Consider the following 288,358-nt stretch of genomic DNA (forward strand, 5'->3'; position numbering starts at 1 on the left):
GGTATTGAAAAAATATTAAATAAATCCTGAAAATAATTATTAACGGACATACTCAGACAGGCATGCGGTATATGGGAGAGTGACAGAGACACATATTTATCAATGAGAGATGGTAGTCAGACTCATGTATGGGCTACAGCATCACCCCAGATCAACATCTAACAGACATTAAAGGGGGAACACCACATACTTAGATAATTCAAATGTTATTTCAGTGTCCTATAGTAAATATTTGTGAATATGAGCTTCTTTCTCTCAAAGCCAGAAACCAGTAAGTTTCAAACTTGTGATGTCATAGGGTATAAGAGGCTGGAGCTGCTCCATAGACAATGAGTGGCAGTCTGATTTTGTGGACCCACAGAATGTCTGCTTTTCATACCTAAATGAGCTTTATTCTATCGTAGTGATCTCAGCTGTGAAACAGAACATGGACCCATATACTTACATGTAATTCTTATTTGTGGAGCACCTCCAGACTTCATGCACTATTCATTCATTCATTCAATTTCCATAACCACTTTTCCTGTTAGGGGTCATGGGGGGCTGGAGCCTATCCCAGCTGACAATGGGCAAAAGGCAGGATACACCCTGACATATAGAGACAAACAACCACACCATTCATGCTCACATTCACACCTATGGCCAATTTAGAGTCACCAGTTAAGCAAACCTGCATGTCTTTGGACTGTGGGAGGAAGCTGGAGTATGGGGATAACATGCAGTCTCCACACAGAAGGGCTCTCCCACCCGAGTTTTAACCACCCACCCTGGGTTCAAACTAGGAACCCTCTTGGTGTGAGGCAACGATGCTAACCACTGCACCACCAGGGCTGGAGTCTGTAGTGCATAATTGTAACAGGGTCAATTATACAGCAGTAATATGTGTAACAAAGTCAGATTTACATTTGTAATAGTAAGTATTATAATTACACATGATTTATTTCAGTTGTTATTTCCTGACATGCTCAGGCCTCCATAGTCAATATGTGGAATGTTTGATACAGTTTCTGCACCCTTTCGTTCACCTTTGGGAGTACCCCACCTATAAAGGGGTGTTTCCCCCCTTGCCTCTCCCCTTTTGTTGTTGTGCTCCGTGGGAGAGGTAAGTGGCATTGCTCTTGTGGTAATTTATGTGTTTTAGTGCTGTTAAGCTGTTTATAAGTTTGTTTTATGCTAACATATTCCTGTGTCACTTAATGTGTGCAGGGGCTCGAGTTTATATGGTTGTAATTGACAGAAGATTTTGTTTTTGCCTCTTGCTGTCAGGTATGTTTTCTGTGTTTTATTGTACTTAATTGAATGTAACATGGCTGCCCTTTTTCCTGTTGTGCTCTGTGGGAGAGGGGCTCGAGTTGATGTGGTCATAATTGACAGAAGATTTTGTTTTTACCCCTTGCTGTCAGGAATAAACGGAGATCGCCTGTGAGGATTTCTGTGACTCAATTCATTGTGAATGGAGCAGCTCCAGACTTTAATCACAAATTTGACTTTAAGCACTCTATTTTTTTGAATTTCGGAAAGATTTGTTCATGTTTACTAATATATTCGGAGTATCTTTTGCCAGTGGTTCCCAACTGGTCCAGCCACAGGGTGCAGATTGATCCTTAGTCACTAGTTCACTTTCCACACAGGTTAATACATTCAATGTCATACTTGCATTTGGCCATGTTGTTGAGCTACTTTGCTGTCTCTGTCAAGTCTGTCCATTAGTCACCAATCTACAGCAGGAAATGGCACTTTAAACTAAAAGCCTGTGCCAGAAATTCACTGTACTTTAAAATAAAGCATATTTTTTACAAACTTAGCACACTTACAGTCCATTCAGAATTCCCCTTTGAAGACAAAAAGACAGATGAACACGTACAATCACAAACAACCCGATTAGCCTCTGTAAATCTTCATTGGTAATTACACTGATAAATGAATGCAGATGCGGTTATAAAAAAGTGAGAACGGGTGGAAGGGAGCCAGGGGCACACAATCAGGAGAGGCAAACTGGGCAAGTGTTTGGGGGCCACCCCAAAAAATGATGGAAAAGGAGCCTCCGATGGCCACTCCTGTTGGTTGCACATTTTGCAATGACAACTACGAACCTCCTTAAACCTCTCATAAAGCCACTACAGTGCACTTTCACATTACATTACAGTGCACAGTGCACCTTAAGTGGGGCCCCAAGGCTGTAGCCATTTTTTTTAAATTCTATTTAACCTTTATTTAACCAGAAAAACCTCTTGAGATTAATCATCCCTTTTTCCAAGACGGTCCCGGCCAAGACAGGCTGCCTTGATGGGGCCCGCTTTAACTGACTGTTAGTTCAGAGAGTCATCTAATTATCTGTTACTGCCATACATGGAACATCATGTTTAGCCATCAGCACAACTGTCAAGGCTTCTATGGACTTCTGTGTCTGTGGCTCCCTAGAGTCTAGAAACACCACCGGAGGGAGCCAAGGAAGTGAGGAAGGAAGCAAGATTTAGCTCCATGATATGAACAGTTTTAACACGACAGATTCAGTCACATCAACACGCAGGTGTCACATGTTGAAGGCACGTTGCAAAGATTTAGGGGCATGACGGAGCTCCTCCTTCTCCCGTTTTTTTTTTTACATGTAATCTTTGTTGTTTGTTTTGTCCACATACACGTTGAGGCTTGAAGAATGAAAGATGGAGCGAGAGGTGGGGGAGGTGGGATGTGAATAAGTCTCCAGCAGTTTGTGAATCAAGCTGTTGCACATCCAGAGCAAGGGACGAGAAGACCCTGACGATGTTGTGCATGCGTGTGTGGGCGGGCGGGAAGGTTGATTCTGCCTCTTTCACATGGAGGAATATGTTGAAGGTGTGATCATACTCAATTAGCACCCCCCCTCCCTCCCCTCCCCCCTCCTCATTTCTCACTCTCGCTTTTTTTTGTCTCCTCGTCTTTCTCGCTCACAAAAGCAGGCGCGCACAGACACATGCAAACACACGTGTATACTTCAGCTCATTAACTCGCTCTCTCCCCTATCTGTGCCTCTTTTCTCTGTCAGTGGAGGACTATTAGCTCCAGAGACTGATGCGGCACTGAGACTCTCATTAATATTTTCTTATTATCAGTGTCTGTAGTGTTAAGCACGAGCACAATGGCTTGTCTTGGCATGATACTTAAAAAACCTGTTATCTATTGCTGCTGGGAAGATGTGTAGTCATGTGCTTTAAGCTCGTCTATGCTTTCACATAACGTAGGCCACATTGTGCATGTCATAAGCAAAAATAAAGCTGTGCCAGGGTTAGACAACAACCAATAATAGATCAAGATTGTTTGCATCAAAAATAGTTTCTTACTGCACAACCATGTTATTATACATGTCACTCAGAGGGTACCAATGCAGCCACAACATTTTTTCTTTCAGCATCCACACAGCTGAGCGGAAGACGTGCCTTGAAAAGAACTAACTGGGAAAATCCTGCTCTAGTAATCCCATCTAGACTGTGTTTGGTCAGTCCTGATCCGTAGACTGCACTTATTGGCTGAATGCAATCGAGGGAAATTAGCGGGCCTAGATTAGAAGAGGAAAAACAAGAGCAGAAGGCAAAAATGAGAGCAAGGGAGAGAGACACGAGCAGGAGAGTGCGTTCACTGACTCACCCTCCATTAGCCCTGGGTGAGAACTTTTTGTTCCATCTTTACCTTTGCACATCTGATAATGGCCTCGAGCTAACTGGTTGAACTGTGTGCAAGAGTTGAGCTGGAGGAAAACAGAGACTAAAGTACTATATTCAGAAACTTTTCCATCTTTTGTCTTTTGACACATGCCATGGCAATGCTGTGATAGATGGGAGAAGGGCACAGACTGTCTATGTATGTCTATAAATGGATGTAGCCACCATGACGTCACACATTTGTTTGTGGACTCATGTTTTGTGGACCAAATTTGGATGAGAGGGTGGAGCGGTGGAGGAGGGAGGGGGGAATCTGACTCATAGGCTGTGGTGATGCCTCGCAGACAGCATGCCACTCAATTATTGCCAGGCTGTAAACATGTAAAGTTGAGCATTTAAACATGGGTGTCTATGGCGACCAGTTTCAAGTAGCCAATAGAGCAGTGGTTCTCAACTGGTGGGTCAGGACCCAAAAGTGAGTTGAGGGTCATTTTGACTGGGTCGCGGATTCACAAATCGTTTGTGAAATATTGTAACTTTTTTCTAAAAATTGTATGATCTTTTCTTAAACTTTTACGACTTTTGTCTCAAAATTTAAAGATTTTTCTCAATATTTTGACTTTTTAAAAATTTAATGATTTTTCCTTAAAATCTTACTTTTTTCTCAAAATTTTATAATTTCTTTCTCAAAATTTTACGACTTTTTTGTAAAATGTCTTAACTTTTCTAAAAATTTTGCAACTTTTTTGCAAAATATTGCAACTTTAATGTAATTTTACAGCTTTTTTTCTAGAAATGTTTTGTAGAAATTCTCAAAATGTTACTCTGTACATTACATACAATAGTCAATGCAAAGATGATGAAAAGACGCCAAAAGACTATTGTATTTAATGTGTCTGTGAAATAGATTTGACTGGAGAGTCAAAAATTTGAGTCACGACTTAATGACTGAGGAAAAATATGGGTCCTGAGGATAGACCAGTTGAGAACCACTGCATTAGAGGAACTATAGATTTTGGCACTTCCACATAGGCTGTATTTTTCACCCCTGGAGATGGTCGCTTTGGTAAGAGACAGTCCAGCAGATGGCGGCAATGCAACACTTATGGATGCCAACTGCCATAAAACTTAACAGAAGAAGATAATGACCGGGCAAGGCCAGATGTATGTGTATGCAGCTGAAGATATCTTATTATTTTAAGCAACAAGGTGAGCATGGAGCTGTCTTTGTATGATGCCAATGTTCTTTCAGTGCATTTTATATCCATTGGAAAAGCATCAGTGTGTTCGAGACCAACATACAACTAAACCAGCTGTGATTTAGCACGCCATTGCTGTGTTTCCAGCACATTTTTAGGCACCGAACATGGATGGTTTGTAGCAACCTGTTGCTGTTTTTCCAGCAGGGATAGTGCTATGAACAATGGTTGTTGTTTACTGTGATATTGCTGCATTTCCAATGGGGATCGTGCCCCGAAAACTGGGTATTTTAAGCCAAAACATGATCTTTTTGTCGATATAAGCAAGTGTTTTTGTGCCTGAACATACCTGTGTTATCCACAGCATTGATGAAATGGAAAGTTTCAATGTACCCTCTATATAATAGTAGCAAATGTAACATATCCCTGGTTTATTTGGCATTATTTGGCGATTGGGTTGAAAATTATCGGTACAGATTTCCCTGATTATCAAACCAGGCTTCCATTCACACATGACCCCATGCAGGAAATGTTCCTGAACATTTCAGGGACAAACTACATGTGTGAAAGGGGCTTTGGGGGACTGAACTGGAGAGGACAGACACCAAGAGAAACAGATCATGAATGTGGACCATGAGCATATCTCAACATAAATCAACATATCAGCAAATTTCATGTATGTTTCATCTGTTCTTGAGCTTTTTTATCATGGATTTGTATCACGTTTTTCTTGACCAGATGTGGTTCTAGATGAAAGAACAATTGGGTCAAAAAGATCAATAGGGATCTATCTGTAGCAAACACCATAGCTCTCTATGATGAGATTTGATGATTTGTTGAGATACTCTGTCTTGTGTTGGACACACAGAAAGGCAGACTGATTGGCCATTGTCAGGCCCTGTCATTAGTGGGCCAGTATGAAGGTAAAGAGATGGCTCATATTTCAAAAGCATCATTTTGTCCGACCCCAGAAAGTCACATTTCAGGCTGATTGTCTTCAGGGACCCAAAAGATGCTGGCCTGTCTGCTTGCATTTCTTAATAGCCTCATCCAGCTGTCTAGTCATAAATAATTCTCTCCTGACTTCACTCTCACATACAAAGCCACTTTGATGCAGCGAACTCTTTTCTTGACAGCCAAACAATTAATAGCTGCTCTTATATTCTCAACTTACTGCCAGGGACTTTCATTTGGGATACTTCTTGTGAGGCTAACTATTAGTGTGAAGACAAGTAGTTGTCATCATGCCACTACTTAAGGTTCTGGGGGCTATGACATTGGCTGCCCCATTAATGAATCTCATTTCAGATGCCTTCCCATTCCAAAAAATCCTTCCAGCCGGGTGCCTTCCCCTCTACACTTTTCTACTTGATTTATTTTTCATACTTTTCCAGGGAAACTTCGGTGCTCTCTGTCAGCTCCATCTGCTCCTGTGTTTCTTCCATTTAAATTTCAACTTAAATCACAGTCATCCCTTATTCTAGTCAATATGTCAACATGTTTTTTTAAACTTATTGTGACTCGCTGTTGAAGGAAAAAAAAGGGAAACAAAGGTTTGTAAGTTATACTTTCAGAGGAAAGCTAATGTGGGTTGTTGTTGTTCAAAGTCTGCGGCTCTTGTGTTGTGTAGGCTGCTGTCTGGTTCAGTGTCTGCTCTGCCTATGACGTTACTGCTTTATGTAATGTATTACATTGCATTAATGCAAAATTAAGGGGTGCCATCATGACACCAAAACACAGAGATATCTCCCTTTTGGTATCTGATTTTTTTCCTCAAAGAAGAACAAATGAACCAATTATTTACTACAGAGCAGATACTGTTTGTATTAACAATGGTGCCTTGATCCATACAAGGTTTGCTTCTATCTGGGCCAAGGTTTTCATGACTTTGTGCCACTTACCAAACAATTATCCCCATGTTTAAGTGCTAAAATTGCTGGATTGCTTGTTGTAGAGGCCAGTTACAGGTCTAACACTCTGCTTTTAAAGTGTTAGCATTAGCCCTAGTATCACTTTTCAGCAAATTTACTGTTTGGCCAGCCTGCTCTCATTCCTAGGGCATCGAATCCTGAGACCTTGTCAAGCCCCTCTGTGTGTGATATCAACACTGAAGGCACCCTTTAGCATCTTCATGAGGCACACCAGGCTTTCAGCTAACTCCGGTGTAAACCTATCCATGGAAATACTTGATGCTGAGATGTAGTATGAGGAGGGGGAAAGTCTGCATATGTGCAGGAGGGGGGATGGATGGGTCAAACGAAACAAGACTTTCACCCAGGAGACTGCTGTTTGTGTTGCATATGAATCCAAAAGTCAGTGCTATTTTATGCAACGTTATGCAATTGACGTACAGTCATCGCGCACCACTTATGTGATGTATTTTATTTACGTAATGTTACATTTTCTAAATCTAACGAAGTACTTTTATTGCCTAAAACGAACCATTTCACAACACTAACCATGTGTAATGTGTTTTAGCTGTGCATCACATAAGCCCCTTTTACACTGCCAGATTTTCGGCGAATGTTGGGCCATTTTGCTGGCAAGCTGCGAGCATTTAGACACGAGGTGAGGCTTGAAGTGAGGTGATCCGAGGTGCCCAATTTTCCGCCGCGCAGGGGTAAACATATTGGTGGAACCTTTTTGGTTTAAAAAGAATGAGGCGCCCTTCCACCTCGGGAGGGGCTGTTGATGACGGTGGACTAACAGGAAACAGCTGATAGCAGGAATGAGCAGTGAGTAGCAAGAGGGAAACGCAAACCTGGAGACTGTAAAAATGAGCAACTGGGGAGACAAGGAATTGCGCGCCCTCTTCGCCCTCGCAAACAAAGAGGCCATTAACCGTCAAATGACGGGGACGGTGAAGAACGGGCCAACTTACGAGAGAATCGCCGAAGGACTGACCAGCCGCGGCTTCCCTCCACGTCACAGTCTACGTCACACACTGAGCTACACGTTTTGTTACTTGCTCACGCCCCACATTGCCCTGAAAAAGGCACATTCTGTATAAACAAATGTAGGCAGGCGGCATTTTGCCGCACTCCCCAATTTTGTTTTTATACAGCCAATGCTGAACAAAGACTGATTGGGCTTTCCTGCAAATTTGCACAATTCCTATTTAAAAAGAGCTATTGAAACACTAAAAGGTACCCTGTGCGTCAATATGAGACACCGAGGGGCGTGACAAAGTTATTTTTACAACCTTGGAATGAGAACAGGTTGGTTTGTCTAAAAATGAAGACTTGGCTAAACAGATGAACTACCCCTCTCCTACAGTGCATCAAAACATTGTGAGTCACTGTCTAGTTTTTCTCCCTTCAATATTATAATCCCAAACACCCCAATGTGTGTGTGTGTGTGTGTGTGTGTGTGTGTGTGTGTGTGTGTGTGTGTGTGTGTGTTGCCTGTAATTACTGAAAAACAAATGGCTCATGCGCTCACCTACTCTTGTTTTTAAGAAAATGTCATTGGCATTAGGGACTGTTCTGGTCTTCATCTAATAGTAAACCAGTGGTTTTTGTGCTAATGTAACTCATTGTACATACATGGCAGTGTTTCACACGTTACAATGGGTTGTCTTCACAGACAGTAAAGATTATTATAGTCCAAGTTAGGTTCCTATGGTTATAATGATAATTGCAGGCATGAAATGACTGCTCTAAAAATATGAGTATGTAGACAAGACTATGAAGGTAAGATGAAGGAGGCACAGTGTTCAATAAGATTCTGCAGACTTCATTAAGAAATAATGAAAATATTGTTTAACATTTCCTACTGATTCAAATTATTTTCATTTCCTGTATGACTGTATCGTGACTGAAAAAAAAATCATAAGATCACAGCAGCTACTTACCTTTGACATAAAACATCAAAATTTGCACTGTGAAAAGTTTGAAGTTGTCACAGCTGCTGTCTCAGCTCCGCCCCTGGTCCTGCCACAGTTCTGGCACCCGTTACGTTTGGCTGACACCCGTTCCATCATTTGACAAACTCAGACGCACACCCAACACACTCAGTTCAGATTGCAGGATTGTTTACTAGACTCAGCTGACTGGCCTCACGACTCAAGCGCTGCAAGTGTGTTTCCATGGTAACCAAGTATAGTATTGAGGAGAGGAGCAAAGAGTGAGAGACACTGGAGCTAACCCTGAGCACTGTATTCTCTCATTTTTCACTCCTCTCTCTCCCTATCCATTATTTCTTTCAGAGGCTGCTGTGGCTCCAATATCACGTCACAGCCGTGGTATTGCATGATTCCATGTTACATTTATGACAGACTTTAAAAATGTGTCTGGATAATATTTGTGCTTATGCAATTCTGTTTTTAATCCATTAACATTATTATCTATTACAGCTCAGCAAAGATGCACACATTATTGATTTATACGTCAAATTTTCTGGTCTGCTGGTTGTAAGAAATGCCTTGACACCATTTGGCACCCAGTGAAGGAACATAGACATTGCTTATGCAAAGAGCCCAAGTCAGATCCAGTAGGACACTGCAGTAATAGGAACCCACTACACAAGGTTTTAGATTAAGAGCCTGAACCATGGGAACCATGACATAGGCCCCTGAGTAGGGATGTCAATTTCAGTTAACTTAGCCTTTGATAAGTCGATATCCATTAACCAGTGATCAACTTGTCAATTTTTGAGAAACAAAAAAAGATGTGAAACACAATTGTTCCTCTAAGTCTGGTGCTCCATTGACTCACTGAGCTTCAGAGCAATATCCGTTTAGAGGTGGTGAAATTTGAATTATTTTGATGATGCCAATGTCTGACTTTGTATTTGATTTAGTTTCTTGGCTTTGCTGACAGACAGCCAGTTAGCTGTGTTAACATACATAGTGCATGCCCAACCTGCACTGATTAGCTAGCCTTGGCCAGTCTGCACTACGCACCACAGGAGAACTGGATACAGCGATGAATGTGGGACCCAGTTCATTCCAATGAGATCTGCTGTGTGACACATGAAGCCAAACTGGTTCAACTGCCATGTATAAAATTACCCGGATGGTCTGGGGATGACCGGCACTACTTACGCACTGTATGGCCCATAGAGCAGAGAGCTTACAGCAGCCGAGCATGACCGAGTGCAGCCGAGCGTCTTACTCCTGCTAACCGAATGGCCAACTTCTACCAATGGATAACCACATGGTCGCAGAATGAGCGGCACTGCTAACTAACTAGCTCCCACAAGACCAGAGTAGTCCACATTGCAGCAAACTAAAAAGTAGTAAAATTAACCTGTAGACTGATGGGTAGCCAGTCAAAAATATTTTCAGCAGTTAATGGTTAATGTCAAGCGAGTTCATTTTCGTATGCTGCAGCCTGGTGTCCCCTCCAGCCAATTAACAGTTAACCTTTGACATCCAAAACTGCAGACCCCTTTCATGTCTTGCTTAGTGAATGCATTCATCTGAAGGAGTGAAGTTAATTTGCAAAAAGCAGAACTTAATGACTTGATATTTGTGTTGTCATACAACCTCCGAAGCGATATATTAGGTTGCTCGCCAGCTGAATCAGATCTGTGAAGTTGTTTTCCAAAGGACAGCATTTCTAGTCACATATGATGAAGCTGATTTGTGCATTTCTCAGTTTGCGTTGCATGCTTGTGGAAAAACTGTCAGAATGTATGTTAAATAGATTCAGTGTTTCAGACACTCTGAATAAATGGTGAGTGTGTGTTGAGAGTGTGAATGTGTCATCAGTGGCCTCATGCCTGGACAGAGTTGAGGGCATCATCACTTAACTCAACTGGGAAGCAATCAGCACTCGAGCAGACAGAACGCAGAGTTCCAGCTGATCCTTACAGACGCTACGCGTAATTGAACAGGAATTTGAATGCACAAATTTATCTTACGAATTCACATACGCATATGCAAACATACATTTATGCATACAGTCACTAATTATTGAGGAACAACAGACAGAATTATACTGTTTAAATACAGCTCACACATTGATGTGCACACCCAGTCCCATATACAAAAGTTATGTATTGTTTTTTTCTACACACTAAATACTATAGGCTTTTATTGCATCAGAAATGTGTGTGTATAAAGCAGATAAATAACCTTGTTTGTGCACTGCTTAGCTCCTGAAAAGGGTGCTGCTGTGTAATTAGCATATGGCATGGCATATACTAATGTTTTTGCTCTGCTTTATTGTTTAACCTGTCAATAAAACAGTGCAAAGTAAGCTTATTATGCTTAAACCTTCTGTTATGGCAACAGAGACAATATCTTTTGTTCAGAGGTGCAGCTGTATGTGGGTGTTGCTTACATTAATGCCAATGCAAGTTAATGCAAAAAAACAACAGGAGATAATTACAAGTATGTGAAGTACACAATCACTCCAGGATCAGTTTGAAGAACATTAGAACACAAAGCTGCCAGAAAATGTTATTAAAAAAAAAAAAAAAATCCACTCAGTCGAAGGTACAATCAGTTATATGGCCTTTTGGCAACATCTAGTGGCAGTTATCGGGAACTACACCAACATCAGCAAGTATGTCTCATGCTCTAGCCTACAGTATGTTGCATTTGACTCACAAATTTCAGGCCTGGGCCTGTTAGATAACTGATGCAGAGACAAGACCAGAGGCCGGTGAAACACGGTTACTAATAATGTTGATATGCAACCTTAAAGGAGCTATATGTAAGAAATCTAATGCAAATAGTCATAAAATCATCCTAATATGTCACAGAGACTAAGGAATAATGTTCATATAACATACTGATCTCACCGACAACAATAGGACGGCCAGAATATTTGCATCTAAAAAATTTTTTTGTGGTCCGCATATCATGTTTATGTTTTGAATTTGTGTTTTGGCCTGTTGCACCACCCACCGCCATCAAGGACGCGGCGACGTAGCTCTGCCACGGCAGCCACCCGTGGGCAAACAAATCAGTCTCCAGGGTGCCGCTGTCCAGCAACCTCGAATCTGTAGGGGAGGGGGGGGGCGGACACGACTTGCGGCAGTATTTTGAATTTGAGTGCAGTAACCATTTTGGCCACATTCTTAGATACAGCGCCTTTAACGTTCCATATAACTACCCAGCATTACAAACTTTTACACTGGGTAACATCATTGCCTCCACCAGGGGCAGAGTGGGGTGGGGTTGCATCCCTGCTGAATCGATGCAATTGCCTAAAGCAGTGGTTCCCAGCTGGTCCAGCCGCGGGGTCCAGATTTCTCTGTAGTCATCGGTTAAAGGTACACAGTTCACATGTTCAGCATCATACTTGCATTTGGCCATGTCATCGTGTTAGTTTGCTGTCTGTTATTTACCTTATCCACTGTGAGAGTCAGAGGACAGAGGGCTGTCATATGCTGTAAAGCCCTATGAGGCAAATTGTGATTTGTGATATTGGGCTTTATAAATAAATTGAATAGCTGTCCATTAGTCACTCGCTCTACAGCAGAATGCTACTTTTGGACCACGAGCCACCATTTGGGAACCACTGGCCTAAAGAAATCCAATATAATTGAGTAAATCTTCCTCTCTTACCATGGCATGGATTTACATGTGGCAGATTTATCAGCTAAACATTCATGCTGTGAACTCTACTTCATCATAGTACGAACGAAAAGGTTTCAAGCTTAGTAATGCGGTCCACACCAAATCCCTACCCTACCTATGTTACGTAACTTAAAAAATAGTAACATCAGACAAATTTAGCCTTTTAAGATGGCAGGAGTGAAAATTAGTCATCTTCAACATTTGTTGTGTTACGGTTTCAGAATGAAGAAGACAGCTGGACAACAAGTAGACACAAAACAGGACACGGGATGATTTTTTTCTGTCCTTGGCAACTTTTTTCACAAAATGATATACAGATTGTTTGGTATTCCATTTTCTCAAATGGGTTGCATATAACTGCCATAAATGAGAAAAAATATCCCCAGGGGAGCATGATCCTGGAGCCCTGAGGTTTGGGCTAAGCTCTGAATGTTTACCATCTCTTTCTCTGCCTCTGGTCTCTACCTACTTTGATGAAGGTGGAAGTAGCCCAGTCCATAGGGACTTGGCTTGGAAACTGCAGTTTAAATCCAAGCCGGTTAAAGTCCAGCAGTGCAGACTGGTAGCTGGAGTTTACCTCCTTGGTACTGACAAGGTGCCCTTGATCAAAGCATCTCTCTAACTATTGTATGCATCTGTATAATGAACAAGGTGACAAACTGCAGTTTAGTTGGAGCAGTTGCCTTCAGTGATATCATCAAATACCAACTGCCAGATTTTACCTACAACTGATTTCTTACTTGTGTAACAAAGAATGCTAGATCTGCATCAGTATTGTTCGTTTCCATGTAGTTTTTTGTGGAGGATTCCTGGTTTTTACACCAAGCTGAGTGTGTGACAAAAGAGTGAGTGACACTGTTCAAAGAACTCCCACTGATAAATTATGGTTATTTTTGGCAAAGGGGATTTCAGCAGCCTCCATAATCTGCAGTCCCCAGTCACTCCACTGTGGTTCTATCAGGCACTTGGTCACTCCTCATTATCCTCTAAAATGGATAAGGTGGAGAAGTGTCATACAGGCTGTGTTGCCACTTGCTTTCTCCCATGATCACTATGATTTGCTCTGACAGCAGTCTGCCCTGGGATTGATGACAGAAACAATCATTACAGATAAAAAGGATGCATTCTTTTAAGACATAAAGGTATGGATCAAAAGGAAATACTGGGATTGCCACCTCACCATGACGTGATCTGTTTCAAAAAGTACATCAGTTGTCATTATATGTGATTAAATGCTGCACCCTTGAGGCAGACATATGCACTGTACTACTGCGGATAATGCAAGCTAAAGCAAGAGCTGTTGTGTACAGTATTTCTCACACATAGACAAAGAAAACGTGTGCCTCAGCATGTAACCTTACAACTCTCAGATTAAATGTTGATACAAATTGATTCTCACTTGTTTGTCACCCTGTATCACCCACTGACAGATAAAAATTCCACCACTGTCATTCCATTAAGGGTTTTAAATTTGCTGGTATGAAACCTGTGGTGTAAACAGTGTCATGAGCAGTAATAGCTGTCATTGATTTATTTTCATAATTTATGAGAGCAGGCTAAGAGCAACACATACAGAAATTCAGATGTCAATGAGAGAAGCTCCGCAGAAGAAATTGCCAAAGGGCCAATCCTGCCACAGTGCAATTAAATAATGTGCATTATTTATGAAAAACAAAATGTTTGAAAGTTTATTTTGTAAGACATATTACATGCATGCCAGAGAGACTTGATGTACATTAAACCAAGTTAAACTAGACTGATGCTTGCACTCCTGTTTTCCTATGCTTCCTTTCTATTACATGTCAAAGTTTATTATGTGTCTCTGACCACTGTATGTGCATCAGTGTGCAAGATAAACAATTTAAATGCATCCAATGTAAATGAGAGAGAGAATATCCCTGGCTTTGCCCGTCCCTTGAATTTGTCTTGTAAAGTTTGGCACACCTTGAAGTGTCCCAGCTCTCATTCAAATACAGTACGAATAGAAAGAGAAAGAAACAACTGGTACATGAATGTTTTCACTTTGGATAAAGTTTGTTTTTTCAGACAGTGCCTGACTGAGGGTGTGGGCATTAGTGTGTTTGTGGAAGCTCCCACACCCAAGCAAATGTATTAGGTGGAAAGATGGTGATTATTTGAACAAGTCTTCCCAGTGTTTTATAACACCGTGAGGACTTACAATATTATGGGCCTTTCATAAAATATTCAGGAGGAAAGTAATTACTTTCACACTGTTTTTGTCTGTAGTGTACGAGTTAATGTGTACTATATTCATCTGTTACGGTAATTTACTGTAAAATACAACAACATAGTGTGGAAATCACATAAGCATATTTAGCTACTTGAGCCACATCACAAATGTATTCAGCAAAATAATATTAACTGACAGAGTTAATACAAGAGTTATTTTATTGTACAGCTATTCAAATCAGAATGAGCCTGACTATAATAACAAACTCACTTTACATTAAGTCCTTGGACGATGAAAACAGCCAGCTAAAACCATGAGAGACAATGATGCAGAAAAACATGTTAAAATATGTCACACTTTGGCATTCATGAAATTAGAATTTATAAAAACATAAATCATCTGTTCTGTTTGTTTTTCCCTTTTTACTTCATCTGGATTTAGCCTTGTTTTCCTCATCTGTCTGTCCCTCGGGTTTGTCCAAATCCTCAGAGATTGAAGGTGCATCTTTCTGTTTAAATAAATTATAATAATCAGTATTAGTGTTGTTGAAATTGATATATAGTCAGTACAAAGAAAATGCTTAATATCTGTACTGTTTGCACCTTCTGCCTTGGAGACAGCTCATTATTTTTGCATACAAAACACTGAATATGGTGGAATCAGTTGGGGCTATTCCTCATTTAAATAGATGTATTAAAGATGTATAGTATGGGAGGTAAAGTGGCACATGTGAGTTTGTTTGAAATTTTTCAGAAATCCATATTTTTATTAAATCTACATTTTAAAATAATTTAGTGGACTGCTTGAGATAATGTGTTGTAATTCCAGGAACTTACCACAGATCTGTCCTTTCCACAAGAGCACGTCAGCCATCTTATGTACTCCTCTCGCACCTGGAGCATACAAAACAACAACTATTATACACAAACAATGCTACATCATCTACATAGCATTAAATATTCAAACGTTACAGGTTAGTTTATCTGTTTAACAAAAGCAATTTAAAATTCTATCCATATTCTCTCAATCGTATTAGCCTTGAATCAATAGTTAACTGATGTGAGAAGGCAGGAGAAAGACTGATGTAGCTGAAGACTACCTCCTTGTTGAGCAGACAGTGGACGATGAAGAGGAAGGTGCCCTGTTGGGAGTTGAGGAGAATGAAGAGGACCTGAAAGAAAAGGTTTGTCTGGTACAGGCCCAGAATCCAGGTACAGCCCAGTATGACAAACTGGGCCACAATCTTGAACAAGATCAACCTGTAAACAATGAGAATTCAACTTTTAGGGTTTTCAGAAAATTGCATATTTTGGATTTTAATGCAAAGACAGTGTTGATCACTCATACCTGGTGTCTTTGGATTGAGAAACATCACTTTTCATGTTGGCCAGGGTGGGTCTCAGACTCCATAGAGTAGCACAGAACAATATCCAATTCAGCTAAAAGAGAAAAAGACACAAAGGCTGGGCTGTGGAAAAAAAAAATCTCCGCACAAACCTCTAATTGTACTAGTCAAGAAATATACCTTTGTTTGCTAAAAAAAAAAATATTCCAGACACGATACAGTTAAGACAACAAACTGGGCTGAGGTGATTGAATTTGTTAAAATAAAAGGGAAGCAAATGTTAACATGCAATATACTCACAGCAAGGATAGCAATCACAGGGCCTGTTAAAGCCCAGCTGAAATGGCGCTGTCTCGAGAGCCAGCACCTGTAGCAGAATCAAACACTTTCAACCTGGATGCACATCAGACATACAGGAGAATATGAATGAGTGTATTACTGTTTATCTTACTCACACCTCTGCCTCAGTAGCACCATATCCATCAGAATATACCAGTGCAGAAACACCCACAATCACAAATGGAACGCCGTAGCCAATCAGGTAAAGAACTAGCCTGGGGAGGCCATCTCTCTGGATGACCTGCACCTTAGTGAGCCTCCGGACCAACAGGTGGAGCTGAAAGGCCTCCAGCAGCATCCACACAAAACCTGCTATAACTAAGAAGTGGAGAAGCCCCGCTATGACGGTGCAGGCTAGCTGTGGAGACAGAAGAGAAGTATCTTCAATACAGTAAAATGCCTAAAATGCCTCCTCCTTTCATCCACGCCCCAAGCTTTAGATACAACCACAGCAGAGAATTTATCACTTAATTAAAGTCACAGAATTACCTGTGTGAGGGTCCTGTAAGTACTTTTGTAAGCAAACAAAACATCTTAGTATTAGCAGCCCAGTCCCTGTAAGATAATCTTGGCATTGTATGTTTCTGCAAACCACAGATACATCATCTTTTTACATTTTATACGCATCTTATCAACATTTCTAGAGTGATGTAGTGCTAGTCACATGTTATCTGGAGGGGATGTTGAATGATGTGACTCCTAGGTGAGACTGCTGCCAAGCTGTAGATGGCTGCAGAGCACTGTTTGAGACCCAACATAAAACACGGGATGTTTTCTAACAACCCGTCCCTGCGTTCCAACTGGTATTTTTGCCACCAAATGTGCATTTTGTGCGTGGCTAAATGGCGGGTGCCTCTTAGCAACCAGTCACTGCATTTCCATGGGCAGTTGTGCTACCAAACATGGGTGTTTAAAGCCAAACATGATATTTTTTTTACCACCAAAACCAAGTGTTTTTGTGCCTAAATATAACCACGTGATAACCACAGCATTGTTGAGATGTAAGAAATGGAAAGTTTCAACATATCCACAACAGAATATACAAATGTGACATATCTGTGGTTAAGAAACATGCAATGCCAACACTGCTTCTGGCAATTGGGCTATTAGACTTGCTGTACCTCTTGTTCAACATATTTGTCGTTCCACAGCAGCAGCAGATGGGAGAAGAAGAGGTTGAGGCAGAGGTGAAGACGGGCTGTGTTGTTGATCTTGGGGTTCCAGCTACACAGGAGGAAGGTGAAGATGGCCAAACCAAAGAAGAATAGTCCAACAATCACACACATTCGGTTTAGCCACTCCAGGAAGGGATCCTCTGGTGGAGGCTGAGAAGGCAGAAGACACAGAGACCAAGAGAATTACGTACATCCGTTCGGAACAACCTGATGTTGGATCTGCAACTTTGTCTTCACCTGGATACAAACTACAAGATTTTAAGGCTGACATATTGTCGGTCCCTCCACACAATAGCTCCATTTGTCAAAACACGTAGTGTGAGTATTCAAGTCCTCTATAGTGTCCCTGCCCTCAGCAACACAGTCTTATCATGTATATAGACATCTCATATACCTCCCCAATCTGCATGATGAGGGCAAAGGTAGAAAGGTGGGAGCAGCTGCACACTGTGTAGTTTTCATCAGAGTATGCAACCCAGCAGCCCTCCACCGACCAACCCATCGTCTCTTCCTCTTTTTCGCCATCGTCCTCTTGTTCCTCTTCTTCGTTCTTGCTTTTGTCCTCCCAGAACACACAAGTCACAATTCCAGATTCAGGTACTTTCTGAGAAAACAAAAGAAACAGAGCTTACATTCAAAGTTAGTTTCTTTTTGTCTCGATGGATAGGAGTTGAATTTTGATTGCTGCTGCACCTTCTTATGTTGGATGGTAAAGTTGACGGGGTCAGTGAGGTTGGTGGTGTTTATGGACGGTAAGACTGCGGTAAAAACATCCGAGTACATCTCTGTCTTGTTCTCCGTTTTAAAGTACTGATGACTAAGAAGAGTCTCCATCCCACTCAGTGTCATGAAGGCAGCTGCAGCAGAACCTAGGAGTGTCCAGGTGAAATAAGAATTAAACAGATATTAACAGATGCTACAGTCATCATGGACTTTTTCGTCTACTTTGTCTCACCATTGTTGGCGCTGGCAAGAGCCTGCAAGTTGATCTCCATGGTCTGTCCTTTGGCAGAAAGAGGGGCATTGTTGTCATCATGACTCCCTGGACCAATGACTTCGAGGCTCAAATCTGACACATGGATAAAAATTATAGCAGGTATATTTTATATGTGCTGAGAAATCAAATGTAGCTTATCTAAACAAAGAGGAACTCCTCTTACCCACTGTTGGAGTTTGCATTGCTTTGCTGGTTTTGTTCTGAGTTCGTGGCACTATTGTAGAAACTAGAAGGTCTGTGATTCCCAGGATCACACTGCCGGTCTCCCCGTCTCCTTCACTACTCACCCTGCTTGACCTGACACGTGGTCCAACACCTGACACTTCCTGTGAGAAATAAGTCGTTGTAATGAGGCAAACAAAAACACAAACATAACATAAAGCTCTGATTTTGTTGGATATGAAGTACCATGGATGCAGAAAGGCTGTTTGCCACTGTCTGCAAGAGACACCAAGAAAGACAGAGGGGAAAGGCATTAGAATGTAACCGCAGTGTCCCCAGCACTTTACATTACATCACCTCTTTAGACTCACAGTGAGATCCGTGTGATCGGTCTCCACAAGTAAAACACTAGAATCTTTTCTACATACCGCATCTGGTAAGGTGACACCTGTGTTGTTCTTGAGCTGTTGATCCATATTGCCAAGGAAAGCTCTTTCTTTTGTCTGACCCTGCAATACAACGTGTGTGTTGAGTATTTATTTACTTTGCCTGAGTACTATACTTAAGTGAAATTTTGACACTTGTATTTTACTAGACTATTTCCATCATATGCTACTTCATACTTCTACTCCACTACATTTCAAAAGGAAGTGTTGTACATGTACTCCAATACCTTTGTTTAACACTTATAGTTACTTGCTATTTTTAAATACAAACATATGTAAAACATATGTTCATATACCAGTAGTAAAGCATCAAAAATTGGCTCCAAATTGCTGAACTACATAACTGAAATACTATTACATGTCTTTGTTAGTGATCAAAAAACAAATTGAAATATTTTATAACTTAAGGAGCTCATGTTATGGCATGATACTTTTACCTTTGATCATTTAAAAAAGGTCCAGTGTGTAGGATTTAGGGGCATCTATAAGCAGAACCACTGTATAATTTTTAATGCTGTGAGGTAGTTTCAATGGGTCCCTGTGCATGCTATTATGATTGGCCCTTGTGCAGACTAGTTGCTATTTATGGGCCTAAACTAGTTTCTGTATAATCTTACTGGCTATTTTACCAAAGAAGAAAAAAGAAAACCATGATGAAGGTGTTTTTACGTTTTCAGAGACATGTATAGCCTCACAAACTGCACTATTTTTCAGTTAATGAGAGTTTATCTTTAAACAGAAACGTATATCTAAGGTGGCAATTTGAATTATTCACAAGGCCCCGTTTTTTGCCCTACATATTGTTGGAGGGCCCACACCCTCTATGGGCCCCCTCACTTTATGGAGCCCCAGTGCAACCGCCCCTCTTGCACTGTCTATATTTACACCCCTGATAATATTTGTAACTATTTTTAATTCGTTTTTGATCAACTGAAACTAAGAATCTCTGTTTTTTCTTTACCTCAGAGTGAGAGGAATATCTTTACATACAGAGCAGGTCCTCTCCCACTGAGTCTGCCATGTTGTTTCTACAGTAGCCCTGAATGGACAAACCCAACACTGGCTCTAGATGAGCCCAATTGCATTTTTGCGTCGCTCACGCTTGGCACACAGGAGTAGTTTCAGTTCTGCGACCTCAATGCTAGCTGCCATTAAATCCTTCACTCCAGACCTTTAATATTGATACCTTAAATCTTAGTACTTCTGTTCTTTTACTAAAGTAACATTTTGAATCCATGACTTAATGGAGTATTTTTAGACTAAAGTATTTCTACTTTTTTAAGTAACAAATTGAGTACTTATTGATTTTACCACATTGTAAACTGGTGATTTGACATCTATATACTAAGAGAAAGGTATGAACTTTGTATAACCTCAAAATTAAAATGTTTTCACTTCACAATAGGGAGACATTAGTTTGTTTCTTTAATCATGGAACAGGTTTGGTAACTTCTACATTCAACATAATAACAAGTCGGGGGTCAGCACTGGTATCTAGATTTCCTCCTATCAAGAGATGTTTGTTTGAACATTGAGTGCATTTACAAACCATTTATGAGGCCTCTAGAAATCCCCCTATTATCTTTTAAGAGGTCTGTTTCCCATTAGCCCTAGCTGGATCATGTGATGCTAATTGAAGCGCTTATCCCAGCTATGATCATATTTAGGATATGGTGTTTACATACTTACAGTCATTATGCATAACATAAATTCTTCATTCGTCAGTTCAACTGAGAAATGGAAAAATGCAATCAGGGCTTACCTTTGGAGGCTCAATTGCATCTAGGATATCTGAAAGACCTGACAGTGATTTAGAAAATATTGTAAATAAAAAATTTAACTTAGTTTTAATTATAAATCTCAATTATCCTGAAAGTTGGCTTTACTCACTTTGACAAAATGAAACCCCCATCTCCCACAGGATTCCAGTTGAAGGGTAGAATCCATCAGGACAAGAACAATAGAAGGTCCCCGGTACATTAGTGCACACTGTTAGTTCACCACATATATCAGGCGTCTTGCTGCACTCATCTATATCTGTAGAGAGAGAGCATGCACAACACTATCTGTTCTTGAGGATGATTTAATCCATATAAATCCAAACAGTAGAAGCACAGTGTATCCTCCATAGATACCAAACAAGAGCACACACCTGTGCATGGGTTAGAAATGCTGGCTATTACATCTGGGTTGTCCAGCCGAAAGCCGGGGAAGCAGGTGCAGATGTAAGATCCAATTGAATTTGTGCAATTGGAATTTGGTCCACAGACAGTAGCATCTTCGACACACTCATCAACATCTGTAAAATCACTGAGATTAAAATAAATACAACACACAAAAGAAGCCATATACACTTTTCGGAGACGTCACAAAAGTGTATTTGATGCCACTTGGTGCCTGTGCTTCCTCTCACAGTGCACCTTATATCGCCCACTGAGACTGCTGAACTCATACCTAGCTATGCCTGTTAGGTGCAACACCTTGAAGGATGGGGACCTTTTTAAATTAATACAAGTTGCAGATGCAGTACTACACTAAATCTCTGGTAATGTAAGCTGTGGTGGCAGTACTTTAAGAATGTGTTGTAGTAAGGTCAACTAGTGAAAGTTAAATATAGCAAATGTGAAATTAGTGTCTATTAGTCTGTATGTAATCATAACAATTTTAGGTTGCACAACTCCAAAGTTTTGGCAGTACAATATATTTTTTACCTGTTTGGATTTAGCCTTGCTGTGCTGTAAAAGACTGAACACTGTAGAAAAATTGATGCTCAATTGGTACAAACCAGCACTGTGCAGGTTAGGTTTAGAAGAGCACCCTGTTATTCTGTTTCCCCTAACAACCTGGGATTTATTTTACACAGCTGTTACCTTGTATAGTCAAGACCTTAGCTTCTGGCACAACTCAAGGATAATGAATAGCAGTTTTTTTTTTATTGGATACTCTGACAGAAAATGTTAGCTATTGGCTTAAGTGTTTACTTCACTGATGTTTCTTTTCATCCTCTCTCTGATATTGAAGAAATGAACTCAAAATGGCTAACAGTGATACATGCGCAGATGTTTTAACCCTCAGGTTTGCCACTGTGCCACTGGTGTCTGCACTTACCAATACAGATGTTGGACTCACTGACATCTGCAGCTGGTTGAGTTGGTGTGAACCCCAGTTGACATTCACAGGTATGAGCTCCAGGCGTGTTGGTGCAAATAGAGTCAGGGCCACAGACAGTTGAGTTGAAACACTCATCGATATCTGAGGAAGGGACGGTTAATGTATGTTACAATGTTCTCATTAAAAGGAAAATTGTCCATTTAGTGTATCAGCTCAGCTTTTGGCAGGACTAAAAGGACAAAGTGCAGATTATATTTGCCAGTTTTATACTGTGAACACCCTAAAACCAATCTCTTTCTCCTTAGCTAGCCGGTGTGTTACAGTAACTCTGTGGGGTTTTCTGAACAACATGATCGATTTTAAGTGTTTTTCAAAAAAATCAAAATGGCGGAAAATCTGTATAACCAGAAGTTATGGGTTCTTGAGGCACATTTGTTCCTCATGAGGAGAGGCATCTCTGTGCAAAGTTTCATGTCTCTACGACATACGGGGCATGAGATATGCCCATTCAAAGTTTGCAATTTCAATCAGTTGCTATAGCGCCCCCCTTTGGCCAATTGATGTAATATTGCTTCCTCCCATGACCCTCTACCACTGTGCCAAATTTCACATGGATTATATAGTAAGACAATGTTCAATTGCCTTTTTTAGATTTGCAAAGATAAAACCCATGGCACCCTATGCCATGGGTTTTGGACATGGGCACTGTCAAAGTCTCCCTCCAGACACGTTTTGAAGTATGTAAAAATACTCCGCTATGATTAAGATTTTGTTCAACATGGTTTTCCCACATGAAAAGTAAATAGAAGAAGAGGAAGCACATCTATTCCTTCTCCCTTATTGAGAAATTCTAGATCTAGCCTTCTCCAAATGTCACTTTCTCCTGCGTCGGCTCAGCACTACTAGTGCTAGGTTGACTGGTGAGGAAGCAGTGCACATCAAGATGGCTGGTTAGCATTGGAAGAAACATCAGAGAGATCAAGGCATACATGATGAGCCTCAGTGAGAACTAGACTCAGATGAGGAGTCTGTTCTGCACTGTAATCGTCAACTAGCAGACGAATTAGAATGGTTAGTGTAGTTAGCATCTTTGATTTATTTATGTTGTTTTATAGCTTGTTAGCTTGTAGGCTATCTGGCAGTGGCTGACATGGTATTGGTGGTTGTGAAACATCTGGTAATATCTGCTACAATTAGGTTTTTGGTTAATAGAAGAAGAAAGCTCCAGGGTCCAGTTAACGTCCAAGAACTGCACACTCTACCATGTTTGCTGTCAAAACTTTCACTACACTATGGCTTACTTTGCTCTCTGTATTGATAAGTCTGGTCTGTACCAGAGGTGTCAGATTTCTAGTGGAATAGGGAGGAAAGTGAAAACACCCCTGCACCCAGAGGAAAGGAAAATTCAAAATAAAATCTCTTCTTTGACCAGACGATTTCTCCTTGATGTAATGGAGCCCAATATATTACATTCTGACCATTTTCCCATACTTCTTAAATTCAGCTCTTTTTCCTCTCTCCCTGCATTATTCTTTATTTGTCTGAAATAATCAGCTCTGAGATCCAAAAGAAGAATTGACTGGCTTGTAAATGAGCCCGCACAATGTCAGAAATTTGCCTCAGTGATCAAATTCAAGCCTCATCTCTGCGAAGCCTACGAGCACAGCAAAAGAACTCCTGCTGATTTATTCCTTTGCTGGGGGGGAGCAGATCAGAATCTAAATAAGAAGTTGATTTATTTCTTATGAGACAAAGAAAAATGAAGAAAAGACTATTGTGAGCAGCAAAATTCTGTTCTGTGTAGTGACAAACTTTGCACAGATACAAGTCTGTAGAGTCAATGTCATTCATTTCAGGGCATATTGACATAAAAAAAACAGAATTTTTGAGTGGATGAGGGCTTTAAGATTTGCACGTGTAGTCAACTATACCTCCCCCTGGTTTCCAACTGGTGGGTCGTGGTCCAAAAGTGAATCGCGGGTCCATTCGGAATGGAACCCAAGTGACTCGCCAACATGTCAAGTTTGTTAAAAACAGAGCTTTTATTTTGAAGGACCATTTCCTATGGAGCCTAACATATTTTTTGATCACCGAATGGCTCATTGAGGGTTATGCCTTGCTCACTGTATATTACACACTACAGAACAGCACAAACCTTGACAAACTGGGGTTGCTTCAGGCACAAGGTGGTAGCCATCATGGCATTCACATACAAAACTTCCTGGGTTGTTGTGACAGGTCCCATCATCCCCACAGACATTGTCAAGACATTCATCAATATCTGTGGAGAAATTGACAACAGACCTGTGAACAAGTTTCACAACCAGCGTGAATGTACCTGCAAAGAGAGAAAGACAGAAACAAATGTATTTTATGATACCTATGCATGGGTTGGAGCCTCCAGGTGGTAATGCAGGATCTGTTGCGTCGAATCCATCCAGACAGGTACAGAAGTGTGCTCCAATGGTGTTGTTACATTTGCTGTTAGTGCCGCAAAGTTCTGAATTCCTCTGGCACTCATCAATGTCTGACAAGATATATTACAGTCAGAAGAAGGTACACTTAAAACAAACTGCTTACTTTAAGAGCACGAGGCTCCTCCTACTTCCTGCGTGACGTACTGTCTTGCATTAAAGGTTTGTAACAATGGCCATTATCACTGGATACAACGCACGAGATGATCAATTTCTCCACCATGTCACCAATGTAACCACCATTTAAATGAAACAAAATGTACTTACCAACACAGCCATATGAATCTGGAGTGGGTAGGTGTGTTGGAGGGATTTCATACCCAGAAACACAGGTGCAACCTCCCTCACTTGAGCACTCAGCGAGTGGTCCACAGGAGTCTGGTTCACACTTATAATGATCTAAACAGACATGATCACATATCATAAGTAATTTGAAAAATGTGAGCTGTACAATCCTCCACCTGCTATTTAGCAAATGTTAAGCAACTAAAACAACAACCCTTTTATATGTAGGTCCAGATATGAGGTATGAAATTTGTCAGTTCTTTCAGCACATTCAAAGAAAAGCAATGAAATTGACGCCATCGTTGATATTCAAAGAAAATGTGAATAACGGATCAGGCAACATAAACAGAAAAATATTATTTATACAGACAATCAGAAAGACTTTCCCCTCATACACAACCATTGCAAACAGATGTAAAATAGTATTTGAGCTTAAAAGTTTTAAGTAACTTTGATTTGATTTACCCTGTGATGGTCTGGCAACCTGTCCAGGGTGTACCCCACCTCTCACCTAATGTCAGCTGAGATAGACAGTTACAGATAATGAATAACTGAATTAGTAAATACCGATTGTATGTTGTCTGAATTCATGTTTTTGTGTACATTTTTCCCACTACCGCAGCAACAATTTTGTAAAATGACTTTCAGTTTGATACAGTTTTGTAAGTTAACACATTCCAGGCTATAAAAATAATGCCCCACAACTCATAATGAAGTCATTTGTGTATTACCCACGTAATTTGGAAGACTGCAGTCACATGACCAATGCACTGATGGGAGTAAAGAATGAATTAGTTTAAAGAACAAGAGTTTGTGTAAAGGAGCCAGGTTGGGGTGGTGGAAAGGTCAAACACACACAGGACTTTCCACCAGGGCCCTGTTTCAGGAAGCAGGCTCAACAAATTCTGAGCCTAATTGTAATCTCTGGGTTGATTGAGCCTGAGCTGAGAAACTGAGTTTTCGGTTCCAGAACAGCTGATCAGCATTAGTTCAATCAACTCTGAGTATGTTCAGCCTGAGAGAGAGGCGCATTCACGGCGAGCAGTGAAAGACATCATCAGTGGAGTGCAGATAACGTGATATTCAGTCTTTGAATATAGGCTATGAAAAGTATTCATGAATCACTGCATCATGAATCCACATAGATTAATTCCTGATTAACACTGACAAACCTGCAGTTCTGTGGAATTCCTCTTCTTTAAGATTATTTTCGGGGCTTTTGTTGCCTTAAATAGCAAAACAGCGTAATGTTGAGGGAGAGAGGGAACGACGCGCAGTGAGAGGCTTCAGACTGGGTTTGAACCCGCGGCCGCAGCATTAGCGTCTGATCACGGGGCGTCCGCTCCATCCACTAAAGCCTGATATATGGTCCTGCAGCGTACCTACGGCGTACCTACGTCGTTGCCGTCACTCCATTTCATCGCGGTGCAATTCACCGCCAGAGCGGTAGGGGGCTGCGGTCCTTTCCTGAATGGTTATCATCGTCTCTAGTTGATTCTTTGTTTAGCTTCCGGTTTTTCCGGTCACAGTGAACAATGGCGACCGAGAGAGAGAGAGAGAATCTTGCTGGAGGTGGAGTTGTTGGATGTCAAAGAAAGTATGTTACTGCAACATCTACATCGCAACAGAAGATGTTTAAAGATGGCGGGGATGGCGCATTCTGGAAATATGGAACCGGAAATGCGTTGCTACTAAGAAAACCAATCACAGCCCTCTGCGCTGGGTCTGCATTGCCTCGACGTGCAGTTACATTTTTTGGGAAGTGCACGTCAGGCTACGTCGGGGGCTATGGTAAGCTTCCTGCATAGCCACGTACCTTACAACGTAGTTACGTCGTTGATTTAACACAGGACCATAAATCAGGCTTAAGCCAACGATACTCCTTTGCAAATACTTTGATAATCAATTCTGATTTATGTCCAGGGAAAACCACAACAACGGGCAAAAGTCTTTTCAGAGCCAGAGTCACTTTTCTTACGGGCCGACAATCCGCTGTCTCTCTGATGTGTTCAGTGTCTCTGATGTTATAAAGAAAACTGCCGCTGCCGAAGAATCAAAGGGCAATGCATAAAATTTGCTCCGATGATAATGCAAATCCACAATGTGTAATATTTGACATAGGCTATCTGGGTGGAACAGATTGTTAAGATAAATGATAGAGTGTGAGGTCAAACAGTATCTTTCATACAGACAGTCCTCCAGGGAGAAATCACAAACTGGGTCTAATCACCTTCTCCTTACACAGCAGCCTCTGTATAAACTGTGCCCCAACGTCCACAACTTCATTCACTAAAAAGGACACGCCATGTGTCTCCTTCCTGCTACACGCTCAGCCTCAGTCTCAGATGAAGCAAACCTGCAAGCCGGCAGGTTTGCTTCACAGAGTAAGTTGCCACAGTAACTGACTCAGGGTTTCGTTGAGCTGGCTTTGTGAAATGGAGAACTCAGAGTTTCCCTCCTCTCAGGCTCAGCATACTCAGAGTTTTCACTAATCCTGCTTTCTGAAACAGGGCCCAGTAGACCAGTAATCGTGACTAGAATTTTGAGTTGTTTTTTTCCTAAACCCAACCTTCGTATTATTACTTGGCTAAACGTGACCTACATAACTTTACGCTAAATATGTTGCGTCATTTATGAGACACTACTTTGTTAGATAACATACAAACCGTTGTTTGTGCACTTTTTGTTCAATATCATACGAACCATTTTATCAGGATACGTTGCACAGTCACATCATGATATCTTCCACAAAGTTATGCACTTATCATTTGGGCTGTCACTTTAAACCCTTATTTTCCATTTAGTTATACTCCATGTGTTTTGTACAACCATTATTTAGGCATAATGTACATGTAATGTTTCTTGCTTTTGTATGTTGAATAAGTGAAAAAGCAGCAACTCACAGGTCACGTAACCCGTAGAAGAATATGGATGTCCTGATGGTTTATACACGTAGAATCCTCCGGGACACAGAGCCACACTCACTGAAATACTTGTGCTAGTACAGCCATACACATAAGCATACGCAGTCCCTACTGAGGGAGTCACAGACTCAGTAGTTGGGTATGAAAATGGAAAATAAATCATATACACAGTGCCACCAATAGTGCTTGACATGCACTTTGTAACAATTCTGTCTCCGCCAATCCCTGTGAAGCGCCACCATTTGTTGACGAGATTTGAATCATCGTTAGGAAAACCAGGGAAAGAAGTAGATGTAAAGTCTCGGTTGCGCCATGGTTCAGTTATGTTGGTGTATCCATCACAAGAACCTGCAAGGTACAAGGAAACATTGGCAGCAAAAATAACGGTGATTTCATCCTTTGTGAGAAGCTTTTTTTTGGTGTAAGTGAACATCATCCATACCAGGAGGAAAATCACATGTCACAGGGATGACAAGTAAACCTAACAAAGAGAAATAATCGAGAGTCAGTGCCTTTAACATTAAGGATTTTGTATAATTTATATACATCTTTAAACAAGAGAGATCAAGAGATGATCATCTCAAATAATTAACAACAAATTACCTTCATTTTTTAAAAATATTGAGATGTAGCTTAGAAAGGGAATGTAACATAGCCAGTAATAAATAGTACATTTAAAGATTCCTTTACTAGTGATGTCTGTATAAAATTAAATTAAAAAAGGCATGAATCATAATAACCATTATTTATTTGTAATTATTTGCCCTTTCTTTATATCTCAAAACAGGGTGCCTACAGATATTAGACACTTAAATTTAATGCTTTTAAGACTTTTTCTAGAAAATTTTTTCACAAAATTTAAGACTGCACAAACTGGACAAATCATATTTTTCTTATTCAAGCACAGGTATGTAGATCTACAGTCTGCCAACAGATAAATGCAAGTATAAAGTAAAAGAACAGTGTAAGGTTCCCTTTCAGTCGATTCACTCGGTACAACACGTATAGTATGGGATATCACGCCCCCGCGTGGCCTGACTGAAGAAACCTCTATTCACGCCTTTAAGGCAGATGATCTGTGGTGACGCATGTGAGGCCCCGCCCGCACATATATACCTGCGTCGCCACAGTCATTCTTCAGTTCTTACGCTCTTCACCTCTCTAAGAACACCTCTACCGAGTGGGTTAGCTAGCTGCTGCTAGTTAGCTCTGTTCTATAGGCTACTGCCGACGCGAGATTAGCTTAACAGCCCCTGTTGGTGTTAGCCATCGGCTACCCGCGGAGCGCTAATTTCGTGTGTATTTTCGAGTACTATTCATCGAAGGGTTTCGTGTCTCCGTATGAGCACCAAGCCTAAACAGGCGAAGAAGAAGTCTTCTGTTCGCCCCTGTCCTCAGGGGTGCGGCTTCTCTTTGCACGACAAGGACCAGCATGAAGCGTGTCCCGTCTGTCTGGGAGTCCTCCATGCTAGGAGGGCGTTGATTGAGCCCGGGTCTTGTGCGTCTTGTCGCCAGCTCCGGAGCTCAACCCTGGAGAGGCGGGTCACGTTTGTGGAGAAAGTGCTGGGGAAGACAACCGCTTCACGGCAGGACCCCCTCCTCTCCGAGTCGAGGGACCCAGCTTCGTCTGAGTCCGGCGGCAAGGAGTTTTTGGCCGAAGTCCCTGCTGGTGACTGGGCGGACCAAATGGAGTATGTTGACGGGTTAGCCGAGCGTGAAACGGATCCCTCCGAGGGCGCTAGCCAGCCGCCGCTTCAGCTAGCCGCTTTCCATGATGACGATGACGTGCTGGACATCGGTTTGGACGTGCACGGCTTGTCGGAGGATGAACAGGAGGCTTTATCGTCGGGCCAGTACGCCGCCGCTGCTGCGTCGGTTGACCAGGACGACACATCCTTCCTCTCGCTGTACCGCCGTGCAGCCAAGAAGCTGGAGGTGGAGTGGCCCTCTCCCCCACCGGCTCAGAAACCGTCGCGGTTTGCGGGATTTTTCCTTCCCCCCGAGCCGACGACTGTTAAAAATAGTTTGCCCTTGTTCCCTGATTTTGTCGCGGAGCTAACCTCGACGTGGAACAAGCCGCTGTCTACCCGCGTCACGGTGCCCGGCTATGGACAGTATTTGGACCTGGATGGAGCCGAAAAAGCGGGTCTGGTCAATCCTCCGCCTATGGAGCCGTCCCTGGCTGCCTATCTGGCCCCGGCCCAAAACCACGGTGTCGGCGGCCCCACTACGCTCCCATCCAAGCACTGCAGGTTCTCCGCGTCGCAGCTGGAGAAGATTTACCGGGCACAGGCAGGCACGGCCCGTGCGCTGAGCTCGGTCACTATGCTCCAGACATATCAAGCCATATGTCTGGCGGAGCTTGGGTCACTCATGCCTTCCGACAGTCCACTGGCCCTCTTCTCAACGAGGTTAGAGTCGCTACGGATTACATCCTCCGCGTGTCCCGCTGTGCAGCGCTCTCCCTGGGCAGAGGGATGGCTTCTACAGTGGTTGCGCAGAGGCACCTGTGGCTGACTCTTTCCGACGTTCCGGAGAGGGACAGGGCTGTTTATTTGGACGAGCCAGTGTCTGCTGAAGGCCTGTTTGGACAGTCGCTCGACGCTATTCAGACAAAATTTGAGCTGAGAAAGAAGCAGACAGAAGCCCTGCGCAGCATCATCCCCAGACGTGATGCGAAACAGCAGCGGCTTGCCAAGCCGACACCGCCGCCTCCCCCCAAGAGGGCAGTGCCGCCTGCGAGTTTGGGCTCCCAGCCGGTGAAGTAGCAAGCGCCGGGCCAAACCCCACGCCAGTCGGCTTGGAGCAAGGGTCCGCCACCAGGCCTCCAGAAGGGTTCAGCGCCTAGGAGGAAGAAGCCGCACTCATCCTAGCTCCGGGAGTGGGCCGAGAGGGGCTCCAGCAGGAGGGAGACACTGCTGCCCCTTATCTGTTGCCGCCAAAGAGGCCGCATTCATGTTTAGTTCTGGGCGAGAAGCATTGCACTCCCCTGACACAGTCTCCCAAGCACAACCCCCCCACACACACAAGTGCCCCAGTGTTGGTGCCTTCTGTTCACTGTGTGAATGTTGTAAATGTGCATTTATTGAACTCAATAAAGGTTCCGTTTTGTACCCGAAACAATACCAAACAAATAAACCAGGTCAAACTGGTGGTGCCGTTCCCCTCTGGCACGCCAGGGGGCGACAGCCCATTCCCTACAGTGCTGCAGGTCAGTCGGCTAGCTGTCCATCTCCCTCAATAGCGCGCATGCGCAGTCTCACCGTGGGTAGAGAGGACTGTTGTCCTGGGTTACCGGTTACAGTTCAGGGCCCGGCCACCCCGTTTCCACTCTGTAACAAACACAGTTGTAGGGGACGAGGCAGCTGCAGTACTGAGGGAAGAAATAAACAACTTGTTGAACAAGAGAGCGATACGAGTTGTTCCCGCTTCGGAGGCGAACAAAGGTTGGTACAGCCGCTATTTCGTTGTTCCGAAGAAAGGGGGGGGACTTCGTCCTATTTTAGACCTGCGAGTGTTAAACAAGTATCTACGAACTTACAGGTTCAAAATGCTAACACTCAGACAGCTACTGAGCGCGATCGGACTGGGAGATTGGTTTACGACACTCGCCCCCCGCACCTTCACAAAATGTGTTGAGGCGGCGTTAGCTCCGCTCCGGGAGAAAGGCGTTCGCATATTAGCCTATCTAGACGACTGGGCTTTGATCGCGAGCTCCAGAGAGAGGGCAGCGGCGCACCTGTCACTGACTCTGTCGCACGTCCAGGCGCTGGGCTTCTCGGTGAATTTACGGAAAAGTTCACTGATCCCAAGTCAGCAGTTTTCTTTTCTCGGGCTGGAAATATGTTCGGTTTCAAACCGAGCGCGTCTGTCAGAGCACAGGGTGGCTGCGTTTCACCGCTGCCTCGCTCAGTTTCAGTTGGGACGCAAACTACGTTTTCGGACGGTCTTACAGCTGTTAGGCATGATGGCATCTATGATCGCTGTAGTGCCTCTCGGGCTGTTAAAAATGCGAGCGTTGCAACGCTGGACTCAATCTCATCGGCTGTGCGCGCCGCGTCTCCTCCAGAGGAGACTGACGATATCTCCTTCTTGCATGTCGGCGCTCCTCCCGTGGAGGGAACCCGGTTTATTACAACAGGGCTCCCCTATAGGGAGGGTGTCTTTTCGCAAGGTGGTGTCCACAGATGCCTCCCTGAGGGGGTGGGGGGCTCTGTGCGAAGGTGCAGCAGTGAGAGGGGTGTGGACGTCGGTACAATGCAGGCTCCACATCAACCACCTGGAGCTGTTAGCAACTTTCTTAGCTCTAAGGCATTTTCGTCCGGTTCTGACAGGCCATCATGTTCTGATCAGGACAGACAATACAACGGTGGTTTCCTACATAAACAGGCAGGGAGGGACCCGCTCACTTCCCCTGTTGAAACTGGCTCGCTCTCTGTTGCTATGGTGCAGTGCTCATTTTCTGTCTCTCAGAGCCACCCATGTCCCGGGCCACCTGAACCTGGGGCCGGACCTCCTCTCCAGGGGAGGTCCTCTTGTGAGGGAGTGGAGGTTGCACCCATTGGTGGTGACTCAAATATGGGACCGGTTTGGCAGGGCGGAAGTGGACCTTTTTGCCTCCAGAGCAAATACCCACTGCCCCTGTTCTTTCCATGACGGACCACAACGCTCCCTAGGGGTGGACGCGTTAGCGCACATGGCCCGACACGCTTCTGTATGCGTTTCCCCCAGTGGAGATGATTTTGTCAGTTCTGGAGAGGGTGCGCCGACAGGGTCTCTCTCTGATTCTGGTGGCCCCTCACTGGCCAGCAAAGTCGTGGTATGCCGAGATAATAAGTCTGCTGGCAGCGAGGCCCTGGCAGCTTCCCCTCCGCAGGGACCTCCTTTCCCAGGCGGGAGGGGAGGTGGTTCACCCGCGCCCAGAGCTGTGGCGGTTGCATGCCTACCTGCTGAAAGGTCCAATCTAATAGCTAAGGGTCTGCCCCCAAGTGTGGTGGCAACGATCCAGAGTGCGAGGGCGTCGTCAACTAGGGGTTTGTATGCTTACAAATGGCGGGCGTTCGAGCAGTGGTGTCAAGACCGAAATGTACTCCCATTTCAGTGCTCTATTGTGGATGTTTTGACATTCCTCCAGGAACTGCTGGATAAGGGCTCTCTCTTTCTCCACAATTAAGGTTTATTTGGCCGCTATATCTGCTTGCCATGTTGGTTTTGATGGAGTGACACCAGGCGCTCATCCTCTTGCCATGCGTTTCCTAAAGGGAGTCCGCAGGCTGAGGCCTGTGATTAAACCCAGCGTTCCCTCATGGGATTTAGCTTTGGTACTTGAGGCGCTTTGTGGACCCCCATTTGAGCCTATTGAGTCTGCAGATATGAAGTTTCTTTCATATAAGACAGCACTACTTCTCGCTTTGGTTTCTGCAAAGCGGGTGGGCGACCTTCATGCGTTATCTGTACATCCCTCGTGTACTCAGTTCACTTCGGATGGCTCTAAGGTTACATTGCGCCCAAATGCAGCGTATTTGCCTAAAATTATCCCTGCAGCCTATAGCTCTATGTCGTTTGAGCTTTTGAGCTTCTGTTCCCCTCCGTTTGCTTCTGAGGAGCAGAGGAGGTTACATTTCTTGTGCCCTGTGCGTGCGCTACGTACTTACATAGACCGCACACAGAGTGTGCGTTTATGTGACCAATTGTTTGTCTGTTTTGCTAATCCGGCTAAGGGTAAAGCTCTGTCTAAGCAGCGGCTTTCTCACTGGATTGTGGAGGCTATCTCCCTAGCATACAACAGCAGGGGTCTTCCATTGCCTCTCGGTGTGAGGGCACATTCGACCAGGGGCATGGCAGCATCATGGGCTTTATTTAAGGGGGTATCTGTGAGTGATATCTGTGCTGCAGCCAGTTGGTCATCACCGCACACTTTTGTCCGGTTTTATCTTTTGGATGTGACAGCTCCTTCGGTGGCTCACTCTGTCCTTTCTGCTGGGTCCACGATGCACTGAAGTGCTGGAAGTGGACTCCGGTTCGGTGGCTGCTCTGCGGGGCGTGTATACATGTCCCATACTATACGTGTTGTACCGAGTGAATCGACTGAAAGGGAACGAAATGTTATGACTATAACTTCTGTTCCCTGAAGGAGAGGAACGAGGTACAACACTAGGTTGCCCCGCTGCGCAGCTGGGCTCGGTGAAGAGTGGCTATCGAACTGAAGAATGACTGTGGCGACGCAGGTATATATGTGCGGGCGGGGCCTCACATGCGTCACCACAGATCATCTGCCTTAAAGGCGTGAATAGAGGTTTCTTCAGTCAGGCCACGCGGGGGCGTGATATCCCATACTATACGTGTTGTACCTCGTTCCTCTCCTTCAGGGAACAGAAGTTATAGTCATAACATTTCGTTCAGTGGTAGGTTTACAGAATTGTAAAATCAGAAATGTGGACATTCATACATACATACATTGTCATACAATACAACAAACAAAGACATTAAAATATAGGTGAATGAAATTAGATAAAATGTTTGTGGCAATTACAACCTCACAAATTCAAATTTAAGACTATTAAATGACTTTTAAGGCCTAATATTTATAAAATTGAAAGACTTTAAGGACCTGAAGACACCCTGCAAAACTTCAGTCTAAAATAAATCATGTTCTGTCAAAACAACATAAATTCAAATTAAAAAACAGCAGCATTTAAATTGATAATGAATTAATTCATAGAGACTAGTCAAGCATGCTATTGCAATTACTATGTTTGGAGATTCTCATGTCTATTAAAAAACAACAGAAAATCACTTACCCAGGAGAAGGGCTGAAGCACAGTGGTTCATCGTGACATATCAAAGATGTTCTGCTGCAAGTTTGCACAATACCCATTAAGTGTTTTTTAAGATGTGAAGCAAATGCAAAACAGTTACGCAAATTCACTCACTCCTGATGTCAAAGGTGTCTTCGATTACAGGGCAAAAGTTAGGAGGAGACAAGAGAAAGATGCTGTCATGAAGCATCTCTATTCCAGATGTGTACCAGGGCCGCTGTGTCACATCTGTATTGTGTATACTGATGGTTTTTGCCGAACTTAACAATGTTTTTCTTTTTCATTTGAAAGATATGTTTGCCCCTTGATGTTAAGAATTAAAACTGATCCGAGAGAGGCGTTGTTGGTACTTCATGGTACCTTAAAACACACATGTCCCAGTTCACATACTTTGTAAGGGCAGCTGCATGACATACTTAAGGTAAAAAACACAAATAAGTATACAATTCGGAACACTGCCTTCACTTAAAGGTCCAGTGTGTAGGATTTAGGGGGATGTACTGGCAGAAAAGGAACATCATATTCATAACTATGTTTTCATTAGTGTATAATCACCTGAAACAAAAAACTGTGGTGTTTTCGTTACCTCAGAATGAGCCATTTATATCCACACATGGAACACAGAGTTCACCGTGTTTACAAACCACACACTGGCTCTTAATAGGGCAATTCATGTTTTTGCAGCTTTGCGTCAGCCAGATCTGTTGTTTTTTTTTTTTTCTCATTTTTTATTTGAAAGATAACATCACTCAGGATGTTAAGATGTAAAGCAGCCTTTGAGATCCGTTAGCTCCCTTTATGTGGACATCAGGGATGAAAATATAGTCTTAGTTATATTAAAATAAATCAGGTGGTTCCTACAGATTAAGACAAGTTGGATTCAAGACTTTTCATAATGCAACTCGGAATTAAATTTAAGAGCAATTTACTGTTTGGAGATCTGTTGTTGCTGATCCTGGTGCTGGTATCGGAGGCGTGGCAGAGACAACGGAAGAACAGATTTGGGAAATATCTGGTATTTGTTGGTTAGTTCTCTTGGCCATTTTGTGTTTCTCACACTGCAAGTAGGATTCCACTGCCTTGATTCCTGTTGTGCCAAGTTTGAAAGACTTGTTGCATAAAATACACCAAGCTTCGTATGCATTCCCCTGGACTGGTTTAAGCCATGCCGCGAAATCATGGGTAAGTAACCGTTTTTCATTGAAGCTGAGTTATGATGACAGCTAGGGGATCTCTGCTCTTAGTGCCCTTGCAAAAAACAAAATATAAGTGGATCTGCTTGACATTAATGCGAGAGTATTTTTTTTTTTAAATAGATGTTACCAGTTATTGAGATTTTTCAATGCAGCATTAGAAAAAAAACAATTCATAAAATCATACTACACGTTTCAGCACTTTTTAGATGTTTGAAAGATTGATTTAAGACATCTTAATACCAATTAGGACCCATATTAGAATTCAGTGCCTTTTTAAGAGAGTTTAAATATCACCAGAAACCCGGATCACTAATGAACGTCACATCATCGCCCAACAAAGCTGCTTTTACACTTGGACTCAAACACAAATCAGAACTTTAACTTTGTGTTCTTAAAGAATTGATTGTTCTGACCCTCAGTTAATAGCATTAATATCCATAATGATAGCCACTGGTGTAAATTGAGAATTGAACACCAAACGTTTACTTTACACCCCATTCTCTTACACTAGCTTGTTTAAGCCACATTGTAATCAGTGCAATGCCTGCCTGTGATGCAACTTTCAAAGTACAGAGAGCTTTTGCATCAGCCATCATGCTTATTTTGTAAACTTTCTTCAAAGCTTTACATGTTGACACAGAAATTGAAAAAAAAATAGGATTACTCACGAGTTACATATCCTGTGATACTGTGTGGATGACTTGGTTTGTACACGTAGAATCCTCCAGGACAGAGGGCCACACTCACTTTTACAGGTAAGGCATAACAGCCGGCATAAAAACCATACCCAGTCCCGCTTGTTGGGGTCACAGACTCGGTAGTCGGGTGAGCAAATGCAATATAAACAGTATGATGTGTGCCACCACGTTTGCTTGAGACTCTGTCTCCACCAATCCCTGTGAAGCGCCGCCATTTGTTAAGAAGCTTTGAATCTTCATTGGGACAGCCAGGGAAAGAAGTGGATGTAAAGTCTCGGTTGCACCACGAATCAGTTATGTTGGTGTATCCATCACAAGAACCTGCATGAAGACAATAATGGTGACATCATGGTTGTTTCAATATAGGTAGAAGCTCTTTGTTTTGTTTCAAACATCATTCATACCAGGAGGAAAATCCGTAGCTGCAGGGATGATGAGGAAACCTGAAACAAAGAGAGATAATGGATTGTTAAGGAAAATAAGAATCAATGTCCTGAAAGCAATTGCATTTATAATATGGCTGGTTATATTTTTGACAAATCATTATGCAGGTTACAGTTTTCAGCCTTGCAAAATATCAACTAAATAGCAACTTAATTTTTTTTATTTTCTTTTAGCAATATTAAAGTCACAAAAAGTTTTAAAAAGGTACCATTACCAACAGTGCCTCTCTCAAATCAATATTAAAGCATGATCATAATCTAATATATCAGAACATATATATAATCAGAACATATCTTTAAAGCTAAAACTTTGATCAAAAGCACTTCAGAATGACGTTCGTTCTACTGGAAATACTAATTTTGTGATTTTAAAATAGCAGTTTTTGAAATAGACTACTAAAATAAAGTTTATCAGTTTCATGGGGCTGTTCTAATAAACTACTTCCTGTTGGTTTACATACATTTTTTATGACAAAATTGCATGATATCACTCACCCAGAAGAAGCAATGGCACGTCAAAATTTGCACAGCACCCAAAAATGTTTTCCTTTCTAGTGCACATGCAAAGAAATAGAATGCAAATCCACTTCAAGGAAAGAGAAAGATGACATCACCAAGAACCAACACTGGAGATGTGTACCAGCACTGAAATTATGGCAGGTTTATAAAGCAATATTTAAATGCTGTGTCATGTCCTTTTGTTTATTATGTCATATAGATACAGGTAGACGTGTCTGTTCGACCTGAGGTTTGTCAAAGTTGCTCTGTGTTGTTGTTTCTCACTGAAGAGTTTGAGCGTCTAGCCTCAATTTATGGCCAGTAATGTGATGCATTTAATAATAAAGACTGGTTTGCAGTGCTTTGCTTTTTAATTTGACAGATATGGTATTTTCTCTCCTCAATTTTTGCAACAATCTAGTACAAAACTGGGACTCAGTTGCAGGGAAAAACACAAAACACCAAGAACAGTTTATCAAATCCAAATCTACCTAGGAGGTCAGGGGTCAAACACATGAAGACAGTCAGCAAAGGCAGAAAAGTCCATTCAGGGAGATCACACAAAAAGCAGAGTCCAAAAATCCACACAGCGTCAAAAAACAAGGAATCAAACACACTGGGGAGCATGAACACACTAGAGCGACAAGGGCAATGTGGGGAAACACTGGGCTTTAAATACACAAGGGCTGATTACTTACCACACACAGGTGAGTGGGACAAGACACAGGTGAAACACATGAGGTGATTAAAAAAGGCAGGAAAACTCAGGAAGTAAAAGGAGCACTAAACACAATGAAAACAGATTTCAAAATAAAACAGGAAGTGGACACAAACTTGAACATAAACTAGACAGAATGACACAATTTTAAAGTTTGCAACAGGCTTTTACATGTGTTAGCTGTGAAAACCATCACAGTAGCTTCTCTCCACAGTTAATCTGATGGACTGGTGATAAATGTCTTTCATGGCAGTTGACATTCTTCAAGTTGCATTACTGCCTCCTTCTGATTTTATCCGACCACTGCTGTCCTAGTCTTTACAGTTTTCTGCAGTCCTGTAACTTTCAGAAACATAAATATCATCTTTCTCCTCTCCACCGTGTCTTTCTTCCTCATATTTCCTGCAAGAAATAAGAATATGCTCCACTGACTCCTTTACACTGACTACAGTAACCCGTTGGATGTTTCCCTGATACAAAAAGTGTGCTTATAAATACTTGCTCCTTCCTGCTGTCTCCCCTCCCATTACTCTCTCCTACTCTGTAAACAATGTTAACAGAAGTTCTTTTAAGTTTGATTTCAGTATGATGATTTGTTACTGTACAAATAACTTCAGGAACACTCCTCCTTCTTTAATCAGCAGTCTGAAGACATTCAGTCTTCTCACAAAGATAACTGTAGTTTACATCTGAAATTGTTTCCACACATCTATTCTAGGAGCTGCAGAATGTGACACCTACTCATCCTATACGGGACACTATGGGGTGTCAAAACACTGGGTACATTTCAGTAAACAACTGGGAAAACTCCAAGGCAACAGAGGTTTATTATGCACTGAAAACAATTAAACTTACAATAGACAGAGCCCTTAAGATATACAGATGAAAATACTGTGAATATGTCATGCAAGAATAACGGCAAAGTAGGGAGTGATTCAGACCCGGAGCACACACCTGAGTATCCACCACGTCACGTGTGTTTATGAGGACACAAAGTGTGCAGGGCAGAGTTAAAAACAACAGCAACTAACAAGCAATGAGTTTATGTGCATAATCACGCACATACATCTCTGGATGTCAGCAAGACTTTCATATTAACAAAAAAAATGTATTGAATGAGAAAAACAATTGAAATAATAAAGAAAAAATGTTGAAAATCAAACATATCAGAAAACGACACAATGAACAGTAGTCAGCCCAGTCGCCAGAAGAAAATGTCTGCATTGTATGTTTCTGCAAACCATGAATACATTATACGTGTTACATATCATATCAATGTTTCTAAAGTGACACAGTTCTGATCAAATGTATATTAGCTGACGTCATCCCTGGTAGGTGGAGCAGATAGTGGATGCCATGACACCTAGGCGAAATGGATGCCAACCTGCTGACTGACTACTGTTCAAGACCAACAAACTTCTGCAGTGGCAATAGACCTTTTTCACAGCAGACGTTTTGACTTGTCACAGTAGGAAAAGCACAGGGGAAATTGATAACATTAACAGTGGCTCAGTTCCATTAAGTGTCCTAGTAAGCCGTTGAACATGTATGTACAGCATGTCAAAATGTCTGCAGTGAAAAAAGTCTATCGTGGCACCAAAACTGTGCATTTTAAAACCAAAACATGATCTTTTCCAAACCGTAACCAAGCATCTTTTGTGCCGAAACATAACCACAGCATTACTGAAACATGAAGAAACGTAAAGTTTCGATATATCCGCTACAAAATAATGTGCAAATGTTACATATCTGTGGTTTGCAGAGGTGTACTATGCCAACAATTATTCTGGCTAATGGATTTAACACAGTAGCAGTAAACACACCCTCACGTACATATACATTTGATGACTTGTCATTCCCAGCCGCAATAAAAATGACAACAAAAAATAACATGTAATGACTAATGGTTCAAAGTGGACACAGTCTGCATCTCTCCTCTCTGTCTTCCGTCTCTCTTTTGTCATCAGCATTCCATCACCTTCAGCCTGTCTTCTACTCAGCCTTGTCCAAGTCCTCAGAGACTGATGGTGCATCTTTCTGTTTGAATACAGCAGATATGCAAAATTACACAGATCATAATTCCAGCAAGGCATTTGAAAGAAAATGTTTGATCAGTGAAACACATAGCAGGCATGCCTAGGATCACCCAGGATGTTGGTTTGGGTTGTTTTGGCTGTTTGGCAGACTGTTTGTGTCTTTGTAGTCTTAATAGCCATATAAAGGCTACAAAGACACCTCGATAAGAAAAGAGATATACAGAAATAAATACAAGCATTTCACAGTTATTAAAGTGGTTCCTCGTACTATGCATTGTTGCTTTGGTGTTTAAACTAACTCACCACAGTTCCTCCTTCACTGTGCTTATTGAAAGAACAGGTCAGCCATTTCACGTATTCCTCTCTAACCTAGAGAGTACAATGAAAGACTCACTTTAGATTTTATGTATTAATGTAACTAAACAGAAGGACAGCTGTGTGTGTGTAATTGCTGACATTGTTAGTAGTAGTGCAGAGAGAGTTATCTGTGTAAAATGTGTACCTCCTTGTTGAGCAGACAGTGGACGATGAAGAGGAAAGTTCCCTGCTGGGAGTTAAGAATTATAAAGAGGACCTGGAAGAAAAGGTTTGACTGGTACAGGCCCAGGATCCAGGTGCAGCCCAGTATGACAAACTGGGCCACTATCTTGAACAAAATCAATCTGTAAACAATGAGAATTTAATGAGTTTTAATTTCAAGAATGTATGACTCTTTAAAGGTCCAGTGTGTAAGACTTAAGGGGATTTAGTGGCATCTAGTGGTGAGGATTGCAGATTGCAACCAGTTGTAACTTCTCCTGCTTAGAATTCCTTCAGTTTTCATCATTCAGGAGGTTTTTACTGGGAGCAGAATTATCCGCAGAGGTCTCTTCATCTGCAAAATGATAGGATCCAGTGACTTAGACCATTAAAAACACTGAATAAACCAGTTTCACTTTACAAATCAGTGTTTTTCCAATGCTGTTTGGCATGTTGGAGACGGGCCGCTAACCTAGTACCAGGAGTAGAATTATCCACTGAGGACTTTTCCTCTAGAGCTTAGAGCAGGCCCAAAAAATCCAGCCCGACCCCACCCGAACCCGTGCATGTTCTGTCCGAGCCTGACCCGGCCCGTCCCTTTAACTGTAATTATGAGCCCGCGCCCGGTTTAAACCCAACATTTTTTTCAGGATACGAACGTGGACATTGAAGGCTGACTCTCGTCTTTCTTTCCATGGCGAGCCTTCATCATGTGCCTCTTAAGTGTCGAGGTCCCCTTCTTTTTGCTATCATATAGGCTACTAGCATTGTGCTGCACTTGGTACACTCGACGAAGCCGAAACACACGTTGTCACCACCGACAAATTACATGTGCGCGGCCAGTGGGGCCGGGTTCGGGCTCGGGCAGAGATTCTAAGCTCTATTTTCCTCTCCAAAACAAATGGACCCAGTGATTTAAACCGGTGAAAGCACTGATTAATGTTTTATATTTAAAAAATCTGACACAAAAATGCGAAAATGCCAATGGCCCAATCTATAGCCAGTATTTGGTTTGTCTGTTGCAAGCTATTGTAGGTATGGCGGTGCAACATGGCGATCTCTGTAAATGAGGACACACTTCATATGTAGATATAAGTGTCTCATTTTAAGATAAGACAACATAATGATTCTTACTTTCAGGTGTTTAAACACTAAAGAAAACATAGTTATTATCTTACATTTCTGTCAATATATACCACTAAATCCTGCACACTGGACCTTAAAGAGAGATGGACACTATGTACATTTTTAAACACTTTGTGATATACATTTTGTCAGCTTAGAAAGGGTGAGCATAATTAGTGTAGTCTGTATAAATTTAAGAAAGAATATCAAATTGGCTATCTGCATAAGTCTATCAAATGCGATCAGATCGACACCACGTAGAGTCTGTGATATATTGTTACACTGTATGTACACTATGTATGAATAGTCACATTAAACTTTCAGAATTTTCAGAAAATTACTGATTTTATTTCATTTTCATGCAAAGATAACCTTTATCACTCGTACCTGGTGTCTCTGGATTGAGAAATATCACTTTTCATGTTGGCCAGGGTGGGTCTCAGACTCCATAGAGTAGCACAGAACAATATCCAATTCAGCTGAAGGAAAGAAAGACACAGAGGCTGAGCTGCAGAAGAACATATAACCTCCATAGAAACCTTAAATACTGCTAGTAATGTGCCATTTTGAAGAATATGTAGCAGTGCTGTCTACTATGAATTCTGTTTGTATGTTACTAAATAACATAATTGCTGTAGTCACTACGAGTGGATAGTGTCTTGCAAGATTGCCTATTTTGGCGGAAAACAACTGAAATATGCTTTCAGTGCTGATGTGTTCAGTGTCATTTTTGCAAACTGCCAGATACATTCATGAGCCAAATTTCCTCATGATGTTAATAGAAAATATAATATGTGGATGATAATAGAACACGCATTATGTCTCCCTGAAAACATATCTGCTGTTTATAATTAGGTGTGTATAAACCTGGGTTGCCTGTAACAGATGTATAACAAAGACAGTAATGTGTCTTCAAGAGAATTTCTTTGATTTGAGTTGAGGCCAATGGTGAAGAAACACAGGAGGAGAACCAATAATGGGACATGGCCTGTAAATGTCTGTAAACATTCAAGCAGAAGATAAACTTGTCTTTGCTGTAAATCCAGCAGGACATTGAGTAAGCTTCTTGACTCACCTTTAACATGGCCAGGAATAATATTTTGTCAAAAATTAGTTAAAGTGCATGTTAGCTTGATTTTCAATTAGCTAAAAATGGTGCCCGACAAATTAAATTGGAGAATTAACCTGACTGAGCTGATTCATTTTTTGTTAAAATAGATGTGATGTATCTGCTAATGTGCAATATACTCACAGCAAGGATAGCAATCACAGGGCCTGTTAAAGCCCAGTTGAAATGGCGCTGTCTCGAGAGCCAGCACCTGTAGCAGAATCAAACACTTTCAACCTGGATGCACATCAGACATACAGGAGAATATGACTGAGTGTATTACTGTTTATCTTACTCACACCTCTGCCTCAGTAGCACCATATCCATCAGAATATACCAGTGCAGAAACACCCACAATCACAAATGGAACGCCGTAGCCAATCAGGTAAAGAACTAGCCTGGGGAGGCCATCTCTGTGGATGACCTGCACCTTAGTGAGCCTCCGGACCAACAGGTGGAGCTGAAACGCCTCCAGCAGCATCCACACAAAGCCTGCTATAACTAAGAAGTGGAGAAGCCCCGCCATGACGGTGCAGGCTAGCTGTGGAGACAGAAGAAGTACAATATTGTAACCCTAGTTCTATTGGAACAGGCATGGCCCTCTCCTGGAGACTATGGGTTAAACTCTCCTTCAAGGACATGCCTACCTGAAGAAGTGCAGACCAAACAGTATATAACGACACACCATTTTCCGCTATTCTAAACCCTCTTCAGCAAGACGCATAGAAGTGGCAGGGCCCCTGAGGTGAGGGCTCCGCCTGTGCTAATAGAACTAGGGTTATAATAACGTAACCCATGCTTGTGATTGGAAGAAAGTATCACCCATAGAGTCCAGTACGGGGTGGAGCCTGTGTGCGATAGAACTCGAACATTAAATGCTTCTGATAACTCAGCAAAGAGTGGTTCAGTTGGGTCACATTTAATCCATGTGTGACAGATCCAGTTTAGTATTTAAGTCTAAAGCAAAAACAAAAACAACTCCATCTTTGATTACTGTACCTCTTGTTCAACATATTCATCGTTCCACAGCAGCAGCAGATGGGAGAAGAAGAGGCTGAGGCAGAGGTGAAGACGGGCTGTGTTGTTGATCTTGGGGTTCCAGCTACACAGGAGGAAGGTGAAGATGGCCAAACCAAAGAAGAATAGTCCAACAATCACACACATTCGGTTTAGCCACTCCAGGAAGGGATCCTCTGGTGGAGGCTGAGAAGATACAACACACAGGCAAACACATACTGTCATCAATCTGACCTTGTGTGTGGGAACTTGTTTTAGCAAATGCACATTCGCATATGATACCTCTCCAATCTGCATGATGAGGGCGAATGTGGATAGATGGGAGCAGCTGCACACTGTGTAGTTTTCATTGGTGTACGCAACCCAGCAGCCCTCCACCGACCAGCGCATTGTCCTCCTCTTTTCTGTTCCTGTTTCACTTTCTTCTCCAATTCCTGCCTCCTCTGTTTTGTCCTCCCAATACACACAGGTCACCAAACCAGACTCAGGTACCGTCTGATGAAAGCAGAGCAACAAAGATTTTTTTTAGATATGTTGAAAAACAGCAAGCTGTATGTTTTTTTTAAAGATATGTTTTTGGGCATTTTTGCCTTTAATGGACAGGATAGCCAAGCATGAAAGGGGGAGAGAGAGGGGGATGACTCGCAGCAAAGGGCCACAGGCCGGACCCGAACCTGGGCCGCCGCGGCAACGGCCCCGCACACGGGGCGCCCGCTCCACCACCAAGCCACCCAGCAAGCTGTATGTTATCTTAAAAGGTAGATGTAGAGATAACTTGAACAGCACCTTCTTGTGATGGATGGTAAAGTTGACGGGCTCGGTGAGGTTGGTGTGGTTCATCGAGGGTAAGACTGCAGTGATAACATCCGAGTACATCTCTGTCTGGTTTTCTGTTTCAAAGTATTGATGACTAAGAAGACTCTCCATCCCAGTTAGTGTCAAGAAGACAGCTGCTGCAGAACCTGGAAATGTCCACAGAGTGCAGGTGATCAGTGCTTTTAAACACACTGCCTGTTTTTGTATATTTAAAGTATGTGAAAGGAACACTTCACCCTGTAGTGTTATTTATCAATCTAGATTTTTTTGGTGTAAGTTGCCAAGTGTTGGAGATACCAGCTATAGACAAGTCTGCCTTCACTCAAATAAAGTAGAACCAGATAGCACTTGGTTTGTGGTGCTGAAAGTGCCAAAAAATACATTTGAAAAACTCAACAGCAATGTCTCTTTCCAGAAATCATGACCAAGATAATCCTCAGATGTCGCTGTGAGCGGTTCCATGTAGGAACTACTTTCTGTACACCAAGCTACAACCACCACAAGTGTATCACTGTGCAGAAGCTAGATAATGTTACAGCTCAGCCAAGGAGGACGACGAGTGTATATCTTGCACTGTCACAAGAACGAGTCCCTCAGCCATGAGTGTGCATCTTCTGCATAGTGATACAATTGGCAAGTGTAGTTTGGTTGACAGAAAATAGTTCCTACATGTAAATACAAATGCTAAAGTGGCCAAAAGGAGTCTCCTCCATGGGGTGGCTGAGCTCAGCCTTAGAGATAGAGTAAGGAGCCCGGACATCCGGAGGGAGCTCGGACTAGAGCTGCTGCTCCTTCACATCGAAAAGGGTCAGTTGAGATAGTTCGGGCATCTGATCAGGATGCCTCCTGGGTGCCTTCCGTTAAAAGTGTTCCCGGCACGTCCCACTGGTAGGAGGCCCCGGGGCAGACTCAGAACATACTGGAGGAATTACATATCTCATCTAGTCTAATTCCATTACATTCGAGAGAAGGCAGACATCTCTACGGCAGATATCGCCAACACTCGGTGACTCACACCAAAACAAACCCCACTGATAAATGGCAGTACAGATAAGATGGATAATATGCATGGTTTAATTTTGGGTGAACTATTTCTTTAACCCTGTGCATTTGTTGCACGTGCAGATGCAAAATTACAAGGTATGATTCCTTTCAAACATATATATGTACAGAAGTTTGGAAATGCCATCTTATTTTCACTTTGAGCTTTTTCTCACCATTGTTATTTTTGGCCAAACTGTTCAGGTTGATCTCCATGGTGTTTCCATTGGCTGACAGAGAAGAGCTCTCTGCGCTGTCACTTCCAGGTCCGATAGTTTCGAGACTTAGATCTAACACACAGGTTGGCATTACAACAGCCTAATTTCATATCCGCCATGTAAACATACAGTGAACTAAGATGAACATGTCTTACCCACTGTTGGACTCTTGACAGTTCTCTTGGTGTTGTTCCAACCTGGCTCTACTATTGCAGATGCTAAACGGTCTGAGATGCCCAGGATCACACTGCCTACTTCCCCGTCTCCTTCGCTACTCACCTTGCTTGACCTGACACGCGGTCCAACGCCTGACACTTCCTACGAGAATTAAGATATCTCAGTAATTGACCTGCCTGATGATTAAAGCACTGAAGACTGCACAGTTAAAGTGACATCAGGTATTTATGGAACAGCAGGTACCATAGATGCTGAGAAGCTGTTGGTCACAGTCTGTAGAGAAAGCACAAGAAAGAGAGCAAGGGAGAGATTTATGTAAATGCAGTTGCAGTGTCATCCACACACAATGTGCATCAGACTTAAACTGAATTTTAATCAATTTCCAGTTTATGTAGAATTACCTCTGCACACGTTGAAACATTACTGTAACTTAGTACTTAGTACAGAATTCCTCATTTTAAAGGGACAGTTCAAAATAAAAAAATAAATATTTTTCCTATTGCGTGCAGTTCTTTCTTTCAATCTAAATTGTTCTGGTGTGAGTCGCAGAGTGTTGGAAGTATCAGTTATCGCTGTCTGCCTTCTCTTGAGACATACATCTCTCTGAAAATGGATGGATGGATGTAACTGCTAATGACAAGGTCTGTGGATTATCTTGGGTAACCGCATCATGATTTCTGAAAAGAGACATTGCTGTTGAGTTTTTCAAATGTAATTTTTTGGCGCTTTGAGCACCACAAGGCGAGTGCCATCTGGTTCTATTAGATTTGAGAGAAGGCAGCCATCTGGACAGCTCCAACATTCGATTACTGCCACCAAAACATTCAAGATTGATAAATAGCACCACAGGTAAACGTAAAAAAATATGTATTTTAGATTTTAAGGTGATCTGTCTTTTCAGAAATCCAATTAAAATTGAAAGACTGTGCAGTGATAGTCCCCTTTTCAGCTATTTTGACCACATCTACATAGACTGTATTCATTTAAGAGTCAAATAAATAGTGATATTCTAAATATCTGATTTTAGGGCTGCTAAAATAACCTTCTGTGTGGATCATTATTGCAGCGAATGATCTGGAATTAAATCAATTTAAGCTTTGTAGGAGAGTGCGCATCACTCTTTGCGTTCTACTCACTGGTACTGGTAAGATCATGCCTTCATTGTCTTTCAGTTGTTGGTCCATGTTGCCAAGGAAAGCTCTTTCTTTTGTCTGTCCCTGCAGCAAATACACAAACATAGCTTCAACTTTAATGTTGTATGCTTAGATGCAGTTTGCAGTGTATAGTATTTAAACATTGGCCTGTTTTGGCAAAAGAGAGTAATGTTTGTGCAGCATGAAATATCGCAACATTTTCACATTCTGTATGTGGCACAGGCTAGCTGTATACCAGTGGCGGCTGCTGGTCTTTCAAACAGGGGAAGCTCACTTTAAGTTTACATCATAAAATGTGTCATATTGTAGAGAGGCAGTAACTTATAAAAGGAACATTTAATTGAAGCCATTTTTCAACCACACTCCATAGAAGCACAGCAAAACACACCTCAACGATTTTCAGACGGGTTTACAAACGGTGAAATTGAGCTATATAGCTTATGGAAATAAGGAACTCCGGATGGCACTCTGTCAGAAGACTCCACTCGCAAATATCTGCTTAGGACTGAGCTCGAAATGCGAAGCGCTGTCAATCACTAAGGGGTTCAGCCTTTTAGACAATTACTCCAATCATCATGCAGACACCAAGCGTCCTCTCCCGCCTACCACTCCATTAGGTCCCAGGGAAGCTGAGCCTCCCTGGAAGTGACAAATTTGTCGCATTTATCCAGCGCTGTCTCATAGGAATGCTTGGAGGCTCTGCGTCCACTGTGCTGACACGAGAATGTATGACAGGGAGGTCGCATTTGAAAACTGGTGATAAAGTCATGATGTTAAATACATCCTAGCGCATGCTTAATGCAGTGTAAATTCTTATTTTAATGTAAAGTCAGTAGTGCATATTTGACCAATTCTTCTATGAAATTTTAGGGGAAGTTCAGCCTCCCTTGTTATCTCAGAGCAATCGCCCCTGCTGTATACCCTTCTAAAATCACTGTTACATATTTAATGGGGAAAACACAAAGGTACCACTATTAACAAGTAACAGGTGTCAGGCTAACGAACTTCTTTAGTAGGTAACTTGGATGTTCACAAGATGAAGCAGCAAAACCTAAGCAAAACCACACGTTTGTTCTTTCCTTAACGGTGCCTATTTGCTGGTGATATTTACCTCTGGGGGTTGAATCTCGTCTAAAATGTCCTGAAGACCTGATGAGTCAATGTAGAAGAAAAGAGCACAGTCACTGAACACATCAGGATATGGCACTGTGCTGTAGACACTGTAACAAATTGCATCCCAAGCTCACTTTGACAAAACGAGACCCCTAATATCCACAGGATTCCAGTTGAAGGGTAGAATCCATCAGGACAAGAACAATAGAAGGTCCCCGGTTCATTAGTGCACACTGTTTGTTTACCACATATACCAGGTGTCTCACTGCACTCGTCTATATCTGTAGAGGAGAGACAGAGGCGCAGTTAAACACATTATAGTAAAACACATGATAGTCGCACTAATAGTGAACATGTGCACACACCTGTGCATGGGTTAGCAACGCTGGCTATCACGTTTGGGTTGTTCAGCCGATAACCAGGGAAGCAGGTGCAGATGTAAGAGCCGATTGAGTTTGTGCAGTTAGCATCAGGACCACAGATGGCGGCATTTTCAACACACTCATCAACATCTGCCAAAAACATGACACACAAATGAAAGAGTTGCAGCTGAGTAGCAGTTTTCCATCTGATCCTAGATGCTGAAATCATCTGGAACCGGAAAAATAATCAATTTAAATACCAATACAGATGTTTTCCTCGCTGGGCTCCTGGTCTGGTAGAGTTGGCGCGTACCCCAGTTGACATGCACAGGTGTGTGCTCCAGGTGTGTTGGTGCAGTCAGAGTCAGGCCCACAGACGGTGGAATTGAAACACTCGTCGATATCTGAGAAAGGAACAGTTAATGCAGGTGGCATGATGGTTTTAAAAATACAAGAATAAATGTGAAAAGGAAATTTTAGTCCAACTGTAGTTCTCCCTGTTTCCCCTGTGTCTCCTCCTCCCTTGTGTGTGTGTTGTGGGCGCGGCACCGTCATCAGGCACCTGTTGGACCTCAACAGCTACGTGCAATGGCCTCATCCACCCCCAGCTTAAGACGCCAGCTCTCCAGGCATGCACTGCCAGCTATGTGGTGCACTTGCGGCCGCTCAGTATACTGTGTGTTATTGAGAGATTTCAGTGTTTTTCCCTTGTGCATCTTAATCTAACATCTCTTCTCCTGTGCTGACATCTCCACAACCAGCCACTTACAAACACCGCTGCTGCTCATTCCTCCACGCGCCCACCCAGCTCATCTGCCTGCCTGATTTATTGCCCTCTCCAGTAAATCCAATAAATCTTCTTACTTTGTGCAACTACCTGTGGTGCCAGTGTCTGTGTTTGGGTCCAAAAACAACTGCCTTAACAGTTTATATTTGTATTCCAGTTACCTGGTGATAGTTTTTTTGCGTAGCATCCAAGCAATGCCTGAAACAACTTGCTATTTACTTGTTTTACAGATGATATTAGAGTTTTGACAAAACTTTTTGGCAGCATAATATTTAGAATTACATCTGGTAATAGTGGTCATAAAGAACTTCATGCAGTCAAATCATGCAGTGATTTGTAACATGACTGTAAACAGACCTTGGCAAACAGAAGTTGCTTCAGGCACAAGGTGGTAGCCGTCATGGCATTCACACTTATAACTTCCTGGATTGTTGTGACAGGTCCCATCATCTCCACAGACATTTTCAAGACACTCGTCAATATCTACAAAGGAAAAGGAAAGATCATTGCAGCTCAGGATTGACAGTGAGACAGCGTATTCTTTAAAAATGGTACCTATGCATTGGTTGGAGCCTCCAGGTGGTAATGCTGGATCTGTTGCATTGAATCCATCCAGACAGGTACAGAAGTGTGATCCAATGGTGTTGTTACATTTGGAGTCAGGACCACAAATTTCTGCATTTTTCTGGCACTCATCGATGTCTGACAAGAGATGTTAAAGACAGGAGTTAAAGGTCTAGTGTGTATGATTTAATGGCACCCAGTGTTGAAATTGCAGAACTGAAGTCATGTTTACACAAAAACGATCAGGTGAAAACGGAATCATTTCTCATTTTCGTTTTGAAAAAAGTTCCACGTTCAGACGACTACATTTTGCACATGTGCACACAGATCCGCAAAAATGACCAAAAACGTTGTAGTTTACATGCCAGGCCAGTAGTTGGCGGAGTGACTTTGTAATGAAAACAACACGCGCCTGCGCACATGTGCTTCCTTTTACAGAGCGGTGATGTATAAACAAACAAAATGGCAACTGCATGAACGTTTGTCTTGACGGGCGATGAGGTGGAATTGCTACAGGAAATCTACGCTTTGCTGGAGAAGCGTTGATAAATTCAATAGGGTGAGCAGAACAAACAGAGTTCGGGAGTCCGCCATTGTTGTTGTGATGGTAGACTTTCTCGCACATTCCTAGTGACTGGAACCGTAACGTGCATGTGTGAAAAGCGGTAAGTTTACATGACAACAGAGACGGTGCTTTTTCCAAGGCACCCAAAATGCCGCTGTTGTGTAAACAATCAGCCAAAACACGACTAAAGTTACCGTTTTCGGTTGAAATCATTGTCGTATAAACAGGACCTAAAACTTCTCCTGCGTGCCAAGCATGCAAGAAAACTACAGTGGCTGACACGAAAATGCAAATGGCACCTATCTAGAGCTAGTGTTTGATTTGTCTGTTCTGAGCTACTGTAGAACAACATGGCGGACACTGTGGGAGAAGACTCGCTCCATATGTAGCATAAGATGTATAAGGTGAACTGGATGCAACGTTGGAGGTGTGGCCCCATGCGTTCCCCTGAAAGTTGCTCAGTGGCACATGAAGCTTAAAAAATATCTTGATTTCTGTGGTATGAAATCACCTAGATCTTCTGCATCATGGGACCCATAGAGCAAGCGCACTAGAGACTTATGGTGACCGAGCAGATAAATTTGGGTTTAGCCCTCTGCTAACTTGAATGGGAATAAGATGGTTTAAATCTTGCGGCTCTCCTAGACTTTCCAGATGTTATCGGCCCCTATATCCTAAAATAAAGAAAATTATACAGTCATTATAAATGCTGTTGTTATTTCCCATGGTTCAGATGGAATACATGTCCTTACTTACCAACACAACCATATGAATCTGGAGTGGGTAGGTGATCTGAGGGGATTTCATACCCAGAGACACATGTGCAGCCTCCATTACTCGAGCACTCAGCAAGTGGTCCACAGGAGTCTGGTTCACACGTATGATGATCTAAACACACACACACACACACACACACACGTACACAAACACAAATAGTATTCGTGGTAAAAAGATAAAAGTATTGGTCTCCTTAGTTGCAGTTTGAAGGACATGTCTACATGTCTACATTAAAATATAATGCAAAGGATGACAGTGATGGGTCATTACTTACAGGTTGCATAAACCAAATAGGGGTATGGGTGACCTGCTGGTTTGTGAATGTAGAATCCTCCAGGACAGAGGACCACGCTGAGTGAAATAGAATAAGCACTACACCCTGCAACATCACCATATGCAGTCCCTGTTGTTGGAGTTTCAGATTCAGTTGTTGGATATGAAAATGAAACACGAATGGAGTAGTGAGAACCAGCAAGGGGGCCTGAATGGCATTGTGAAGTGACTCTGTCTCCTCCAATCCCTGTGAAGCGCCACCACTTCCCAACAAAATGTCCATCGTTCTTCGGGAAGCCGGGAAAGGAAGACGATCTGAATGCGAAGTTGCGCCATGCATCAGTTATGTTCGTGTATCCATCACAGGAACCTGTGAGGACCAGCAAAACGTTCTATGTCAATAACAATCAACAAAAATGACTTGTTTTTTTCACCTAGAACCAGAATCTGTATCTAATGTTTACAGGTAAACGTCATTCATACCAGGAGGAAAAACACAACGGCCAAGGGTGAAGAGGGAACCTATAAAGCACAGAGACAAAGAAGAGCTTTTTTTAATGCTTCTTTGAAAGTCCTTACATGATCTAAAAAATGATTAAATGGAAAATTGTATGAAATCTATACGCAAGACTGTCACAGAAATTAACTCATGCTAACAGGTGCTGATAATATTGACAAGATGTGTTATTAAATGGTATGTAAAAGTGTTTTTTACAACAACGTATTGTAAATTCTGCATTTTGTGGTTCATATTCAGCAAAACAAAATATAATCCTGTATTTGATTGAGGAAAAAACTACATGTATCCTAACTGTCTGTCACTCTGAGGGCAGATCTGAATCTAGATAGAGATAATTACAAAAATTATTGTACAGTCTTAGCAGGTTATACTAAGACTACACTCTACGTATTCTCTAGTTTAATATAATGTAATAATTCACACATCATCAACTACACACAAGATGAATTAACTCACCCAGGAGGAGTGAAAAGGCACAGCACTTCATCATGACACGTCAGACTCCACAAACCATCACTCACCACTGTGTAAGGTACGTGTACAACATTTTGGACATTTGCACAGCACCCAAAAACTGTTTTCACAAGGTTTGGCACCAATGCAAAAATCAATGCAAATTCATGTACGCGTGATGGAGAGACTTAAGTGTAACACAGCTCACATTAAGACGTGAGGAGGGAACAGAGCTGTGACAGGCATACTGCAACGTATTAAAAATTCACCATCTGCTTAGTAGTAAGAGGATCATCACCCCAGACAATATTCCAAATGTGCTAAAATGCATGTGCAGATTATGAGACACTGAGTCCAGGGGCACAGGCACGCAGAAGGCTCCAGCACCCTCCTACACAGGAGGAAGACACAGACTTCATAGTTGTTTAGCCTCTTTTTGGGGTTGTTTTTGCCCCTTAAGACGTCAAACTGCATCTCTTTGCATTTTTTGTGTGTCCATTTTTGGCCATTTTGCATCTCCTTGTTGTCATTTAGTGTCTCCTTGGGGATGTTTTGCTCTTTTCTGTAGGCATCATGAGTGTCCTTTTGGCTCTTTGCAGCTTTTTTGCATCTCTTTGTAGTCGTTTGGCGTCTTTTTCTAGTGTTTTGTGCCTTGTTTTCATTGCTTTATGTTTGTGGATGTTCTGAGTCTTTCTGGTTAGTGTCACTTTGAGTGACATTTTGCAGGTGAGAGCCAGAGGGGCCTCCTGACACTTTGGGCTCCTGGACTTACGTCTGGTAGGCCGATTCAGTGAGCCATCCATGCTAAAAAGGTATTAAGAACACATTTTAGATTGAGTAAAGGCACATACTTAGCAGTTAGTTAAAGTTTCAACAGAAAGACGGGCTACTGAGTGTGTGAAGAGATTGAGAAAACAAGTGCACATGTCATCATATCCTTTCAGTTATAGTCCAGAATTTCAGATCAGCCACTGTGTACATTAACTATTCCTTTAAACCAATACATTACCTGCAGGCTATAAGCATGATAAAAATGTTTTAGCTTCAGAATTCTGTATGTTCCACTGTCTTTTTTTGCGGTATGTTCTTTTCCTTTTTGTTCTGAATTCCAATTATTTACTTGTTGTGGGAATAATGTTTATTATTTTAGCTTATTAACAGAACACATCGATGTATTAATGTCTATAACTAGAAAGCAAAATGCTCAATCCATTTTTAAATAGATTTTTTTTATGACACTAATGAATTCCCCACAAAAATCATGACAACTGTTTTTTGTTACCTTGAATTGATTTTTGTCAAGCCAAATCATAACCACAAAAAGTTAAATGTGTGTTTATGGGAATTATTTCACAAAGTAAGGTTGGTGGACAAAGTAAATACCTTAGAGACACATGGTCATATTCTTTTTTGATATTCTGATACACGTCCATGTAGGTTGAGGCATAAAAATCAAATGGAAAAGTCTCTATACTGCTCCTTTGCTGCTGACAGAGTCACCATTTCTCAGTGGTTGTAAATACAGTTTGTGTGTGCTGAATATTTATAAATCTGTCATATAGTTCACAACAGGTGAAACACCTTAGGATAGAAAGTGTGCATGCCTCACGTGTCTTGTCAATTTGTCTTGTAAAACTGTAACATGGCAGTGCACCTACAGTCGGCTGTATGTAAATAACTAACAAATCCCTGTAAAAACAAATGGAGAAAGAAAGGTTTTAAGGCAGCAGCTAGGTATTGTGTGAACATCTTGCTGGGCTGCTCTTGTTTACTTCAGACATACTTAAAGACATCATTTCTTGAGAACACCTTATTTAGAGATGATCACTGCTGGCTATTACAATGTAACTCTGTAAATTATATTCAGAATAGACTTATTAATTAAATGACAAGTAAAATTATATCACATGTCGCAGGACATTACAAAAAAATATATATTAAAAAGTAAATGTGTGGAAATATTTATTGTTATAATATTTCGAATGCAAAGCTATTATCAGGTATTTCTTGACCTCTAGTAAATCACATGTGGGATAAGATAAGATAAGATAAGATAAGATAAGATAAGATAAGATAAGATAAGATATACGTTATTGATCCCCAGAGGGGAAATTCAAGTATCACAGCGGCACCTGACAAAAAGACATTAAATAGAATGAGATAAAAGAGAAAATTTTATTTAAAAAAAATCGGTAAATAAAAGATAAAATGAAAATAAAATTGCTACATCAAGATGAATAAAGTGAATAAAAATGTCGAATAAAATAAAGTGGATGACTGAGTTGTGTGTTTTAATAAAATTGTATTATTATTATCATTATCATTGTTAGTATTATTATTATTTATTTATTTATTTATTTATTTATTTATTCATTCATTCATTCATTCATTTCATTTTGTTACCTTGGCGCTAGGTGGGGTTGACGTTGACCTGTGACTCATGAGTGTCCACTACCCTCTAGTGGTCACTTTCAGGAACTGCAGCGCTATAATTAAATCAATGTGTTAACATAGGCAGAACTGATATTGATTTAAATACAAATAACTTAGTATCAGTGTGATTATTACAAACAACAACAACAATAACATCAGTATTGGTGATAACTGTTAATAAGGAGTTGTTTTAATGGCAACCAAACCTTACTTTAAGTGGTTTATTGTTGACCTGAAGCAGTATGGCACTTCACCAGGCGATATGAAGAACAAAAAAGGCAACAAAGACTTTCGGTGTCATAAAGGAAGCACATTTATATTTAATAAATACATTTCTGGGCATGCGCATTGCCCCCATGAGCAGCGGGCTCCTAGGAACCAATGTTCCCACTCTACGTTTCCTGTCGAACGTTTATACAGACGGAACAAGCACGGTACAACCGGTAAATCAGATGCAGCTATTTTCTGTTTAAAGTCCTAAAACTCTCGGTTTCTATTTGGATGCACAACTTCTACTTACCTGTGCTTCATTTCACATAAACGCCACGTGAGTTTGAAGCTGTAGTATCCTAGCAACTGTTAGCGTTAGGCATAAACTGCGCGGCTTGCTAAGCGTGTTGCTGCTGTTTATGTTAGCATCAGATGCTAACGTGAGCTGTAGACAATACCACTCGATGTAAGATGTTATCACGCTTTATGCTGCGTTTACTGACTGTTGTACTGTTGTCAGGGGTTAATTTTAATTCGTCAGTGTAGGCTAACCCGACAAACACACAGTTTTAGCTACATCAACACTCTACGGGAAGCTGACTTGGACAAACCCCCACTTGCTAACAACATAGTGATTAATTAGCGCTAAGCTCACTTTGCTTTTTATTTACATTTAACCTGGTCAAGCTTTTGATTAATACAGCTCTTCTTTCTTGATAGTGTACCCGACTAACCTGAAGCAACTGTTGATGTGTTGGTAGATCCACAGAGACGACCAATCATGACGTCACTGGTAAGTACTGGCTGTATTCTCAGCTACAAAAGTGTATATCCTCTTGAAGTACCACATAGACAGCATTTTAGTGTCATCCACAAAGATGACATGGGCTGTTGGTACTGCATGTCATTCAAATTATATTGCAGATGGAATAAAACAAAGTGCTGAGACAAAGTACTTCCTCTGAATCTTTTTATCTTGCAGGGGAGCAGCAGTTCCTCAGCCACAGAATACATTGTGCGAGTCCCAAAGTGAGTAACATGGACTGACATGCATGATGAATTGTATTGTAGGTGTTTATTTGTATTAAATTAGTCTCTATTTCTGTGACTGTCAGTAGGAATAAGCAGGTAAAGTTAATAAGGTTTGGTTTGCATCTCTGTTTGTCTGTCCTGTAGAAACACCAGCAAGAAGTACAACATCATGGCTTTCAATGCAGGGGACCGAGTCAACTGTTCAACCTGGACACAGGTGGGCTCCATGTCAGTGTGTCTACGCATGACAGATATTTTGAGTCAGTACTGAGAGAGAAATGACCAGCAAAGAAAACAAAAATCTGATGTCTGAAATGAATAACTTAGCAGCCACAGTAACCATCTGTCAGTTTTACATTGCTTAACATGTACATCCCTCTCCCCTCCCAGGCTCGTATGGAAAGAGACATGAGTGCTCGGCGGATATATGGGGAGGAGGAGGCGGTGGAAGGTGCAGCTGGCAGTGAGTTTGGCAAAAAGCAGCGTGAGGAAGCGCGGCGGAAGAAGTTTGGTATTGTGACACGTGAGTTCAAAGTGGAGGACCAGCCCTGGATTCTCAAGGTCAATGGCAAGGCCGGCAAGAGGTGGGGGGAAAGATGCGACTGATTCACTCTCTCTCAATTTCAGCAACACATCTGTTTACAACCTGCAGAAATATTGACAGATTTTTTTGTCAGATTATCTCCATGAGAGTGTATGCAGGCCTGATGGGAGGAATGTTACTGTTACAGCTATTCTCTCCCTCTGTCTGCATACAGGTTCAAAGGTCTGAAGAAAGGCGGTGTTACAGAAAATGCGTCCTACTACATCTTTACACAGTGTCCCGATGGAGCTTTTGAGGCTTTCCCCGTGAACGGCTGGTACAACTTTACACCGCAGGCCAAGCACCGAACTCTCACTGCTGAGGAGGCTGAGGAGGAGTGGGGCCGGTGAGAGAGAGGACGAGTGGTTGTCTGTAGTGAAGGAAAAATAGTCGTTCACTCAGTTGGTGCAGGTGTGTCAAACATTTAATATTCCCCTCATGTTACAGGAGGAACAAGGTGGTGAATCATTTCAGCATCATGCTTCAGAGACGTCTGCGGGAGCAGGAGCGTGGCGAGGAGGATGAAGATGAGAACGAGAAGTCGGGGAAGAAGAAAAAGAAAGGGGGTGGGAGAGGAGGGGACCTGCGCATTCACGACCTGGAGGACGACCTGGAGATGAGCAGCGATGACAGTGACAGTAGTATGGGGGATGGTAAGGAGAAAGAAACAGGAAACTGCCACTTAAACTTAAAATTATTTTTAGCGTGCAGTGTTCCTTTATTCTGCCATACCTATCCACATTATCCTTCTTTCTGTCGCTATGTGATGTTCTTTTTCCTAACACCCTCTTCTTTGGACAGATGGTGAGAGCAAGACGAAGATGAAGAAAGAGACGGGGAAAGGGAAAGGAAAGAAGAAGAAGAGAAAGAGCAATGACAAAGAGGCCTTGGAGGACAGCGATGATGGTGACTACGAGGGTCTAGAGGTGGATTACATGTCAGATGAAAGCAGGTCAGATCTATCGCCTTGTCACACACAAAGACTCCCTCATTATGGACACTCTGTATGTTCTTGTTGGTTGTGTTTCTTCTTTTTACTGGTATGTAATTCTGTTTTCCAAAAACAGCTCAGATGAAGAACCAGAAAAGGGAAAGCCCAGCAAAGGAGAGGACCTCCCTAAAGGTCAGACTGTCTGTGGTTGAACATCACTGATAAAGAAAAAGACACTGATGAGTTTATGCATGTTAAATACACACAACAATACAACACAGAGCATCACTGGGCCTAAAAGTTTGGCTGCTAGGGATGTCTTGCATGTCCGTGTAATGAGAATTCTCACCTGATGAAATTCAGCTTTCTAATTGTCAGCAAATGTCAGTGCATTTCAGCATTGTTGACTTAATTAGTTGTTTGTCCTTTATAGGGATCGATGAAGCATCTGAAAGCGAGGAAGAGAGTGAGGAGGAGAAACAGAATGAAGAGGAAACAAAAGAGGAGGAAGAAGAAGAGGAGGGAAAGAAAACCCCGGTCCAAATGGAAAAGAAGAAGAAAAAAGGTACAGGACCTCATTAAATCAGATGAGGGTTTGACAGCATTTGTACTTCAATAAGGTCGTAAAAAACAAGAGAAGTGTTAAAAGATACTTCTTCCTGCTTGATGCATAAAGACAAATGAAATTATGTTGAGTCGTTTGGTTCTGTGTGTCACAGACAGCAGCGGCGAGTCGGAAAGCTCAGACGACAGTGACATCGAAGGAGAGACGGCCTCTGCTCTATTCATGGTGAATAGTGTGTGTGTGTGTGTGTACATGGATATTTCTGTACACAAGCAGAGCTCTTACTGATCTGGTGGTGAATGTTTTCATAATTCTATATATATTTTTCGTCGTGTTATTCTTTTGTTTTCATCAAATGTCTCTTTTTCTTTCCCTCTCTCAGAAAAAGCGCACGCCTCCTAAACGTGGAGGACGTGGCTCCGCAGGCAGCTCCAGGACAGGCAGCCGCCCCGGGACACCATCCATAGACTCTGCCTCCACCTCCAATACACTCCGTGCTGCTGCCAGCAAGCTAGAGCAAGGTGTTTGGTCATACACCATTTAATTGATTGATTAAATGAGACACATGATATATTAATGGAATTTTGTGAAGCTTGCAAAAATAGCCATCATCAGGGAAACTTGAGGTGCTATTTTTGTCACTGCATCTAAATCTATCTTCCCTGCAGGTAAGAGACAGACTCAGGGTCCGAGCACTGACTCGCCAGCGGCCAAACGGCTGAAGTTGGAGCCCAGCAGTCAGAGTCCTGCTCCGTCTGGGAAGAGTACACCTCAGCCGGCATCTGGCAAATCCACTCCGAGCTCAAGGTACTTTGTTCCCAGTCTTCCTTGATGCCTCTAAGAAATATTACGTTATTTAATTATTCTGTGAGTGAGTCTTTCTGAACAGGGTAAAAACGTTCTGCTGTATATTCTTCTGCTTCACAGTGATGTGCAGCTAACAGAGGAGGCGGTCCGGCGCTACCTGATCCGTAAACCGATGACCACCAAGGACCTGCTGAAGAAGTTCCAGACCAAGCGCACAGGTTTGAGCAGCGAGCAGACTGTCAACGTGCTGGCACAGATCCTGAAGCGCCTCAATCCAGAGCGCAAGAACGTAAACGACAAAATGCACTTTTACCTCACCGAATAACCGATGGAAGAGAGGTGAGGAGGGGCAGGTGCGGAGAACATGAAGAAGAGAGGCAAAGGCTGAAATGAACCACTACAGTCAGAACCACGATCCCCTGGAAGAGAAGTTTAGAAACTGGATGTGTTGTGACAAGCCACAGGATCGAAAGCTGAAACAAAGGTGGCATTTATCAAAAAGTATTTTGTTAAGCATTGTGGATTTGTTTTTCATACCTTCAACTCTCACATTATAGAAACTTTGTTAATGTTGAGTGAAAACATCTCAATCTCTATGATTGCAGGATGTAAGTTTCTCTATGTGTGAACAGTTTAACTTAGAATTCAATGAATGAAAAAAGTCTTTAACTTGTTTTTCTTATGTAGAACTTTTTCCAATAAAATGTAAAATCCGCTGCTGTGTAAGGCTTTACTTTTTGTACCCCACCCCCTTATATACTCTGTTTTTTTTTGTTGTTTTGGTTTTGTTTGTTTGTTTGTTTGTTTTTAATTAACCCAACCACCAACCCAAGTGGGGACTTTTTCTTCTCCTGTTTTTTCTTAATTATTCACCATTTCTTTCTCACTTATTTGCATTTAGAAGTAGAGCTCAGTATACAGTATGCAGGTGGCGATTACATACAACACAACCAACGCACAAACATACAACATCACTCCAGCACAAAAACAGAACCAAACAAACAATGCAAAAACAAAACTAAACAATGTACCTCACACAACACAGGAACAAACTGTCATATGATAGAAATTTCATATTGGCATGACAATATTCCAAACTAGCTCAACTGCAGCAAGTGAAAGTTGACCAAAAAAAAGCAGTCTTAAAGAGAAAATAGAGACCAGTCACTGTTTGTCACTTGCTCTCATAAAACAGGCTGTCTTTTCTGTTTTTATAATGATTACACAAACACTACTGCATGGAAATTTAGCTCAGAGAAAGCCTTTAAGAAAGATGCTTTTAATCTTAATCAGTAATCTACAAAGATGAAGTAAATTGCAACTCCTGTATCCTCAGGTAGTGCAAAGAAACTTCCTAGTTCCTTACTTTATTTGCACTAGAGGTGTACTGAATGGATCTAAAGCCTGCAGTATACAGAACATCCATTTTTGTGTAGAAACTTGAGGGGTGGAGTTCAGTTAACAGCCGTTTGTGCTTTGTTTTTTGAGATATTTGTCATTTGCATATGAGGGAGTGAGGCATTACCATGGGACTGTTTGGGAGGATGAGTCCCTTGTTTCTGTTATTATTTGATTATAAGGTCATGGTTCCCTAACCCTTTCTAGATCATTCCAAATTATGATGTATTTTAAGTTTCATTTAATGTTGATGACACATGTAGCTCATATGACCCCTCTAGTAATACCTTAATATGATGTTCCTTAGAGATTCAAAGATGAGGCGGCTCCAGTACACTCAAGAATATTGATTGTTTAATGTGGTACTGTATAAACCAGTATTTCACAGTGATAACATGCCTGACACCAGACCTAAAGAACAGTGCTAAATTGTAGCCCAGTGTTTGGTCACTTCGTGTTCGGTCACTTCATGTCCGGGCAGTGTCGTAGTTGGCCACGAACCAGTCGCAGGTCAGCTTTATAGCTAGAAGGGCAGAAAAAACAAAAACAAGTCACCTTCACCAGGCTGGGGTGCATGCAAATATTCATTCAAAGCTCTCATTTGTATGTCGAGAAGCACAGATGTATCATGTGTCAGGGCAGAAGCTGCCTCTGTGCTGCCATGTACGCAGCACTATCCACTACAATTGAGTATTATATAGGAAACTTTCAATTTTCTACCCTGCAGTTTAGATTATGACACGTTAAAATTGACGAGTTCTAAAGCAACAGCAGCTCTGTTTTTATTTATCATAAAACAAGTTGGTAGGATGAGGGTTAAGACGCACAGTATGGTGAACTCTTACCTTCTTTAAGGGGTGTAAAGGTGAAGTCAGGGAGGTAGCGCATTAGCTTGGCATTGCTGGCTGTCTTTTTCATCTGGCCGTCTGACAGGGTGGTGTCAAACTGATGTTCATGGTCAAGGGAAGAGCAGATTGTAACTGTGTGTTTTGACCATAGAGATGTCTGCCTTCTCACAAATATAATAGAACTAGATGGCACTCGTCTGTAGTGCTAAAAGCGACAAAAAAATACATTTACAAAAACGCAACGGTAATGTCGGTCTCCAGAAATCGTGACCTGGTTACTTTAGATAATCCACAGACACCCACCAACGATATCACAGAGCAGAAGGAAGTGTGCATCTACTGCTAGCTCACAGCTAGCCACATTGAGCTAACTCGCATTACAGCTCAGTCGAGGAGGATGCTATTAATGCTTACATGTGGCTCTGTCATGAGCACGAGCCTCTCATCCATGAGTAGATGCATGATTCCTTCTGCACAGTGATACAATTTGTAGTTGGGTAAAAAGAAAATAGTTCCTACATGAAACTGATTATGCTGAGTAATAGGATCATGATTTCTGGAAAGAGACACTGCTGTTGAGCTTTTCAGATACACTTTGAGCACCACCGGCTGAGTGCCATCTAGTTCCATTATATTAAAGAGAAGGCAGACGTCTCTATGGCTGATATCTCCAACCCTCTGCAACTCACACCAAAACAATCTAGACTGATAAATAGCACTACAGGTAAAAGGGAAAAAAACATGTATTTTGGATTTTGGGGTGAACTGTCCCTTTAACAGTTAACTGCAGCATGTGCTGTGTATCCCAGGCTCACAAAAACATCTTGGTCTATGGGAACAGGATGTAGGATCATTGGGGAACATTGAAAGGATACGTGTATTTTCCCTTTAAAGTCCAGAGAGTCTGCAATCATGTCCTCGGCCTCTTTGATTGAGATTTCATCCTCTTCACCCACTGACAAGACATCCACAGTAACAGGTGAATGAATGACCTACAATAACTTCAATAACTTCCCCCATTTTCTTTGGTATTTTACACAGTCAGAAAGACATGCAGAAGCACATTATAAAGCTCACTAAGGGTGAGTGCATCACTGAACTCACCAGAGAGGATAATGGGGTCAATTTCTACATATTCTCTCAGGACCCAAATAATGAGACGAGCTAAATCCTGAGAGTAAACAGACAATTGGATGTTATTCTAAATACAATCAGGCCAAAAAAGATACAATAGACAATTAATTTTTTACATAAGCATGTACTACACCTGTACAGGGCATCATATATATTGATACACATACCAGAGAGTAGATAAACTGTCTCCTAGGAGCTCCGGAGCCACACACATTCACCGGAGTCCCTTCCTCTGTGAGAGAGACACAAGAAAATAGACTCTGTTACCGAGTTACTGTCTGTGTCTGTATATGTGTGTATTAAAAAGGATGGGTGTATCTGGGATAATCACTTTTGGCCTTGTATGTCTTGTTAATGAGTGCCGACAGCACGTGACCATTTTCTATGCTGAAGTTGTCATAGGGTCCAAACACATTGGTCGGGATGACCGCTGTGTAACGGCGACCATGCTGCTGAAAGTATGCCCTGTAAACACACACAGACACACGCAGAGTAATTAGACATACAGTGACAAAGATGGACACTTTCTGCAGGTATTTATGTACATATTAGTAGCTAGTTTGTCTTCATGGCATTTTTAACAAGAAATTCGACCCCTCCTAGAGCCCATTTGGCTTTGTTGTATTGAGAGCAAGTTATGGATTGTATTCAGGCCTACAGTCACAGGCACAAGTTCAATAAAAGCCACAAAAGGTAAGATAGAAACTACCTGCCCGTACAGGTGCTGCCCCTTCAGCCCTTTGTTGAGCATGAATGCATGTCAGATTCACCCATGTGTCTACACCACACCCCTGTTTGCACTGCACACCTGCTCACCTGTTCTGAACATCAATCATCCTTTTAGCATGCGAGTATCCGAAGTTGGAGTCATGAGGCGGTCCGTTGTGTATCTACAAGAGTGGGGCATGACAGGAAAGATAAAGTAGGCTAATCTCATGGCTCTGTAGCAACATTGTACCCTCAGAGTTTGAGGTTTGGGATTGCCCTAATATTTGTGGTATTATTTGTCTATTTATAAGACAATTTCACTTTTTAAAAACTATTCTAATAACCCCACAAATATCCATGAGATTAAGCTTGAAACAATGTTATATAGGCAGTGTGTTGCTAAGGAATTCAAAGGACATACACTGAATAAATAAAGGTTTAAAAAACAATCTTACCATGGTCTCATTGATGGGGTATGTGGTGTTGTCAGGGAAAATACAACTGGACAGGCAAGACACGACCTTGGTGACGCCCATCTCGTGGGCTGTTTGTAGCACATTATCATTGATTTTGATGTTGTCCCTCTGTGAAGGTGTCAGACAGTTACTGACCGGCTGTTGCAGCTTAAAGACAATGCAGATACCCCCCTTAAACCTGTGGTGACTCATTTATTATCTCACCAAAAAGTGCAGGTTCTCCCTCATGTGTAGATACAGTCCTCCGACTTTCGCAGCCAGGTGGATGACATGAGTGGGACGGTACTCCTCAAACACAGTCCTGGTCTGCCCAGCATCTCTGAAAGTGTTTAAAAATCACATTTATACACATTTGTTTGTAGGCATAGTTGAATAGAAGAGTATGATTGAAGCAGCTTACACAAGGTCAGCATCCTTGGAAGAGAGGAAGATCCACTCTTCTCCCTCCAGTTTCCCACCTTCCTCCTGCACCACATGCTCAATGGCTTTGCCCACTAACCCAGATCCACCGGTCACCAGGACACGCATCGGCCCCACTTTAATCTCAGACCCCATCTTCTATATCTGTGCTGGCTCTTCCAGTGAGAATCAAGCACAGAATTGGTTTCATGATTCAAACGCATTACTACAGATGCATAAATCTGATCAGCATAAATACAGGTGCTAAAATAAAAGCAGGTGAACAAGTTATTAGACAAACTTAGAAATAATATCAACACAAATTCGGACTCTCAGCAGAGGAAATACAGGTAATACAAAAGTCCTTACCGGTGTGTTGGAGCGCTGAAGTGAGTGTGGACCAGAGAGTGTTTGCCTGCCTGTAGGCGGTCTTGTTTAACAAGTGCATCAATCATTTGTATACTATGTTTTGTTTTCAGCTTGTTCCCTCTTCACTTTGGCGTGATGGATGGGGTATAGGTGTGTGAGGTCATGTGAGACTCCTCCTACAACATGCTTCTGCCTTTTAATTCATGGAGATGAGCTGCTACCATCTACTGGTCACAATGTAGTTTGGACTTAACTTTGTAAATGTAAAAGCATATATGTGTGGATTTCAGTTGACTCATGTTCACTAAGTACTTTTAAAAAGTTGGAATAAAATAAGTTAAAATAATAATAAGTGATAGAGATATGTATCTGAGCACACTGAGAGCAGAGAGAAAAAATGAAAAAGAACAGGACGAAGGAATTGAAGTTCACTTTTTTTATTTGGACATTATTCTCAAGAGTCTCTGTACTATACAGAAGTAAAACAACACACCAAAGTGATGGTCATGTATAAAAACACAATTCAATTTAAAGCTGGCATCATTTGTATCAGTGGGTGGTTCCTAAAATTATGATCAAACTACAGTCAAGATGGTGTAGTTGTTGTGGACAGTTGTGTAGGGACCTGCTGCTTATTTCAATCAGCCATTACAAAACTTTAAAGATGCTCCAGTGAATAAACTTTGATAATAATGTGCTCATTCTGAAAACATAAACATTGTGATACATGTCAAAGCCAGTATTCAGGTTTATTTCAGAGCACTTTTAGTACTCTTGTCTGTGACAGGTGTGACCTGACAACCACATCAATATTTCCCAGCGTCGCAACTGCAATAAATATCCCGGACACTTCATCATAGTTGTATATAATAACAATATACAAACCAAAAAAACATTAAAGATATCCTCTCAGTCATCACTTATGATCCACTACAACAGGAGTAGGCAACATGCAGGTCTGAAGCCACATGCTTCATATGAAAATTAGTAACGGTCACATTTTTTTTTTACCATTTTAATGTTCATTCATCAATGCTGTCACCCTAAATTGATTCTAACATTTTCCTTCTGTAAAAATATGTAGCCTATATGACAAATTAAAAAAAAAGTTTAACATTTCTGCAACTTAAACATACATCAATCATCTTCAGCTCAGCCATTTCCTCTACATGCATAAAATTGAGACATTTATGGACGTGTACCCCCACAGCTCTCAGGTGAGGTTGGGACTTTATAACGAGGTGTCGACCTGGTGCCAGATCATAAGCAGCAGGCAGACACAACGCCAAAAAACACAAATACAGTAATACAAAATGCAAAACGAGAATGAATCTGGGGTTGGCGAGCGTGTTTGCAAACAATCCTGCATAGAATACCTTTAAGGACGTCTGCTTCAAAGCTGTTGTGTGGGACTTTTTACACATAGTAAAACATCCCTTACATTCAATTCCTTGCCAAACAAGCTGTTTCTGCTTTTCCCAATCAGAATGTCCCAACCTGCTCCGTGCATCAGCAAGCAGACTAACATGTCGCTTGCTTTAAAAACGCTCACCCTTACTCGTATTTTGCAAAACCTCACACACCTCCGACTTTTAGTCAGAGTAAATACAAGTTGTTCCTTAGGCTCGATCATGGCTCAGTAGGCTTCCTAAATGTTGTTGTCTTGTAGTATATCTGGCCAGTTTTTCACGCTCCATCTGCAAGAGTTCACTCGATCATTGTGTGGTAGGAGATGTAGGCTTATCAATGGCACAGAAAACTCTCTGTCTTACTCAGTATACCAGAGTTGTGGTGTCTGTGGGAACTTTCCTGCAAAGGTGCACCAAATGCAACGGCATTTACATCAACCAGCCAGAGCTACAGAGGGTAGAAAAGGGGGAGAGACCATACTGGCAGAGCAGCACCTAAGAGTATGCTGGAAGCTGTGGCGGAAAATCCAAGAAAGTTTCTGAAGTGGATGCTCCAGATAAAAAAGAAACTAAGTTAAAACCAAAAAAAGAGATGCAGTGAGCTCACCTGCAGGCATACTTCAAACGCACATGTCGACAATCTTTGTGTAATCACTCTCACTGCCAGACAAAAGTTCCACAGTCCTGTTTTAATATCTTAACAGAGATCATTGAAACAATCCTCTAGATTCAAGTTCTGTTCATATTAAAGCTGAGTGGAAGTGGTAGCTAGCCTGGAAGGTTCCGACAGATGACAGAGATGCGACGCAGCCGAGGCACTCTCTGTCCGTTGAAGACTGACTCCTCGTCTTTCAGGATCTCATGGGTGAAATTGTATCTGGCGTCGTCTCTGTATGTGTGTGAAGAGAACAGGATGAAACATATCACTGCACTGTGTGAAGTATGATACAACTACAGCACACTCCATGATGAGATTTGTGCAGCATACACTGAACCTCAGTATGTAGAGGGAGAGTCGGGGCAACAGCAGGTCCAGCCACTCGTTGGTGGCATCCTCCTTCACTAGGCGCATAATACTGTCTGACAGGAGACTCAACCCAGCAATGGTGCTGCCGCAGAACTTAAAGAGACAGAGAGGACGACAGTCAGAGCACAGCTGTTGATAACAGCACAGCCCCCACACCAAGGGTTGTTTCAGTGGTTACGGAGCTGAGGATGCTGTCCCAGGTTAGAAACTAACATTTGTGACTGTCTTTGTCTTGATGCAGAGAATTAAAACAAGAGCAGCCTACCTTGACACTGTCAATGTGAGGCTTGATGTAGCCATTCTTGTCCAGGTCTAGAACGTGCACAGGCCCGAGAAGCGGACTACCCGCGGGAAATGCTACAGATCGGACCCGATTCAGGACCTCCTCACATGCTGCCCCCCACCTCACACGCTCCGTCTCTCGGTACCCGTGAATGGCCTGAAGGAGGAAAAGTCGACACAGCATGAATTAAGTCTTGTGTTAGTAAACTGATGATGTGTTGGTACTTTATGTCACCTGGAGCCAGTAAAGACATTGTGTAGATGTGCTTCAATTTGAATTTAATAGTCTATGGCATGCATGTGTTAAATTACTGCTTAATTTCTAATTTTGTGACATGTCATTTGTGACTGTTATTGCTACCTATCTGGGTCAATACATTTTTGAAACTGTATTGCTGTTAACAAGCTTGCATTAAAACTAAGCAAAAACTATGTTACATCTTGAAACAGGAAAGTACATTTATTTTCTCGCGTCAACAGGTGTAAGATTAGGCCATAAAATGCCTTCCTATATGATTGATATATACTACTGATAGGTGTAAGAGAAGGTTATAATGTAGCCATAAGGCTGCAAAGTGGTCCTTTAAAGGGAAACACCACCCAGAATCAAGAATTGACATTAGGGCTGGAACGATTAGTCGACTAATCGATGACTAATCGACTATAAAAATAATCGGTGACTATTTTAGTAGTCGACTAATCGGTTTGAGTCATTTTTCATAGAAAAGTACTATTAAAGTACCCCAATATACTCTTATTGCAGCTTCTTATGTTCAAATATTGGCAGCAGCTTTACACACTCTCCCATGATGGTGAACTAAAACCCTTTGGTGTGAGTACGAAACAAGACATTAGATAACATAATTTTGGGGTTTGGGAGAGACAGACCGACATTTTTCAACATTTTAACACATTTTTCAATGAAATGATTAGTCGACTAATTGCAGAAATAATCGACAGATTAGTCGACAATGAAAATAATCGTTAGTTGCAGCCCTAATTGAAATATGTTTGGGCTTTAGCTCTCTGGGCTGAAGCCTTAATCATCCAGGCCTAACAATGCCACTTAGTTTCAGCACTCTAGTTTTTGGAATTTGAAGAGTTATTCAAGTTTACTAATATTTCTGGACTGTCATAGACCATAGGAATGCTACAACAACTGGATGTGCCACAATTTACTTCAACTAAACAACGAACCAAACAAAAGTCAGTGCTCAGCTTCAGCTGGCAATGTTAAAACCCACAGACCAAGCCAGAACTCTTGGTGTAGTCACCTGTACCCCTGTAATGGGGTCTTAAAAGGTCTCCATATTATCAGTCAGTTGCAGCTGTTTCAGAATGCTGCTCCTCGAGTCCTTATTAAGACCAAGAGGGTAGAGTACATCACTCCAGTTCTGAGGTCTTTCCACTGACTTCCTGTCTGTCAGAGAATCTACTTTAAAATTCTACTGCTGGTTTACAAAGCACTAAATTGCTGACCCTCTGCTTCGGTATGACTCATCCAGATCTCTCAGGTCCTCTGAGACAGGTCTGCTTTGTGTGCTCAGAGTCAAGTCTATATGCACCACATAGGTGAAACAAATTCCCAGAAACCTGCAGGTCTGCATCATCTTTCACTTCTTTTTAATCAAGGTTGAAGACTTTTTCGGTTTGCTGCTGCCTGTTCACATATTTATTCAGTATTTACACTGCGCTTTTATTATTCAAGTACTTTAACTGATTTTAACTGCACTGTAACTTACATTCTTGTATTTCATGCCTGTCCTAGTGTATTTTACCTTTTTACTTTCCAGTCCCTAGTACCTTAATAAACTGCTATGAACTACTAACCACATACTCACATCGTCCCAGTGGTCGTATTCATATCGCTTCTTCTTCAGGCCTAGCTCCAGCTCTCGCATAAAAGCTCCCTCCTCCTCCTCGGTGATGAAGCCCGTCCTCACCTCCACCTGTGAGCCGAGTCTCTGCACGAGCTCGGGGCTTGACGCGACGATGAGAGGCTCATCCCGGAGAGGTGACAGGCCGCTGCTGGCGCCGGAGCTCAGACAGCGGCGATTAATGACGTAAACATCCGGTTTATGGATTCGTTTTAAAACTGCGAGCAACAGTTTCATCCTCCTGACTGTGATAGTGTCCGTCAACCTCGCTACACTGACCTGTTTACCGTTAGTTGCGTTTTGGTCTTGTTGACAGAAGTCAAGCGGGTATGTGAGACGCCATGTTGAAAGCGCAATGCATTGTGGGGGACGTAGTCAATCATGTAGAGGAGTTCTTCGCCCAAGTTGTGACTGAAAAGTTAAAGCTTTTGAAAGTGTTTCCTCATCTAAACATAGCCTAAGTTGAAATTATAATTAAATAAATAAATAAACAAACGTGTTTAGGATATTGTCACCTAAATTATGGTATGTCCTGTGGCCAGGGATGGACAGTATTTCTATTACTTGTATTTAAAATACGTATTTCAATTACATTTGAGTATTTTGTAATTTGTATTTGATAAGGTCGATAAAAAGCAAATGTAATTTGTAACAAAATACTTTTGAGTGGAGTAATTTTGTATTTAAAATACTCAAAATACTTTCTCCACGAATCAAAAACCAAAAATAATAGGCTACACATTCGTATAATATTGGATGTAACAATATTTTTTTTACTTATTTTAAAAAATATATATTTTTATCTGTTTTTTTAAACTTGGGTATTTTCTGTATTTGAAAATATAAAATACGTGTATTTTATTTTGATACATTTTCTGGCACCAATATTTTGTATTTTATTTTGATACATTTATTTGAGGGGTATTTTGTATTTTGTATCAAAATTCATTTTGATGTATTTTTGCCCATCTCTGCCTGTGGCATACAAACCAACACTGTGCAGGTGACATAACGTACTCTTATACATTTCTCTGAAATTAATCTTTTACATTTTATATTTTCCTATATTCTATTAGTTCTAACATGACTTGCATGATTTGTTTTTTATGAATCCCCTTTTATACACATCTGTTAACTTTGATAAGAAATAGAAATATAATTGTCTAAAATTCATACATACATGCCTTTTTCGTTGTCTCTTATAGGTAATGTCATATGATAATGATCCTGTAAAGGCTAGAGAAGCAGGAAATAATAGACAGTGCTGACAAATTTCATTTACAGCCAATAACTATTAATGATATTTTTGCCCAACAGCTTTCATTAGTAGGCTATATGTGTTTCTGTATTATCTGTGTGCACGCCTTCAGGCCTGCATACAGAGCTCAGCCTTTAAAGTGTAGCTGACTGTGTGCAACCCTTCTTCTGGCTGTCTTGTTCTCTAGCTCGCAGATGTGCACACCCAGTGGCAACAGGGAGGAAGGAGTGACTGCAGATGTTGCGGTTCTTCCCTCTGGCCACTGGGGGGCAGTGAATACTTATGATTGTAAACACACCCAGGTCAGTTGTCCACCTGTGCAAACATCTGGTGAGACCTTTCAAAGTAAAACATTCAGACAGGAAGTGGTGTTTTAAATTTGTCTACTGCCATGTGTGTGATTGCAGGTAGACAAAACACTTACAAAGCTCTTTTTGCAGGTCTGGTTATTGGAATGCATTATGGCGCAGGGGATGTTTGATTACATCACTTGGATTTTGCTCAAATAAACAACTTTTATAACTCTTATTTCTTATGTTAACTTAATTTTCACTATTTATCACAATTGAGTGGCATCCTCCATCATAGTCAGACACAAATGAAACAGTAGAATTAAATAAATAAGGGAATTTGTATATTTTGGGGACAAATCTAGGAACAGAATATGCAGAAATGGTTAAAGAAATTAAAAAAATAAATAAATAAATAAAATCAGAAAAAAGAAACAATAAATAGAGAATAAAATTAATGAATGCAGAAAAAATATAGCTTAAAGGGAAACACTACTCAAATTAATAATTTTAATATGTTATTCCCATGGCTTGGAACTTGAGCTACTCTCCTAAGGCCAGAAACCCGATGTCTCAAACTTGCGATGCCATCAAGAACAAAGACTGGAGCTGCTCCATGGATATAGGGACAGCTTTGTGCCCGCGGCCATTAGAATGTTAAACCAAACATAGTAATCTTTTATGGACTAAACTTTTATTTATTGACTGTACAGCCTTTTTATTTTTATTCTATTTATTCTTTTTGTATCTACCATGATGTTTTTTACTCTTTTTTTGTGATACTAATATGTTTTTTGTATATTAAGTGTTGTCTGTGTGAAAGCAGCCGACTCACCTAACCTAACTGCAAACCAAATCTACCCTCGGGTACTAATAAGGTTACCTTACCTTACCTTACCTTTAATACATGGGAGACTGATTTTGTGGACCCACAGAATGTTTGTTGCCTTTTTTATACCCAAATGAGCTTTATCCTGTTTTATCTGTCAAACCTCTGTAGTGGGGTGTAGGGGTGCACCTCTCCATCATCAGCTGTGGTCTCACTGTCTGTCTCCACTGTGACATTTTGGTTTTTGTTGAGCTTTACCAGTCTACCGGTGCATTCACACACAAAGGCACTACTTGAATGACAAAGAGGACCCAAAACTTGGGTTTTCGATCAATATCATATTATTTTTGAGGGCTTTAATGTATGAAAGTAATAGTAAGGTTATCAGATCCAGGATTCTTTTTATTAGTAGGACTTTTCTTATTTTTTTAAATATATATTTAACCCACACAATAAAATCCAGGGCAGCATTTGGGCTGAAGCCTCAGACCTCCAAGCCCAACAGCGCTACTGAGCTTCAGCACTCTAGTTTTTGGAATTTGGAGAGAGAAGATCATAGGACTAACATGTATGAATTTTGAAAATGGGCTTACTTCCCACACTACTCAGAACATTCCCCTGGGTACTCATCTACTACATCTTTCCAAATTCATTCTCTCTGGAGCAGCTCCAGACCCTATGACATCACAAATTTGAGTTTTAGCACTAGCTTTTTGATTTGGGATGGAGTTGATCATGTCTGCTAATATTTCTGGACTGTCTAAGACCAGATGAATAACATGTATGAATTTTGAAAATGGGCGTAGCTCCCCTTTAATATTCTTTCTTGTCTGTGTCCGTTGCATGCCCACATTGTGGACTGTGGGAGATGGGGAACATATTTGGAAAAATCTGAATGGGTGGAAAAGAAATGGAGTATGAAAAAAAGAGAGAGAGAAGCTCTGCTCTGAGAGCAGATAGTGACTTCATCCTCACAAGAGATTCCCCCAGAAAAAAAAAAAACACTGGCCTATTTACCACTAAGGGCAGGTTGCCTCTCCCGCTCTCTGCTGCACCCTCTTTTGCTTTGTTTCCAGGCAAACCCTTTCTCAGTGAAATATCAGTATACAAAGAAAGTAAGACATCAAATCTGTGGAGCCTAAAACTGATGTTTAAATTCTGTAGATTAGCTCTCAGAAGGGTCTCTGTCTAGGAGCCAGGAAGAGCTCAAGAAACTATTTTGCTTGTGCAGGACCAGCTGCGTTACCCTACTTCTGAGTAGGTTAATAATTCTAGATGTTTAAAAATGCATTATGCTTATTTCAGCAGGCTGGAAACTTGGGTGCAGCACTTTGGTCAATCTCACACACACACACATGTAGACAAATTATGCTTTTGATACATGAGAGCATGGACCCACACATGCAACATGCACATGCAAACACATCCACTGCGTACATACAAGGATTATTAGTGCTCCTTCTGTGAGCCTGCTGTCGGTCTCGGTCAGTGAGCATCCACAATGAAACCAACTCACATTCACCCCCCCTTCAACACACACACACACACGCACACACACACATACAACTGACGTGATGCCCATTTCATTGTTGGATGCCATGTTGCTGCCCCCAGCATTGCATTCATCCAGCCATGATGAGTGTTTTGGATTCATATTCTCATTCCCAGTTGGTGCACTCATTTAAAGCTTCTACGATTCACTGCATTATCATCGGTCAGCTTGTCCTGCAGGCATCATTGTGTTGTTTGTTGAATCATGCAATTAAACTGGAAATCACCAGAAAAATACTTGGCAGTGGTCAGCTGGGAAGGTACATGTGTGGAACCCATCTGCAGTTACTGAACAATGATGAGCACAGAGAAGTCAAAGTGTCACAGGATAATCTAAAGATTGTTATGCACCACAATATCATAAAAAATGAATGGAGTAGGAGAGAGTGGTTGTTATTGTAGGGCTTTGTTAGAAGCGGTACAAACACCTTAATACTGGTTGGGTAATATTTTAGTTTTAAAGGTCCGGTGGGTATGGTTTAGGAGAACATATTGACAGAAATGATCATATAATAAGTATGTTTCTTTAGTTTATAATCACATGAAAATAAGAATCAGAATGTTTTTGTTACCTTAGAATGAGCTTATGGAGCAGGTCCTCGTCTACGGTGTCCGCCTGGTTGCACCACCATGTTTCTACAGTCATCCAGGACAGACAAATCAAACACTGGCTTAAGAAAGGGTCATTCACATTTTCGCGACATGTAGTTATCAGTCCTTTTGCGAAAAGCCCAACAGAAGCAGAATAAAAACTCCTCAACATCTGGATCTTAAGTTGTCAGAGAAATAAGGTGAGTATACATTATCAGGTGCTGGGCTAGTGGCCCATCTGCAGCATGCCGCACAGCATCAGGAAAAAGAACGTGGAGCTGCTTCATTCAGTGTTTGTGACACTTTAAATCACCGGGTCCATTTGTTTTAGAGAGGAAGAGACCTCTGTAAAAGCCTCCTGAACAATGAACACTGAAGGAATCCTAACCAGGAGTTCACGCTTGGCACACGGGAGAAGTTTCGGCTGGTTGCAGGATGGATGCCACTAAATGATACACACTGCTCCTTTAATATAAAGAAGAAGAATTTATTTGTGAGGGTGAGGGAAAGAGTGTGAGATTAAACAAACTTAAAGGGAAACTCAACCAATATAACAAATTACATTTACAGGTCTTGGTGAGTACAAATGCATATGTGAAAAAAAAAAGTTGAAGCCCTTCAGGAGCTGCATGAAAACTGGTAAATTGCCTTAAGTGATGTCACATTTTTAAACTGTCCATTAGGAGTTTAATAATGTTAAAATGCTAAGTCAGTAGAGAACTCTTACATAGGCTCACACAGTGGTGGCGACACACAAAGAGGGAGAAAGCAGTGAGAGGAGGGAGGAGAAATCCTCAGCTCACATGCTGTCTAGCTGTGAGTCTGAATACTTTTTGGCGTGACTTTCTCATGGGGCTCTGCAGCAATCACCAATCCGAAGTGAAGCTGCAGCCATCACTGCGGAATCTCCTTGTCTTCATACTCACCACACCATGGCAGGTCTTTACACTTTCAGGCATGTGAGTTAGCTTTGGAGCCTTGCATATGACACTCTGTTCATTCACTTTATGATCCAATTATATTTTGTAGCTTGTATTTATTTTTGTGTGATTGCCATAAAGCATCTGCTACACTGCCTCTTGACTACCTGAATTAAACTAAGTACAGCATCTGACCCAAACTTCCTTAACTAGACACTTGAATCCTCGCCTACCTCACAGTACGTTTCACTGTAGTTATGTAAAGGTGTACATTATGGCAATGGGAAAATAGCCTATTGATATATACCGTAATATATCTTTACCTGATGTATGGCTGTTAACCACAATTTGTTGATGTGGGCCAGTTTTGCAGAGGTTTACATGCAAGTCTGCACTGGGTCTGTGGAGGACCGGGTTCAGCAGGGGCGGAGTGCTCTACATGCATCCAGCCATTGAATTATTCAGCCTTATGAATCATTGAGTCACGACACTCCTTTTTAGGCCCTCGCCTCAGAGCTCCAGCCTCACAGCTACCCACCATTTGAACATCTGACAGAGGAAGAAAAAACAACAGAGAACAGTCGTCACAAGTTTAATTACTTTCTCCATCCAGTTGTGCTGAATCATTACCTTTGTTTCAGCAGATGTGCTTGTTACTGCTCACAGATTTCAGCATCCAAAACAATGCCCGAAGTTAATCCTATATGCTAAATATGCTAGTGTACATACTGTTAATTATACTGACAAGCATCGGCATTGTCAAATATATATATTTTAAACTGTACTGTATTACAATGAGGATTTGTGCACCCCTGTCTTACAGAAAAAGTGTGGTTCCAGCCCTTGTGAAAAGCAGGCTACAATTTACACTCACTCACAGAGACTCTGCTGCGGAGAAGAGATAGCCTATCATGTTGCATTATTTTTCTCAGCCAAATCAGCTATATATACACAGACATTATCATGTATCTCTAGCTCTTCTATAGAGACAGTGTATGTGTTCTTGTGAGGTAACAATGTTTTATGCATGGGTGGCCTGGGAGCTGTTGCTCTTCGGTGCTTCTCGTGCTGGCTGTGTGGAATAACAGGTTTGGACAGAAGGCTGCTGCTCCTCAAAGACTCCGGCTCTGAAGGGCAATAGATAATTTCACAGATCATCACACCCAAGTGTAAACACACACATTTGTGAAGGCGCACATCCACAAGATACATCAGCCTTTAAAGTTGGAGGACTTTTTTTTTTTTTTTTTTTTTTTTTTAAAAAAAAGCAAAAATGAAATATGTTTCATTTGTGCTCACTACATTGTGAATTATTTGTTCTTTTAGCTTTTACTGATTTTTTGGACACTTGAGTTAGGATAGTGTATAACAATCTGTAGAGCATAATAACACATCCACTGTAATATTAATATGTGCACCATCATTCAAGTGGAAAACAGCCATTAACTAGCAAAAGACTGAACTGTAAGACAGTGTTGGATGTTCCGAAAAGCGATGAAGATGGCACCCTCCCACCCCACAAGATATAAAACAAAATAAATAATTAATAAATCAAATTAAAATAAAATAAAATAAAATAAAATGAAAATTGCAGAAAATAATTATGATGCTGTCTCTGATGCAAAGCATATTATTATGAGCATTCAGTGTTTCCCACAGAATTAAAATCTATCTGTAATGGTAGAGGGGTTGTAGGGTGGGGAGCAATGACAGCTGATCACCGCATATCAGCTGTTAGTGCCGTTCAAGGCAGCACTGAAGAACCATCCCTGTGAGTGGCTCTCTCTGCCTGGATAGCATGAGCTAACACAGCACAGCATTATCTCATCACTATTGTTATATTTATTGCTTGGACAGTTATCATCTGACACCAAGCCATTAATCTCACACTGAAACGACTCGACTCTTGTCTTTAAACTTGTCAATAACCACTGGGTAATGTTAGCTTTGTGATGCTAGCAGTTAGCCCTGTCACTGTGTCTCCAGGTCTCGCTGCGAAGTCATCAAAATCCGGTGCTTGGGCAGGGACTTGTGGTGTCAGATACAGACAAAAAGAGCCGTCCTTTAATGCTGGCATGATACACAGCAGGTTGCTGTTATAGTTTAGCAGCGACCGGCGATGTCAGGGGGAAACGCAGTGGGACAAGAACGAAAATATGGGCGGTGAAAGTCCTAGGGCGGGTGGGAGTGGTAATGGATGGGTCCAACAAATACTGATCTTCAGCCAGGAGAGCAGTGTTTGTGTCCCGTGAGACTATGAAGCCACACTCTGTTATTTAATCCTAAACCTAATCACGTGCTTTTGTTGCCTAAATGTAACCGCGTGCGTTTGTTGTTGAGGGAAAAAAGCATAAATTTGCAGTGTTGAACCCATGTAATGCATTTATTAGGGCTGTCAGGGGAAGCTTGCCCAGGGCACCAAATGTGCCTGCTCCGGCACTGCTACAAGACACTTGCAGAGGCCTTGTACATCTCTTTGCAAACAACCTCATTTATTTTTGGTTTATATCTAGTAATGCAATTAAATCTCGCATCAGTTATGCAAGTGTGTGACTCAGAGTGCCAGACACAACAGGAGTGTGCCAGATGCTTTCCAGAGGCAAAGAGACCACGGGGGTCCAGGTGGGGCTTGGTGGTATATCCCCCTTTGGCTAGAGTGACATCTCTCATCCAGTTAAATGTGCGCAGGTGACAAGCTGCAGCATGGGAGTCACCCCTCAAACTCCCCAGAGCCCCCTCCCCACCACACACCCCTCTACACGCTGCTCAGTCATGAGCTGTGATGGTATGGTCATTATTTTTTACATGGTGTTTTATTCTTCATGCTTTGATAGGTCTTGTAGGATAAAGAGGCTGAGGCGCTCTCCATGGTCCTGACGCGTGCAGGACGGTAGTGCTGATCACAGGGTGCTGTCCAGGGTCCTGAACTGATGGCATTTAGGGATGATGGCAAACTTCAGATTTTTTTTAATGCTATTTCAGTGACTTGTATTTATCTTTCTGGTCATCTCTCTGATCAGAAATAAGATTTGTGTTCCTGCATGCCCTTGTGGTGGGGTCAGCCTCGCGCTCACGGCCGGAAGCCTTTGCTTAAGTGGACACAAAGCAAAAACGATCCCTTTCTGACATATCGGATAGACGTTTAAGGACGTGCTGTAATCGATTGGCGTTCGCACGTGCAGTGTTGCTCTCCTGATTCACTCTCCTAGTGAGGTGAGTGGAGTGAATTCTCCCGGTCACCCTTAAATCATATGTATGATCATTTCCCATTCACTGAGGCGGCTATTTCTGGAGTCAATCAATTAGGTCACATAATAGATTAAAGGAATCTTGTCCTGTGATGCTGTGGGCTGCAGCTCTTCCTCTCCTCTCCTCTTCTCCGGGGCTCAGCTGAACGTGGCACCAGTATTTTTTGCTCACACTGTAGTTGTGAGTGACTCATGGCATTCATTGAATATGAGACCACTCATCACTCTCGGTGACCAGAAAACACAACCTTTACAATTAAAGATGGAAATACAGTCGGTTTTCAGACTGAAACTGCGTCCTTGGAGATTTCAGTCTCAGATTTTTGTAAAAGACCGCAGTTCTTATTATCTCTCGACACTGTCCATCCACGTTGTCTGTGTTCTCTCTGTGTTATGTCATTGGAAATGTTTGTTGTGCCTGGGCTTTAGCGGATGCAGGTCGCACCTTGAACAGGCACCAGTGTTTTGGTGGAGCCATTAAGCCTCAGGAGAGGAGAGGAGATGAGAGGAGAGGCGAGGAGAAAGGAGGAGAGGAGAGGAAGGGAAGAAGATCCTCGACTCGGTTTCGGGAGCTCTCTTCGTCCATTAATTTCCAAATGTCTGTTGCTAAGAATAGCCTCCCCCCTCCACCTTCCCTAACAAACACACGCAGACTCGCGCGCGCCCACTCTGACGCGCATGGACTCTTACTCACGCGCCCGTGCGCGCGCAGTCATTGTCAGCTGGGTTGCAGCTGTATCTTTGCACAAGCTGCATGATGCCAACACCCCGCCTCTCCGACACACACACGCGCGCATCTGGCTATAATAAGGATACTTATTAGGTCTTTATGAAATACACACTTATACAGAGGTGAAAGGAAATGAGAAACACTGTCACACAGTTGCCGGTGTCACCTCATCCTTTACGCCACCAGGCTCTTTTACGCATTATTTGAAATTGATTTGGAGTTAGGCGGCTCGAGAGGTCCAGTCCAACTGGGCAGGGCTACAGCCCGAAGCACCTTAAAATAAACAGGCGATAGTCGATGCCTCCGTCCGTGACATAGGCTACGTCTGGAAGTTGGACGAGCTGCGTGCGTCATGTGCTGCGGCTGCAGAACCGATCAGCCTCTCATTATAGTTCACACAAACTGAAAGACACCGATTTCGCGCGCGGTGCGAGTGATTTAATTTATAGGCAGAGACCGGCCTGAATTCCAAAGAAACAGCCGGTCCCCTCCCTTTCTTTTTTTTTTTGGTCTCCATCCATTCACCGATCCATCTATCCATCCGTCCGTCCGTCTGTCCCTCTCCTCCTCCCCTTGGGGCCGCTGGACGAAGAGAGAGGAGGCCGTGAGGAACGCTCTACCCTACTCCAATGAGAGAGAGAGAAAGGACGCTCTGCCAGGACATTCGGGCTTATCAGTGCGGACGAAGGTAGACTTTTCGGGGCGGGGATGGTGAGGGACTTTCTCGGCACTGCTGCACCTCGACCAGCCAAAGCAAGATCATGAGAGGGTGTAAGACGGCGGAGAAGCGGCCGTCATACCCTTGTCTTTGACGACGCCGTCCGTGTGTCCCTTTCTCAGCTTCTGGATGGCCGCGCAGGTGACGGGAGAGAAGATGACGGTTGCAACGAGGGAGGATGTTATTGAATTCGTTTGAGAGAGAAAAATATATTTCATCTTCAGCGCTCGACAACAATGACACCGACATTTCAAAGGAAAACGGTATTTTTCTTTCTCCTTTCTACTCGAGATTGTGCACTCTGAAATAAGACGCATTAATAACAAATGTCACAATTTTCCTGGTCTCAAGGCTTGTCAGAGCGCACTGGTAAAACAACTGTAAGGTGGCGGGAGCCACATTATTGCCACACACTGTGCCAAACATTGCGGATGTTTCTAAATAAATAAATAATAGTAGCTTTTCCCTTTTCAATGCCTTTTAAGTCTTCGGAAACGCGACCGTTTCCAAAATGCCAAGTTGAACGTCACTGACGGCCGTAGCTATAGGCTGTTCATTATTTTCAGATTCATTTTTCGACAATCTGATTTATTGAGGCCTGTGTGATGTTAGAGGCGGTTTGATTGCCATTACATGCTGTCATGGGAGTAAAGAAATAAATCGTCCAGAAAAGGTGCAGGAGGCTGTGGTGCGCTCTGATACAGGCATGAACCATGGAGAACATGAAACATTCATGTTAACTCGCTACAATCTCCCCATGATTTCATGTTGGGGGCGAATCCTGCTTTATACGGACATAAGAACCGACTAAGACTGAGACACCCCACAGCACTACCCTACAGTGCAACCAGTCAGCCAACCGACCACACATTTAATTTCCTCACACCCACAATTGGCCGTTGGCAGAGACGCACAGAGAAGGAGACAGTACATGGGCGTCCTCGTCTGCTAAAACCAGCATAGAACTGCTCGCCGGTTGCAGGTGTTCAGCATAAGCTTACAAGACAACCCGTTGTGCATATGAGACGTTCTGATCCAGATGGGATGTAATGTTGTGTGGCTGCACAGCTGAGCATTGGTCTCCTTCTCCGCTGCTTCGTGAAGATTGGCTTTCGGTGTCCAGAGAATGGCGCGGTTCGGAGATGAGGTACCGGCCAGGTATGGCGGAGGGCCCGGCGGAGGGGGCCCGGGCGGCCGCGGTGGTAGCAGGCAAGGAGGACCTCATGGACACGGTCACGGTCACGGCCACGGCCACGGGCACGGCCACGGGCATGGCCACGGTCCACCTGGAGGGCCCGGGGGCCAGAGAATGTACAAGCAGTCTATGGCGCAGAGAGCCCGGACTATGGCCCTCTATAACCCCATCCCCGTGCGCCAGAACTGCTTCACTGTCAACCGCTCGCTGTTCATTTTCAGTGAGGATAACTTCGTCAGAAAATACGCCAAAAAGATCACCGAATGGCCATATCCTTTACCTGCCACTGTACAGTGAGTAAGAGCTGCTACTGTAGGCCCTGTGTGAGGACCAGGTAATGTGCAGACATGTGTGATTGAATGTTTCACATGTTTTCTTATGCCATGAGTTCAGTCATGAGGAGTTGCAAGCAAGTGCATCAGCCTCATGTGAGGTAGACTACAGGAGGTGACAGAGGGAATGATGGACATGTAATTTATAGTTAATTAAGAGGAGGGGGACATGAACCAGCGGCCCCTTTTATGAGGCTGTTGATCACCATCAATCACATTTGTTAGTAATTTCATGTCACAGTCACACAGTCACAAGGGGCCAGCTTGATATTGTGTGTGTGTGTGTGTGTGTGTGTGTGGTGGTGGTAGTGGTTTGGGGGGGGTCTAGGGGGCGCTGCTGGTTGCTGATGTCAGCATGTGCAGTATAGGCCCAGCGCCTGGCGCGGGTATACAGAGGAGGGAGAGTGGGGGGAGGGGTGTAGAGGAGGAAAGGTGGGAGAGACCTAGAGAGAGATGAAAATAAGCAGCTACAATTTTTTTTGTGTGTGTATGCGTGTGTGTACCCTTGCAATGATGCACATACAAGCTCCCATATCAGCATGATGCAGGTGTCTTTCTAGATATGGCGTGTGTGTGTGTGTGTGTGTGTGTGTGTGTGTGTCAGTGAGTGAGAGAGGGAAGGTATGTAAATGTGAGTAGTAGGCTATTAACTTGTGCATTGACACAGCATTTAATTTTTTCCCCATTTTGAGCCTCCTCTTAATCACACAAGCTGCAGGTGTCACTGAATGAATATGCCACCATTTCAAACTCTGTGTGTGTGTGTGTGTGTGTGTGTGTGTGTGTGCATGTACTACAATCACTAAGTGTGACAGTGTTAAATTCCCAGCAATTCCCTGCATTTTTCATCTTTCATGAAACCAGCACGTATTGCACCATTCGGCAGGGTTGAAGAAACAGCAAGTGATTTCAGTATTTTCATTTGCAGGATTTTGTGTATATGTCCGTGTGAATGTGCGCAAATGTGGAAGTAAGTTTCTGTGTGAGTGTTAATGACAAGAGGGGAAATTGGAGTAATGATTGTATTGATCCATCCTGATGCTTGAGCCGTGACATAACTACACACACTAATTGGGCTGCTCTGGTGAAATGCAGGAGCTACTTATAGTGCCTCTGAATCATGTCTATTCACCGTCTAAATGACAGATGTGTGTGTTAGGGAGAGAGAGAGAGAGTGTGCGCAGGAAATCTGATTTGACTTCCAAAATATCATACAGCGATTTAAGAACTCGAAGACTTCCATGCAGTCTTGAAGTAGTACATTTATTTTGAGTGAAGCTAGTCATTTGTGCGTTTTCAAAGGGCAGATTTCTTACTGTTGAACACAAAAACCTTTTGGAATGAGGGTGTCAGTTTGGTTATTAGTCAGGAAGTGTTCATGCTTTGGTATATAAACACTAGTCATAGTGTTTCCATTTTAATAAAAATGCTGACTGCTTGTGTTTACATAAGAAGACAAAAAGAAATGTTAAACTTACTGACGGCTTAGAGACAAAGAATCGTTGAGCTGATTTCAACTTTGACTGTACTGGTCACAAAATGGAGAAAGGCTAACGGTAATGGGAAGAAAAAAGGGGCCAATGGTAGAGGGGTGATTTGATCCGAAGCATCCAACATGTCAGGCAGTGCACAGGAAACTCAAGTTTTTCTTTTTACCTGTCTTTGAAATACTTTTTAAAGTGGCTAAAGCTGGACCTCGTAAGGTCAAAGTTCAAATGACTTTTCTGTGAGCAGCAGTTGCGACACACCTTACAGAAGACATTTTGACAGGAGGAAAAGCAAATGCACAATAATAAAATTAACAACAGCTGAATTCTATTTGACTATAACAGTTTCAGGGCCTTGGTAATGTGCGTGCTGGCTCACTGTCACACTGTCATGGCTAACTGCAACACACAAAGAAAACAGAGCCATTGTTATTGTTATTAGTAACACCTGTGCTTTTCCTACTCTGACAAGTAGTCTGCTGTAAGAAAAGGCCTACGCCTCACCGTGAACACTGTCATAGTGTGCTGCAGTGATCAGCTGACTCTGGATTTAGCATCCTCCTAGTTCCTTGGTCAAAAAGCCAATTGGACTTTTCCATTGGCTTTTGGATTGTTGCAGTAAATAAAACAAAAGTTTATGATACTTTGATTTCTGAAGCCAAAATGCAATTGGCACAAGTAAAAAGCTAACGTTAGGCTATAAATGAGCTACACCAGGGTTGCATGACTTCAACGTCGCCACCTCAAGGAAGCTATAAAGCTGTGTTTGTTCTGTAGTCTCGTTTAGCCGCTTGCAACCGCCCTTCTGAAGACACACAAAAGATTCAAAATTCATGAGTGGGATATTTACTGACGCACTTTGATCGACTTTTTCGTAGATCCAAACATGAAAATCTTTGAAGCTTGTGTTAACTATATATATTTCAGGCATCTCGCCAAAAATCCATTCAAAAAACCCCACTGACTTTGACACAAGGAAATCAGACGTGCATAAATGCTAACTCATTTCCAGGTTTCAGGACTCATTCCTGTAGCACTCTGTATAGCTGATCCCACATAGCTTTAGACATCTTTAAGTATGCAATATATCATTTTTTTCCCCATTCCAAACAACATAAGTCCATCATTTCCCCATCAGTATATTTGGCAGAATGGGACATGTCCATAGCCGTATGATGATGTGTCTGGTGAATGCAGGAAACAAACAGCGGTGAAAGAATAGCAGTGTACTAATGTAAATGGGTTTGTGTGGACAATAATTTTAGAGAGTGCTCTTCTGATTTAGTGAGGCTGGTTGGTTTCTTGGAACTTCATGGTTGGTTTCTGATGCTCTCAAAAGCAGCTGTTGGGGAGGCTTTCATATATTTTTTTCTGAATTTGCCGTAATGTATCTATTTGGGATATTTGTCTTTCAGGTGCACAGTCCCAACACCAATGTAGTAGAGGTGTTTTATCCAATAACACAAACGCTAGTGCGACCTAATGTAATCCAACACAATAGCTCTGCAATAACTCCTACCTTTGTAAAGCTTATAATGTTCAATATTTACTGAGACTGTGTCAGGGTGTTGATTCAATATATCTGTAATTTCTGAAGCTGTGCGTTGCAGTGGTGGTGTTTATTGGATTGTAATGAATTGTGAGGTGTGGCTATTACAGCATTTTATCCCCCTCCCCAGGGAAAACATTCACTGTCCATCCTCTGTATGACGTGTGTTGTGGGCGATCTTGAGTACGTTTAAGATACAGCTGATGTTATTGTGGGGCTTAATGTGGGCAAACTAACCAAGCTGAGGCTAGAAGAAACAAAATGGGATTAAATGCTGTTTTGAGATTTTCATAATCTCCTTCAGTCGATATTTCAAAGACTAAACCCAAAGCATGTTTGAAACTCTTTCTAGTAAAGGTCTCATTAATAATCAGGTATTAAATCAACCTCTTTTTTGTTAAGGATTTTGTTATATCTGGTTCATGTTTAATTGTCCTTTGAACGAATTAGGTCCTGCTAAATTACTTAATGTGCTAAAGCTTGAGCCAGTCGAGGTCGTCCTTGGTGTGCAAAACAGTGGTGTGGTGGCAATACCCATATCAATCATGAGGGCATCTCAGGTAACTCCAGGCCCCACTGCACCTCTGTGGACACTGTGGTGTCAAGGTGTCAAGTGTCTCAGCTGATGTACTTTCACACATTTGTAGAACGTTCAGACCCAAATAACTAGCATTTAATTGATACTGTATAAAGGGACAGTAGGCTTTCATTGATTATTATTGGCAAAATGAATCACTGTCACAATCTAAGTCATTTATCACTCATTCCTGAAGACCGGGACAAAACCTTACTTTTTTTTTTTTTTTTTTTAAATTTTTACTCTTCAATTAGGCTACAAAAATATATTTTAAAAGATCAAAGTCTATTAAACGTTGTAATGGGCCAACCTCACAGTGATTTAATTTCTTCACTAGCATACATAATGGATATCAGAGGTTAGATGTGATGGGGTTGATGTCTTACGGCATTTACAAAAAGTTATATATGTCTTATTTTAACAGCAGTTGTAGTGAGTTGCGAAGAGTTCTCCTAATGCTGATAAAAATACATATTTTTTTACACCATAATTCTTATTTAGTTTTTAAATTAGAAGGTCTTTAGAATATATAAAATATATAAATCACATTTAATTCATTTAAATAAATCCTTTAAAAATAATGTTTCACCCCAGAAACACATTTAGTGTGTTGATAGGTAACAATTATCAACATACAGTATTTTTTTTTTTTTTTTTTTTTTGATTTGTCCTAATTCTCAAGAATGGGTGTTATCTATTTTAACATACTGTGCTCTGGATATACCATGTGTCATGTAGCTGTTGTATCTTTCCCATTGCACTTTGTTAAAACCCATACAGTACAATATTACCAGCAAATAATCCTCAGTGGCACCCAGTAGTTTCAGTTAAGATATCAAACCTCAAAAAGAGGTTCTCTGTCCGAATCTTACCACAACTGGTCCACATTTGCAATCCCCCCCACCAGCGATAGTATAGCCATAAATAAAAGATATGCACTTTACATTTTGTTATGTTGGAAAAAATGAATATCAAACACTGCATTAATGAACCCAAAATAAGATAAGGAGCAAAATAAGACTTGTTAAACATGCCTGATTTTAAGTAGCATAGAAGTAAATGTTACTGCAAAACACAGTGAAGAAAAGTGCTCAGAAACACTTGTGATACAGTTCATTACAATATAAAGCAGGACTGTGATTCATTCATTAGAACCTGCAGCCAGCAGAAGTGTCACCAGATGCATGTTGAGTCAACTGACTGATGTTTCACTGAACAGAGACTGAAGCACCTTTTTGATTCACCAGATGTGTGAGCCTCAGTGGATTCACCACTCAGCAGAATTATGACCCACGGCTTTATTTAGTTGTGAACCGACTCTGGGCCCATGGGAGTACCGTATAAATAACTATTCTCTCTCACATCCACATTTAGATACAGTAGACAGATATTTGGTTGTTTAATTAGAATTAGCATTACAGAGTTCAGGTCTGTTACTGTGCCTTTGTTTTTTGTTTTTTTTAAATGGAGCAAGCGGTGGGCGAATAATGCCTTGTGATGTACAATTAATACCAGCATTTATGTTTCACACTGAGTGCAATTGATTAACATGCTGAAGCTTAGATACACAAAGCATAGTGTTCAGATACAATTCCATCTTAAATTAGTGCATGTAGTCGACCTATTATGCAGGTACTTTTACATTTAACACCATGCAAAAAAAAACAAAACAAAAACATTTTGAAACATTTTCCTTTCAATATCTGTGTTGTGACAGAGGTGGAAAGTGTTTATTTTCTGGAGTGACATAAAAAAAACTAGATTAACTATTCAGTTTTTTCAGTCCTAACTAATGACAAATATATCTATCCTACTGATTTATATATTTGGTAATTTACGGTAACTCTTTTGCGTTCCTTCGTTCCTCACGTCAGTGCGTTCGTGAATGCAGCGCGTGACTCCTCACCTGCTAACGTTACCTAGCAACGCACTCCATGAAATACCTACTCCAGCCCTTTTCTTTCCTTAAAAGAAAAACTTGGTCGGACTCTTGTGTACTTGTGCCTGAAATCTGAAGAAAAATAAAATGCGCATCAACATCATAAACTACTACACTGGCGTCACCACAAACGTCATGAATAATTTACCATGGCGACGCGTTTACTAGACGTTAGCAGCTACCTAGCAGCTAACGTTAGCATCTAGGAGCTAGGCTATTTCCAAAGGCTAACTTCGCCCTGTCAAGTGAGGAAAAGTGGTTTTATTTACAAGAACATGTGCACATACCTGTCTTGAAAATGGCGAACTCCAGAAGGAAGACATTGACGCTGGACCTGAGGTAATTAATTGTTAAAACAGCACCCAGTTCGCATTTGACTAAAACAATCCTCAACATTGGACACTAGCTAAAATATCTCCCATGTTTACTGTTGCAGGTATGGAACATTTCGGGAGGCCTATGTCAATTAGAAATTGTTTTTAAATGTCATTACTAGTAAAAACGAATTGCCTGTACTTACATTCCCGTACGCTACAAGTAAAATCCACACTTTCTGGCCACTTAATTAGGTACACCTGTTCAACTGCTCATTAACGTAAGCTAATCAGCCAATCACGTGGCAGCAACACAATGCATGTAGGCATGTAGACATGGTCAAGACGACCTGGTGAGGTACAAACTGAGCATCAGAATGGAGAAAAAAGGTAATTTAAGTGACTTTGAATGCGGCATGGTTGTTGGTGACAAGTGTGCAGCAGCTGCATAATCCCATGGTGCCATTATGGACCAAAATCTCTGAGGAATGTTTCCAGCACCTTGTTGAATCTATGCCACAAAGAATCAAGGCAGTTCTGAAGAGAAAAGGGGTCCAACCTGGTAATAACAAGATGTACCCAATAACGTGGGCAGTGAGTGTATAAGGCTATTAAATCTGACTTTGGTCAATATTAAATCACAGTGGAATTGTATTATATTGAATAGATAGCCTACGTAGCAAACCATCTGAGATGAAGACATACATGCCTCAGAATTATTGCACAGGGCATGCACTCTATTACAGCGCAGTGGTTCTCAACCAAGGGTCCATAGATCCCCAGGAGTCCTTGAAGGTGTTCCAGGAGGCCCCCAGAAAAGTGACTATAGAAGTGAGCCCAGTGTGAGGAAGTGTAATAAGAGTGACTGTTCTGATAGATTACACTTTCTCCACAGTTATCTCCTCAACTGTAGATGACGACTAGGGCTGCCCCCTAATGGTCTATCAGATGTTAGTTGACCAGAAAGGTCATTAGTCGACAAGATTTCATTGGTTGCTTGGTTGCAGGAAAAAAAGTGAAAATCTATTAGGAGCTGCACCTTTTCAAAATAAATCAAAACCTATATGACTGGAGCGTGTGCAAATTTATCTTGAAAGGACAGACACAGGAAGTGGCCACGCCCAGCAGTCAGACAGGAGTCATGTTACAAACCAATCACAGCCGACAGATATCTTTCCCGTCTTCTGTAAATATTCAGTACGATAATAACAGAGAAATGATCATGTTAGTGCAGGGCTACCCAGAGCTTTACATCTGTCCCACAGACGATAGGCCTACACACTTGTACAGCGCCTGGAAGAAGATCAGCTCTGCACTCAGGATGTAAGGTAAATAGGCTATACGATGCTCGTTAAGGTTACTTAACAACCTCTAACGCCAAGCACTCGACCTCACAGTTTCCATGTGTACGGCCCCTAATTTCCAGGGCTGGTACCTGCAGTTATTCCACAGGCTAGTTAATAACATGTCGGGCAGGAAATCCAAAGTGTGGGATCATTTTGAGAAGGTGAAGGACAAACCCAAGGTGATATGTAAACTCATCTTCATTGGTCGACTACAAACATGACGCATCATCTGAAACATGGAAGTAGCTACATGCCCATTAGCCCACAGTGTCACTAACAGGCTGCTCGCTCAGTGTGTGACGTGCACTTGTAGATAAAATATAGGCCTATATTATTGAAGGTTCATTAGTACAGTTTTGTATTTCTCTGTAATGTAGCACAGTGTTAACAATGTTACTGATACTATTCTTTCTCACACCTTCAACTCAAACCATTGTTGCCCCGCCCAAAATATATCATTCAGTAATTAAATTAATATTGTAAACATGCGGGCGACCAGTCAACTAGGAAAATTCTTAGTCGGGGGCAGCCCTACTGACGACTATATAATTCTGGTCTTGATCATATCTAACATGGAAAAAGGTTGAGAGCAGATGTTACAGTGTACAGTGTATAAATTGTGACTGTGTTACTGAATGTGCTCTGAGGTAACATCTTATGTTACATGCTGGGGGAAAGTTGAAACTAAACGGGTCATCCTACAAGGCCATAAAAATGAAATCCCCACTGGCTGTCCCTGCGACCTTTGACCCTAAATGCCTGTTTGACCTTGTAGGATCCATATTAGGAATTAGGAACCAGGCAACCCTTTAAATGTATTTTCGTGTTGTTTGTTTCTGTGTAGATAATATTAGTCATAATGTGCACATCTGCAGAACACTGATTTTACCACCCGCAAGCATTTAAACACACAAACAAACACACACATACACCCATACTACACAGCCACCATATGGTGTTGCTTGCGTCATCAGAGTACACTTAAGTGCGTTTTCCTGTGCTGGTGTAAAAGGAGAGGAAGTCAATATATGTTCATGCTATCTATAGTGTCAAGCTCAATATGAAACCTAATACAGGTAATGTGTTTTATAAATTAACCATCCTCTCATAGTTAGAAGATATTAAGCTAGAAAATTTGCTTAGATTATTATATGGACAACATAACTAATATAATTAGCATGTTAGGTTTTGCTTTCTGTAGATGGCAAGAGTTTTGTGTTTGTGTGCTTGTGTGTGCTTGTGAGTGAGTAGCCGTGCCTTAATCTCAGCTCCATATCTGATCCTATATGACCCAGAATCAATGACAGATCAAATGACCATTCAGGACAAGGTTTAATCTCTCGGCTCAGCTGTTTCACTGAAGAGTCAACCTCCTTCCTCCTTGTGGTTAAAAAAAAATACAGCATTTCATAAAACATATGTTTGGCACACTGATCTCGGGATCATAGATTTGATTCCATGTGTTACAGTTGGTTGTGTTCTTGCAGATTTGCCTTTGTGTTAACCACATACACACGGTGTCACCTAACCACTGGATGGTAACTCTACACCAATGCCACTATTACTAGTGCTAATAATGTACATGAAGATGTGTCAGTCAATCACAAAGGATTTTAAGTATTGTAGTGTAAGTAAATTGTGATCGACTGACCTTTCCTACAGTTGCTAACAAATGCTGGTTGATGTAACGCTTGTTGTTTGTGCTACTTCCTGATTGTGTCAACACATTGCCAACGGGAGCACACTAATGTTTTTCAGGTCTGAGTCAGTAGCAGTTGTTTTTTCCTCATGTGTAGTGTACCTGACCCCCACCTCAGAGAAGAGTCAGGTGGCTCACTTCCTTTGCAACAGTGCAGCAGGGTGTATATAAGTGATTAGGAGAGACAGACAGGGAGACAGTGAGACACACCCAGGAACACAGAGGGACAGACAGAGAGAGAGAGAAAGAGAGGGACCTGGGTGTTTTTGGGTGAATATGGAGAGTCAGTGATCTACGTTCACTGCAGAATCTAAATTATTTATTGGCCTTTCTCCAGCTTGCAACTGTCAGCTGATAACTACACAGACTTCACATCAGCTTAGTTTTTTGTGTGTGTGTGTGTGTGTGTGTGTGTGTGTAGGATTTGTGTGTTTGAATGCATATGTGCTTATTCATTAGTTTACAAGTCTATCATCGTCTGCTGGGCAGTCACTCTTATGCTGCCAATTTTTTTCTGTCTCCTTTCATTTGGAGAACATATGCAAACACACACACACATGCACTCTTTCAGGACACACTGCCGCGCATAGGGGTCCCCCCTACCTCTCTCCTCAATCTGGTTACTTCCACAAGTCTTTATCTTTCCCATCAGGCCAGCCTAAAAATAACAGGGGCCACGTGAAACGAGCACTTTTCAGTCACGATACAGTGCCCCCGTCCTTCAACCCTCTTTCCCTTTACAATATCCAGGTGACATAGAGACCTGATTATTAGACAGGTTTACAGCATTATCGTGGAGCATATGTGTTCGTGTCTCGATGTTGCCCACTTAGTCATTATATCACATTACTGCGTATTATTGAGAGGGCTGGCACCTGAAAGTCGGGGAGTTGGAGACCCCTCAATCGAGTCAGATTGCTTAAAGTTGAGCGGCCATTTTTCATATATTTATTTATTTTTTTGCCAGTCAGTTTGCAATGCAGTGTACTTCTGGGTCCGTGGATTTAGCTGCAGAGTGAGCGCTCTTGACTTTAACAATACTTCTGCTTAGAAGTTGGGAATGTACAGCTCACAGCACCTTAATACAATAGAGTCTCTGGCTTTTTTTTGATATCTAGTGTTGGCAAAAACGTGTTGTTGCCCATTTCCGATACATTGCTGCAGGTCCTCCCTTCTCTCCCCCTCCACATTTGTCTCTCACTATCATTAAACCAGGAAAAATGCTAAAAATATATACCAATTATTTTTTTCCCCACATTACCCAGCACTAGTTGCCACACTGTTAACAGAGGTTTAAAACAAAGCTAGTATATATTTTTGTCTTTCAGATATGTGGGTAAGGAGTTAATTGCAGTAATTGAAGGGTCGTTTTTTGTGGGATAAAATGAGCTTTCCCAAAGCACAGACGGACAGGACAGACAAGAGTCAGAGAGACATGGGGTAAAAAGCTGTTCCAGACTGCCTCTAATATGCGGCTGGAGCAGAGAGACAGAATGGTTAGATGGACCATGGAGTGACAGATATAAAAAAAAAAGGAGGGGGCAGTAAGACAGCGACATTATAGAGAGGGGTAGACTAATGAGAAACTATGGAGAGAGAGAGAAAGAGAGAGAAGCAAACTGCCCGTCTGCATATAAATCATTTAACAAAAAAGCGGTGGAGAGTCAAACACTCAGGGTTGGCTGGCTACACTGCAGCCACAGCACACACACAAACTTGTCTTTGTCACTTAGACAGACATGGCATTGACTGATATGTATTTTTTGGACTTACCCTACCACAGCAGCTACATGCCTAACTTCAATCATGACTTCAATCATAACTCTAATCTGTGCTAAAAACCAAAGACTGTTTTTCTGTCTCCGAATGGGAGGCCAGTTCCCGTAATGTGACTGAACAGATTTTCGTCTAGGGAGCTACACACACACACACACACACACACACACACACACACACATACACAGTGAGTGTTACAGTGAGTTTCTGCTAATGCCAGCCCCCACCTCCCCAACACAAACACACACTTTTTACCTCTGTCCTTTCCCCCTCTCCTCCCCTCTCATTTCTCTATCCCCCTCTTTTCCTTCTCCCTTTGACTGATAGGAAGTGAAGCTTGGTCGTCTCCTCTCACGTTTCACTACCTGTACTTTTTGTCTTTCGCTCAGAGCCGATCCATCATTCTTCCTTTTTTTCCCTCTCCCCTCCCTGCCACTGCTACTCCACTCGCTCCCCTCCGCCGCATCTCGTCCTCCCTCTAATTGGCTCCTTCTGCCTTCCGCAATGCTAATTCTTTAAAGCATTTGTTTGAAGTTTTGGGGGATACTTTGCAGAGCATCCTGACAGCTGCAAGTCTTGTTTAGTTTAGTTTGCTCGTAATTGTTGGCGGTAAGAAGTGCGTCTGTCTGCGTATGTGTTATGTTTCCTGTGTGTGTGTGTGTGTGTGTGTGTTGGTGTAGGTGTGTGTGTATGTGCCCTCTGGGCTCAATCTGCCTACCTCATACCTTTGACTGTCTGGTAATAAATGTGTGAATTGATCTGTATCCTGACTCCCTACGGGCAGACTCGGCACTGGGGTTTGCATGAGCACACACACACACACACACACACACACACACACACACACGCACAAGTGCACACTCACAGAGGTAGAAACAAAATTGAGCTTATAAGAAAGCCTAATCTATTTAGATGGGGATTTTTTTGTGCTTTTTTCCCCCACGTGGACAGCACATTTTATTTTTCATATTACATGCTGTATATATTTTTCATCTGTAGGGTTGTCTCCAGGAAAAAAAAATCTGATTATTTGTCAATATTTTTAAAATATAGACAATCTGGTCATTTCAAATAATGCTTGTAAGAAAATAACTCAAAAAAGCCACTTTACATGTAGACAGCAACATCTTTGGTACTATATCTTCACTCTGTGATTTTGCTTTTACCTTGTCTGGGTGTGTGCATGTGCGTGTGTTTTACTGAAATATATCTGTCTGTCCTCCCACCGTGTTCTTACATAGACGTGGAGGAACATTCGAGGTCATTCGAGGTAGTGAGGAATCTACATTTCCTTCTCTCTGATTCTGTTTCTCTTTGTCTCTGTCTCTCTGTCTGTCTCTGACTTCCCGTTGACAAGTGAATTGATATGTTATTCACATTCTCAAAATTGCACAGTGGGTATTTTGGACAACTGGCAAGCAGACAGTCTGGAAGACAATCATACATCCACATAGCACTTTTATTCCATTGGCTTAACCTGTTTAATGGCTAACATGTTGCCAAATGAATAAATGTAAGAAGATGTAGAGAGAAACTAGAAGTGCAATGAAGTGCTGAGGAGGAACGGTTCACCAACAGCAACTGAAAACAACGAGCTGTACCGTTTTCAGATTGTAAATTGATCCTTGAAAATCTGATGAATGCATCGCGCTGGCTGTTTTGTGATATACTGCAGATGGGTGCCCTTGTAACATATATGGCAATTGAGAAATGGAAGCAAAATCAATATGGAAACATGCTGCTGTGTAAGGCATAAATCACAATAGAAATATTGGTATCACAACAGCTGCTGTTCGCTTACTTATAGTACAGAAGACCTGACAAGCATTGTAACGGTGCCAGGAATCACCTTTGTTTGTTTTTAATGGTCAAATTATATGTAAGACCTTTTAGTAAAAACTTATGTTTACTTCTTGATCTGCTGGCAACAGATCTAGTGTGCATCTGTTCATGTTTACTGTACACACACTGAGAAGAAGATCATATCTGTCTCTTTTCATTTTTCTTTGTTTCTCTGTCTCCGTCCTTTCCCTCTGCTTTTCTCCTTCCCCTTTCTCTTAGCTGTGCATTCTGGCTCTGTTGAATAATTCAGTCTCAGTTGCTGGCTAGTTTGGACGTGTGTGTGTGTGTGTGTCTTTGCGAATGCATATGTCTGTGTGTGTAAGAGAAAGGGGGGGTGCGGTGACGTGGGGCAGCACTATTTTTGGGATTCGGATACGTGGAGAGAGAGAAAAATAAAGAGAGAGGGAGAGAGTCTGTGATGGATCGATTTTTTCATGCCCATGTTCTTTAGTCACGTGCTGCGGCTGTTACTAGACAAACCCTGCTGGAAACCTGCGCTCTACCTGCAGGGCGTGCTGGCACACATTCACACACGCACACACACATACACACACTTACACTTTGGCAGGGAAAAACAGGCGAGCGCACACGGTTAAATCAGCGAGCACCGTTGGGCATACAAACGCACGTTCATACTAACACACCTGCGCCGCCTTCCTGAACATACAGCTCATGTAAAAGAGAATGTCACATGCTACTGTGATACTCTACACACAGGCCACGGCACACACACACACACACACACACACACATGCAAACACACCACCGTCAGCATCTTGTACAAAGTGACAACTCGGCTATATGTGGGTGGTGAGGGAGAGGCAGTGGCAGGGGTGAGATAGAGACACAACATATGCCGTATGGAATAAACAGACAGAAGAGGTGGGCGACTGTAAAGACTATACACACTGATTGATGCTAAATCAGACTGAGAGAGGCCAAGCGGGGCTAAACTGGCCTTCGGGCACTCCCATTTGTTTGGCAACACAGTCGGACATGGTGCCAAAGTGGGATAAATGTAGGATCATTACATTTTTGTGTAGCACTGAGGCACGGGCATGCGTTTGGTTTGGGTTTCATGTCGGACAGTATTTTGATCCCAGGTGATGTTGATGCTTTTGGCCATCAGGTTGAATACGACAGCAAAAATCATAGGTTTTTGTTTTGGAGGAATATTGTCCCATGTGACAGCACCTCTCAGTGGAGGCCATTTTCTTGCTCCCATTCAGAGACACAAGCAAAATGATTTACTGCATATCCTCGTTCTGGAATGAGATAGCAAAATTATACAGTAATTGCTCCTCAGAATATAAACAATATTTGATTCCTGACTAAAGCTTGCAAAGACAATAACTTATATCTATTCATATTTTACAAATGAAAATGTTGCTAAAGGTGAAAATGCAAGGCAATATTTGAAACGCACAGAGGAACTAAAACTGTGAGATTCTATTTAAAATATACGACGCAGGAATAAAACGAGGCGCTTCAACCGTGTCTCTTATCTTCTGTGGCTGCTGATTATCAAAATAATTAGATAGGTCTCAACCACAGTGCTTAATCCCATTCATTTTATCAAATCAGTGCTTCTGAGGGAAAAGTGACAAGAAAATGAAGTAATCATTTGAGCTGTTCTGCCAGCGCTCTGCTGCATAATGTAACAGGACAGAGAGGGAGAGGGAAAGAGGGAGGGGGGGGGGGGGGGGAGCGAGGGATATAAAGAAACTGACAGGGAAAAGGAGAGGCTGTTAAGTTATGAGTTTAACTTCCTCCTATTTTCTTCTCCTTTTTGTTTTCTTCTTAAAAACAGCACAGAACATTTAAGTGCACAAGTACGTTCATAAATTATATTTGATGTTTGTTAACAAGATTTTTTAACATATATAAGGCTGCACAATATGCAAAGTCATACTGCAATTATTTTGATGCATATTGTGATTGTGATTTCGCTTGTGATTTTAATGCTAATGGTAATTTTTGGATTTCATTTTCACTGGAAAAAACATGATGATGTGATTTTGGGGGGTCTGTAGCAAACAAGCATGTTCCCTTGTGTTTGGAATATGATTTTTAGGTCTCTGTAGCACCACAGTGCTTCGTTAATAATGTAGCTTCTTCAGTTTGGATACTGCACTAGGCCTTATTGCAGTTTTGATAATATTCTGATTAACTATGCAGCCCTTGAAGTATACCTAAAACACCTAGAGTACATCCTTCACTACTTGGCTGCACTATATATCATTTTTTTATTGTCACCACAGCGACAACTAGCGTGATAAAGACATCACAAAAGACTGCGAAGATATGTCGCAAATAAGGATTTTTTGAGTTAGTTGAAATAGAATTTCAGTAGAAAACTGCACTTTAAAATTTAAATATGTTTGTATTATTGGTGCCTTTTGTATTCAGTTTAAAGTTTAATATGTTCAATAAAAGAATATTCGAAATAATTTCCTGTACACACACACACACACACACACACACACACACACACACAAATAGAAACAGATATAGAAAGGTAGAAAGTGCTAGTAGGCAAGCAGATTATTTCATCCTTGTGTTTGGTATTCATGACTTTTGTCGCTCTGACGTTAACTTTTTAAAGTTGAGGCTTGAGCTGAGGCTTTTTTCCATCTACAAACACATCAAGCGAATGCATCAGAGTACAAATAAGTGTGGTTTAACAGAAATAAACTCAGCAGATAGTGAGTGTCAGAGTGAGAAAGGCCCGTACTATCAGGCTTGGTTTTATTAATAGGGAAGCTGGCACCTTCCCAAAGGGTAGCAGCTGGTCTGGACTCTATTGGCAGACAAGTGGAGTGTAAGAAAGTGGTCTAGTGTTGGTCTCTGTGTGCACAGGGCACGTATGAATATGTGCGTATAAATGGCAATATGGCACGTGCATTGATGGGATGGAGAGAGGCGGGGCTGTGGAGGATATCAAGGGGTGGACATTTTGACAGGAGGGTAAGTGTGTGTCTGCATATATGTGTGTGTTTTCATACATGTGTGTGTACTTGCCACGATGCTGGCACATTTAAGCACTTCCGATTGTAAGTTGTGTGAGGTATTATAAAAAGCACAGATGCTCATGTGGTGGAGCGGAAATGTGTGAAGCGTGTCGATATATGGCTGCGGTAGTTTCATATGGTGCCGCCATGTGTCAGTGGCACACATACATGCACACATACATACTGTATGTGACAGTATAATGTGTCCCACCCACTCTCTTCCATTCGTTCCCCCTCCCTTTACATATGTGTGTGTGTTCTGCCACTAACCTACTTTTGACAGAGCATACACACCGCTCAGAAGAAGAAAATACCGCAATACCCTCACACACCCCTGTCATTCTCTCGCTTTATCCCCCATTCAGCACTCCTATGCTCTTCGTCTCTGCCCTTCTCTCTTCCTCACTGTTGTTTTCCTCCCTCTGTTACGTCCTCCCCCCTTCCCTCGCTTTTATTCCTCACCACTCGCTCTTTTCAATCATGTCTGTGCCCACAGGACAGTTTCTTTCTTTCTATCTCTATTTCTATCTTTCATACTCTCCTCTCTCTTTCATTTAGCCCTCCATATATTTCCTCCTATCCAACCTTGGTTTTTTTTTTTTTTTTTTTTACATCCCTTCTCATACTTTGCCTCTTGCTGTCTGTGTCCTCGTGTGCTTGCTGACGCGGCATCTCATTCGATATTGAATGGAGATGGCATGATAGAGATAGGGATGATTGATGGGCGGACTCAGTGAGAGAAAGGTGGACTGAGGAGAGATGGGAAGGAGAGATGCAAGGCAGTGAGGGAGCCAGAGAAAACAAGCAGAGCAGGGAGAAGGAAAAATGAGAAAGAGAGAAGAATGTAAAAGGAGATGGGGATATAAAAGCAGAGCGATATGGAAGAAAGAGAGGGGAGGCTTAACAGGGCAGCTAGAGAGAGAAATATATCAGCGAGGAACAGGCAGGGGCTTTACTGAGGAGCGGGAGAAGGTATGAGAGAGAGTGACCATGAGGACTGTATGGAGCGCTGATGGACAGGGTGAAGAAAAGGCCAGAAACTGTGCGTATGTGTGCGTGCGTCATTTGGCTCCACTGGTGCACTTTGAAGGCCTCACTTCCCTTTTACTTGGCGAGACATCTCCGTCTACGACCTACTCCTGTCCCCATTACAGTGTATACACACACACACACAGATGCACACCTAGACAGATAATAAAAAGCAAGCATATGCAGAACTTGGGGCGGAGCGAGAAACACAGGGGAGGCAAAAAAGAGAGAGAGAGAGACCCGAGGACAAAGAAAACATCAGAAAGATGAAGGGTGGGAGCATGTTGAGGGAGCAAGATATCCTCATGTCTCTCCTTCCCTCCCTTTCTCCCCCACCCCCGATTCTTCCCTTGCTTTTAAGTGTCATATTGCTATATATAGCCACAGAGGAAGAAGGAAGAGATTCATTATTGAATGGTTTATGGCAGTGAGTGTGAGTCATTTATCCATACTCTGAATTATACTGTATGTGCATGTGTTTGTGCGCAGGGAGCATCTTTAATGATACTGGTGCCTCTTTGAATATTTCATACACCGATATAGACACACACACACACACTGCCAGCGTAATAGACTTAACACACCAAGGGCGTTTTTTTCCATGCGATTAATTGGCACATCTATGTGTTTTGTTAGAGCTGTTCTTTAACACAGAATATGGATATTACGCAGTGAAGAAGCGACATCATTTTTATTTGGAAGAAGGACTTTCTGAGCTTTTGGAATGAAACGAAAGGCAACCAATCACATTGCGCCTGCACTTTATGAGGATTATAAAGTATGAATATACAGGCTCCAGAGTCCGAGCCAAGACAGCAAACTTTATGTCCTTCAGCCTTGACAGAGGACGTGCACGTCAGATCCACTCCTTCCATCCTGTTTTGTTTTTACAATTAAACCCCGAAATATATAAACTGAATCATTTTTTACCAGAGGAACCTAAATTTATTCATTCCCTTTTTTTCGCTTACCAGATTAGCTCGAGGAAACTTCTGGTGCCATCTAGTGAACAAGCCAGCCTCTCTAACAGTCTTGAATGCAACCGTTGTGATTAATGATGCATCATAAAGAGAGGGTGTTGCATAACGCCCCACAGAAATCACAAGATGGCAGATCACATTGATTACCAGCACACTTTGCTCTGTTATTACAGAAAAAAGCACGGACCAATTAACTGGATTTTCCAATGATTTCTCACACAGCATCTCTGTTGTTGCCTTCTCCGTCCTCTCTCCTCTCTGCCCACTGATGTTGTCACGGTTCACACTTCAGGTCATGGAAAACCTGCTATTTTTTGGGTTCCCAACCAATTTATTTTTGGTCGAAATGCTTCGCACGGTTCAAAATTAGGTGCGGGAACCAGAACGAAACCCGCTCCGTGTTGATGGAGAAGTGGAATCAGAGCATTTCGCTTGAAGGCAACCCAGTGAAATAGCGCACAGCTAAGGCTATATAACAGCTGACCTCAGACACACTGCCCGACGTTTCTCTGGGTCAATGGGATCCTTATCTAATCACATGAAAACCTTTAACTGAAGAAGTACCGCCACTGTTTATTTGTCACACCACCAGTGTGTAAAGGTCTTAAAGAGGGAGCAAATCATGTGGCGTCTTGAAACGTAACGCAGGGACAACGTGTGCCAAATGGTCGTCATACACATCTAACAGTCATCCCTCATGGGGAGCATTTCTAATACACACCATACACACACATTTGTCCCTTTGTCCTCGTGTTTCTATATCAGTCTCTCTCCTTCTCTCTCCCCGTCTCATTGCTCCTCTGTTTCTCCCTCTCCTCGTCTCTCTTCCCCTTTTTCAGTTAACTACACCCCGCCTTCTCACAGCCCGACACATACACACATGCATATACATATGTGCATGCACACACACTCACATTTATACACACACATTGCTGGGGGGCAGGGAGGCTAATTGAGTGGTGCCCTGGGTGTTCTAGTAATGTGTGCGTGTGAGTGAAGAGCGGTCAAATAGACGATCACAAACCACACACACACACACACACACACACACACACACACACACATTGTGGGTTTGGACCAGGCTAGAGCAGCTTTTTAGTTTCCCTTGATCATGACCGAGGAAAACAAGCATACACATGTACACTAACGTCGACACACATGCACCCATACACATACACACAGGCATGTAACAGACATGTTTCATACATGCATAAATACGATGATGTATGTTTCTATAAATAGGCTCTTTCTCTTCGGCTCTTCGCGGTTCAATTTTTCCCCTCCTCCACACTACCTTGGGAGTGACTGCTCCCAAAGGTAGCGAGCAAGGAGGAAGGAGGGAAAACGTGAAGATGAGGAGAAAGACTAGAACAGAATAGAATAGAATAGAATAGCTGTAGATATCCATGATATGTAGACATATTTTAATTATGCATGCAATTATGCATTTCCCGATATTCTCGTCTTTCCGTACTTGCCTTTTTTTCCTTCCTCATCCTTCCTCTTGCTCACTCATTCATCTGCTCTCACATTCTATCTCTTGGTCACTTTCTCTCCACTCGCTTTCTCTTGTAAATGTGACTATTCATCTTGTGACCTTAACGAGACAGGGGGATTGATTTAAGAAGACAACACCAGAGAGTGTGTGTATGTGTGTGTGTGTGTGTTTGTGTTTGTGTTAGAGAGAGAGAGAGAGAGAGAGATTGTGACAAACACAATTAGATGTATGACACACTCCCTCTTTCCTTTTATTTGTCTTTCTGTCTCTCATTGTCCCTCACTGAGCTAGCCCCTAGACGTTATGCGCATAGAGCCAAACGCTGATGTCACAATAAATCTCATTCAGTGTCCAGGCATGCTATTACACACTAACACTTTAATATAGCCCGTGTCTGTTTGTGTGTGTGTGTTTGTTTGTTTTGTTTGTCTGTGTGGGTGGTGTGTTACCAGAACATACACTTAGCATATTTAACTGACTCATAATGATGGCTTGTGGGTCTGTGAGGGTGTGTGTGTGTGTGTGTGTGTGTGTGTGTGTGTGTGTGAGCAGGCGGCAGTAGCAGTGAGAGGCCAGACATCAGTCCGTTTGACCTATAGGCCTGCTGTCTGTCTGTCTCACTTACATTCAGTGCATTCAGATTGCACACATTTGACCTTAAATTCTACCCTTAACCTTTAACAATCAATTAACAATCACACATCTCAGAAAACCCAATTCCATTTGTAAATAGTACTTATTAGTAATGAACCTATATTGCAGATGATCTGTGTAACATTTTCTATGTATAAATAATATAAATAGATGCATATTAAATGTACTGGATATGAGATGTTGACAGTAATGACTCATGCTAAATTAAAACCCAGACTGCCAGCAGGCCTTCTCAAACACGTAATATTGATATGATGCAAATGTAGCAAACAAGTGTGTGAGGGCAGGTGACCTCATAATATTTACTAAAGAGTAATATATTGTAATTACAGCACCTCTTGTTGGCCAGTTATAAAGATGCCGCATAATATGCCATGACTATGTACAAAAAAGTACTTATCATTTTAAGCTGTATTTTTTTAATGTTGTGTATTTATTGGAATATAAACTGTTTTTATTTATGTCCTGAGATGTGTTTGTTCCTTGACTGACCTTCCTCACTCCATTTGAGTGGATGATTCTAGCCACCATCATTGCCAACTGCATCGTCTTGGCTCTGGAACAACATTTGCCTGATGGGGACAAGACACCGCTGTCTGAGCGCCTGGTATGTTAAACAGACATGATACAACATGTCAGTGTGTTCTGACTACTGATTGATGTTTATTGAGGAGATGCACAAAGAGGTAGTTAAAATAAGCCTTCTTTTCACACTGAGGAAATCTAATGATCCAAATGTTTTATGCACGACACAACACATTAGAAACATTTTTAAAGATACCAAAGGAATATACAGTATATGCACATAATATTATTAAAGACATGCAGTAGATCCACAAGTAAATATACGGATGTTGTATTTGAACGTACTGTTACGAATTTAAGAAAGTGCCCACCAGAAGTCGACACGTGTATAAACATGCTCCCTCTGAACACGGACTCGTCTCGCTACTGATAGGTGTCTCACTTTGTTTCGCTGTATTTTCCATCCCTCTTAACCTTTCTACTTCTTGCTGTCTTCCCTGTCTCTCCCCGCAGGATGATACAGAGCCGTACTTCATAGGAATCTTCTGTTTTGAGTCTGGAATAAAGATCCTGGCGCTTGGTTTCGCCTTCCACAAGAACTCCTACCTGAGGAATGGATGGAACGTCATGGACTTTGTGGTGGTGCTCACAGGGTGAGTGGCGCGCAAATAGACGAGCCGAGCGCACACATATATGAACAGCGAGTACCTGCGTGAGCACGCAAAAAGGCGCACGCAGTTATGAAAACATGAGGCCGGAATAAGATGTGGCTTTCTCTTTTCTTATTCAACTGAAACTGGAGAAAATGAAGTAGTTTGTCATGTGTTTTAGTGTGTGTTTGTACATGTGTATGTGTGTGTGTGTGTGTGTGTGTGTGTGTGTGTGTGTGTGTGTGTTTGTGAGTGTCCAATCCCTGCTCCTTCGCCCTAATGAATGGCCCCATTCTGGGCAAGGCAGCAGTCAGATCACAGAGCAGAGCTGCAGGCAGCCAGCAGCCTGGGTAGTGAACAAATGTCACCACAACACACACACAGAGACAGAGGGAGTGGGGGGTCACAGAGGGAATAGACACTGAATAGAAGGTATGAAGAAAGAATGTGCAAAAATTCACAGGTGCTGATGGCTAAATAGAGACATAGAGGCAATGGGAACAAATTGAAAAAGACTAATGAAGAGTGCAGGAAGTAAAGTAAAACAAGCAAGGGAGGAAAAACATTCCAAAATAAAGCCATCGTCTGCAGTACAATAACTCCAACATAAAATAAGACTCAACTTGTGAATTGAACACCTTTTAATAGCAGAACTGGGGCTTTAGATGTCAAGTGCCTTGCTAAAACAAGTACTTTACAAAGACAGGTAAACTGTTAGCTCACAGAGTAAGGACTGTGATGGAAAAGGTGTCAATGAGGGTGAGTTTAGACACTTGATAGGATTAGCATGATTAGGTACAATCACTGATTAGATCACATATCGTAGAGAAAGTCTGGAGTAAATAGATAATGATTCAAATTGACAGACATAAAAAAAGGGAAGAGGAGCAGAATGACTGCCTGTACACACATACAACACGTTTACATTTCATCTTTGGCTGATGTAGAAAAGGTGCAGTGATTTGTCAATGCCAGATGGTTCTGTTTTCCCAACATGTGTCTGTCTGTCGATCCTTCCACCCATATGACTGACAAATGACATTCCTTCTTTCAAGACACTTTGTTTCTCATGTGAGTATCGCAGGCTGTGTGCTGATATGCTGGCGTACGGCTGCAGTTTTTTGTTAAATGATTAATGTGATTTACATGACTGTGATTGCATAAGTGATCGGTTAGTGGAGAGAATATGTTATTGTTGATGTAAGCATACTCTCAGTTAACTCAACCACAAACAGCACATCCTGAGACTTTCACAAAGCTTTAGAATTGTTTTTTTTATGTCCGTTTTAACAACATACTTACAGGAATAGCTCAGATTTTTTTATTTAAGTGGAGTTTGTTCGTATCATTGTGACTCTGGTGAATCCAAACTAACCTTTAAAAACACCAAAGTCCCTCAATAACACAAACTAACTGATCAAGGGAGCAGTAGATTAGCAACTCCCTTGTTCTGCGAAGTAAAATTACTGTATTGTCAAAGACGGCTTGTCGCTTTTAAGAGAGCATAGATAATGGCTTCAGTTCCCTGTGAGAAAGGTCTGTTTGATGGCGAGGAAGCAATGCAAATATTTTGAGTAAAAGCTTACACTTAAAGTGATATTGATTTTTTTTAGGTGGCTACAATAGCTGCTACCTTTGTCCACAGCAGTACATTGCTTAAAGTAGCCTCAGTGGTGGTACTCCTGTTCTCCAAACTGGAGCATTCTGACCACCATCTGCCATAGGTAATACACTGACTATGGATAAGGACCTCAAACAACCCTCCTTAAAAAATCCAAATTATCCCTGAAAATACTGGTTGATTTGGTTTTTTTTTATTTCCAACCTTGCAAATATCACACTTCACTGATTCTGTGTAGAGTAAATCGCTGCATTGTGACAGCAGTAATACTCTTCTCCTGTGTCATTCACTCATTAGAGAAGTCATTTAGTGAACCTGTGTTACTACAGCTATGGGCCACTGTGATAAGTAAATGATTGTGTGGAAGTGCTGGCACAGATTAATGTGTTGAGGTCATCGCATGCTTGTGTGCATGCATGTGGTGATTTGGAGAGCTTCATGGGTTACATAAACCTTGTGCATCTTTGCTGACAAAGCACCGGGGAAACTGGTGATTGCCCCCCCTCTGCCCACCTCTCTTTCTCTCTCTCTCTCTCTCACATACAAACACACACACACACACACACACATACAGTGTGAGTGAGTGAGCACTCAGTCTGGCAGTATGTCCTTATGCTTTAATAAGAGCAATCATGATGCCAAGCTCATCTCAGCGTGGCACAACAGTGTGACTGTAAGAGAGAGGAGGAGTGAGAAGACGAGTGTCAGTGAGACAGCAGGAAGTATCAAGATACAGAGAGGAGGAAGGAGAGGTAGAGCAGAAGGAAGCGAGGCAGTTCTTAAAACTTCCAGTAAATGCCTGGTCTCCCATAATCCCCCCCCGCCCCTCTGCGTTTGTACAGTAGGAAATCTGTATAGACACTGAAACCCTCTGAGCGAGCGTGACACAGCAGTAAAAAAATTAGTTCGTTTATAGGCAGAAGCAGCGCTGGTGTTTTAGTTCAGATGTTGATCCAACATGCAAGCAGCGCATTTTCTCACATTTAATGTCCAGATGAGAGTAATGCCACTGTCTGTAATGACAACCCAACTCTGAAATTGTGGAAATCATGTGTTGTTAACTGAAAATCCCACATTCCTCTAGACAAGAGATGGATGCTAGGTTTAAATCTTGTTATCTATACAGGTCTGTTGAAAGGTTCTTCTGATGTGAGGTCTCAGCTGACCACAGGGTGATCACTGCTCCACCTGTGCTGACTGCTAATAGGCCTGCAACCATATTAAAATTGATAGTTTTATCGATATATGATTGACACATGCACCGTAAATGGTTTGCAAGTATGTCTGAGGCAAATCATTTGGTGGACGTACAGTCCGAGAGGTTACACCCCACTCCTGGATCCTATGAAAAGCTGGTGGAAATGACATACGCCATGTCTGACTTGGTGAAAACATATTAGCGGAAACTGCATGTTCTCCCCCTGTCAGCGTGGGTTTTCTACAGATACTTTGGCTTTCTCCCGCAGTCCAAAGACATGCAGGTTAATTGGTGACTCATAGGTGTGAACATTAGCGTTAATGGTTGTCAGTCTCTATGTGTTAGCCCTGTGATTGTCTGGCGACCTGTCCAGGGTGTACCCTGCCTCTCACCCAGTGTCAGCTGGGATAGGCTCCAGCCCCCCCGTGACTCCCCACAGGATAAGCTGTTACGAAAAATGAATCAGCATTACATGATGCTGACTGACGTTTTTTATCTAAATATGTGGGTTCGTTTTCTTTGTTATTGGTCTCCAAACAGATCACGATTCTCTCCAGCTGCTACATCTCAAGCCCCTGCTGGATCCCACATAGCTAACGCTGTCTGCTGTTCGGAACACGTGTTTGGTTATCAGTAACTAACCAAATCTTAAGCTGTTAATGATATTTAGTAATATTCAGGAGGGTTAACATTAGATAATGTTTCCTATAATTGTCAACTTGTTTGTCAGTGAACTAAGTTAGCATTTGCACTTTGTTTAGCTTATGTTAGCAAGCAATATCTCTGTTGAGTCACCCACATTAATTTGAACATGAGTGAGAAATAATTCTTGTGAAGGTGTGAAGGAAACAGACAGTGAGCTGCAGTGTTGGCGAGTGATAGCTAATGTTACAGCCTCTCTAGCCTAATCGTTGTCATGACTTATATGAATGCCAACTAATGAACGTTAGATGACTACTGTTAGTATGATTGAAAATCACTGAGGCAAGCTGCCAGGCATTATAGCATTCGGTCAACTCCTAGTTTGGCTTATATTTACCAAACTGACAGGCCATATCATTAAGTCCAGCCAGAATAGTAATCAGTGCCATTAACAACTGATCTGGCTATATTGCAGTTGGGTCAGTGGTAACAGGTCGGACCTGCCCTGTTTGTTTATGTTTCATGATGTCATGTTGGCAATTTTGGTCCAAACAGGGGCTTGAGGCAGATCTGTAGTCTGTTTGGAGACCAATAACAAGAAAAAGAAAGGTACACATTTAACAAAATGTTAGTTAACATCATGTAATGTGTTTTAATTTTGACGGAGAATTTTTATTTGAAGGTAAAACTACAAAGATATGATGGGTTATAGTGTGATTTGCCGTGTCGAATTCGAACACTGTCACTGACGTCATGACCTTTCCTTCTTTCATACTTTCCTTGCCCTATATAGGGAAATGCAAATTAGGGAGTAGTGATTCATTCTGGACACAGCCTGAGAAGAGTGAAGCAAGATGTGAAAAAAAATGAGTTAAACTAAAGAAAAAATAAAAAAGTATATGCATTTTGCAGTGTAAACAACAGCCATACATCACACCCGGTGGTCTTTATCTCTGTGTTAACCAGCTGCATTGTTACCATTTTGCAGTAAAGCAGAAAGCTACAGCATGATGTGCCATAGAGAATATGCTGCAGCACTTACAGCACACATACTGTACATTCCCATGATACATTATGTACGCCGACTGAAGTCAATCCATTTTACACTCTCTCTCGAGCATGTGCGCGCGCGCGCACACACACACACACACACACACACACACGCACATGCACATTCTTTGTTGTGCTCTCTATGAATTGAGGTTGTGTTTTTAGCAGTGCAGCTCTTTGAAGATGAAAGGCTACTTGGCCTTTCTACCCACCCCTGGACGAAACCTTTGATAACACACTGACCAATGCACGCACGCGAATACACACACACACATACACATTTCCACTTCAAACATTCCTCTCCATTTCCTCCTCAGTCCTAGTGCACTCGCTTGCACGACACATAGGAAGACAAACACACACACGGCACTTAACATGTGTGAATAGATTAGCTATTTACTTCACAACCTTGGTGGACGTAAGCGGATTTGTGTGCACCCTTAATTCTGTGCCCGAGTGTGTGTGTGTCTGCCTGTTTGTGGGTGCATGTGTGTGTGTTGATCTCTTGTCGTAAATTGCCTGAGTGATTTGGCGCTGGGAATAAGCTAGTTGTTTTTTATGCCCAGTATTGATTATTAGTCCAATTACCCTTAGTTTACAGCCAGTCTTGCCTTGCATCCTCCCCTCAGTTCCTCCTTCTTGTATCCTTGTTGAGGTTCTTTTGATTAGATACAACTGGCACAGGGGCAGTGAGGGGGAAAAAGGGGGGAAAGGAAGGAAGCATGGAGAGTCCTTTCAGTGACCTTGTAATCAGCTGAAATTGAAATTTGCTACATTTATGCTGGTAGTGGAAGAATGACAGTAAGAATAATGACTGATCTTCAGGTTAAACATGGTCTCCCTCACCCTCCTTTATCACTTTAGAAGGATTGTGAAATCATGCTCTCCTGACGTGTCCCAGTTTAAAATGTGTTTTGAGGATATTGTAAAGATTTATTGCAGCTCGCAGCAGCTTTCACTTTTAGATAACTGAATACTGTATAGGACCATGTAGAGGTAATACGTAATCTGAAGCTATGTGAGTGACATTTTCTTCACATTTCATCTTCTTTGATGTTACATGATGTTAATTAGAAGGAATAATATAATATTGATAATCTTAGTAGCGCCTTTGCTTTCATATGTAGGGCATAATATTGATAAAGGAGCGCTATATAAGTATGCAGACACATTAAGTATGACGTAGTTGAATCATGGTAATATAGAAAAGCAAGGAGACAAGGAAAGTGGAGAGTTTGGGGAAGAGATGAAGCGATTTGGTCAGTGATGTGGACAGAGATAATTAGCCGAATTTAGCTGAAGTCAGCAGGAATGCAGGCGGAGAGAGCAGGCAAAAAAGATGGTGTTTGTATAATGTGTTGGTGTCCCATGAGAGCGGGTCGATGGGGAGATTGTGTAATAGCAATATTGCTTAATGTGTTTCTCCTTAATCAGCTGTGTTCCTCTGCATTCACTGCAGGTGCGTTTACCTGTGTGTGTGCATTCAGTTCAAGTGTGAAGATGTACTGTCGGCAGCATCTCTGTCCCTGACAGGGAAGAAATTGTTTTCCATTGGTTATTCCAAATGACCTACTTTCTAGTGTGCATATGTGAATAAAATTATTCTCACTCAATATGTTTGATCTCCAACCAGCGCCCGTTTGTTGTGCAGATGTGTGTGTGTCTGTGTGCGCTCCTGTCATCTGTGTGTCTTTTTCTTGTATCTGCGTGTACGTGTGTGTTTGTCTGTGTGAGTTGTGATACATTTACATTATAGAGAGAAGAGAGGAGGAAAAAAACAATCAATCAGGCTCCTCCCTTGGCCCTGTTACCAAGGTGATACAGAGATTCTATCAATGAGCCAAGGTCCCTGTTGCCATGGAAACACTTATGAATGAGAAAGGGCCCAGTAACCGTGGAGACGGTGTGAATGAGGAACTGCCTCATCGGCTTGACACTGTTTTCTGACGGCGGATGCTGTTTTAGAAACTGAATTCTTCATTATTACCATCATCATCATTGTCAACGTTATCATCATCGTCATTATCAGTGATTTTACTATAATCACAGTCACGTCACAGAAATAGCTTATGTAACATAGTATGTAATACTTAAATAGCCTCTGCATTGCACCCCCAGTGATGCAGAGACACACAACACAGACATATGAAACATACATGTATGTGTATGTGTGTGATTATGTCACACATATCAGTGAGATACTGGCTCTGTATTCCCAGGAGGATATGCAGGTAATTCCTTTCAGAAAACTCCAGATGTCAGCAGCATTAAAGTGTTCCTCCACACATGCATTCACACCCGTACACCCTCAATTTATAGCATGGATATTAGCTTAACATGGAACACACAAGGCCAGCTAGCCATCATGTCATTTATAGTTCTCCACTGATCCCCAGCCTGAATTATGTTCATCATTTTATCATTATCTTTTATTTAGACTGGTTCTTTCTGTTGATTACATTTATTTTCCTGTGTGCAATGCATAGCATATATTACCTTCCTTTCCTATATCACGTGCCTCTTGCTTTTTTGCCATCATTCGTAGAAAGCTGCAGGAATTACGTTTTTTTGTAGGCCAGCATGGAAGTTAGCACAACCAGCCGATGAGCTGTTCCCACTGGATTTTTGTTGCAGAAAATAAGCTCTGTGACAAACAAAAATTTATGATACTTACACATTTTGTTCAATAGGTAATCTTCCCAAATTGACACCACTTTTATGATTTTTTAAACTTAAATGCAATTGCCAGAAATAAAAATCTAATGTTATACTATAAAGGAGCTACACCACAATTGCATGACCTCTTGCACTTCACCCCCATTTTGTAGGGAAAACGCCTAAAATGACATACCCAAATTAAAATGACTGTAGCCTCCGAACCGCTCTGACTACATGCATGCATGAGGTCTTGCCAGAAAGCAAACACTCTGAAGTTTCAGAAACACTCTAGGTGATACACAGACAGAGAAATGGGCCTCTGAAGTCAGTAAAAGTTGAAGATTTTGCCTAAAATAAAAAATGATTTTCAGGATGAATAACTGTCTGGGGCTTCATCTGAGCAGGTAAATGACACTGTGGGGCTGTAGGCACACTATCAATGAACATTTGTTTCAAGTTTGAAGAAGATTGCTCAAAGTATGACCATTCTACAGTGTTTTTTCCATAAAAAGATCCAGGTGGAGCTCCAAATGACAAGAGCGCTTCAAAACAGTACTATCAGTGATCAAACAACACTCAACCAGCTTCAAACATCGTACCTTATTGAAATCAGGCGTGATTATGATAGCTGATGTTGTTTATGACAGAAACACCATAAAATATCACCAAATAAAGCCATATGAAACGTGAAAGTTGTGATCCTACTTTCTAGGCGGTGTATCTCAGCCAAAAATAGTGGTAGGAGTGAGACTCTTACCTTTTATAAACCAGCTACGTGTCCACTGACGGCTCAGCATGAGATCGGGAGTAATTCTTTAACTTTTCTCCTCGAAAAACAGCACGACATGATTGGTCACCACCCATCGCGATTTTGGACTTCGTGTATTTAGGCTGCTCTGGTGCGAAATCCATAAGGAATAAAAGAAAAACGATGCCGGATTCAGGAAGCCGAGAGCTTCCTGAATCTGGTGATACCAAACATCACATGGTTTGATGACGTAGTGCGCCTGTGAGATACCATTTAACAGAGGAGGGAGGGAGGGAGCGCAGAGTTGTCGCCACCACAACGAGGCTGTATAGGTGGTGTTCGGTGTGATGATGTTTAATGTCCCTGACAATGTCAGTAGTTTAATTCATCCTCTTGTTAGCAACTGCCTATTTTAAGACACCTAAAAGCTTCAATCGTCAAGAGTGAGGTAGGCTATACACTGACGCATTTTATGTTGTAGAACAAAACATGAAAATCTCTTCAGCTGGGGTAACCACAGACCTTTTTTCAGGCATCTAACCAAAAACCCATTCAAAAACCCACTGACTTCAAGACCAGGAAACCAGAGGTGCAAGAAATGCTAACTTATTTGCAGGTTTTAGGACTCATGTCTGCAGCAGACTGTTGCATCAGTGCAGTAATCTGTGCTGCCAAGTATTTTTTAATGTATCTTTGAGCAAAACACTAAATCTCTGTGTGCTTTGTAGGTGATGTTGTGTAGCTGAGCCTGCTCTCTGACCTCCATTTGAAGCAGAGTGCTCAGCAATATCATATTGATATTAAGAGTAACACTATATATTCACTGGAAATACAACGTGTCAAATTAATCACCATTGTTAAGTACTGTCATCCAGGTTCCAGAATAAATAACATAAAGTTACCGACCCTAAAAACCTCAAAATGGAAGTGCAGTCAAAGTATTGTGGAAATCAATGTGGAAATTACGTAACTGTCAAGAAGGGGAAGTTGTTTGGGAAAATATACATATATATATTTTCAGGAGAATTGATGCTTCCACCCAAATCTGCAATCAAAGGGATGTGTGTCAGAGATTGTAATTCAAGTTACTGCAGTAAATACCAAAAACAGATACGCAAATATTTGAGAGTGTCAACATAGTGTCTGTTGAGGAAATCAAAAATCTATCAAGGAGCATACAGTATAATGTGGTTATGATACATATATATTTAGTATCAAACGAACATAAACACATTTTTAGATAAAAAACCCTGATTAAAAATTGCGACAGAGATGTTGAATGATGAACTGAGCGGACATTTTACAAGTAAAAAAAAAAAATTATCAGTGCCCTGAGGTAGACCAACACTGTAATGGAGACTTGTTGGTGAAGATTCTCAGTCATCCAGGTCATGTTACTCGTAAGTGCTATATCGTAGGCACCTGGACTTGCTTGCGTTTCTTGAAGACATTTCGCCTCTCATCCAAGAAGCTTCTTCAGTTCTTCAGAACGATATAGCACTTACAAGATTGTAATGGCGAAACTGTTTCTAGTTCACCTCAAATGTATCTTTGGCATTTCCGAACTGCAATATCTTATGCTGCTATATATGCTGCTACCGATACAGTATGTGAGTGGCTGACATACAGTTTAGCTCTGATTTTAGTGTCACTTTCAGTAAGACATCTGAAGATCATCTAAGAATACAGCGTGCAGTGAGTTGCTAAAGGGCACAGCTGGCATAATGTTGTAGCCCTGCACACAGCTGAAGTACAGTGTTGCCTCGTGACCAAACCAGGAACCTCTCAGTTACAAGTCAGCCTCTGATGAGGCATTTGATATCACACAATGTCATTACAAGGACCCTAGCCCTCACTAGCGATGGAGCACATACCACTGGGGGGCTTCCTGGTAATTCAATACAGCATTCAGCCATAGATCCTGGGTCGGTGTTACTTTTCCCTCCTCGCCATTTTTTTTTAGGTTTCCAAGCAAAGCAGGCTGACTTCAAACCTGTGATTAAGGCTCTGCTGTGTCACTGAGCCTCTTAGTGGAACAGAGGAAAGTGGAAATGTGTCAGAGAGACCGAAAAGAGAGGGAGAGAGAGAGGGAGCGAGAAGTGGGAAGAAGGATGATTCACAGTGTGCGTCAGACGAGGGGACTGACTGGAAGTCTGGCGGCACAAGGGAACATCTTAACCATCTGAAGCACACACATATACACACACACACACACACACACACACACAGACACACACACACACGGTGTTTACAAGTCTTTATTCAGATGATGAGCGGTGATACAGGTGCTGTAACACACACCACAGCACGTTTACTCTGCAGTCTGGCGACGGCTTGAGGAGAAACATTTTAAACGTACTGAGAATAAAAATAGGTAGAAATAAGCAAGTCAGCATCTCTGATTTTCACCATCTGCCAGCACTCCCTCCCTCTGCTGCTCTCACTCTGTCTCTCCACGCCGCCCTGACTTTCTCTCTCTTCTACCCTCCCTCTTTGTCCTCCCGTCTTCCCTCTCCTCTCCATCACTCCATCTCTCCTTTTTCACTTTATAGTCCCGCTGTCATCCCGTTACAAAACACTGTCCTTTCAGCCCATCCCTTTCTCGTCCTGATACACTTCTCTGTCCTACTTCACTTGTCAGCTCTATTGATCAGCTCAGCTCTTACAGGATTTACATACAGTGCTCACCCCAGTTTCTTGTAATGACCCGGCATGGGGCTGTGGCTAAATGTGTGTATGAGTGAGGCTGACTGACAGTGACAAGCTTGACATGCTTAAACACTGATTGCCTGTGCACACTTTTGTCTCTGTCCCTTTAGGATCCTGTCCACTGTGGGTTCAGATTTCGACTTGCGGACCCTCAGGGCGGTGCGGGTATTGAGGCCCCTCAAACTGGTGTCCGGTATTCCCAGTAAGTCAAAACTCCTCATTTGAACTAACTACGACATTGAAAAATAAAGACTTTTTACAGATTAGCTGCTATTCGTGGCCCAAAAAAATTACATCTCTTTAAGCACAGGACAGTTACAGATTTTATTTGAGGATGGAAATAGCACGGAGATGCATTTTGTGTCAAGGTTTTATGCAGCTTCTGTGTTGGTCTGCATAATGCACCCAAAGTGTTCCAACAAAAGTGGTTCTTCTGTGCACTCTCCGCTCTTTTAAAAAAAAAAAAAATGTTATAGCGGCAGTAGTGTTCCAGCACCACTGCAGTGTTATTAATAGCATGGACTCCACTACAGGGCTGAACAGGCAAACCAAGGCTTACTCATCATAAAAGTCATAAGCTCCCTATGAAAGCCAAATTAGAGTTCCATTACAGGGTGTGATATACATTTGAAAAGTGTGATTGGGTTTTCACAAAACAACAGTTTGCATGAAATATGACTTGCAACAAAATGTTGCCTCTGAGACCTTTTGTTTGTTAGAAAAACACATGAGAAAAACCTCTGGTATTTAATGTGCAGCATATACTGTAGTGTACTGTGTGCCAGGTATTAGACTGCCTCCTCCAGTAACCGCAGCAAAGTATGTGATATAGCCATAAGCTGATGGTCTTATCATGCCTATGGTTATCTTCCTGGCAACACTTGCATTAAACAGAACCAGCTGGTAGTGGAGGACATGAATGGGTTTTAACTGCTCAGTAATAAGAGAGAGGAGGCAGCATAATAATAATAATGATCTGTATATGCTGTGTCGTCCAGGCTTACAGGTGGTGCTCAAATCCATCATGAAGGCCATGATTCCTCTGCTGCAAATTGGCCTGCTCCTTTTCTTCGCCATCCTCATGTTCGCCATCATCGGCCTAGAGTTCTACATGGGCAAATTCCACACAACCTGCTTTGACAATCACACAGGTAAAGGAGTGTGTGTACGGTCTGTGTTTACCAATAATAGTGCAGTCAGGATTGATTTGCTCACTGGTTGCCCCAATGAAGACTTGTTCCAGTTGAGGTAGACTTTAAATAGTCGCACTGCTAAAATTAGAAAAGCTATTTGGTTCAACTAAATAACTTCTGTGGCGTTAAATTGTGTGGAGTACTTCCATTCTATTCTATTTGACCCTTTCCCCTGTTTGGAGTGGGGATCATAAATAATGCTACACCTACCAAGAATTCAAAAAGTTGAAATTGTGTAAGATGAATCTTAAATGTCTTTATAATCAAGTAGGTAAGCATTATTTTCTGTGTCATAGCTCTCCTTCTTTTTGTGGCCAATTTCTTCACATATTTATTTCAACAACATAAAGAGGGGCAAAATCAGATTTTGAGCCAAAAGATAGCACTTATTATTTTTATAGAACAGACAGCATATTTTCATATGCGTGCCTTTTGTTTGGAAACACCTCCTTACTTTCATCCATGCTCAGGTGAGATCCGAGAAGAGTTTCCATGTGGGACTGAGCCTCCGTCGCGGCTGTGTCCAGAGGGCACCATGTGTAGACAGTACTGGCTGGGACCAAACTACGGCATCACCCAGTTTGACAACATCCTGTTTGCTATCCTCACCGTCTTCCAGTGTATCACCATGGAGGGCTGGACTGACCTGCTCTACTATGTAAGTACTGCTAAGCAGTGTTTGGGACACATGCTCACACTCAGAGCCCAGTTACACTTGGTATTAGCGTGCTTTTTGGTGATCTAAACAGAAGTAGACAGCCAAGACACACTGCCGTTCACAACTGTGTCTATCATGTGTTGCCAGCTGACCACTTGTGTTCAGATTTCGCTACTGCCTACCTCACTTTGCGCTACAAGGTCAAAGGGCCCCATGCACAGGTATTACTTCCGCACTCCTGCTAGCTAACTGTTGGTACAGCCAGAGAAATTGCTGTCTGCAGAATTCAACATATCTCTTTCCATAGAGCAAAATGATGGACAATCATGCAACACTTCATCCAAATAGTCGTATTTGTTATAGAGTTATAGAGCATTAGCACGCTGTCATTAAAACAGCCACCATGTCCTACACTGATGACTTAGTCCTTGTTGGGGATGCATCAAGAAGGATTAGCATTCACACTACAAAAGTTATGTAGTCAAATGTGTCCCAGACCACCTTGGCACGTGTTTGAGTGATCGGATCCCAGTGTGTCTCTGTGGTAGTTGATGCTTGTATTAAGTGCTGTCCACTTGTGATTGGATTACCCAAGATGCATGCTAATACCAGGTATACCCTATGCTACTTCCCTCTTTTAATGGCATTTGTGGTGTGTGTAAAAAAGACGGGTACGCAAAGATGTACCTTTCCGCTGCCAATTGTCTGATTGTGTGGAATGACAAATCAAGAAAATTCAATTAAACTATAAACAGGACTTCAGTGACCACCCTATTATCCTCCTCATCCTGCTCAGGAAATAGAAAGCTCTGCATGTAGTAAAGGAGGAATGAAAGGCATTCAAGAGACCCGTTACTGTCGAGGGGTCTTAAGGGAATGGGCTACTGGGTAACCAGTCAGTCAGCTGAGAGTTGCAGGTCTCTGTGCCAGTAGATTTAGGCGAGAAAAGAGAGGATCATTCAAGTGAGGAGACTGATAACCCAGAGTGCAAAACCCATCAGTCCCTGTCATGGATGGGCTGCACCAGCAGACAAACACCCTAGTCAATTAATTAGATTCAGAGTGGAAATTATACAGTATCAGTTTGTTTGCTGTGCAGAGCCATTTTTAGAGACAGTGCCTGGTTTGGCATTTGTATATTTGTTATTGACGTATTTGGTGGACATTTTGTGAGGACGAAACTGTCACTGAATATCTGAAAAGAAGCAAAAATTAAAAACCTAATCAAATGCAGCTGAGCTTTGGAATTATAGTTGGCTTTACGTCACTTGTCTCAGTCGGTTTTTTTTTTCCACTGTAAAATCTAAGATGATTTTCTCTGGTAAAATGCAAAATTTCAAGTGTTCAAACATGCAATTATATTCACCTGTGCACACTGTGAGTCTGCCCATAAAATAGGTACCAGGTCTTTAACAGTGTCATCACTCATACCCAGGACTGAATAGTTCCCTGCTGTCAGTGGCAATGGTTGCTAGGAAACCAGAGGTAGATGAGGGTCTTCGAGTGTAACTGTAGTCGTCTCTTTCCCCTTCTCCTCTCCCTCTCTGTCTTATCCTCCCCATTGCTCTTTTTCCTCCCTTATTCCTTCTTTATTTTCTCCGTCTTATCTCTCTCTCTCTCTCTCTCTCTCTCTCTCTCCTCCCCTCCTTCCTCTCTTTCCCTCTCGCTCTGTGTCTCTCTCCCTGTGTCCCTCCTTCCCGGTGCTGCTCTATATTTAAAAGGGCCTGTTCAGCCCAAGTTATTCTTGCAGCTGCTGGGGAGGGGAGCGATAAAAGTTTAATGGTAGAAAAAAGGGTCTGCGGTACATTGGGTACACAGCAGCAATACCAACTTACATGCAGGAAGAAGGAAAGATGGAGGAAGGAGGAGACCGGGGAGGTGAGACAGGGAGGCTATGAGAAAGAGAGCGCGGGGGGATGGAGAAGAGGGGGGTCTGGAGGTGGGAGAGGGTGAAATGAAGAATCAGTGAAGAGGCTGATCAGTCAGAGTGGGGAGGAATGGATAGATTGCACGAAAAAGGAAGGCAGTTAAGAAGGTAGGAATGAAGGAAAGAAGAAAACATCAAAATGAGTGAAATAAGATGGGGGAAAGCAGAAGAAATGGGTCCCAAAGAAGCATGCAAAAGGAGAGAGAAAACAATAAGGAGCAAACAGAGAAAACGGAAGGGGAGTCTGGATAGTCTGATGGTAGAGACAGAGAGCGAGAGGGAGAGACCAAAGCATTTGTTATACATTATTTACTCTGCACTGAGCAGCTAAATAGAGTGGCAGATATGCATTTACTTATTGAGATGACTTAAAGCAAAACCATGTCAGCCCTGCTGTTGTTTATATTTCTAACAGCAGTGGACAGCCCTTTTGAGTGCACTGGCCTCCATTTTTTTAATGGCCGCATTGTCTGGACAGTTAATGATGACTTTAAGGCAGCGGCGAAACGGGCTGCAATGTTACCAGTCAATTTACATCCACAAAACGCGCTTGTTTTTGCCACTGACAGGCTCATATATTATACTAAGTTTCTGACAACATTTTGGAAAGGATCAGATCATTTTTGTTCAACCAAAATTGTCATTGCCAGACCCACCAGAAGCAACATTCATGGTCCACTGAGGTGACTACGACCATAATGTTGAGGCGACCAAGAGGATGATAGAGGAAGAAGCAGTCATCTTCAGACGGAGAGTGCACCGCATGAAAATGGAGATGGAGAAGAGGGAGCTGAGCCCTAGCTGCAGAGCAGAAGAAATAAAAAACCTTAGCAAGTATATTATAAAGAAAAGCAGGCGCTGCCAGTGCCACATCAACTGTTCCTGTTACGCTTTGTTTAAAATGAGGGAAAGATCTGAAGATGCATCGTTAAAGACCGAAGTTAGCGCCCTGCAGATATTTAGTGTCATGGACAAATATCTTTTCTTGTGAAATGTGACTGGAAACACTGGTGTTTTCACAGGTTTTTAAACTGTTGGGAAAATTTCCTCACCATGGCATCCCAAGTTCTGGAGTCGCAAGAATGTCTTTTACCTTAATCGATCAAATCATTGGTCATCATGAGTTGTGGCAAATTTCCCAGAGCAAAACATCAATTACTCTGTCTGATGTCTTTGTGTGTGTGTGTGTGCGTGTGTGTATGTGTGTGTGTGTTTCCAGAGCAACGATGCCTCAGGGAGTGCATGGAACTGGATGTACTTCATTCCCCTCATCATCATTGGCTCCTTCTTCATGCTCAACCTGGTGCTGGGTGTGTTGTCAGGGTAAGTGTGTGTGATTCTGTTTCTATTTGTGAGAAGCTGCGTCTGACAAAGATAGTGTAAAAGGCTGTTTATTCATAATTTACATCCCATATACTGTACATTAACAGTTTAAATTGATGTTTGAATTTTATCACATGTATGTCACAATGAAAATGCAAAGCACCTGCATTAAAAGTGTCTACATGTGGCGTGTGTGTGCATATGTGTGTGTGTCTGCAGGGAGTTTGCCAAAGAGAGAGAGCGTGTGGAAAACAGGAGTGAGTTCTTGAAGCTCAGAAGACAACAGCAGATTGAGCGGGAACTCAATGGTTATCTGGAATGGATCTGCAAAGCTGGTATGTTTTCAAAAATCAGTCACAATCAAACAATCACGAAGCTTCAATTAACAGGCAAGTTTCTGGGGAGGTATAGTTAAATATATTTAAACCTTGTGGCACACATTAAAGACACTTGTTTGATGCCCAGGTGAAGAAGACCCACTGTTTGTCCCAAGTTCTCTTTATCTGGCTTGTCTTTTTACTCTGACCCATCTACTCAGGGCAGGAAAGATGTAGAGAAGATAAGAGGGTTTGTTGGAAGGAGTGGATGAAGGGGCAGATAGAAAGCACAGACCTTTGATCTTCCTGAAAAGACTATCTACATAAAAACAAGGAAGCTTAAAAAAACAGTGGCAAGCACAGGTGCAGGCCAGAGACCATTTCCAGTTTTAATTAAAATGAGAAATGGCAGTTGATGATGAGAGAAGACTGACAGATATTGTGGAAGTCAAAAAAATACATTTGATGTGGCGATACTGTACTAACATGTTTGTTTGTTTTGTAGAAGAGGTCATCTTGGCGGATGATGAGAATGAAAATGATTATGATGGTATGAATTCACTGTGTTTGTGCATACATAACTGTAATTAAGAAAATTATGGGAATGAATGTAACATATCTGTACTGTTGTATTATAGATTAAACATGCATGCTTTTTTTCCATTACAGGCTCCCGTAGAAGAGCCACAAAGAACCATAAGAGCAAAGCTGAGCTACTAAACCCAGAGGAAGGAGAGGGAGATCTGGCAGTCGGTAAGATACAAGCTCTCTGTCTCACCCTCGCTCACACACACACACACAATCAAAGGCAAACCACAGGTACATACAGATGCTATCTTATCTTGCATATCAGCATTACCTGACCCTCCTCTCCTTCCCTCTCCTCTCCTCTCCTCTGCTGCTCTGCACTTCTCTCCTCATGTTACTTTTTTCCCCTTTCCTTAAACCCCCTCATCTTACGACCTTTCTTTCTCTCACCTGCCCTTGTTACCTCCTTCCTACTTCTCTCCTCCAGCCCCTCTTTCTCGAGCTGTTGAAGCTGTTATTCCTTAATGATATTCACTCGTGTTTATTCCTCATACTTTTCCATATACCACAAGGACATTGGGATCTATATGTTTTTTAAGATGCTAAATAAACCACTGTTCACTTTACTGTTAAGCTAACATTGCAATATTCACCTTGCTTGTCCTTTCAGGCTCACCGTTTGCCCGTGCCAGCTTGAAGAGCTCCAAGCTGGAAGGTTCAAATTTCAAGCGGCGGGAGCGACGACTCCGCTTCTTCATCCGACACGTCGTGAAGTCCCAGGCCTTCTACTGGACCGTACTGTGTCTGGTGGGCCTCAACACGTTGTGTGTGGCTGTAGTGCACTATGACCAGCCAGACCCACTGTCAGATTTTCTATGTGAGTAGGAGGGAGGGGGGGTACATGCGTACTTTGTGCAAGCATGCACAGATTATCTCCACAAATGCACAAATACGCTCATCACAGATTAGTGGAAGGGAGTGGGTGAGCAAATTCTTAAGTAAATGTGACTAAATCCATGAAAGAGCTGACCTAACCAGTTAACACAAGCACATCCGAACACACAATGTCTCCCCCTTGCACAGATTCTTGCTGTTTCTCTCTCTTCTTTTAAATATATATACGCTATATATCCACACACACACACAGACACACACATACAACATGCACAAATAAAAATAATTAAATTAAATTAATTGAAATGGCACACAAAATATAGATAAACCAATTATAAAGACATCAAAATATGGACACAAGAAGATGCATTGAAATAAAAACATTTAAAAAATGTATGTAAGAATCATACCCATGGTTTATACATCACCTAAATGACGTATAACCTAGGCTACAAAACAACACAGTGAGAGAATGAGCTCAGACGAAAAGTATATTTCCTCATTTAGAACAAAAAAAAATGAAGAGTTTGAATGTATTTTGAAAGAAAATTACAGGTTTTGTGACAAATACAAATTACAAAATGCATTTTTGTATTTTAAATGCATACATTAACCACAAAACACTGCCTCTCCTCCTCCTCCTCCTCCTCCTCCTACTCCTCCTCCCTCTCCTATTCTTGTCTACCTCTCCTCATGTAGATTTTGCTGAATTTATCTTCCTGGGGATATTCTTGACGGAGATGATGATAAAGATGTATGGCCTGGGCAGGCAGGCCTACCTCAACTCCTCCTTCAACTGCTTCGACTGCATTGTGAGTCCCACAGCACTTGGTTACCCCAAAGAAACACACACAAAGAAACACACACATAAGCACAGACTCATAAGCAGGTGCAAACACTTACTTCACACCTATCTGCACATGTGAAAACATAACCTTGTACAGAAGACCTTACAAACAAAAATACAGTGATGATCTGCTGGTGTATGCACATTATTTGCTCATTGAATCGAATAATTATACCTGCATATGCTTGTATTTGCATTAGGTGATATGCGGTAGTATATTTGAAGTGCTGTGGTCCATCATCCAGCCGGGCACATCGTTTGGCATCAGTGTGCTCCGAGCTCTCAGGTTATTGAGGATTTTCAAAGTCACCAAGTGAGTCTAATTTATTATCGCTTTCATTGTATTTCTCATATTCAGAAAATGGACATAACATTGCACTCGGTTAAACACGCTCTCTGTCTGTTCTGCCAGGTACTGGGCATCTTTGCGTAACCTCGTCGTCTCTTTGCTCAACTCCATGAAGTCCATCATCAGCTTGCTCTTCCTGCTCTTCCTCTTCATAGTTGTCTTTGCTCTGCTGGGCATGCAGCTCTTCGGGGGACAGTCAGTGTTGTTTCCCTTCACTTTGGCTTCTCTTTAGCCTTCTTTTTTTTTTACAGTTTGCATTTGATATTCTACTAAGAAACTGTCCTTTTTTAATATAGATGCTTCTGTGTTTTGCCCTCACACTTCTCTTCTCCATCTCTCTCATCCATTTGATTTTTTCCCCCTGCTAGGTTTAATTTTGAAAATGGCACTCCTCCGACCAACTTTGATACCTTCCCCGCAGCAATAATGACAGTGTTCCAGGTAAGCAGAGGAGACGATGCAAAAAGGGGGGGGGGGGCAAAATCTAAGGAGGTGGCGGTGGATTAGGACAAAACAGTTTAAGGGCTAAAGAGTCAATAGTTAACAGCATAATTGTGCTAAAGCATATCAATGTGTTTAAGGTGTGTAAGTGTGTGAGGGTGATTGTGTGTTTTGACTATAGCCCATCATATTGTGTATATGTGTTTTTATATCAAAGAATAATTAATCATCGAATAGCTACATGTACTTGGAGTGAATATGGCTTCATCTGACTATTTTAATGTGTGTTTGTTTGTGTGTGTCAGATCCTGACCGGTGAGGATTGGAACATGGTGATGTATGACGGCATCAAGTCTCAGGGCGGAGTCAACAAGGGCATGGCCTTCTCTGTCTTCTTCATTGTGCTCACACTTTTTGGCAACTGTATCCCTTGCAGAGAAGAACACAAAACACACATATATAAAGACACATGGTTATTCTTTAAATTGTAGTCACATTTCTGACTTTAGATAAGAGGTCTTCATGCATCCAAAATGAGAGCCCCGAGCCCTAGTGGACCTGGGACATTCATTCTGAGATTGAAATAGACCAGATCATTTTTTAAAAATCATACCCAATCATCATGATCATACCCAACCTGTTTAAGCTCAAGACCCGATGCATGTCTGAGAGAGTCTCCTGGATCTATTTTATGGCTGTAAACATTTATCATGTTGGATAAAACATACTGTTCTTACCCATCTTATTGTATATAATAATATATAATATATAACCCTGGTAAGGGATCTGTGAGCAGGAAGTTAATAAACATGAGTGGTATGTTGGCTAAGATGTTGCTTTTTATGAGATTTAACAGATCATTTTCCATTGTGTATGTGCATGCTTTATACATTTGTACAAACAAACTCCTACATGCTGGATTTTCTTTAACTCTGTGTTCAGACACACTGCTGAATGTGTTCTTGGCTATCGCTGTGGACAATTTAGCCAACGCACAGGAACTAACCAAGGTACACTACAGTCCAATTGAATCAAAACAGCAGTAGCATTTCTTCTCTGAATGCTAAAAATCTAGAGTTATGCTTCTCCACTCAACAGATTCTTTCAGTTTCCCCCATTTGCAGTATCCCCACCTCATTCATCTCTTGCTTTTGATTTTCTTCCGAATCTCTTCTTTGCAGGATGAGCAGGAGGAAGAGGAGGCTGCCAGTCAGAAGATCGCCCTGCAGAAAGCCAAGGAGGTGGCCGAAGTCAGCCCACTGTCCGCTGCCAACCTCTCCATTGCAGCGTGAGTTTCTCTCTCTATTAGTGTCGCACTCTCGTTTTTGTATCCATTTTAAAACATTTTTCACACCAGGCAGGAATTTCAGGGCGGAACATTTGCACATATCTTTAAAGAAACTCATTCAGCAACTATGAGTCGAGCACTTATGCAACATTCAGCAGCTTGGAGAAAGTGCAGGATGCTGCACTAAGGCAAAGACTTTTTGGAATGAGGCAAATTGTTTATAAACCTCTGTCATGTTGCAAAGTGCTTTCTACATCACAGTTTGTTGACAGTGAGCCTCACACACTTCGGCCCACATCAAAACATTATATTAGAATACAGACCTAAAGCACACATCCACATGTTGCTTAAGTTTGGAAGTAGACTGACATTCTGACTGTCGGACATTCAGAAGTAAATCACCCCTTAAATTACCCTCATCCAAAGTCATTTTCTTTTTCTCTTTTAGTTAAAATGGGACAAACACTTCAGCAATACAACAACAACAACATTTCTTAAAATACTGCCTTTCATAGAATAAAGGATCTTGCAGTTTTTTACATTTATAGGTAGACATGCACAGTTGAAGCCAGGGATGTGGGGATTAACGAGATTTGCTATATCCATGGTTACAGAAGGTCATGGTTTCATAACTGTAAGGAATGTAGAAGCTACCATATCTATGGTGTCCTGATTCCTGCATTGTTGTCCTGCTAAAACAGTCACAAAACACGTGTTCGGGTGCCAGTTTGTGGGAGAGTCGTGCTGCTCACCTATAGCGTTGAGAAGAAGAGCTCTAAAAATATCAGAGGGATCCTTATATCCGCCAAAAAAGCACCTTAAATTGGCAGTGTGAGAGTGTTTTGGATACCTACAAAATTTTGTGTTCGAAGATGGATATCTAATTTGTAAAACATGCCGTCGTAAAGTGACTGCAAAGGGGTCCAGCACTTTGAATATGTTCCAGCATCTTCAAGATAATCAAACATTCCTGTAAACTCGCTGGTAGTCGTTCACAACATGTTACTGAATCTTGTGGGTGTATCGTATGACCAACTGAGGAGGACTGTTTAAGGGGCTGTCATTCTCTATCACTCTGTAGCCTATGTTCTGTATAGCCTATTCCGTTTAACCACTATAAATGATTCTCAAGTAGTCTAAGTAGTGTTTAAAGGTCCAGTGTGAAGGATTTAGTGCATTATCACTTGAAACATCCACATGTTCACTGCCATGTTTCTACTCTACAGAAGCCCAGAACGGTTCTACCTGGGGGCATTCGTGTTTTCACGCCGGTTACCGTAGTTAGAAGCCCATCGCTGTCGAGCAGCATTTCTTATTAGTGTTTTTACTGGTTGAAACCATCACATCTGTTTGTTTTAGAGAGACAGACCTCTGCGGGTAATTTGGCTTGCGATAAAAATCTCCTCAATGTCTGGATCTTAAGTTAGCATAGAAAAAAAGGTCAGCACACATCGGTGAGCGAGCCCCCCATCTCCGACATCCCAAACAGCATCAGAGAAACACTCATATGTTACATAAAAACTGCTTTATTCAGTGTTTTTTACCGATTATGAGCATCTGGTCTGTTTGTTTAAGAGATGAAGAGACCTCTGCAGACAGTTTTGCTCCTTGTAAAAACTTCTTGGGCAGTGAGCCCTGAAGGAATTTTAACCGGGAGAAGTTTCAGCTGGTTGCAATGTGCAGTCCTCACCACTATATGCCACTAAATCCACCCAAATTTTACACACCTTTAAGTAAACATAATAAAAAAAAGCTCACTGTATTAATAATCATTAAAAAACGTGATATTTTGTCTGATAATAATCGTATCGGTAAATTTTGTGACAAACCAAGACATGCATGCACGCTTCTTTCTTCCTCTCTCTCAGCCTCTCCCTCTCCTTCTTCTTTTCATTCCTCTTTCTCTGTCACACTCTTTTGTGCATACTAAAACACACACACACACAAGCCAGTGTTGGATTGATCCGGGCCAGCCCTCCTCTGGTCAGGAGAGTCAGAATCTTTGATCTCTTTTCTCTGTATACACAGGGGTCTTTCCTTTCACTCCTGGTAAAGTTCACACACTCTCACTCACAGAGACACACACGTAGCACTCTGTGGTCTGTCCCTAAAAAAGCACAACGGGGGAGCCCACATCTGCTTCCAAATACCACACACACAACACATACACACAGCTCTGACCTTAGCCGCTTTGATACATCAGCCTCGGCTCACTCTAAATCACACACATATTATCACACACAGATGCAATGAATGCCCGAGAGTTAAACACACATGCTCATAATGTGCTCATCATTTTGTGAATCACGCTGTTTCTGGTTAGTGTGTGTGGTGTGTGTACTGTGCCTCACTGTGCTGTGAGCATTTGTGTCTGTGTATCAGAACATTTTATTTTACCTGGGAGTCTTATTAAAGGGACAGTTCAACCCCAAAATACATACTTTTCCTTTAACCTGTAGTCCGTCTAGATTTTTGGTGTGGGTTGCTGAGTGCTGGAGGTATCGGCCGTAGAAATGTCTGCCTTCTCTCAAATATAATGGAACTAAATAGCACTCAACTTGTGGTGCCTAAAAAGAAATACATTTGGAAAACTCAACAGCAATGTCTGTTTCTAGAAATAATGACTCAGTTACTCAAGATAATCCACAGACCGCATTATAAGCAGTTCCACATCAGAACTATTTTATTTCTACTGACCTACACCCACCAACTGTATCACCACACAGAACAAAGCGTGCATCTACCCATGGACGACAGGCTCGTGCTTGTGATGAAATGCAAACATTAACAACGTTAAGGCAGACATCTGTACGGCCGAAAACACACAAAAACAATCTAGACTGATCAATATTACCACAGGTAAGAGGAAAAATGTGTATTTTTGATATTGGAGGGAACTGCTCTTTTAAGGTTAAGTATTTCTTTGTCAATGCAATGCACTCGTATCTGTGTGTGCGTGTGTGTGTGTGTGTGTGTGTGTGTGTGAGTGTGTGAGAGAGATAGAGTGTGTGTTGGCTAAGTTGAAAAGGCTACATTTGTGTACTGAATCAGCATCCTGCATCTTGCTATGGTTGTTTGCTACCCAGAGAACGGGCCACCTGCACACACTGTATAGAAAATATGACAGGCGTTTCTTAATGTTGCTTGATTCTTTTGAACCTTAAAAGAATCAAAGAGGCTACAGTCGAGTCAGTAGTAGAGTCCTGGATTATATTTTAGTTAACTGTTTTTCTTGAAATAAACTTTGTATCACACCTCTAGCAACGTAGGGCTGCAGTGCGCGTTGCCTCCCACTGTATCAGTGTAAATCCAAATCCCTCATTTCTGTCGAATAAAAACGGAAAGACATTGAAATTCCAATGGAGAAAGTCCTTGTTTTTCCAAGAGGGGATTTTAAACTTTGGGACATCAGTGGAGCATGAAGAATCTCTTAAGAAGATATTCTATGGTAGATTCAGGAAGGAGGCTGCCATGAAAGCTACATAAAACCCATGGAAAACACTTGTAAGGCTACATAACTCTAACGAGTACTCTCGAAATGACAACACAGTGCACCCTTAAATAGCCAGACAATACAGAGTGCAGGACTACAGTGACAATTTAGTGAATCAGTTTTAATCACTTGACTGTTGTGAGTCCAAAAGGCTTGAATGACTTCATAGGGTTTATCATCATCATCAGTATGATGCATTAAGGGTATTTGTGCAGTATTTTTGCAATGTGCATACATATCACAGTGACAAATGCATGTTTGTTAGGGAAGTGAGGAAATACTTTCGTAATTTCAGTTTTGTAGTGTGTCGTCTTAAGATGGACATTAGGTATAAAAGAGGAGGAATTTGACTCATAGTGAAGCAAGAAAATGGTAAATGAGACTTAAAATACAACCACTGAGGAAAAGGAGGGGATGAAATGGAGAATCTGTAGAACAAAAGTGTAATTAACAGGAAAAAGAAAGCTAGAAACAGTTAAATATATATTTGAAATTAAAGATACTGTGTGGGCAGACGAATAGGAACACCTGCGATAATGCTCGGAGTTGAGATAGATATTGTAGGAGAAGCAAAGAGTGATCGGGACAGAACAGCAGCAGTCATGCAAGATAAGTGAGTGATGCAACAGAGATGCAATTTGTGAGATTGCAAAAAAAGGAGGACAGCGAAAAATAAATAGAATTGTTTAAGATTCACTGATGGAACAAACTGCAGAGGTGAGTGTCTGAGTGTGTGTGTGTGAATGTGTGGGTGCATGTGTTTTCTGTGTGTTTGTGTGTGAAGGGTTGCATTCCAAAATGCTCAATCTTTTCGGCAAAAATGTTAACATCTCCTGAGATCTGCTGAGTTTTGCATTGCGAGAATATATTTGACTTGTTTTAGTAGTAATTCCTTTTTTTACAGCAGTGCAAAACAACAGTGGCCATTTGTCAGGGTAGGCTGATTGTTTTTTAAATGGCGGGTGGATAGCCCATTTTGGAATGAAATCCTCCTTCTGTTCTTCCGTGCCATTTCACTCACCAGCTGTTTCCCTCCTCAGCAACAAAGTACACAGTGAGTGTCACAACGCTACCGACCCCTTTCTGGACTGGTATTTATTTATTTGTTTATTCATTTCTGAATCCTTTCTGTTTATTGACTTTACAACCATTCCCTGCTTTCTTCTGTGCTTTAGAAAACCCTCCTTTCCTTGTCCCTTTTGTTCCTAACTTTTTTATGAAGTACATACCTGGCTTTCTCTAGCTGTTATTTGTGTTGGCTTATTTTTAAGAGTACATTTTTTGTTGCCCGCACCTTGCAGTATGCCACTTTACTGTGGTTGAATATTGGCCCTAAGAGAAAAAAAAAGTTGTTCATTGGTAGAAGTTTTAAAGGTTAAAAAAGGTGGTCACTGACAGTTTTTGGGTATTTCTCTATCAAGTAGGTATAAACACTGTAGTTGCTATAACCACAGACAGACATTTACCATCTACCGTAAAACTTCAATTAAAAGCTAAGTCTCTTTTACCAGCAGCTGTAGCTACACATTTTGACAAATAAACACAGGTCTCAGTTGGCGTTGACGTTGCAAAGCAGTTCATTTTTATGGCTCTGCACCGGCCGTAGCCATGACCAGAGGCGTTGTGTTTTCGTGTTGGTTGTCCGCCCATCTGTCCCATTCTCATGAACGTGATGTATCAAGAACATCTTGAGGGAATTTCTTCAGATTTGACACTTAGTCCCCTTGGACTAAAGAATAAATTGACTAGAATGTGGTAGTTAAAGGTCAAGGTCACTGTGACCTTGCACCTGTCTCATTCTCATGAACGCAATATCTCAAGAAAGCCTTTAGGGAGTTTGCTCAAATTTGACACGAACGTAGACTTGGACTGAAGAATAAACTGATTAGAATTTGGTGGTCTAAGGTCGAAGGTCAAGGTCGCTGTGACCTCACAAAAATATTTTTGCCCATTGCTCAAGAAGTCCTATGTAACTATGACAATTAGTGTGCAGAGTCGTACAAATCTGAGACAGTAATTCTAGTTCTTAGGATTTATAAAAGCTATTTACTACCCACTTGAGCTGGTGCTAAGCTGCTTAGATTGCACATCCAAATATAAATGTTTAAACTTTTGTCAAAATGGACATGCTACACATCGATAGCTTCGTTAGATTCTCCACAGTTAAATCACTGACTGCATTTTATGGTAATTCATTCAGATTTACTGGGATGGTAAATAAAAGAGACGAAAAAGTGGTGACTTCCTACCTTTGAAGCGGTTATTATGTCAGAATATGTGTCCATTCCTCAGTTATGTATACTCCAATCCATTGCTTGCTGTCTTCTCACTTTGTTAATCAAACAAAGACCACACTTTAACTGACATTAAAAATATTTTGTCATCTTTCTGTATCGTGTTGTCATGTATGCCTTGCTAACTATAAAATAAAAGTGTCCCCACCTTACTCTGTTTAGGTATAATGTCCATATAGACACCTGTCCTAAATATAGGCCGATTGAGTTCAGGGAAAAAAAAAAAAATCCCTGGGCTATTATTTGAAGTTTTACGGTATTCAGTTAAGCTTGGTTGGGATTTAGGGGTCCATAAATCCTGTCACTGAATTGTATATACTAGTTTGGGTAGGTTAATTATAGATTATTGTAACAAATTATAACCTCGCCTCAGTGTTATCCTCCATTTTGTGTCCCCATATGGTTTACCAAAGTAGATCTGTCCAGCCTTGTGCTTTGGCAAGCTGTGTAGACACCTAGAACTTTGTTTTATTGAGCCGCCTCGCTCTATAGGTCCAGCCAAGTGACCCTTTCAATGTCTGTGGCCCCCAGTGTGTCTTTATGTCCCGGCTATTTTATGTACTTATATTTTTTTGGTGTTGGTTTTTTACATCATTCTCATGTCTTTGTGTGTGTGTATCTTCACAGCAGTACATGTGTTTTAACAGATCTTTAATGCTGTCCATCCCCTCCTCCCTTTCCACCTTCATTTTACAGTAAGGAGCAGCAGAAGAACCATAAGGGAATAAACAAGTCAGTGTGGGAACAACGCACCAAAGAGCTGAGGAGGCAGACTCTGGTGTCCAGCCGCGAGGCCCTTTATAATGAGCTGGACCCTGACGAACGCTGGAAGGCAAGGACAGGGAGGGAGGAGCAAAACAATGTAAAGGACAAGGCAACAAAGCCCCTAGACTTGTGCTATCAGTGTACACAAGTGACGGCTATGATAATGATGACGACATATGTTAACATGTTGCTTAGCTGGTGTTTATATATGTATAGTTTAGTATTTGTTAATGGTAGATTAAAAGGCTTGTGAATTATAACTTGATATTGTAACTCCTCTTTGTTCCCTCTGTATCTTCAATCTCTCCATCTTTGCTTCCCCTCTATCCTCTCTTCTCCTCGCAGGTGAATTACTCACGTCATATCCGCCCAGACATGAAGACCCACCTGGATCGACCATTGGTGGTTGACCCCCATGAAAACCGCAACAACAACACCAACAAGACCACCGCAAACAACTCAGACCTCTGCTTCAGCCAGCACCATCCAGCTGATGAGCTCCACAGACAAACCCGCCTACATGAACACGGTGGCCAAGTAGGAGGGGGCGGCGGAGGAGGCTCGGGTCCAGCCAAGCCTCCTTTGGAGCGGGGCGAGTCCACAGAGAGCAGGCGGAGTCGTAAAGGAGAGCACCACCACCACACCTCTCATGTCCGATTGGATGCTACAGTGATTCCCGGGCCGGGCTCGGAGGAGAGGCCATCCAGGCGCCATCATCACATCCGGAGTGGCAGCCGAGGAGGAGGACAGTCAGAACACAGGAAGCCCAGGTCACATCGAAAAACTGCTGAGGACGGTGAGGATGGCGGGGGAGGAAGTGGAAAGACAGGAAGACATAAGAGCAGAGGGGTTGACGGAAGTGGAGAAGGAGGAGAGCAGGAGGGAGCTGTTGATGGCAATGAGAGGAGGCCAAGAAGAAGTCGCCATGGCAACCAAACAGAGGGCGAGGGAAAGAGGATGTGCCAGCACAGAAGGAAGTATGTCCATTGCACGCAGCTGTAAATATGATGCAGTTATCAATTCACTGATTTGTCTGTCTTCTGATCCCAAAAGTTTATCCTCATTATTTCTCTCCTCTTCTCTATCTGTGCCCCTGTCATGCCTTTTTCTGGGTATCATCTCTGCCTTTCGCTTTCTTTTTTCTTCACCAATCGCTTCTTCTAACTCTTCTCTAGGGAATGCAGTGTCCCTAACCTCTCTACCACACGGCCCATTCAAAAGACCCTCTCCAGGCAGGACAGCCAGTACAGTGAGGATATGGACAACCTTATGAACACCAAACTGGTGTCTGGCTCTACCCCACCCGGCGATGCTCACCCTAACCCAGTTGCCAACCACACTATGGCCCCTGTCTTTGGATCTGCCCTCCATCTTGCTAACAGTGGCACTCATGGGAGTTTGGTCACATTAGATAGCTACGGGAGTATCGCACATCACCGTACCAACAGTGTCATCAGGCTGCCCCACCCTGACTACACAGCTGTAGACATGCCAATTTTTCCATCCACCAATGCCATACTGCAAGGTAAGGGCAGAATGAGTCTGTGTTGTGTGTCTTCTATTATCTTATCTCCTCTTTAACACTTCAAGAACAAACTTTTATTTTCTTTAGTCAATAAAAATGCCAATACGGAGCCTCTGCCAGCAAAGGAGGATAAGGATGATGATGATGATGAGAAGGGAGGGGAAGGAGGACCCAGGCCCATGCCTCCCTTCAGCTCCATGTTCATCCTGTCCACAACCAACCCGTAAGTGCTGAAACCCACACACTATATGAAAGCAGACTGCGTAAACTTAATGCAAGAAAATAAAAATGTCTTCATCTGCTCCAAGGTTTCGCCGGGCGTGTCACTACGTCTGCACCCTGCGTTATTTTGAGATGTGTATCCTGCTGGTCATTGCCATGAGCAGCATTGCCTTGGCTGCTGAAGATCCTGTCTGGCCCGAATCCCCTCGCAACAATGTAAGACAGTCAACATAAATTTATACACCAATGCTTTTGTTGCGTGAAATATTATGTGCATATTCTTATGTTGTTATTGTTACAATGCATATTGCTTTTGTGTCCATTGAATATGCTGGTTGCTTTTTTTTCTTTGTAGTAGCACTCCAGCCCTCTACATGAGGGGAGTTGGAAAATTGGAAAATAAAATAAATCGAGCACTTAAAGCTCCTCCGATTTTAAAATGTTTCAAACTTATCCAGAGGGAAACTCAAGTACTGCTTCTCCCACATGGACTAAACATGATATGGATTGTATTTTTGTATTTGTGTATTTGTATCCAACCTATCACTCTTTTCCATTGTTGCTAGATGCAGCAGCAAATAATTTCCTCTTTCTCTTTATGCAGGTCCTACGCTATTTCGACTACGTCTTCACAGGAGTATTCACATTTGAGATGCTGATAAAGGTAAGGCGATGTTTGAAATCAATAATCAATAGCTTCCTCCTGAAGAACTGAGAACTCCAGCCCAAATGAGGATCAAGCACTTTTTATTGCACACTGAAGCTGAACTGCACATCCATACAAACATGTCATAATCTGGTTCTCTCTTCCTCCTTCAGATGGTGGATTTGGGGCTGGTCTTGCACCAGGGTTCTTATTTCCGGGACTTGTGGAACATCCTTGACTTTATAGTGGTTAGTGGTGCTCTGGTGGCCTTCGCCTTCACGTAAGTCTCCCACCTGCCTCCCGCTGTCCTCCTCTCTCCCCTTCTTGCTTCTCCTTGTCTCCTGCCTTTCTACTGCCTCACTGGCACCTTGGAGTACAGCCTCCTCTGTTCTGCTTGATTCACCCATGGCTCAATTCAGGCTCTCTCTGCCTCTTCTTTCTCTTTCTCTCACTTCTGTTCTTTCATACTGTCTCACACATCTTTCTCAGTCTCTCGCCATTTCAATATTATCTTCTCTCCTGTCCCCTCCTCTATTAGACTTGTTCTCACTCATGCTTACAAATGGCCAATCTTTTACAGTTGGCTATTTTTTCTGCCTTTTCTCTCTCAGTCAACTTTGCTCCTATAGTCCTGCCATTTCTAAGCCCCTCCACCAACCCCCCTACGCCCCAACATGTAGTAAAATTAGTATCCCAGCATCCCCTTCCTATCCAGCTCTTCCTCCCCCTGTGAGAGGTGAGGACCACCTTTTGCACCTGTAACCCTTTAGTGCCCAGGGCGTTCTAGAGCTAAAGGCCCCATGCAAAGCCTGGCCAGGTCATGCTGAGCTGGCTCTCAAAAATCTCCACGCCCTTCTCCACAGCAAAGCAGGTACTTTAAACCCTCCTCAATCTGCATGACTGTGTGGATAAAATACAGTTAAATTTGCATAACTGGGTTAAGTTAGGGCTTAGTTTATGAGCACTGTGCTGGGCACAAAGCATGAATTGTGAGTTTTGGGATTTGCTGTCATGCTTCTGCATGGGTGGGGAGAATATAAAGTGAAGCAGACCCTCAGGACTGCAGTGAGCGTTAAATGTAATGTGATATTGCTGTAGTTCTAAGACATACCATACAATAAGTTCACAGGGGCAATGCTGTAACCCCGGACACAAATACTCACGAGTCATCTGCAGGAGTATAAGGTTGTGCTTGATACTCTTTCATGACTTAAAAAAATCTAGTTTATATTTTCAGGAAACAACAAAGTCTGTGCACACATGCCCAAAAAATGTTTAGTTTTTGTGGTCTTGTGTGAGGGTTAAGAGTTATTATTGTAGATGTAGTAGACACAGGAAGCATCTTCACATGGAGACCAAGATGCTCTGGCCTGTGGACATTGCTTTTTCTATGAGGGAAAAGAAAAGGTGAGAATTACTTACTGGTTACGTTGAACCTGCCACGTGTTCACTGCACAAGTAAGTGACCATTTGAAACTCCCTCAAATGTATGCATTGGTGATGCAGGGCTGAAAACACTAAATGTTAATTTTAATGGCTTCAGAAAATTGGCGTTGCTATACGTCAAATCTTTTTGCTCCTTCGCCATTCATATCATATGGCGCCAAGCCCTCTCTTGTGTTGAATACTACAGTTGCTGGATTAAGATGAAAGAGGTTGTTCCATCCATTTAATTTTCCAGCCATAATAAAATAGCAATATATATCAAATTAACTGATCAAATGCAGTTCAGTACAGTGGCCCTTCATTAGATTTAGTTTCTAAGGGCATGACGCAGTGTCAGGAAAGAAGCTTCACAAAAAGAGGCTTTATTGCTGGACTTTTGTGTTGGATTGTATCAGGTTGGACAGGTGTAACTGGTAAAATGAGAGCTAATTGTACAGTACAGCTGCACTGATGAAATAGAGAGGCAAAGTACCGCCCCTCCCTGTGTCTCTCATGTGACCTTAATTCAGAAAAATGTGCACAGTGGTCAACAGCGAGAGAGAAATAATTTTTGATCCCATTTGAATTGTGCTATAAATTACACATATGGTATTTGACAATTTAAAGGTAGTTTTACAAGTCAAAAAAGTCACAGTTTGTCTTAGGTCTCTTTACTTCTTAATGAACTACATTTCTTGTCTCACATGATATATATGTCACCAACACCAGCTAGCTGTCTAGCTAGATTACTTAGGTATGTTACACGCACAAAGTTATGGTAATCTGATTTGTTTTATGCAGCAGTTCCTGGTCTTTGTATCATCTGGGAAGCAAAAGAACAAGCAAGACTTGAGCACGAAACACACAGGCATCGTAGCTTCAGCCAGAGAGAAAACTATGACATCACTTTCATTCTGCTTCATTTTGTGTAGTAAATCCAATAGCAACATTTCACGATTTTGTGCTTCAACACTGCGAGTTTCTTGCCTCACAAAATCATCTTTTAAATCGACAAACGTGTAATTTATGGCGCAGTTCAAACGGATCAAAAAATTTGTTTTTTCCCCATTGTACTGTACATATTTTTACGCAATAAGGTCTTATTGTGGTCCCCTGGAAGCGAATGACTTTGCCTCTATGTAGTTTTCTTCAGTAATAGATCAGACTTGGAGGAGTATGAACAGAAAGTTATTACTGGGATGATAAATGACCGTATATGTCCTAGATTTGACTTTCTCAAGGCCGCGTGACCGTTTCCACAAATCCAACTCTTATCAAATTTCAGTGGAAGCGAACTTATATCAAACTGAGGCTAACTTTCATAGACTCATTCATAGACTCAGTTGATGAGGATGGTCTTCATCCATACAAACACAAGACCTCCATATCCATGTATATCAAAATGTAAATGCCTAAGTGACATAAACAATTGAATGCATGCTACATAATGCATTTGATAAACTATGCTTGGTACCGCCTTAACTCTTGTTAACTTGATGTCTTTGAGACATAAGCTGATGGGAAGTGTACCAAGTGTAAACCAAAGAGAGCCCCTCCACTTTGCATTTCCCGGCATGATATTCTCTACCATTGTCTACCATTCTTCCCTCCTGTTAATTAATGTGATTGAAGTTTGGTCCAAATCACTTAGCCTTAAAATCACCTTAAATCTGTGGAAGCTAAATGGCAGTGAAGCCTTCAGTTGTTCATTAGAGACAAAAAGGACTTGAGCAAAATACCTAACTGTCCCTACTTATAGTTATCTCCCCTTATCTCCAAAGAGCAAAAGAGGCTTTGCTCTTTGTCCATCCCTTCACCACCTCATTCACCATTCATAGCAGCACCTGACATCTCTCTTACTTTACCCCTCTTTTCCTACTGACCTAGAAATAAATATCACACAACAGAGTTCTTACAGGTCAAATATGACAAAGAAAAGATGCTACAAACATATGAAGTTGGAATAATGCATCTTTTAATCTCACTCTCACCATTCGTCATTACAGAGTTACTATGAATTCTTAAAGTCAGTGTTACATCTCTCCACTGTGTATTTAGGGAAACAAACCTGCCTTTACACTGTAGTTTATGACCAGCAGTATCCAGTAGCTGGAAGGAAAGTATACCATTGCATAATTATACTATCATTATTTTTACTGTATTTTTACTGCTTTTTGTGATCATAGTTACAGTTACATGGATCAAAAACTTAGAATTACTCTTATACAAATGCAGTTAAAAGAATTTGCCTATTGTAAACAAGTAGTCTGTTTACAGTGTTCATTTTGGGTCTTTTCATGCACAATTTAAAACTATAGTAATTCCATATTATTTTATTTTTACCTTACTCCCGTGATGCTGGCCTTGCGGTAACTCGTCTGCTTCCAGTTGGCTATGTGAGGCTGGTGCTGCACGCAAACTCAAATCACGACGGGAAAAAGAAAGGCATCTTCTCTCGATGAAAAACGTAGTCTTCTTGAAGCTTTTGGCTGCTAGTCATCGAGACAGGAAACGAACGCACACGGGGAAAGCACCTGTGGTTTATATTATTGTCATAAATATGTAGAAATATCAATTAGATGATGATCTGCATGAGAAACAATGAAAAAGAAAAAAATGGTTGAAATCTTCTGCTTATAGTGATCACTATAAGCGTCTTCTACTGTATACTGTTACATGTCCAATGGCTGCATTGCACTATGGTAAGACTAATGTCAATAGATGAACAAATATCGCGCCACTTCTCTGGTGGAGGTTCTCTATTGATGTTTTTGTAGCATCAGTGAAAGATTCCAGCTTTATTATTCTGCATCCTATATCAACACAGTCTCACATTGTCTTTGTTTTGCAGCTGATCTGTGGGAATACAAAGTCCACACTCTGAATGAAGATCTGAATGTGTCTTTAGCTGAAGCTAGGGTCATAAAGTAGCGTGTGCTTGAGAGAGACAAAAATGTTGAGATCTGTTCTCTTTATTACAAAGAAAGTTTGAACAATTACTACTCCTCTGCTCGGTAGTAGAACGGTAGTGACTGCAGGCCAGCGTGAACATGAGAAATAGCTTGTCCTGTAAAGAAAATATGAACGTGGCAGGTGCTCCAGGGTTCTAGTGATGGTGCCTCATCTATAAGACTGGCTTTTACAGTCTTTCTCTCTGAATCATTTTTGTGTTCACTAACTCTCTCCCCCCCCTATTTCTAGTTGTGTGGTTCTGTCTGTGTCTCTGTTTGTGTTTATTTATCTGTGTGCTTCTGTCCTTAACTTTATGTCCTGTAACCTGTTTCTGTCACATATTTACATGTGGGTCTTTATCTTCTTTCTCTGTGACAAAGTCTGTACTTCTCGGGGAAATGTTAACTGTGAACTAATAAATAGATGCATGTAGAGACAATGAAGCAGCTATTGAAAGCGATTTCGACATTTACAATTTTTTATACAGGCAAGGCTGGTAGATACTGTATTTTCACATAAGGACAAACTCAAAACAATCAATTACGCCAGTTGAAGCAATAAAGTCTGATTTAACTATGATAGGGGTTAACAACACTAATGGCTGATGGAGAGATCCGAACCAGTCAGAACAGACTCATACACATCCAGATAGTGCCTTAATTCAATTGGTGGAAAATCAAACAGCACTCCAGAAAGGCTCAGCAGTCTCAATAGAGATGTTTATCGCTCCTTTAATCCAATTAGTCTGGTCTGAGGGCTGCTGGTGTCTTGGACCGCTTGTGCTGCTGTCCTGCACATTTCTGCAGCCAGACTGAGCTTTATGACCAGACAGGCTCCCGGCACATGCAGACATACTTGGTAACTGAGCGAGTTTGGCGAGCTTAAATGTATACCTTGACATTTTGAGATTTTTTTTCACCAGGCAATGCTTGTTCTAGTTGGCAGTATGTGCTCAAAATGAGTTCATATGTGGGCACGTTGATGCATTTCTTGCAGTCCTCGTTAACAGTATTTTAAGCTCTGCCATACAGTATAACTCATGAGGTAGAAATAGTCATAATAGTAGTAATAGTCGCTCCCAGAAGCAGTATCTGGTCAGTAAACCCATCACTCATGAAATGTTAGAGATACAGGCGTAGTTAGGTGCTATGTTTTAGTCACACATTTTGTCTCATTTTCAGTGTGCGTCTTTATGTTAATGTGTGTTAGATTTGTTAACAGTAGTCTATGGCTGGGAGGGTTGATCTAACAAAAAGCAGGCTTTGTGTTCTCTTTCTCTCTCTCTCTCTCTCTATCTCTCTCTCTCTCTCTGTGTCTCTCATATGGATGTTTTCCCTCGAAATCCCTACTTTCTCTGTGTCCCATTCTGTTTCTTTCTCCCACCCTTTGTCTCTTTCTCTTTGTCTCGCTGTCTCTCACCCCTCTCTCATCTCTCCGTTCGGACCAGCAGCAGCGGCGGCGGGTAAAGTTCTCTGTCTTTTTCCTCCTCATTTTCTCCCTCTGCACTCTCAGCGCCCGTTCTTCTGATCACACATCTCTTTCCTTTCCATCCATCACAGTTGACTTCTGTACTTGTCTGTTTTTCCCTGTTTTTCCATTGTTCACCATGGAACAGCTCTGACTCAAACACAACTAAACCTCAAGCTTACCTGCATCAGGTCGTCAGCTGAATCACTCAGATAACATTTGAAAAATATATAAAATAAAAGCACCAGGAAGTGCATCAAAAAACAAACAAAAAACCCACTGCAGAAGCGAGTAGTGGTTCACGTACAGGGATACATACACCAGCAATTACAGCACACACCCATACACACGTGTGCTCGCTCACTTGCACACACAGAGTCTACACGCACACGACCACCAGCAGACGACCATCTGGTTTAACAGCTGTAAGACACAGGCAGCTGTACACACAGCTGCCTTCTCGCCTAAGGACCACTGTTGCTGACTTTTGACCTTACAGCAATCCTTCACTCACAGAATGATCATTTGTATATTAATTACTCATTGTGTGTTACATTGACTTCATGAAGGAAACTTTGATTTTCTTGTATGCCTTCACAGTGAACAAAGAATTCAAACAAACAAATTTTTGATGAATTGAATTAAAAAGGGGGCTGCGCTGACCAACGCGTTGGTTTTTTCAGTTTTTTTTTTTTACAAATTTGACGTAACATGAGGCGAGTGACGGATACACAAATGATCATTTTGTGGATCAAGTGTTCCTTAATTTATTTCACCCTGATTTTCAGATGGATAAGTAAGAAATCAGGGTTAAGAAATAAAAGACTCAGGGCAGGGAGTGAAAGCTACCGTAATTCTTGCCATGATGCTAGTTATCCGGTTATCTAAGTAAACAGGTTATTATTTTTCTGTTTTGCCCCTTTTTAGCATAAAGATTTTTACTTTTGTTTGATATAAAAGTGCATATTCAGCGAGGTAACTGGGAGGCTCACATACGGACTTAGATTTGCGAGTTCTTAGCTTTGTGAAGTATCCACTGCGACTGAAGAAAAGGTTTTTTTCCACACGTGTACGGAGAAAGAAAAAAGTGCTTAAAATAAAGAGGTTTGGCTTAGCATTTCACTCAAGAAATGCTCGCTAAAATATCTTTGTCTTTGCCAAAATGGCCCACAAGACAAGATTCCATGCTGTTTGAACAATGCTGTGAAACCTGCTTATCCTAGTTGTAGTTTAGACTTGATATGAATGAACTGGTTGAGTCACCAAAAGAGAGAGTTTGGCTGTTCATTTTCACGACCATTGCAAATTGTGACTTATGTTTTTAAGTTTAAAGAGTTTTATCTTGATAGCTTTACAATGTGAAGGCTTTGTAGGCTCTCATCATGTTATCAGGAGGGTATTTTTCTGTAAGTTGCTGCTCTAACATGGCTCCCGTTAGTCAGCTGCTAACATGGCTCTCAAACTCTCTCTGTAAATGTTTCTGTGTAGACTAGAGTTCTCCATCACTTAACCTGCTGCTGAAAGACGAAATATTGCAGCATGGGAAGCAAGGTTTCAATGCAGCATGAATATACTTCACCATTAGCTGGGCATGTGCAAGGCGAGGCATTCGCCGTCTTTGTAAAGCATTGAAATACGTTGCAAAGTATCAAACAAGTGTAGCCACTAGTTAGCATTCAGACAGGAATGACACCAGTTGTTCCCATAGCATGTACTGTAGTTGTAAAATACCACCTAACTCTAGCATGTAGCTACAATGCTAACCTCACACGTAGAGATAAGCGTAATATGATAGCAATGCTGCATGTGTTGCTATGTATTTAACCCAGACGCAGTTACTCATTTTGAGTTAACTCGGACACAAACACCATCAAGGAATGGCTGCCCGCTGCCATTTTGGAATCGAGAGGACTAAGCCTGTCGCATCCACCTGAACCTGCTGACTCTTTTTATTTGTGTGTATGTGTGTGTGTGTGTGTGTGTGTGTGTGTGTGTACTCTTGTGTGAATGTATATATCTGTGCCTGTGTGTTGGTGTGTGTGTGTGTGCATGTGTGTGTTCGAATACAGGGGGAGCAGTAAGGGAAAAGACATCAGCACTATCAAGTCTCTGAGGGTACTGAGAGTGTTACGACCTCTGAAGACTATTAAACGTCTGCCCAAACTCAAGGTATGTTTACGCAGGAAATGTCTGACCTCTGATTATATTTACCTTTACTTTTTTGACATCATGGGGACATCTAAATAAAACGAGGCTCAGCATTCGTTGTAATTCATTGCTGTACATGATATATCTGACACACACTGACAGTGATACAGACACTGCATCTCATGGTTAGTTCACACTGAATGTGAAGCAAATTTTTGTGTCACGTTACTCACAAAATAAAATTGTGAAAAAAATTAAAAATAAAATAAAAATTGAGTGTTTTTTGGAGTATTTCACAACTGGACAATATTCGCCTTTGACAGCTGTGCTAATGGTTGTGCCAACTACTTGAGGAAGTCAGCTAAAGGCTAACTTTGTTTGCTGTAAAGTAAAGTCGATAGCTGGGATCAAGTGATGTAAACATGGAGAGTCTGTACCCTGAGCAAGCGTGAACCAAGCTGGCAACACTCTATTATTTTACTGTTCAACTCAGCATCACAAATACATATTTCCAGAACCAACCATGTAGTCCTATGGCTTCACTCACTAATCTTCCAGCCCACTCCTTTTTTGTTCTGTCATTGTACTGTACTGACAGTGAGTGGAAGAGAGGTGACTAAAGACGGTGGCAATAAGTCCGTCCTCCATTTCTGACTCTCAGTAATGTCAGGAGAATCTCAACTACATCTCAAGGCTGATAGGTTTGCGCTATTCATTATGTCTCATGAATAGCGCAAATTTTGCATCTTCTCATCATTTGCATCACATCATTCATCATTCGTGTTGCCACGTGCAAATTTTCGTCTATTTACATTGACTTGTATCTGATGCTGTCATGTAAAACGCTTGCTTCGCATTCAGTGTGAACACATCATTAAATATTTTCAAGTAGTTCAATCTGCTACCAGACAGCAGTACAAATATGGCCAAAATGTACCATCTTTAGCATCCAATGCCAAAATCCAAGTCCAAAACACACAAATAATTTCACTCCAGTGTATTTCTTTCATAGAGTAACCACTGTGTCTCCATCTGTTGTTCTCTTTCTTCATCCTTAGGCTGTGTTTGACTGTGTGGTGAACTCCCTGAAGAATGTGCTCAACATCTTGATCGTCTACTTACTCTTCATGTTCATCTTTGCTGTGGTGGCCGTGCAGCTCTTCAAGGGACGCTTCTTTTACTGCACTGATGAATCCAAAGAGTTTGAGCGTGATTGCAGGTCAGGAAATACCCAGCTGTATTCACCCTGAGTCGTGAAAATGTGCCGTTTACCTTCTAAATAAAAACCTCTACCCTTTATTGTGCTGATGATGTGATGTGTATTTCAGGGGCGAGTATCTGGTGTATGAACGTGATACCGAAGTGAAGGCGCAGAAGCGGGAGTGGAAGAAATACGATTTCCACTACGACAACGTGGCTTGGGCCCTCCTCACCCTCTTCACCGTGTCAACTGGAGAGGGGTGGCCGCAGTGAGTATACGTGAACATGCACGGTTACATGATGCAGCACACACGCTTTCTGACAACCTTTAACTATCCATCGATCCCTTCTCTTACCGTGCAGGGTGCTGAAGCATTCAGTGGATGCGACCTATGAGAACCAGGGCCCGAGCCCGGGGTACCGGATGGAGATGTCCATCTTTTACGTGGTGTACTTCGTGGTCTTCCCCTTCTTCTTCGTCAACATTTTCGTGGCTCTCATCATCATCACCTTCCAGGAGCAAGGAGACAAGATGATGGAGGACTACAGTTTAGAAAAGAACGAGGTGAGGAAGGATTAAGGAAGTGAATGAAGATAAAGGCAATGAGTATTGGGAAGGTGACATGAAGGGTGGGAGAGGGACGATTGGAACTACTTGGCAGAGAAGGAGGTGCTATGAAGAGGAAACTTATCAGCCCATTAAATGGCCCTTATATGTAGTTTTAAGCCTCATGTGTTAGGAGGGGCCTTCCACATCTACTATTAGGTTCAGCTGCTGTTATCATCCCATTAAATTGTGGTTTGCATATCCAACATCATGAAATGGTTGCAGTTTCATTCATTTTCACTTTGGTGAGGTTTTGTTTTCACACAGGACACAAACTCCATCCTCCTGGGTAAAAGTCCTGTGTTTGTTTGATCCAGCCATATCTCTTCACTTCTTTCGGCCTGCTGCAAACTTTTCAGGCTTTTTATACTACACCACCTGACTTCCTCATTTGTTCGAGTCATAATTATTATAGCCACGAGAGGTCACCACCCAATAATAATCATAAACAGCCATTTCAAGGCCTAATAACGGCCTTCTGAACCTAATAGCAAGTGTGGCAGGCCTCTTAATGGTCATTTAATGGCCTTATACAGCGGAACCGGCTGAGGGAACACAGCGCATTATATTGGGATGAGAAAAATCTTTTTGTTTGTTCTTTGCAGAGAGCCTGTATAGATTTTGCCATCAATGCCAGGCCTCTGACACGCCACATGCCTCAGAACAAGCTGAGCTTCCAGTACCGTATGTGGGAGTTTGTGGTGTCGCCGCCATTTGAGTATACTATCATGGCAATGATCGCGCTCAACACAGTTGTGCTGATGATGAAGGTAAACGTCCACTTGCTCCAACCAGTCATGCACACATTAACATAAACACACCAGCAAAATAACATTAACTATGACTGAGTTTGTGACGTTAACATCTGTCTCTCTCTTTGTACCTTTATCTCTTGCTGTCTTGATCTCAGTTACAAAACATAAAACACTCACTTGGACTTACTCAGATGTTGCTGTGTACACTATTTCCTGTTATAAAAACTGTAATGACTCCATTGGGTGAGCTGAACTGTGTGTCTCTTTATATGTTTTTATACTCGCCCTCCTTTTTGTCCCTGGCGGTGTGTGTTTGTGTGTTTGTGGTTGTATGTGTGTCCGCATCCTCATCTGTGTGTATGGCAATCCATCCTCTTGTATTTGTACACTGCTTTGTGGGTATGAATGTGTGCGCTGCCTGTGTGTACACATGTGTGTGTGTGTGTGTGTGTGTGTGTGTGTGTGTGTTTGTTTATAGTATGACGGAGCTTCTGATACCTATGAAGCTGTGTTAGCCAACCTGAACATAGTGTTTACCTCCCTCTTCTCCATGGAGTGTGTACTCAAGATCATCGCCTTTGGAGCACTGGTGAGTCTATGTGTGTGTGTGGGTTTGTGTGTGGTGAGGATGTTCTGCTCTACTGTATCTTTGTAGAGAGTGCTGAAAATCTTTTGTCGTTATTATTACATGATGTCACAGTATTATTATTGCTTACCAGGCCAGTTTACAACAGTGCGATGACAGACAAAAGGAGGGGCCAATGGCTGAGATTCATCCAGCAAACATTTTTAACATTTTATTTTTAAAAAATGACAACCGATGACAGCAAGTCATGCATGTCTAATAATTCTGTTTAAAACTCGTCTTTTTGCACAGTTGCAGATAAGTATTAGGCCACATTAATATTATTAGTATTATATTATTTGTAGGATTAGATTCTAGTGGTGGCTGTGGAGGATTGTTTACAATTCGTGTGATCCAAACATCCAAACATGTCCAAAAGTCAAAACTTATTAAAAAGAGATAGATATAATTATTTCCAAAATTCAAAACACATTTTATATTAATGAAGAATTCTGCTTCAGTCCATATTTTCTGGAGTTCAGCCTTTCAAAAACAACATTTTCACTGCGTCAAAAAACTGTTTGCACATCTGTTTCCCACACATAGAGAGGGACACACACACCTGTATTAATGGGACAGTCCAACGACGTCATAAATTACATTAGGGATATCCCAATCTGATCTCAAAGACTGGTATCGGAACCAATCAAGCCTTTTTAAATGATCAGGATTGGCTATATTGAGCTTTATAGAGCCCAATCCAGTCCTTTGTTTAAAGTCAGCTGTCAAGTGTTTTCACCTGCGAAGCTTCCATGCACAGCTACATGGGTTGCAGCTGTCGTCAACTCTCCACCTCTCCACTGTCTGTCTCTCCTCCACTCCGCTGCTCATGTGTGTGTAAGTGGGCTCAGCTCCACCAAATGCAAAACACAATATGTCATAAACGACAGCAAAACATATGAGACTTTTTGTTAATATTGTCTGCCAAAGTTATGAGCACTCGTTTCATTTCAGCTCAGTGTGAGAGTATCTTACATTTTGCTGTCATGTGGTGCATGGTGTTTCACCGCACTGCTCAGAGACACAGTCAGCTGTGTTGAGCCTCACTCACCAAGCTACTGCAAGTAGAATAAAAACCCATGACAAAAAAGCCAAAAACAGTAACTTATTGATGTGCCCTAATCTGCATAAAAGATGATGATGAAAATAAGCACTCAACGGAATACAGTTCATTCAGGTAGGCTAACTCAAACACTGGAAAATGTTCTCTTAAAGGGACAGAGCAATCCCTTCAAGACAGTGATGAGGCCAAAAGATTAAAGAGAGGGTTTGTTATTTATATTTTGTTAATTTGAAGAAAAAACACTAAGGAACAGCTTGAATGCAGTAGGATTTATTTATTAATGCATTGCGGAGTTATTCAATTGTCAAGCTTGATTTTAATAATTTACATTGTGCAACTGTATTTACATAGGAAAATAAAAGTATTGGATCGGGACATCCCTCACTGACATTTATATAACCACAACAAACAAAAATATATTTTGGCTCTAATATTATTACAGTACAAAGAGTAACTCATTTAATCTGAAAAATCTCTTTATTAAAATTGAGGATTTTGTTTAAAGATTTAGTAGAAGCTTCAGATGTTAAAAAAAACATTCTGTACAGCCCCAACTAAAAGAAAGTATTTAAAGCGACTCCAGATAACCAAAACAACAGGCTTAAAGACACTAAGTTGTACAACACAATGGATTCAGCAAATAAATGCCACCTCGCTTCATGTCATCGAGGTCTTCATTACAGTCCATCCATTATTTAGTCACACTGGGACACATTGTCTGTCGGGCATTATTGCTCACATAGTTAAGGAGAAACTGTGGGGAAGAGATGAGCTGTTAAAGGTAAAAGCAAAGATGCAAACTGCCACAAGTCAGCAGTAATGTATGCAGTTGCTGGAGCTGCAGAGGAAAGGTAGGGAGGCAGATGAGGAAGAAATTGATATAAGATGGTTTGGGGATATATTTTGGGAGGAGATACAGGACAGAGGGATAACAGTGCTACAGTAATTAGAGGAACGAGAGTGAGTGACAGATAGGCGGTAAAAAAAAAAAAGAAGCCAAGATTACAGAGAGGGTGGAGATTAAACAGGATAGGATTTGAATCTGGGAGAGCGCACTCAAACACACAGCATGCATAATAATACACACAAATAACAGCGGGCCTCAGAGACGTCCGTGTGTGTGTGTTTGTCAAGGTGGTTTATTTTAATAGCCGCCTCCCTTGCTCCCTCCATGTCCCTCCACTTGTCTAATGCACAGTTTGGCTGCAGGCAACATGTAGGAGAGCAAAAGAGGCAGACCTTGCTCATCACAGTTCTTCACTGTGCCTCTTCCTTTTTGAGATGCTCTACTTTTAAAGGGAAAATTGTAAAAATGTGTAATTATGTATATCTGTGGATGAATGTGTTTGCGCAGATGGAGGGAATTACACATAGGAGAAGGATGCGATACCCCTTTTACGAGCATATTTGAAACTAGACAGAATTAAGTCTGACTTTGTGTCAGTTTAGTTTATGATGTACAGCGATATTACAGTATGTGATGTTTGATGGCCGGTGTAGTGTTCTGATGCAGTACAAGTTGTCCCTAGCTTGTCTGTTGGCATCCATCCAACGTGCCGTCGCTGATGGTCCATTTGTCTTATCTGATTTCTTTCCTGTTCCTGTCGGACACTGACATGCCTTTTTTTTCCACTTTCTTGTTCTCTTTCTGTCTGACTTCTATTCTCTCTGTCTCACTCTGTACATCTCATTCTCTATCTGCATCGTTTTAACTATCTCATTGCATCGCCCATTTCTCTGTCAATATTTGATCTATTTTCATATCTATCCCATGTCCTTCAACATTTAACTGTCTCACTCTCTGCACGTCACCTCATCACCCTCTTGCCTTCCCTATTTCTACTTCATATTCCCTCTTTCCTCTCTCCTTTTGTCTCTCTCTTGTCCCGTTCACAGAATTATTTTAAAGATGCCTGGAATATTTTTGACTGTGTGACAGTTCTGGGCAGCATTACTGACATCCTGGTTACCGAGCTTGGGGTAAGTAGCAGGATCTGAGGCATTTGTGTGTATATCAGTATGTTTGAGATATCTACACTGAGGAGTGAAAACTGTAAACAGACAGACATTATATTGTATTAGCAACGTTTGTTGAACTCGTATGACTATTTGTTAGGTGAGCGTCAGCATGTGTCTTCACGTCTGTCACATTGTCTAAAGCACATACAGTAGACAAGACAAGGAGTTAGAGGAGAGCATGAGTTAGAGGCCACTGTTGAGTGTTGCATTGCTCAGTCATGCATGAACATCTCTTGAAAGTCTTATATAATTGTCCCAGTTGGTGGGACGAGAAGAGACCAGACTCCAGCTAGGCAGCACTGAGCCACTGACAGCAAGGCGGGAAGCATGCTGACGTTCTGTAGCGAGCCAGCGCACAGCTTCTGCAAGCAACATAAATGCTACTGAAATGATCAAATCGCATCTCAAGTTGACCAGTGAAGGTTTGCAGTTGCATGGGACATCTGTTAGTAACTACAGCTGAAATCTTGAAGGTCCATTAGACCACAAACAGTTCAAACATCATAGCTAAGAGGGAGTGGTCTGATTCACTAGATTAGCGTTAGCGTCACATTGTTTCTACATAGTGCACTAAATTGCTTTGAGCCAGTGAAGGTGAGATGCTGTAATATAGTGACACCCATCATCACGTAAAAAACACGCTGGTTCATTTAAGAGTTTTACATAACAATTACACTCACTTGTTTCAGCTGTTCTTTCCCAGTATCAGACGTCCATAGTAGCTCCCTGAGGTAGCCTTAGGGGCTGTATACATGCCACATCTTTAGCTGCCTGGGCACTACTTTTGTGCCTTTTTTTGAGCAAGCTTTCAAGAGTGCGGCGGTAGGTTGCATCTGAGGTTGCTAAGCAACCTTAACAAGTACTGTATCGTAGCATATTTACCTGAAATCCTGAGTGCAGAGCTGATCTTCTTGCAGGCGTGTGTATCGGCCTAATGTGTGTGGGCCTAATGTGTGTGGGACAGATGTAAAGCTCTGGCAGCTCTGCACCAAAATTATCAACTCTTACATATTTACCACAGACTGATATATACCAAAGAAGGGAAAGATATCTGTCTGCAGTGATTGGTTGTTCCTTGTCACATGACATGCGGCGCGTGCTGCTGCGTTCCAGAAGTTGAGCTCTGTTTTATCTCAGGGCGTAGCCATCGTGCCCTGAAAAATAGGTGCTCGGGAATGTGTGCGTTTGAGCGTGCCTCATTTGAAAACAAAGAATCTGAGCATGCAAAAAAACGCAGCATGTGTACAGCCCCTTACCTATTAAGCCCTCAACACAAACCAGGTAGCACCTGGCCACGAATCTGTTTATAGGTGTGCTATGTGAAAATGCATGCGTCTGGGTGAAAGTGTCATTTTTGAAACTTTTTCTTATTTGAAAATGACTGTAAAGGTGTGTTCAGACAGAACATGAAAAGATTTAAGATACGACATGATTACATACAGTCAACGTGAGGACACAAATGGTCAGATTACACTTCATCTCTATAAACAGATAATGCATATGGATGCAGAATCTGTAGGTAGGGGAGAAAGATTTTGGTACCTGAGGCGTTCTGGTTTCTATTCATAGTTCAATTGTACTTTGAATAGTATTGAGTGTCAGGTAGACAGTCCATGTGGAGAGGCGTAACGCATTGGGTAAAGTGCAGTCTCGAAACCCATCGACTTTCGTCTTTACTAGCCTTTTCTTTTATTTGTCTTAATTCATATACAGATATCTGTCTGTAGAAAGTAGCTAAAATGAGTGGCACAGGGAAGAGGATGTCTTGGCCCAGATATTCGCTGGCTAGGCTGGAGTCCCCAAAATACTGACTGTTGCACCCAGAGGTTTATGCCATTGGGCTGACAGCAGAAGGGTTCCAAGATTGCATTTAACTACCATCCTACAAATATTCTCTCAGTTTCCCATTCACTTCTATTGAAGCCCGTACAAATTTGCTTAGGACAGCGCTAACTAGGGCGTCCATTCATGTTGGAAATATTTCGACTGGGGGGAAAAAATATCACGCTTATTCTAGGGTTTTATAAATCTACTTCATGAATATACAAAGGTGAAAGGAAAAATGCTTGTTTACTGGATTAGAGCTAACATCTAAACAGTTGGTACAGTGGCTGATTGGAGTAAATAACCCATGTGAATAACAGGAGATGAAAGATTTGTTTTCTGTTCTATGTGGACACACAAAGTCAAATTTGTATAGTGTACACTAGACCATATTCAAGAGCTTCACAGCCATTATCAAGCTCTGTAACCTTGACACTTCACCTACCAGTTCTGTTTGAGGAAGCAAGGGATACCAATGATTGAAGCCCTCTTGAGGTATAATTGATGGTCCAGCCAGATTCTGGTAAATATTTCTCTGACTGATTGGTCTTCATATTGATATACAGTCATATTTATTAATTAAGAACCCTTACAATCCCATGCTGCCTCGATCCTTGGTACCCCTGCTATGTGAATTCACAAAATGTGCAGACCAAAAGCTGCTTCTGTGTTAACTTGTCTCTGTAATGACTGTTGATTTCTTTCTTGTTTTTATCTTTTTACATGCTTTCTTTAAATCGTCCACAAACTTAACGACGATCTACTGTAATCTACTTCGCCCAATTCCCTTTCTCCCCCCCAACACCTACTACTTCCTGCGATTCCACCCAATCAAAATGCACTATGAATCCTCTGTGTCCACCCATGACAACTGGCTTGGTCAATCTCTCTGGTTGTTCTTCGAACCAACCAAAAATCCAAAAATTTGCTGCTATAAACCATATGTCTGCAACATCCACATGTAGATGGTTTGTAATTTTTTGGAGATCTTATTTTTACTGCATCCGTTTTAACTGCATCCCAGCCTATGTGATATGTGCATGTTTTGCTTGACTTCCCCCAACACACAGAACCCTTAACTCTGAGTGAGCTCTAAATTTGTAGAATTTTCATTTGTTGCCAAGTTTTCTAACCTCTCTACCAGTCACTGTATAAATACATATATTTTATTCAGTCGTAAATCCTGCCCACACTGTACATCCTCTACTGTTCAGTCTGTAAAGGATCGGATTGTGTAAACTGGAATAGATCGCTACATCTATCCATTGAGATTAGCCATTCATTGTATGCGCATACATAGACATGCACACACCCACACATGTGACAGTGACTGGGAGAGTGTTTCCAGTAGCGACAGAGTGAATCCAAAGCTTTGCCCGTGGCAGAGAGAACAAGTGATGCATGCTGCCCCTTGCATGTCTCTGGCAGGAACCCTTTATTTTCACAACACACACACACACACACACACACACACACACACACACACACACACACACACACACACACACATAGCGATGTAATACATCCAGTATTGTAGATGAAACCTGCATGTGCCTGCTGCCAGTCCCTTTTGAGCACTTCAAGTCTCACTCTCAGTTGGACTCTTTTGTTGTTTACTGTGATACATAGATGACGAACTCTATATTACAGATTTCACATAAATTGATTATAATAATTTGGAAGTAAAAGATAAAAATAAAACTAATAAACTTTCCACTGAAAATCAATTTTAACCAACACATAGAAGCACAGTTTTTAGGGACCATAATCATACTGGTGAGACTAATATACGAACTGAAAGGTTCAGTGTGTAGGATTAAGGGGGATATAGTGGATATAGTGGATTATAATATAATAAATGTGTTTTCTTTAGTGTATAGTCACCTGGAAATGTCAGACAAACCAAACACTGGCTCTAGGTAGAGCCATTTGTGCTTTTGCGTTGGCCACTGTAGTTAGCAGTCCCCTCTATGAGCCAATCAGCGTCAGAAAACTAATTTGTAATGCACAACTGCTTTATTAATTTTTTTTATGACCAGTTTTAATCCCCTTGTCAGATTAATAACTCAGCTCCTCTATAAAGCCTCCTGAACAGTTACCACTGAAGGAATCTTAACGGGGAGTTTACTCTTGGCACACTGGAGAAGTTTCAGCTGCAGTCTGCAATCTTCACCACTAGATGTCACTAAATCCTACACACTGCTCCTTTAAAGAAAGTGACTGAAAATATAATGACCTTATTTGGTCCTTCAGCCACCCTCTTGCTCTTATTTGTCTGTGACATCCCTACAGAGAATGTCACAGGACATTAGCAGCCAATCCTACTAGATGGTGTATCGGCTGCCGTTAGCTTTATCAGTTTGCCTTGTGTTGGTGCACATCTGCATGCTGTGGGCTTGCTTCATTTTGAAATACTGCATATTTTGCCTTGAGAGAATTAGTGCATTTGGTTGTCTTTCCAAGGAAACGTCCTGACATCCCTGCACTTTTAACTACTCACCATTCCTACCACAATTACTACTACGTAACCCAATTGGATGAAACTAGTTAGATTTGGATGATTTCCTTTCCCTTGTGTTGTTTGTTTTTGTCTTACTTATTGGATATGAAAAGCTTGTTGGAGCCTTGCTGATTTGAGTTTGGTTTGCTTTGACTTGTTTGGCTCCTGATTCTTTTATTTGTTTTGAGTTTGAATCTCCCTCAGTTTGGATTTGACTGTTTTTCCTCTTAATTTTTTTTATGTTTTGGTATGTCTAACAAAGATTGTTTGCACACTTTGCACTACGACTAACTACTCTTCCCTTTATTCCAACCCCAAATCCTTCTATACTCCTTTCCCCCTTCTTTCACCTTTCTCTATTGTTTCCTTTCCCCTTTATCTTCACATTCTTATCTTCAACTTTCAATCCTAATCCTCTCTACACCCTCCTCTCTCTGTCTCTCTTTCTCTTTCTCTCTGGTCATGTTGTGGCTGTACTCTAGAATAATTTCATCAACCTAAGTTTCCTGAGGCTATTCAGGGCAGCTCGTCTCATCAAGCTGCTGAGGCAGGGCGAAACCATCCGCATCTTGCTTTGGACCTTCGTTCAGTCCTTCAAGGTTTACACCCAATTATACAGCATAACACGCACAGAAATCATACGCATTCACATTTGTAGATTATATAGAAATACTCCTATCCAGTACTGTGCATATACATAAAGACAATGCCTAAATGCAGCCTCATATACCACGCTCAGTGCTCTCATATGTATCCAATGTACAACCAAACGATGAATGTGTCTCTCCTCAGGCACTGCCTTATGTCTGCCTCCTCATTGCCATGCTGTTCTTCATTTACGCCATCATTGGAATGCAGGTGGGTGAGAGCCTCAACCTAAAAATTTCTAAAGTGCTTTTGGGATGCATTAAATATATTTAGTAGGATATATGATGTGGAGGAGGAGGATGATGTACAGAAGATGAATGAGGATGATGATAATGGTCATTAAGGATTTGGTGCATAACGGGAGGAGGAGGATGACTACGAAAGTGGCATGTGTGCTTTAAAGGATTTAGATTGTGACTCTTCTTTAGAGGCAAAGAAAGGTGACTGACGAGCAACTACAGTCTGGTTTTCAGTGTTAACAGTTTGACTGCATTCAACAGCTTTTTGGGAATATCGCTATTGAAGAAGACGGAGAGAGTGCCATCAACCAGCACAACAACTTCAGGACCTTCATACAGGCTCTCATGCTGCTATTCAGGTGCTTGTGTGTGTGAACGTGTGTGTGCTCGTGAATCTGTATATATACTAGATATGTTACGATACCATGAATTTAGTCATCATAACCAATACCAGTGAAATTCTATGATTCTCAATACCCATTTCAATACCATGGTAAACAGCCAGAGATAAAAACCTAAATCCTATTTGCTTAAACAAAAGTTCCTTTATTAAAAACACTGAAGTTGAATTTGATTTAAATTTTATCATTAATTCCTGATGATCCAACCCAAACACCAAGTACCAGTCTATGTGTATTCACGAGATTTTTAGCATCGATTTGGCACTGAAATATGAGTTCTTGTGACATCCCTAATTTATTTACAAATCATAGAATTTTTGAGTTACCATCTTAAACCTAGCAGATTGCACACTCCAAATCCTTTGTAAATCAATGCAAGTGTTTGTGTGTATTAGGAGTGCAACAGGAGAGGCGTGGCACGAGATCATGCTGTCATGCCTCGGGAACAAGGACTGCGACCCCCTGTCAGGGAACACAGAGCCAGAGTGTGGCAGCCAGTTTGCTTACCTTTACTTTGTCTCCTTCATCTTCTTCTGTTCATTCTTGGTGAGTACGTAATACATAATCCAACACCTTCATTTGCACCCTGTCCGTATTTTATGATCTAGTACCGTTCAGAAAGCATAAAACATATCAATTATGCATTATGTGCCCCATGGATCAGATTTTATAGGAAGGTATACACAATAAAATCCTGCTGGAAAATATTGTGCTTTATGAGAAAATCCTGTTATGTCAGCATATCGTCCTCTAGCGAGGTATTCCATATCCCAGGAGTCCAGATGGGAAAGTCCCACTTTCATTTTGTCTTTAATCTAAACAAAGAACTGACCAAATATGCCCTTCTTCAGTGTCTCAGGTTGTTCTGCTGCTCTTAGCTACAGCTTCGAAAGGAAATCAGTAATTCATCAATAGTCAGGCGACTTAACACATTTCTGGTGCTCTTCCATTAAGATATTATGTTTAATTTTCCTACTTGTGTGTGATCGTGTGTAGATGCTGAATCTGTTCGTAGCCGTCATCATGGACAACTTTGAGTACCTGACGAGAGATTCATCCATTCTGGGACCTCACCACCTGGATGAGTATGTCAGGATATGGGCCGAGTATGATCCTGCAGCTTGGTGAGTGGTAATGTGCGCACACTCACGTGCACATACGCACAACAGTAATTTGGCAGGCCTTGACACTGGCACCATACACCTTTCATGATTAGTTAATGTGAAAACAGAACTTATATCCATAAATATACTCACATCGCTGGTTGTATTTGAACCAGTCGTAAGGCATTACTTAAGACCTGTACATTTCTTATGCTTGTTTTATTATATTATTTTGATTTTGTAAAGCATCATAACAAGGTGTTTGAAATGGTCTTGAAATAGACACAAGAAATGAACAAAGCACAAGTGTCAACTAATAGAACAGAATTTTCTAGCAAAAGAGCTGCAAGGGGGCTGTAACGGATTTGAGCATAACCTCATCAGGCATCTGGTTATCTCTCTCTCACACCGTACAACCCCTCTCCTCCTCCCGTTCCTCCTCTTTTCTGTAAACTGTCCTGAAATACCTCCCATGCCTTCCCAAACCTTTCCCTCTTCTGGAATCTGCATACTACAAAAAAAAAAAAAAAATACTGTGGCAACGTCTACACTTCAAACAAAGCTCCCTTGTCCAACTCTGTAGTCTAAATGTCGACTGTAGACATGCTACATATCATGGTATCTGTATTCCAGTGCCTGTGTGTTGCCCTTATGCTGTCCTGTAGACTGCACATGGACTCAACAGGGAAAGTGTAAAAGAAAAGTAAAGCAAGAGGAAATAAGAGAATTAACTGTACAGGAAAGATGAATAAAAGACTAGGTTGACTGCAGGTTATCAAAGGCTAAACTTTATGTTTTATATAGCTTAGAAACCATCAGAGTTTTAGAAATGTGTAAAATGTTGGGAACATTCTCTTCCTCGAAACTAACACGCTATTTCCAACCCCACCTTACTGACTGTGACACGAATACCACTGCGCAGGAATCAGAAGACAGGGAACAAAGATACTTGGCTGGCATTAAACACATTATTTAAGAGGGAGGGAATCTGCACACCACAAGCAGTTATTAAGCATTTAGCTGTTTACCAAGCACATGCTTTTCTATTCTGCTTGCAACTCCTTAATTACATTGTGCAGACACCCAGTTAGGGGTTGGACTGGAGAGAGGAAGGAAAGGGCTGTTGAACTAAGGGCGAGGAGTAAGAGAAAGAAAAAAAAACAGAATAAAGGAGGCATATTTTGAAAAAGTGAAACTAATGACCACATTTAACAATGTGTGTGTAGAGTTTGCAAAGGTGCATTCAGGTGCAGATGTGTCTACAGAGTCTGTTATTTACCGTAAACATGTTGTAAAGTATTTTCAGATACTGTGTACTTGTCAATCTTGTGCTCTTCCTCCCAATGTTCTCTCTTCTCTCTGGGTGTGAGTGTGTGTGTGTGTGTGTGTGTGTGTTCTCCTGTGTGTACGCATGTGTTTCTTAACTCCCCTGTATTCTTCTTGCAGCGGGCGCATTCATTATAAGGACATGTACAGTTTATTACGAGTTATCGACCCGCCTCTCGGCTTAGGCAAGAAATGCCCCCATAGGGTGGCCTGCAAGGTTTGACTTCCATTCAAACAAAATCTCTCAACCACACTTGCTAGCCACAGCATCCAGGAATGGAGTGAATGCCGCTTTTGTTTTCTTTTTTCATTTCAATTTTACAACTTCTTTTCCACCATTATCGACTTGCATTCTGAACTGCTGAGAGAATGTGCGGGACAATGCAGACACCCAGAGAAGCATGTGAAATGCACTCAGTGAAATGGGAAAAAAAAATCCACATTAAGACGTTTTACCTCTTTGTAAATCATTTTTTTATATATATATTCTTTTCTGAATATTCTTTTCTTTTGCTTGCTGTGGAGCCATGGCTATAATGTAGCAAGCTACGGTCGCCCACTGTAGTGTTGCATTGTTCTTGGTTTTTTGGGGGTTGGGGGGAAAGACAGAAACTGCATTGACACCCCTTCCTCCTCCTCCCCTCCCTCCTCGTCCGAGCAGCAGCAGCTTGGTGCCTGCTGTCAAGCTCTGCCCTGCTCTTCTGTGCATACACTCACAATCACACACTCACAGTCACACACACACACACACGTTTATATACATGCCTTTGTCCTGCTTACACAGAATTGTCTCCTGATACGACAAGAGAACATTTATTTCTCAAATTCCAATCCTGATCTTCCTCCTGTTGTCTCCCTTCCCTCTGCCGTTTATTCCCTCTCTTTATGACGATCTGTTAGAGAGTACTGTAGCTCATAGAGAAGCCACACGGCCACCGTCTCTCTGAATCAGCCCAATAACCTTGTCTTCCTGTTGTTTTGTTCTTTTACTTTGTTTTGGTCCTTTTCTCTTTCTTTCTCCCCTTTCCTCCTCCTCTCTTTTTAACTCTACCCTCTGATCAATTGTCTCCTTAATCTCTCTCTTACTACATCTATTTTTCTCCCACTTCCTCCCCTTTTCTCAATATCTCCATCTCTCCCTTTTTTGTTAACGGGGTGATGGCACTGGCTGATGATGCAGTGGCAGGATCAGTTGCAGGGAAATGTATGACATGCTGAGGCACATGTGCCCCCCACTAGGCCTCGGGAAGAGGTGTCCGGCACGGGTGGCCTACAAGGTCAGGAAGGACCACATCTTCACCCGAGTCTCCTACGGGTGTCCGGGGGTGGGGGCGGGTCCAGGAGGGAGGGGCCAGGGATTTTTAAGCGCTCAACGTGGTGTAAACTTTAGTGTCGTTGTTTCTTTAGTTCTGTTTCTGTTTCTTTTCGTGGAAAGTGGGGGTGGGCTGGTCGGTGTTGTGGCGTTGTGTGGTGGTGTGGGATTGGCGGGCGGAGGTAGCAAGACAATTAGGATGAGAGTCAGGCTGGGGTGTGTATCCACAGGAGGGGACGAAAAGAGGGACCTTCTCAGCTCGTTTGCACCGTGCATGATGGACACACAAACTCACCTACACAAACATGCAAAAGCCATACGCATCATAATCAATAGAATAAATGTAAACTCATGGTAGCTAGAGTAAACATGAATGCAAATATTTAAACATCTAAGTACAAAAATCATTGAAGATATTAATTAATTAGACAAACATTTAATATATGTAGACACACACACTCTTACGCGTGTGCAGCAGGGCTTGGAAGGTCCGCTAGACTTACGTCCTCTGACTCGTTCCACCCTGTGGATGGGGCAGACACACATGCACACAAACACACACAGAACTAGGTCATATCAACCTACACATAGATATGATCCGTTATTTTTAATGGTAGAGAGAGCAGAAGGGCTTGTCTCAGTGATGTGTTTTCCTCAGAGAGCCTTTGGTTGCCATACAGAAGCAGTTCTTTTTCTGTCACCCTTCATGTAGCAGCTCCAAGCCCCCAAGCAGCCTTTTCTATCTGCAAGTCCAATCTTCTCTTTGTCCTTTGGTTCTGTCGTCAATGCAGTTCTATTCTGTTTCCAGCCCCCCTCATCTCTGCATATTGCTCCCCTCCCCACACATATACACACCCTCACCTGCCTTCTGCATGGCCGATAACCACCAACCCCACGCACAGACCTCTGTGTGTCATATGATCAACACAGACACAATTAACCTCACACTAATTGTTATCTGAATAGAAATACACAGAATGATAACAACGAAATTTACCTTTGTGTCACTACATGTTACCGTGACAGTCTCATGAAACATCATTGGCAGATCACTGTGAGCCTCAGGGGGCACCCGGCCAAACAGCCTGTAGGCACAGGAGATCACTCCATCGCTAACCATTGCTTTATCCAACTCCCCTCTCCTTCTCCTGCAGACCTGGGGCAAATAGCACCGACATTTTGTACAACTGACGGTTCCACAAGGATTGGGCTTAAATACGAGGAGGTCGTCAGTCAAAAACATTTTTTAGGCTAATTTGCATTTATATTTTAAGAAATCTCCATCTATAGCCACGTTTCCACCAAATGCTTTAGGTATAGTACCCTTAGAACCCCTATGTACTATGTACAGATGTGTCCGTAAACCCTAGATTTGTTTTGCGTTTCCTCTGCAGACAGAACTCAAAGAAGCGTTCTCGCCTACTGGAAATACTCCATTTGGTTCAGGCGAGAAGTGGTGCCAGGCTAGAGGGTGCAGAAGGCAGGACATGATGCGGATTACACTGCAGTCACGATTTTGGCTCCAGCCCTTACTGACAGAAGTTCCACAATCTCATTGTCTCTTTTAGTTGCAGTCTTTAGGGAGCGGGCAGGGTGAAGTCCGTTTAATGTTCGATCCAACTGATTCGGACATTTGCATTCTCACATATAGCTTGTCTGAGTCTACAAGATTGCAGGTTTGCAGTGCATATGTAAAGAAGTCTTTAAATGTAGGTTGCATTGTTACTAGATGGTTATAGTTGTGTCAACCACGTAAGTAGCATGACGACAAATCCAGCGTGACACAGGAGACCTGACTCAGTAAACAGACACAATGGGGGACGTCAAATGTTTCGTGTTCTTTCTTCGAGAGTTAAGAAAGAGTGACAGTTTACTCTTGACTCATTAAGTGTTTCTAGCTCCACCTTTTAGTTTCTAGTCAGTGAACTGGGTGGAATGGAGCAGTTCTGTTGGTACCATCCACAACTTAATATAATGGAAATGCAAAACATAAGCGTTGTAATGTTCTAAGTGGTGGAAACGAGGGTTGTGATGCCTACTGGACTACACTAATAAGGAAAATGAAAATGTGTTATTTGACCCAGGTTTTTGCACCTCTAACTCTGTCTCTTTATCATGTTTTTTATTTTTAACCCCAACCTCACATTGGATTCTCTATTTCTCTCCTCATCTTTTTGGTTTTTCCCTCAATTTTTTTCCCCTAAAAGCCTCCTCCCTGAACTAAAAAGTAGACCCTCAGCCCCCCCTGCTCAACAACCTAACATGCTCTACATGCATGGGTTTGGCAAAACTTCCCTAACATCTCAATATGCCCCTTGATATTTATTACTGGAAGAATTTTCCAGATTGTCTGTTTATTCCTCACCTCCCGTTTCCCTCAGCACCTTGCCAATGAGAGAAATCCAAACCTTACCTTTGACTTTCCGACCAGTCCACAGAACAATGACCCATCTAGCTCCACTGCTTTTAAACTTTGATCTTCTCTGTCCTGAAGAGAGACAGCAGAGCCTTCAGGCAGGACCGCTTTCTTACAGACACAGCCAACTAAGTGTGGTGATGTTTCTTTGCATAGTTTTGTCTATTTTTGGTCACTTCTTCTCTTTACACGCTTCAGCTCATAACCTATTAACCTATTGATTTTTATTTTTCTATCATCTCTTTCCCTTAAGCTTTCCCTTTCAACTCTTATTATATCTATTTTCTGGCCATAGAAATATTTCTTACCACCCCATGTTCCCTACATATACCTGGACTATGTTCACCTGAACAATCATTTTGCATCTTTGCACCACAACAACACTTCCATGCTCGCCACTTTTTGTTCCTCCTTATTTCTTTTTCCACAGAATGCTGCTCTCTCTCACCTATTAACCCTCCAAGTCTGTGCCCATTTTTCACACATTAGACATCAGATAATTAGCGATAGAGCTAGTTGCTCTATTATTCCAGCCTAGCCCCATCGTCTACAAATTTTCTTACTCCCTTCAATAACAGCCACGTTACAACAACTCACAAACTCATTTTACTGTCGCCAACAGAGGATGCTTTCTGTGTACGGCTGCGCAGCTGCTTGTCCTGAGAGGCATATTGCGTGTGCATCGCATGCCGCATGAGGATGGGATGTGCAAGAAGGGTTTGGGGGAATAGACATTAAAAAAGAAAAAGTTTTGATGGCTGGATTAAAGGAGAGGCATTTAATCAGGATGTGGGGGGGGGGGCATGATATGCTGCATGTTGGGGGTGTCGCCGTCTTCTGTCACCAAACACACACGAACGTCACTCTGTCATCTGTGAGTTGGTGTGTGTCTTTGTGTTGTCTGTTTAAATTACAAACCAACAAAAACCACAAAGGATTAAACCAATAAACGAAAACCAAAGTGTTCCCCTTTCCTTAGATCGGCCCCTTGGTTGTTTTTGGTTTATTGGTTTATCATCTGGTCTCTGTTGTTTTCACTGTGAACCTCCAAACCCCTAGAGGGAGCTCTGGATAATAGTAGCGGCTGCTTAGCCTGTCCTCCTCCTCTTTCTTCATTGTAGGCTCAAGATTGCCAGTTTAACCAACTTGTGAGGCCTTTTGGATGCCAACACACATACATAGATAACATTGTGGTTCTGAAATGAATTAATATATGAAAAAAAAGCTTTTATTTGATGCCTTTGCACTCACAGGTTCTCTCATATGACATCAGATTCATATGTGTGGATCCGTGCATATGAATTTGCCGCCACAGCTGCACTGAATATCAAATTTACCCATTTTAATACAGTAGCTGAGCCATTTGCTACAGGCAGACAGAGTCAGAGCCTGCTACAGTTGCTATGCACAGCTCCTTCATCCTCCTTTACCCAAACCTCTCCCTTCTCCCTTCTCCCCACTCCCCCTTCCCCCTTCCTGCCAACAAACTCAACACCCCTCCCCCTTTCACCTGGAGGTTCCACATAAGCCAGCCCATTTACTTCCCCGTTTTCTCACCGCTCACCCTAATTGGCTCTCCCACAGAGACTGCTCCGAATGGATCTTCCCGTGGCCGACGACAACACGGTCCACTTCAACTCCACCCTCATGGCCTTGATCCGCACGGCACTGGATATCAAGATCGCCAAGGGTACGGAAGGTTTGGAATCCTTCTTACCTCCTCTGGTCCGATTTTCACATGCTTTCTTCTCCTCTCTCCCGTAGTCTGCTATTTCTGTGCTGAGCCCTGAAACCTTCAGCTCATCCTGATGCTTCTCCTTCTGTAGCTTAAGTACAGTGAGATTTATGTGGGAGTAGATGCTGTGTGTAGAATGTTGTGTGTGAGGCTGAAGGTTGAGATCCCGTGGAGTTGAGACTCTGTCACTTCAGCTTGTAAACTGAATCACCTTTGTACATTTTTCAATGCAAATACGATTTTATCACAGCAGTTCTAACCTCACTAATACAAATCTTCTCTTTGTTTGTATGTCCTCTTTTATACCTTCTCTGTATCAACCTGAATGGGTATGAATGGCTTGTGTGCACTTGTATGTTTCTGATTAAACTTTCTTAATGTGCATTTCTGTGTGTGCATGTTCATGTGTACGAATTTGTGTGTGTACTTGGACATGGATGTTTGTGTATCCATATACGTCTGTATGTATCTGTATGAATGTGCATGCGCGTGCTTGTTGAATCTGGTTTAGGTGGTATTGACAAGCACCAGATGGACGCCGAGCTCAGAAAAGAGATGATGGCGATCTGGCCCAACCTCTCCCAGAAGACTCTGGATTTGCTGGTTACGCCGCACAAGTGTAAGTTGCAGAGTGTGGTGCAGGCACAACAATGTGGCTCGGATGCAGCCACCCTGTGCCGCCCATTGCTCCAACGTTGTTTCTTTTCACGCCACCTGAGGACCGCTTCTCTCTCAGTCAGTCTCCCTCACTGCTGCACCCTCTGATACAGCTGGCACATCACTCCCTCACATCCACACCCATATACCTCAGATATATGAAGACATAATGTTTGAATATGAAAAAAAAACAAGCACAAGCACAGGCTGCATGGCAGGGGCAGGACAAGTACATGCACAACACCTTAACCAACCCAATCACCAAAATAAATGTTGGCATTGAATGTTTCTGCAAACCATGGATAAAGCAGATACTTTGTATTTCGTTATGATAGTGGTTAATATTTGGTCTGGTGTATTCACAAGAACCACTTGGTAATGGTTAGGAAAAGATCATGTTTTGACTTGAAATACCTATTTTTTTTTGTGGCACAATCCCACTTGGAAACCCAGCGATGTCTCAGTCAGAAAAACAGCTGCGTTTCGAGGCATCGTTCCTGCAGGAAATGCAGCAGTGACTGGTACATAACAACCGCTTTTCATGGCTCTATCCGCAGTGGAAACAGAGACAAGTGACATGCAATGTACAAATGTAATCTATCCGTACTTTGCATAAACGTACAATACTTGCATTTTCTTCTGGTGACTGAGCTGCACTAACACCTCTCCTTTCACCTTCAAAAACCACACTCACCAGAATGAACCCACCACCACTCTAGGACCCCAACACTTCCCCACCCCTGTGCCTGAGATCAGAGGGTGCCTTACTATAGATCAACTCTCTATAGACGTCTTTTCACTTCAGGGGCGGTCAGCTTTGTGCACTAGATGGCTGGCTGTGCTTGATAAAACATACTGCATATCTTTTAGTGTTATTACACTGAGCACAAATGCACAGGTGCTAACGCACTAGTTGCATGAAACAGTAGTTGCTTTAGTTTGTGAAATGCATGAGATTTGCTATCAAAGTGTATGGTTTATTTAGCATTACATTTGCAACCAAGTCCAAAGAACTCATTAACAGTGTAGATATCATAAATTTTATTTTGATTCATTTTATTTTTAAGGACTTGGTTCAATTTGTGTTGATTCTTGCGATCACATGATTGCAGATTCTCGGAGCGACTGAATTTTGTTTGATCTATATCACAATGAGATGCTTGGATTACAAGATTTTACCTGTGACAAATATAAATGCTACATAGAGTTAAACTAAAGTAAGATACAGTTAAAAAAAAAACAATCTGTCTGTGAAAAGACTATTTGCTCAATGTTGTGTGTGTGTGTGTGTGTATGTAATGTTTTTTCTGTTTGTGTGCATGCCTCACCCCCTCTCTACCATTCCTCGCGCTCAGGGTCCATACCAAAAGGTCTAATCTTGCAGGGTAACTTGTCATTCTCTCAGCAGCAACAGACCTGACAGTGGGGAAAATCTACGCTGCTATGATGATCATGGAGTACTACCGGCAGAGCAAGATCAAGCGCTCGCAGGCTCTTCGTGATGAGCAGGTACTGCTGTCTCAAGGAAATAGCACTCTAGCTGCATCCAATCCTTTAAAGTCAAAGGCAGACTGACGCACTGAAATCAAGGCTGCGGGCCTATACTCCCATTCATACAAACCTGGGCTGTGACAATCTCAAATCCACGGAGGAGTCCTAATTCTGTCACCTCAAAGGAGCACACAGGGGCTGAACACAACCATTTAGTGATCTAATGCAATCTCCTATCTCCTATATGCAATGCTTCTTCTCTAAAAGCCAAAATAGTGCTGCCATCTGCTGGACAAAGTTTGTTACTTCTTGCTTTTGTAGGAATATTAAAATGCAAAGATAATTTAGTGTTCAGGCATACTTTATACAAAATTTAAAATGCTGATTTAGTAGTTTATACCAAGGAGTTGCTGTTATATAGCAGTCAATATTATTGAGACTGCTGGGTTTGGTTTTAAAGGTGTACTGTGCAGGATATTTCTAAAAAAAAAATGCATAGACTCACTGACAACCCTCCAGAAGTGTGTGGCAGTGTATTTATCTGCTGAGACGTTGCCCTCTGCCTTATTTTCATCTTATTTGTCTGTGCTTGGGATGTCTGTGGGCACAGCCTGCAGGTGAGGCGAGGCACAGACTGTAAGATGCACGCGTCCAGGAGAAAGCTACACAGTTTCTGCGTAGTATACCTTTAAGCAGACTGAAGTGTTGTCACAGCCCCTAATGTGCCCGTGCCTGAACATCACTGGAGTCCTCTTGCTGAGCTCAATTCTTTCCTGTATCAGCTGCTTGTGAAGATACAATACCTCCTCACTCCCCACCACCCGTGCCTGTAACCTTGGACTGTTAGATTTGCATTATGATATTGCTGCACTCTACCCTCCAGGTCAATGTTAGAGCTGACCACTTTATTTCATTGTAGTGATTGAGATCAGAAGATAATGTAGTTAATGGTTAAGTTAATGGTTTATGTAGCCAGCTCGGATCATAAACATACGAAGTGTATGGGGACGCTCGCCAACCTGATATTTCATTGCATGTGTAAAGACATTTAAGACGTCTCTCAAACATCAAACGTCCTTCATCCTCTTTTTGCTGTCTCATACACTGTTCTTCTACCTCCGTCCTTTGCAGTCCTCTCCAAGCGAAGTGCTCCACACTCGACACCGACATATTGTTTTACTCAGTCCACTTCTCTCCTACAACACATTCTGTACATCATCCCCTCTATGTAGTCCACCTGCCGAGTTGTTGGCTGCTGCCTGTCTCGGCTGGGCCACCATATGTTGTAGCAACACCCAGTGAGAGACCTGTGCAGTGTTTCATGATCCAAAAATGTTAATAGTGCAGATACCATCACACAACAATGTGAAAGTATGAAGGGCGCTTTACATGTTGTGTATTATATTGTAATTAGTGCACTCATAGATGGAGGTTTTGCTCCAGTTTGGATTTGAATAAAGGTGGAGGCAGCAAAACAGTTACAATTTTGAATATGAAAGTTGACAACGTTTTATTTTTTTCATCTCACTTGCACGTGTAAGTATAGAATTGTTTGAAATTGCAAAAGGTTGATAGGTACTGTTGAAACTTCTTAAGTGAATGATCAGTATATGAATGACAATGAATGTGGCATTGTCCGTCATGCATTTCACCTGCTGTATGTTCCCCTCCACAGGATTGTTGCAGTGTTTATCTGCCATGATGTCCTCCATCCCTCCTTTGAACGAGGCCCTTCCTTTATTCCTCCCCTTTATATTAGTTCATATTTGACGTCCCCTGCTGTGAAAACATTTTCTTCTGTGTTTCTGGAAATGTATTTTCCTCAGCATTCAAGTATTTATATCCGTCATCAGATGACAAGTGATCATCAGATGAAACCCAGAATGATTGTCTATCATTCCCTATGATCCTGCCCTGAGCTCCAGACTGAGTGGGTGAATTCCACTTCCTTATTGGACTCTATAAAGCACTTTAAGGTTAGAGTCCTGCACCTGGACGCCTCAAAGGGTTGCCAGGTCTCAAAGTGCCCCTGAGTCCACCCATCTCTTTCTCCTGCTAGCTGCTGGACATGAGTTGCTCAAGAGTCCCTCCCTCCCATTTATTCCTCTTCCATTACCTCTTCTGCCTGGCTGACAGTCCCCTCTGTACATGCCCCTCTTTTCCTGCTCTGCCCCTTCTCCCTCCATTTCCCTGTCAGTCTGCCTGATAGCTGGCGACGGCCATGTTGTATATCTCACACAGAATCGAACGCCATTACTGTTTCAGCGCGTGGAGCCACCTTCCCCCGCCCAGGATGGGGGTCCGGGACTTAACAACGCCCTCCCTCCACCTGAGACAACGGAGACGGTCAACAGCCTGTGAGTTGGATGCGATCGTCGTGTTTTACTTTACAGGTGGTGGTTTGTTGAAAGCAGATCAGTAAAGGAAGATGCGTCTGTGTCGGCGTATTTGTGTGTATCATAGGCCGGTGGAGGGGGGGGTCCCGGAGAGCCAATCATGGGTGACAGCTCGTGCTCAGGAGATGTCCCAGAAGGTCGGCAGCTGGAGCCCTGAGGGACACCCTGAGGATGGCCTGGGAAGCATGACCAACTCTCAGGTAGAAAGCTCATACAAACACACACCCAGGACCACACACCTAACAGCACACACACAATACACATGAAATACATCTTTGTCACACACCAGGTTTGTGTGGACAGGAACTCAAACACTCAGTCCATTTAACATTTGTTTTTACTTTCATGTCATTGCTACCAAATGAACTCCCAAAGAACAATTGAGGACAGTTAAATGGTAAAATGAACTCCATGCAGTCACGGATTGCTACTCCATCTCCATTGGAAGCAGTAATTACAACCTCTGTGTGTTACATGAATGAGATGAAGACGTAAGGGCATCAGGTTTGTGTTCCCCTTCATTATAACTGAGGTTAAAGAGACAGTTCATCCCAAAATCAAAAATGCTACACTATTTATCAGTCTAAATTGTTTTGGTGTGAGCTGCCGAATGCCTGAAATAACTGGATGCCAGCTTGTGTTGCTCAAAGTGCCAAAATATATCATTTGAAAAACTCAGCAGCAATGCCTCTTTCCAGAAATCATGACACAGTAACTTAGAATAATCATCAGACCATGTTGTGAGCAGTTTCATGTAGGAACCATTTTCTTTCTTATAAACCACACCTGCCAAACGCATCACTGCACAGGAGGAAACATGCATCTGCTGCTAGTTAACCTTGCACCAGGTCAGGAATGCTGCTCAGCCTTGCAGCCAATTTCCCCAGTGGCTACTTGCGGTATTGCAGCAAAAAAAAAAAAAAAACTCCCCATAGACTCACCATTATAAAAGAGACGTCTGTAAAAGTGTTGACAGGACACCTTGCACCCCAAACAAGGTCAGTTATGACTCTTCGTATTATGAATTTTTGATCTATGTTTGCAAAACTTTCTTTGAGCTGAGAGAAGTGATTTAAAAATCTGTGACATCATCACAATATAAAGTCTCTGGGAACTCGCAAGCAGGGCCCGTGGGAGAGACACTACTACGTGTATTCAGTGGGATGCATAGCGCGGATGTAAACCTGGAAGCTAGAAACTTTTTTTGGCGTATGCACCAGGCAACTCTATTGGAATAAATAGACGCCATCTTGTCACCCGGTATCTAGTTATTTTTATAAATGTATACGTAGCACCACTGAGCTAGCTAACGTTACAGCTTAGCCACGGAGGACGCCATTAATGTTTACATCAAGCTTTTTGTCTGTGAATAGAGGCACATGTCCTTCCACGCAGTGATACGTTTCGCAGGTGTTGTTTTTGGTAAAGAGAAAATAGTTCCTACATGAAACTGCTCACAACAAAGTCTGTTTATGGGGTCATGTTTTCTGGAAACAGACAATGCTGTTGACTTTTTGAAATGTATTTTTTTCCGCTTTAAGCTGAATGCCATCCAGTTTCATAATGTTTGAGAGAAGGCAGACATCTCTGCACCCGGCAACTCACGCCAAAACAATCTAGTGGAGCAAATAATACTACACTGGGAAGAAATGTATTTTTGATTTGGGGTGGACTGTCCATCAAAAGTAGGAATACACCAGCCTATTGTTAGTCAGGGCATTGATTTGCTTCTTGTTTAATGTTGTTACGCTCCTCTCCAGTCCAGTCAGTAATAGCAACGTTAACTTATGCTTATGGTTGGGGGTACTCTTGTCAGTAGATGGCATACTGTGTATTCTGAAGCCACTTTGTCACAAAATAGAAAAGCTCAGAGCTCATGCTGTCCCATCTTTACTGCCTTGTTGCCTATATTGTTTCTACTCAGTAGGTCATTTCCATCTTCTGTGATCTCTCTTGCCTTGACTTTTTCAGTTAGCATTGACATGGCGTTAACCTTTCTTTGATTAGTCCCATTCTCAAACCTGTCTCTTCACACAGTGTTTTCTATCTTACTGAACTTATCCTTCGCCGTACGTTCTCCACATTTCATTCAGAGTCTATCTTGGCTCTGTTTTCAGAGTGATTCATGTCTCTGTCATCATGCTGTTAAACCTCTCTGCTTGTAGACCTCCTGGAGGGCCTGACAGGTCTCTGTATCAGTCAGCCCCATAACATAGCCACTTCTCCATATCAATCAACAGAGGTCTGGAGAAGTTTAAACTCAGGAGTCGGATAGAAGAGAGTGGCTGTCGGCTTCATTCAAACAAGTTTGAATGACAACCTGCAGTTAGATGAGGCAAATCATATAGCAACATTAACAACTGGAGACATTAGATGACAAATGCCTTCAAAACACCACCCAAATACTAAGATACAAATAATGTGATGACAGACGGAGTCATTGAGCAGCAAGCAGCAGCTGCGAGTGGTTTAGAGTTTTTCTGGCATTACATAATTTAGAGTTTATTATGCATTGTTTTTAAATATTGAATGCTGAAATAGTGAAATGAAAGAGCAGGCACTGGACTCTGTTTTCCCTTTTTTTTGTGTCTAAGTGACTAATCAGAACAACAATTACTGAAATTAGTCCAGTATTGTGTGAGACTGCTGCAGCCAATGTCATCTGTGTGGGCAACTGAGCACTGTTAATTTATGTCCACTAAAAGTGCTTGTTTTGCCATTGACAGGCTCAGATTGTTTGTGTTTGACATTATGGGAAGGGTCCCTACAGAGGTTGACCTCTTTTTTAAAAAGTAAGGTCCTTTTTTTAACCAGAAGCAAACCCACCAGACTCCATTTAAATAAACTGTAATTTTATCATTGTAAAAACACACCTCATTCAAAGTCAACAGAGATAAAATAAAACTCAAAAAAGCCATCTTGGATCATCTTTCTACTCTTCCAACAATCCTCAACTGCGATTTAGTTGAAATAAATTCACCTAGCTAGATGTGAAAATATGCTTTCAGGTCTGTTTCTGGTTAAACAAAATGGTCTGTCTCTTTCAGGTTCATTTCCATAATGTTCTCAGACACTGAGAATAACAATCTGAGCCTGTCAGTGGCAAAATCAAACACTTTTAGTGGATGTGAATCGACAACGCTCAATTGCCGGCAGGAATCGACCGGTCTTGCTCAATACTGAACTACTTTCAAATATAGTTGTTCCCATTAGTCACTTAGACACAAGGACGTGGGAAAATAGGGTCTGAGAAAACAAAGAAGTGCCAAGCCTCTGTTAAAAACCGAAGTATGGCCAAGCAAGACAAGGCCAAGCCAATAGCCCCAGCTGCCAGATTCATCTCCAGTTTTCCAGGTATACTCCAAACAAAATAGAATTTGACATATTTGCACTGGAACATTTGCCTTGTTGTCACCAAAATGACATGCTGGATCTAGATTTGATAACTACAATGTGTGCAAACCAACCAGCTGAAGTTTGCTGCGTACGATGTATCAGTTTCTGCACCTGGCCAACACTGTCATGGGATCAGTTGTGTTCTTCACATGCCCTTTGGGCTGCACATGGGTTCCCTCCCTGCTGCAACTCATGAGCTCCTCCATCTGGCGTCGATACCATTCAACAAAGAATCTTTACATTTGCTTGATGCTCCATTTTTGAGAGCAGCCTTTGCGAACATTGGGTTTGATTTTATTTGGAGTATACTCACGATCTTAAGATCCAAACACTCCTTTTTTTCCTCATTCATCGCACGATTTAAAACTAAAAAAAGAAACAAAAAAAAAAGACAAAGTCCCTCCTCACACTCACACACTCACCAAATTCTCCCACTGACTATTTTTACCTCTCTGAGACCCTCAATTCTCTGCTTTCTTTGGATAACAAACTTTCCCACCTATCCCCCTACTCCCTGTCAGTTTTCATGGCAGCCGTCACAGCATCTCCTGCTCTCCTGCTCTGTTTTCAGACGGTAGAGATGAGAGAGATGGGGCAGGATGGTTACTCGGATACTGAGCACTTTCCACCAATGGAAGGCCATGGCAGGGCCGCTTCCATGCCCCGCCTCCCAGGCGACAACCAAGTGAGCAGCATTCTCACCTTTCCACTCTCTTTCTATTTCCCCCATCGTCTCTGTTCCTCATCTCCTCTGTTTGAAAAGATCACATTCTCAAAGGTCTGACTTGTTGCGTAAGATTTATTGCTGTGGTTACTCGAATCCATGTTGGAGAAAGTTTGGCACAGGGTCAAAAGGGACTTCTGCTAAATGACAATAGTCCTCGAACACTGGGGTACAAAGGTTACATGTTTAGGTACTAGGAACCACCAGTAATGTGACTACCATCAAACAAGATATGCTATCGTGGCAATATTTCTGGCTAAAACATGGAAATGTTTTGCTGAAATGTTGAGCTCCCAACATGAATTCAAAAGGACCACAGCAAGGCAAAGTGGGACCTTCTGCTCCTTTTTTTTTCTTCCTCTCCTGTTGTTGTCCTCTCTTCCTCTCATTCTGCCACCTGCATGGAGGTTTTTGATTGTGGTTGTCCCGTTTCCATTGAACACACTCATCCGTTTTATATTGTTTCATATCCTGGTGAGTGCTCTGGTTGTCATATGCGCACAACATATTTATAAATACAAATGTGCACACATACATACAGTTTACACACTTCTCTGCCCACTATTATATCCCCCTCTTTATTTATCTTTTCTTGTTGTTTTTCTACTAAACTGTCTCTTCCTTCCTGTTAAAGGTTTTGCTTGTGCTGAACTCTTTTTGAATTTTGGGGGCTTTTTTTTTCATCCAGGACTGGAACCAGCATGATATTGCGTTTTACAGATGTGTGTGTGTTACATTTGTTTGTGTGTCGTGTATATGTGTGTGTGTGTGTGTGTGTACAGCAGTTTTTCTGTGCTCTCACTGTTCTCTGTGCCCTGAAATTCACACTGTTTCTGTCACTTTGTTATCCGCCGTTTGAGTGTGGGTGTGTTTGTGTGTATGCATATCCATTTGTGTGTGTATTTTGCTGATTGTCGTCATCGCTGTTGTGACCGTGTTGCAGTTGGTTGAGCATTTTCATGGTGAACTTGTCTATATATATAACCCTATTTTGGCTCCAACCACCCCCAGTCTCTGTGGTAAGTGTTTCTCCTCCACCTTCACTGCTGCTTCAGTGTCTAATCAGACTCTCTTTCTCTGTCCCTCCTTCTCTGTCTGTCTTTCCTCTCTCCACTGTGGCACCCCATCTCTTTTTGGGTTGAACCTCCACCTAACACTCTTTGGTTTTTACTTGTACTCCACTGTACCTCTTTTCTCTTCCATTGCGTATCTATCCATCCCTCTCTCCCTTACTTCACTTTCCCCTTCTTGGTTCTGTGTGTATGCTCCATGTGTGACCACACCTTTGGTGTATTTGTGGCTCTGTGTGTGTGTGTGTGTGTGTGTGTGTCTTCTCTGTGCTCATACAGCAGCGGAGGAAAGGGAGACAACGTGGCAGTAACCTCAGTGTATGTACCCTGTCTTCCCTGTCTCGTCTCTCTTTCTCTTTTCTCTCTCCCTCTCACTCTCACACACTCTCCGAACTTCTTCTTTCCTCATTTTTTCACGTCTCCATGTTGTGTCTTTAACATGGCAGGGGTTTTCTTTCAAATTTAGTGGGACAGCCCTTTTTTGGCATGAACCAATCTGATGCCAGCCCAGCTTCCAAACTGATTCCAGCATCCTTGGCTACTTCATGCACCTAACAAATGGGGTTTGGAGTTGGGCTGAACTCTGCACGTCCCCTGTCATTATCAACAGTCAAGCCACACTGTCTCGTGGCCTCTGTCTCTCTCTCTCTCTCTCTCTCTCTCAGCTGCTGCTAGTGCTTTGTTGCTTTATGTCCTCATGCCTGTGTGCTCGTCCATTTCGATGTTGTCAGTGTTTCCCCATCTGTGTCAGAGTCTCCATTCACACCTGCATGCAGGAAATGCGTTTAAGTGGGAGTGTGTTTAAGTGTGTGTGAGTAATGATGAGAGACAGAAAGAGGATTGGTATATATGTGTGTGTGAATGGATATATTTTGGGGATTCTCAGTGCTACTCCTATGAGGCCAGATAAACCTTTATATGCATCTGCCAACTGCCAACCTGTCAGCTGATTGGTCTAATACACAACAACTGGAAAACTGGCCAGCTTAGCTGCTGAAAGGATCTAGCACTGAAGTAGCCTGATACGGTTTACATGCCCAGGTCAGCAACTTGTGGCACCATAGGCTCTGTCCTGCTGTCCCACCTCAGTGCATGAGGCCTCAGCACTGCAGAAGGAAGTTCTCATGTGGGTAGAGGACTCAGGACAACCCCTATGTACCTACTGCATGGCTGGAGGACAGCACGCTGATCCAGAGCAGAAATAGAGGAGTTTTTGTGCAGCCTGGAATGTGCCATTTATGGGTGGTGATGATGGAAGACTGATGCAAGTCGTACTGACATTTCTATCTCCTTTTTTCTTTCACAAAGCAAGTAACAGACGCATGGAAGGCATGGCTGTTTGCCATCATCTCTTTTACTTTATTTCTTGTTATTCTTTTTTTGTTTTATACTTTATAATTCCTCTGTATCAGGGGTCGACAATTAGTTTCAGCCCTGAGTCAGTTTTTCTGAGCAGTTTGGGGGCTAGCACAGGCGCAGTGGAGATCATGAATTAAAAGTTGTTTTATTAGCCACCTGATAGATATTTGGTAATTTTATTAGGCTTCATTTCAGCACCAGTAGATCTTCACATTAACAGGGATAGTTGTGATCATTTTAAGTGGGGTTATATGAGGTACTTATCCACAGGCAGTGTATTACCTACAGTAGATGTCAGTCAGCACACACCCAGTTTTGAGAGGTAGGCAGGAGTAGCGACACTAAAGCTAAGCAATGTGCTGCTGCTAACAAAACATGTTTTAAAAATCCCACGTAAAAAAATCATTATCAGTTTGAGTGTACACTGTATTTAAAATATTGTCACCGCTTTACGTTGCCGCACCAGCGCTTTTCAACGGGAAACTGACACCGCTATACCAGACTCCATTGGGAAAAAAACACTAATTTAACATTGCTTAACACAGGAGCTGCTGGTCTACCACTGTTGTGATCAGTTGGTTTGCATGACTGTGGGACTTTGGCATTTTAAAGGGTTAGTTCAGATTCACCAAAGTCACACAGTTACGCAAACAAACTAAGTGATTAAGGCAGTGGTAGAACTGACAAGGTATTCACACAAGGAGTATACCCAAACGCACGACTCAAGGGCTTTTCAAAAACACACAGTCTTTAATGAAGACGGCAGGTAAAGGTGAACAAGTTACTAAAAAGGGCAAGGCAGAGTCGAAGTCCAAAAATGGCAAAAGTCAAAACACTGGGAACCTGACACTAGAAAACAAAAGGCTGGAACACTACTGAGACGAACTTGCACTGAGAGGAAGGAGCACACAGACTAAATACATGAGGAGAGGGAAGACAATGAGACACAGGTGCAACACATTAGGGCGGGGCAAGTAATCACACTGGAGGGAAACTTGACAGGAAGTAATCTGAAACAAGAGGAGAGTAGACAAAATAAAACAGGAAATGCAGAACTGAAATGAGAAAACAACAACTGACAAGACATGACAAGAGCAGCAGCTCCCGTGTTTGGCAAGCCAAAATTACTGTTTTGTCAAAGGACTCTAGTAGCGTTGACGAGAGCATAGATTGGGAACTGAAGTTGTCAACAGCCTCCCTGCCAGAAAGGCCGAGGTAAAGCGGAAAAGAAGTCTAAATGAAGCTTACACTTTAACTGATAATGATTTTTTTAGGTGGCTTAAATATGTTTTACTGCCAGTCCTGTCCACAGCAGTACGTTGCTTAGCTTTAATGGTGGGACTCCTGCCTGTTTCTCCAAACTGGGGGCATGACGACCGCCATCTACTGTAGCTAATACACTGACTATGGATAAGTGCCTCATACAACCCCAGTTCAGAAGATCTGAACTATGCCTTTAAATCTTGTTCAGCAGTCTGGTGCAGAATGGGGGAGGAGGATTTTGAATATTAGATGGGTAATTAAGATCATTTGCTGATATGTTTAATTGAGGCTAACTAATTATGATGGAGAGTCGAATTTAGCCCATGGGCTGCTTCTTGCCGACCCCTGCCCTATAATCTGTATACAGTGTTTATATTTTTGAAGTAGCATGATTGGACCATTACTACTAATGTGGGAGTGTATGATGTGGGAGGAAGGCGGGTGGGCTTTGAGTTCAAGAAACAGACGCTATTCACACACATGCATTCCTACACACACACACATACACAGTGTCTCTTATATTAATCCATAGCTCACAGACAACACCAACTCAACAATCAAAGGAAACACCTCTCCCTGCATCTCTCCCTCTCTCTCCCCTCTTTCTTCGGTGGTCTCTCACTTTCTCTCTCAGACCATCAATGACAGCAGTCCTATGAAACGCTCGGCCTCGTCGCTGGGCCACAGCAGGTCTGGGCGGGGCCACAGAGACAAAGGAGGGGTGGACGACTACAACATGGAGCGTGTGCCTGAGGAGGGGAGAACTTCCAGACATGGACACCGGCGAAAAGACCGGAGTCATCGGGCGTCTGAGAGGTCCCTCTGTCGCTACACGGAGGCTGACACAGGTGGGAAAGATCACATACACACACTAACAAAGGCACATGGAGGAAACACCTGATGGTTTGACAAGTGCTGTATTAACACAAGTAAATAGGTTTAAAAAGGTTTTGTGTTCTGATTATTTTAAAGGTGGATACAAGGTGATGATGAATCGTTATCTAATGTCATAGCAGTCTTTAATGTTTTCACCACACCCCAATAACCACTCCATTAAACTCCACCACCAGGCCTGGGCACAGACCTGAGCACAACCACCCAGTCAGGCGACCTCACGTCCAAAGACAAGGATCGTGACAGAGACCGCGGCCGATCCAAAGACCGCAAGCACCACCACCATCACCACCACCACCACGGCTCCGTGGACAAGGAGCGCTATGTAGCAGATCGAGGGGGCGAGTACGGACACAGGCACTCCCGCGACAGAGAGCATGAGCGGGAGAGGGAGAGAGAAAGGGACCGGCGCTGGTCGCGATCGCCCAGCGAGGGTCGCGAGTGCCTCACGCACAGACAGGTGGGCTCCTGGGTACTTGTGTGCATGTGGTGTTAAGTTTGAACAAAAGCAGTGGTATGACCACATTTTCAGTGTTACGCTGAAAAATATAGGGCCTCTAGTGTGACAGTGGTTGCCTGGTTGAATCCACCAACAATGCCTAGGTGGTCTTTTCTGTCGATAAAGAAAGACTGTACTAAGTTCCTCTGATGGAGAACATTGATGAGCACATTGCCTACTGGCAAACAGATCTCCTCTAGTTATCTGAGGGACCTCTGGATAGGACACTGAAACATCATGAGTTACGATAGGACTACTCTACTTTTTCCTGCTGCCCTCAAATTAGAGGCCAAGACATGTTGTTGTCCTTCAGAGGAATACTTCACCCATGAAATTACCATTTGCATATCAATTTTTCACCCCATGTTACATTGAATTTGAGAACAAAATTGTGTCTTCCTTGCATGTCTCCCTGGTGAAAGAAGAATCTGGATCTGAGAAAATTCTTTGCTCCTCTTTTGCTACAATTCAACAAGAATTTTCTCACTTTTTGGATTCTCCGTTCACCAGAGGCTTGCCAGAAGAAAGTTTGCTACATGAATTCAACATATCAAGGGTTGAGTTATTGATACGAATGGTCATTTTGTGGGTGAAGTGTGGCTTTAACAACACAAAGTTGTGGCAACAATAGCACGGGCCCTTCATGTACATTTGTATATATGTCTGACTACATGCACACAAACATATTCTTCTTTGTGGGTTTAATCGTGTGAATACAAGTACTTGTTTGTTAAATGAAGTCACTGTTTTCACTGTTCCAACAACCCCACAAATATGCATAAAGAATGTATATTTGAGTACCTGACTGCTCTCCCTGCCCTGCCTAAATGTTTATAGACTGCCACTGTTCCCTCACGTCCCCCCCCACCCCCCACCCCCACCCACCCACCCCCCACCTTTCCTTTTATGGCATCCTTTTCCCAAACACACAACCTATGACATTTCCTATTAAAATAGGAAACAAAAAGTATCTATGTTCTACCTTTGCTGACAAACTTCTGCGATGCTCCTATTCAGCCTTTTCTACTGAATCTTTATGTTATAAGTTGTCTTGCAAAGGAAGACGTATTGAGGGAGAATTGTCTCCTCTCATTTGAACTTTTGCCTTGGTGTTATAAAAAAATAACTTTTTATAACTTGACATGTTGCACACATGTCACACTGCTCACTAACAATGATTTAAAACCAAACACATTTTATGTATGTTTAGTCACCATATTTACCCTGTGCCACATTTGTTGCTCCGGAAATCAACCCTTTACCCTTCTTTTCTCCTGTCGTCTTTTGTTTCTTTCCTCTGCGTGACATGTTGCTTTTCTCTGTATGGTGCTGTTTGGAATCCCATCTTTTTTGTCCACATCCTCTGCTCTGTTACTTTTTGATGCCTTTCATTTCTGCCCTTCTCTCCTCCACTGCACGCACATTATGACTGGTGCTTTTATTCTTATTGTTGCTGTGGTTCTTGTTCTTATCTTTTCTTGCTTGTCTATCTGGACTCTCTCTGCCTCTCTATCTTGCATTCTTTCTCTCCGTCTCTCTATTTGTTTTATACTCTATCTTTCCCATCCTCTTTACTCTACATGTTCTGTCGTTGAATTTGTGGTTCGTTCTTTTTATTTGCTTTATTTCACTTTTCGTGTAGGGCAGTAGTTCGGTCAGCGGAAGTCCCGTCCCCTCAACCTCGGGGACCAGTACGCCACGTCGAGGCCGTCGACAGTTGCCTCAGACCCCCGCAACACCTCGGCCCCATGTTACCTACTCCCCTGTGGTCCGTAAGTCCATGCCCACACCACCTGGGGGGCCACAAGGCCGACCCCCAGCCCCTGCCCCACGCCGCTTCTCTCCTGAGCCTCCCCAAGGCCAGGGCCCTCCCCCCGCTGGCCTCCCCCTGGCCCACCACGGCCCGTCCCGCCAGGGTCATCATCCCCCATCCCGCTGGGGGGACACAGGTGGAGGAGGTGGCTCCATTGAAGGGGATGGCTGCTTCTACAACCAGGACTACCAAGACTATGAGCCCCACCATGAACCACCTGCCTATGAGCAGAACCCCATGCAGGGTGGCAACCCCCACCCCCATTCTCTGGCCAACCACCCACTGCCACCTCCCCCACAACAACAGCCACATAACCCCCACCCCCTCCCTCCACCCCAGCAGCACCCTGTAAACAACCCCCATCCTCATCCTCCCCCCCACCCACAGCCCAGTCGCACCTCACCTAGGACTACCGGCCATGCACCCCCTCCCACTACCGCCCTGACTGGACCTGTACAGGGCCAGATGCAGCCTGCCGCCCAGCGCCGCCTGCCCAATGGCTACCGCTCTTCTTCACCTTCCACACATCTTCATGGACCCCCACATACTGGGCCTCACAAGGTCCCCCCTCCAGCCGGGCATCCTAGAGGTCCCCGCAAGGGCCTGCATGAACCCTACAGCGAGACGGAGGACGACGACTGGTGCTAGCCTCTGGGGATGGGGGAGGGGCATAAGGAGGAAACAGAATTGATAGATGGACGGAAAGATGGAGATAGGAAGCTCTGAGCCGGAGCTCTGACTGCCAAGGGAAACCATGATTCTTTCTTTCTTGCCTGTTCAATTTTTTCCTCTCCTCCACTGCTTGGCATGTCCCAGTGATGGTAGGCTAGATGAAGGGATAGGTGTCAGGATGAAGGGGTGGAACAAGAATGCTGAGGCAGGATCTGGAGAAACAAGTGGTGTAAGAGGAAACCACCTCCACGTTCTGCTTGCATTGTTGTTGCATTCATATCTTGATGCCAAATAAGACCAACCTCAAATTGCAGTTTATAAGGATGCAAGCAGGAGGGGTGACGGACACTAGTCTTTGTGTGTCTTAAATTATGCCTCTGGCAACGAGCTACAGCCACTTACAAGATGTCAAGAGTTGCGACTCGACAAAAGACACTTTACAGTCAGAGACAAAAGAACGACCTTTTTTTTTTTTTTTTTTTTTGGCTTCTCAAAGCTAACTTCAGTTAAGTTAGCAGCAAAAAGAATCAAATCCAACCCTCCCAGCCACCAGTTGAATATTGATGAGTTTTATCATCTGTGTTTTTAAATAAGAACAAATCTTGACAATGAGCCCTCCACCTGTATGAGGTGAGGAGGCCAAGTGGGTGGGAGAGTTGGGGAGCACTGCACGAGGTTGACGAGTCCCTTGGTCAAAATCTAGAGGACGGGACGGGTGTGATGGGGACATTTACCGTCGTCCTTGGAGAACACCCTCCTCCCAGAAACAATTAGACCAACCTCAACCCGCAACCTACGAAGGAAGAAAAACAAAAAAAAAATGTGGAGATGGGTTTCAGAAACAAAAAAAAAAGCAAACCAGTAACTGTTTTCTGCAGTATTTCTTCTTCTATTCCTGCTTCTTCTTCCTCCTTCTCTTCTACTTCTTCAAAACATTGAAGCTTGAATCTTCTGTTGCACCCCACACAGCTTCGTTTTTTAGACTTGCGGAGTTGTACACCCTGTGGAATCCTGCATGAATGATACAAAAAATAATAATAATAGCAACAATGAGAATCTACTGTATGTGGGGGGAAATTTTACTTGGTCCTTTCTGTTGTGGTCTGTAGGGTTTCTCTCTTTTTTCAGTAAGAATGCCTTTCTGTTTCTCTCTCTCTCCTCTGTGTGACATTCCTCTCTCTGTACCTTCATCTACACTAAAATCAAAGTGATAGAAGAGAGATTGGAGAGAGACTGTATGTATATCTAAAAGGAAAATGATTACTTTTTGCTTGTTTGTGTGTACGTTCTGTGCCAGATGCCTGCCACTGATACAGCTGGAATTGCACGTTTTTTTGCGGAAGTCACTTTTTGGGTGAATATACCGTGAAGCAGGGTAAAGAGGATAAGAGATGTCGATATTGGTTTACAAGTCGGACGGATCATTAACATCTCAAAGTCTTCCAGGGTTTGGGGTTAAAACAGAGAGATCCGAGAGAAAGAGACCAATAGAAAGGCAGCAAAAGGAGAGAAACTCTTCATCTTTGTTTTCTTTGTTATTGACGGTAATGATGGATAAACAGATAATATAATAACTCCTAATGATCATGACGATCGTGATAATGAGACAGATTCTCCATATTTGGTCTGATGTTCTGTTCTGTGTGTTTTATTTTGAGCTCGGCTAATCATTTTTCCAACCCTGAGGTGGAGCTCTAACCCCACAGTTGCACTGTGGGAGAATGAGTCTGCAGGAGCGCAAACATCAGTCAGAGATTTCCCAAAACACTCGATACGTCTGTCTTTCTTGTCACTCTCTGTCAGCATAGACAGTGGGTGAATTTGATTGTGAGCCCCTGCAAAAATAATCAGTCAAATTCAGCAGTTCCCCACAGACTGCTGCATTTATTTGGATGTGTCTTCTCTCCTGCAGATGCTAAAGCAGAGCTCCACCACCGCTTGTGACCTTCCGGTGGCGCTGTGTGACAAACAGTGTCCCTGTAGTTTTTGTACCTCTCCTTTGACTTCACTTTTGATTCAGAGTTGTTTATCACACACGGAGAGTAGCTCATTCTCTCACTTGTAGACCACGTCATCTGCGTAAACACAGGCGTACAGCTCAGATGGGTTGGAGAAAAGATGCCTGGGCCTCGTCACGGTCCCAGAAACCATCTCTGTTCTGTGTGTATCACTCCTGTATATCTTTTATTTCTATCCGTGTGTTTTCTCTGTGTGCCTCAAACTAACACTTGTCACTAACGCACACCACTGTCAGCCCCAACATTATTGTTATTGTTTTGTTTATTTGACCTGCGTTTTTTAACCTGGAGGCCTATCACATGTTGACCAGAGAATGCACCGAAAAAATAGAAAAGAAAAAAAACTGCCTATTAGTGTCTTTCCAACCTCAGTGGAATGTCACAGACAAGTATTTTTTCACATCACTACACTTAAAATCAGAAAGCACACTAAGTATGTAGCTCCTGGTTGTGGTGTGTGCGTGTAAGTGGGGGTTTTGCCTCTGTGTGTGTGTGTGTGTGTGTGTGTGTGTGTATGTGTACATGGATGAGTGTGTTTCAGGTCAGTTTTTGGTGTTTTGTTTTGTGCTTGCTTTGCGTTATTATTCTTTGTTTCCAGGAATCCTTTTGAAATCTTTGAAATGTTTTAGTCAAATCATTGAAACAATCTTCGTGTGTATGTCTGTGTGTGTGTGTATGTGTGATGTCAGTAACCCCCTGAATGAAACATGCAAACCCCCCAAACATTCACCATCCATCTTTGTGTCTATGCTGCAGTGAAATCCACTAACACGCTGATTAACCACACAAAGTCTTCAAAAAGCAATGTAAAGCCGCTACTGAGAAAAAAAAGAGTTTTTTTTAAGTACAAAAGATTTTAAAAAAAGGAAAAAATATCTAGTTCCAGAAATGCATGTGCTATGTGCATGCCACACCGTGGGTTAACAGTCATCTTCAGGACATAAAAGAAAAAGCAGATTAATGAATTCAGAGGAAATTAAAAAAGATAAAAAAAAAAAAAAAAAGATATATAAATAGATAGATGTTTTTAAAAAGCAACGTTTCCTTTTTTCCTTCTATTTTTGAGAACAAAAAAGGTTAAAAATTACAAAAAAAAAAATGTTTAAAGAATAAAAAACACAAAAGAGACTTTGGTGAGAGTTTGTTTTCTTCTGTTACATGGGGTTGAGGCACAACACGACCATGTTCAGGAACACCACAAAAAAAAAAAAAGAACTGTTTTAAAAAATATATATATATATATACAAAGAAAAGAAAGTACAGTTCAGAAGATGGTGTATTCTCCCTTCTACTTTTTGTGGGGGGTCAGGGGGTGCAGGAGCGAGCCAAATCTGATGATGTACTCATTCAAACTGGCTGTGGAACCTTTGATCTCTCACTCACTCCCTCTTTTTTCTCTCTCTCTAACTCTGTCTCTCTCACACTCTTATCTGTCGCACTCTCGAACTGTCTCACCGCTATTTCTACCAGTGCATTTTGTAATTCCAAACAGAACTCTTCCTAAAGAATAAAAACCAGAGAGAATGCACACCGCTTTGCCTCATTTTTTTGCCAGCATTACTGCTTCAGTCTTTATAACTGAGAGGATGTGTGTTGTGGGCGTGTATGACTGTGTGACTTTATTGTAAACAAGTGATGTTTACATACAGTGTTACTCACCAAGATGCATTGTATGAATCCTTAAGGTCTGACAAAGGTGAGGAATGCATTTCCTTCGCCACAAAAACATCTGCAAATTCAGTTTTGTTTTGTTTTTTTCCTTTTTTATGACGTGCATTGTTTACATCTCTGTTTACTCACCTGCTGTCTTCACTGTCTCTGCTTGCTTTGCTTGCTTCCTTGTTTCTCAATAAACAAAAACAGGGCTCACTCACAAATAACTCCACAGGGTACCTTTAAAGCTGCATCAGTTTGAGTTTGGGGCCACTTTAGGGCAGTAGAACAAGCTGTAAATACAACAGTGATATATTGTCACCCTTTAAAGTTGTGGTGGAAGTCCAACATTTTAGCTCTGTTTAGGCCTTTCAGCAGCTCCTGATATCTGACTCTATGGCTCTAACATGCTCTACTGTGTTCACAAACTAGCATGTAACTTTAGCCCTATATCCCTGCTGCAGCGAAGACCTTCATTATGCTACCTTTGCTTTTTTACACAAACAATACCGGTATAATAGTGTGTGATTTAACGTAGCATGCCTGTATTCCAGAAGCAAAAGAAGCGTGACATGTAAGACAACAGCATCGGCCTCTAGTGTGACGTGTATTGTTCATGTCGGGCAACACTTTCAAAACAATAACAATGGCATTAACATGGCCATAATAATCAGATACCGTCCCTTCCATATGGCCGTTGATCCCATCCTCTGCAACTCCACTTTTACACTGCCTGTTCAAGGCGGGAATTTGAAGCCATCATATCCGCCTCAGCGTGCTGTATGTAAGGTACAGTCGCATAATGTGGGGACAGAGTGGTTTCGCCTTTAGTCCGCCATGGGAGGTAGTGACAGTGCTGAAACAATGTCAGTATAACAGGATAGACGATAGGACAGGATCATGTGCAGCGCAGATGTGACATTTTGACGACATGTTATAAGTGCAACCCACTGCGGGAGTTTTAAAAAGTAGCTGTTAGCAGTTAGGGGCTAATTCAAAGAAGAACTGCGGCTGTAAATGTCTGAAAATTGGGAAAACAATGAAGCCTGGGAGCTTCTTATCCTCGAGTAGAGGACGTGATCAGCTGCCATATAACAGGGACATATTATTGACACATTAATGCTGTTGTTGTTAAGAAAGTGCTGCCGCAGTGTATGATACTTGATACACTAGAGGCTGACGTGTGTGACATGTCACACCCGTCACACCTCTTTTGATTCCACAAAGCCATGATGCAGTGTATGATCACACACTGGAGCAGAATGATGCTGCCATCATTTGGTTCTGTGTAAAAATGCAAAGAAGGCATACAGAAGGGTGGCTGTAGTGGCTGTATAGCACAATCTCTGTGTCAAAAGGGCTATTGTGTTCTTAATTTGCAGACATTTTTGTTGCTGGTCTTCTTTAAGTTGGCTGCTAACTGCTAGTAGTAGCTTTTTAAATCACCCGGTGGCAGATTGCACACATAACACGTCGTCAAAACCACAGGTTGTCAACCTTTTTCATATCAAGCCCCCTTAATTGCAACACATTAGGTCACAGATTCAAATTTGATAAGATTTCAATTCAGGGACTTCTGTCTGGAAAGAATTTGGTTGTTGGATGTGATGAAGACCAGAATTCTACAGCCAAGGAGATAACTGTGGAGGAAGTGAAACCTGTATCAGAATAGTCACTGGGCTTATGTGTGCAGTGAGTAAAGTAGTGAAAAATGAACTTTTCCCCATGTCTCGGGACATCCCCTGGAACTCCCTCAAGGGCCCCTGGGGATCCCCGTGCCCCTGGTTGAGAACCACTGGTCAAAACGTCATGCTCATCGGGTCCTGCCAACTCTCATTTTTTACACAGATGTCAAAAGGCTCTGTTACTTCGGCCGGCTTAAAGGAGGAACAACTCTGTCCTCCGATTCCATGTTGGTATCTTTATACCGAATGGCAAGGTACAATGGTGCAACATTACCGCCTTGTACAGGCAGCGTAAAAGGGGATTTTGTCTGTCTGTCTTTTGGTGCTGGGAAGATACCGTACTGTGGGTTTTTCACAATCAATGATGACATGAGAGGAGCTGCAGAGTCGGGTAATAATTCTCTTTAGATCCACTGATAATACAGAACATTTATTATTTTAGTTTTAAAGTCTACAATTCTGGAGAAAGATTTATGATATTTGAACTCAACACCCAAACAAACACGCCCCTTCCATCAGTGCTATCCATCCATTGCTATTGACACTGGCGTGGCTCCATGCCTAGTGGATGAGGACATGAAGGAGGGTAGCCAGCATAGTGTTTGTAGCTCAGTCTGAGCCACCTTGTTTCCTATTTACAGAGCTGTGCATGAACATGGATTTATTTTGCAAAATAATATTTGATGAATCTGACAAAAAGTGTATTAGAGTTGCAGACTGTGCCTTAAGTTAACAACCTAAAGAGCTGATGAGGGAAAGTGATCCAAATTACCTCAGCTGCTCCAAGTGGATTCACCTCTTATATTTCTGATGCTTGATGTTTAAAGAATACCACATCCGCAAGAAACATCCACCAGACAGTGACATGTATGCCTGGAGCACTCGGATGTGTCAGCATACTCCTTCACAATGAGCTCGCGTGCGAGAGAAAGAGAAAAGGAGTAATGAAAGTGTGTGAGTAATCAGAAAAGGACTAACATGAGAAGGTGAACGAGTGTGTGTGTGTTTTCACAGGCATGTCCAGACTGTTCCGGCCACCCCTCCCAGCTCTGTGTACACAGACAGGGTGCTCCGGTTTCAGCCGGAAGAATAAGCAGCACCGTCAGGGCCTCATGGGGCTCACACAGGCACTTCCCCCCACATTCCTTCCTCTGTTTTCCTGCCTGACCCCCCCTCCCCCAACACCGGTGAATCCCTGTTGCGCCCACTCCGTCTATAGGGGCATCACATTCCAAAACTTGCAGCTACCTAATTTAATATAATAAATGAAAGCTAGATTTCATTTGATTCTGTATGCATGTATGTAATATTTTACTTTGACTTCTACTCTGTGACTTTGAAGGATGTTAAATTTGCAAAATCCATCTCCAGCTGCTGGTGTTAAAAGTGTTGAACTTTGTAACACCCTTATCTTCCTATCTCAGTTTACTGTAAGGAATTACTGATAATTCCTCACACTGTCATTTAGCAACTCCACTCTACAAATAATTGATTCTTTACATAACCTTTAGCACCCTGAACCAATGACTACTATCATTACAGTGTTCAGGCCACAGTTAAAACTCTTCTTGCAGAGCCAGGGGATCCTGATTGTTCCCTGTGTGGCCAGTCAATGGGTTTACGACCTCCCCCTCACTCCTTTGACTGCCATCTCCTGAATTGTTCCTGCTTTTGTTCTGCAAATCAGTGTGGGGGATGTGAAGTTGTGGGGGAAGGAGAGCAAACTTCTTCTCACACTCAAAACCAGTTTCCTGTTGTACTCACACACACCCACACATACCACATCTAACCCTTCTTACTATCATGCTTCTGAAGCTTTTGACACAGATAAATGACACGTCACTCCAAATTCATTTTAAGTACAAAAAAAAGTTTAATAAATACTGAGGTAGTTGTCATTGAATGTTTTACATTTGATATTATCAACATATCTCCAACATTGTGTCATCTCTGGTCCCCACACTTGTAAAATGTATTCTGAGCTGTGAGAGTTCATGAAGGCAGCTCATTCAGATCAACCAGTCTCTTTAGTTCCGCCTCTGGCCAGCTGAAGCCGGTCCTTCCTGCGAGCTGTGGCCAATAACTAGGCCAAAAGTCACCGGGACTACTACACATCAACTTCCGTGATTCCTGTGACAAGTCCGGGCTTGTTCAGAGTCACGCTCCAGGACACCTTGTTCCGATTTTCCCGGTAAGAGGCCCTCTGACGGTGCGTTCAGGCTCCCAGGACGTGTCGAAAAGTTTATAGCCTTTAATCCGCGCAGGTTTTCAACACGCTGCAATGGCTCTGTGTAGAGGCATGGGGGCAGGGGGGGCTCCCAGCTCACTGCTGCAGTTCACATAGTCCAGCAAAACTGTATTTACAATGAGATGCTGTTGCTCAAGTTTTGCTTTCTTGCACGGGAGGAAGTCCGGCTCCACAGCCGCTTTGCCCCGTCTCTTCCTGGACTGCTGTGTCGGGCCAGTCGGGGACATGTTCTCCTTGTTGTCCGCGTCGTGGCGGAGCTCTGTGGGGGAGGCCGCGACCTCCTCTCCGGGTAAAGTCCGAGGTGTTTCGGTGGCACCCTGGAGCTCCATTTGAGCACCTGCAGGCTCCGTGGTCACCTCCATGGTGGGCTGCTGTTCACACACCGGGGCAACACTCTCCGCCGTCGCCTGGGCCGCATGGTACATGTCCCGGGCGGATTTCATCACCAGAGTCAGCAGGAGGCTTCGGTGAAGACGGAGACCCCCTCTCTGGGTGCGGGAGCTGTACAGTTTCCCCAAAGCCACCACCATGATCCTCTTGGCCTCTGCGCTGACCTCCATGTCACGGCTTGTTTTGGAAATGAGTCCCGGACAAACACTGGTTAAGGTTTGTAGATTTAGTGGTTCTCCTCAGACTTCACCCACAGACACAATACAGACTGGGTGCAGGGCAAGTACTTATCACCTCGCTGACGTCACTCACTTAGCGTCATATGACAGCCCCGCCCATCGGGCTCATACACGGTGTACTGTTTCAAAACAGCCCTGCAACAACTGGTTGGACAACTGTGGCTGTGCAGCAGCATATTTAACTGCTCACATGCAAATAAAAAAGACAAATGAAACTTAAAGTATGCTGAGAGAACAAAGGAATGACCCACAGGCACCCAAACAAGCCCCAAATAACTGCAATGCTCACATGCTACCACAGAGACAGTAAACAGGAGCTGCTTATTACATCATTACACAAACAGATATAGAGGTTAATTGTGGTAAAGTGTTATTTTATCACACAATTTTGCACCCACAAGAAAAACATTCAAATACACCTATACAGGATATCAGCAGCAAACATTTCACACTGCGTATCACCTCAGGAAACACTAGTCTCTCCAACTACCACAACCAGTGTGGCATAAAGTACCCAAAAGCCATACTTGAGTACAGTTATAATCACAGAAAATGACTTTGGTACAAGTTAAAGTCATCTATTAGAACATTACTTCCCAACTGGTGGGTCGCGGTCCAAAAGTTGGGTCATGGGTCTATTCTGAACGTGTTTGACTAATGGATAGCACCAGCTCAATGATATTGCAAAACACAAGTATGGCATTGACTGTCTTAAAGTATCTGATATTTACTGTACTTAAGTATCAAAAATAATTTTAAGATATTAAATGTTAAATATTGACAGGAAAAGTGCAAATAAATGCTGGTAGTAGTAAAAATTAAGTCGTCTGAATGTTGAGGATTATGAATTTAATTTCTTCCTAACATGTACACCACCTTTAAAAAAATGAGCCTATATTACAATTGAAGAAGGACAAGGGCTTTTTCACAACTTAGACACATACACACATAGAGACAGGCAACCATTCACACTCACATTCACACCTACAGGCAAGTTAGAATCACTAATTAACCTGTGGATGGTGGGAGGAAGCCGGAGTAACCGGAGCACCACTGTGCCCCTTACAGTGATTGAAATGAATGAATGAATAAAATATGTATCATAGCAGTTTCTAGCTTATCTGTTATTTCTTTGGCTATATTTTTTCAGCCAATTCATTTTAGAAGATAACTTCACCCTGCATTTAAAACTAATCTCTATAGATTTTAGATTACGTAAGTAGGTCATCACATGCAGCCAGCTTTGGACTTTGGACTTCGGCAGCTCCCTGCACCTCCCAGTATTTTTCCAGAGCTCAGCCAAGCATGCACCTGACTTTGCACTGGATATAGGCCGTACTGTCCTGCAAAGGCTGACCACTGAAAAGTTGCAAAGTTTTTTAGCTGTCCAGCCACGTGTTACAGGTAGAAAAGCGGTAATGCACTTATTAGATAGGTTCTCATAAAGCAATTTGTACACCTAAAACCATGATCAGTGATTGACTGCAAAAATGCACTAAAACTGTAGTTGCTGCACCTCTGCATGAGATGTAACAGCTGCGTTAGTACGAGGAAAACTTTTCATTTCTTGCATCATTCAGTTTGTATAAGTCCCATCTTAGAAAAAGTTAACAATGCTCCACTTTGATGTGGACATCCTCTTCAATCTTATGTTCACCATTTGCTGTAATACGCTTCCTGTGGTTTTCCTCGGCCCAGTAGAACCCAAAATCTCAAACAATCAAAAGCAGAGTTCAGTTACACCATTTACTGCAGTTTGCTTTGGGATTTTGGTGGAATTTGTTGTTACTGCACCCTATTTTCACTGAAACAGAACAAGATTGAACTAGGACATTTTGTCACAAGATAAAACCAATAGGTAGTTACTGCATTTAGCCTTCGTAGGGCTGCACAGATCCAATCGATCCAGACTCTGACAAATGTGTTTGGCTGTTCCTTTAACAGTCAAAGCTCAATAAGGTATTGCAGTTGCACCTACTGATGGTTAAAGTATCAATAAGTGCAATCTATCAGGGATTATTTTCACATTAACTTTTGATTTATTACATCTAACCCACCTAAAGGGGATTCTGTCACTGAAACCAAACCAAAAATTGACCAAAAGACTGCTGTTTAATCAATCCAGATAGTAAAAATACTTTAGCCACAGTGTATTTGATTTATATGCAAACCCTGACGCAGGAAAAGTCTACTGTGAAAGATATTTCTGTCTATTAATAGTCTTTCCCACACCAGGAATGAACACCACTCCACTGATCTGGTTGTCTGCACCAGTGAAGAAAGCCTGCCTATAACTGTCTCTCTGTGCTCGGCTCCAGTCTCACCCATCCCCCAGTGTGTGTTACTTCCTTTAGAAGGAGAAGAGAAAAGGTGGGTGGAGGTTAACAGACAGATGCCCATATTAAGCACATCCTGCTCCTGTGGCACATGCAAAGGAAAACCCATGACGTGAGTGGGAGCCCTTGTTTCCTGAAGCCATTTAAAGTAACAGCCGAGAGGATTGCGTCAGAGCTCGCTGCTTCCCAAAGCCCATATATGGGCAATGGAATCCAGTCCCCCAGTACAGGTTGTATCATGACAAGAAACTGTAGAGTATATTACTTTATTTACAGAACTGAATACACTGATTATCACATCAACATGACAGCATGAAACTGCACATTTTACTCTTGAGCATGTGTGTGAAAGCAATTGTAAGAGAGAGACAGAAAAAGGGAGACCTTTTTTTTCCCAAGCTGCCCCCATACTTCCAGAGGAATTTGTGGTATGCAGGTGATTGTTCCTGGCGTGGCTGCAGTTCAACAAAAAACAGCAGCTGCAGGAGATGATAAGCTGACGTTTGCATTTTTAAAATACTCTGTAATTGTCAAAGAAAATACACTTGTCAGTGTAGTAGGAATGCATAGAAATCAATAAGCAGCATGTGTAAGGAAGAGAGAGAAAAAGCTGAACTGCCTCTTGACCTTGACCAATAATTCTCAACCAACTATCACCTTATTTTTGAGTTGATTGGTTGCCTCTCGTAAAGTTACAATCTGACTAAGTTATACTGACCTATAACACACCAACATGCAAACATTTCCTCCCCACTTCCTCCTGATGTATTGAAACTCAGCACAGCTCATGGTTCAGTTTCAATCCATCATGAGAGGTGGAGGGAAACATGTCTTTGGAGAGCTCAGTGCAATAATAGATTGAAGACTGCCATCTTGTGGTCATGCAGTGGAATTGAAGCAAACTTGTGCAGACTGGAGCTCAGTAGAGAGCTGCCATATGTGCACTGGGAGAGGATAAAACTTACAGGCCTGAAGCACTTTAACACTTACTTCTTTCTATCCATTCCAAATCCCTCTTTACACTGTGTTATTAATCCAATCTGTATCTAAAGTGCATCCTGTATTTCACATACTGTATGTCAGGCAACACATTGCCCTTCTATCAGTGGGACCTCAGTTAAAGTCTTAACCCTTTGAAACCTGGAGCATCAACACTTTTCTTGTGCTGCTTTCAGATGCCTTTCGCAAGTATTTAATTTGAATCCTGAGCAAATTTTTGCAATTTCTTTCACAAACATGGGAAAAAGGCAAGGAGCAACCTGGTAAGAAGTGTCCCACAAATTGCAAAAAATAAATAAATTCAGAAAATTATTTAAAAAAAAAAAAAAAATAGGGAAAAACTAGGGGAAAACTAGCCTATATTTTTTAATTATTATTACTTTTTGAAATTATGCTCTGGATTTTTAAAAATATTTTTCAAGCACTTTTTTCAAGGTCGTTTCCTTCCCTTTTTTATTTTTATTTTTTACTAATTTACTTGTTCTTTAATTTTCTTTTTTTGGGGGGGGGGTCTTTCTTCATTGCTCATTGCCGTCTTCCCATATTTTTGAGAGAAATCAAGCCAGATTGCTCAGGTCTAAAAGGGTTGAAAAAAATGCCTCAGATGACATCATGATGATCCACCCAGGAGAACTGCATGGTTGAACTGTAGTAAATATCTTTCCAAGATATTAACTCTGCTGAGACATATAATAATAGTCAATGTATATCCACTAGGGAGCAGCAAAACATCACAATAAGCAGACAGCAACTGCACGTCATAGCAGTCACACTTTGAGTCACTGACATTTGCATTAGAGCTCTGTTGAGGTCGCAACCATCTCTATTTGCTAAATTGTCTGCCTACCATTTGTTACTGGGTATACTGTACATTCAGTTTGTGAAAGTGTTTTCATTATTATTATTATTGTCATACAGCTTTCTGATGCTGGCTGGGTGACTTAACCATTAGTAAACATGCAAGCATTAAAGGTCCAGTGTAGGGTTTGTGGGGATGCACTGGCAGAAATGAAATATTATATAAAATGTATGATTTTTTTAGTGTGTAGTCACCTGAAAATAAGAATTGTAGTCCTTTTGTTACCTTAGAATGAGCTGTTTATATCCACATAAGGAGCAGTTCCTTGTCCATGGAGATTGTCATGTTGTTTCTACAGTGGCCCAGAATGGACAAACCAAACAGTGGCTCACTAGAGTGTCGGAAAAACACTTATTTTTTCAACATGAAACTGCTTTATTCAATGTTTGCACCAGTTTCAATCACTGGGTCTGTTTGCTCTGGAGAGGAGGAGACCTCTGCGGATAATTCACCTCCTGGTAAAAACATCCCGCAGGTCTGGATCAGAAAGAAGCTGAGCATACATTAAGTTATCAGAGAGAACAGGTGAGCGTGCATTAGCAGGTGCTGGGTCAGTGGCCTGTTTGCAACATTCTCAACAGCATCAGAGAAACACTGATTTGTAACATGAAACTGGTTTTTGGGGGACAAACACTGCTCCATTTACAAAAAAACAAACAAACAAATAAAAAACAAACAGTAGAAGTCACTTTCAGTTTAACTTTGAACTGCTGAGCAGGAAAATCTAAAGGTGTTTGTGCAGCAGTACAAACACCTTTAGATTTTCTGCTGTCAGTTGTCATGACGGCCTTTCAACACTAGATGGCGCACAAGCAGGGGAACGATAACGACTCTGTTTGAAGCTGTGTAGTGTTGGGTATCTGGTGTCAGGAGGTCATACATGTCAAGAGAAGAAAGAGGGTGCCAGTGGCTCATCTCATACGGAGCATCAGTCTGAATTTGTTGATCTAGTCACATGTTAGTAAATTAAAATTATTTGTATTTGTTTCACAGACATAGGCTTTACAATGTCATTATACACAAACAAGGAAAAAGTCATAGAAGATTAATTGACTGCCTGAGCAAGGTATTTAAAATATGGGGACATAGAATGCAATACATAATGGAAGAAAAACAACACACAACAAGAATACACAATACATAAATAAAATGCAGACCTAGTGTGAACAAGCTCCCAAACGCTTGTCTAAACAGACACGTCTGTAGCTGCCAAGAAGAAACCACAGAGTCAGCAGACCACACAGGCGTAGGTTTTGTTTCAACATTGGGGGACACAAATGAAATGGAGGGGTATGGAGGTCCTCCGCCAGAACAGTTTCAGCATCAAACTCTTAATTTCCTACATTCTGGCGATTCTTAAATGCACCATTTTTTGCCTGTAACTGTCTTTAATTCTGTCAAAATGAAAGTTCTCTGCTATTAAGATTGATGTGTTTTACTGCCTCTACCCCAAAAACTACACCTATGGAAGATCATACGGGTGGAGGCACATTATTCCATAGTATAGGTGCTGATTACAGTGCATACACATCAGAAAGAATCTTAAACAGACTGAAAGAGAGATTTCATTAATCAAGTCACTGTTTATGATTTAAGTCGTGATAATTATCAGCAATTATTTTGAAGTGGTGCTAATGCTGCAATTGAAATAATCATTGGGATGTAATACTAATTTATTCTATAACACACATTCTCTTTTAGGAAAGATAAAATCACTTGAGTTTTGTCTTTTTGTCCCAATTGTTTGCTCTGCTACGGAGTAGAATATGAAACATGTCTGTGCATACTGGTTCATGAGGCAGCTGTCTCTTTAAGTATGCAAAGTGTTGTGTATCAAGTATGAAAGCAAAACTGCAGCCAAATGAATTCAGGAACGACTGTGTGGGGAGATATGTTCGTGAAGCATGAAAGAAACTGGTCATACATGGCGGCCTCCAGGTGTGAGTGCTGAAGTGTGCATAAAGAGGAACATTCAAGAGTGAACATGCAGGTTTATGGAAATTGTTTACAGTTAACTGCATTTAAACTATTTCATATTTCACAGTGAAGAGCAGTGCGCCACAGAGATATACACGAAAAACTGGTTTCTTAATTTAGATATAGCTGTAAATGTAATTTTTGAGCATAGAAATGGACCTAAATTAACACTGAGATATCAAGTGCATTAATTTCTTTAGGTATAAAGTTGAATGCTCATGTTTTTTTTTTCAAGGAAATGGTAAATTTCTTAAAGGTCCCAAATTATAAAAACTTAGATTTCCTTTTTTTTTTTCTCTCTCAATAAAGCTGGTATCGGTGATATATAAACATGTAAGATATTTTCAATCTCATGGTACTTCCTGGTTAAATAAAAGTTAAATTAATAATTAAATGAATATAAATACTGTTAAAGTATCCAAACACTCAATCCACAGAGAAACACACACAGTCTATATTCAGAAACTGTGCCTTTAAACAAGCCGTCAGGAGTTTGTGAAATTGTGATGTCACAACTATACTATATAAAAGGTAGACACTGCAGTTTCGGTGCCATTACAGTCATTCCTCGGCTGCAGTGAAGGTGCAGAGATGCCCAGAGCACAAATGTGGAAGACTCGGAAGCACCGACCAATCAGAGCAGGCTGGGCTATTTCGGAAGGGGGAGCTTAAAGAGACAGGCACCAAAACGAAGCGTTTAAGGCAGAAACTTGATAAGGATATATTCAGGTAGACAATATGAGAAAAATAATGGGTTTTTTGAACATTAAAGCCTGTAAACATGTTCTAGAGGAAACCCCGAATAAAAGTATGAACCCAAAAATGAGTATAATATGAGACCTTTAATTAAACTTTGTTTCCAGTTATTTAAAAATCACATAGGAAACACTTTTCTATACCTTTATTCCAGTATCTTATATGAAAGGTGTAAAACAACAACCAGGCACTCAACAAGCAGCAAAACAACCCCCCAGTAAATAAAGGAATCGGAGAGAAATTGTTACAAATCTTTTATTAAGATATTCATTATTTAATCCATTTTGACATTTTCTCTATGATTTATATTTATTTATTTATTTTACAGTTGTTAATGTGCAATTACCTTTGATAATGTTGGGTCACAGTTACAGGGCTTTCACGAAGTTATTGGCACTTGGAACACAGAAAGAAATAGGATGAGCAGTACAGGATGTCCACTGGGCGCTACAGGGTTACAGATGGGCAAGGAGCAGGGGCAAAGACATGGGCAGACCAATTACTGCACAGGTTGTGAAGAAGCGCCGTTTCTGGGTAAATATATACCTCATGCTGCAAGTGCACGACAAACAATCTGACCTCTATGTGTGCGTCTATATATAATATACAGTATTTATCTATACATGTGTATATTCATATTTATATATGTACTGTTTAGTGACAAAAGGTTCCCCATGCCATGCCACACCTTATCTGTTCAAGTGTGTAGGTCTACATGTGTTGTGAGGTGTAAACACATAGGTTGAAATTACAATTAGCTTAGAAAAAAAAATAGAAAAAGAGATGCATCAAAGCTTTCTATTTTCAAATGCACACAAAGTAAAACAGAACCACGCTCACACACCTATTGCAGCTGAGGCAGTGTGCAAGTAGGTCGTGAGCGAGGGACTTTTTAGACATCGGAGAACTGAACATTGACTACAGGTGAAAACCCCTGACAAGTACTGTAACCTTAGTTATTTCTCCTCTAGGCTCATGTGGCGTAATGGTAGGATATTTTAACTGGATGGTGGAGACCATAGAAATAGAATGAATAGCATTCTACGTTGCAGGATGGTCTGAGCGGCGGCCATTTTTATGTTGACCTATAAACTTTACAATTCAACTTGCAGCAAGTTTGCAAACTTACTGAGGTAAGATTTTGCAGTAGCGATCAAATGAGCAATGGAGTAGCAACTTGGCGTGTTCGAGTAAGCATTACGGCGTGTAGATCAACACGTTTTCACATCGAAAAGAAGAAGACTGACTAAAATGGTGTGTTTTAAGATGAGTTCATGAGCCAATTAAGCGAACATAAGTCTGAGTTTGATGGCAGTGAGAAATTTGGACTGGTGTACGGTTGTATTTTTCAGTTAAATAAGGAACACGTGTAAGAATAGGCCTCTCAAACTAGGGAGTGACATACTTTCTGGCCTCACTGACGTTCTTTGTCACCATAACAACTCACAACAATCACCATTTTCTTTTGTACTCGTCAAATGACCACGGCAAACGCTTCAAAGACCTTTCTATTCTCATTCCATTTCTATGGTGTTGACATTTCTGGATTGGGATAGGGCCGCTGTGTTGCAACAGCAGATTAATGTGGCTTCCTTGGAACCAGTGCTGATTCACTGGTGTTATTTCAGCTCGTCAGTGACTCAGAACAGACTCCAAGTCATTTAGGAGGTCACTGTGTAACATGATTACTGTAAGAAACAGGGGCAGAGGTTTCCTTTCAATATTGTCGAGTGGGCGACACATATGAAACGGGGGATTTAGGGCGTAAACACTTAATTTCCTGCTTTCTGGTGATTTTCAGTGCACCGATTTCTGCCTTTTCTGCATCGTTTTATGGTGTAAACGTCTTTAATTACGCCAAAGTAAAAGTCCTCTGATGCTTTCATGTTTTTTTTTTTTTGTTGTTGTTTTTTTTTAGAGGGGGCAAATGCACGTTCTAAATATTGGGAGATGTAACCCCTGCGTCCCACCCAAAATAAAGGCTTCATTTTTTCAGTTTTTGTCTTTACGTGTTTTTTTTTTGTTGTTGTTTTTTCTGTGGGAAACTCTAGTAGAACTAATTGTTATTACACTCTGATTTCATTAATATGTCTATGAAGGGTGCATTGAAACAGTAATTTGGCTGTTGTCATGCCTGGATGTATGTCTCTAGGGCAGAAACACTGACTGATTTAGTAGGCATTACGTTGAAAAACATACTAATAGAATATGATTTAATATCATTGCTTGATTCAATGTCGCTATAAATTAACTAAATTAAATTCAGAGATTCTAATGATGTGCATGTGTCTCGGTCCTTTAACTTTATACACAAAGCAATTATCTAGGAATTTGGTATCATAGTGGATTTACTTTAAAGTCTTGGGTTTGATATATTTAAATTTTCTGAATATGTAATATGCCAGAAAACTATTTAAGGGATTACAGTAACTTAAAACACACTGATTTATGTCATTGTTAAAACATATTGGGTGAAAACATGAAGATGTAATCTAAGTCAAACTGTAAACTTGGCACAGTCCAAAAGCCACAAAGCAAATTAAGTGTGCATATTGTAATTCGGATTTAGCCACCAAAAACCGCTGCTTTGCCTCTCTCTGATATACATGAATAAACTTGTGGAAGTGAAACACGACACCAGCTGCATGGACAGGAAGCACAACAGTCTTCAAAGATACTGGAGAGGTATGTGGGGGAGGGGTGCTCATGTGGCATTTACAGTCAAATGCAGAGCATACTGAGGTTTTGTCGTCATTACCCTTTACAGAATATACAGAATACTTAGAAGGTACTGCATTTTTGTTCTGTCCATATATCAAACCATCTCACTAAACTCGTCTTTATTATTTGAATCAAAAATGAAAATAGGCTGAGCTATATCTATCATGCTTCTAGGTATTCTTTTCAATAAGTGACTCAACCGCTTTGAAGAAGAAACATAAATTCCGTCACGTTTTTCACCCTCTACCCGTCTTCGGAAAAATAGAACCTTTAAAGAAATGCTCCCCAAAGAGGCGAGAGTAATCAATCGGAGCATTTCAGGTTAAGAACACATTCCTAAGTCACACCCGGACCATTTTGTGTCCACCTGCAGGAGGAATAATGAATCCTCTGTGCTGACCCCGTACAGGTCATCCAAGAAGCTTCTAGCAAACACAAACTCTCACACACAGAAAAAGATCAGTTGTCAACATTTCATAATCAGATGCATCCAGCAACGGAAAGGAAGAACACTTGGGATTTAACTCAACAGTCATCTCGATTATGTACAGTAGGAGTTTGTGCCACTTTTAAAAAAGAAAACGCAGGCAGACATGGGAGAAGTAAAGACAGATTCCACCTAAAGGGGTTCAATTGCTACACAACATTTCTCAAAAAAGGTGCATGAACCACTGGTTCTTCTCATTAAGGTGCAGAAACCTCCACTCTGGTGGAAGGTGCAAAAATCATTTCAAACTCGAAAAATAAAACTGTCAGCCATTTTGAATTTCCATCTTAAAGAGGTGTTGTGTTAGATACATGAATAAACTACGTACTGACAGACACAGCCGCGCGACACAGGCTCTCCGTCCTCACCAAAGAAGTGTCTCACGCACACATGGATAGTACCATAAAACCTGTTTGCTTTGAGCAAGATTGCCTCCTCGTGACATCACTGTACCCGCCAAGCTTCTGCTTACTGACTTCAATTAAAAGGCACATACCAATACCCATAATTGTTTCCTGTGACTTCTGCATTTGTCAGCAGCTTTTTTCCCCCCAGTAATTTCAGTACAAAGAAGAAACTAGCCGAGCTGTCAGATCAATACAACCTTTAGATTTCTACAAGTGATCCTTAAAATTGTGGGCCAATGTTTTATCGAAGGAGGCAAACTTTGCAGGTTGGCAACCCAACAGGAAATGGTTATCATAGACAACAGTCAAGCCAGCTGAATCAGTCTTATTATTCCTTTTAAGCGAGTGAACAGAAGATGAAATGCTTCAAATTTAGCAGTTCGACTGCTCATTCCATCACTCTGAACTGTCAAATAAAGATAAAAATAAATGACTAAGGGTCCTATGATAAGACTGCTTTATTATACTCCTTTTTTTTATGCAAAAATAGCACTTTTCCTTTTTTGACAAGACCTCTTTCAATAAAACACGAAGATAGAGATTTTAAAACAATCCCTCTCACTCTCTTTGCTCACGCCGTTCCAGGCATGGGCGCTTGTATAAATATAGTTTGTCTTCTAAAAATATGACCATCTTTGATTACCTGTTGCCCTTTAAATGTTCTTTACAATCATCTCAGTAAAAAGCTTTCCCCTTTCTCTCTGGATCACTTTTTCAGTTCATAGACGGAGAAATATGCTAAAAATTTAGAAAACAGAGAAAGATGAAATAAATTTCTATAAGACACTGCACAGTGAAACACTCAGGTGAGATTCTCTGGTCTCGAGAAAGGTGGTGTGGTGACTAATACTTGCAGGGTGATGAGTGAGAGGTGGAAGGGGAGGAAGAGCAGGTAGTGTTAATGTTTATTATTGTGTCTGTTTTAAATTTAGTTCCTTTTCCAAGGCTGGAATACAAGCTGTCAGGGTTGCATAGAGAAAACTGCCACTGACACTTACATTCAATATACTCGCCACCTCTACTCCGAACCTGTCCATCCAGCCATCCCTTCCTCCCCAGGCTCTCCCCCATCACCTGCGTTTCAGGGAATGTATTTAATATGCAACAATGGATGCGCTTACACACCTTAAAAAGACAAGGGGAGGCAGAGGGCAGTTAGGAGAAAACTAAACACCCTCTCACGCTCTCCCTTTCCTCAACTAACTCCATTGTACAGTCATAAAGCAAAAATTAAAGTTTTCATGTCCTGGTTACATCAGGGTAACAGCAACTGTTGACCCGAGCAGTGTAGTATAGACAGTCAGATGTGGGAGATCAGCGTGGGCCAAAGAGTGAGGAGGCAAGCAGAATTGGGGAATACTGGTATGTGTGTCAACAAATTTTAACCTTCCCCGGACACAATGTTCAAAATAACGGTCCTCCGTCCCCGCCCACACCTGGTAGCGATTCACCTGAAGAGCCACCTGACTCCATGCCGGCACCGCCGGCGGCCTCCAGGGAGGCGGGGTCAAAGGCCGGGTCCGCCCCCAGGGTGTCATCCTCCATCTTGACGCCGTCAGGGAGGAAAGCGGTGTAGGCGTCGCTCTCGGCCATCAGTAGCTTCAGCTTGGGGATCCAGCTCTTACGGACCACGCGTCGGGCGTTGGTGCACATGTCGGCTGCGATGGCGTTCATCTCGCTTTCTTTGAAGCTGGTGGCAAAGTTCTGGCAATAAACTGAGACAGGAAAGGAAAAGAAAACATAGTCAGGCTGACTGTATCTTTGCTGTGAACTACTGTGAAGGATGAAAAATGACTTAAGCATCAATAAATAAATTAAATAATGTATAAATAAATACTGGTATATATAAATAAATAAATAAATAAATAAATAAATAGAGAAATAAGTAAATAAATGTATAAATAAATATTAAAAAAACACAGAAATAAATAAATGTGGTTGTACAAAAATGTAGAAATAAATTTATTTTTTGTCTTGTTAAATTATCAACTTTTATTTTTTTATTTATTATGGATTTATACATTCATCCATTTACTTCCATGTTTATTTCATCATTTATTTATTTCTTATTTTATTTATCTATTATGCAGTCATTTAATTTAAGCATTAATTAATAAATATATTTATTTATTGATACTTAAGTCATTTTTTTTGGTATGCACATTATTTAACAACTAATGTATGAATGAATTTAAGCAGTGTGAAGTATCAGAGCTCCTCCTCCTCCTCACACTGCAACACTTGCAGAATTGATAATGCATCTGGTCAATCTGGGGATTACTTCCCGAGATTTTACTGTATATGTTACTCCCTAAACATATGAATGACATCAAAATAAATCCTCAAAAAGTGTCAATTAATGTTGGCAAATACTCGCTAAGAAAGGAAATACACACAAAGATAATATTTGCAGGACTCCTGCAGATCACTGATTTGTTAATGTAAATTGTAAGTGGAGCCGCTTGTTTCTTAAAACACGTCCTGCTGCCTTTCTCATTTCCCTAATGAGATGAAGGCAAATGTGTTCATCTTCAAAGCGAGCCCGGACTTCGCTGAGCTCAAGAGTTACACAAGCTACCCTTTTTCATAAACCTATGAACAAATATCACTTGGTTACATGTATATATGTGAACATCAGTGAATGTTGCTATCTAGTGGTGACTGTGGGTTATTACCTAATGCTAAACATGCCAAATGCCAAAACTGACACTGACATTTAGCAGCCAATCATTCAGTTCAGCAACAATGTGCTTCACAATATGCGTGTATATGTAAAATATGACTGCATGTATGTGTACATGTTCTATCTGTACCCAACATCACAGGCAAATGTGCACATTGTTTGCATGCTTGTGGGCAAACACCCGCAGACAGAAACACATGTTCGCTCACATTTGACCGCATGCAGAACTCTGTTGTCCAGGGGCTTGCGGCTCGGGTCGTTGGTGGATGAGCGGATGCCTGTTCCACAGCTGTTGGCCAGAGTATTCCTGGTGCAGCAAAAATAAGAAGGCGTGGCAGAGAACACAGAGCAGAGGAAAACAAAAATAGTCATTATAGCCCTTTAATGGCAGCAGATTAAAAAAAAAAATACATTAATCTCTATATTAAAAAAAAGCTTTAGCTAACTTCACATGAAACACTTGCAGAAATAGACCCAGACACGCAGACAGCAGGAACAAACCTGTCAAAGAAGGCGGCCAGCAGCCTCCTAAGCAGCACCTTGTGTCTGGTCCCCGCGCTCACATGACAGTTCATTAGCTGGGCTCGCGATATATACACAGAAGTACCTGCAAAGACACCAAGAATATTAACAACATCACCAGTACTTAGCAACACTTAAGACTTACTGTTTCGCTTTGTGTCAGCTTGATCTGTTCAAGTTCAGAATTTGTGGGTCATATACAGTCATATGATTCACTTTGATTTACTGGAACTGACTATTTGTTTATTTAGTGGCAAGTCTGATTCATATCAAACATTGCAGCTGTGGGTGGGGAGAGAGGAGGCTGTGCTTCAGTTATGTCATAGTGTAGAGTCTTGCTTTTGCTTCCTTGCCATCTTAAATAACTTAAGTTCCTTAATATTATTATGCACAACACATTTTTTCTTGTATTTATTTTCATTTCACTATTAAACCATATGTTACCACCCTCCTTTTTTCCTTTATTTATTCATGTCTCTCTCACTCTCTTGCTCAATCAAAGACACACAAACACACACTATATTGTAAGGTATGTAACCCAGCCTGTAAGGTAACACAGATGTTGCCACAGGATGTCCTTGACATAAACACTCTGAGGCGAATGTGCAGTACTGCAGCGTAATCTGCATACCAATGCCAAGCCCGTTCATTTGAGGACAGCTTCCTTTACATATGTGTGTACATATCATTGCTATTGGCCTCTTCCTGTTTAGACCCCTTGAATCAACTAACACTGGTGTATTGCTGCATATATATTTCATAGCTCAAGTGTGTGTTTCTCAAGACTTTACATAAACAGAAACAATTCTGTGAAATTTACCAGCTCCTCTGAAATTCAAGTCTGTCTGTTGTAAAGACAGTTTTCTTTGTTGAGAACACAGGCGCACACACAAACCATACCTGAGACTAACTCGAGTTTCTCAGCAGGGTCTCCTTCCTCGTACAGTTTGGGATGACAGCGGTTGCCTATCTGAGCGATGAGTTCTGCAGGGAGACATGTGAGGTCTCTGCCTCGCATCCGACCCCGTGTCTCTGTGTGGTCTGGTAGAGCTTCGACACGCTCTCCGGCTGCTGGACAAAGACAATTACTGCAAAGTTAGAATAAACCACTTCACTTGTACACTTTTGCACAGAGCAATGCCTGCTAAAACCTGAAACACATCAGATCACTCAGGGTGTAAATCACAAGTTTAATCACAATACAGTATTATATCGATTCTTTGGACAACAATATATTTGCTAATTTGACATGATGTGATTTGGATTAGATTCAATTCAGGGGCCTGTGATCGATATGAGACGACATCAGTAAATGTCCTTGTTGTCTTTTTTCTTGGCTGCTTGCCATTACCTGCCTGGCGATAAGCAGCTAGCACCTTTTGAATGTTTATAAAGGAGTAGGTGTGCTTGGACGGAAATGGTGACACGGACATGCCATGGGAATGTCAAAATAATGGCTTATCATAAAGATGATGATATGCGGGATTTATACTTCTGCGCCAAATCAACGTTGTTCCTACGCTGCAGGAAAATGTCCTAGAAATGTAACTACACATCATGGCGACACAGACCTGTCTATTTTTGTAAGCGGAGACCATTTCCCTCAGAGGAAACGAAGCTTTTACTTACTTTAATTTCACAGATAAGAAACAATAAATTGTGAAGACAATAAAGCCTCCACAAAATAGCATTTTAAGTCATGTGTGTGATTTATCCTGGCTTCATTTGAGTAGAGGAAATCTCTGCTCGTCGCTAGGCTAATCTATAAAATGTAAAATGCCATAGGCTCGTGCTAATAACGTTAGCATGTTATATTTGTTTGGAAAAAAGTGTTTAGTATGGGACGGTTGTTTAGTCCGTGAACTTTGTGAGTTGTAATAGAGTTGAATTTTGTAACGTTACCTTTGTTAAATGTTGCTGTTGTCCTTGGCTTCATATGAGTAGAGGAAATGTAAGTTAGACGCTAGGCTAATTTATACAATGTAAAATGCCATAGGCTTGTGCTAAAACGTTAGCATGTTATATTTGTGGGGAAAATGTGTCCAGATAAAGACAAGTGTTTGTCTGTGAATGCTGTGAGTTATAGTGAAGACGATTTGTGTACTTGTGTTTGAAATTGTCTCTATTAAACCATGTTTAATGTGTGTTTAATGTGTGTTTGGGCGTGTTTTGAATCAACTAAACTATACAGCACTTCACAGAAACCCTATCGCCGACTAGTGTTTTGGAGGTGTAACTGCAAAGTGACACACAGGCCACCACACAAGAATAATGGCTCACATTGGCGTAGGCCACATGTGTAGGCTCCAGCGTAGGCTCTGCATAGAGTATAAATCCCGCTTAAGATGTCAGTGGACATGAACCTTAGACCACATGAACACATTGTACTCTGTCGTACAAGTGCATTTACACACTACACTATATTACACTACACATTACCTGCAGCTCCCATGTTGAGCATGCTGTACATGGTATACATGTTGCAGATTTGCCTATACTGCTCTTCAGCACATTCCTCTGTCCCCTCTTCCTCTTCTTCATCATCATGGTAACTGATAGGTGAGTCACTGGCGTAGGTGCTCAGGGTGCCAGGGCTGGCTCCCTCTGACATACCGAGACCTGCCGCTGAGTTTCCGTTGGTGCCAGTGCTACCACTGAGCCCGCCACTGGCCACCACGCCCGCCAGGCTGGTTACGTTGGCACCCATACCCATGGCCAGTCCGAGGGCTCCGGGGCTCTGAATGGCACTGCCCCGCACCGCCTCCTGGGAATAACGGGCTGCCTTTCTGGCCCCGCCTCCCCCCCCTGAGCCTCCCCCGCCTCCATCTCTGCTGCTGCCGCCCTCCCACAGCCGCTTGGCTACGGGAGTGCAGACCACTGAGTAAGGAGTGGCGGCCTCCGGCTGGCTCGCTGGTTGCTCTGTCTTCACTCGTGATACCAGAGGGAGCGGCGTCAGGCATGAGGCAGGCCGGCCTGCACTGTTACTGGTCTGCGTCACGGGGCTCTGGGGCTCAGAAGTTGGGGCCTCCTCAGCGTGAAGGCCCTGGGAGTCGCAGCTGGGGGAGGAGACCTAGAAACAAATGTATACATCAACTTCGTGTCAGCACGCATGAACACACTGATGTGCCAACAGGTAAATGTTTGTTTGAATGATTTTTGCCATGCCGGTGGCTGGGCTGAAGGATGGCCAGGCTGTCTGTCCAACAGCTTGGCACATCAACAACTACTGGCCAGATTCCCTTCACACTTTGTATGATTAGTCAAGTAAATGATGAAATGACCCCCTTCCTGATCTAGAACCATTGTCACACTATAATTTTACTTCCACTAGCACTTTTTACAGACTACTACACGGCAGACTGCCCTTAAATTACTCAGTGCAGACATGCTGCAGATGGAACCTTCCCATTTTTGCTTTTCTTAACTCTGAGCACCATATATATTTCAGACTGTTCCACCTGGAATATAAACTTAATTTTAAACAGTCAATTCACCCAGATAGCAAGAGACATTCCAAATTAATCAAAATATTCCAGCAATGTTGAATAACTGTTGTTTTAACGTCCAATCAAGACTTCCAAATTAAACTTGTGCCAGCGCCCACGATGTTACCTAACCATCAGCTGGACATTGTTCCTGTGCATCCCAGCAATGTTGAGATATGACATTAACACAACCAAATATTGAACTGATATTGACCCACAAAAGGACTCGAACCCGGGTGAACACCCTTCGCTTTATACATTCATCCACCACGACTTTTGATCAACATGGACTTTGATGCTCTTTATATTGTGTCACCTGACTTTTTGGCAAGAGGCCCTGCAGCTAAATCAAAGATGGACCGTTTCTCTTGCTCAGGGCCGAGTTGTGGCTGGTTTTGAGGCTCATGTAACCACTGTTTGCCGTGGAGTTTTACATATATTAATAAACTGTAACTATAAAATATCTCTCGCAGCAGCAACTCTAGTCCGAGAAAATATTCACTGGGTGGACTGCCTGCGACTTTTAAGGTGGAACATTTACTTGTTATGTTGCTCAAAGCATCAGCTGACAACATGAACCCATCAGTACACCTTAAATTTCAATATGACAACTTGGACCATTACTTTAGTGTCACTTTTAGTAATGAGTGGATCTTCAAGCCTTTAAAAATATATATTAATTTCAGATGGATTATGTGAACTGCATATATTCTAATCCTTCCTTCGTTCCTGTGGGCTACAGCAACACTACACCCCTGAGCTTGCCTGAGAAGGACTAAATGCACAAACCTGCTATTTTTAAATAACCCATGGAGAGAGACTCTCACTGCAGCCTGTTTTACTTTGCTCTGAAAATGTCAGCATGCAACCCTGTTCTGTGGATGATAAACAAGGTGCAGACTGATAAAGGAGGAAATGCAGTGAGTGCTGGACGGAGCAGTGAGTGACAACAACCCCGCCCACATGAAAGAGTGCTGTTTGCGGTGGAAACGCTAGGGTCTATAATGGGGGCTATAACGGGGCTATAATGTACATGTAGATATACATAAATGGCATAAACGTCTTTATGTTTAAAAAATAGGCGATGAGTAATACTAGTCTTAGGATGTGGAGTGGATGCAGTTTTTGAAAATGGCGTTTGGCCTTTTCAGATTGTATGTCCCAGCTAACTTTGTTTCCTGCTTTGACAAGTTTCTCCTGAAAACCATTTCAGCCTTACCTTGAGGAAGAACTCAGTGCCTTTTTCCATGATCTGTTGGATCTGCAGGAAGCCGGCGGTATACATGAGGAGAAACTGGTCCCCCACTGTCATGCTGAGGCGGCCTGTGTAGCAGAAAGACAAAATCTGCTGGAAGCTCTGGGGCTGCACAGCTGATGGGAGCTCCACTACGGTTGGGCTCGTCTCATTGCTGCTCCCGCCTCCACTATTGTTGCTGCTGAAGAGGTCCCGGAAATAAGAACTGCTAGCAGCCAACACAGCTCGATGGGCCTGAGACCAAAGCAGATAAGTAATCCAATTAGAAATTAGAGGAGAAAATTAAATGTCAGATTATAGGTATGTACTCTTCTCTCTCACTTCATGATTTAAAATCAAAGAGTTCCTTGATGCAAAGACAAGGTCACAAGAGACTCTTATAAACTAATATACTGATTCATTTAGGGCTGGATATCATTCTAATTTGCCAGTAAAAGATAATAACCATTAAGCAAGCATTTAGTGCCAAGTAATGCAGAATCTAGTCAGTGTTTAAGTATGTAGTTCTCCCAGTGTTCTTGGAAAAAATACTGTACTTAAAGTGACAGCTCTCGTTGGGGTCATTGAAATGGTGGGACCTAAGAACAAGGTTACAGGACAGAGAGAGTCTCAGGGACTCGGGGCTCTGCAATTGGAGGCAATCATACACATTATCTTTACAGGCAAAGTGGAAAATGACATGCTATGAAGGAGGTCCAACTGTCATTTTAAGTGAAGACTACAAACAGGGGATCTAACTTATTGTCAAACCTTCAAAAAGAGGAAGAATTCAGCAAAATATCTCAAAATCCTACTGGGATGAAAGAGTATCATTATGCTAGGTTGGATAACACACTGCAGTTGCAAAGTTACAAAACAGTTAAAACCGCTGCCCCCACTTTCAGACTGTCCAAACAGCACTTCTTTTGAAGTATACTGCCATTCCATCCTCCATGCAACATGGCTGCCATGGAGACACAGGAATACTGTTTACACCCAAGCCTTAACTTCTCCAAATTTAGCCTCAACCTTCAATATCAGTGTAAGTTCCATCATGAAAACAATATTAACTCATCAGTACCTTGAAGGAATGGCCCTTGACCACCACAGAGACATCGCAGTAGAGGCCCTGCAGCCGCTGCTCATTCAGACACTCTAGAACATTGTTGCCGAAGTTTGGGATCGCCATCTGGAGGGTCTGGGCCATGGTGCGCCTACGCACACCACCAAAGGGTCTTGTTGGGAAAGAAACAAAGAGAAAGGACACGGTTACAATAAATGACAGGGAAACTCCATCCACACATAAACTCTGTGTACATACCACTGCTTATTAAACATGGGTTCAGCTTCACTTGGAAGCATCAGGCTGTTACACTTTATACCTTGGGTCAGCATACGTAGAGTCATAAACATTACTACTCAAGAGGGTTTTGATTGTAGGTTTTACAAAGGTCGTCGCATGAACTTCAATACTTTTTCGATACCACATATTTAAAATGGTACAATTTCCATTAACTATACACTTGATAGAACTGAAAGTACTGAAGTTGTAAAAACTAGAGCCCTTCTTACAATGGGATCACTGCAGCCATGATACAGCGATCCGTGATTCAAAGTGCATGCCGGCCAGGGGCATAAAGTGGGGGGGGGCAGCTTCCAGCGCCCTTTTTCCACACCCATAGTAGATCTAAACCGTCATTGTGATCTCAACTACATGCCTGTAAAGTTTCATGAGCCAGGGGCGTAAACCGGGGGGCCAATGGCCTTTTCACTACCTCCAGCACCCTTGCTCGGCCCATGCCCATCTTTGAACTCATTACACACATGAAAAGCTTCGTGACTCTATCTTGCACGGTTGCAAAGTTACAGCGCTGACAAACTCTGTCCACAGACAGACATATAAACACCTGATAAAATACTTATAAAGGCTTCTGTGGTCGTTCCCGCCACAATAGGTCTGCAGGACCACATTTTGCCATGATGACACACACAGACTCGCATGGTGAAAGCAATACCAGCTGTCAAGACATTGTCGTGGCTGGTTAAAAAAAAACAGATCTACAATCAGATTTTCAACCCAAGGCTAGGCAGACCAAACAATGGGAAAGAAAAATCAACTGGTCCTCAACGTGTAGTTGTTACGATACTCTCTCCAGCAACGAACCCACCGCGTGACTGGAGGTGTGTGACTTTCGCTTTACCAGCACTGTGTAAAAGTGTGTTAAAAGAAAAAAGAAAAAACAATCTTTTTGTGTGACTTTTTTTCTTTTGCCATGGTATTGAAAGATACACTGAGTATTGATTTTTTAATACTAGTAATGTACTGAAGTTTAAAATTCTGGTATTGTAACAACAGTATTTTTTAAACGTCTTTATCTCTGGTCATGAGCAGAGTCATTGTCCCAAGTGGGACAAGTTGGGCAGGCCCATTTACAACAATGACAAAAACTGTTTTATCCTGTGCTGTGTCTTTGGTGTTAGAAGGGTATCAGCAGGAAATGTGAGGAGGAGGAGGAGGAGGGGTAATGTAACATGGCTGTGTTAAAAGACAAAAAGCTGAGGGAGAGCAGACCTAAAACAAAACTGGTGAGGAATGTCAGACTCTTACATTAATGGACACAATAAAACCTCTGACAGTCTGTCACTGGGACAAAGTAATTCCAAACATACACTAAATCTAATGGAAGTCTATTTTTTATTGCCGCTGTGCCAAACTGTTCATAATGAAACACCTCTTTTCTAAAGAAAATAAGTCCTGAATTAGCATTCTATCCCTTGGCATATCCAATCGACATAGACCACAAATATTTCTTCACACAGCCCTACTGAAGGCTTTTGGCAGGCGCAAAAGACGTTGATATTTGAAACAAAGTTTGGTTGAAGCTTCCACGGATAATCTACATTGCATTAATCCTATACGTCACTTCAGCCTTGCAGTAGTTGTTATTGCCAAGAGCGGACTCAGTAAGAGCCTTTTTATTTTCTGTCTTCTATGAGCTATAAAACCCTGTGTCCTTAGATAACTGGGTCATGTTCTGTTATTCTATGTGGAAAAGTGCGCGGCCTAAACAAACACCACATAGCATGTTTCCATTCACTTCGCTAAACAGTCGAAGGCAAACATACCCTTGCTCTGCACCCTCTCGGAGATTTCTATATTATGCATGTCAATATTAAATTAAAGTGAAGCAAAGTTCCCTCTGCTGAGGGTATGAAGAACACTATGTGCAGGCTATGTGACTGCTTGATTCTGTGAGATAGTGAGATAGCTTTGTGTTCAGAGTCAGGATATTTAAAGACACCAGATATTTTCTTTAGAATCGTATACATGACCCCATTCTACACAATAGCACGGGTAGAATCTACTTTTCAGTACAGGGATCATATATTTAAAGGTCCAGTGTGTAACATTTAGAAGGATTTAGAGGCATTTAGTGCTGATGATTGCACATTGCAGCTAGTTGGACACTTCTCCCGGTTAGAATTCCTTCAGTGCTCATTGTTCAGGAGGTTTTTACCAGGAGCTGAATCATCCGCAGAAGTCTTTTTCTCTCAAACAAATGGACCAGGTGATTAAAACTTGTAAAAAAAAATACTGGGAAAAAAGGAGTTTAACGTTACAAATCAGTTTGTCTGATTCTATATCAAGCTAGTGTTTGGTTTGTCCATTCTGGGCTACTGTAAGCCTCTTTTACTCTGCTTCATCAAGGTGGGAATTTCACACCGTTATGCTGCCTCGCTGTTCTGTGTAAAAGGTACAATCGCAGGATGGGGGGACGGAGTTGTCTCGCCTTTAAGTCGGCATCTGAGGCAGTGACACCACCGAGATGATGTCTTTATAAAAAGGACAGCCAGCAGGAGGGAAGGTGTGTGATGTTTCAATGACATGTTATGCGTGAGACCCACTGCAGGAGCTTTAGAAAGTAGCTGATCACAGTTAGCAGCTAACTCAAAGAGAGAGAACAGTGTCTAGTATCTGCAAATTAGGAAAACAATGAGGTCTGGGAGCTTCTTACCCTCCGAGAGGATGAGATCAGCTGCCATATGACATATATATATATATGACACACTAGAGGCTAACAAAATGGTATGACATGTCACACCCCTCGCGCTTCTTTTGTTTCCCTGATGCCTGCATGCTGTCTAAAATCAAACACTGGAGTCTCATGATGCTGCCGTGGTTTGTTTCTGTGTAAAAATGCAAAGGTGACATCAAGAAGAGACTTTATTGCAGCCCTATGTCTCGATCTCTGTGTAAAGAAGGCCGTAGACACATGGTGGTGCAACATGGCTGCCATGTCTCAGGGCCTACTCCTTGTGTGGTAGGAGTGGGGGGGGGAATCAATACAGCATACTATCGTGATATTTTGTGTGGCAATATTGTATCGATACACAGACAGCAAGTATCTTTTTTTATATAAATATTTAATACTGAGAAAACAAATTAAACTTTTGGTAGCCTGCTAGAATGATAAAATTCAATTGCTTTTCCAGTCCACTAGATTCATTTCTGCTGCAATAAAACTGATTGAAGTGAGAGACTTTATTTTTAAAACCTGATCTTATCAGATAAAACAGATGCCAACAAATTGTTTCTGTGGGGACATGATGTACAGTTGAAAAGGTAATATATTGCAATAAGTTATTGCAATGCTCAGCATATCTGAGAACATTTAAAATTACAATGTAGACATAACCTGCTTTTTCTAAAAGAACAAAAACACCACTGTTCTTATTTTCAGGTGATATTCCACTAATGAAAACATACTTATAATATCACATTCCCTATCTGCCAACATATGCGGCTAAATGCGACACACTGGACCTTTAAGCATTATATGCCCTCTGTACCCACAACCTCCACAATCACAGCTAAGAATACAACAGATCCATTGATAAGCCCACATGGAATTTCATTGGTCATGAACCTTTACTTAAAGGGGAATACCAGTCATAAGTGTTTTCACATACATACACAGACACAGCTACACAGATGAGTAAACAGGCCTAGATAAAGCTGCTCTTTGCACGGATGCTCTTTACCACTTAAAAGTGTTGCATTGAGTGCAAGCTGCACACACACATGTACATACATACCAAGCAAAAGCAATCTCTGACAGTGTGAGAACAAAACTGATTGAAGCCCACCCTGCGAGAGGCATGCAACCAACTTTGGTGGGACTGACTGATGAGGGCCGGAGTGAGCTGCCCCATCATATCCAAAGCCTTTCATTTGGGACCTCGCCAAGCTCCAGGGTAAAGAGAAATGCTCTCTTTGTCTCTGTCTCACTCAAGCTCCCTCTCCCTCATACTAAAACACAGATGCGCACACACAAACTCAAACAAACCCACAAAAGGCACACTGAGTCACACACAGACATTAGACAATACTGCTTGTTTACAGTTTGGCGAGCCGCAGTAAGCACACATGCGTGCACATAAAGACACACAAACACGGGGCTGAGAGCAGGGTGTGTTTGCACAGTTTGCCCTGACAGTGAGAGAGAATGTGACTGTGTGTGTGTGTGTGTGTGTGTGTGTGTGTGTGTGTGTGTGTGTGCATGTGTGTCTTTATGCACCAAGGAGGGGCAGTGAGGCCTGCAGAGATGAGAGGGATCATCTCAGGTCCTTCTTCCATTAAATATATAGAGCGCAGCAATGTGAACAAATGAAATTCACCCCAACTCACCCTGTGGCGTAATACCAGCCAGCCTGCTGAGGAAAGTAGGTCAAACATACTCACAACATACTTAAGACCTTTTCATAGTAAGCCTTAAGAATGTTTCTCCCACATTGAAAAAGGCTTATGTTATGTTATGATGGGGCAGCTGTCAACATATTTCGGAGCTTATACTGTCTGAATACTTTCCAGTTTATCCAGTTCCACCATTGAAAAACAGCATGGGCTCTTACACTGCTGTGTGAATGATTACTGTGGAGTCATTGGTGCAGCTGGCACACAATGCATTCCCTCTATAGGCATTTCCTGGTTCTCATGTGCCCATGCCTGCATGGCTGTGCTGCTCCTATCAAGTAAAGACATATGCACAGGCCTGATTCGTGATTATTCTTATATAACAGGAAGGTCCTGAATATAAAGCAACACAGACATGAAAAGATCCTAAACTTCTAAACTCCATATCTCTGAAGCTGTACCCGTGCATACCCTATGAATGCACCGGACCGCACTGATATGTTTAAAGGAGAAAGGATGCCGGGTAATGGGGAGCAGATAGGGAGCTCTTTAACACACCGCGCCGTGTGCCAGCCTACCCGCCGGGAGTGCTCCACTGTCTGCTGGCACCGGAGCCGGGAGGCGACGGGAGGGGGGCGACACAGGATGGCAGCAAGCCCCGGTGATACCCGGGTGAGGGCGACGGTGTGTTCCTGTTTACGCGCCGTCAAACGCCATTTAAGTACATTAATCCAAACCATCTCTAGCAGACTGAGCCGTCGTAGTTTGTCCCCATCTCCCCTGTGGCTGACAGCGCTGAAATGTTTGATGCCCTCTCCCATCCGCAGCAGGCCTATAGGAGGTGGCTAATGGCTAAGCTAACACTACTGTTAAATATTTTGGGTTCGCCCCGGCGCACCATCCACCTCATGCACACTCAGCGCCCAGCTGCACAATGTCAAGCATTTCCGCGATCGGCCACGCTCAAAATATAAACAAGACACTTACTGAATGTGCGGACGAGGTAGCTGTGCTGCGACGCCGGTTGTCAAGCCCAAATGTTGCTTATTTAAATATTTTGGTGATGGGGGAAATCGCTCCCCCTGCCATTCTCCATTCTACCGACATCAACAGGTCATCCCAGGACACGCAGCAGCTGAGGGCGAGCCAGACGGAACCAGTGCGGCACGGAGCGGGGGGTGGGAGCACAACAAGGCACAATTCTTTACAACCGGCTCTCGCAAGTGCTGCCGTGCCAAAAACACCCTGAGTGCCATCGCATTTTCGCATATTTGGGAGAAGAGCTACATGAGATTAACCGTTTAACTACACTTTGATGATAGGGCGCATTTCACGGGAAAAGGCTGGAATGGTCTAAAGAAAGTTTCGGACTGTTCCAACTTGGACCCGTCCCCTAAGTGGCACACTTATCCCAAACTTTAATTGTCCCGTATTTACTGAACCGTTCATCGTCAACCCAAATCCCCCAGCGCTAAGGACACCGGAACATACCTCTCTGCCCTCTCCGCCCTCCCCCTCCTCCTCCGCCGGTGAATCCTCAGACGACCCCGGCAGGACGCCTCGCACAACGGCAGACAAGACACTCACCCCCTCGCTGGGAAGTTGATGCAGAGCGTTGGTTCAAAGGAGGAGACGCAGCGCTCCCTCTCCCCGCTTTCCCTTGCTCCAGGCTGCCATTCAGTGTGCGCGAAACGCCGAGAGCAGAGCCATCGAGGGCGGTACAGTATCCCAGGGGATTGCGGAACACAGAGCTACTGATCGCACGGCACAGAAGAGGAGGAAGACAAGCATGACGCGCTCGTCATTCAATCGCATGATCGTTCCGAGCGCAGCCTCAATTTGGGGAGACCTATCCCACGGCGTGGACTGTTTGCGCATTGGCACAGCAACAGCAGTAGCCTGCAAGAGGAAACCGTCCCCCCCATCCCACCCCATCCCCCTGCATATGAGCGATACAATTGGGAAAAGTAGGCCGTGCGTGCGTGCGTGCGTGTGTATGTACTTATTTAACTTGAGTGAACTCGGCGCGCGCATTTAAAGTAGAGATAAAGCCGCGCCCTCGTTGGCTGTAAACAAGTGAAACCTTATGTGCAAAATACAGGGTGCTATGATGCAATGACACCTATCACACCTGCATACGCCTTGGTCAAATGCACCTGGGCACGTGTCCTTGCACTATTTGTCTATCATATATAAATAATTACCAAAACAGAGAGCCGTGAAATAAATAAATAAAAGGGAGCACTATATTACACCCACAGCTAGTAAGAGACCAAATCACATTTTGTTCAAAAAGCCAGTACCTGACTGAATAAATGACCTTTTGTATCTATTTATGTCCCCTCCAGGGAGGTAAAACCTTTCACCTTGATGGAAGCAAATTAAACTCACTATAAAAAGGGTGCTGGTGCCATATGGTGGCAATGTGTGGGAATGTGTAGGCTATATAAAATGACAAAAGTAACAATAACTTGTGACTTTCTCTGAGCAGAAGTAAACTCAATGATCTGTTACACTGGTGATACAACTGTGATCACTCAGTTCTCAATTGGGATTTTAAACAAAACATACAGACCTACACTAAACTATCCGTCCATCCATTTTCATCCGCTTATCCAGGGCCAGGGCGTGGGGGCAGCAGGCCAACAAAGCACCCCAGACGTCCCTCTCCCCAGCAACGCTTTCCACCTCCTCCTGAGGGACCCGAAGGCATTCCCAGATGGCCAGATGAGATATGTAATCCCTCCAGCGTGTCCTGGGTCTGCCCCGGGGCCTTCTACTTTCTCTGAGAACTGCCACCTTAATGTGGTGGAGGGGTTTGCGTGTCCCTTTGAACCTGGGAGCGGTGCTGTCCAGGGCTAGTAGTCCCTGGTAGGGTCTCCCAAGGCAAAGTGGTCCCAGGGTCCCAGTGATTCAAGAAGACCTTGATGGAACAGACTATTCTGACGTTGGGCACCTCGCCCAGTATGGGGACACTGGGGTTCCCAGCAGGCAGGGGCGGGGCCCTGGGTGTGCCGATCCCTAGCATTGTGGACTATGAGTTTCCCGTTATTTGTTATAACTGATATAGCTCAATTTAAAGGTGAATTGTGTAAGATTTAGGGGGTTATGTCGTGTCCACCGGTGACTTGCAGATTGCAACCAGCTAAAACTTATCCCAGCTAGAATTCCTTCAGTGCTCATTGTTCAGGAGGTTTATTTTTCGGGGGCCAAGAGGTCTTGTCCTCTCCAAAACAAATGGACCAGGTGATTTAAATGGCTAGAAACAATGGAAATGTAATGGCATTCCACTTACTTTGCTTTTTTTCTCTCTTTCTCTTTTCTTAGGCTATTCTATTGTGACTTGTTTTACTTGTTGTGTGTTACCTGCATTGTTGGGTGTTATCCTTGTATTGTCCTGTCTTTGTTGTAACTGGCCTGTTTTGGGAGCTTATTTGTGAAATGTTTCTTGATCGTTTTGTAATTTCATCTGTTTTTCGTTGTTGTATCGGACCCCCTTGAAAACGAGATGATGCATCTCAAGGGGTTTATCCTTGATAAACTTTGAACTAAACACTGCATAAAGCAATATCACTTTATAAACTCCGGCACCACTAATTGCAGTTGGGCCTCTTACTGTGTTGGCTAACACAAATATGCGAATGGCCCTACTGGTAGCCACTCCCTATGTAGATATAAATGGCTTATTCTAAGCTCAGGAGAACACAACAATTCTTATTTTATAGGTGATTACACACTAAGGAAAACATACTTATTATATTCTGTTCAATTTCTGCCAATATATCCCCCTCAATCCTACACACTGGACCTTTAATTCATGATTTGAACACATACATTGATTATGTTATCAACAAATAACTAAAGACCCATACGAATACAAATTACAGAATCCACAATGATTTCATTTAGGGTATGGGAACTTTTTCTGACCCACAGTTGTAAGCCCACTATTCAAATTATGATAATTTTAATGTAATAAAAGTGAGTAATTGCATTGTCAACTGATGACATCATCCATTCAATGTTCAGATTTTGCAGGTACTGTTCAGCTCATCTGTGTCTGATACAGGTTTAATAAGAGAAAACATTATGGTTTGATATTGTGTTTTTTATTTACCCTGTAGATGTAATTCAGAAAATGAGGACTCCAGTTATATTTTACAGTCAGTAGCTTCTAAATATGAGGTGGCCTTTTGAATGTCTGGCTGCCAGTATCATCTGTGTAAAGTGTTTTACTGTGTTACACAAATTCCCTCTAAGCTCTGTAGTGATTTTGGAGATATGTTGAGCAGAAGTGTTACGTGCCACCACCAACCCCACAGGTTTAGTTATCAGAAGAATAACAATGCACATGTGACAGTAAATACAAGAATACACATTCAGTGTTAGCAAATATTTTATTTATGTCTGCCCATGATTACAATTTCCCTTCTCTCTAGATAACTGTGGGATGACAAACATAAGAAAATGTTACATTTACAAACATTTACATTAAAGACTAAACTACTTTCTTCTGATAAAGTCTTCCACTAAGACATCTGTACTGGTATTACTATTTGTGGTGATATATGAGTAAAGACAGTTTGGCGTAAGAATCCTTTTCTTTACTCTCTTGCATTGGACAGAATATACTAATGACAATCAAAATTGGCTGTATGATATGATGCCATTTTTGATCTTCAACAGCTACTTGAGTGCGATCTGAGTTAAAACCTGGAGGCTTTGGAATGCCCTTTGTTATATTAATTAATGCCACCTTTTATTTTAAACCAACAGTTGATTGAACAATGGATTTACACAAAATGAAACTGCAAAATATCCAAAGCAGTGCTATTTTCTGGTTGTGATTTTTTTTTCTGTGTTATATTTCTTTAAGAAAAGCTGATGTGGGAAATTGGTGTAAATTCACAACAAAATGATATCACAACTCTGTTTTTTTTTTCACAAGTCCAATCACACATTTGCTTGATACACCCACTCAGAAATGACCATGGCTTTCCCAGAAATACTCTAACAACCATTTACAATCATGCTGTTGTTGTAGTATTATATAAGCTACATTTCTCAATAAATGGAGTTTGTAGGATATTTTCTTTGCTGCATCTGAGAGCATTTAATTGTGGTCAAAATTAGTAACAGTTGCTCACTGCTGCAGGCCTGTATAACACTCTGCATGTCCTGGTGTGACATAACAACATTTACATTACAATTTGGAAAGATATTTTTCTAAGTATATTTTAAAGGCATTAAAGATTTTTTTTTTTTTTTAATTCATGCATTAATGTAAAGCGAGAGTTTGAGGTGGTGCTAATTGTTATTCATTTGTTTATTTATTGTACAGGAATGCAACTAATGATTTTTCGCATTATAGATGAATTTATCTGCTGATTATTATTACTTCAAGTACTAAGTGGCATGAAAAGAAAATACTCAAGTAAATTATACTTAAAATTTGTACTTAAAGGGATAGTTCACCCTGAAATTGAAAAAATGACTTCTGTTATAGAGCATCTTTGGCATAATGTGAGCCAGCCAGGCCCACAGGACAGACACTCAGCCATGCAGCAATTTGCAGTGGCCACTGGTGGTACTGAACTGAAAAACTTTTTGGCATATGCACCAGGCGAGCAACCCCTTTTGAATGTATAGACACCATCTTGGTGTCTGGTATCTAGTTATTATTAAAAATCTATGGAGCTAGTTCAGTAGATGCACACTTCCTTCTGTGCAGTGATATGGTTGCCGGGTGTAGTTTGTTAGAAAAAAAAAAGTTCCTACATGAAACTGCTCATAACAAGGTCTGTGGATTATCTTAAGTAACTGAGTCATGATTTCTGGGAAGAGATGTTGCTGTTGAGTTTTTCAAATAGATAGTTTTTTCTTTTTTTGTTGTTGTTTTGTTTTTTGGCACTTTGAGCACGACAAACCAAGTGTCATCTAGTTCCATTATATTGGAGAGAAGGCAGACATCTGTGAAGCCAACAGCTCCAACACTCAGCAACTCACACCAAAACAATCTAGACTGATAAACAGCATTACGCATAAGAGGACAAATATGTATTTTTGATTTTGGGGTCAAGCTGAAGGAAGGAGGACGCACAACTTCAATATTTCCAATCGTGATGGGTGCAAGTTGCAGAGAGATTCTAAAGAAACTAGTAGGCAACAGCACTCATAAAAGACTAGAGTCAAAATCTATGTTTTAATAGGGCAACACACGGCCAAACAAAATGACAGACGCATCTGGCCTAAGCCTTCTTCAGTGTATCAAACTGAGGCAAAGACACTGAATACTATATATACATAGGTAAAGTTCTAGCACCAATCACAGTGCAAGGTGTAATGAGAGGCAATAGAAACCATATGTGTAGCAGTTGCAGCCAATGACAGGCTGACACAAGACAGTTGCCAAGACTGATGCACAAGAATCAATACATGCAAACAGAAATATTCAAATACATTGAAACATATAAGAACATCAAAATTTTTAAGCTTCAGACTAGTTGAATGAGAAAAATGTCAGACAATAAGAAGGGGAGAATTAAGGTGCCAGAAAAAAGACTGAAAAGAGGCTTTTAAGTCACTGGATATAACTCTACTAGGGACTAAAAGAACCCCAGAAAAATAGTCTGAACCTACTACAAAGAATCTACACCAATATCAATACTAAAAATACAGAGTGAGAAAAAGTTTAAAAATGATTACAGGGCTCTACTAATCAATTGTATAATACTGAGTAGTCTTAATAGTGGAGGGGGTAGTAATCTGATAAATTAAGGTGAAAAAAAAAGTCTCTGAAAAAGAGAGAGACATTTACATTCAAAAGGGGAATACAGGAGCTTCAAGGATTAGTAGAACCTCTGTAAAATGTATAAAGACACCGAATATTAATGTATCAAAAATAAAAAGGGCCAATATATCATAACATAGTCTAATGGTCAAAAAAGACAACAGGAAATCTCATCCTTACATGAAAGACAATTTTACAGAGACCAGTCAAAGGAAACAACTCAAAAGAAGTTCTTCATTTAAACCTCTAGGACACTGTTTGTAAGATATGTATCCATTCAGCTTCTCTTTGCAGTAAGAGTTTGTCTCTAGTCCCACCTCCTCTAAGGGGCTGGATGATGATCATATCAATCCCCTGAAATTTGAGTGTGCAGACATCATGGCCAACAGAATTAAAATGTCTTTTTTTAAAATGATTTTAGTGATTTGGGGGTCAACTGTCCCATCCTTATGTCAATATCTTCTGCTCACACCAATAGGAAATGGTGAGTTTTGATTTTTAATTAACACTGCAGTTGTTGTTCCATCTTATGTTTTGTCAGAGGAGCTGAAGTTGAAATGTTTTTAAGTTTAAATGTCCTCTATTGCTTGGTGAGCTACAACTCTAAGCTCAGATGTAGCGTACGCATGTGGCCACCACCATACAAGTACAAATGCTCACAACAGGAGCGTTTATACTGCAATTGTGCTGTGTTGTCTGTGTCATTCTGCAGTTACACCTCCAAACCACTAGTCGCCGCCGCAGCAGCTTTTCTGTGAAATGCTGTAAAGTTTAGATGTTTCAAAACACACCTGAAACACACATTAAACATGGTTTAATAGAGACCATTTCAAACACGAGTACACAAATAAGCTTCACTGTAACTCACAGCATTCACAGACAAACACTTGCCTTTATCTGGACACATTTTCCCCACAAATATAACATGCTAATGTTTTTAGCACAAGCCTACGACATTTTACAGTGTATAAATTAGCCTAGCGTCTAACTGACATTTCCTCTCCTCAACTGAAGTCAGGGACAACAGCAACATTTAACAAAGGTAACGTTACGAAATTCGGCTCCATAACAACTCACAAGGTTTACTGACAAAACAACTGTCTTATACTAAACATGTTTTCCAAACAAATATAACATGCTAACGTTATTAGCACGAGCCTATGGCATTTTACATTGTATAAATGAACCTAGCGACGAGCGGAGATTTCCTCTGCTCATATGAAGCCAGGATAAATCACACACAAGACCTAAAATGCTATTTTGTGGAGGCTTTATTGTCTTCACAATTTATTGTTGTTATCTGTGAAATTAAAGTAAGTAAAAGCTTTGTTTCCTCTGATGGAAATGGTCCCAGCTTACAAAAATAGACAGGATATCTGTGTGGCTGTGCAATTGCTTGACCCTTGAACGTTACTAGCTTTATTCATGATGCTAACAGGTGTTTCTAATGAGATTAATGGTAGCTCTGTTTTACTCAAGTGTTGCAGGTAGGCACAGTTTACAGGGGTCTGCACACATAACACCATGACCCTTAAACTGAAGCAGCCACATGCTGTTCAGCCATCATTAATTTGATTATTTACACCTGTGTCTGTCTGTGTGATATGTCACAATGTCGTGCGTAGTAAAGGCTACTGCAGCCTACAAGTCAATGTGGTGAGTAGAATGTCGCCACCTGCTGGAAGTGTTTATAACTAAAACACACATGCCTTGCTTTAGACTTTGAAATGTTACTGTTATTTTGTCACAATGGTGTTTTCAATAATTTTTGAGATGCACCTGCGCTTGAATATTCAGGTTATGTAAATTGATATCTGGTCAAGCCCTCAAGTAAACCACTCTCTGGTTGTTAGTAGGTAGACAACAATGACCCCAAAACATCATACAAAGAAATACTTTTTCAATTTATGTTTTTGTGTAGGTTTACTGACTGAACCAGCCTGCATGTGTGGTGGAATAGCACTAAGTGTAATGTATTGCCCTACACGTTTAATGCATGAACAAGTTATGTTCATACTGTGCTGTACATTTAACTATAGCTCTTCATTTTTTTTATTGGGGTCATGTTGGTCGTACTACTCTGTACAGTTATTAAACTTTGCCCCAGAGATCTTCTTTGTTTTGTCTTTGAGGTCAGGTGCTAAGGCAATGCCTGGTTTTGCAACACGGCCTTTTTTAACTGCCTTTTTTCTTCTGCATATTTGGTTGGCGCTGGGGCCTTTAGACATGCTAGCATTAATTTGATGGCATGTTATTCAGCATGAGCATAGCATCAGTGCACTTGAGTACCTGGGTATTGTATTTATGTAGGAGCATAATGTGGTTGGTTAGACTCTGGGTTTGGCCTCTTGATGGGTGTACCTGCTCACTATGATGTTTTTGCGGCATGGCATAAAGAAAGAGATGAAGGAAGAGAGTACTGAGATCAGAATGCTTTAGCTTGAGGTGGAGTGATGAGGTTTATGCTTTGGTGTGCTTTTTTTTCTCCTATAATTTGGTAATTTAATTGAAAATGCATTTTAGGAGGCCTCTGTGCAAATCCCTCTACATCAGGCTTACATTTTTTCAGAAGACAATTAATTCCCCTCCGCTTACTCAATGGTGCCAACTGTAGACCATGTCTACAACTAAAGATGAAACAGTACGAATTTCTTTTATCATGATTATAGTGACCAAAATTATCACATAACATTGTTAAAATGTGTTTAAAATGTCCAAAAAGTAGTGACACACACTGCTATCATTGTTTGCATGGACATTAAAAAGTAACATAACCAATACCTGATACAGACATATGAAAGCCATATCATATGTGCATTAACATTAGCAATAGTCTGCCTTTAAAATGCTTGCTTCTGTGTCACTGTAGATGAGGACAAGGGACCAGGAGCATCACTGTGTTGGCGTGCTGCAGGCCTCCCCACATTGATGCTGTGCCTGTGTCAGGGAGACTGCTGCTAACTTTGGTTGATGCTGGACAATATTTACGGTAAGTTTTTTAAAGTGCAGTAATCAAACACGGCTTTATTAATGATTTAAATTTGAAATGATGATACGAACCATCAGGAATTTTGTCACGGTTTATTGTGAAGCCGTAACTGTTTCATCTCTATCTGCAACAACAGGCAGAGTGTGTGCATGTGAACTTTTAAGATGGCATGAAGATGATGTCGATCGTGACAGTAATAACAGTGATAATACTGTAATGATCATTAGAATGCCATCATTTGTTTATTGATGATAAACTTGTTCTTGCATATCTTTTTCCCGTCTTATATTTTCCTTTGTTTCCTTGTGGTTTAAAAGGACATGTCACAGAAAGGTCTGTGTGTTCGACAGTCTGCTTCTCTCTTGAGAACTTTAAGATTAAATGAGATCAATCTTTCTATTAGATACATCTGTTTTTCCTAGGTAATGCTGGTTGTGGCTTACCTGCTTTTTTTCAGCCCAACACTTTTTCACATTGAGTTTAACATGTTCAGCACTGCAGGCTTCTCAGTAAAACCACAGCCGTCGAGTGTCGGCCACTGGGCAGTTTGCGGTTGAGTACCTTGCTCAGTGGTGCCTCAACTGCAGTTGTAGAGAGAGAAAAGTTGTCCTATATGTGTGAGGATGTTTGGGTGTTACTTGTCCCTGATTTATATGGACACACAGAAGGGGTCAAGCAAGGACCCAGAGGGAGGCTTGGCATAAGAGGATGGGAGGGTATGGGGATGTTAGACAGGGAGACGCTCTCAGGCAGCCTGCTGGGCATGGCGCTCTGCTTCCCTGTAGCCGGTGCCTTAGACCTTAGACTTAGACTGGCAGCAGCATGCTGTGACTCCATCCCAGCAACAGCGTCACAGATTTGGGCTGGCTGCCAACGGGTCCCCAGCCAATCAGGGCACACACAGTGCCAGATCACTTCAGAGGTAGCCAATAGTCCGCCTGAATGTGCTTAGTGTCATCCCTCCCAGATGTGAATTCCTTTAAACCCACAAGGTACACAAATGCAGACACAAACACGCAGCTCCAACTCAGAGTGTGCACACATTTACAGTGACTCTGTGTGTGTGTGTATGTATGGAGAGGAGATGAGATGTAAAAACAGTCTCTGTGTGTGTTTTCAAGTGAATACATCTCTGTATCATACCACTTAGTGTGTCCAGTTCAGACCTGTCACCATCCTGAAATTACTACACAACTAGTGTTTGACTTAGAGGTGGCAAGTTACCACAGCTGCACGTGGAGCTTTGTCTCACTCTAGTGGACAATCTGAGTAATGCAGGGGTGCTGGTATTGTGACATGGTATATTGAGTACGAAGCATTTCCCTGAAGAGTAAATCAGAGATTATGACAAACTGTCCTTGAAATATTTCACTCTTTATTTTATTTATTTTTTTGTAAATGCAACAAGTCCAGTGATATAATATTTGCTCATTACATTAGCATTTGAATCTTAAAGTTAGAATTCAAAGCTTCATTATTTATTATTAATGCACCACATACAAGCCACACCAAATATATAACGTACATGCAAAAAAGAAATGAATGCAGGTCAAACCAGTTCCATTAAAAAAAAAAAAATAAAATAAATAAATAATAGCTTTGATCAAACTTTAAAACTAGTAAAACCATATGCCATCAGAAATCCTCAGGTCACATATTTGGATCATAGAATGAGATCTGTCCTGTGAGATCATCATCATTTAGTCTACAAGGAAAAAACAAGGAATGTCTCAGGAATTGGTGACAGCTTTTTGTGTATAAAATATATATGTAAAAAGGCTAAATCCAAACTATTGAAACATATCAGCCTTCCAAAATAAAGGCAGTATTATAACAGGGATATTACAACCATACAAGTGAACTACAGTACTGGAAGATTACTTTAAAATACCAATTGTTGTCTCTTACCTTAATCATGGTAGCAAGGACACCATAGATGAGGGATATGAGGAAGAAAAGGAGGAAGGCGAAAGCCGTATACCAGCTGTCCACACCTTTGCTGTGGTTGACATCAATATGCCTGATGTCATCTAAGAAATTACAGTCCTCTAAGATTTCTGTGAGACAATCAAAATGAGATTTGTTAGTTAACCATTACATTGACTTTGTCACACTGGACGTACAAAGAGAAATTCCTAATAACCTTGTATGTTCAATATTTAATGTGTAAGTAAGATGTGGATCAATGGACAAACTAGCACCTGGGTTAGATACATCCAGGGATAGGGTGGTGTTTAAAATGGTGTTTGCATGTGTCACCCTGCAGGTGAAGACTGCCCCAAGGAACCTGCTGGCTTTGGACAGACGAAGGTGGCTTTGGATGCTGAACTTCCCGTCTGGGCCTCTGTGTGGTTCACTAGTGTTGTATTCCAGCAGTTCCCCAGTGTCATCAAGAAACCAGGTGATATTAATGGACTCAGGGCTGAAGCCAAACACCAGGCACACAAGTTCACCAGAGCCCTGGAGCAAGGTAACTGAAGGTTTGCTATGGGTCACTGAGGCTGAGGAAAATAGTCAGAAAAAGAATTTAATGAATTTGTGTTTGGGGAAGGTCACAGAGCAAGAAAAGTCAAAGAACTTTTGTACTTAAATGCTTTCATAAAAATTCCCTAAAGCGATATGCTTCTCTACACAACTGCTCCTGAGCAACATAGAGGGCAGGCTGAGGTGGAGAAAACACAGTGTACAGTAAGGAAAGGATCAAAGTTTGATCGGCTTTATTTTAGCTGATATGATCTGCTAAATATATCCGATCTGATTCTTAGGTTTGGCTTGATTTATCTCTTTGATGTAATGAACAAATCCAGTGAAATGCAGTTTTCACTAAATGCTAATTTCAGCTCACCATACACGTCCTTTATAGTGCTCTCAAAAGATGACTCATGTCTGACAACACAAGAATACGTAGACTCCTTGTCCTCAGTTTTTGATGTATTTAGTCTGCTGCTCATTGAATAAGTGCTGCTCCCTGTGTATTTCCATGCAGGACTGTTGGTGTAGACAGTTGAAGGGAGTCTCTGGTCATTCTCCTCCCAGTACACTATGATGTTAGATGGGAAAAATCCAGACACGAGGCAAATGAGTGTGAGGAAGTCAGACGTAGACAGGTCAGAGGCAGCCGGTTCTATTATCTTCACTGCTGGTGGATGCAGCTCTTGAGAAACACAAAAAGAAGACAAAAGTAAATACAGCTGCAGTTGTTGCCATTTCAGTCTCATAATTTTGTCACTCACAGTCGTCACAAACGTCAAAGGGAATACTATTTTTTTATGGAGAGTTTCTGATGCAAACTTGCCTTCTTAATCTAAGTTAAACACTCTACATATGCAGAAGCAGCTATAAGGTATTGGTTTTTATGCACAGCACTACCTCTGCTTTTGCTGATGTGGTCCTCGTAGCCTTTGTTGGAACATCGGTGCTTTGCCTCACAAGACACTCGTTTATGTGCATGCCAATCCTCCGCTGACACACTGAGGGTGCTCTGCATTGTCTCCGTCTCATTGCTGTGACTCACTGGTGGCTCCCTATGGACATTTTGGGAATATTTCTTCCCATCTACTTTCCAGGTGACGGAGAAATCATTAAGAGAAGGGCCAACCAGCAGACACGTGACAGTCACCTGTCCCTTGTACTGATGCTCCTGTGGTGGCGGTCCCTGAACATATACGCCAACCACCTGAGATGATGCTGGAGTTACTGAAAAACATTGTGACATTAAAGATGGAGAAAATGCAACACCTGTCAAGTAATGATGATGAGAAAAAATGTCTTAAAAGCTGAATGGATGACTCAGAAACAGTGTCAATGTAGATTATTTATTCTACACTTAAAGCAAAATTATGATTATGGATTATGCTTTTATTTTACCTGAGCAGAGGCTGATGTTCTTTCTGATGTTTTTGCCCAGGGACTTGTCTGATACTTGACAAGTGAAGACCTTCCCTGTGCTCCACTCTGTGTGAGTGATTTGAAGTTGACTGGTCACTGTCACACGCCCATCTGCACCCATGCTGATGTCATTAGTTGATGGAGCTCTTTGCTGAGACTCAGAAGACCATTGCATGTGAGGGTTGAAGCCCCGTCCAGAGCATACGAGTGTCTGTGATCCTGACTCTTCACTGGGGGCCAGAAGAAGTTTGATTGACGAGTCCGCTAAATTAGGAAGGAATCAGTCTATCAGTGAAATAGTCTCTTTAGAGATTATTTGACTGTGAAATGGGAAATGAACAGTCATGAAGGGAATGAAGAGTAACACTCTCACCAAAAATATTTCCAATGGAGTTTGATGTAAAATCCACAGAGAAGCCTTGGTACACTTTGCAGGTGAAACTTTTGTCTTTCTTCAAGTGCTCTGGCGGGACAGGGAAGCTTCTACTGATTGAATGCGGGCCTGGGGCTTCAGGAAGATCAACATACAGTTTTTCAGAGATGACAGAGGTGCCAGCTTGAAAAGTGATGTACAGGTCACGTGATGAGAGTCCTGTGACGTCACACTCCAGCACAGCACTGTTCCCCTTCAGCAATTCATTAAGAGATCTCCTGATCGTGACCACAGGAGTTGTAACTGCAGGCCCTGGATGATACAGACAGAAGGAATGCAGAATTTATTCTTCTGGGTGATTTGCTGTGACAAGGTGTCTGATTTTCATGTTGTGTAGTCATCTTACCTGCAACATTCACGGTCTTCTCAGTGGGTGAGAAGCACTGATGTTCAGCTTTACATGTTATTAACTTTATTTTTTTCCACTCAGTTGAAGAAACCGTCACAGTACTGAATATATAAGTTGAGTTTTTGTCCTGCGTCACTTGTTCACGTGGTGCATCTCTCCCATTTATCCGCCAGGTCAACTTGGCGTCAAAATCAGAGCGGACCAAACATGTTGCTTCCACGTTGGATCCTCCTGCCATCATTACTGTCTTGAAGCTGGGAATCTCCACATGGACGGAGGGAGGCGCTCTTGAATAAGCTGACAGGGAGCAAGGAAAAAGAATCATGAAGCAGTACCAGAATACTGAGAGAACTATGTATATGTAAAAGATGCTTGATCATATTCAGACTACACTGACTTCAAAGTCTGTCAAAAACAATTTCCAGGTCAGTCAGAATGTTGTCAGTAGACAGCTGGGGTTGTGACTCTTCACTTAGTTGTACCTGAGCAGAGGCTGATGTTCTTTCTGATGTTTTTGCCCAGGGACTTGTCTGATACTTGACAAGTGAAGACCTTCCCTGTGCTCCACTCTGTGTGAGTGATTTGAAGTTGACTGGTCACTGTCACACGCCCATCTGCACCCATGCTGATGTCATTAGTTGATGGAGCTCTTTGCTGAGACTCAGAAGACCATTGAATGTGAGGGTTGAAGCCCGTCCAGAGCATACGAGTGTCTGTGATCCTGACTCTTCACTGGGGGCCAGAAGAAGTTTGATTGACGGGTCCGCTAAATTAGGAAGGAATCAGTCTATCAGTGAAATAGTCTCTTTAGAGATTATTTGACTGTGAAATGGGAAATGAACAGTCATGAAGGGAATGAAGAGTAACACTCTCACCAAAAATATTTCCAATGGAGTTTGATGTAAAATCCACAGAGAAGCCTTGGTACACTTTGCAGGTGAAACTTTTGTCTTTCTTGAAGTGCTCTGGCGGGACAGGGAGGCTTCTACTGATTGAATGCGGGCCTGGGGCTTCAGGAAGATCAACATACAGTTTTTCAGAGATGTCAGAGGTGCCAGCTTGAAAAGTGATGTACAGGCCACGTGATGAGAGTCCTGTGATGTCACACTCCAGCACAGCACTGTTCCCCTTCAGCAATTCATTAAGAGATCTCCTGATCGTGACCACAGGAGTTGTAACTGCAGGCCCTGGATGATACAGACAGAAGGAATGCAGAATTTATTCTTCTGGGTGATTTGCTGTGACAAAATGTCTGATTTTCATGTTGTGTAGTCATCTTACCTGCAACATTCACAGTCTTCTCAGTGGGTGAGAAGCACTGATGTTCAGCTTTACATGTTATTAACTTTATTTTTTTCCACTCAGTTGAAGAAACCGTCACAGTACTGAATATATATGTTGAGTTTTTGTCCTGCGTCACTTGGACATGTGTTGCATCTTCCCCATTTATCCGCCAGGTCAACTGGGCGTCAAAATTAGAGCGGACCAAACATGTTGCTTCCACGTTGGATCCTGTTGCCATCATTACTGTCTTGAAGCTGGGAATCTCCACATGGATGGAGGGAGGGGCGCTTTCATGGACTACAGGATAAAAGTGTTTGTCCAAACACACTCATCTTGTTAAAACTTGTCAATGTATTTCTCCATTCAGTTTATCTTAAAACATTGATGATGCTTTAGAAAAATTTATACTGTGCTGTGAGACAGCTGTAAATACTTACTTTGACAAATGCTTATTGTTTTTTTATATTCCTGATCTTTGTGAGTTGACTTGCATGTAAAATTTGAGCCTCGTTCCCACTCTGTTGTTTTTGGCTCAATCTCACTGGTTAGACTGAAGGTTTTCCCCGTTCCGTCCACACTCTGCAGCTTCGTCAGGCTTTTGGCAGGTTGTAGACGTTGGTTGTCCCGCTTCCACTCCACACTCAGTTCGTCTGGAAAGTAGCCACTTAGGGTGCAGACAAGTCTGACTGATGAGGCCCCGACAGGGACATTGTCCCAGACAGGGTGTAATGTGATGTTTGGAGGCACAACCCGCTCCTCTGAGAAAGAGAAGAGATCATTCCATTACTTGACTCATTGTAAACATTGGATGTAGACATTTGTAAAATAAGAGCTGATTGCATCGTTTGTAGTTATACGTACCTTGAGATTTTGATCAAGTAACCAACTGTGCTGGCTCAATTCTAAGTGTCATATCTTTGTATTAAGGCTAGATGGCAGAGTTGTACTTTTACAGTGTCTGGTGTCTTAAAGTCAGGTGGAGACAGGGCTGGAGGTCAGTTGTTGCACAGATATTGCAGCATGACAGGGCAGAGTGATCAGGGCAAGCAGCAAGCGGAAGCATTGAGTAACACCCAGGTCCCGAAAAAGTACCAAAATACAGAAGTGAAAGAATGCAGAGAGCAACGGTGCATCACAGACACCAGGTGGTGTGGTTGTGCCAGTAAGAGAAACAGAGAGCGCATTTAAATATCTCATATCAGTTTACATGTGTGTTCACATAGATTGCTTTTGCATGATTTTGCTAAAGGTTTTAGTTCTCAAGTCTATTAATAATAGACTGGAGAGCTCACCAACTGTAAAACCTAAAATTTACATGATTGAGTCGAACATAGGCTGCTGATTCCAGGTGCTGGGGAGATGACCAACACAACAACATGTTACATCAGAAAATACTTTAAAATACTTTTTAAAGAACTAGAAAAAAAGAATTAGTATTGTTGTGAGATGTATGTGTTAAACCTTTATAGATGAAACTACAGCACTACTGGAGGAGAAAAAAGTTGGAGGAGCAACTTCAGTGGTTATCTTCATTTAAAAATTTATTTTCAAAAAGACAAAGCTTTTGTAATTAAAATGAAAAAGGACAACTGTGCTTACTTACATGCAAGACTATGAGTTTATAAGAACAAATGTGTGGGGAAAAAACTTTTTTTTTTTTTTTTTTACAGAAAGTTCATCTTGTTTTATTTAATCTGAAAAGACAGAAAAAAAAACAAAAAATGTGCATTAATGTTATTGTAAAATAAATGTTTCAGCATTTGACAAGCAAACTGTTACAGTTGGCTTCTGTTGTAGTTTGCCACACTTATTTATTAAGTTAATTTAGCTCTAGTAACCTATGAGAAGATTTTGGGATAATATTTAACACACAATAACAGCAACACCTGCAAAATGTAATTCAGTTCAGTATCAAGCCCTGGAATTTTAAGTAACTAGAGAATAATACATATTAAGTAAAATAAGTAAATAAATATAAATATTTAATAATAATAAATAAATTAATAAAACTAAATGAACCACAGGTTATCACAGAGTTGAATCAACATCTCTTTAGTAAATTCTTTAAAACTCTTGCTTCATGAAGGTGATTTTTATTTTAAGTTTATGATATTTCAAAGCATTCACTTGCACAGTTGTTGCTGCTTTTGTGTCCACCACCTGAACATGCATGCATCGCTAATAGTTGAGCTTTTTCTGCATGCACTTTAAAAATAGTCGTATAAAGTAAAAGAATAATATGTGAAAAGATGATCATTTTAGTTGTTGGTCAGAGTGGTAAATAAAGTAACAGCAACAAGATGTGGTCGTAATGCATAAAGATATTCACTGTGGTAGTTATGATGTGATGCGTCATGATGATCATTATAATCCTATTTGTCACTTCTCATGTAAGAGGAGTTCTACCAACCCATCTGTGTTGTTAGAATACATGAAACTGCTTACTCAGGTGTCTTTGCATAACTTTAAGATATAAACTCATTATTACCTTGAAAGCAGTGGTTCCGATGGTGAACAGCAGAGTGATAAAGAAGAGGAGGATGAAGGTGATGGCTGTGGTTACCATGTTGTCTTTATCTGTCTCTGTATCGCTGTTGTTTTGGTAGACCTCCGGATTCCATAATTCTAGTGTATAGCAATCATTCAGTTAATACTTGGAACAAACCCAGCTTTGCACAGTAGCTCACGAGACAGTGACCTAACTCTATTAATTTCTTGTAGCAGGGTAATACGTTTTATAACCTCAGGTTGGAGTGGATTTAATTAGTGAATGAGTCAGTCAGTCAGTCTAAGTATAAAATAGAAAACCACAAAGGAGAAGAACAGTCCTGCTGACGTATGCCTCGTTAATCAGTTACTACATTATTATTGTTGTACGGCGAGGCCTGATAAGTTTGCACGTCCCTCTAAAAATGTTGATTATGTTGATCAAAGTTGTCCTACAATGATCCTGAATTGCTTTTGAAAGACCCCACCATTGGTGTGGCATGCATGACTTGGCTTGTGAATCAGTATCTTTATCATTTGACGAAGAGACCACACAGCCCGAGTGAGACTTGAGAGAATCATCTGTCTGTCGTTGGGGGTGCAAGACCCAGTAGAGGAAACACACATACACACAGACGAGTCACACAAACAGTGTTAATGCTCTGTCTACAAATAACAATGAACAAGTAGGATTTATATAATGAAATTGGTGCCTGAAGTTAGTGGGGTAGTGGTGGTGTGATTTTTAGTGAATGCAGTATGATGTTGTTAGCACATAGTGACAGCTACACCTAATTTGTGTTGCATTAGGATAGCACTGAGACACCACACACAATAAACATGTAGCTTGATTAAATAAAGACGTGAACAGCATGCAACATACATCAACAGAGTTGCAAAGTGCTTTTTTTTATTTTGATTTTGAATCTGCATTAAAAAGACAAACACAGTGTCATATCACAAGCAACAAACATTAAACAACAAACAGCAGAAGACACAGCGACACAGAATAACATCTACTGGGCCTTGCACGTTTCAGGGATGTTCATGTTGAGGTTGACCATGTTGGTTTTTTCAAATGTTCTGTGCCCGATGGACCTGACAATAGCTCTAGTTGTGTTGACCACAGATTCATGGTGAACTGCACAGCTGAACACAGTGTCATCATTTTTCCACTGCTGGAGGGTGAGGGTTAACTGGCCATAGGAAGAATATGATCCATCATTTTCTACAGGCGTTGTGGTATGGAACTTGTATTTTGGGTCTGCTTCCTCGTCATCGACAAGCCAAGACACATAAACTTCCCGAGGGAAGAAGTCTTTCACAAAGCAAGTCAGGGTCACGGTTTCTGTTTTAATATGTTCTACTGGAGGTAGCATAAAAACTGAAGGACGCTGAGGCGGTCCTCCTGCAACATGAGAGAACAATTAGGGCTCCTGCCACAGATAAAAGTTCCCACAGTACTGTACAAAATCTCTGCTACAAAATACACTTAGAACTTACACTCCTTAACATGTTTGATGGCATGACAAGAGGAATTAAACACAGGCTTTTAGTGCACAATTGTTGATTATTCTTCTTACCAATCGTCCTTTTGTAGATTTCCTTACGTGGCTCTAGCCAGTTTTCATGTTCAACAATGCAGATGAACTTTTCCCCGTGTCTCCATTCGTCAAATGTGATGGGAAGTAAAGCGGTGTGTACACCTTTTTGGTCTGCAAGGGGCTTCACTGGAACAGCATCAGGTATGTCTTTTCCATCATGGGTCTCCCAGAAAATCTTATGGACAGATGGTTTGTTTATCTTGACTTGACATTTTACATCTCCCTTTCCGTTTAAAACAAAGTCCTCCATTGTTGGTTCTATGATGGTTACTTCCACATCTGCTTCCACGCATCCTGAATCTGTTAAATGAGGAATTATTAAACAATTATTGAACAAAAATGGCTGCAAAATGACAAGAATTGAAATTATATTTACAAACATATTTCAAAAAAAAAAAGTAGCAATTTACTCACCAGGTCTATTTGTACAAATGTTTTTGGTCGCAGATGAATTCACATACGTTGGGCCTTGTTCACCTTTCCCCATAAACTCACATGTAAACGTAGTGGCGTCAGTCCCATCACTTGATGGCACTGTCAGAAAACTTGCTGCACTGTACAGTGTTCCATTCTCTGTCTTTTTTTCATCAAAAGGTGTTTTGATGTTGGTTATTCCAGTGGTGATTTCTTCTTGATTTTTCAGCCATTTGAACTCAAAATCTTTTGGTGAAAAATCTTTGGCAAAGCAGGAGAGGGTAGTCTCGGTGCCCTCATCAGAGCAGGTCATTACTTTGAGAGTTGGCAACTGATATAAATCCTCTGAAAAACAAACATATACACAAATATATGTACAGTATGCAGAAGCAAGGAATCATTTATGTATATATATGCAGAAGCAAAGGTGAACAATGTGCTACAATGCTCATGTAATCTAGATTTACTATAGATTTACAATATAACTGAGTTTATGACTTCACTGAACTACTGTATGTTATGCAAATTGCACACATGTATGCACATAGTGATTCCACTCTTCTAATTGACATATTTTGTGGCTTGTTACTAAATTGTGCAGAAAGAGTCAAAAAAAAAAGATTTTCATGGTAAGAAAATTAGATAATTTAACAGCAGAGCTTTAATGCTCGCTTCTGCATATACATTGACTGCTTGGGTGAACAGAGAGTGAATGTTAGTCATCAACATGCAGTGAAAGTGGAGGCAGACGTTAGGAGGAACCAGGATTAAGCAGATAGACGGAAAGTAGCAGAACACATACCAATAATCTATTCTCGGACAGGTGCAGAAGACATACAGTAAATTAGCCAGGAATAAAATCGACTGAGTCAGCAGCTGAGCTTCAGCCTTCTCATTCCACCTCACTGTTTGGTTTGCTTACAGATTCTAACATTAAAAACATTTAAGGAGATTTCACAGAAATTTAATTTGATAACAGTTGTATTTTAGTTTTACGCTCTTCTCTGTGTTCATGTTCCTTTTAAATATGTTGAAGCATTTAAAAAAAAAAAATCCTGTCACAATTTTGAACACAAGCAGCTTGGGCTAAATTGGTAAAGTCTGCCTCTAATAACATGTCTCAGGAAAACCTACAAAATCAGCATTTATGGCACAGGTTGTGCTGTACAAATGTGATTATTGTTAAATTATTATGACAACAAAAGGTTTTTGAACTTCTAAATTAACTTTGTTATTTGACATAGATCACCAAATTATCTGGAAAAGAACTTCATAGTTTTTCGTTATCATGAGTTGCCTTGTAGCACTTTGTTTACTGCATTGTAAAATATCAAACTTTCTCTGGCTGAAGATATTCTGTTTAATACTGTACTCTACCTTAATTTAGTATGACATTATTAATTAGTTATTATTACAAAATTGCATCATTAAGAAACTGAATTAAAAACCCTTTAACTTTATTGTGACAAGATGTCTGATTTTCATGTTGTGTAGTCATCTTACCTGCAACATTCACAGTCTTCTCAGTGGGTGAGAAGCACCGATGTTCAGCTTTACATGTTATTAACTTTATTTTTTTCCACTCAGTTGAAGAAACCGCCACAGTACTGAATATATAAGTTGAGTTTTTGTCCTGCGTCACTTGGACATGTGTTGCATCTTCCCCATTTATCCGCCAGGTCAACTTGGCGTCAAAATCAGAGCGGACCAAACATGTGGCTTTCACGTTGGATCCTCCTGCCATCATTACTGTCTTGAAGCTGGGAATCTCCACATGGATGGAGGGAGGCGCTCTTGAATAAGCTGACAGGGAGCAAGGAAAAAGAATCATGAAGCAATACCAGAATACTGAGAGAACTATGTATATGTAAAAGATGCTTGATCATATTCAGACTACACTGACTTCAAAGTCTGTCAAAAACAATTTCCAGGTCAGTCAGAATGTTGTCAGTAGACAGCTGGGGTTGTGACTCTTCACTTAGTTGTACCTGAGCAGAGGCTGATGTCCTTTCTGATGTTTTTGCCCAGGGACTTGTCTGATACTTGACAAGTGAAGACCTTCCCTGTGCTCCACTCTGTGTGAGTGATTTGAAGTTGACTGGTCACTGTCACACGCCCATCTGCACCCATGCTGATGTCATTCGTTGATGCAGCTCTTTGCTGAGACTCAGAAGACCATTGAATGTGAGGGTTGAAGCCCCGTCCAGAGCATACGAGTGTCTGTGATCCTGACTCTTCACTGGGGGCCAGAAGAAGTTTGATTGACGGGTCCGCTAAATTAGGAAGGAATCAGTCTATCAGTGAAATAGTCTCTTTAGAGATTATTTGACTGTGAAATGGGAAATGAACAGTCATGAAGGGAATGAAGAGTAACACTCTCACCAAAAATATTTCCAATGGAGTTTGATGTAAAATCCACAGAGAAGCCTTGGTACACTTTGCAGGTGAAACTTTTGTCTTTCTTGAAGTGCTCTGGCGGACAGGGAAGCTTCTACTGATTGAATGCGGGCCTGGGGCTTCAGGAAGATCAACATACAGTTTTTCAGAGATGTCAGAGGTGCCAGCTTGAAAAGTGATGTACAGGTCACGTGATGAGAGTCCTGTGACGTCACACTCCAGCACAGCACTGTTCCCCTTCAGCAATTCATTAAGAGATCTCCTGATCGTGACCACAGGAGTTGTAACTGCAGGCCCTGGATGATACAGACAGAAGGAATGCAGAATTTATTCTTCTGGGTGATTTGCTGTGACAAGACGTCTGATTTTCATGTTGTGTAGTCATCTTACCTGCAACATTCACGGTCTTTTCAGTGGGTGAGAAGCACTGATGTTCAGCTTTACATGTTATTAACCTTATTTTTTTCCACTCAGTTGAAGAAACCGTCACAGTACTGAATATATAAGTTGAGTTTTTGTCCTGCGTCGCTTGGACATGTGTTGCATCTCCCCCATTTATCCGCCAGGTCAACCTGGCGTCAAAATCAGAGTGGACCAAACATGTTGCTTCCACGTTGGATCCTGTTGCCATCATTACTGTCTTGAAGCTGGGAATCTCCACATGGATGGAGGGAGGGGCGCTTTCATGGACTACAGGAAAAAAGTGTTTGTCCAAACACACTCATCTTGTTAAAACTTGTCAATGTATTTTTCCATTCAGTTTATCATAAAACATTGATGATGCATCAGAAAAAAATTATACTGTGCTGTGAGACAGTTAGCTGTAAATACTTACTTTGACAAATGCTTATTGTTTTTATATATTCCTGATCTTTGTGAGTTGACTTGCATGTAAACTTTGAGCCTCGTTCCCACTCTGTTGTTTTTGGCTCAATCTCACTGGTTAGACTGAAGGTTTTCTCTGTTCCCTCCGCACTCTGCAGCTTCGTTGGGCTTTTGGCAGGTTGTAGACGTTGGTTGTCCCGCTTCCACTCCACACTCAGTTCGTCTGGAAAGTAGCCACTTAGGGTGCAGACAAGTCTGACTGATGAGGCCCCGACAGGGACATTGTCCCAGACAGGGTGTAATGTGATGCTTGGAGGCACAACCCGCTCCTCTGAGATAGAGAAGAGATCATTTCATTACTTGACTCATTGTAAACATTGGATGTAGACATTTGTAAAATAAGAGCTGATTTTTGATCAAGTAACCAACTGTGTTGGCTCAATTCTAAGTGTCATATCTTTGTATTAAAGGACAACTTCGGTATTTTTCAACCTGGGCTCTATTTCCCCATGTGTATGTGTGCGTATGATTCATGGGTACCACACGTTCTAAAATTGGTTCAGTTTTGATGCGCGAGCCAAGCTAAAACGGTAATGGGGGCAAATGCGTCCCGTATAAGTTTGCGCATTAAAAGTGCTTTTTTTCGCCACTGACCGGTTCAGATCACCAGTGCTATCTCTGTAAATAGCATATTGTAGCGGCCCTGGGACAGTGGTGAGTGTGAATTAGTGGAGTCAGCTGTCAGTCAGTGTTGGAGCAGAGAGGGGGAGGGCGGCCCCGCTGGGTGCTGTAAGTGAGTATGTGTGTATGAAGTGTGTGTTACGCTAGAAGAGTCAGAGGACGGAGTCTTTTACGTGCCACCCCCTGGAGTGTTACCGGAGTTTTTGGAGTGCTCTAATAAACGGGCCTTTTTCCTGAACGCCAGAACAGGATGTCGCGCAACACCCCATACAGCTTTCATAGGCTGCCTTTGTCAGATGTTGAGATGCTGAAGTTGTGGCTAGTTGTGCTACAAATGGATGCTAACACTCCTGTCCAGACACTGTGCCTTGCAGACCATCAGGTCTGCAGTGCTCACTTCTCCCAAGATGACTACTGCCAGCCGAAGAAGAGAAGGCATCCAATCCCGAAACACCTCTTCCTCAAGAAAACGGCTGTCCCACGAGTAGAGAGAGCTACAGACACAGTGGAGCAAAGCTCGTGACATCACACAGCCCAGAGGTAAGGGAAAGGCTAGTATGCCATTTACAGAGATAACACTGATGATCTGAAACGGTCAGTGGCGAAAAAACACACACTTCATACACACATACTCAGTTATGGGCCGCCCTCCCCCTCTCTGCTCCAACACTGACTGACAGCTGACTCCACTCATTCACACTCACCACTGCCCCAGGGCCGCTACAATATGCTATCTACAGAGATAGCACTGGCGATCTGAATCGGTCAGTGGCGAAAAAAAGCACTTTTATACGAGACGCATTTGCCCCCATTACCATTTTAGCTCGTTTCGCGCATCAAAACTGAACCAATTTTGGAACGAGTGGTACCCATGAATCATACGCACACATACATATGGGGAAATAGGGCCCAGGTTGAAAAATACCGAAGTTGTCCTTTAAGGCTAGATGGCAGAGTTGTACTTTTACAGTGTCTAGTGTCTTAAAGTCAGGTGGAGATAGGGCTGGAGGTCTGTTGCACAGATGTCACAGCATGACAGGGCAGAGTGATCAGGGCAAGCAGGAAGCATTGAGTAACCCGAAAAAGTACCAAAATACAGAAGTGAAAGAATGCAGAGAGCAACGGTGCATCACAGACACCAGGTGTGAGGTGTGGTTGCGCCAGTAAGAGAAACAGAGAATTAAAAACCCTTTAAATTGTTGCATAATTATAAAATATGTCAACATTTCCAACATGCAAAACTACTAGATTTCAAATCAACAATTAAAAAAGACATTTTTAAGACTTAGCATAGGGCTTACTTGGCTTTGTGATAATAACATGTTGATTTCCCGCTGTATGTGTCACATCACATCTGAAGGCTTTCAGGGCGTCCCAGTCCTGTTTTCTCACTTTGACTTGACTTATTCCAGTATAAAGGTTGTCTTTCAGTACTGGAGGGTACTGAATGAAGTCTGTCAAGGCAGCCCCATTTACTATGCGCCATGAGTAGGTCAGTGAGGAGGGTGTGAAGCCGGTGGCAAGGCAACCAAGAGTGACTGTGTTTCCAGTCCCAGAACCACATTGCATCAGAGGAAACACAGTTGGTGCATTTGGAGTGGCTGAGAAAGTAAAAACATACGTGTAATTAAACTACCAAAATTAAAAACAACATAACAGAGTTTTCATGAACCAAGCATGAGTTAAAACTGAGAAGACAGTTGGGTAGATCAGCAGTGTAAAAAAGCACATTGAAGGTGATAACTTTTATCATTTGTCCTCCATACAGAGACTTTCCCTATTTCAGTTATTTAATGCTGTTATTTGTTCACCTCACTCAATAATAGTATGAGTCATTTTTGTTAGTGAACATACAAATCAGTAAATAATTTTAAATACACAACTTTGACAGTAATCACAAGTCATTTTTTAAATTGAAGTGATGACGCTATAAAGTCGGTTACCATCCATTAAATGAGTTGACGTCTTATTGTTGCAAAAATTACTACTTTATGCCAAATTCAGCAGTTGTGAGATTAAAGAGAATTCTTACCTGATGAAACAGTTACCATTGTTCCCTTTCCCCAGTAGTCAAAAGCAGCGTAGTAGCACAGTGCTGAATCTACTTAGCTGTTAGTATCAAAAGGCTACACCTAATGGCACGCTCAAAAAGTCTGCCTTGATATTTAATTGATCCCACTAACTTATACAATACACTTAAATAACCCAGAATACACTAGCCATAAAATACACCAGTGTGTCCTACTGAGAATATTGCTGTTTGACTTTTCACAGTACATACTGTATTAAAATGTTTTACTTTTGAAGTGAGACTTGACACGTTTAGAAATTAATTTAAACATGAAATTTTAAAAATGAAAAATATCCTGCTGTAGATTTTAAACAGTACAAATCTACCCTGATGACACTGTTACTGAGAACACTGCTGTTTGACTTTCCACAGTACATACCGCAGTAAAACGCTTTAGTTTTAAAGTAAGACTTGACGCTTTGAGAAATCAACTTAAACATAAAATTTAAAAAATGAAAAATATCCTGCTGTAGGTTTTAAACAGTACAAATCTTACCTGATGACACTGTTACCATGGTGCCTTTTCCCCAGTAGTCGAAAGCCCAGTTGTCACAGTTAAGAGAGCCAATTCACACTTCTCACAAAACTCATTACCGTAATATCCCATTACTTCATGTCATACAATTTGGTATCGCACCAGATAAAATCAAAATAAAATATGTCCCGTCAACGGACCTAAGTTCCAACTGAACTTAATAGTTTGAAGCTTTTCACAAATTCATCGTCAGGCTACAGAACACCGTTGGCTTTCTTATTACCGCCAACAGTTGTGACGACATGAAGCTTTTAATAAATATTGTAGTAATGGGATTACAAAATTCCTTCTCTAATCAGAAATATTAAGATTACATACCTGAGGTGACGGTGACCGTGGTGCCTTTTCCCCAGTAGTCAAAAGCGTAGTCACAGTTCAACAAATTACCAACCACTGCATACAAAAACCTGTTCCCTAATATCTACACTGTCCATAGTCGGTTATTTTCTGGCAATCTACCCTACAACATATTAACCTTGGTTTTTGGAAATAAGGATTCAGAAAATGGAACAAAACCTGATTTTCACAACCGAAGTTTGGAACATACAGTATCCCAGAAAGGAAAGAACTGCAAGGTGTCACAACTTGATCTCTCAAAAAATACCAATTCTGTGTTTAAATCAAAACGTAAACAACAGAGAAAGAAAAATAAAAGTGGCTTACCAGATGTGACTGTGACAGTCGTGCCTTTCCCCCAGTAGTCAAAAGCATCGTCACAGTGTCATATGTCAATACATCCAACATACAAAAACAAGCACCTTAAAGATGCAGTTGATGCCACCGAGGTCTAAATATGTTCTATTAAAAAGTATAAATACTACACTTTCAATATGAAGACAAATAAAGCTATTTTTTACCTGATGTGACGGTCACGGTTGTTCCTTTTCCCCAGTAGTCCAAGTGGTAGTCACAGTGATAGATTTCAATTGTGCTTTAGTACAAAAATATCTTGCAGCGTCTAACATCTAATAAATGAATGTACTTCTCCAGTAAACCACTGATTATGCCTAACATTTAACCTGAGTTGAAATGTTGAATTCTTTTCACTCGAAATACGTTTTATTACTCACCAGAAGTCACTGTGACTTGTGTTCCTTTCCCCCAGTAGTCAAAGTAGCCATCACAGTGACATATTACAATCTGCTTCTAATACAAATACCAAAAATGTTGTTTAAAGCAAGAAAAGGACACGTTTCACTGATTAAGCAATTCCCACTGTAATATTTATTAACCACTTCCCTTGAGATATTCATTTCCTGTGGTCTGGGTTACATAAAATGAGGTCTGTTTGTCAACGGTTGGTGAACACTTCTCCTTTATCAGACCCTCGTGTCAGCTCCAGTTCCTGCAGCATGACCTTGATTCAGCCACATTACTATTAAGCTTGATATAACTTAGTGATGTAGAGCTCTGTTACGCTTCACTTGAATTATCATACCAACTTCAATCAGCTGTATTGTCCACCCTGGAGGTATCCAATGTTTTAGTCCATTTTAATTGGAGATGGGACAAAATGTCATTACAGGAATATATCATATTACTTCCTCTTGTGATATTAATACACTGTCGCCAAGTATTTATATATTTTTTTTTAAACCTGCAGTCGCTCTAAACAGATTCCCCCCACCAATTCAACTTACCAGAGTCCCTACTCCAATTAACTTGCGGTCATCTTTCAGGTTTAACAACAGATGGGACAAACAAAATTGATGAAGACCACACAATATGCAATAACTGTCTTACAAGTTTAGTTCACAGGCAACACAACAAACATAGTCACCTGATTCTTCATCATCCTGATCTTGTTGTGGAGAAAACGGCTAACACCACCACAGATATAAGTCAGCCTATATATTAATGAAAGCTTCCTTTTGTATCCCTGATGGCTACCAGTGTTACTAAGTTTATTGCTGGGTTTATTTTTTACACTTGGACACACTTTATTATGGACACCTGTTCAATGGCTTGTTAAGCAAACAGCTAATAAGCCAATCACATGGTAGCACCTTAATGCATTTGAGCATGTAGACATGGTCAAGATGACCTGCTGAAGTTCAAACCAAGCACCAGAATGGAAAGATGAATTAAGTGACTCTGAACATGGCATGGTTGTTGGTGTCAGACGGACTGGTCTGAGTATTTCAGAAACTGCTGATCTACTGGGATTTCCACACACAACCATCTCTAGGGTTTACAGAGGATGGTCCCACATAGAGAAAATATCCAGTGAGCAGCAGTTCTCTGGGTGAAAATGCCTTGTTGATGCCAGAGGTCAGAGGAGAATGGCCACACTGGTTCAAGATGATAGAAAGAAATAACCTCTCATTACAACCAAGGTCTGCAGAAGACCATCTCTGAACCAACAACACGTCCAACCTTGAAGCAGATGGGCTACAGCAGCAGAAGACCACACCAGGTGCCACTCCTGTCAGCTAACAACAGGAAACTGAGGCTACAGTTCACACAGGCTCACCTAAACTGGACAATAGAAGATTGGAAAAACGTTGCCTGGTCTGATGAGTCTGGATTTCTGCTGCCACATTCAGATGGTAGGGTCAGAATTTGGTGTAAACAACATGAAAGCATGGATCCATCCTGCCTTGTATCAACGGTTCAGGCTGGTGGTGGTGGTGGTGTAATGGTGTGGGGGATATTTTCTTGGCACACTTTGGGCCCCTTAGTACCAACTGAGCATGGTTTAAACACCACAGCCTACCTGAGTATTGTTGCTGACCGTGTCCATCCCTTTATGACCACAGTGTACCCATCTTCTGATGGCTACTTCCAGCAGGACAATGCACCATGTCACAAAGATCAAATCATCCCAAACTGGTTTCTTGAACACAACAATGAGTTCACTGTACTCCAGTGGCCTGGATGTGGTGGAAAGGGAGATTTGCATCATGGATGTGCAGCCGACAAATCTGCAGCAACTGTGTGATGTCATCATGTCAATATGGACCAGAATCTCTGAGGAATGTTTGCAGCACCTTGTTGAATCTATGCCATGAAGAATTAAGGCAGTTCTGAAGGCAAAAGGGGTCCAACAGGTGCAAGCAAGGTGTACCTAATAAAGTGGCCATCAAAGAAGTACTTAGCTAAGACTATATGCACTTCTTTGTGCATTGTTTCATCTCAGTTGCCAAATTCTGTGAACCTGACACCATAATGCAGTGAATAAATACATCTTTACTATATAATGATGAAAACTCTATCTGTGGGTGTGTCTGTGTGTCTGTTCCACGTTTTCCTCCTCACTGACTGGGTCAATCCATGTGAAATTTGGCACAGTGGTAGAGGGTCATGGGAGGATGTGAAGGTAGCTATATTACATCAATTGGCCAAAGGGGGGCGCTATAGCAACCGATTGAAATTGCAAACTTTGAATGGGCATATCTCATGCCCCGTATGTCATAGAGACATGAAACTTTGCACAGAGATGCCTCTCCTCACGAGGAACAAATTTGCACCAAGAACCCATCACTTCCGGTTATATAGATTTTCTGCCATTTTGAATTTTTTTGAAAAACACTTAAAATCGATCTCTTCCTAGGAAGTTTGACCGATCTGCATGAAACTGGGTGAACATAATCTAGGGACCAATATCTAAAGTTCCCTCTTGGCAAAAGTTGGAAAACTAAAACTGAGCTTCTATAAGGCAATGAATATTGCGGAGGGCGTGGCTCATCACATAAAGGTGTATAACGTGTCAAGGGTTTCATCGATCACCACGCAACTTTGTAGGCATATGACCACACGTAATCTGAGGGGACCTCTCCATTATTGACCCCATGAAACAAAATGGGGGCACTAGAGAGCTAATTTATTTTCTTGGCCTAACCACCATGTCAAAACATTTATTTGATAAACATGAAAGAAAACACATTTATGATGATGATATTATGAGTCAGATTAAAAACATTTACAGTCACATCAACCGACTGTTTAATGTCTGCCTCAACTATGATAAATGAAAATTAAATATGCTGTCATCACTCATCTCCACTTTATAGATCGCTGCTGTTGTCTCTCAGAAATTATTTTAATCAGACTTCAGAAATGTACCTATTGATGTACAATAGAGAAATATGAACTCTCCATGGTTTGAGTATCAGTCAGTTAAGGTCAATGAGAACAGCAGATCTGAGTGTCTCCTTTAAGTCACAGAAGAGACAGAAACTTGACACTGACTGCCCTCTGGTGATTTTATGAAGGAAAAGCAACATTATTTTCATTCATATTATGACTCAATGTAGATTCCACATAACTTACAAACATTAGTGTGTCTTCATTTGTAGAAGTGTAAAGTTTTTGTTCCATGTTGTTGTGCTTTCTTTGGCCCTTTTAAGAACAAGTGCTTTTTGAGTTTTTTCTGTGTTAAATATTTAGAATAAATCTTCCTCAGGATTCTATTATCTTATACTGTTGATTTTCTCACAGTGTTTTAAGTCATACCATTTTCATGACAAGCAGCAGAGCTACAGAGAACATGGTTTATGTTGAAACTGACGTGCTGTGAACTCCACTGACAGCCTGATGTGATGTTTTTATAGCTGAGTAACAAGGCAGCTCACTGAGTTTGCATAGAATCAAACATATGAAGCATCAATGTTGGTCTAACTGGAGCCAATAGAAGAGTCTGTTCAGTGTTATTATATCTGCACAGTAAAAATATGCCTGGAAATCACTTCTGCATTAAATGATTTCAATTTCATTACACACTAAATTGTAACATTTTAAACAATGACACCACATTTATAGAAATGAAACAACTTTGCTGCTGCTGCAATCAACTGATGCTTAATTGGACAGTATTGATATCAATTCAAAATCAGAACATTTTGTAAATTCCTCAATAGTATGTTGTAGTAGACAGCAATAAGCATTATCATTGTGAATATACTTAGAATATTAACATAAAAACACATTCATTAAGATCAGCACTGAGCAATTTGACACTACACAATCAATGTAGGATACAAGTAAATTAAAATTAGATATGCTGTCAATTTCTCTCAGAAATTATTTTAATCAGACTTCAGAAATGTGCCTATTGATGTACAATGGAGAAATATGAACTCTCCATGGTTTGAGTATCAGTCAGTTAAGGTCAATGAGAACAGCAGATCTGAGTGTCTCCTTTAAGTCACAGAAGAGACAGAAACTTGACACTGACTGCCCTCTGGTGATTTTATGAAGGAAAAGCAACATTATTTTTCATTAATATTATGACTCAATGTAGATTCCACATAACTTACAAACATTAGTGTGTCTTCAATGGTAGAAATGTAAAGTGTTTGTCATGGTTTAATTTCAGTTAACATGTTGTGCTGTCTTTGGCCCTTTTATGAATGAGTGGTTTTTGAGTTTGTTTGTGTGTTTAATGTTTAGTATAAATTTTCCTCAGGAACAGTTTTTAGGGCTTTATATACTACAGGGACAAAGGTAATGTGTTCTTATATTTGTAATGTAAACAACATGTAAAAAATAATGTCAACAATAAAATGAAATAGTTAATATAAGTACTAAAAAGGTATTTCATGCTTGGGCTCCACATCAGCTTGAAAGAAGTGGTGCAGGATTTTGTACAGCTGTTCAACCAACTCCAGTCACTGTGGCTCTCGAGCACAATAATAAACAGCAGAATCTTCAGTCTTCAGACTGTTCATCTGCAGATACACCTGCTTTCTGCTGTTGTCTCTGGAAATGGTGAACCGGCCTTGAACTGACTGAGAGTATAGACCTTGCTGCTACAAGAGCAGCTTCACAAGAGTACTTTCTGTGGGAGACTCATACCACCAAGATGTACCACTGAGCGCCACAGGAAATCATTCCTGCCTGTGGCCATCAAACTTGTGCAATAACCCCATTCACCCTGACTGCATATATTCTGTTTGTGTAAATAATCTTGTTCAGTTTACTAAATGTATATATATATATATATATATATATATATATATATATATATTTACGTTTATGTTTGTTAATAATTCCTGTTTATTTAACTATATATTTGTTAATACTATTGTTTAAATTTCTTATATTTTCACCTATCTTTTCTCTCTTGCAAGGAGCACCTGTAACATAAATAATTTCCCCTCGGGGATCAATAAAGTATTTCTGATTCTGATTCTGATTCTGATACCACTGCCACTTTCAATCCTGGCAACCCACTCCAGTCCTTTTCCAGGAGCCTGTCTGATCCAGTGCATATAGGGGCCACCAAAGTTAAATCCAGAGGCTGTACAGGTCAGTCTGTGAGATTCTCCAGGCCTTTTAATCACTGGTTCAGATTCTGTCAGAGTCTGACCATCAACACCTGTCAAGACAAAAGTATACGCATGTCATGCATTTCATTGGAAGCACAAATAAAAATGTATCAAATCAAGATCAGTAAAAAAATCTTCACCTGCCCAGCAGATAGTTAAAAGCAGCAGTCCTGTCCTATAGTCCATCATGTTAAACTGTGTGTCCACTGTTCTCTGTCCTCCTCTCTGCAGTCAGATAAGTAGAGGTGGAAGATATCTGAGTTTTGCATTGACTCCTCCTCACAGGGAGGATGCAGCCAGATTGGACCTGATATTAAGTTTTTGTTCGATGAAAATGTAATGTCAGTAATGTAATGTAATTGGGACAAGGTCAGGAGTTCCCCGCCACTCACCCAATGTCACCTGGGATTAACTCCAGCACCCCACAACCCCCAAGAATAAATTGGTTTTGCTAATGGATGGATGGCTGCAATATTAATTTTACAGCTCCCCTAAACTGGCATGCCTAAGACTTGTCTGACATATTTCAATTAAATTTGTCTTAAATGCTCTATATTTAGATCCCCAACCCTGTTTCTTTCAGAGAAGAAATCATACTTTAGGTTTCCTTACTCCCTGTCACTATATCAGTTACCCAAATCCTCTCTCCACATCACCTGTACTGCCCTCTCCTCACTTGAGTCATATCTCACAGACAGACAACAATTCATCAGCATTAACAACTGCATCATTACCATGGCTATTCTGTCCCGAGGTGTCCCTCAGGGCTCTGTGCTTGGTCCTTTCCTGTTCATCCTCTACATGTTTTCCCCTCTATAATACCATCTGTCTTCATGGTGTCCACTTAAACTTCACTGCTTATGATGTCACACTCTACATATGTACTATATCCACCATCACTGCAACTCTCTGCACCCTGACCAACTGCCCCACCAAAATCAAGTGATTGATGCAAGTCATATTTATTTATTGTTGTCTTGTTTCCTCTTCAACACATACACTATATACATGCCACAACAATAACTGAAAAATAAAACAATAAAATTAATATTGTATAAAGTATTTTTTTTACACATTAAATCTTTTTTTAAAGAAACTGAATGAATTACAGTAGACCATATACCTTAAAAAACTCAAAAGTCCACATTTAGAGAATAAAATCAGACATGTCTTGTGATCACTATCATTTGGTCTAAAAGGACATATTGTGTCAAGATCTTGTTACAGTTTTAAGTGCATATTAAAATATCTCAGATCAGTCCACAGATGTTCACAATGGTTTTACATAGTTTCTCATGACTGTGCTGAAGGTTTCAGTTCCTGAGTCTATTAATAACAGACTTGAGAGCTAACCGACTGTGAAATCACCTAATTTACATAACTGAATCAAACATGAGCTGTTGATTCCAGGTGCTGGGGAGATGACAAACATAACAACATATAACATAATTAATTAATTTTCAAAAATGTAACATGTTTGGGGGAAGAGTACAGTTGTGAGTATTGGGTGTTAAATGTTTATAGCCTGTGGTAAAACTTCAGCCAGTATGAACAATATCAAAATAATAAAAAAGAGGAGGAACAACATGAGTCATTATCTTTAAAAGAATATTTTCAAAAAGACACAAACCTCTTATAATTAAAATGAAAAAGGACGACTGTAATTACTTCCATAATACTTTGAATAGACCTGTACTTGTACAGCGCCTTCCTAGTCTTCTCTCAAAGCACTTAAACACTACATGACACATTCACCCATTCACGCACTACTGGCCGAGGCTACCATACAAGGTGCCACCTGCTGTTCATCTTAAATGCACTCAAACTCTGATGAAACAGCCATCAGGAGCAATTTGGGATTCAGCATTAAGCCCAAGGATACTTTGACATGCAGACTGGAGGAGGCGGGGATTAAACCATCGATCTTCTGATAGATGGATGACCTGCTCCTGAGTCTAATCTGCCAAGTTTATCAAGAGTGTGAAAATATACGTAGTTGAATTGTGACATTTGAATTAAAAAAATTTCAAACGTAAAAAATATGGTTCAAATGAAAAGCTAAAATTGAATTAACTCTGTTTAATAAAGACTGACAAGAGCTTAATGAACAAAACAAAGTGATTCTGTCTCTGCTTTTCCTGTAATCCAGGTCCAGGACACAGTATTTGTCCACAGATAACTTGTGCTTAAGGCCAGAAACCAAAGCAAACCAGCCAATTAAAATGAGCATTGTAGGTTTTTGTACAGCTGCTCAGCCAACTCCAGTCACTGTGGCTCTCGAGTACAATAATAAACAGCAGAATCTTCAGTCTTCAGGATGTTCATCTGCAGATACACCTGCTGTCTGCTGTTGTCTCTGGAGATGGTGAACTGGCCTTGAACTGACTGAGAGTAGAATTTGCTGCTACCACTACCACTTTCAATCCTGGCAACCCACTCCAGTCCTTTTCCAGGAGTCTGTCTGATCCAGTGCATATAGTAGTCACTGAATGTGAATCCAGAGGCTGTACAGGTCAGTCTGTGAGATTCTCCAGGCCTCTTAATCACTGGTTCAGATTCTGTCAGAGTCTGACCATCAACACCTGTCAAGACAAAAGTTCACAGATTTTTGAAGACAGATTCAACTAAAGATCAGGTAAACTCTTCACCTGCCCAGCAGATAGTTAAAAGCAGCAGTCCTGTCCTATAGTCCATCATGTTAAACTGTGTGTCCACTGTTCTCTGTCCTCCTCTCTGCAGTCAGATAAGTAGAGGTGGAAGATATCTGAGTTTTGCATTGACTCCTCCTTTGTTCACACTCTCCACAAAACTTTATTTTTTTGTTGTGACTAACTGTATTTTGAGTTTGAACATGTCACTGTAATGTTATCTCTTGCAACTTTGATTTGGTTTCCATTTTTAACCTGATGTCATTGTTATCCTTGTTTTACAGTAACATTTGAATAATGCTTGTAGCGACTTCACAAACAAAGAGTCGCTGAGAGGCTGCAGCCGGGCCTTTCTTTTGTCTGACGCGCTTAACGGGAAAAATCACTGAGATGCGAAAAAAAAATAAGTTTAACTTTTTATTAACGAAAAAGAAATAATCAACTCATGATACTGTGCACAAACTCATAATCAAAGTGATCACAGTGATCGAAGAAAATAGCGGTCAACAAAAAATACGGCGACCCTGCTCACCCTCTCTCTCTCTCTCTCTCTCTCTCAATTCAATAATCTTTATTGGCATGACTGTAGATTAACAATATTGCCAAAGACATTAAAAATTTACAAATAAAGTACAATAATAAAAGTAAGTCAGAAAACTATAAAAAAAGATTAAATATATGTTATATAATACAAAATACACCAATCTACAATACAATACACCAATATATAATATAGGGAAAAAAATGAATAAAGAAAAATGTAGATGGTGAGTTACAAGGACTGTAAATATAGACAGGTGTGTCAGGTGTTGTGATGGTTGTCCCTCAGGCTGTGGCATAACCTGACATATGTTGCTGCTGCTAAGCTGCTGACTCTGTTCTCTCCAAGGATGTGTTGCATTTTAGTTTGATCAGGCAGAGAATCAAAGTCAGTGACTTTATGTTTTATTTTTGAGAGGAAGTCGGCTCTGATGTGTTCATACTTGCTGCAGTGCAACAGGAAGTGTGTCTCTGTCTCCACTTGTCTGTGTGGACAGAGCTCACACAACCTGTCCTCTCTGGGCAGCCAGGTCTGCCTGTGTCTGCCCGTCTCTATGGCCAAGCTGTGGTCACTGAGTCTGTACATGGTCAAAGTCTTCCTCAGTTTCTCATCAGTCACGGTGCTCAGATATTCTGCCACCGTGTACTGTCTATTTAGAGCCAAATAACACTGAAGTTTGCTTTGCGTTTTTGTGGTCGATGTCCAATAGTTAATGTAATGTTCTTTTTGTTTCTCTATAATTTGGTGGGTCCAGATTGTGTGAGGGCTGTGCTGAGGTCTTGTGTTGTTAGAGGAGCTGAGCCTCAGGACCAGCTGGCTGAGGGGGCTCTTCTCCATGTTCTCCTCTTGGCATTGCAGAGCTTTGTAGTGGTAGGAGTTGGGCCACTCTCTCTCTCTCTCTGGCCACACAGGTGAGCAGGTGCCTATATTAACCTAATATCCCCGCCCATATCCATATGACCTACTTCCCTCATCAACATGATCACAAAAAAAGCCTAAATAATATCATAAACAATAACAAACACCAATATTTAAATTTAAACTGTCATACACCTACAAAAATACCTCTGAAATCATTCATGGCTCCTACAATGCTGATTTACTCAGCAGAGAATTTTGTCTAACTGTACTGTTTATCAATAAGAGTTATAACTGCAAGTTATTATATCATTACATTGGTTTTGGTTTGATAATCACCTTACTTGGTTTAACAAAGACCAGCAACATTTCTTCTGAAGTTATTTTTTGTCAGAATTGAGATTTTGTGTAACGATAATGAAATCCACAGTTCATGCATTTGTTTTGATGGAAACAATGGCATCCTGCACGTTTCAGTTCTGTGCTGTGTTTTTGCTTGTTGCTTCAACTTTTTAGCATTTTTCTGGTTCAAAATTCTTGTGCTTTTGAAGACAATTTAACTGAATTTACTTAATTACTTGTGAAGTTTAATGTTGAACAATTTAGAAAAGTGTGAACAGTAAAATCACTCTGCTCACAGGTGTTATAAATATAAACACAACCATTAATTAACCAACTGTCACACTCGCTACATTAACGCAAACTGACACTATAGCGTTACACCAAGAAGATGGATATTTTCCCAAAAGTACATTTGAATTAAACTGAGTGGTCGTCAGGAGAGATGAGGAAAAGGAAAGCCAGGACTCTTCAGTGCAGACCTCCAGGTGTGTTTGAATCCGGCCGTGCCAACATCCAGGTTTGCCAACGTTTCATCAGCCGAACTGGACGAAGTTACACAGTTGCAGATCAATGTAAATACAAAGTAGCTTGTGAGTTCCCGGCGTCTGTGCTGCGTTGCCTGGCAACAGACTGAGGGAACTGTTTTTTTTTTCCGCTGAGCTACATAACATACTTAAATAATTTATTTCATCACCTTTGTTAACATTTCCTTACTCAGCAATGTTGTTTAAGCTGTTGTTGAACTGTTGTAGCCTATAAAAGCAATATCACACTGGAGGTCGTGATGCTGTAGGCTACTGTAGCCCATATGGTCACGGCTGTAATTGTCTTAGGCACTCGTGTGATATTGCTTAGTTATGTTTTGTCAGAGGAGCTGAAGTTGAAATGTTTTTAAGTTTAAATGTCCTCTTCATGTGATAGGCGGCTAACATGCTGTTGCTTGGTGACCTACAACTCTAAATTCAGATGTAGCCTACGCTTGTGGCCACCACCACACCCGCAGTTACACCTCCAAACCACTAGTCGGCGCCGCGGCAGGTTTTCTGTGAAGTGCTATAAAATTTAGTTGAGTCAAAACCATAGACTAAACAAAAAGTCAAAACACGCCTGAAACACACATTAAACACACATTAAACATGGCTTGATAGAGATCATTTCAAACGCAAGTATACAAATCAGCTTCACTATAACTCGCAGCATTCACAGACAAACTTATCTGGACACATTTTCCCCATAAATACATCATGCTAATGTTTTTAGCACAAGCCTACGACATTTTACATTGTATAAATTAGCCTAGCGTCTAACTGACATTTCCTCTCCTCAACTGAAGTCAGGGACAACAGCAACATTTAACAAAGGTAACGTTACGAAATTCGGCTCCAAAACAACTCACAAGGTTCACTGACAAAACAAGTGTCTTATACTAAACATGTTTTCCAAAGAAATACAACATGCTAACGTTATTAGCACGAGCCTATGGCATTTTACATTGTATAAATTAGCCTAGCGTCTGACTGACATTTCCTCTCCTCAACTGAAGTCAGGGACAACAGCAACATTTAACAAAGGTAACGTTACGAAATTCGGCTCCAAAACAACTCACAAGGTTCACTGACAAAACAAGTGTCTTATACTAAACATGTTTTCCAAAGAAATACAACATGCTAACGTTATTAGCACGAGCCTATGGCATTTTACATTGTATAAATTAGCCTAGCGTCTGACTGACATTTCCTCTCCTCAACTGAAGCCAGGGACAACAGCAACATTTAACAAAGGTAACGTTACGAAATTCGGCTCCAAAACAACTCACAAGGTTCACTGACAAAACAAATGTCTTATACTAAATGTGTTTTCCCCACAAATACAACATGCTAACGTTATTAGCACGAGCCTATGGCATTTTACATTGTATAAATGAGCCTGGCGACGAGCTAATATGAAGCCAGGATGAATCACACACAAGACCTAAAATGCTATTTTGTGGAGGCTTTATTTTCTTCACATTGTTGTTATCTGTGAAATTAAAGTAAGTAAAGCTTTGTTTCCTCTGATGGAAATGGTCTCAGCTTACAAAAATAGACAGGATATCTGTGTGGCTGTGCAATTGCTTGACCCTTGAACGTTACTAGCTTTATTCATGATGCTAACAGGTGTTTCTAATGAGATTAATGGTAGCTCTGTTTTCCTCAAGTGTTGCAGTTAGGCACAGTTTACAGGGGGCTGCACACATAATACCATGACCCTTAAACTGAAGCAGCCACATGCTGTTCAGCCATCATTAATTTGATTATTTACACCTGTGTCTGTCTGTGTGATATGTCACAATGTCGTGCGTAGTAAAGGCTACTGCAGCCTACAGGTCAATGTGGTGAGTAGAATGTCGCCACCTGCTGGAAGTGTTTATAACTAAAACACACATGCCTTGCTTTAGACTTTGAAATGTTACTGTTATTTTGTCACAACGGTGTTTTCAATAATTTTTGAGATGCACCTGCGCTTGAATATTCAGGTTATGTAAATTGATATCTGGTCAAGCCCTCATATAAACCACTCTCTGATTGTTAGTAGGTAGACAACAGCCTGCATGTGTGGTGGAATAGCACTAAGTGTAATGTATTGCCCTACACGTTTAATGCATGAACAAGTTATGTTCATACTGTGCTGTACATTTAACTATAGCTCTCCATTTTTTTTATTGGGGTCATGTTGGTCGTACTACTCTGTACAGTTATTAAACTTTGCCCCAGAGATCTTCTTTGTTTTGTCTTTGAGGTCAGGTGCTAAGGCAATGCCTGGTTTTGCAACACGGCCTTTTTTAACTGCCTTTTTGCCTCTGCATATTTGGTTGGCGCTGGGACTTTTAATCATGTTAGCATTAATTTGATGGCATGTTATTCAGCATGAGCATAGCATCAGTGCACTTGAGTACCTGGGTATTGTATTTATGTAGGAGCATAATGTGGTTGGTTAGACTCTGGGTTTGGTCTCTTGATGGGTGTACCTGCTCACTATGATGTTTTTGCGACATGGCATAAAGGGAGAGATGAAGGAAGAGAGTACTGAGATCAGAATGCTTTAGCTTGAGGTGGAGTGATGAGGTTTATGCTTTGGTGTGCTTTTTTCCTCCTGTAATTTGGTAATTTAATTGAAAATGCATTTTATGAGGCCTCTGTGCAAATCCCTCTACATCAGGCTTACATTTTTTCAGAAGACAATTAATTCCCCTCCGCTTGCTCAATGGTGCCAACTGTAGACCATGTCTACAACTAAAGATGAAACAGTACGAATTTTTTTATCATGATTATAGTGACCAAAATTATCACATAACATTGTTAAAATGTGCTGAAAATGTAGTAAAAAGTAGTGACACACACTGCTATCATTGTTTGCATGGACATTAAAAAGTAACATAACCAATACCTGATACAAACATATGAAAGCCATATCATATGTGCATTAACATTAGCAATAGTCTGCCTTTAAAATGCTTGCTTCTGTGACACTGTAGATGAGGACAAGGGACCAGGAGCATCACTGGGTTTGCGTGCTGCAGGCCTCCCCACATTGATGCTGTGCCTGTGTCAGGGAGACTGCTGCTAACTTTGGTTGATGATGCTGGACAATATTTAAAGTGCAGTAATCAAACACGGCTTTATTAATGATTTAAATTTGAAATGATGATATGAACCATCAGGAATTTTATCACGGTTTATTGTGAAGCCGTAACTGTTTCATCTCTATCTGCAACAACAGGCAGAGTGTGTGCGTGTGAACTTTTAAGATGGCATGAAGATGATGTCGATCATGACAGTAATAACAGTGATAATACTGTAATGATCATTAGAATGCCATCATTTGTTTATTGATGATAAACTTGTTCTTGCATATCTTTTTTCCGTCTTATATTTTCCTTTGTTTCCTTGTGGTTTAAAAGGACATGTCACAGAAAGGTCTGTGTGTTCGACAATCTGCTTCTCTCTTGAGAACTTTAAGATTAAATGAGATCAATCTTTCTATTAGCTACATCTGTTTTTCCTAGGTAATGCTGGTTGTGGCTTACCTGCTTTTTTCAGCCCAACACTTTTTCATATTGAGTTTAACATGTTCAGCACTGCAAGCTTCTCAGTAAAACCACAGCCGTCGAGTGTCGGCCACTGGGCAGTTTGCGGTTGAGTACCTTGCTCAGTGGTGCCTCAACTGCAGTTGTAGAGAGAGAAAAGTTGTCCTATATGTGTGAGGATGTTTGGGTGTTACTTGTCCCTGATTTATATGGACACACAGAAGGGGTCAAGCAAGGACCCAGAGGAGGAGGCTTGGCATAAGAGGATGGGAGGGTATGGGGATGTTAGACAGGAGACGCTCTCAGGCAGCCTGCTGGGCATGGCGCCCTGCTTCCCTGTAGCCGGTGCCTTAGACCTTAGACTCAGACTGGCAGCAGCATGCTGTGACTCCATCCCAGCAACAGCGTCACAGATTTGGGCTGGCTGCCAACGGGTCCCCAGCCAATCAGGGCACACACAGTGCCAGATCACTTCAGAGGTAGCCAGTAGTCCGCCTCAATGTGCTTCGTGTCATCCCTCCCAGATGTGAATTCCTTTAAACCCACAAGGTACACAAATGCAGACACAAACACGCAGCTCCAACTCAGAGTGTGCACACATTTACAGTGACTCTGTGTGTGTATGTATGGAGAGGAGATGAGATATAAAAACAGTCTCTGTGTGTGTTTTCAAGTGAATACATCTCTGTATCATACCACTTAGTGTGTCCAGTTCAGACCTGTCACCATCCTGAAATTACTACACAACTAGTGTTTGACTTAGAGGTGGCAAGTTACCACAGCTGCACGTGGAGCTTTGTCTCACTCTAGTGGACAATCTGAGTAATGCAGGGGTGCTGGTATTGTGACATGGTATATTGAGTACGAAGCATTTCCCTGAAGAGCAAATCAGAGATTATGACAAACTGTCCTTGAAATATTTCACTCTTTATTTTATTTATTTTTTTGTAAATGCAACATGTCCAGTGATATAATATTTGCTCATTACATTAGCATTTGAATCTTAAAGTTAGAATTCAAAGCTTCATTATTTATTATTAATGCACCACATACAAGCCACACCAAATATATAACGTACATGCAAAAAATAAATGAATACAGTACAAACCAGTTCCATTAAAAAATAATAATAATAATAATAATAGATTTAATCAAACTTTAAAACTAGGAAAACCATATGCCATCAGAAATCCTCAGGTCACATATTTGGATCATAGAATGGGATCTGTCCTGTGAGATCATCATCATTTAGTCTACAAGGAAAAAACAAGGAATGTGTCAGGAATTGGTGACAGCTTTTTGTGTATAAAATATATATGTAAAAAGGCTAAATCCAAACTATTGAAACATATCAGCCTTCCAAAATAAAGGCAGTATTATAACAGGAATGTTACAACCATACAAGTGAACTACAGTACTGGAAGATTACTTTAAAATACCAATTGTTGTCTCTTACCTTAATCATGGTAGCAAGGACACCATAGATGAGGGATATGAGGAAGAAAAGGAGGAAGGCGAAAGCCGTATACCAGCTGTCCACACCTTTGCTGTGGTTGACATCAATATGCCTGATGTCATCTAAGAAATTACAGTCCTCTAAGATTTCTGTGAGACAATCAAAATGAGATTTGTTAGTTAACCATTACATTGACTTTGTCACACTGGACGTACAAAGAGAAATTCCTAATAACCTTGTATGTTCAATATTTAATGTGTAAGTAAGATGTGGATCAATGGACAAACTAGCACCTGGGTTAGATACATCCAGGGATAGGGTGGTGTTTAAAATGGTGTTTGCATGTGTCACCCTGCAGGTGAAGACTGCCCCAAGGAACCTGCTGGCTTTGGACAGACGAAGGTGGCTTTGGATGCTGAACTTCCCGTCTGGGCCTCTGTGTGGTTCACTAGTGTTGTATTCCAGCAGTTCCCCAGTGTCATCAAGAAACCAGGTGATATTAATGGACTCAGGGCTGAAGCCAAACACCAGGCACACAAGTTCACCAGAGCCCTGGAGCAAGGTAACTGAAGGTTTGCTATGGGTCACTGAGGCTGAGGAAAATAGTCAGAAAAAGAATTTAATGAATTTGTGTTTGGGGAAGGTCACAGAGCAAGAAAAGTCAAAGAACTTTTGTACTTAAATGCTTTCATAAAAATTCCGTAAAGCGATATGCTTCTCTACACAACTGCTCCTGAGCAACATAGAGGGCAGGCTGAGGTGGAGAAAACACAGTGTACAGTAAGGAAAGGATCAAAGTTTGATCGGCTTTATTTTAGCTGATATGATCAGCTAAATATATCCGAATTGGCCCCAACAGTGATTCTTAGGTTTGGCTTGATTTATCTCTTTGATGTAATGAACAAATCCAGTGAAATGCAGTTTTCACTAAATGCTAATTTCAGCTCACCATACACATCCTTTATAGTGCTCTCAAAAGATGACTCATGTCTGACAACACAAGAATACGTAGACTCCTTGTCCTCAGTTTTTGATGTATTTAGTCTGCTGCTCATTGAATAAGTGCTGCTCCCTGTGTATTTCCATGCAGGACTGTTGGTGTAGACAGTTGAAGGGAGTCTCTGGTCATTCTCCTCCCAGTACACTATGATGTTAGATGGGAAAAATCCAGACACGAGGCAAATGAGTGTGAGGAAGTCAGACGTAGACAGGTCAGAGGCAGCCGGTTCTATTATCTTCACTGCTGGTGGGTGCAGCTCTTGAGAAACACAAAAAGAAGACAAAAGTAAATACAGCTGCAGTTGTTGCCATTTCAGTCTCATAATTTTGTCACTCACAGTCGTCACAAACGTCAAAGGGAATACTATTTTTTTATGGAGAGTTTCTGATGCAAACTTGCCTTCTTAATCTAAGTTAAACACTCTACATATGCAGAAGCAGCTATAAGGTATTGGTTTTTATGCACAGCACTACCTCTGCTTTTGCTGATGTGGTCCTCGTAGCCTTTGTTGGAACATCGGTGCTTTGCCTCACAAGACACTCGTTTATGTGCATGCCAATCCTCCGCTGACACACTGAGGGTGCTCTGCATTGTCTCCGTCTCATTGCTGTGACTCACTGGTGGCTCCCTATGGACATTTTGGGAATATTTCTTCCCGTCTACTTTCCAGGTGACGGAGAAATCATCAAGAGAAGGGCCGACCAGCAGACACGTGATAGTCACCTGTCCCTTGTACTGATGCTCCTGTGGTGGCGGTCCCTGAACATATACGCCAACCACCTGAGATGATGCTGGAGTTACTGAAAAACATTGTGACATTAAAGATGGAGAAAATGCAACACCTGTCAAGTAATGATGATGAGAAAAAATGTCTTAAAAGCTGAATGGATGACTCAGAAACAGTGTCAATGTAGATTATTTATTCTACACTTAAAGCAAAATTATGATTATGGATTATGCTTTTATTTTACCTGAGCAGAGGCTGATGTTCTTTCTGATGTTTTTGCCCAGGGACTTGTCTGATACTTGACAAGTGAAGACCTTCCCTGTGCTCCACTCTGTGTGAGTGATTTGAAGTTGACTGGTCACTGTTACACGCCCATCTGCACCCATGCTGATGTCATTAGTTGATGGAGCTCTTTGCTGAGACTCAGAAGACCATTGAATGTGAGGGTTGAAGCCCCGTCCAGAGCATACGAGTGTCTGTGATCCTGACTCTTCACTGGGGGCCAGAAGAAGTTTGATTGACGGGTCCGCTAAATTAGGAAGGAATCAGTCTATCAGTGAAATAGTCTCTTTAGAGATTATTTGACTGTGAAATGGGAAATGAACAGTCATGAAGGGAATGAAGAGTAACACTCTCACCAAAAATATTTCCAATGGAGTTTGATGTAAAATCCACAGAGAAGCCTTGGTACACTTTGCAGGTGAAACTTTTGTCTTTCTTCAAGTGCTCTGGCGGGACAGGAAGCTTCTACTGATTGAATGGGCCTGGGGCTTCAGGAAGATCAACATACAGTTTTTCAGAGATGTCAGAGGTGCCAGCTTGAAAAGTGATGTACAGGTCACGTGATGAGAGTCCTGTGACGTCACACTCCAGCACAGCACTGTTCCCCTTCAGCAATTCATTAAGAGATCTCCTGATCGTGACCACAGGAGTTGTAACTGCAGGCCCTGGATGATACAGACAGAAGGAATGCAGAATTTATTCTTCTGGGTGATTTGCTGTGACAAGACGTCTGATTTTCATGTTGTGTAGTCATCTTACCTGCAACATTCACAGTCTTCTCAGTGGGTGAGAAGCACTGATGTTCAGCTTTACATGTTATTAACTTTATTTTTTTCCACTCAGTTGAAGAAACCGTCACAGTACTGAATATATATGTTGAGTTTTTGTCCTGCGTAACTTGTTCACGTGGTGCATCTTCCCCATTTATCCGCCAGGTCAACTTGGCGTCAAAATCAGAGCGTACCAAACATGTTGCTTCCACATTGGATACTCCGGCCATCATTACTGTCTTGAAGCTGGGAATCTCCACATGGATGGAGGGAGGCGCTCTTGAATAAGCTGACAGGGAGCAAGGAAAAAGAATCATGAAGCAGTACCAGAATACTGAGCAAACTAAAATATGCTTGATCATATTCAGACTACACTGACTTCAAAGTCTGTCAAAAACAATTTTCAGGTCAGTCAGAATGTTGTCAGTAGACAGCTGGGGTTGTGACTCTTCACTTAGTTGTACCTGAGCAGAGGCTGATGTTCTTTCTGATGTTTTTGCCCAGGGACTTGTCTGATACTTGACAAGTGAAGACCTTCCCTGTGCTCCACTCTGTGTGAGTGATTTGAAGTTGACTGGTCACTGTCACACGCCCATCTGCACCCATGCTGATGTCATTAGTTGATGGAGCTCTTTGCTGAGACTCAGAAGACCATTGCATGTGAGGGTTGAAGCCCGTCCAGAGCATACGAGTGTCTGTGATCCTGACTCTTCACTGGGGCCAGAAGAAGTTTGATTGACGGGTCCGCTAAATTAGGAAGGAATCAGTCTATCAGTGAAATAGTCTCTTTAGAGATTATTTGACTGTGAAATGGGAAATGAACAGTCATGAAGGGAATGAAGAGTAACACTCTCACCAAAAATATTTCCAATGGAGTTTGATGTAAAATCCACAGAGAAGCCTTGGTACACTTTGCAGGTGAAACTTTTGTCTTTCTTGAAGTGCTCTGGCGGGACAGGGAAGCTTCTACTGATTGAATGCGGGCCTGGGGCTTCAGGAAGATCAACATACAGTTTTTCAGAGATGTCAGAGGTGCCAGCTTGAAAAGTGATATACAGGTCACGTGATGAGAGTCCTGTGACGTCACATTCCAGCACAGCACTGTTCCCCTTCAGCAATTCATTAAGAGATCTCCTGATCGTGACCACAGGAGTTGTAACTGCAGGCCCTGGATGATACAGACAGAAGGAATGCAGAATTTATTTTCTGGGTGATTTGCTGTGTCAAGATGTCTGATTTTCATGTTGTGTAGTCATCTTACCTGCAACATTCACAGTCTTCTCAGTGGGTGAGAAGCACTGATGTTCAGCTTTACATGTTATTAACTTTATTTTTTTCCACTCAGTTGAAGAAACCGCCACAGTACTGAATATATAAGTTGAGTTTTTGTCCTGCGTCGCTTGGACATGTGTTGCATCTTCCCCATTTATCTGCCAGGTCAACTTGGCGTCAAAATCAGAGCGTACCAAACATGTTGCTTCCACGTTGGATCCTCCTGCCATCATTACTGTCTTGAAGCTGGGAATCTCCACATGGATGGAGGGAAGGGCTCTTGAATAAGCTGACAGGGAGCAAGGAAAAAGAATCATGAAGCAATACCAGAATACTGAGAGAACTATGTATATGTAAAAGATGCTTGATCATATTCAGACTACACTGACTTCAAAGTCTGTCAAAAACAATTTTCAGGTCAGTCAGAATGTTGTCAGTAGACAGCTGGGGTTGTGACTCTTCACTTAGTTGTACCTGAGCAGAGGCTGATGTCCTTTCTGATGTTTTTGCCCAGGGACTTGTCTGATACTTGACAAGTGAGACCTTTCCTGTGCTCCACTTTGTGAGAGTGATTTGAAGTTGACTGGTCACTGTCACACGCCCATCTGCACCCATGCTGATGTCATTAGTTGATGGAGCTCTTTGCTGAGACTCAGAAGACCATTGAATGTGAGGGTTGAAGCCCGTCCAGAGCATACGAGTGTCTGTGATCCTGACTCTTCACTGGGGGCCAGAAGAAGTTTGATTGACGGGTCCGCTAAATTAGGAAGGAATCAGTCTATCAGTGAAATAGTCTCTTTAGAGATTATTTGACTGTGAAATGGGAAATGAACAGTCATGAAGGGAATGAAGAGTAACACTCTCACCAAAAATATTTCCAATGGAGTTTGATGTAAAATCCACAGAGAAGCCTTGGTACACTTTGCAGGTGAAACTTTTGTCTTTCTTGAAGTGCTCTGGCGGGACAGGGAAGCTTTTACTGATTGAATGCGGGCCTGGGGCTTCAGGAAGATCAACATACAGTTTTTCAGAGATGTCAGAGGTGCCAGCTTGAAAAGTGATGTACAGGTCACGTGATGAGAGTCCTGTGACGTCACACTCCAGCACAGCACTGTTCCCCTTCAGCAATTCATTAAGAGATCTCCTGATCGTGACCACAGGAGTTGTAACTGCAGGCCCTGGATGATACAGACAGAAGGAATGCAGAATTTATTCTTCTGGGTGATTTGCTGTGACAAGATGTCTGATTTTCATGTTGTGTAGTCATCTTACCTGCAACATTCACGGTCTTCTCAGTGGGTGAGAAGCACTGATGTTCAGCTTTACATGTTATTAACTTTATTTTTTTCCACTCAGTTGAAGAAACCGCCACAGTACTGAATATATAAGTTGAGTTTTTGTCCTGCGTCACTTGGACATGTGTTGCATCTTCCCCATTTATCCGCCAGGTCAACCTGGCGTCAAAATCAGAGCGGACCAAACATGTTGCTTTCACAGTGGATCCTGTTGCCATCGTTACTGTCTTGAAGCTGGGAATCTCCACATGGATGGAGGGAGGGGCGCTTTCATGGACTACAGGAAAAAAGTGTTTGTCCAAACACACTCATCTTGTTAAAACTTGTCAATGTATTTCTCCATTCAGTTTATCATAAAACATTGATGATGCTTCAGAAAAATTTATACTGTGCTGTGAGACAGTTAGCTGTAAATACTTACTTTGACAAATGCTTATTGTTTTTTTATATTCCTGATCTTTGTGAGTTGACTTGCATGTAAACTTTGAGCCTCGTTCCCACTCTGTTGTTTTTGGCTCAATCTCACTGGTTAGACTGAAGGTTTTCCCCGTTCCCTCCGCACTCTGCAGCTTCGTCGGGCTTTTGGCAGGTTGTAGACGTTGGTTGTCCCGCTTCCACTCCACACTCAGTTCGTCTGGAAAGTAGCCACTTAGGGTGCAGACAAGTCTGACTGATGAGGCCCCGACAGGGACATTGTCCCAGACAGGGTGTAATGTGATGTTTGGAGGCACAACCCGCTCCTCTGAGAAAGAGAAGAGATCATTCCATTACTTGACTCATTGTAAACATTGGATGTAGACATTTGTAAAATAAGAGCTGATTGCATCGTTTGTAGTTATACGTACCTTGAGATTTTGATCAAGTAACCAACTGTGCTGGCTCAATTCTAAGTGTCATATCTTTGTATAAAGGCTAGATGGCAGAGTTGTACTTTTACAGTGTCTGGTGTCTTAAAGTCAGGTGGAGACAGGGCTGGAGGTCAGTTGTTGCACAGATATCACAGCATGACAGGGCAGAGTGATCAGGGCAAGCAGCAAGCGGAAGCATTGAGTAACACCCAGGTCCCGAAAAAGTACCAAAATACAGAAGTGAAAGAATGCAGAGAGCAACAGTGCATCACAGACACCAGGTGGTGTGGTTGTGCCAGTAAGAGAAACAGAGAGCGCATTTAAATATCTCATATCAGTTTACATGTGTGTTCACATAGATTGCACATGATTTTGCAAAAGGTTTTAGTTCTCAGGTCTATTAATAATAGACTGGAGAGCTCACCAACTGTAAAACCTAAAATTTACATGATTGAGTTGAACATAGGCTGCTGATTCCAGGTGCTGGGGAGATGACCAACACAACAACATGTTACATCAGAAAATACTTTAAAATACTTTTTAAAGAACTAGAAAAAAAGAATTAGTATTGTTGTGAGATGTATGTGTTAAACCTTTATAGATGAAACTACAGCACTACTGGAGGAGAAAAAAGTTGGAGGAGCAACTTCAGTGGTTGTCTTCATTTAAAAATTTATTTTCAAAAAGACAAAGCTTTTGTAATTAAAATGAAAAAGGACAATTGTGCTTACTTACATGCAAGACTATGAGTTCATAAGAACAAATGTGTGTGGAAAAAACTTTTTTTTTTTTACAGAAAGTTCATCTTGTTTTATTTAATCTGAAAAGACAGAAAAAAAACAAAAAATGTGCATTAATGTTATTGTAAAATAAATGTTTCAGCATTTGACAAGCAAACTGTTACAGTTGGCTTCTGTTGTAGTTTGCTCCACTTATTTATTAAGTTAATTTAGCTCTAGTAACCTGTGAGAAGATTTTGGGATAATATTTAACACACAATAACAGCAACACCTGCAAAATGTAATTCAGTTCAGTATCATAGCCCTGGAATTTTAAGTAACTAGAGAATAATACATATTAAGTAAAATAAGTAAATAAATATAAACATTTAATAATAATAAATAAATTAATTAAACTAAATGAACCACAGGTTATCACAGAGTTGAATCAACATCTCTTTAGTAAATTCTTTAAAACTCTTGCTTCATGAAGGTGATTTTTATTTTAAGTTTATGATATTTCAAAGCATTCACTTGCACAGTTGTTGCTGCTTTTGTGTCCACCACCTGAACATGCATGCATCGCTAATAGTTGAGCTTTTTCTGCATGCACTTTAAAAATAGTCGTATAAAGTAAAAGAATAATATGTGAAAAGATGATCATTTTAGTCGTTCGTCAGAGTGGTAAATAAAGTAACAGATGTAGTTGTAATGCATAATGATATTTACTGTGGTAGTTATGATGTGATGCGTCATGATGATCATTATAATCCTATTTGTCACTTCTCACGTAAAAGGAGTTCTACCAACCCATCTGTGTTGTTAGAATACATGAAACTGCTTACTCAGGTGTCTTTGCATAACTTTAAGATATAAACTCATTATTACCTTGAAAGCAGTGGTTCCGATGGTGAACAGCAGAGTGATAAGGAAGAGGAGGATGAAGGTGATGGCTGTGGTTACCATGTTGTCTTTATCTGTCTCTGTGTCGCTGTTGTTTTGGTAGACCTCCACATTCCATAATTCTAGTGTATAGCAATCATTCAGTTAATACTTGGAACAAACCCAGCTTTGCACAGTAGCTCACGAGACAGTGACCTAACTCTATTAATTTCTTGTAGTAGGGTAATACGTTTTATAACCTCAGGTTGGAGTGGATCTAATTAGTGAATGAGTCAGTCAGTCAGTCTAAGTATAAAATAGAAAACCACAAAGGAGAAGAACAGTCCTGCTGACGTATGCCTCGTTAATCAGTTACTACATTATTATTGTTGTACGGCGAGGCCTGATAAGTTTGCACGTCCCTCTAAAAATGTTGATTATGTTGATCAAAGTTGTCCTACAATGATCCTGAATTGCTTTTGAAAGACCCCACCATTGGTGTGGCATGCATGACTTGGCTTGTGAATCAGTATCTTTATCATTTGACGAAGAGACCACACAGCCCGAGTGAGACTTGAGAGAATCATCTGTCTGTCGTTGGGGGTGCAAGACCCAGTAGAGGAAACACACATACACACAGACGAGTCACACAAACAGTGTTAATGCTCTGTCTACAAATAACAATGAACAAGTAGGATTTATATAATGAAATTGGTGCCTGAAGTTAGTGGGGTAGTTGTGGTGTGATTTTTAGTGAATGCAGTATGATGTTGTTAGCACATAGTGACAGCTACACCTAATTTGTGTTGCATTAGGATAGCACTGAGACACTACACACAATAAACATGTAGCTTGATTAAATAAAGACGTGAACAGCATGCGACATACATCAACAGAGTCAGAAAGTGCTTTTTTTTATTTTGATTTTGAATCTGCATTAAAAAGACAAACACAGTGTCATATCACAAGCAACAAACATTAAACAACAAACAGCAGAAGACACAGCGACACAGAATAACATCTACTGGGCCTTGCTTTCAGGGATGTTCATGTTGAGGTTGACCATGTTGGTTTTTCAAATGTTCTGTGCCCGATGGACCTGACAATAGCTCTAGTTGTGTTGACCACAGATTCATGGTGAACTGCACAGCTGAACACAGTGTCATCATTTTTCCACTGCTGGAGGGTGAGGGTTAACTGGCCATAGGAAGAATATGATCCATCATTTTCTACAGGCGTTGTGGTATGGAACTTGTATTTTGAGTCTGCTTCCTCGTCATCGACAAGCCAAGACACATAAACTTCCCGAGGGAAGAAGTCTTTCACATAGCAAGTCAGGGTCACGGTTTCTGTTTTAATATGTTCTACTGGAGGTAGCATAAAAACTGAAGGACGCTGAGGCGGTCCTCCTGCAACATGAGAGAACAATTAAGGCTCCTGCCACAGATAAAAGTTCCCACAGTACTGTACAAAATCTCTGCTACAAAATACACTTAGAACTTAAACTCCTTAACATGTTTGATGGCATGACAAGAGGAATTAAACACAGGCTTTTAGTGCACAATTGTTGATTATTCTTCTTACCAGTCGTCCTTTTGTAGATTTCCTTACGTGGCTCTAGCCAGTTTTCATGTTCAACAATGCAGATGAACTTTTCCCCGTGTCTCCATTCGTCAAATGTGATGGGAAGTAAAGCGGTGTGTACACCTTTTTGGTCTGCAAGGGGCTTCACTGGAACAACATCAGGTATGTCTTTTCCATCATGGGTCTCCCAGAAAATCTTATGGACAGATGGTTTGTTTATCTTGACTTGACATTTTACATTTCCCTTTCCGTTTAAAACAAAGTCCTCCATTGTTGGTTCTATGATGGTTACTTCCACATCTGCTTCCACGCATCCTGAATCTGTTAAATGAGGAATTATTAAACAATTATTGAACAAAAATGGCTGCAAAATGACAAGAATTGAAATTATATTTACACACATACTTCAAAGAAAAAGTAGCAATTTACTCACAAGGTCCATCACCAAGAATTTTGGTCGCAGATGAATTCACATACGTTGGGCCTTGTTCACCTTTCCCCATAAACTCACATGTAAACGTAGTGGCGTCAGTCCCATCACTTGATGGCACTGTCAGAAAACTTGCTGCACTGTACAGTGTTCCATTCTCTGTCTTTTTTTCATCAAAAGGTGTTTTGATGTTGGTTATTCCAGTGGTGATTTCTTCTTGATTTTTCAGCCATTTGAACTCAAAATCTTTTGGTGAAAAATCTTTGGCAAAGCAGGAGAGGGTAGTCTCGGTGCCCTCATCAGAGCAGGTCATTACTTTGAGAGTTGGCAACTGATATAAATCCTCTGAAAAACAAACATATACACAAATATATGTACAGTATGCAGAAGCAAGGAATCATTTATGTATATATATGCAGAAGCAAAGGTGAACAATGTGCTACAATGCTCATGTAATCTAGATTTACTATAGATTTACAATATAACTGAGTTTATGACTTCACTGAACTACTGTATGTTATGCAAATTGCACACATGTATGCACATAGTGATTCCACTCTTCTAATTGACATATTTTGTGGCTTGTTACTAAATTGTGCAGAAAGTCAAAAAAAAAAGATTTTCATGGTAAGAAAATTAGATAATTTAACAGCAGAGCTTTAATGCTCGCTTCTGCATATACATTGACTGCTTGGGCAAGCGAACAGAGAGTGAATGTTAGTCATCAACATGCAGTGAAAGTGGAGGCAGACGTTAGGAGGAACCAGGATTAAGCAGATAGACGGAAAGTAGCAGAACACATACCAATAATCTATTCTCGGACAGGTGCAGAAGACATACAGTAAATTAGCCAGGAATAAAATCGACTGAGTCAGCAGCTGAGCTTCAGCCTTCTCATTCCACCTCACTGTTTGGTTTGCTTACAGATTCTAACATTAAAAACATTTAAGGAGATTTCACACAAATTTAATTTGATAACAGTTGTATTTTAGTTTTATGCTCTTCTCTGTGTTCATGTTCCTTTTAAATATGTTGAAGCATTTAAAAAAAAAAAAATCCTGTCACAATTTTGAACACAAGCAGCTCGGGCTAAATTGGTAAAGTCTGCCTCTAATAACATGTCTCAGGAAAACCTACAAAATCAGCATTTATGGCACAGGTTGTGCTGTACAAATGTGATTATTGTTAAATTATTATGACAACAAAAGGTTTTTGAACTTCTAAATTAACTTTGTTATTTGACATAGATCACCAAATTATCTGGAAAAGAACTTCATAGTTTTTCGTTATCATGAGTTGCCTTGTAGCACTTTGTTTACTGCATTGTAAAATGTCAAACTTTCTCTGACTGAAGATATTCTGTTTAATACTGTACTCTACCTTAATTTAGTATGACATTATTAATTAGTTATTATTACAAAATTGCATCATTAAGAAACTGAATTAAAAACCCTTTACCTTTATTGTGACAAGATGTCTGATTTTCATGTTGTGTAGTCATCTTACCTGCAACATTCACAGTCTTCTCAGTGGGTGAGAAGCACCGATGTTCAGCTTTACATGTTATTAACTTTATTTTTTTCCACTCAGTTGAAGAAACCGCCACAGTACTGAATATATAAGTTGAGTTTTTGTCCTGCGTCACTTGGACATGTGTTGCATCTTCCCCATTAATCCGCCAGGTCAACTTGGCGTCAAAATCAGAGCGGACCAAACATGTGGCTTCCACGTTGGATCCTCCTGCCATCATTACTGTCTTGAAGCTGGGAATCTCCACATGGATGGAGGGAGGCGCTCTTGAATAAGCTGACAGGGAGCAAGGAAAAAGAATCATGAAGCAGTACCAGAATACTGAGAGAACTATGTATATGTAAAAGATGCTTGATCATATTCAGACTACACTGACTTCAAAGTCTGTCAAAACAATTTCCAGGTCAGTCAGAATGTTGTCAGTAGACAGCTGGGGTTGTGACTCTTCACTTAGTTGTACCTGAGCAGAGGCTGATGTCCTTTCTGATGTTTTTGCCCAGGGACTTGTCTGATACTTGACAAGTGAAGACCTTCCCTGTGCTCCACTCTGTGTGAGTGATTTGAAGTTGACTGGTCACTGTCACACGCCCATCTGCACCCATGCTGATGTCATTAGTTGATGGAGCTCTTTGCTGAGACTCAGAAGACCATTGAATGTGAGGGTTGAAGCCCCGTCCAGAGCATACGAGTGTCTGTGATCCTGACTCTTCACTGGGGGCCAGAAGAAGTTTGATTGACGGGTCCGCTAAATTAGGAAGGAATCAGTCTATCAGTGAAATATTCTCTTTAGAGATTGTTTGACTGTGAAATGGGAAATGAACAGTCATGAAGGGAATGAAGAGTAACACTCTTACCAAAAATATTTCCAATGGAGTTTGATGTAAAATCCACAGAGAAGCCTTGGTACACTTTGCAGGTGAAACTTTTGTCTTTCTTGAAGTGCTCTGGCGGGACAGGGAAGCTTCTACTGATTGAATGCGGGCCTGGGGCTTCAGGAAGATCAACATACAGTTTTTCAGAGATGTCAGAGGTGCCAGCTTGAAAAGTGATATACAGGTCATGTGATGAGAGTCCTGTGACGTCACACTCCAGCACAGCACTGTTCCCCTTCAGCAATTCATTAAGAGATCTCCTGATCGTGACCACAGGAGTTGTAACTGCAGGCCCTGGATGATACAGACAGAAGGAATGCAGAATTTATTCTTCTGGGTGATTTGCTGTGACAAGACGTCTGATTTTCATGTTGTGTAGTCATCTTACCTGCAACATTCACGGTCTTTTCAGTGGGTGAGAAGCACTGATGTTCAGCTTTACATGTTATTAACTTTATTTTTTTCCACTCAGTTGAAGAAACCGTCACAGTACTGAATATATATGTTGAGTTTTTGTCCTGCGTAACTTGTTCACGTTGTGCATCTCTCCCATTTATCCGCCAGGTCAACCTGGCGTCATAATCAGAGCGGACCAAACATGTTGCTTCCACGTTGGATCCTGTTGCCATCATTACTGTCTTGAAGCTGGGAATCGCCACATGGATGGAGGGAGGGGCGCTTTCATGGACTACAGGAAAAAAGTGTTTGTCCAAACACACTCATCTTGTTAAAACTTGTCAATGTATTTCTCCATTCAGTTTATCATAAAACATTGATGATGCATCAGAAAAAAATTATACTGTGCTGTGAGACAGTTAGCTGTAAATACTTACTTTGACAAATGCTTATTGTTTTTATATATTCCTGATCTTTGTGAGTTGACTTGCATGTAAACTTTGAGCCTCGTTCCCAATCTGTTGTTTTTGGCTCAATCTCACTGGTTAGACTGAAGGTTTTCTCTGTTCCCTCCGCACTCTGCAGCTTCGTTGGGCTTTTGGCAGGTTGTAGACGTTGGTTGTCCCGCTTCCACTCCACACTCAGTTCGTCTGGAAAGTAGCCACTTAGGGTGCAGACAAGTCTGACTGATGAGGCCCCGACAGGGACATTGTCCCAGACAGGGTGTAATGTGATGCTTGGAGGCACAACCCGCTCCTCTGAGATAGAGAAGAGATCATTTCATTACTTGACTCATTGTAAACATTGGATGTAGACATCTGTAAAATAAGAACTGATTTTTGATCAAGTAACCAACTGTGTTGGCTCAATTGTAAGTGTCATATCTTTGTATTAAAGGACAACTTCGGTATTTTTCAACCTGGGCTCTATTTCCCCATGTGTATGTGTGCGTATGATTCATGGGTACCACACGTTCTAAAATTGGTTCAGTTTTGATGCGCGAGCCAAGCTAAAACGGTAATGGGGGCAAATGCGTCCCGTATAAGTTTGCGCATTAAAAGTGCTTTTTTTCGCCACTGACCGGTTCAGATCACCAGTGCTATCTCTGTAAATAGCATATTGTAGCGGCCCTGGGACAGTGGTGAGTGTGAATGAGTGGAGTCAGCTGTCAGTCAGTGTTGGAGCAGAGAGGGGGAGGGCGGCCCCGCTGGGTGCTGTAAGTGAGTATGTGTGTATGAAGTGTGTGTTACGCTAGAAGAGTCAGAGGACGGAGTCTTTTACGTGCCACTCCCTGGAGTGTTACCGGAGTTTTTGGAGTGCTCTAATAAACGTGCCTTTTTCCTGAACGCCAGAACAGGATGTCGCGCAACACCCCATACAGCTTTCATAGGCTGCCTTTGTCAGATGTTGAGATGCTGAAGTTGTGGCTAGTTGTGCTACAAATGGATGCTAACACTCCTGTCCAGACACTGTGCCTTGCAGACCATCAGGTCTGCAGTGCTCACTTCTCCCAAGATGACTACTGCCAGCCGAAGAAGAGAAGGCATCCAATCCCGAAACACCTCTTCCTCAAGAAAACGGCTGTCCCACGAGTAGAGAGAGCTACAGACACAGTGGAGCAAAGCTCGTGACATCACACAGCCCAGAGGTAAGGGAAAGGCTAGTATGCCATTTACAGAGATAACACTGATGATCTGAAACGGTCAGTGGCGAAAAAACACACACTTCATACACACATACTCAGTTATGGGCCGCCCTCCCCCTCTCTGCTCCAACACTGACTGACAGCTGACTCCACTCATTCACACTCACCACTGCCCCAGGGCCGCTACAATATGCTATCTACAGAGATAGCACTGGCGATCTGAACCGGTCAGTGGCAAAAAAAAAGCACTTTTATACGAGACGCATTTGCCCCCATTACCATTTTAGCTCGTTTCGCGCATCAAAACTGAACCAATTTTAGAACGAGTGGTACCCATGAATCATACGCACACATACATATGGGGAAATAGGGCCCAGGTTGAAAAATACCGAAGTTGTCCTTTAAGGCTAGATGGCAGAGTTGTACTTTTACAGTGTCTAGTGTCTTAAAGTCAGGTGGAGACAGGGCTGGAGGTCTGTTGTACAGATGTCACAGCATGACAGGGCAGAGTGATCAGGGCAAGCAGGAAGCATTGAGTAACCCGAAAAAGTACCAAAATACAGAAGTGAAAGAATGCAGAGAGCGGTGCATCACAGACACCAGGTGTGAGGTGTGGTTGCGCCAGTAAGAAAAACAGAGAATTAAAAACCCTTTAAATTGTTGCATAATTATAAAATATGTCAACATTTCCAACATGCAAAACTACTAGATTTCAAATCAACAATTAAAAAAGACATTTTTAAGACTTAGCATAGGGCTTACTTGGCTTTGTGATAATAACATGTTGATTTCCCGCTGTATGTGTCACATCACATCTGAAGGCTTTCAGGGCGTCCCAGTCCTGTTTTCTCACTTTGACTTGACTTATTCCAGTATAAAGGTTGTCTTTCAGTACTGGAGGGTACTGAATGAAGTCTGTCAAGGCAGCCCCATTTACTATGCGCCATGAGTAGGTCAGTGAGGAGGGTGTGAAGCCGGTGGCAAGGCAACCAAGAGTGACTGTGTTTCCAGTCCCAGAACCACATTGCATCAGAGGAAACACAGTTGGTGCATTTGCAGTGGCTGAGAAAGTAAAAACATACGTGTAATTAAACTACCAAAATTAAAAACAACATAACAGAGTTTTCTTGAACCAAGCATGAGTTAAAACTGAGAAGACAGTTGGGTAGATCAGCAGTGTAAAAAAGCACATTGAAGGTGATAACTTTTATCATTTGTCCTCCATACAGAGACTTTCCCTATTTCAGTTATTTAATGCTGTTATTTGTTCACCTCACTCAATAATAGTATGAGTCATTTTGTTAGTGAACATACAAATCAGTAAATAATTTTAAATACACAACTTTGACAGTAATCACAAGTCATTTTTTAAATTGAAGTGATGACGCTATAAAGTCGGTTACCATCCATTAAATGAGTTGACGTCTTATTGTTGCAAAAATTACTACTTTATGCCAAATTCAGCAGTTGTGTACGAGATTAAAGAGAATTCTTACCTGATGAAACAGTTACCATTGTTCCTTTTCCCCAGTAGTCAAAAGCAGCGTAGTAGCACAGTGCTGAATCTACTTAGCTGTTAGTATCAAAAGGCTACACCTAATGGCACGCTCAAAAAGTCTGCCTTGATATTTAATTGATCCCACTAACTTATACAATACACTTAAATAACCCAGAATACACTAGCCATAAAATACACCAGTGTGTCCTACTGAGAATATTGCTGTTTGACTTTTCACAGTACATACTGTATTAAAATGTTTTACTTTTGAAGTGAGACTTGACACGTTTAGAAATTAATTTAAACATGAAATTTTAAAAATGAAAAATATCCTGCTGTAGATTTTAAACAGTACAAATCTACCCTGATGACACTGTTACTGAGAACACTGCTGTTTGACTTTCCACAGTACATACCGCAGTAAAACGCTTTAGTTTTAAAGTAAGACTTGACGCTTTGAGAAATCAACTTAAACATAAAATTTAAAAAATGAAAAATATCCTGCTGTAGGTTTTAAACAGTACAAATCTTACCTGATGACACTGTTACCATGGTGCCTTTTCCCCAGTAGTCGAAAGCCCAGTTGTCACAGTTAAGAGAGCCAATTCACACTTCTCACAAAAACTCATTACCGTAATATCCCATTACTTCATGTCATACAATTTGGTATCGGCACCAGATAAAATCAAAATAAAATATGTCCCCGTCAACGGACCTAAGTTCCAACTTAACTTAATAGTTTGAAGCTTTTCACAAATTCATCGTCAGGCTACAGAACACCGTTGGCTTTCTTATTACCGCCAACAGTTGTGACGACATGAAGCTTTTAATAAATATTGTAGTAATGGGATTACAAAATTCCTTCTCTAATCAGAAATATTAAGATTACATACCTGAGGTGACGGTGACCGTGGTGCCTTTTCCCAGTAGTCAAAAGCGTAGTCACAGTTCAACAAATTACCAACCACTGCATACAAAAACCTGTTCCCTAATATCTACACTGTCCATAGTCGGTTATTTTCTGGCAATCTACCCTACAACATATTAACCTTGGTTTTGGAAATAAGGATTCAGAAAATGGAACAAAACCTGATTTTTCAAGTTTGGATCGAGTCCACCAATTACGACACATTTAACATACAGTATCCCAGAAAGGAAAGAACTGCAAGGTGTCACAACTTGATCTCTCAAAAAATACCAATTCTGTGTTTAAATCAAAACGTAAACAACAGAGAAAGAAAAATAAAAGTGGCTTACCAGATGTGACTGTGACAGTCGTGCCTTTCCCCCAGTAGTCAAAAGCATCGTCACAGTGTCATATGTCAATACATCCAACATACAAAAACAAGCACCTTAAAGATGCCGTTGATGCCACCGAGGTCTAAATATGTTCTATTAAAAAGTATAAATACTACACTTTCAATATGAAGACAAATAAAGCTATTTTTTACCTGATGTGACCGTCACGGTTGTTCCTTTTCCCCAGTAGTCAAAGTGGTAGTCACAGTGATAGATTTCAATTGTGCTTTAGTACAAAAATATCTTGCAGCGTCTAACATCTAATAAATGAATGTACTTCTCCAGTAAACCACTGATTACGCCTAACATTTAACCTGAGTTGAAATGTTGAATTGTTTTCACTGGAAATACGTTTGATTATTACTCACCAGAAGTCACTGTGACTTGTGTTCCTTTCCCCCAGTAGTCAAAGTAGCCATCACAGTGACATATTAAAATCTGCTTCTAATGCAAATACCAAAAATGTTGTTTAAAGCAAGAAAAGGACACGTTTCACTGATTAAGCAATTCCCACTGTAATATTTATTAACCACTTCCCTTGAGATATTCATTTCCTGTGGTCTGGGTTACATAAAATGAGGTCTGTTTGTCAACGGTTGGTGAACACTTCCCCTTTATCAGACCCTCGTGTCAGCTCCAGTTCCTGCAGCATGACCTTGATTCAGCCACATTACTATTAAGCTTGATATAACTTAGTGATGTAGAGCTCTGTTATGCTTCACTTGAATTATCATACCAACTTCAATCAGCTGTATTGTCCACCCTGGAGGTATCCAATGTTTTAGTCCATTTTAATTGGAGATGGGACAAAATGTCATTACAGGAATATATCATATTACTTCCTCTTGTGATATCAATACACTGTCGCCAAGTATTTATATATTTTTTTAAACATGCAGTTGCCCTGAACAGATTCCCCCCACCAATTCGACTTACCAGAGTCCCTACTCCAATTAACTTGCGGTCATCTTTCAGGTTTAACAACAGATGGGACAAACAAAATTGATGAAGACCACACAATATGCAATAACTGTCTTACAAGTTTAGTTCACAGGCAACACAACAAACATAGTCACCTGATTCTTCATCATCCTGATCTCGTTGTGGAGAAAACGGTTAACACCACCACAGATATAAGTCAGCCTATATATTAATGAAAGCTTCCTTTTGTATCCCTGATGGCTACCAGTGTTACTAAGTTTATTGCTGGGTTTATTTTTTACACTTGGACACACTTTATTAGGGACACCTGTTCAATGGCTTGTTAAGCAAACAGCTAATAAGCCAATCACATGGCAGCACCTTAATGCATTTGAGCATGTGGACATGGTCAAGACGACCTGCTGAAGTTCAAACCAAGCACCAGAATGGAAAGATGAATTAAGTGACTCTGAACATGGCATGGTTGTTGGTGCCAGACGGACTGGTCTGAGTATTTCAGAAACTGCTGATCTACTGGGATTTTCACACACAACCATCTCTAGGGTTTACAGAGGATGGTCCCACATAGAGAAAATATCCAGTGAGCAGCAGTTCTCTGGGTGAAAATGTCTTGTTGATGCCAGAGGTCAGAGGAGAATGGCCGGACTGGTTCAAGATGATAGAAAGAAATAACCTCTCATTACAACCAAGTTCTGCAGAAGACCATCTCTGAACCAACAACACGTCAAACCTTGAAGCAGATGGGCTACAGCAGCAGAAGACCACACCAGGTGCCACTCCTGTCAGCTAACAACAGGAAACTGAGGCTACAGTTCACACAGGCTCACCTAAACTGGACAATAGAAGTTTGGAAAAACGTTGCCTGGTCTGATGAGTCTGGATTTCTGCTGCCACATTCAGATGGTAGGGCCAGAATTTGGTGTAAACAACATGAAAGCATGGATCCATCCTGCCTTGTATCAACGGTTCAGGCTGCTGGTGGTGGTGTAATGGTGTGGGGGATATTTTCTTGGCACACTCTGGGCCCCTTAGTACCAACTGAGCATGGTTTAAACACCACAGCCTACCTGAGTATTGTTGCTGACCGTGTCCATCCCTTTATGACCACAGTGTACCCATCTTCTGAATGCTACTTCCAGCAGGACAACGCACCATGTCACAAAGATCAAATCATCCCAAACTGGTTTCTTGAACACGACAATGAGTTCACTGTACTCCAGTGGCCTGGATGTGGTGGAAAGGGAGATTTGCATCATGGATGTTCAGCCGACAAATCTGCAGCAACTGTGATGCCATCATGTCAATATGGACCAGAATCTCTGAGGAATGTTTGCAGCACCTTGCTGAATCTATGCCATGAAGAATTAAGGCAGTTCTGAAGGCAAAAGGGGTCCAACAGGTGCGAGCAAGGTGTACCTAATAAAGTGGCCATCAAAGAAGTACTTAGCTAAGACTATATGCACTTCTTTGTGCATTGTTTCATCTCAGTTGCCAAATTCTGTGAACCTGACACCATAATGCAGTGAATAAATACATCTTTACTATATAATGATGAAAACTCTATCTGTGGGTGTGTCTGTGTGTCTGTTCCACGTTTTCCTCCTCACTGACTGGGTCAATCCATGTGAAATTTGGCACAGTGGTAGAGGGTCATGGGAGGATGCGAATGTAGCTATATTACATCAATTGGCCAAAGGGGGGTGCTATAGCAACCGATTGAAATTGCAAACTTTGAATGGGCATATCTCATGCCCCGTATGTCATAGAGACATGAAACTTTGCACAGAGATGCCTCTCCTCATGAGGAACAAATTTGCACCAAGAACCCATAACTTCCGGTTATTTTCTGATTTTCTGCCATTTTGAATTTTTTGAAAAACACTTAAAATCGATCTCTTCCTAGGAAGTTTGACCGATCTGCATGAAACTGGGTGAACATAATCTAGGGACCAATATCTAAAGTTCCCTCTTGGCAAAAGTTGGAAAACTAAAACTGAGCTTCTATAAGGCAATGAATATTGCGGAGGGCGTGGCTCATCACATAAAGGTGTATAACGTGTCAAGGGTTTCATCGATCACCACGCAACTTTGTAGGCATATGACCACACGTAATCTGAGGGGACCTCTCCATTATTGACCCCATCAAACAAAATGGGGGCGCTAGAGAGCTAATTTATTTTCTTGGCCTAACCACCATGTCAAAACATTTATTTTGATACACATGAAAGAAAACACATTTATGATGATGATATTATGAGTCAGAATAAAAACATTTAGAGTCACATCAACCGACTGTTTAATGTCTGCCTCAACTATGATAAATGAAAATTTAATATGCTGTCATCACTCATCTCCACTTTATAGATCACTGCTGTCGTCTCTCAGAAATTATTTTAATCAGACTTCAGAAATGTACCTATTGATGTACAATAGAGAAATATGAACTCTCCATGGTTTGAGTATCAGTCAGTTAAGGTCAATGAGAACAGCAGATCTGATTGTCTCCTTTAAGTCACAGATGAGACAGAAACTTGACATTGACTGCCCTCTGGTGATTTTATGAAGGAAAAGCAACATTATTTTCATTCATATTATGACTCAATGTAGATTCCACATAACTTACAAACATTAGTGTGTCTTCATTTGGAGAAATGTTAAGTATTTGTCGTGGCTTAATTTCAGTTATCATGTTGTTGTGCTGTCTTTGGCCCTTTTATGAACAAGTGGCTTTTGAGGTTTTTTGTGTGTTTAATGTTTAGAGTAAATTTTCCTCAGGATTCTATTATCTTATACTGTTGATTTTCTCACAGTGTTTTAAGTCATACCATTTTCATGACAAGCAGCAGAGCTACAGAGAACATGGTTTATGTTGAAACTGACGTGCTGTGAACTCCACTGACAGCCTGATGTGATGTTTTTATAGCTGAGGAACAAGGAAGCTCACTGAGTTTGCATAGAATCAAACATATGAAGCATCAATGTTGGTCTAACTGGAGCCAATAGAAGAGTCTGTTCAGTGTTATTATATCTGCACAGTAAAAATATGCCTGGAAATCACTTCTGCATTAAATGATTTCAATTTCATTACACACTAAATTGTAACATTTTAAACAATGACACCACATTTATAGAAATGAAACAACTTTGCTGCTGCTGCAATCAACTGATGCTTAATTGGACAGTATTGATATCAATTCAAAATCAGAACATTTTGTAAATTCCTCAATAGTATGTTGTAGTAGACAGCAATAAGCATTATCATTGTGAATATACTTAGAATATTAACATAAAAACACATTCATTAAGATCAGCACTGAGCAATTTGACACTACACAATCAATGTAGGATACAAGTAAATTAAAATTAGATATGCTGTCAATTTCTCTCAGAAATTATTTTAATCAGACTTCAGAAATGTGCCTATTGATGTACAATGGAGAAATGTGAACTCTCCATGGTTTGAGTATCAATTAGTTAAGGTCAATGAGAACAGCAGATCTGAGTGTCTCAGAAGTCACAGAAGAGACAGAAACTTGACACTGACTGCCCTCTGGTGATTTTATGAAGGAAAAGCAACATTATTTTCATTCATATTATGACTCAATGTAGATTCCACATAACTTACAAACATTAGTGTGTCTTCATTTGTAGAAATGTAAAGTGTTTGTACCATGTTGTTGTGCTGTCTTTGGCCCTTTTAAGAACAAGGGTTTTTTGAGTTTTTTCTGTGTTTAATATTTAGAATAAATCTTCCTCAGGAACAGTTTTTAGGGCTTTATATACTACAGGGACAAAGGTCATGTGTTCTTATATTTGTAATGTAAACAACATGTACAAAAAAAAAGAAATTTTTTTTATAATATTTAAGAAATATACTACAAAAGAATTTCATGCTTGGGCTCTGCCAGCCTAAAAGAAGTGGTGTAGGTTTTTGTACAGCTGCTCAACCAACTCCAGTCACTGTGGCTCTCGAGCACAATAATAAACAGCAGAATCTTCAGTCTTCAGACTGTTCATCTGCAGATACACCTGCTGTCTGCTGTCGTCTCTGGAGATGGTGAACCGGCCTTGAACTGACTGAGAGTAGTAGATGCTGCTACTATAAATACCGGCAACCCACTCCAGTCCTTTTCCAGGAGCCTGTCTGACCCAGTGCATCCAGTAGCCACTGATCGTCAGTCCAGAGGCTGTACAGGTCAGTCTGTGAGATTCTCCAGGCCTTTTAATCACTGGTTCAGATTCTGTCAGAGTCTGACCATCAACACCTGTCAAGACAAAATATATGTATGTCATGGTTTATGTTGTTAGAAAAGACAGTAATATGCCAGATTAAGATGAGTGAAAATCTTCACCTGCCCAGCAGATAGTTAAAAGCAGCAGTCCTGTCCTATAGTCCATCATGTTAAACTGTGTGTCCACTGTTCTCTGTCCTCCTCTCTGCAGTCAGATAAGTAGAGGTGGAAGATATCTGAGTTTTGCATTGACTCCTCCTCACAGGGAGGATGCAGCCAGATTGGACCTGATATTAAGTTTGTGTTTGATGAAAATGTAATGTCAGTGAGCCCAGTAATTGGGACAAGGTCAGGAGTTCCCCGCCTCTCACCCAGTGTCACCTGGGATTAGCTCCAGCACCCCACAACCCCCAAGAATAAGTGGGTTTTGCTAATGGATGGATGGCTGCAATATTAATTTCACAGCCCCCCAAACTGGCATGCCTAAGACTTGTCTGACATATTTCAATTAAATTTGTCTTAAATGCTTTATATTTAGACCCCCAACCGTGTTTCTTTCAGAGAAGAAATCATACTTTAGGTTTCCTTACTCCCTGTCACTATATCAGTTACCCAAATCCTCTCTCCACATCACCTGTACTGCCCTCTCCTCACTTGAATCATATCTCACAGACAGACAACAATTCATCAGCATTAACAACTGCATCATTACCATGGCTATTCTGTCCCCAGGTGTCCCTCAGGGCTCTGTGCTTGGTCCTTTCCTGTTCATCCTCTACATGTTTTCCTCTCTATAATACCATCTGTCTTCATGGTGTCCACTTAAACTTCACTGCTTATGATGTCACACTCTACATATGTACTATATCCACCATCACTGCAACTCTCTGCACCCTGACCAACTGCCCCACCAAAATCAAGTGATGGATGCAGGTCATATTTATTTATTGTTGTCTTGTTTCCTCTTCAACACATACACTATATACATCCCACAACAATAACTGAAACATAGAAAATAAAATGGATAAAGTATAATGATTTTTTTTTTTACAAATTAAATAATTTTTTAAAAAAGAAACTGAATGAATTACAGTAGACCATATGCCTTAAAAAACTCAAAGTCCACATTTAGAGAATAAAATCAGACATGTCTTGTGATCACTATCATTTGGTCTAAAAGGACATATTGTGTCAAGATCTTGTTACAGTTTTAAGTGCATATTAAAATGTCTCAGATCAGTCCACAGATGTTCACAATGATTTTACATAGTTTCTCATGACTGTGCTAAAGGTTTCAGTTCCTGAGTCTATTAATAACAGACTTGAGAGCTAACCGACTGTGACGTCACCTAATTTACATAACTGAATCAAACATGGGCTGTTGATTCCAGGTGCTGGGGAGATGACAAACATAACAACATATAACATAATTAATTAATTTTCAAAAATGTAAAATGTTTGGGGGGAAAGTACAGTTGTGAGTATTGGGTGTTAAATGTTTACAGCTTGTGGTGAAACTTCAGCCAGTATGAACAATATCAAAATAATAAAAAGAGGAGGAGCAACATGAATCATTATCTTTAAAAAAGTATTTTCATAAAGGCACAAACCTCTTATAATTAAAATGAAAAAGGATGATTGTAATTACTTCCATAATACTTTGAATAGACCTGTACTTGTACAGCGCCTTCCTAGTCTTCTCTCAAAGCACTTAAACACTACATGACACATTCACCCATTCACACACTAGTGGCCGAGGCTATCATACAAGGTGCCACCTGCTGTTCATCTTAAATGCACTCAAACTCTGATGAAACAGCCATCAGGAGCAATTTGGGATTCAGCATTATGCCCAAGGATACTTTGACATGCAGACTGGAGGCGGGGATTAAACCATCGATCTTCTGATAGATGGATGACCTGCTCCTGAGCCTAATCTGCCAAGTTTATCAAGAGTGTGAAAATATACGTAGTTGAATTGTGACATTTGAATTAAAAAAATTTCAAACATGTAAAAAATATGGTTCAAATGAAAAGCTAAAATTGAATTAACTCTGTTTAATAAAGACTGACAAGAGCTTAATGAACAAAACAAAGTGATTCTGTCTCTGCTTTTCCTGTAATCCAGGTCCAGGACACAGTATTTGTCCACAGGTAACTTGTGCTTAAGGCCTGAAACCAAAGCAAACCAGCCAATTAAAATGAGCACTGTAGGTTTTTGTACAGCTGCTCAACCAACTGCAGTCACTGTGGCTATCGAGCACAATAATAAACAGCAGAATCTTCAGTCTTCAGGATGTTCATCTGCAGATACACCTGCTGTCTGCTGTTGTCTCTGGAGATGGTGAACCGGTCTTGAACTGACTGAGAGTAGAATTTGCTGCTACCACTACCACTTTCAATCCTGGCAACCCACTCCAGTCCTTTTCCAGGAGTCTGTCTGATCCAGTGCATATAGTAGTTACTAAATGTGAATCCAGAGGCTGTACAGGTCAGGTACTGGTTCAGATTCTGTCAGAGTCTGACCATCAACACCTGTCAAGACAAAAGTTCACAGATTTTTGAAGACAGATTCAACTAAAGATCAGGTAAACTCTTCACCTGCCCAGCAGATAGTTAAAAGCAGCAGTCCTGTCCTATAGTCCATCATGTTAAACTGTGTGTCCACTGTTCTCTGTCCTCCTCTCTGCAGTCAGATAAGTAGAGGTGGAAGATATCTGAGTTTTGCATTGACTCCTCCTTTGTTCACACTCTCCACAAAACTTTATTTTTTTGTTGTGACTAACTGTATTTTGAGTTTGAACATGTCACTGTAATGTTATCTCTTGCAACTTTGATTTGGTTTCCATTTTTAACCTGATGTCATTGTTATCCTTGTTTTACAGTAACATTTGAATAATGCTTGTAGCGACTTCACAAACAAAGAGTCGCTGAGAGGCTGCAGCCGGGCCTTTCTTTTGTCTGACGCGCTTAACGGGAAAAAAAAAAATAAGTTTAACTTTTTATTAACGAAAAAGAAATAATCAACTCATGATACTGTGCACAAACTCATAATCAAAGTGATCACAGTGATCGAAGAAAATAGCGGTCAACAAAAAATACGGCGACCCTGCTCACCCTCTCTCTCTCTCTCTGGCCACACAGGTGAGCAGGTGCCTATATTAACCTAATATCCCCGCCCATATCCATATGACCTACTTCCCTCATCAACATGATCACAAAAAAAAACCTAAATAATATCATAAACAATAACAAACACCAATATTTAAATTTAAACTGTCATACACCTACAAAAATACCTCTGAAATCATTCATGGCTCCTACAATGCTGATTTACTCAGCAGAGAATTTTGTCTAACTGTACTGTTTATCAATAAGAGTTATAACTGCAAGTTATTGTATCATTACATTGGTTTTGGTTTGATAATCACCTTACTTGGTTTAACAAAGACCAGCAACATTTCTTCTGAAGTTATTTTTTGTCAGAATTGAGATTTTGTGTAACGATAATGAAATCCACAGTTCATGCATTTGTTTTGATGGAAACAATGGCATCCTGCACGTTTCAGTTCTGTGCTGTGTTTTTGCTTGTTGCTTCAACTTTTTAGCATTTTTCTGGTTCAAAATTCTTGTGCTTTTGAAGACAATTTAACTGAATTTACTTAATTACTTGTGAAGTTTAATGTTGAACAATTTAGAAAAGTGTGAACAGTAAAATCACTCTGCTCACAGGTGTTATAAATATAAACACAACCATTAATTAACCAACTGTCACACTCGCTACATTAACGCAAACTGACACTATAGCGTTACACCAAGAAGATGGATATTTTCCCCAAAATTACATTTGAATTAAACTGAGTGGTCGTCAGGAGAGATGAGGAAAAGGAAAGCCAGGACTCTTCAGTGCAGACCTCCAGGTGTGTTTGAATCCGGCCGTGCCAACATCCAGGTTTGCCAACGTTTCATCAGCTGAACTGGACGAAGTTACACAGTTGCAGATCAATGTAAATACAAAGTAGCTTGTGAGTTCCCGGCGTCTGTGCTGCGTTGCCTGGCAACAGACTGAGGGAACTGTTTTTTTCCGCTGAGCTACATAACATACTTAAATAATTTATTTCATCACCTTTGTTAACATTTCCTTACTCAGCAATGTTGTTTAAGCTGTTGTTGAACTGTTGTAGCCTATAAAAGCAATATCACACTGGAGGTCGTGATGCTGTAGGCTACTGTAGCCCATATGGTCACGGCTGTAATTGTCTTAGGCACTCGTGTGATATTGCTTAATTATGTTTTGTCAGAGGAGCTGAAGTTGAAATGTTTTTAAGTTTAAATGTCCTCTTCATGTGATAGGCGGCTAACATGCTGTTGCTTGGTGACCTACAACTCTAAATTCAGATGTAGCCTACGCTTGTGGCCGCCACCACACCCGCAGTTACACCTCCAAACCACTAGTCGGCGCCGCGGCAGGTTTTCTGTGAAGTGCTATAAAATTTAGTTGAGTCAAAACCATAGACTAAACAAAAAGTCAAAACACGCCTGAAACACACATTAAACACACATTAAACATGGCTTGATAGAGATCATTTCAAACGCAAGTATACAAATCAGCTTCACTATAACTGGCAGCATTCACAGACAAACTTATCTGGACACATTTTCCCCATAAATACAACATGCTAATGTTTTTAGCACAAGCCTACGACATTTTACATTGTATAAATTAGCCTAGCGTCTAACTGACATTTCCTCTCCTCAACTGAAGTCAGGGACAACAGCAACATTTAACAAAGGTAACGTTACGAAATTCGGCTCCATAACAACTCACAAGGTTTACTGACAAAATAAGTGTCTTATACTAAACATGTTTTCCAAAGAAATACAACATGCTAACGTTATTAGCACGAGCCTATGGCATTTTACATTGTATAAATTAGCCTAGCGTCTAACTGACATTTCCTTTCCTCAACTGAAACCAGGTACAACAGCAACATTTAACAAAGGTAACGTTACGAAATTCGGCTCCAAAACAACTCACAAGGTTCACTGACAAAACAAATGTCTTATACTAAAGATGTTTTCCCCACAAATACAACATGCTAACGTTATTAGCACGAGCCTATGGCATTTTACATTGTATAAATGAGCCTGGCGACGAGCTAATATGAAGCCAGGATGAATCACACACAAGACCTAAAATGCTATTTTGTGGAGGCTTTATTTTCTTCACAATGTATTGTTGTTATCTGTGAAATTAAAGTAAGTAAAAGCTTTGTTTCCTCTGATGGAAATGGTCTCAGCTTACAAAAATAGACAGGATATCTGTGTGGCTGTGCAATTGCTTGACCCTTGAACGTTACTAGCTTTATTCATGATGCTAACAGGTGTTTCTAATGAGATTAATGGTAGCTCTGTTTTCCTCAAGTGTTGCAGGTAGGCACAGTTTACAGGGGGCTGCACACATAATACCATGACCCTTAAACTGAAGCAGCCACATGCTGTTCAGCCATCATTAATTTGATTATTTACACCTGTGTCTGTCTGTGTGATATGTCACAATGTCGTGCGTAGTAAAGGCTACTGCAGCCTACAGGTCAATGTGGTGAGTAGAATGTCGCCACCTGCTGGAAGTGTTTATAACTAAAACACACATGCCTTGCTTTAGACTTTGAAATGTTACTGTTATTTTGTCACAATGGTGTTTTCAATAATTTTTGAGATGCACCTGCGCTTGAATATTCAGGTTATGTAAATTGATATCTGGTCAAGCCCTCATATAAACCACTCTCTGATTGTTAGTAGGTAGACAACAGCCTGCATGTGTGGTGGAATAGCACTAAGTGTAATGTATTGCCCTACACGTTTAATGCATGAACAAGTTATGTTCATACTGTGCTGTACATTTAACTATAGCTCTCCATTTTTTTTATTGGGGTCATGTTGGTCGTACTACTCTGTACAGTTATTAAACTTTTAGAGATCTTCTTTGTTTTGTCTTTGAGGTCAGGTGCTAAGGCAATGCCTGGTTTTGCAACACGGCCTTTTTTAACTGCCTTTTTGCCTCTGCATATTTGGTTGGCGCTGGGACTTTTAATCATGTTAGCATTAATTTGATGGCATGTTATTCAGCATGAGCATAGCATCAGTGCACTTGAGTACCTGGGTATTGTATTTATGTAGGAGCATAATGTGGTTGGTTAGACTCTGGGTTTGGTCTCTTGATGGGTGTACCTGCTCACTATGATGTTTTTGCGGCATGGCATAAAGAAAGAGATGAAGGAAGAGAGTACTGAGATCAGAATGCTTTAGCTTGAGGTGGAGTGATGAGGCTTATGCTTTGGTGTGCTTTTTTCCTCCTGTAATTTGGTAATTTAATTGAAAATGCATTTTATGGGCCTCTGTGCAAATCCCTCTACATCAGGCTTACATTTTTTCAGAAGACAATTAATTCCCCTCCGCTTGCTCAATGGTGCCAACTGTAGACCATGTCTACAACTAAAGATGAAACAGTACGAATTTTTTTTATCATGATTATAGTGACCAAAATTATCACATAACATTGTTAAAATGTGCTGAAAATGTAGTAAAAAGTAGTGACACACACTGCTATCATTGTTTGCATGGACATTAAAAAGTAACATAACCAATACCTGATACAAACGTATGAAAGCCATATCATATGTGCATTAACATTAGCAATAGTCTGCCTTTAAAATGCTTGCTTCTGTGACACTGTAGATGAGGACAAGGGACCAGGAGCATCACTGGGTTTGCGTGCTGCAGGCCTCCCACATTGATGCTGTGCCTGTGTCAGGGAGACTGCTGCTAACTTTGGTTGATGATGCTGGACAATATTTAAAGTGCAGTAATCAAACACGGCTTTATTAATGATTTAAATTTGAAATGATGATATGAACCATCAGGAATTTTATCACGGTTTATTGTGAAGCCATAACTGTTTCATCTCTATCTGCAACAACAGGCAGAGTGTGTGCGTGTGAACTTTTAAGATGGCATGAAGATGATGTCGATCATGACAGTAATAACAGTGATAATACTGTAATGATCATTAGAATGCCATCATTTGTTTATTGATGATAAACTTGTTCTTGCATATCTTTTTCCCGTCTTATATTTTCCTTTGTTTCCTTGTGGTTTAAAAGGACATGCCACAGAAAGGTCTGTGTGTTCGACAATCTGCTTCTCTCTTGAGAACTTTAAGATTAAATGAGATCAATCTTTCTATTAGCTACATCTGTTTTTCCTAGGTAATGCTGGTTGTGGCTTACCTGCTTTTTTTCAGCCCAACACTTTTTCATATTGAGTTTAACATGTTCAGCACTGCAAGCTTCTCAGTAAAACCACAGCCGTCAGTGTCGGCCACTGGGCAGTTTGCGGTTGAGTACCTTGCTCAGTGGTGCCTCAACTGCTGTTTTAGATATATAAAAGTTGTCCTATATGTGTGAGGATGTTTGGGTGTTACTTGTCCCTGATTTATATGGACACACAGAAGGGGTCAAGCAAGGACCCAGAGGGAGGGAGGCTTGGCATAAGAGGATGGGAGGGTATGGGGATGTTAGACAGGGAGACGCTCTCAGGCAGCCTGCTGGGCATGGCGCCCTGCTTCCCTGTAGCCGGTGCCTTAGACCTTAGACTTAGACTGGCAGCAGCATGCTGTGACTCCATCCCAGCAACAGCGTCACAGATTTGGGCTGGCTGCCAACGGGTCCCCAGCCAATCAGGGCACACACAGTGCCAGATCACTTCAGAGGTAGCCAGTAGTCCGCCTCAATGTGCTTCGTGTCATCCCTCCCAGATGTGAATTCCTTTAAACCCACAAGGTACACAAATGCAGACACAAACACGCAGCTCCAGCTCAGAGTGTGCACACATTTACAGTGACTCTGTGTGTGTATGTATGGAGAGGAGATGAGATATAAAAACAGTCTCTGTGTGTGTTTTCAAGTGAATACATCTCTGTATCATACCACTTAGTGTGTCCAGTTCAGACCTGTCACCATCCTGAAATTACTACACAACTAGTGTTTGACTTAGAGGTGGCAAGTTACCACAGCTGCACGTGGAGCTTTGTCTCACTCTAGTGGACAATCTGAGTAATGCAGGGGTGCTGGTATTGTGACATGGTATATTGAGTATGAAGCATTTCCCTGAAGAGTAAATCAGAGATTATAACAAACTGTCCTTGAAATATTTCACTCTTTATTTTATTTATTTTTTTGTAAATGCAACAAGTCCAGTGATATAATATTTGCTCATTACATTAGCATTTGAATCTTAAAGTTAGAATTCAAAGCTTCATTATTTATTATTAATGCACCACATACAAGCCACACCAAATATATAACGTACATGCAAAAAATAAATGAATACAGTACAAACCAGTTCCATTAAAAAATAATAATAATAATAGATTTAATCAAACTTTAAAACTAGGAAAACCATATGCCATCAGAAATCCTCAGGTCACATATTTGGATCATAGAATGGGATCTGTCCTGTGAGATCATCATCATTTAGTCTACAAGGAAAAAACAAGGAATGTGTCAGGAATTGGTGACAGCTTTTTGTGTATAAAATACATATGTAAAAAGGCTAAATCCAAACTATTGAAACATATCAGCCTTCCAAAATAAAGGCAGTATTATAACAGGAATGTTACAACCATACAAGTGAACTACAGTACTGGAAGATTACTTTAAAATACCAATTGTTGTGTCTTACCTTAATTATAGTAGCAAGGACACCATAGATGAGGGATATGAGGAAGAAAAGGAGGAAGGCGAAAGCCATATACCAGCTGTCCACACCTTTGCTGTGGTTGACATCAATATGCCTGATGTCATCTAAGAAATTACAGTCCTCTAAGATTTCTGTGAGACAATCAAAATGAGATTTGTTAGTTAACCATTACATTGACTTTGTCACACTGGACGTACAAAGAGAAATTCCTAATAACCTTGTATGTTCAATATTTAATGTGTAAGTAAGATGTGGATCAATGGACAAACTAGCACCTGGGTTAGATACATCCAGGGATAGGGTGGTGTTTAAAATGGTGTTTGCATGTGTCACCCTGCAGGTGAAGACTGCCCCAAGGAACCTGCTGGCTTTGGACAGACGAAGGTGGCTTTGGATGCTGAACTTCCCGTCTGGGCCTCTGTGTGGTTCACTAGTGTTGTATTCCAGCAGTTCCCCAGTGTCATCAAGAAACCAGGTGATATTAATGGACTCAGGGCTGAAGCCAAACACCAGGCACACAAGTTCACCAGAGCCCTGGAGCAAGGTAACTGAAGGTTTGCTATGGGTCACTGAGGCTGAGGAAAATAGTCAGAAAAAGAATTTAATGAATTTGTGTTTGGGGAAGGTCACAGAGCAAGAAAAGTCAAAGAACTTTTGTACTTAAATGCTTTCATAAAAATTCCGTAAAGCGATATGCTTCTCTACACAACTGCTCCTGAGCAACATAGAGGGCAGGCTGAGGTGGAGAAAACACAGTGTACAGTAAGGAAAGGATCAAAGTTTGATCGGCTTTATTTTAGCTGATATGATCAGCTAAATATATCCGAATTGGCCCCAACAGTGATTCTTAGGTTTGGCTTGATTTATCTCTTTGATGTAATGAACAAATCCAGTGAAATGCAGTTTTCACTAAATGCTAATTTCAGCTCACCATACACATCCTTTATAGTGCTCTCAAAAGATGACTCATGTCTGACAACACAAGAATACGTAGACTCCTTGTCCTCAGTTTTTGATGTATTTAGTCTGCTGCTCATTGAATAAGTGCTGCTCCCTGTGTATTTCCATGCAGGACTGTTGGTGTAGACAGTTGAAGGGAGTCTCTGGTCATTCTCCTCCCAGTACACTATGATGTTAGATGGGAAAAATCCAGACACGAGGCAAATGAGTGTGAGGAAGTCAGACGTAGACAGGTCAGAGGCAGCCGGTTCTATTATCTTCACTGCTGGTGGATGCAGCTCTTGAGAAACACAAAAAGAAGACAAAAGTAAATACAGCTGCAGTTGTTGCCATTTCAGTCTCATAATTTTGTCACTCACAGTCGTCACAAACATCAAAGGGAATACTATTTTTTTATGGAGAGTTTCTGATGCAAACTTGCCTTCTTAATCTATGTTAAACACTCTACATATGCAGAAGCAGCTATAAGGTATTGGTTTTTATGCACAGCACTACCTCTGCTTTTGCTGATGTGGTCCTCGTAGCCTTTGTTGGAACATCGGTGCTTTGCCTCACAAGACACTCGTTTATGTGCATGCCAATCCTCCGCTGACACATTGAGGGTGCTCTGCATTGTCTCCGTCTCATTGCTGTGACTCACTGGTTGCTCCCTATGGACATTTTGGGAATAATTCTTCCCATCTACTTTCCAGGTGACAGAGAAATCATCAAGAGAAGGGCCGACCAGCAGACACGTGATAGTCACCTGTCCCTTGTACTGATGCTCCTGTGGTGGCGGTCCCTGAACATATACGCCAACCACCTGAGATGATGCTGGAGTTACTGAAAAACATTGTGACATTAAAGATGGAGAAAATGCAACACCTGTCAAGTAATGATGATGAGAAAAAATGTCTTAAAAGCTTAATGGATGACTCAGAAACAGTGTGAATGTAGATTATTTATTCTACACTTAAAGCAAAATTATGATTATGGATTATGCTTTTATTTTACCTGAGCAGAGGCTGATGTCCTTTCTGATGTTTTTGCCCAGGGACTTGTCTGATACTTGACAAGTGAAGACCTTCCCTGTGCTCCACTCTGTGTGAGTGATTTGAAGTTGACTGGTCACTGTCACACGCCCATCTGCACCCATGCTGATGTCATTCGTTGATGCAGCTCTTTGCTGAGACTCAGAAGACCATTGAATGTGAGGGTTGAAGCCCCGTCCAGAGCATACGAGTGTCTGTGATCCTGACTCTTCACTGGGGGCCAGAAGAAGTTTGATTGACGGGTCTGCTAAATTAGGAAGGAATCAGTCTATCAGTGAAATAGTCTCTTTAGAGATTATTTGACTGTGAAATGGGAAATGAACAGTCATGAAGGGAATGAAGAGTAACACTCTCACCAAAAATATTTCCAATGGAGTTTGATGTAAAATCCACAGAGAAGCCTTGGTACACTTTGCAGGTGAAACTTTTGTCTTTCTTGAAGTGCTCTGGCGGGACAGGGAGGCTTCTACTGATTGAATGCAGGCCTGGGGCTTCAGGAAGATCAACATACAGTTTTTCAGAGATGTCAGAGGTGCCAGCTTGAAAAGTGATGTACAGGTCACGTGCTGAGAGTCCTGTGATGTCACTCCAGCACAGCACTGTTCCTTCAGCAATTCATTAAGAGATCTCCTGATCGTGACCACAGGAGTTGTAACTGCAGGCCCTGGATGATACAGACAGAAGGAATGCAGAATTTATTCTTCTGGGTGATTTGCTGTGACAAGATGTCTGATTTTCATGTTGTGTAGTCATCTTACCTGCAACATTCACGGTCTTTTCAGTGGGTGAGAAGCACTGATGTTCAGCTTTACATGTTATTAACTTTATTTTTTTCCACTCAGTTGAAGAAACCGTCACAGTACTGAATATATATGTTGAGTTTTTGTCCTGCGTCGCTTGGACATGTGTTGCATCTTCCCCATTTATCCGCCAGGTCAACTGGGCGTCAAAATTAGAGCGGACCAAACATGTTGCTTCCACGTTAGATCCTCCTGCCATCATTACTGTCTTGAAGCTGGGAATCTCCACATGGATGGAGGGAAGGGCTCTTGAATAAGCTGACAGGGAGCAAGGAAAAAGAATCATGAAGCAATACCAGAAAACTGAACGAACTATGTATATGTAAAAGATGCTTGATCATATTCAGACTACACTGACTTCAAAGTCTGTCAAAAACAATTTTCAGGTCAGTCAGAATGTTGTCAGTAGACAGCTGGGGTTGTGACTCTTCACTTAGTTGTACCTGAGCAGAGGCTGATGTTCTTTCTGATGTTTTTGCCCAGGGACTTGTCTGATACTTGACAAGTGAAGACCTTCCCTGTGCTCCACTCTGTGTGAGTGATTTGAAGTTGACTGGTCACTGTCACACGCCCATCTGCACCCATGCTGATGTCATTCGGTGATGGAGCTCTTTGCTGAGACTCAGAAGACCATTGAATGTGAGGGTTGAAGCCCCGTCCAGAGCATACGAGTGTCTGTGATCCTGACTCTTCACTGGGGGCCAGAAGAAGTTTGATTGACGGGTCCGCTAAATTAGGAAGGAATCAGTCTATCAGTGAAATAGTCTCTTTAGAGATTATTTGACTGTGAAATGGGAAATGAACAGTCATGAAGGGAATGAAGAGTAACACTCTCACCAAAAATATTTCCAATGGAGTTTGATGTAAAATCCACAGAGAAGCCTTGGTACACTTTGCAGGTGAAACTTTTGTCTTTCTTGAAGTGCTCTGGCGGGACAGGAAGCTTCTACTGATTGAATGCGGGCCTGGGGCTTCAGGAAGATCAACATACAGTTTTTCAGAGATGTCAGAGGTGCCAGCTTGAAAAGTGATATACAGGTCACGTGATGAGAGTCCTGTGACGTCACATTCCAGCACAGCACTGTTCCCCTTCAGCAATTCATTAAGAGATCTCCTGATCGTGACCACAGGAGTTGTAACTGCAGGCCCTGGATGATACAGACAGAAGGAATGCAGAATTTATTTTTCTGGGTGATTTGCTGTGTCAAGATGTCTGATTTTCATGTTGTGTAGTCATCTTACCTGCAACATTCACAGTCTTCTCAGTGGGTGAGAAGCACTGATGTTCAGCTTTACATGTTATTAACTTTATTTTTTTCCACTCAGTTGAAGAAACCGTCACAGTACTGAATATATAAGTTGAGTTTTTGTCCTGCGTCGCTTGGACATGTGTTGCATCTTCCCCATTTATCTGCCAGGTCAACTTGGCGTCAAAATCAGAGCGTACCAAACATGTTGCTTCCACATTGGATCCTGTTGCCATCATTACTGTCTTGAAGCTGGGAATCTCCACATGGATGGAGGGAGGGGTTCTTGAATAAGCTGACAGGGAGCAAGGAAAAAGAATCATGAAGCAATACCAGAATACTGAGAGAACTATGTATATGTAAAAGATGCTTGATCATATTCAGACTACACTGACTTCAAAGTCTGTCAAAAACAATTTTCAGGTCAGTCAGAATGTTGTCAGTAGACAGCTGGGGTTGTGACTCTTCACTTAGTTGTACCTGAGCAGAGGCTGATGTCCTTTCTGATGTTTTTGCCCAGGGACTTGTCTGATACTTGACAAGTGAAGACCTTCCCTGTGCTCCACTCTTTGGGAGTGATTTGAAGTTGACTGGTCACTGTCACATGCCCATCTGCACCCATGCTGATGTCATTAGTTGATGGAGCTCTTTGCTGAGACTCAGAAGACCATTGAATGTGAGGGTTGAAGCCCCGTCCAGAGCATACGAGTGTCTGTGATCCTGACTCTTCACTGGGGGCCAGAAGAAGTTTGATTGACGGGTCCGCTAAATTAGGAAGGAATCAGTCTATCAGTGAAATAGTCTCTTTAGAGATTATTTGACTGTGAAATGGGAAATGAACAGTCATGAAGGGAATGAAGAGTAACGCTCTCACCAAAAATATTTCCAATGGAGTTTGATGTAAAATCCACAGAGAAGCCTTGGTACACTTTGCAGGTGAAACTTTTGTCTTTCTTGAAGTGCTCTGGCGGGACAGGGAAGCTTCTACTGATTGAATGCGGGCCTGGGGCTTCAGGAAGATCAACATACAGTTTTTCAGAGATGTCAGAGGTGCCAGCTTGAAAAGTGATGTACAGGTCACGTGATGAGAGTCCTGTGACGTCACACTCCAGCACAGCACTGTTCCCCTTCAGCAATTCATTAAGAGATCTCCTGATCGTGACCACAGGAGTTGTAACTGCAGGCCCTGGATGATACAGACAGAAGGAATGCAGAATTTATTCTTCTGGGTGATTTGCTGTGACAAGACGTCTGATTTTCATGTTGTGTAGTCATCTTACCTGCAACATTCACAGTCTTCTCAGTGGGTGAGAAGCACTGATGTTCAGCTTTACATGTTATTAACCTTATTTTTTTCCACTCAGTTGAAGAAACCGTCACAGTACTGAATATATAAGTTGAGTTTTTGTCCTGCGTAACTTGTTCACGTGGTGCATCTCCCCCATTTATCCGCCAGGTCAATTTGGCGTCAAAATCAGAGCGGACCAAACATGTTGCTTTCACGTTGGATCCTGTTGCCATCATTACTGTCTTGAAGCTGGGAATCTCCACATGGATGGAGGGAGGGGCGCTTTCATGGACTACAGGAAAAAAGTGTTTGTCCAAACATACTCATCTTGTTAAAACTTGTCAATGTATTTTTCCATTCAGTTTATCATAAAACATTAATGATGCATCAGAAAATTTTATACTGTGCTGTGAGACAGTTAGCTGTAAATACTTACTTTGACAAATGCTTATTGTTTTTTTATATTCCTGATCTTTGTGAGTTGACTTGCATGTAAACTTTGAGCCTCGTTCCCACTCTGTTGTTTTTGGCTCAATCTCACTGGTTAGACTGAAGGTTTTCTCCGTTCCGTCCGCACTCTGCAGCTTCGTTGGGCTTTTGGCAGGTTGTAGACGTTGGTTGTCCCGCTTCCACTCCACACTCAGTTTGTCTGGAAAGTAGCCACTTAGGGTGCAGACAAGTCTGACTGATGAGGCCCCGACAGGGACATTGTCCCAGACAGGGTGTAATGTGATGCTTGGAGGCACAACCCGCTCCTCTGAGATAGAGAAGAGATCATTTCATTACTTGACTCATTGTAAACATTGGATGTAGACATTTGTAAAATAAGAGCTGATTGCATCCTTTGTAGTTATACGTACCTTGAGATTTTGATCAAGTAACCAACTGTGCTGGCTCAATTCTAAGTGTCATATCTTTGTATTAAGGCTAGATGGCAGAGTTGTACTTTTACAGTGTCTGGTGTCTTAAAGTCAGGTGGAGACAGGGCTGGAGGTCTGTTGCACAGATGTCACAGCATGACAGGGCAGAGTGATCAGGGCAAGCAGCAAGCAGAAGCATTGAGTAACACCCAGGTCCCGAAAAAGTACCAAAATACAGAAGTGAAAAAATGCAGAGAGCAACGGTGCATCACAGACACCAGGTGTGAGGTGTGGTTGTGCCAGTAAGAGAAACAGAGAGCGCATTTAAATATCTCATATCAGTTTACATGTGTTCACATAGATTGCTCATGATTTTGCAAAAGGTTTTAGTTCTCAAGTCTATTAATAATAGACTGGAGAGCTCACCAACTGTAAAACCCAAAATTTACATGATTGAGTCGAACATAGGCTGCTGATTCCAGGTGCTGGGGAGATGACCAACACAACAACATGTTACATCATAAAATACTTTAAAATACTTTTTAAAGAACTAAAAAAAAAAGAATTAGTATTGTTGTGAGATGTACGTGTTAAACCTTTATAGATGAAACTACAGCACTACTGGAGGAGAAAAAAGTTGGAGGAGCAACTTCAGTGGTTGTCTTCATTTAAAAATTTATTTTCAAAAAGACAA

The 288,358-nt window shown here is 41.5% G+C and overlaps 10 protein-coding genes, 2 long non-coding RNA genes and 1 gene segment (V, D, J or C); 3 read left to right on the plus strand and 10 right to left on the minus strand.

The window, feature by feature from the left end:
* Positions 1-14,794: 14,794 nt before the first annotated feature.
* LOC125879660 (adhesion G protein-coupled receptor E1-like) lies at positions 14,795-27,980 on the minus strand. The gene is made up of 21 exons (XM_049561630.1): positions 27,797-27,980; positions 24,876-25,007; positions 24,515-24,661; positions 24,290-24,415; positions 22,132-22,275; positions 21,176-21,322; positions 20,914-21,060; positions 20,786-20,823; positions 19,006-19,086; positions 18,824-18,853; positions 18,579-18,741; positions 18,374-18,487; positions 18,112-18,287; positions 17,813-18,022; positions 17,365-17,568; positions 16,360-16,601; positions 16,205-16,271; positions 15,907-15,998; positions 15,659-15,818; positions 15,396-15,452; positions 14,795-15,067 (listed from the first exon to the last, which is right to left on the minus strand). Exons 1-21 carry the CDS (start codon positions 27,978-27,980, stop codon positions 14,987-14,989), a joined length of 2,742 nt encoding a protein of 913 aa, XP_049417587.1. The 3' UTR covers positions 14,795-14,986.
* A 107-nt stretch (positions 27,981-28,087) lies between these two features.
* LOC125880091 (uncharacterized) lies at positions 28,088-34,669 on the minus strand. Its single transcript, XR_007448011.1, has 3 exons — positions 34,618-34,669; positions 28,260-28,298; positions 28,088-28,165 (listed from the first exon to the last, which is right to left on the minus strand). It is a non-coding gene; the product is annotated as an uncharacterized LOC125880091 (long non-coding RNA).
* A 5,499-nt stretch (positions 34,670-40,168) lies between these two features.
* Positions 40,169-55,777, minus strand: LOC125879661 (adhesion G protein-coupled receptor E2-like). The gene is given in 23 exon segments (XM_049561631.1): positions 40,169-40,225; positions 40,528-40,593; positions 40,727-40,886; positions 42,256-42,347; positions 43,121-43,187; positions 43,276-43,517; positions 43,976-44,179; positions 44,276-44,488; positions 44,780-44,955; positions 46,027-46,140; positions 46,224-46,386; positions 46,489-46,518; positions 47,382-47,462; positions 48,511-48,548; positions 48,647-48,793; positions 48,878-49,024; positions 49,135-49,278; positions 50,019-50,144; positions 50,217-50,363; positions 51,547-51,678; positions 51,842-52,210; positions 52,324-52,424; positions 55,767-55,777. Coding segments are annotated over 23 exon segments (3,027 nt in total).
* On the plus strand, positions 55,632-60,089 carry gtf2f1 (general transcription factor IIF, polypeptide 1). 2 transcript variants are annotated; one of them, XM_049562363.1, is made up of 14 exons: positions 55,632-55,689; positions 56,177-56,249; positions 56,439-56,485; positions 56,633-56,705; positions 56,879-57,072; positions 57,247-57,417; positions 57,519-57,724; positions 57,873-58,023; positions 58,139-58,194; positions 58,436-58,567; positions 58,722-58,792; positions 58,950-59,088; positions 59,236-59,374; positions 59,495-60,089. In XM_049562363.1, the coding sequence occupies exons 2-14, from the start codon at positions 56,238-56,240 to the stop codon at positions 59,697-59,699; spliced, it is 1,596 nt and encodes a 531-aa protein (XP_049418320.1). In that variant the 5' UTR covers positions 55,632-55,689; positions 56,177-56,237; the 3' UTR covers positions 59,700-60,089. The 2 variants fall into 2 exon arrangements, with proteins under 2 accessions (XP_049418320.1, XP_049418319.1); XM_049562362.1 differs by having other exon boundaries at positions 55,656-55,793.
* Positions 60,090-61,116: 1,027 nt separating this feature from the next.
* On the minus strand, positions 61,117-64,844 carry LOC125880089 (GDP-L-fucose synthase-like). The gene is made up of 11 exons (XM_049562364.1): positions 64,707-64,844; positions 64,339-64,513; positions 64,143-64,257; positions 63,918-64,046; positions 63,571-63,644; positions 63,086-63,219; positions 62,922-62,986; positions 62,725-62,791; positions 62,496-62,575; positions 61,618-61,717; positions 61,117-61,295 (listed from the first exon to the last, which is right to left on the minus strand). The coding sequence occupies exons 2-11, from the start codon at positions 64,491-64,493 to the stop codon at positions 61,240-61,242; spliced, it is 975 nt and encodes a 324-aa protein (XP_049418321.1). The 5' UTR covers positions 64,494-64,513; positions 64,707-64,844; the 3' UTR covers positions 61,117-61,239.
* Positions 64,845-65,127: 283 nt separating this feature from the next.
* alkbh7 (alkB homolog 7) lies at positions 65,128-69,650 on the minus strand. Its single transcript, XM_049562365.1, has 4 exons — positions 69,266-69,650; positions 67,408-67,581; positions 67,111-67,235; positions 65,128-67,004 (listed from the first exon to the last, which is right to left on the minus strand). The coding sequence occupies exons 1-4, from the start codon at positions 69,536-69,538 to the stop codon at positions 66,884-66,886; spliced, it is 693 nt and encodes a 230-aa protein (XP_049418322.1). The 5' UTR covers positions 69,539-69,650; the 3' UTR covers positions 65,128-66,883.
* A 9,408-nt stretch (positions 69,651-79,058) lies between these two features.
* Positions 79,059-175,658, plus strand: cacna1aa (calcium channel, voltage-dependent, P/Q type, alpha 1A subunit, a). Of its 20 annotated transcripts, none has more exons than XM_049562339.1 (49): positions 79,059-80,899; positions 101,165-101,271; positions 101,703-101,842; positions 112,576-112,667; positions 113,464-113,616; positions 114,129-114,316; positions 117,463-117,566; positions 117,786-117,901; positions 118,389-118,433; positions 118,553-118,636; positions 119,082-119,288; positions 120,005-120,117; positions 120,353-120,465; positions 120,565-120,696; positions 120,870-120,942; positions 121,248-121,365; positions 121,885-121,952; positions 122,124-122,230; positions 126,764-126,814; positions 128,714-128,879; positions 129,128-129,759; positions 129,958-130,307; positions 130,395-130,530; positions 130,616-130,745; positions 131,134-131,193; positions 131,349-131,455; positions 139,089-139,188; positions 140,226-140,386; positions 140,496-140,636; positions 140,731-140,932; positions 141,580-141,744; positions 142,208-142,318; positions 145,314-145,397; positions 150,243-150,359; positions 150,553-150,618; positions 150,909-151,006; positions 151,444-151,594; positions 152,045-152,172; positions 153,598-153,694; positions 158,790-158,904; positions 159,452-159,559; positions 161,003-161,106; positions 163,330-163,445; positions 163,552-163,684; positions 167,452-167,565; positions 168,954-168,992; positions 171,931-172,144; positions 172,367-172,650; positions 174,332-175,658. In XM_049562339.1, exons 1-49 carry the CDS (start codon positions 80,563-80,565, stop codon positions 175,148-175,150), a joined length of 7,596 nt encoding a protein of 2,531 aa, XP_049418296.1. In that variant the 5' UTR covers positions 79,059-80,562; the 3' UTR covers positions 175,151-175,658. The 20 variants fall into 20 exon arrangements, with proteins under 20 accessions (XP_049418296.1, XP_049418304.1, XP_049418299.1 ...); XM_049562347.1 differs by having other exon boundaries at positions 163,354-163,445; XM_049562342.1 differs by having other exon boundaries at positions 161,006-161,106.
* Positions 175,659-182,379: 6,721 nt separating this feature from the next.
* ier2a (immediate early response 2a) lies at positions 182,380-183,441 on the minus strand. Its single transcript, XM_049562220.1, has one exon. The coding sequence runs from the start codon at positions 183,336-183,338 to the stop codon at positions 182,799-182,801; it is 540 nt and encodes a 179-aa protein (XP_049418177.1). The 5' UTR covers positions 183,339-183,441; the 3' UTR covers positions 182,380-182,798.
* Positions 183,442-190,575: 7,134 nt separating this feature from the next.
* LOC125879187 (nucleus accumbens-associated protein 1) lies at positions 190,576-209,498 on the minus strand. 2 transcript variants are annotated; one of them, XM_049560854.1, is made up of 8 exons: positions 209,156-209,498; positions 202,955-203,108; positions 201,859-202,128; positions 199,594-200,224; positions 198,055-198,225; positions 197,134-197,239; positions 196,842-196,939; positions 190,576-195,664 (listed from the first exon to the last, which is right to left on the minus strand). In XM_049560854.1, the coding sequence occupies exons 2-8, from the start codon at positions 203,078-203,080 to the stop codon at positions 195,354-195,356; spliced, it is 1,713 nt and encodes a 570-aa protein (XP_049416811.1). In that variant the 5' UTR covers positions 203,081-203,108; positions 209,156-209,498; the 3' UTR covers positions 190,576-195,353. The 2 variants fall into 2 exon arrangements, with proteins under 2 accessions (XP_049416811.1, XP_049416810.1); XM_049560853.1 differs by lacking the exon at positions 209,156-209,498 and adding an exon at positions 208,556-209,036.
* A 9,221-nt stretch (positions 209,499-218,719) lies between these two features.
* The window catches only part of ighd (immunoglobulin heavy constant delta), a 185,184-nt gene continuing 115,545 nt past the window's right edge, over positions 218,720-288,358 (minus strand). Inside the window, 41 exon segments of the mRNA XM_049560106.1 lie at positions 218,720-219,052; positions 219,256-219,404; positions 219,549-219,848; positions 220,193-220,501; positions 220,717-221,043; positions 221,215-221,499; positions 221,609-221,920; positions 222,015-222,314; positions 222,500-222,712; positions 222,715-222,783; positions 222,893-223,204; positions 223,299-223,598; positions 223,739-224,059; positions 229,310-229,609; positions 252,467-252,751; positions 252,861-253,169; positions 253,264-253,563; positions 253,739-253,951; positions 253,954-253,995; positions 253,998-254,021; positions 254,131-254,442; positions 254,536-254,835; positions 255,021-255,086; positions 255,089-255,232; positions 255,235-255,303; positions 255,413-255,724; positions 255,819-256,118; positions 256,263-256,583; positions 261,811-262,110; positions 283,432-283,716; positions 283,826-284,077; positions 284,080-284,133; positions 284,228-284,527; positions 284,713-284,997; positions 285,107-285,208; positions 285,211-285,417; positions 285,512-285,811; positions 285,997-286,281; positions 286,391-286,702; positions 286,797-287,096; positions 287,241-287,561. Of these exon segments, the coding sequence (XP_049416063.1) occupies positions 219,044-219,052; positions 219,256-219,404; positions 219,549-219,848; positions 220,193-220,501; positions 220,717-221,043; positions 221,215-221,499; positions 221,609-221,920; positions 222,015-222,314; positions 222,500-222,712; positions 222,715-222,783; positions 222,893-223,204; positions 223,299-223,598; positions 223,739-224,059; positions 229,310-229,609; positions 252,467-252,751; positions 252,861-253,169; positions 253,264-253,563; positions 253,739-253,951; positions 253,954-253,995; positions 253,998-254,021; positions 254,131-254,442; positions 254,536-254,835; positions 255,021-255,086; positions 255,089-255,232; positions 255,235-255,303; positions 255,413-255,724; positions 255,819-256,118; positions 256,263-256,583; positions 261,811-262,110; positions 283,432-283,716; positions 283,826-284,077; positions 284,080-284,133; positions 284,228-284,527; positions 284,713-284,997; positions 285,107-285,208; positions 285,211-285,417; positions 285,512-285,811; positions 285,997-286,281; positions 286,391-286,702; positions 286,797-287,096; positions 287,241-287,561 (9,806 nt within the window). The 3' untranslated portion in view covers positions 218,720-219,043.
* Positions 227,904-288,358, plus strand: part of LOC125878765 (uncharacterized) — a 63,617-nt gene continuing 3,162 nt past the window's right edge. The window contains exon 1 of one of the 2 annotated variants that reach the window (XR_007447787.1): positions 227,904-227,986. This is a non-coding gene — a long non-coding RNA (uncharacterized LOC125878765). Of the gene's footprint in view, positions 227,987-260,401; positions 260,485-288,358 lie in introns of those variants that run through there. The other variant, XR_007447786.1, reaches the window with a different exon arrangement.
* The window catches only part of LOC125878734 (uncharacterized), a 231,193-nt gene continuing 192,782 nt past the window's right edge, over positions 249,948-288,358 (minus strand). The window contains exons 4-14 of the mRNA XM_049560107.1: positions 267,697-267,742; positions 265,510-265,809; positions 263,540-263,860; positions 263,095-263,394; positions 262,689-263,000; positions 262,295-262,579; positions 251,969-252,295; positions 251,445-251,753; positions 250,789-251,088; positions 250,496-250,644; positions 249,948-250,292 (exon numbers count right to left, since the gene is read on the minus strand). Of these exons, the coding sequence (XP_049416064.1) occupies positions 250,284-250,292; positions 250,496-250,644; positions 250,789-251,088; positions 251,445-251,753; positions 251,969-252,295; positions 262,295-262,579; positions 262,689-263,000; positions 263,095-263,394; positions 263,540-263,860; positions 265,510-265,809; positions 267,697-267,742 (2,658 nt within the window). The 3' untranslated portion in view covers positions 249,948-250,283. The remainder of the gene's footprint in view (positions 250,293-250,495; positions 250,645-250,788; positions 251,089-251,444; positions 251,754-251,968; positions 252,296-262,294; positions 262,580-262,688; positions 263,001-263,094; positions 263,395-263,539; positions 263,861-265,509; positions 265,810-267,696; positions 267,743-288,358) is intronic.
* Positions 272,391-272,905, minus strand: LOC125878753 (immunoglobulin heavy variable 3-21-like). The segment is given in 2 exon segments: positions 272,391-272,751; positions 272,839-272,905. Coding segments are annotated over 2 exon segments (357 nt in total).

Source organism: Epinephelus fuscoguttatus, linkage group LG19, assembly GCF_011397635.1.
Source record: "Epinephelus fuscoguttatus linkage group LG19, E.fuscoguttatus.final_Chr_v1".
In the NCBI taxonomy this organism is placed as follows: Eukaryota; Metazoa; Chordata; class Actinopteri; order Perciformes; family Serranidae; genus Epinephelus; species Epinephelus fuscoguttatus.

Bases quoted from the DNA above. Each gene is read 5' to 3' on its own strand.
- alkbh7 (XM_049562365.1), bottom strand. From the start codon at position 69,538: ATGAAACTGTTGCTCGCAGTTTTAAAACGAATCCATAAACCGGATGTT. The intron at 67,582-69,265 runs GTGAGTATGTGG...TTCCTCCTTCAG, and splicing joins AATACGACCACTGGGACGAT to GCCATTCACGGGTACCGAGA. The intron at 67,005-67,110 runs GTTCAGTGTATG...ACACACATACAG, and splicing joins CTCTCCCTCTACATACTGAG to AGACGACGCCAGATACAATT.
- gtf2f1 (XM_049562363.1), top strand. The intron at 58,024-58,138 runs GTCAGATCTATC...TTCCAAAAACAG, and splicing joins TACATGTCAGATGAAAGCAG to CTCAGATGAAGAACCAGAAA. The intron at 58,568-58,721 runs GTACAGGACCTC...TGTGTGTCACAG, and splicing joins GGAAAAGAAGAAGAAAAAAG to ACAGCAGCGGCGAGTCGGAA.
- LOC125880089 (XM_049562364.1), bottom strand. From the start codon at position 64,493: ATGGGGTCTGAGATTAAAGTGGGGCCGATGCGTGTCCTGGTGACCGGT. The intron at 64,258-64,338 runs GTAAGCTGCTTC...AAACACTTTCAG, and splicing joins TCCAAGGATGCTGACCTTGT to AGATGCTGGGCAGACCAGGA. The intron at 63,645-63,917 runs GTAAGATTGTTT...CCACTCTTGTAG, and splicing joins ACCCCATCAATGAGACCATG to ATACACAACGGACCGCCTCA.
- ier2a (XM_049562220.1), bottom strand. From the start codon at position 183,338: ATGGAGGTCAGCGCAGAGGCCAAGAGGATCATGGTGGTGGCTTTGGGG.
- LOC125879660 (XM_049561630.1), bottom strand. From the start codon at position 27,980: ATGATTTATTTTCCATTTTCATACCCAACTACTGAGTCTGTGACTCCC. The intron at 22,276-24,289 runs GTTTGTGCTGTT...TCCCTTCCTCAG, and splicing joins AGCAACCCCAGTTTGTCAAG to ATATCGATGAGTGTTTCAAC. The intron at 15,068-15,395 runs GTAAGTTCCTGG...TTATTTAAACAG, and splicing joins GTGGAAAGGACAGATCTGTG to AAAGATGCACCTTCAATCTC.
- cacna1aa (XM_049562339.1), top strand. From the start codon at position 80,563: ATGGCGCGGTTCGGAGATGAGGTACCGGCCAGGTATGGCGGAGGGCCC. The intron at 130,308-130,394 runs GTAAGGGCAGAA...TATTTTCTTTAG, and splicing joins CACCAATGCCATACTGCAAG to TCAATAAAAATGCCAATACG. The intron at 163,446-163,551 runs GTGAGTTGGATG...TGTGTATCATAG, and splicing joins ACGGAGACGGTCAACAGCCT to GCCGGTGGAGGGGGGGGTCC.
- LOC125879187 (XM_049560854.1), bottom strand. From the start codon at position 203,080: ATGGCCCAGACCCTCCAGATGGCGATCCCAAACTTCGGCAACAATGTT. The intron at 198,226-199,593 runs GTAATGTGTAGT...GTCTTTGTCCAG, and splicing joins GCTCAACATGGGAGCTGCAG to CAGCCGGAGAGCGTGTCGAA. The intron at 197,240-198,054 runs GTATGGTTTGTG...GTGTCTTTGCAG, and splicing joins GAAACTCGAGTTAGTCTCAG to GTACTTCTGTGTATATATCG.